The 241,528-nt window shown below is 45.6% G+C and overlaps 1 protein-coding gene across 1 annotated transcript; it reads right to left on the bottom strand.

Moving 5' to 3' along the window:
- Positions 1-3,733: 3,733 nt before the first annotated feature.
- Kcnd3 (potassium voltage-gated channel subfamily D member 3) lies at positions 3,734-233,279 on the bottom strand. The gene is made up of 8 exons (XM_048351745.1): positions 233,069-233,279; positions 225,263-226,436; positions 13,744-13,906; positions 8,576-8,677; positions 8,159-8,248; positions 6,588-6,644; positions 4,898-5,145; positions 3,734-4,162 (listed from the first exon to the last, which is right to left on the bottom strand). Exons 2-8 carry the CDS (start codon positions 226,366-226,368, stop codon positions 3,961-3,963), a joined length of 1,968 nt encoding a protein of 655 aa, XP_048207702.1. The 5' UTR covers positions 226,369-226,436; positions 233,069-233,279; the 3' UTR covers positions 3,734-3,960.
- Positions 233,280-241,528: the final 8,249 nt, after the last annotated feature.

Genomic DNA, 241,528 nt, shown 5'->3' with positions numbered 1-241,528 from the left:
GGCAGAGTGCTAGCCTTGAGCGGGAAGAAGCCAGGGACAGTGCTCAGGCCCTGAGTCCAAGGCCCAGGACTGGCCAAAAAAAAAAATAATAATAATTTTGATCTTGAAATCTGTTCTAGGTGTGGTGTACTCAATACTGTATTTTTCTCTACATTCATTTGACATTGTGACATTGTCACGATGTTTTTGTTTTTACACCGACCAATGGTGAAGGGGACTGAGGGGACCAGTAGTTTTGGGAAGCTTCTATTAAGCTAAAAATGGTTCATGAATGATGAATCTCAAGTCATTACATGAGAAATATATTATTCCCCAGGTAACTCCCATAGCTGATTTTAGAGTCACTAGCCAATGAGTTACACTTGTTAAACTGACTCAGCACACTGGACATTGTGATTACTTACAAATACCTTTTAGCAACATAGTCTGCCTGTGAGACATTTTCCTGGACTCTTTTGGGCCAGAAGTGCTAAGTCCTTTATTTCTGCATAAGGCTACAGTGAAGGATGGAGATGGAGGGAATGGCTTAATGTTCTTGTAGGAACTGGCATGATGTGGGCTTTGGAAATGAAAACAACCCTAAACATTCCATTCACTAAGGAAAATTAAAGAATGGGAAATGGGGACATAATTTTAAAAACATTTTCATGAGAACTAATTGTTAGGTCCTCTCCCTGAGGGCCCCATGTAGATGCCCCCACCTCATTAAGTCTCCACCCAGTTACCTGGGTAACCTGCAGACCTGGAGGCAGTTACCTCCCCTTTCCCTGAGGTCACATCCTAATCCACCTGGCCACACCCCTTGCCCCTGCCCTAGATATAAGGCGGGGCTGGGTGGGGGCCTCTTTCCCTCCCTTCTCTCCCATCTCTCTCTCCTTTTTCTCCGGCCATGGATCATCTTGGCCACAGGCCAGCAGTTCGGTAATAAACTTTCTCTCCTGCCTGAATACCGCGTGGCGTTCTCCTTTACCAGCTACCTACTTTAAAAACCTAACACTAATATGCTCTATTGATACATTACAAAGTGATGTTCAGATCCTTGGTTGAACCAGTCATGATTGTAACCCTCTAATATGTGTGTGTGTATGTGTGTGTGTGTGTGTGTGTGTGTGTGTGTGTGTGTGTGTGTACCAGTACTGGGTCTTGAACTCAGGGCATGGGCCCTCCTCCTTAGTTTTTTATTTACTGAAAGATGGCACTCTACCACTTGAGTTACAACTCCACTTTTTTTTTTTTTTTGGCCAGTCCTAGGCCGTGAACTCAGTGCTCAGGGCCTGAGCACTGTCCCTGGTTTCTTTTTGCTCAAGGCTAGCACTCTGCCACTTGAGCCATAGCGCCACTTCTGGCCATTTTCTGTATATGTGGTGCTGAGGAATCGAACCCAGGGCCTCATCTATACGAGGCAAGCACTCTTGCCACTAGGCCATATTCCCAGCCCGCAACTCCACTTCTTTTTTGCTGGCTAATTAGAGGTAAGTGTCAGACTGCTGACCATGCTGGCTTTGAACTGTGATCCTCAGATCTCAGCCTCCTAAGTATCTAGGATTACTAAAGGTGTGAGCCACCAGTACCCAGCCAATGACCTGTTCTTAAATGAAGCACAGCCAGCTTGTATAAGTTTGCAGCAATATTTCTACTTACCCCAGTATCCCTTAGTCTATTCAGTTCTTAGGATATAGTTCTTATGGAGATATTCCTAACTTTGTCCCACTACCTATTCTTTCAAGAGAAAGGTCCTTTTCTAGTCTTCTCCCTCTAATTGGAGTCCAGCTTGGCTCATTGTCTTTCTTGATGAGATGTGTGTATGATGTAAATGGGTTCAAGCAGTTGTTTTTGAAAGTGTTTAGGTTGTGTGTGTGTGTGTGTGTGTGTGTGTGTGTGTGTGTGTACACATATCCTTCTGTAGATGTGTTTAATGCTTTTCTGTTTTCTTAGACAAAAGCCGGTCCATTCCCATAAGGGAAAATATTTGAGGCCAGACCCAGCCAAAAGACTGTTAATGGTCAACGAGGAAATGCATGAGGAGATAAAGAAAACTCCCCCTCCTCTGCCCTTCTGCATTAGGTGCTACCTCCAAACCCTTTGACTTCCTCCATATATAGGGTCATTTGAGCTGGGGTCACAGGAAATCCTGCTGATGGTGTATTTAGGTTCCTGACTAGTGAAACTTACTTAGATGGCTGTGGTGGGCAGGAAATGTCTTGGCCTATAAATAAAAGCTTAACCATTAAGGAATGGAATGGATAAGAGGCTCCTAAGGAGCTCATGGGTCTCAGAGTTCCAGGATACTGAGGCGGCAATTGGGTAATTGGGTTAGGGAAGGGCAGGAAAGGGCTTATCACTAACCCTGAGGCCCACCTGCTCAGCTATAAGCAGCAAAATAAATGGTTAGGAAGATCTCAGAAATACTGTCCCTGGCTTCATGTGGGTGCAAATACCTAAATAGAAAATTTGTCCACATTTTCAAGCAGTACTCTTCACTCTCTCCCTTGTGTGGAGGTGATCGAGTTCCCACTCATTTCACCTCTGTTCAGAGATCAGGCCTCTAGGGCATTTTCTAGACCAGGTGAGAACCATCTGGAATCTCCTGGTTTCCTGCTTTGAACATCCATCAGGAGAAGCACAGACTTAAACCTTCCATAACGTCTGATGTGTGGGAGCCCTAGGAGGGAGATAAGTCAGAGGGTTCCTTGTCTCACAACAACATCCTCGTTGGAAGAAATTGCTCCTAGGGCCTTTTGGCAGAACTTTGCCTTGGCTTTCTAGAAGTCATGTAAGATGCCATGGGGGCTGCAGCCTGGGTTCCTTTCTGTGCATTGCACAGCAGAGATGATGGCTGCTCACAGCGGCTGTTTCCTCCTTTTGCAAGATCCTGGCATGATAAATCTGTCTGTTCCTTGTTTTCCCAAGAAATGGAAACAGCGAATACCAGGCACAAGGAGAGCATCTTTGCTCATAAGGTGGATTTCTCTTACCCTTAAACTCTCCTCATTTTTACATTTCTTCTGTCTCTGCATTTACATCCATGCAGACACAACTCCTAGGCACGAGTCTGTAGTACTTGGCAGTGACAGAAAAGGCCTTAGAGCACATCTCCCAGTCGCTAGATCCATGTAGAGACAGATGGTTGGACACAGAGAAACAGCCAGGGGGAAGCAGAGAGGTACAATGACAAAGGAGACAGGGATAGACAAGCGTTTAAGGGTTGCTGTGTGATCTCTTGGCAGCTCTGTGCAGGTCAGCTGGGCAGCGAAGGCCCAGGTTCAGTTGACCTCACTCACCTGTGGGGGGGATGAAGAGCTAACTCAGCAATAAACTTGACTTTGAGCCTAAAAGCTTTTGCTATAAAAGGAGGGAAAAAATAGTAAAACAAAACCTCACAAAATGCATTGTTTTGGTTTAAAGGTGTTGGGTCCATGGAGAAAAACATTTCACAAAAATCCGTTGGTGTTTTTTCCCCCACCTTTACTTATGAATAAATATTATCCATTAAGATCCTTGAAAAAGGTGCTTAAATACACAGTGTTATATTTTCTTCCTGGTTTGCGTGTGACGACTTCGCCTCTGTGCTGTTCTTGTCTCGTCTTTTCTTCTCTGGGGTCTCCAGAAACAATTGCTATTTGGTTGGAGGCTTTCCCTCTAGGCCCTATCCTGGCAGGCAGCCTAAACCCCCCTCTAGCCCAAACCCTCCCCTCCCCTCCCTTCCTCTGGCCCCACCCAGCAAGATGCACTATCACAGGGCTGCGCCCACGCCAGCAGCCGGCCCCTCACGTACCCTTTTGCTGCCTCTTTTTCCTTCCAGGCACAAAGTCTCAGGGCTAGGGGTGCAATGGGTCAGGCAGAAATAATGGGGAGAGGGGGAGGGAGTGGTCCCAGTGGCCACCACCAACATGCCAGCCCCCTTCACTCCTCACTACCCCCTCTGGCCCTCTGTCCAATGTGTTTGTTTGTTTGTTTGTTTTACAAGGCAGAGACCTTGACAACGTTGCTGGCTATGGAAGGAATGTTCGTGTTGGGACCTGGGCTGCCAGGGGGTGGCCGACTTTCCCCTTCTGGGGTTAGCGCTGGGGGAGTGGGGATGCTGATGATGGCTGTGGTGATCTGGGATGTTTTGCAGTTTGGTCTCAGTCCGTCGTCTGCTTTCAAATTAAGGCTGGAGCGACTAAGATAGAAAAGAGTGAGTTGATGATGGCTTCTGCTTACTAGCATCCCAAAGCATCCTTTATCCCCTTCCTTTGTATGCTCATTGGAATTAGTGGGAGTCTTGGTGACCCTTTACTTCCACCTTTGGTAACTAGCTTGTAATGATCCATTCTAGTTACTATGATTGAACTCCTGGCACTACAAAGTCATTAATAGACTGGGGTTTTGGAATTAATAGTTGAAAATTTCTCTTCTGTGGTTCTGGACATAATTATTTGTGACATTTAACATTGGTGTTTCCTGAATTCTCTGTAACTCATTTGGCAACGATGGCAAGTGGCTTAAATATAAACAGAATCTGAGAAGGAAAAGTCAGTCTGTGATTCAAAGTCAACCTCATGTAAACTAAGCATACCATGATCGTAAAAATTATTTCCTTAATAAAATGATCAGACCAATTTTTTTTTTTTATGGAGGCAGGTCAGGTCATTTTTTTATTATCTTGGTGTGTTTCCCCATAAGACATAACCCCACTTTTGGGCATAAGGCTGCTGTATCATCCCATAGCCTGGGAAGGATTTAGGACCCAAACATGAGAAGAATGGGGGGAGGAAGGCGAGGGATCTCATGTGTTAGATAAGTTTGGGGGAGGAGAATGGCAAACGATGCTCCATTCTCTTAAATGCTAAGATTGTTTCACTCTGGGGATGAAATGACTCAGGCCTTGGGGGGTGAGGAGATGGAAGCCACCCACCTGGTAGTGAGGGACGGCTGCTCGCTGCCCTGGATGTGGATGGTGCTGAGCTCTTGCATGCTGCGCAGGCGTGTGGCTGGCAGGTTGGAATTGGGTAGATGTGTGGTTTTCTTACTGCGACGGGAACAGCAGGTGGTGGTGAGGCCAGGGTGGCTAGACAGTGAAGGACTTCTTGTGGATGGGTAGTTCTGCATTGAGCTCTCCATGCAGTTCTGCTCAAACATCTGCTCATCAATGAACTCATGGTTCTGTAGGAGGCAGAAGGAAAAGATGTAGGAAAAGGTGGAAGGGAGAAGGGGCATGAGCCCCAGACTCTGCATGGCTGCCTGTCTCTGCTTTGGGCCTTGAAGCAAGGGCTTGCAGCTGCCTGCATCATAAGCATTTGGGAGGAGTGATGGCAATGTCCCACAGGCACCAAATGTAGAAAGAATCAATCTGGCCTACCTAGCCACCAGATTGAAGGACTTTTGCTTGAATGCTAGGCAGGTATCCTACCACTTAAGCCACTCCCCCAGCCATTTTTGCAGTGGCTATTTTAGAGATCAGCCCTTGCTTTATGCGTGAACTGGTTTGGACAGTGATCTTCATGTTTGTGCTTTCCCAGGTTGCTGGGGATGACAAGTGCATACCACTGAGTCCAGCTGATGTGCCGCTCCCATAGTTGGGGTAACAGGCACCAGCCACTGTCCCCAGCCACTGGTTGAGGAAGAGCCTCACCAACATTTTTTCTTTTTGTCTCCATTATTGTTAAACTGTGCCCCTCTGATCTCTACTTCCCCACTAGCTAGGATTACAGGCTTAAGCCACTGTATCGGCTTCTTCTTCTTCTTCTTCTTTTTTTGTCGGTCATAAAACTTGAAATCAAGGCTTGGGCACTCTCCTTGAGTGATTTATGCTCAAGGCTACCTCTCTACCACTTTGAGCTGCAGTGCTACTTCTCATTTTCTGGTGGTTAACTGGAGATAAGAGTCTCACAGACTTTCCTGCCCAGGCTGGCTCTGAACTGCGATCCTCAGTCCTCAGCCTCCTGAGTAGCTTGGATTACAGGCGTGAGCCACTGATGCCTGGCTTTCTGGCTGTTTTCTCTTAGTGTTTTTTTTCTTTAATATTTGGTCTAATTATGGGATATGGATCTTTAGCACACATGGAGGCAGAGGACACCTATGTCATGGGAAGGGAATGCTAGCCATCTCCTGACGGTAGGGCCCGAGGGTGGCATGTAGCACAACCCAGGCTAACTAAAAAGTGGCTGCTTGGGCAAGGTGACGAAATATCTATGGCACTGATATCCTGCCCAAGGAGGTCAGAGCAGGGAGAAAGTCAGAGAAGTTCAAGAGAGGCCTCCTTCTACCCCAGCCCCAGCTGAAAGCCAATACCAGGAGTCTCTAAGGAGTTGGGCGGGAGAAGTGGCACACGTACACGCAATAGAAAACTGACATTGGTGCCATGTTCCACCGTCCCCTCAGAGCCCTTGAGGAGGTCAAAAGAGGGAATTGTAAAGGCAGTTGGGTAGTTTAGCACAAAACCACTGAAGCCTGAGCTGACACTAGGTATGAGAGCAGAAGAACAAGAAGCCCCAGAGAATCAACAGCACATGCACAGAATCAGACCCGGGATTGAAAGGGGGAGACCCACAGACGCAGAAGACTCAGAGAGGAAAAACATCAATTGAATTTTTAAAAAGTTATACCTTGATGGTGGAGGTTCGTACAGATAACAGGGGATCATCCACAAGATAGGACAATCCCTACAGGACAACATGCCAACAGAAGATAAAAACACCATTGATTGTACATTCCAGCATTCCCAAGCCAGTTTTGACAGTCAATCAATCCCAGCATTCCACCCTTTGAGTTCAACATTCCATCCCTTGTTCCCAGCATTCTGCTCCCCCCCTCACCCCAACATTCCGCCCCTTGGTTCCAACAGGACCCCCACTCAAAACCAACATTTGCTCCTTCCATCCCAACATTCTCCATCCACCCCAACATTCCACTCCCAAGGACCACATTCCTCCCCAGCATTCCAGAGCTTCAATCCCAACATCCCACCCCCACAATCCAACATTCTTCTTCTCAAATTCAGCATTCTACTCCTTGAATGCCAGCATTCCATCTCAATACCCAAATCCCATTTCTTCAATGCCAACATTCCAGCCCTTCAAACCCCAATATGTTCACCCATAATTATTTCAATCTATACATTCCACCCAGCACATGCAATTAGAAAGGGCAGTTGGGTCTGGGCCTATCCCTTTGGCAAGCTCAACATCTTTGAGGGAAATTCTGGATAGAAATAGAGAGTTTTTGATGATCAATCTTGGAAACTATGATTTGCAGAGTGCCTTTCCCTTTTGGAGGTCCTCACTGGACTCAGCTGCCATTCAGAGTAGCCACGTTTGGCTCAGATTAAAAGTCATTTTATCGCCAGGGAGGCCAGAATATGGAACATTGGGAATACAAGAATTCCTTTGCATGCTCAGTCCTGACGCTAAGCTCTTTGGGGAGGGAGTTTCTAGAAAGGAACAAGAAGGATTTCACTTTGGTTTGTCCACTGACTTCTCCTTCCTACTATTCCCAGAATGTTTTGCCAAGGGTTCAGAGCTAGCCCTACTGCCCTTCCTTTCAGGCTGTTGGGGAGGCACAAGCATCATTCTCATTCCAGCTGGGGCACCCTACACTGTGACAACTCCTTCAGCAACCAGCCTTTCCATAGCTGAACTTCCGGAAAATTGCAGACTGACTGAGGGGCGTTGGGACTTTGATAAATCCTCAATAGAGAAATATGTGCACTGCTCCTTCATTAGCTGCCTCCTGTTCCAAGACATATGTAACACAAAGGGACTCACAGATTTCATCAACCTAGTCCCTGAAGTGGGAGAGAAGTTGACACTTTGCTACTGTTTTGTATGAATTCAGCCTGTATGTGTTGAAGGATGATGCCCGTCAGAATGGCCAAATGGAGATGCCTGTAGCCCTCAGTAATGAAATAGGCCGAGTGCAGAGTGCAGAGTGCAGAGTGGAGTGGGGAGGCAAAGGAATGGCTTCTTCTATACTGCTGCAGGACAGAATGGGGCTTCTACCATGGTGACCTGTCTTTCCCCTTAGGGTCTTCCTCCTGAAGGTTGACAGACTTCACCAATGCCTTCTGGGTCTGAAGGGGACAGACTGACTTGTGGACTAGGGTAAAGAGATGAGTATTGACATAGGAAAAAGTTATGGTCAGGGAAGAGACAGAAGGTGGCAATGGGCTGAGACTCACAGTGGTCTTTTCCAGGCAATGCAGCAGGTGATGGTGCTGGCTCTCAATAAGAGAGGTGCTTTTGCTCATATGCTCCTCTTCTGGAGTACCCTGGAGAGAGAAGGAAGAGAGGCTAAGTATAAAGCTGGCTGATCTCTTTCTGGTGCCTTTGTTTCTCCATAGAACAAGACCAGACAAATCTCCATGTGCAACATATTAGAGTCAGCATTAAACACAGATTAGTCTTAGGCTAGGAGCCTTGGCTCCAGCTGGTTTAGGAGTAGTTGTGAGAAACTTAGAGGAGAGGGATGTAGATGGGGAAAACTGAGGGGCATGCCCGCTTCAGGGTTCCAACTGGAGCTTTGGGGGTAGCAGTGCTAGTGTCCATGGGCAGAAAATCTGCCCATGTTCCCCCATCCAGCCCCTCTAGGCCCCTACCGTCAGCTCCAGTGCCTCGTTGAGGAGCCCATTGCGCTTGCTGTGCAGGTAGGCATTGGAACTTCCTGTTTTGGCCACTCGGATCCTGGCAAGGCGGGCTTTCTGTGATTGGCAGAGATAATAAGAATGTGAGGGAGATGAACATACAAGAAGACAACAAACTTAGCCAAGGTCAATGTCAGCAGGCTGCCCAGTGAGGCTTGCCTCCCAGGTGAGGCCTGATATAAGGGGAGGAGGCCTGGGACCTGGGCACTGTACTGTCTTTGTACAACCAGACCACAGTCAGTTTCTAGGATTACAGGCATGAGCCACCAGCACCCATCAAGTGTAATTTTTTTATTCATGTGAGTGTGTGATTTCTATAAATCCGGGGATGGCTACTTCTGTAGATGAAGGAGAGAATGTACCAGAGAAAGGCTACCAAGCGAGCCCCACCACTCCTCCACGAGGAGTAAAGAACATTCCTAAAGGTCTACGGCAATTCTCTCTGGGAATCCTGCTCTAGCTTTCTTCCCCTTGGCTGGATGTGTATATTCAAGCAAGTTTCTTGTAGCTTGTGGATGTGGCTGTTATTGCTCTTGGTAAGTGCTAGGTGTTGAGAGCTGCATATGGAAATCCAATTGTGCCAAGCTCATTATAGCCTTATATAATCTGATTGTACCACTTAGAGCCAGACCTTTCTCATATCTGGGGTCTGTCTTCATTACTTTCCAGAGATGAAAGATTCTCCTATTCTCCTTTGTGGCACTTCTTTTAATCTTATGGTACCTTGGGCTCTATTAAAGCAGCAGATTGTCATATCAAATATACCATATCGCTTAATCATTTCCCACAAAGGATAAAGAGGTTTGAGATCCATTGACAGAATCATACCCAGCATATGAAATTTGGTGGGCTTCTGTAGCTTGGTTTTAAGTTCCTGAGGGCCAGGGCCTGTGGCTTATAAACTTTTTTTCTTTTTCCTAATCTCCAGCATTCAGCACAGGACTCTTGCACTGAGCAGGTACTTTGGCCTTTGGCATTGAAGCCAAAGCTTCCATAGCATTCTCCTGCTCCTTCTTTGACTTCCATTTATATCATGCAAGTCTCTAAACTTAAATTGAAAAATCCCAGGAGGCTGCATTTCAACAAACATGGAGATCCCAGGGTTAGAGGAGAAACATGGAAGTAGAATGCTTCCACACTCTAAAGGTCAAGACACTATTTATGACTGAGGGACTAATTCTCTCACCCCCTGAAATCCTTCCACAATTGAGCTTGGATGGCAAGTGCCACTTGGACATGAGTACTTGGATCTCTTGCTCTTAAAGAGTCAGAAAAATAAGGGAGAAATGGAGAGGCCAAAAGATAGGCAACATTGCAGTCTTAGGCCTTTATCCAGGAGAAATGGAAACATGTTTATATAAAACCCTGTACATCAATGTTCACAGCAGCTTTATTTGTAATAGCTGAAATATATAATCATTCCAGGTAGTCTTCTCAGTAAAACAAACTGGGAAATCCATCATATGGAATACTACTCAGCAATGAAAAGGACTGTTGAGACATGCAGTTGAGATGACTCTCCAGGAATTATGTGGAATTAAAAATAATTCATTTATATAACATTTTTGAAATGTAAATATTTCTATAAATGGAGAACAGATAAATAGTTTCCAGGGTTAAGGATTTTTGTGGGGTCACAGCCAGGGGTGTGGTTATAAAAGGGCACCAGCTATGCTTGTGGTGTTGACACTGGTCAGTCTCAGTCATCAGACTCTGATGGTCTGCATGAGCCTACCCCCGCCACTCTCTCTCTCTCTCTCTCTCTCTCTCTCTCTCTCTCTCTCTCTCTTTCTCTCTTTCTCTCTTTCTCCCTTCCTTCCTTCCTTCCTTCCTTCCTTCCTTCCTTCCTTCCTTCCTTCCTTCCTTTCTTTCTTTCTTTCTTTCTTTCTTTCTTTCTTTCTTTCTTTCTTTCTTTCTTTCTTTCTTTCTCTCTCTCTCTCTCTCTCTTTCACATATACCCATACAATTAAATGGGAAATTTGAATCAGATAGGTGAGTTGTACCAGGATGCATACCCAGGTGAGTTATGCCTTTACTATGTGGTTTTGTAACATCTTACCATTGGATAAAACTGGAACAACTAGACAAGGAGCCACTTTGCATTATTATTTTTTCACAACTACATGAGAATTTAAATTTATCTCAAAGCAGTTGTCATAATCCTAGTTACTCAGGAAGCTGAGATCTAAGGATTATCATTTGAAGCCAGCCTTGGCAGAAAAGTCCATGAGACTTTTACCTCCAACTAATCAGCAAAAAACTGGAAGTAGAGTTGTAGCTCAAGTGCTACAGCACTGACTTTGAGTGAAAAAAAAAAAGCCAAGTTAGAGCCTAGTACACTCTGGTACCTATACACATAAATTATCTCAATAAAAATATTCTTTTTGGGGGGGTCAGTTGTGGGGCTTGAATTCAAGGGCAGGGTGCTGTCCTTGAGCTCTTTCTGTTCAAAGCTGGTGCTCTACCACTTTGAGCCACAGCTCTACTTCTGGTTTTTTGGTGGCTAATTGGAGATAAGAATCTCATGCACTTTCCTGCTTGGGCTGGCTTTGAACTGTGAACCTCAGACCTCAGCCTCCTGAGTAGCTAGGATTATAGGTGTGAGCCACCAGTGACCGACTCAATAACATATTCAATTAAAACAAAGAATATGGTGCTTGGGTGTTGCTTAATGGTAGAACATATGCCTTGCATATGCAAGCACAGGAAGCAAAACAAGCCAAAACCCCACCCCCTTAATAATCCTTCCCCAAGTCAAAGAATCCAAAGAACATGGGCATCTCCTAAGAATGGTGATGCGGTACAGATGCAGAGCAAACCAGTCACCACAGGTAGGGATGATGAGCCTCTGTACACAAGGCCTGTGGACTGAGCTTACCTTCTTGGCCATCATCAGCTGCAGGGATATGGCCTGGGCTGGGGACCAGTGCAGCTTCCCTGGCCTCCTCCCGGTCCCATCTCTTCTCTCCCAGGAGGTCCCTTGGGCTTGCCTGCCTTGGCTTACTATTACAGAGTCTGCTGGAAGCAGGAATTACTGTGGTTTTTTTTTCCCTATCACAAGAAGCCCAAGGTGAAAGAGACTGAGCTGAGCACAGTCTCCAGGCTAGATGAAAACACTGTAAATATTTACTCTGATTTCAAAGGGAGACAGAAGAGAGACAGAGGAGGGTGAACAAGGAGACTCATCTCAAGCAGTTTAGAGAAAGGAATAAACTGAATTACTCCCTCTGGATTTTAATTGCACACATTGGACTTTATCCATTCCAGAGGTAAAGTCCCCTGTGATGTCTGCAGGTGAGATGCTCTAAGAAGGAGGCACAAGTGTAGGAAGGGAGGGGAAGGTGGCCAGAGTTCAGGTTTAGAAGATAGGGTACAGAGTGGGACAGGAGGATGAGGAAAGAGGTAACTACAAGGGCACCTGACAGGTGATAGAAGAAACTTAGGAACAAAGTGAGTTGGTATAGGATTATATTTGGCACTGTGTATATTTAATTGTACATTATTTTGTGCAAATGATCATATAATAATTATGCTTCTCAGAGGTAGCTCTTATGGACTTAAGGCCTTATGATAATTCATACACAGGGACCTGTTCTGAAATTCTGGATTGCTGGGACCAAGTATGAAGCACTGATTGTGGGCTCTCTCTCTCTCTACTTCCCCTTGCTTGGGGGGGAAGGGGCTTGTCCGCCCCTTCCTGGGTGGTCCTTTATCGCTCTCACGTGGGAGCAATGGCCACAGGTAGCCTCGGTGGCGTGTGGTCGCAGGGTGCCCCCAAACCGCCAAGAACGACACGGATGTGTGGGCCCCTGGAGAAAACCGCTAGGGCTTCTGTTTATTCAAATGAGGAGCCTCCCAGATATACCCCAAAGGCGGGCACAAGAGAGGGGCCCCTGATTGGTCCCAAGGAGCTGTCCCTCAAGTGATGTCAGGAGACTTCCTTTGTAGGCAGAGGTCCAGCCCCCCAAGGATGGGCCCCTGGGGTACCCCTCCGCCATAGCACACGTGCTAGCCCCAGGAACAGGGGCTACTCTTCCTGTTAAAGACAGGAAGGGGAGGGACAGGCCGAGGTCAGCTGTGGCCCCTTAAAGGTACAGCTGACCCCAACAACTGATATCAGGCAGAAGCAAATAATCAGCTGCAAGGTGTGCCACATAGTAGGTGCTCAGGAAATTTGTGGAACAAATGAATAGAAGGATAATATATGAAGATCTGAATCCTAGGCTTCAATAAGCCAATTTCAAACAAGGTCTCTGACTCTTTGTACCCAGAGGCTCTGACCATGCCTCCTGGTGGCAGAGATACTCAGATCAGGAGGGAAATGGGGCACTCCTCTCAGATATCCCTTCCTTGATAGGAACCTATAGAAGCCATTTCCAGGGACTTTCTTTAGCCAGATGGCTTCACAATTGAATGAAGCATGAGTTGGCTTAATTGATGATTGAAGGCTTCTGATGCAGGAGCTTCTGAGCCTCCAAGCTTGCAGAGATCTCCCTGTTTCTGTGGGCCCAGGACCACATATCCCCCCTCCCCGCTGCCTTAAGGATACACTGGGCAGAACTTTAGACCTTCCTCAGGGCTGACGATGGCTCTCCTGGACGTCATCCATTGAGTTCTGTGGCTTCCCCTCTGGCATTAGAGTGAGCTATACTGCTCGCTGTGCCATTTGTTCTGGAACTCACCAACCTCATGATGTTCTCCTTTCATGGTATTCATTTTTCTTTTTGGCTCATTTATTTTTGTCACTAGGCTTTGTATAGGCTAATATAAGCTATTAAAATGAGATTTTCCCAGTAAGCTTTTGGCTGGGAGAAGGAGGAGCCAAGAGACTGCCCAGTGACCGTGGCTGGGTGTGGAGATGGGCCATGGACCAAGGCGTGGCCTTAGGATATCAGAAGGAAGATGATAGCCAGCTCATAGGTAAATGAGGGCATGCTGAATTTTCCAGCTGCCTGCGGCTAGAATCTATGGTGCTGGTGAGTCTCAGGAACACCAGCTGCCTTCTCTCCTCAAGCTGGAGGATGATTGTTTAGGGATTTTCCAGATAACTCCAAGTCTGGCAGTCTACCTGCTCCCTGCTCCTTCTACTCCCCCTGGTCCCCACCGTCTCATGTGTGGCTTACCTTTTGTGCCCTGCGTTTATCAGCTCTCTGATTCTGGTGGTAAATCCTGCTAAAGTTGGAAACAATCACAGGGACCGGCAGGGCGATGACCAGGACGCCACTGAGGGAGCAGATGGAGCCGAAGATCTTTCCTGCAATTGTCTTAGGCACCATATCACCATACCTAAGGGAGAGACAGAGCGAGAGAGACAGACAGAAACAGGATGTAAGGAAGAGAGGAGCCATTTTGGAAATAAGTCAGGCTCCCAGCCAATGATGCACTTCATTCATTCATCCATTAATTCAACAATTGCTTAGGTGCCTTCTATGTACCTGATTGTAGGCATATAATCTGAGAGTGAGCCAAGAGCAAAGATCCTTACTTAAGCCTTTATGGAAACAACTTCCTATAAAAAGAAGACTATATACAAGGAAATATATAGTCTTGTTTGTACCTTGGGGTTGTATCTATAAAGAGAAGAGAGGGAGGGAGCTGTGTCAGGCAGTAGGAGTGTGGTCAGGAAAGGCCTCGCCCATATACTAATGTTTAAACTGATATCTGAAGGCATGCAAAATCTCTGCTCATAGGTGTACTAGTCAGAAGGAACAGAGGTTTGGGGGTCCTGAGGTAATAGTAAGGACCTTGGCTTGTTCTAGGGATTGTCAAAGGGCCAGCAGGATGGGATATTGAGGGAGGCAAGAGTTATAACAAAGAAGATTGAGAGGTAGGCATGGCAAGCATGAAGCATTCAGTGGGTCACAGTTAGCAGCATACATTTCATCCCAAGTACAATAATGAACATGGATGTGTTTGTTTATTTATATTATAAAGATGACGTGCAGTTACATAGATCAGGTGATGAGTACATTTCTTTTTGAACCGTGTTACCTCTTCCCTCATTTTCTCCCAGTTTTTCCCTCCCAACTCTCCTCCCCAACAAGTTGTACAGTTCATTGTCAACAGAGTGTCTAGTGAGTATCACTGCTGCATTAGTTCACCCTTTGTCCCACCATTTCTGTGTTCCCCCTTATAGTCCTTAAAACAGAGAAACTTGCATACAAGACAAAAGGTACAGAAATCAAAAGCAGCTACAAAGGAGGAAAAAAAATCGAAACAAAAACAGAGATAACATAAACCTCTTGTTTCCATTTCTTGGAGTTCATTTCAATAAACATCATTTCACAGGATCATATACACATAGCTATTGAGCTCTTGTGATCTTTTCCTAAGAATATCTTCCTTTGGTCTTACTATGTGAATGTTTAGGATCCTGTTTAATTTATCATGTTCAACTGTAATTTTTTGTCTTTTACCACCCATTGCATTTACTTATAGATTTACAGGTACATTCTAATTACTACAAATGAGAGGGACCATGCAACCTGTTTCTTTGGGTCTAGCTTACTTCACTTAATATAATTTTTCCAAGTCTCTATTTCCTTACAAATGGTGCACTGTCATTCTTTCTGGTGGAATCATAGAATTCCATTGTGTTACATTTCATTGACCCATTCTTCCACTGAGGGGCACCTGGGTTGATTTCCTATCTTGGCTATGGTAAACAATGCTGCAATGGACATGGTTGTGCTGGTAGCTTTAGTGGAACTCCAGGAGTAGAATTGCGGGCCAGAGGAAAGCTCTGTGTTTAGTCTTCTGAGGAACCTCTGTACTGCTTTCCAGAGTGGTTGAACAAGTGTACATTCCCAGCAACAGTGTAGTAGTGTTCCCCTTTGACCACATCCCTGCCAACTGTTTACCAAAATGAACTCCAAGAAATGGAAACAAGTGTTTTGGTTTTTTTTTTGTTATTGTTCTTTTTCTTTTTTTGGGGGTGGGTGGGATGTTTTTTCTCCCTTGTTGCTGCTTTTGATTTCTGTCTTGTATGTAAGTTTATCTGTTTGGGGGAGTGTAAGGGGGAGCACAGAAATGGTGGGACAAAGGGTGAACTAATGCAGCAGTATTACTCACTATACTATACTATGTTGACAACGAACTATATAATTTGTGGGGGAGGAGAGTTGGGAGGGAAAAACTGGGAGAAAATGAGGGAAGAGGTGACATTGTTCAAAAAGAAATGTACTCACTACCAGAATCACAAGAAATCATGGATGAGTTTTTAATTAAAAGGAAACATTTTTGGTGCCAGTACTAGGGCTTGAACTCAGAGCTGGGAGCTCTTCCTTAGCTTTTTTTGCTCCAAGCTGCCATTCTATCATTTGAGCCAACATCTCCACTTCTGGCTTTTTGCTGGTTAATTATAGATAAGAGTCTCATGAATTTTCCTGCCACGGCTTGCTTTGAACTTCGATCCTCAGATTTCCTGAACCTCCTGAGTATCTAGGATTACAGGAATGAGCCACTCACGTCTGGCAAGATATAGATGGATTTTAAGCAGAACAGGAAGCGGATCTCATTTATGATAAGGAAAATAATAAAAAGCAAACCCACTTCCTAGTCACATGGAATTTATGATTTGCAAAGCTTTTCTTTTTCTGTTATAGATTTACCTCACACAAGCCCCATGAAGCTTGAGCTTTGTATTCATACTCAGACAAGGGTAGCGAGGTCCCAAGAATGAGATGGGTGGACCTTTTTTGCTCAGTGAGGAATAAACTCACTCCTCTTGCTTTTACCTAGTTTATACCACCCATGCTGTCTCAGAGAGATTCTCTGTGCTCCGGAACGCAGCTCCTTCAGCCAAGAAGTCACTCAGAGATGCTGCCAGCCCCTCTCCACTTGGAAAACTCCTTTAAGTACTTCACACTCTGGCAGCTGCCCCCAGGGATCAGCGTGGCCTGGCTCCCGCTCAGCCCGGGCACGCTGGCCAGAGCTTCTCTCCTCCAATCAATACGATGTTCTCCACAGCGGTTAAGTGTTCAGCCTCCTCTTTGTTGAGATAATTTAAAGGCCTTATTAAGCAAAGAGCTGCGATAACTCCTCTGGCTAAAGGCAGGAACTCTATCTCTCTGCCCCCGGGGTCCTCAGTGTGTTCTGAGCAGAAACACACTTAGCATCACCAGCAATGGTTGTGGCTGTAGTAGTGAGGCTCAAAGACACTTGTCCTGTGGGGGCCCCTGTGTCCTTGGTCTCCAGAAAAGATGGGGAGGGAAACAGATAAACTATGCCACGAGTCAGAGGTCCTCATTTGAATGCCTGAGGGCTTGGTGGAGGATCTGGCAGGGGATGACAGACGTTGTATGAATGAATGAGCAATCTCCTATAAGCCCCTCCTGGCCCCAGGAAGTAGGTTTCTGCTTAACACTCCCAGGTTATCTTTCTCATCTGCAGTGTCTGTGCCCTGGCTGCTGGCTCAACCTATCTCACAAACTCATGACCGCAGGGTCTGCTAGGCTCCTTTCTGGCTCTTTGAAACTATGACACTCAGGAAAGACTTTCAGGGAAGAGGTTTGAGAGCTTTGTCCCTGAGATGTCCTAGGTTCAAATCACTATATCATCTGGGGGGTTGTTACCTTGGTCCAGTTTCCTTGAGCCTCCATTTCCTTGACTATAAAATGAAGGTAGCTGGGCCCTAGTGGCTCATGCATGTAATCTTAGCTACTCACAAAGGATCTTGGTTTGAAGCTAGCCTGGTCAGGAAAGTCCATGAGACTTGGATCTCTAATAAACTACCAAAAAGCCAGAAGTGGAGATACTAGTAGTACAGCACTAGCTTTGAACTACAACAACAAAAAAATCTCAGGGACAGCGCTTAGTCCTGAGTTCAAGCCTCAGGACTGGCACACGCACGCATACGCGTGCATACACACAGACATACACACAGACACAGTAGTAAGAATAACTTGTATTACAATCTTATTGTGAAATATGCAGCCCATAAGCAATGAATACACTTTCTTTTATGTAGAGCAGTGGGTATCACTGTTTCTCCTCTGTGTGTGTCTCTCTCTTTCTTTCTCTCTCTCTTTTGTGTCCATACTGGGGCTTGAACTCAGGGCCTAGATGCTGTCCCTTAGCTTTTCCACTCAAGGCTAGCACTCTGCCAAGTGAGTTCATAGCTCTATTTCTAGCTTCTTGGTTTTTAATTGGAGATAAGAATCTCATGGACTTTCCTATCAGGGCTGACTTTGAACTGTGATCCTCAGATCTCTGCCTTCTGAGTAGCTAGAATTATAGGTATAAGCCACCAGCACCCAGTCCTTCCTAATGTGTAAAAACGTTCAGATGTTTAAAACAATCTTTCTATTGTCCTTAGCATCTTACCATTCTCACATGTAGTTTTCCTGACCCTGGTCTTCTGCACACTTTTCACGTTTCGTTTTCACCAGGTGAAAGGTGGCCAGGTGACAGAGAGAAAACAGAACAGCTCCATTCCCAAGCACTTCTGCTTTCTCTATGGAGAGGAAGGTGCGTCCTTTGCGTAAGTCTGGGACCAATGGGAATGGGAAGCTTGAAGTCAAGGAGGGAGAGTGGTCAGATGACTTGGTGGACTTCCATCAAAGGCCCACAGACCCTGCAGGGGTGTGTGCAGATGGGGCTGCAGAAACACTGCCAAGTGTCTCTGGCAAATGATACACCACAGCAATACCAATAGGCTACTGATGGAAAACAATTATATGCATATATGTAGTGTGTGTGTGTGTGTGTGTGTGTGTGTGTGTGTGTGTGTGTGTGTGTGTGTGTTGGTTCTGGAGCTGGAACTCAGGGCCTATCCCTAGCTCAAGGCTAGTTAGTGCTCTACCACTTGAGCCACAGCTGTATTTCCAGGTTTTTGGTGTTTAATTGGAGATAAGCATCTCATAAACTTTCTTGCCTGGGCTGGTTTCAAACTGCAGTCTTCAGGTCTAAACCTCCTGAATAGTTAGGATTATAGGCAGGAGCCACAGGTGCCCATCTGATTGATACACATATGTCTGTGTACACACACACACACACACACACACACACACACACACACACACACACAGAGAGAGAGAGATAACTCAGTAATCACAGACCAAGAGGCTTGGCATATCTGCCATCACATTGCTGGCAGAATTCAAGAACAGATTATTAAGTGGACAGCTTATGAACACTTGGAAAATAAGCCATGTTGGTTTGCTATGCATATGTCTTGCCAAATTAACCTTATTTCTTGTTTTGACAGTGAGGTGGATCTGGAGGCTGCTACAGATCTATTGAATCATAACTCAGCAAGATGTGCTCTTGTCCTCATTCCTTGTATATTTAACAAGCTGGGGCTGGTGATGTGGATAGTGGTGTGGCTAATGGGAGTGAAGGAATGGTTTCTCATCTTTTGGAACTTCCCCAAGATTACCAACAGTGGCTGTGAAAGCAAAGGAAGTTAGCTGACAGTGAAGGGACAAATCTCCCAGTAGATAATCTCCTTTAGTGAAAGAATAATAGATCAATGATATAAAGGATGGATTTAAAGTTAGGTCTCCATTGGTATGTTTCAGAATTTCTCAGCCACTTGTATAAAGCCAGAAGGAGGCAGTGTGGCCTAATAATTGAGAGAAGAGACCAGAGTCAGAAGTGGGTTTGAACTCTAGCCCCATATTAATTAAGTAGGTGACCTTAGTGATTTAACCTGAGCCTTTACCACATATGAAATGGGTGTTATGGCCCCAGTGTTTTGATAATATTTTAGAAAAAAACACTGTAATTCAGTGTTTAGGTAACTGTAAATTCTCTGTAAATAGCTGATGTGGTTGACACTAATTACTTGTGTGCTAATACTCTTTCCAATTTAGGAGCCATGTCTATTATAACATAAACTTTGAGATACTATAGTCTTAAAAACCCCACCTTCTGTCCCTAATGCCACGAATCACAGCAATTCCTAGAGCATCTGACCCAAGCTGGGTCAATGAGTTGCTTCCTTGAGTTTATTGTTTTTTTCAATAGTTTTATTGATAACTATTTTTGTTGTAGTACTGGAGTTTAAGCTTGGCCTTGTACATTTTTTGTTGTTGTTATGCTGGGACTGGGACTTGAATTCAGGGCCTCACATTCTTTCTTGACTTTCTCCCTCGAGGCTGGTACTCTACTGCTTGATCAATAGCTCCACTTCTCACTTTTTGCTGGTTAATTGGAAATATTAGTCTTATGGACTTCCCACCCTGACTGGCTTCAAACTGTGATCCTCAGGTATCAGCCTCCTGAGTAACTATTACAACAGGTATGATACCCGGTGCCCAGCATTGACTTGCTAGGCAAATGCTCTACCATTTGGGCCTCACTCCTTGCCCATTAGCTTCGAGATGCCATTTATATACCCCCAAAAAGCAAGCCACTCAAATTATTCATTTCCATAATTTTTAGTGTATTTACATAGCTGTGCTTCTGTCATCAGAGTCTACTTTCAAGTAAATACTTTTTTCAGTGTTAGCAGGACTTAAAGCTAGGGCTTGGCACAGAATATGCAAGTGCTTTACCACTGAGTGATATGGCAGTTCCTTAGTTTAGGACTTCCCCTTCCTCTCCCTTCCTATTTCTTTACTTATGCTGGGAATTCAACCCAGGGCTCGATAGAGTTGCATCAGCCCTAGAACATTTTAAAAACCCTGGAAAGAAACTCTACATTTATAGGCAGTTAGTGAATATTCTACATCCATCCATCACTCCTGGCAACCACAATTCTGTCTTTATAGATTTCTCTGTTTTTAAATGCAGCAGTGCTACTCACTAGACACTATGTTGAAAGTGAACTATACAACTTGTGGGGAAAGGGGGGTCGGGAGGGTAAAAACTGGGAGAAAAGGATGGACGAGGCGACACTGTTCAAAAAGAAATGTATTTAATACTTGATTTAAGTAACCATAACCCCTCTGTACATCACCTTTACAATAAAATAAATAAATAAATAAAATATTCTGTGTTTTGGACATTTTGTCAATGAGTCATGTCATAATATGTGGTCTTTTGAGTCTGCCTTATTTTTTTCAGCTTATTTTCAGCATATTTAAGGGCCATTCATATTATAGGGTATATAAGTACTTTATTATTTTTATACCTCAGCAATATTCAAAATGTGGTATGTGTGGATATACAACAGTTTGTGAATTCATTCTAATTTATTTGTTAATTGATAGACACCTGAGTCATTTCTACTTATTACCTATTATGAATGGTGCTCTGAACATAGGTGTACAGTTTTTTCATATACATTTTTTGTGTGTGTGTCCAATTTTTATGTGGACATATGTTTTATTTATCTGGGAGTTATATGGTAACAATGTCTAATGGTTTCAGGCACTTCTAGAATTTTTCCACCGGGTACATCATATATTCTCACCAGAAATGAATTAGGGGGTCTGTTTTCTCCTTATCCAAGACAATTGTGTGTGTGTGTGTGTGTGTGTGTGTGTGTGTGTGTGTGTGTGTTGGTGTGGGGTTTAAATTCAAAGCTTGGGTGTTGTCCTTTAGCTTTTTGCTTAAGGCTAATGCCATATCATTTGAGCCACAGCTCTACTTCTGATTGTTTTCTTTTTTGGTGGTTAGAGATAAGAGGCTCCTGGACTTTCTGGATGGCTTCGAACTGTGATCCTTAAGTCCTGGCCACCTGAGTAACTAGGATTACAGGCATGAGCCATCAGTGCATGGCAATTAGTATGTTTTTTTCTTGCATTTTCCTAATGTCCAATGATGTTGAACACCTATTTTCCTCCTGTGGCTTATACTTTGGGGACCAGATCAATCTTTCTTAAAGAAATGCTTGGGAACAACCTATGCTCTCAGCAATGGGAAACACCAGATTGCAAGTAGAGGAAGAAGGCTGGCATGTAGAAAGAGATGAGAGATGAGAGGTGAGTGATGAGCTCCCATCCTGTGTCTTGCTGAGGACCCAGATTTCCTCTTGACTTTCCTGTGGCTTGGTTATCCCATCCTTCCTTCAACTCTGCTTACTAATGTAATAATGATGATCAAGGATCTGATGATAATGATCCTGATGATGGTGATGACAAGAAGGCTGCTACTGATGATTGTTCTAAAGTAGGTTTCTAAATGATCGAGAGCTACTATGAAGTGGAGTCAGAAGGATTTTTTTTTTTTAAAAAAACAGGTTGCAATCATGAGTGAAACCAACTGGATTAATTTTAACAAAGATAAATGATACCACCAGCATTTTGATTCAAATAATCAATGACTCGCTGATGGGAGAGACCTGGCTTAGAAAGAATGTAGATTAAAAATCACTGGGCAGTTTAACTGCAATATCGGTCACTCATGTTCACTGCTCAAAACCTGATGACATCTTGGATTGGATTGACAGGAAAAGGCAGCGAGTGGTTGTCCTCTGCTCCTGGCTGAGATTCTGCCAGGTTGCTGGGTAGAGGTCCAGGTGCTGTGTGCTCTATGAGAGACTGGCTAATTGGATCCTACCCAGAAAAGAAAGTCCAGGATGATGAATGACGTAAAAATCCTCCCAAGGGAGACAACCAAAGGATCAGGAGCATTTGACCTATGGAAGAGAGGATGCGGATGGGGACGGAAGGATGAGGGGAGCAATCCATTAGAGGCAGTGCTAGGCATCAGTGGGGTTCCTACTAGCACTTTCATCCAGTTGGGCTTTCCCACTTGAGGGATGAGGAACATCCCAAGTAGTAAGAGGCAATGTATTAGGGTTAGATTGGGATGTTCTTTTGACTTTTCCACCAATGTTCTCTGTCCTTCACTTTTTTCTCTCCTAGGTAGAGGGAGAAAGAGAAGAAGGGTATGTGAGTGGGGACAGGGAGTAGATGGTGGTGCTGGAAGAGAGATCTGAGGCATTAGCTAGAACTAGCCCCCTCCTCTCCTCGCCCCCTCATCTCCATAGCTCCAGTGCCAACTATACTGTAGCAGTCAGAGTGGGTTTCCAGGTACCTGTGGCTCATGCCTGTAATCCTAGCTACTCAGATGGCTGAGTTTTGAGGATCACAGTTCAAAGCTAGCCTGGGCACAAAAGTCCAGGAGACTTTCATCTCCAATTAATCTCCAAGGAGGCAGAAGTGAAGCTGTAGCTCAAGTAGTAGAGTTAGAAAAATAAAAAAGAAAACAAAAACAACCTAAGAGACAGTGCCCAGGCCTTGAGTTCAGGCCCAGTGCTCTCTCTCTCTCTCTCTCTCTCTCACTTGCATGCATGCACATGCACACACGGACCTTGGGTTGGGTGAAAGACTCCTGGCTGAGTCACTTTTTAGCTGTGTGACTATACTATAGGGATGTTATTAACCTTCTCTGTCCTTTTATTCCTGGACTTTCATAGGACTGTTATGATAGAGTAAATGAATTACCCTTTGTAAAAGTGCTTGGCCTGACACACAGTAAGAGCTTTGTAAGTGCTTACTAAACAAGCTGTAGACCCAGTCCACTGTTAATTCTAGACTGGACTTCTTCAAAGGCCTCTTAAACAGATTCATCACTCTTACTTTTGTTTCTTTTTAATTCACAAAGAAGCATGTTCCTTTATTTATGCATTCATTCAGTGCCAGTAATGGGGCTTGAACTCCTGAGTACTTCTCTTTAGTCTCTTTTCACTCAAAGTTGGTGTTTTACCACTTGAGCTACAGTTATACTTTTAGCATTTTGTGTGGTTCATTGGAGATAAGAGTTCTTATGGACTTCCCTGCCTCAGCTGATTTTGAACCTCGATCCTCCAATCTTCCCTCCTGAGTAGCTAGAATTACAGATGTGAGCCACAGCCTTCTAGCTAAGAAACATATTCTTAGAATGCAAATGAAAATGCATGACATTCTCTTGCTCAAAGCCCCTCAACAAATGTGTTGAAGTAATTGAGTTAGTGGGTAAACCTGTCTTAGAGTGGTAGAGTACTAGCTTTGAGCAGAAAAGCTAAGGGACAGTACCCAGGTCCTGAGTTCAATCTCTAGAGCTGGTGCACATGTGCATGCATGAATACACACACACACAGAGTAAAAGTAATAGCTTAGATAAAAATTAAACCCAGAGGGACTGGGAATGTGGCTTAGTTGTAGAGTGCTTGCTTTTCTTGCGTGAAGCCCTGGGCTTGATTCCTCAGTACCACATACATAGAAAAAACTGGAAGTGGCGCTGTGGCTCAAGTGGTAGAGTACTAGCCTTGAGCAAAAGAAGCTTAGGAACAGTGCCAAAGCCTTGAGTTCAAGCCCCAGGACTGGCAAAAAATGTGTGTGTGTGTGTGTGTCTGTGCATGTGTGTGTGTATACACACATACATACATATATATGCATACACACATATATCCTATCCTGATTTTTTCTAATGCTCCTCCACTCATACAAATAGGGATTTGCTTCCTGGCTCCATTCTGGCGATAGGAATCCCTTTTGGAGGTGTCAACCCAGGGCCAGGTGAACAGTGTTGCTTGCCATAGACCTAAGACGTCAGCCAGACCCTACTGGGCTACCGTGGAGCAGCGTGCAACATGCAGGTATGAATGGAGGATTCAGTGCTCTGCCTTTCTCTTTCTCTCCCTGTGCTTCCTCGGTAATCCGCAGTGATGTCTGGGCTGAGGCAAGAGCAGGGAAGCTTACCCCCTAATACTGAAGGCTAATTAATTTGTATTAGGGCTTAGGGATAATTAAACTTTTTATCTGAACTTAAGCTGCACAAACCACCCGCCTTGTACAGTTAATTGCTGCCTTCATTTCCTCCTCCAGGTGCCAGGAGATAAGTGCACGCCAAGCTCCTATCCACTTCTGTCTGCCTCTCAGGCTGAGCCAGCACTTTGGGCTGGGGGAGTCTACTGGTTATTGGGGGCCAGGGCATTGTCCAGGGCATTGGCCTCACTAGAGGGAGTTCAGTCAGAAATCACATCCCAAACAACTTTTTGCAAGGAGGGTATATCAGCCTGACTGCCATACTCAATCCTAGCCCCTTGGGGCACCCTTGAACTTGACTTCCTCAGTCCCTGATACTGGGGCTGGGGGCTGGAGAGAGAAGCTGCCATCTTGGGTGAGGTCAGGAGGTGGAGAGTTCTGACAGCAGCTGGGCCACACTTGCATTCCAGGGACACAGACTGCCTTGTCCAAGGCCAAAGGCCAAAGGCCACCCCCCTCCCCCCAACACTGAAAATACCAGCCTGGGCCAATGAGTAATCTTTTGACACGTGTCTGGGTAGCCTCTTTCCATGTTCAAATTACATCCCTTGGAGAAGCACTGCTAAAATGTTAACGTGTGTGTGTGTGTGTGTGTGAACATACTAATAAGAACAGATGCACTTGCATGCATGTGTACATGTATGTTTACATGCATATAGGTGTGCTGGTGTAAACAAGCATCGATGTGCATGAACTTGTGCATGAGTGCACATATATGTGCACATGTGTTCATGTATAAATGAGCATGCACATGCATGCCTGCCACACATGTGTGCACGTGTATGTGCATGGTTGGGCTTTCATTCTGTTAGGTATGCACATAATCATTTCATTTGTCCCTCCCAAGAACCCCTAAGCAGTGGATATTTTATTGTCCTCATTATACAACTGAGGAAATTGGGGCACAGAATGGTTCAGTACTGTGCTAGTGGTTACTTGGCTAGCCAGCTGCAGAATTGGGACAAGGACCAGGCCTGTTTGATTCCAAAGTCCCAAGATACAACTATCAGTTACTTTGGTCCAAACCTGTGGTTTCTCAAGAGTCAAAATGATGGGTGGCAGATAACGTAGAGAAACCTTAGAAGAGAACAGATCTAAGCATATGCCTAGCCATGGTTCTACAAGCAACTTCGTTCCACTGTTGGCTCCAGGGTGGGAAATGATCAACATGCTTCTTGTACTCCTTAGCCCAAAACAGATTATGCTCTTGTTCCCGCAGGCAGGTGCTTGGCTGTGCTCACCTGCAAAGAGAGCCTGGAGACAAAAATCTGGGTTACACTTTGGAGCCTTGAAGAATCTTCTGAAGACCCCATCTGGGGTGGACCCAGAGGACTGGATAAGGCTCAGAGCACAGCAATATAAGGCGATTCTGCAATAGCACTTAAAGAATGAAGCCTCGGCACAGGTCATTCAGCTCAGAGCAGTTAAGTAACATCCTTAGGATCGTCAGCTTACCAAAGCTGATATTCCAAGCATGTCTCGTTATATACTGCACTGTGGGAGGGGAAGGGAGAGAGGAGCCAAAGGCTTGGCTAATCTACAGGAGATAAAACAATCCCCCCCCCCCGCCCCGAGACAGCAGAGTGGCTGTCAAAGGTTGGGGAGCCCACACCCTGCAAGGAGGGTCTCAGATGCTAAGGGAGATGGTTGGGTGTCTGCCCACCGATGCTGCTGGACCAGGGGCTGCCATTCCTGTGTTTGCCCCACCCTTCAGGGTCACAGCCAGTCACTACTGTAGGAGCTCAGTATCATTCTTGGTCTATTCCTTATCTAGCCACCATCAAGGGCACTTGTACTGAGTGACAAAGCCAATATTCTGAACCAGTGGCTTTCAAATGGTAGTATGCATTAGAATTGCCTGGAAGGCTTATTAGTAAAACAGATTACTGGGCTCCAACTTCAGACTTCGGATTCTGTCAGTCTGAAGTGATGCTTGAAAATCTGCTATCTATGTTCCTAGGTGACAGTAATGTTGCTGATGGCCTCGTAGCTCTAAACTCTGCCTTCCCTGTGGGTCACAGATCTGTAGACTCAGAATGTTAGAAGAGAGGGTCTGTAGGAAATTTCTGCAGAAATGAGGAAACTAAGACAATATCGAACACTGGTCTTTCCCAGAGGTGCAGAAGGATGCCCTAAGCATCATGTTTCCTACTCAGATGCATGCGTGTGTGCATACATGCACACACAGGTACATGCACACACACAGACTACTAGCCTACCCTGCGCTAGCCTACCCTGTCCTTCTGGACTGATTTGTTTATCTTGTGCCTGTGCCTTGTGAGTTGCTAGGGATACAGAGACAGATAAGCATGCCTCTGCCATCAAAGATTTGATGATGTCACACAGGAGACAGACAAATTAATCATGATGGCAGTCCAGGGTCTCAACTCTGTGAGAAGGATGTGTACAGGTCCTGTGTGAGCACAAAGCAGGGGCTCTACAGGCTGGAGGGAGGACAGAAAGTCTGTGGGAGGCAATGCCATTGGCTGATTCTGATCTGTGAAGGAGCTATGAGGAAAGCGTTAGTGAGGGTAGGTGAGAGATGAGGTTGGAGAAGTGGTCACGTGAGATTCCTTCTGGGTGAATCCAAGGAATTAGATTGTAAACAATGGGTGTTAAAGAAGGATTTTAAGCAGGGGAGTGTCATGATTAAGTATTCATCTTTGAAAGACCACCCTGAAAGCTGCTGGCTGGCTGGGAATAAAGGTGGTTACTGCATCAGTTCAAGCAGAAAATGATAAGGAATGAGCTAAGACAATGGCAGTAAGCATAGGAAGAAGCACCAGTATGCAATATGTACTAATGAGGGAGCAAACATTTCTGTGCTTGAGAAGTGAATCATTGTGGGGATAGAGGAAAAGAAGAATCCCAACGAAGTTGGAGGCGTGGCTCAGTTGGTAGAGTGCTAGCCAATGAGCAAAGGCATTGAGTACTGAGTTCCAGTCCCTGTCTCAGCCCAAAAGAATAATTCTGGGCTGGTGCTCAGGCCTAGGAGATGTAGCCCTTCCCTTGCTCCTGCTATCTTCTCTTTTGTCACACTGTATTCATCTGTGTTCCCAGAGGTGAATAGATTGTTAGCACAATGGTTCATGTGACTGACTAGTTCACCAGAAGGTTATAGTAATGCAAAATATCTGCATCCTGAATATACTTTCTAAATCATTGCAAGGTTCATTTGAAGTGGGGGAAATCGACTTCACTTCCAATACAAACGATCAAGGTATGAGACAAAATCACAGTTGAGAAGGATGGGCAGGAAGCAGAGGGAGGAATGCTATTACTCTGAGGCACATGCCAACACAGACCTGCAAATTGTCTTTGGGCTGATAGCTAAGAGAGAGAATCTCAGATTAATTTAGGTTCTGGAAGTGGGCTGAAGTGGCTGTACAACTTGACTAATGGACAAACAGTATTTAAATTCTACTTAGAGATAAATTCCTTCATTTTGGCCTCCAGAATTTCCATAGGTTGTGGTGTATGTGTGGTGGGTGGTGCGTTCATGTGCACTGGTACTGGCGCTTAAACTCGGGGCCAGAGTACTCTTTCTTGGCCCTCTCTCTTGGTGCTGGTACTCTATCAGTATCTGGTTGTTTTCTAGTTAATTAGACATAGAATCTCACAGACTTTTTCTGAGTAGCTTTGAACCTCAAATCTCAGACCTCAGCCTCCTGACTAGTAGGATTATAGGTATGAGCCAGCTGTTTTCTGTTGACTGAAAAAGACCCCAAAACTCATAAGGAAGCAAAGATGCTCATGGGAATCAACAGCAAAATAAACATAACCCTTTAAGAACTTCAGATATTAGAGATATGGCACAGTTACATATGAAGTATTTTCTGGAAAGAAAGAAAAGAAAACAAAGGTATGCAAGAGCAGAACACAATACAAGACAGATGTAAAAAGAATCATCCAGAGATTTTAGAACTGAAAAATGTCTGATGCTTTTAGACCACAGTACTGCAAAAAGAAAACAAAATTAGTTAAGACTGAGCATTGATGGTTCCTACCAACTATTTATTCTTGAAAATTTCAGCTTCTACAGGAGATCTTCTTTTCCAAACCCTCGGGTTGTCACTTAGTACCCAAGGTCCTTGAACTTGAGTCTCTTCCTATCATGATTAGGAAGGTGATAAACACCAGTGTGGGTACCTGCATCAGCCTTGCCACCAAAAAAAGGTGATCACTATAGCCATATTACCAAGCCAGACTCCTATGGAGCTCACAGGACTCCCAGGAAAAGCACATTGACATAGACTAGCAGAGGGAGGATGAACACACAGCAGACCAATGGAAAACTTGACAGAGATAGAATAGTAAGTAGCAGCCAGCCACCTGCAGATAGAAACCAGGAAAGAGATGTAATCAGGCAATCAAGTTTGCTACTGGTCTCCCATCCATGGGAAGAAATTCAAATGAAAATTAGGATTTGATTATTTATGGTGATGCTTCCTACATACCCAGTCAGTCCTGGCCCCGTAGCTGTACTTGCTTAGTGAAGAGTCTTCAGGGACATTGGTGCTTTGAAAGAAGAAGTAGAAGGCAGATGGGCTCAGGGCCCAGAACTGTGAAGCCATCCAGTCCTTGCTTAGGGACAGACCTCATCAGAGATGGAGAAGGCAGACACTGACTTGGGGTGGCATCCTAGGGGAGGTAGGTTGAGGCCCATTGGCATGTTCCATAGCCCCAGTCCAATCTCTTCTGGAAACTATGTCTTGCTCAGTCCACCCTCCTCTGCCTCATTAGGTTTCAGTACTCCTGGGAGTCTAGGTTGACATGAAGCCATGAGAAATAGCACATGCCTGGTCAAACCACAGAGCTCCCTCTGAGACCCTGTCCCATAGGCCCGCACCATCTGCTCTTCTTTCACCATATGTGCATCACAGCAGCTCTCCTCCCTGGGGGTACTTCCCAGCCTTCTGCCATCCTGGGCTGGCAAGCATTTCCCAGAGATAGATTTGCTTCCTCAACTCTCCGGTGCAGCAAGAGGCCTGACAAGCTGAGGAGTGCCACGGTGGACACTGACTGCAGAAGGCAGGGCTGGACGCTGGGAGAAGTCATGATGTGGCCAAGGTCAGACTCCAGTGGTATGCCAGGGGGTGAAGCAGTTACTTTATATCCATGGAGGTTGGGGATAGAGGCATGGCTCAGTTGGAAGAAGGATAGCCAGTAAGAGAAAGCATCAGGTACCAAGTTGGAATCTGAGACTTGACAAAGAAAAAAAACAAAAACAAAGAAAAGGAAGTCCCTGGAGAAAAATGCATGAAAAAGGAGGAGGAGGAAGAAGAAAAAAAAAGAAAGAAAGAGAAAGGAAGGAAGGCAGGAAGGCAGGAAGGAAGGAAGGAAGGAAGGACATGGAGGTGACAAGGAGCTAGGGCACAGAAGCTGGTCTGAATACTTAGTAACCCAGCATTTGTTGTCCATGCACATGTTACCAGTCCTAGCTTGTGTCTGCCAGAAGCAGCATCCTTGTGATTCTTCTGTGTCCCTCATCAGAGGTTGACAGGCAAGAGGTAAAAGTGGACAAGACAGCAGGATTGTTAGGATGAGAGAGGCCTGGCTAGGTAAGGGTTAAGTGACTGGCTATTTCACTTCTTTTTTTTTTTTTTTTGGCCAGTCCTGGTGCTTGGACTCAGGGCCTGAGCACTGTCCCTGGCTTCTTTTTGCTCAAGGCTAGCACTCTGCCACTTGAGCCACAGCGCCTCTTCTGGCCGTTTTCTGTATATGTGGTGCTGGGGAATCGAACCCAGGGCCTCATGTATACGAGGCAAGCGCTCTTGCCACTAGGCCATATCCCCAGCCCCGTGGCTATTTCACTTCTATAGGACCACTCTCATACTGTCCAACTCTTTTGCATCTTTCCTGCCCTGTGTTGCTCCAGGACTGCCCTCTGACATCTTGGGGGTTCTCTCTCTCTTTGTCCATCCCAGTCTTCTGAAGATCAGTTCTTTGTCCACTAAGCCATCCCTTTCTCTGCCTCAGACTCTCACAGGATCTTGTCAGATCTTTTTTTTTTGGCCAGTCCTGGGCCTTGGACTCAGGGCCTAAGCACTGTCCCTGGCTTCTTCCCGCTCAAGGCTAGCACTCTGTCACTTGAGCCACAGCACCGCTTCTGGCCGTTTTCTGTATATGTGGTGCTGGGGAATCGAACCTAGGGCCTCTGGTATACCGAGGCAGGCACTCTTGCCACTAGGCTATATCCCCAGCCCCGTTGTCAGATCTTATGGGCTTATTTTGGGGACTGCTATGAAAACCAAGTCTGTCACAGTATCTTACAAACTGTGATGATGCTTAGCTATTCCACTGCATGAAACAACCTGGGTCATGGTGGGTCATTGTCAGCATGTCTGTGACATGTACCTGTAAATTCCCATTCTGCCCTGGGGAACAGCAGGGTCTATCTGTGCCTCTGCGCACAAGCGCACTCAGTTCCTCATTGGTGCTCCACTTAGTTTCTTCTCCAAGCTGGGTGCAATGTGATGTCATGAGAAGACTGCAGGCTCTGGGGTCAGAAGGCCCTGGATTGCAGCCCTGCCTCTGTCTCTAGATGTGTGCCTCCAGGGCACTGATGCTACATCTCAACACCTCCATCCTTCACCCAGCAACTTGGGAGTCATGACCTCCTAATTAATGGCAATGCACCTTCACAGACCCCACAGCACAGCATTAATACAGTGTTTGCCCTCCCTCCCTTCCTCCCTCTTTCCTTCCTTCCTTCCTTCCTTCCTTCCTTCCTTCCTTCCTTCCTTCCTTCCTCCCTCCCTCCTCCCTCTTCCTTGCTCTCTCCCTCCCCTACCCTGTCTCCCTTCCGCCCTGCCCTTCCTTCTTCTCTCCCTTCCTTCTTTCCTTCTTTTGGGTGCTGGTACTAGACCTTGAATTCAGGGCCTGAGCACTGTCCCTTAGCTTTTTCCCTCAAGGCTGATGCTCTATAACTTGAGCCATAGCCTCACTTGTGGCTTTTTTTTTTTTTTTTTGCCAGTCCTGGGCCTTGGACTCAGGGCCTGAGCACTGTCCCTGGCTTCTTTTTGCTCAAGGCTAGCACTCTGCCACTTGAGCCACAGCGTCACTTCTGGCCATTTTCTGTATATGTGGTGCTGAGGAATCGAACCCAGGGCCTCACGTACTCATGTACTCATGTACTCAAGCACTCTTGCCACTAGGCCATATCCCCAGCCCCACTTGTGGCTTTTTTGGTAGTTAATTTAGGATAAGAGTCACACAGACTTTTCTGCCCAGGCTGATTTTGAACTGTGATCCTCAGATCTTAACCTTTTGATTTTGCTCTGTCTTTCTAGCCACTGGTTGAAGTAAGCTCAGGTGAGATGGCCCAACATTGCTGAGTTAGGCTGGGAGGAAGTCTAATGCCATATTCCTGAAGAGGGGAGAGATCTATTCTGTGGCTCCAAATTTCTTTTGTGCTAGATGCAGTCAGCTGTTTGGAGGACACTTTGGGGGTGGTGGGCTAAATTCAGTGTATATTTCTAACACAGGTTTCCCATCAGCCTGCGGCAGGACGAAATTTCTGGGTTCCAAAGACAGTTAACTATTACCTGTAACCTCATCTCAGGCACTTAAAATCTTGCTTTATGGCCTGGGGCCAATTTAATGTTTCCATTGAGCTGTGAAAAACTCAGAAGAACCTTATCACATCTTACAAGCTTGCAGCCCCAGGCTCAAGCTTTTGGGCTTGGTTTGATTCAGCTTGGTAAATTCAATTGAATCTTCATTATTCCCTCCAAAGTATTTCTTTTGCTTCTTAAGGTAGAAATGAGGTCACGTGCTAGACAACAGCTTGGCCTGTCCGGCCTGAGGCTTTGTGGGTGAGGAGACATTCCTAAGTCTTCAGGAAAGCAGCTTGGACTCCTGGATGCCAGGGACAGGGGCCTGGCCTCCTTGGCCTTTGGTTTTTGTGTCTGGTTCTCTAAGCCTTTGCTTGTCTTCTCTCTGTCTTATGCTCACTGGTACTGATAAGGGGTTCTGTGTATGACATCCTAGCCCAGTTCCCTCCTCCTTTCTCTGTCTCCCAATGTAAGCAGGTGACAACAGAGGCTTTGTCCTTATCATCTGCTTCTCCAGTGCACAGACAAAGGCCTGCCACTGTAGGGTGTGTGTATGTGTGTGTGTATACATATGTGCACATGTGTGCATGCGTGTACACATGTGTGTACATGTGTGGGCTCTTACCTAAGCCAAACATTAGTGAAGGAATGAAGCAGTACTTCCTCACCCCTTCCAGAAACTTCTCTGGTATTAGCTGCTATACACATACACCATATCAGAGCTAAAAGAGCTCTTAAGAATCACCTGTTCTGTGCATGTTGAAGTATTCATGATGGAAACAGCATAGACCAGGAATTTGATTTAATATACTCCAGGACAAAAACAAAACAACACAACACAACACATAGAAGTCAGGTAAGTGAGTTCAGGGGACTCACTTACCATCACTTACTGTGCTTAAAATTTTATTAGCTTAAAAATTTCCATAATGAAGATAGAAAAGAGCCTGACACTGGTGGCTTGTGTCTATAATCATAGTTACTCAGGAGGCTGAGAGCTAAGGATATAGATTCAAAGCCAGCTTAGGAAGAAAGGTCTGTGAGACTTACCTCTGATTAACCAGGAAAAAAAGCCAGAAGTGGAGGTATGGCTCCACTGGTAGAGTACCAGCCTTGAGTGGAAAAGCTAAGGGACAGTGCCCAGGCCCTTAGTTCAAGCCCCATGCACGCATTCCCCCCACCAACAAAAAGACCCATCTACTCTCTGTTCCATATTTTTAGAAGCTCCTGAGGCCCCTGTATACTTTGCACATGGAGAAACAATCTAGCAATGACCCTGTCTTAGCTTCTCATTCGTGTGGGGATCATCTTGCCACCTAGATTCTTGCTTCTGGAGGGCAGGGATCTGTCTTATGTTCCTTTTAGTCTCTTTATAATAGAGATAAAATATGGCTGACCTCAATGAACACTTGGTGGGAGCTGCTCAGGCCTTTACCCTGGAAGGAGCTTGGCTGTCTTTCACATTGCCCATTTCTTGGCATTTAAATTCTTGCCCCACCCCAGCCTCTCCTTGGTACCCCCCCAGTAATTCCATGATCGGCAGTGTCAACCTTGTTTGCATGGTAATCAGAGCCTCTCCCATCCCAGGCAGCACGCTCTCCTTGTTGGTTAATGTTAAATTTGATTTTGGTTCTAATACAGGTGACAGGGAGGTAGGTGGGCTTGAGTATTACTGCTTGTGGGGGTAATCTCTCACTGCCCCTCAACCTGGTGTTCCCACACATATTGGGATAGAGCCTCTTTGCTCTGAACTTGGCTCTGCCTCTCTAGTTTCTATTATCTTCTGTATCTGGACTGGACCGCTTGCAGGGTACAGGGAAGGAGGGCACAGGGCCCATCTCAGGGATCTACATGGCTTCCTCCACAGCCCTGGAGGTGGCCTTGGGAAACACAACTGCCCCCCTAAGGGCAGATGATTAGGTGGGTGGCTTTGCTTTGCTACTAGTGAGAACATGAGTTAGCCTAAACCTATAATCCAGCTACTCAGGAAGTAGAGGTAGGAGGATTGAGGTTGGAGGTCAGTCTAGGCAAAGTCAGTGAGACCCTATCTCAAAAACATGTCAGGACTTCATGGCTCATGCTTGTAATCCTAGCTACTCAAGAAGTTGAAGTCAGCCATCCCAGGCAGAAAAGCTAGAGACCAGCAGAAAGCAAGAAATGGCAAAGTTGTTCCAGTAGTAGAACACCCCAAAGCCCTGATTTCAAGCCATACTAATGACACAAAATAAACAACAACAGAACCAAAAAACCCCCAAAGGCCTGGGAGAATAGCTGAAGTGGTAGATTTCTTGTGAGGCCCCATGTTCAATCCCCAGATTGCCAAAGGAATTCCCAACCCCCACAAACACTTCTTATGAGCGCACCACTGGTTTCAAGATTTTGTATTTTATCATTTAATTCTCTCAAATATCCAGAAGATGGGTTCAATGATTATCCTGATTTTGAAGATTAAGGAAATAAGGCTCAGAGATATTAAGTAGTAATCTCTAAATTGAACAGCTGAAATTGGAGGCCAGATGATCTTTCAGGGGCCAAAGCTGCCTTCCTTCAGTGAGGGAGGAATGCTGCACCCAGAACAAGGAATGCAGTTGATCTCAGGCTCACATATCCCCCTTAACACCTTGTTCTACCTCTGCTCAGGCCCCTCAGTGACCTTGTATGCATGTCTGACAGGGAGGTGAGGCCTGGGAGACCCACTGGCTTGTTGCAAGGTGATGGTGGATCACATAAAGAGCTCAGGCTTTGTTGGCTACAGAACAGAACTGGTGAGAGTGGAGGAGAGGGTGGCTGGGGCTGACAGGCAGTACTTATTTATGTGCTTTCTTTTTTTTCAAAGGGCTCCTTTCAAATGACTCAATAGTCTATTAATCTCAATGGAACATCAACCCCAAGGAGGAGGCTGGAGGAGGAGAGTAAAACAATCTGCACGGAGAGAATGCATCCATCTCAGCACAGTCCACTAGAAAGGGGCACGTGGGGACACGGTGGCGAACAGCTCCTCCAGAGCCCGCGAGGATCTGCAGAACATCTTGGGTGGGCTGGGGCCAGCCTGTCCCTGGTCCTTACCCCTGCTCTAGCTGCACTCTCAGTCTGCCTCTCTGCTCCCCAGGGGTGACGTCATTATTGACCATCACAGCCAGACCAGAAGATATCCTATGTGCTTTAATGCACCTCTGAAAAGATGGTATGAAAATGAATGATAGATACCATGAAGTCCAAATGGAAAATCCAAAGAGCCTAAATCAGCTCCTTTTAAGGAGTTTGGCTTCACAGAGACTTTATCCTTTAAGGACAACCAGACTTTCCTTTAGTAGAATAAGAGGAGAGCTAAGAAAGCAAGAGGGTGGATATTAGGGCTGAGTGTGGAAAGAAGGGTAGGGATGTGGGGAGGAGAGTAAGAGTGAGGAAAGAAGGACGAAGATGTGGAGAGGAGACAGATATGGAGAAGAGGTATATGGTGTGGAGCAGAAGGCTGGATATAGAGAGAAGTTGTGGGTATGAAGAGGAAGGTAGAGTGTGGATGAGAGCTATGGGGTGTGTAAATAAGAGCAATAGTTAGACAGCTGGACTCTGGCCTTTGTTGGCTTAGGAGAAGTGTGTGAAGTGAGCATCCCCTGATACTCAACAACAACAACAATAAAGGGCAGAGACTGACTGTGAAAGGGAAAATAATTCCAGCGTGTGCTCATGTTTTCATAAAGGCAGAGACCAAAGTGTTCTGGGAAGGCTGTTGGGTTATTTCTTGGTGGCAGTAAGAGGACAAAGAAAGATAGAAGGAAGGAAGGAAAGAAGGAAGGAAGGAAGGAAGGAAGGAAGGAAAGAAGAGAGCAAGCAAGCAAGGGAGGGAAGGAGGGAGAGAACAGTAATATGATTAACTTCCATCAGGCCAAGTCTTCAATCTGGCCTTCCTCTGAAGAGTTTCTACTAGAATCATCTAGTGTCTCCTGATGGGCATTCTCTTCTGTGGAACCTCCTGCTCTGTCGTGGGCTTCCAGCTTCTGGGGAGCTCACCTGCCTCTTGTGAGCTCCACTTCCGGGAGGGGTGCCAAGAGCAGGGTCACTCATCTCCTTCAACAGCAACCCTCAACTGAGTAAAACCTGCTTTATCTGACCTGTCATATCCATTTCAGGACATTACTTTAGACAGGGACATTCTGCCCTATGTTTGCTGCCCTCACAGTTGAACTCTCCATCTGCCTTGGAACATTGGCATGTGTTCTTTAAGGACACTTTAAATAGCTTTTCTGATCGTCTTTCCCATTTCTAGGCACAATGTGTAGAAACACGGTGTGATTTGGGCTTAGAGAAATCTTGATTTGATTCTCCATGTTCACTTTGGGGAACCACTTAACTTGGGTAAAATTTCTGACCTTCATTTCCTCTTCCGCATAATGGAATCTTTCTATCTACTCATCCATCACCAGCATTGTGAGGAAGAAACTAGAGAAGGGACATCCACTGTAAGTGCCACAGAACTAAGCAATTAGAAAAGTCTCGTCTGCTGAGGACAATTTTAAAATCTGGATGAAACGTATACTTTCTTAAAGTCATCAAAGTGCAGCAATAAAGTAATGAGAGTCATGGCACCAGACTCTCCGAGGAAGTGAGAACCCACAGAGATAAACCCACTACAGAACACCTCCCTTGCCTTTTGAAAAAGAATTGGTCCAGAGGTAACAGTGACAAACATGAACTGTGGTTTCCTACAGGTTCCCCATGCCCATCCAAGGTAGGAAGTACATTCCATAGGACTTAAGCATTCTTTGAACTGAACTGGAAGCAAATGATCTCCACATTGGGTTTGTAGCTTGAATCTGGATTAAGATGGTTCTGGATTGGCAGCAACTCTTAGGTATCTGACAAAAGAAAACTAAAATCCTCTGTGGAGGAAGAATATGTATTGGAAGCCATAGCTCACTTATTCACATAATTTTCAAACACATTGGCCAGCACAAAATAAAAGATAACCAAACATATAAGGAAAGAATACACTATGAGTGGGAACCAGAAGCAGTAATAGTAAGAAGAGACCCACAAGCCAGGCACCAGTGGCTCATGCCTATAATCCTAGCTACTCAGGAGGCTGAGATCTGAGGATCACAGTTCAAATCCAGCTTGGGCAGGAAAGTCCATGTAACTCTTATCTCCAATAAAGTATTCAGAAAAAGCTTGAAATGGCATTGTGGTAAAGTGCTATACTTGAGCACAAACAGGCTCAGAGACAGCATGCAGGCCCCGAGTTCAAGCCCTACAGCCAGCAAAAAAGAGAGTTGCAATATTGGCATTATTAGACACTAACAACTATGCTTACAACTCAGTGGAATAAAAGTCAAGCTTGAAAATGTTGTTAGGGAATGGAAATAGAAAGTAATCTGACAATTTTTGAAATGAATTCAAGTAGAAATTCTAGAACTAGAAAGCACACCAAAATTGCTTAATGGATGGGTTTGGATGTAGAGAAAATTAGTGCACTATAGTTAGAAGAATGAACAATCCAGAAAGTACATGCGCCTGTACAATGCCTGGCATATAGAAGAATTAAAAAATGCTACTTTCCCCCCATTTTTCAGATAAATACTTTTTTTCTGATTCATTACACTTGATATTTATCATGCCATTACTCTAGATTTTCTCAGCAAATTTGCACCTGGTTTATTCTTATTGACAGGAACTGATTTATTTCTTGACATCAATGAATGTAAGAGCTAAAGTTCCTCCCTCCCTCTCAAATTTACATCTCTTGGTCCAGTGTGTAGTGGTCCATAAACCCATCCCCTCTCTGTTCCATGATGATCTGCAAATACAAGGGCATGAGGTATTGCTCCAAGCAAAGGAGTCAGTTAAATTCCAAAGTATGATCTGCCTCTGGACCCTGATACTAAATTAGTGCTCCATGAAGACAAGGGCTGACTTGAGTAAGAGTGGCATCAAATTCCCCAAGGTTCAGGGTAAAAAGGGAACATATATCAACTCAGAAAGGCCCTGCTTTCATCTTCTGCCAGAGCTTAGCATCTCAACTCAATTTGGAAATTCTGGTGAGCAGATCTGTTGAGGAAGAATGCCAATAGACTGCCATTAATGGGTTCCATAAGATCCCCAGCTCAATAGGAGACTATCCACTCTGTAAGAAGCACCTGTAGCTGGGCGCTGGTGGTTTATGCCTGTAATCATAGCTACTCAGGAGGCTGAGATCTGAGGACTGCAGGTCAGAAAAATCTGTGAGGCTCTTATCTCCGTAAACTACTTAAAAAAAGCTGGAAGTGGCTCTGTGGCTCAAGTGGTAGAGTGTTAGCAAAAGAAGCACAGAGACAGTGCCTAGACCTTGAGGTCAAGCCCAGGACTGGCACAGAAGGAGGAGGAGGAGGAGGAGAGGGAAGAGAAGGAGGAGGAGGAGGAGGAGGAGGAGGAAGCAGAAGTAGCTGCAATTTTGTTCTATAGCCCCTGGCTACCTAAGGACTTTGAGAATCACAGGTGGACATCACTGGAAATGCTTTTTTTTTTTTTTTTTTTTTTTTAAAGCACTGGAGCAAGAGAGATAGGGGTGTTCTGAAAAACTCCACCCTTAACCCTAATCTGGGTCCTATGAGATCCCCAGCCAGAACCAGGGCCAATGCCTGTCTCCCTTCATAGGCCTGAAGTGTAAGGGAGAAGGATGAGAGTTGTCTCTAGGAAAGACACAGAAGAAAGAGCTTTGATAGCACTGGTGCATCTGTTGAGTTTGAGCAAGATTGATGGAGGAGCTGTGCAGGGGATAAAAGTAAGAGTAAGGCTATTATATAAGGGAAAGTAGTGAGGCCAGGGAACTGGCTTTGTGAAGGTGGGAAAGAGAAGGTGGTAGCTGAGCTCAAGGGGACTACAGAATCCAACATCCTGGCCAGTTCTATTTCCATGGCCTTGAAGTGCCAGACTTTGAAGTCAGGCCCCACTTTACCACGTGAACCCCACCTTACCACGTGAACCCCACTTTACCACGTGAACCTGAGATAAGCAGGCCCTGTGTGAGACCCAGGACAAGCCCATTAAGGCCCAGTCGGTCTAGAACTCTAACCGCTGGGAATGCTTAACTTTGACTACCCCTAGAATGCCTCAAACCCTGAGCCAATCAGATTTGTACCTGTGTCCTAATCTTGCTTGCTTGAACACCTGATTGTTGTAACTTTGTTCTTTGCCTTTATAAGCCCTGTGTAATCGTAGCTCGGGGCTTCCTCCTAACCTCCGCTGTGTCGGTGGGTAGGACGTGGCCTGAGTTGCAGCTCGCTTAAATAAAGCCTTGCCTTGCTTTTGCATTTCGGAATGTCTGAGTCTCGGTGGTCTTCTTGGTGGTGGTTTCACGACTTGGCATAACATTTGGGGGCTCGTCCGGGATAGCCCCAGAGACCCCCCCGCCCCCCGTCCCGAGACCCCAGACTCGGAAGGTAAGAAAACAGCCTCATTTGTCTTGTAATGTGTCTGTTTGTCTGTTTTGCTTTTGCTTATTTCTTGAAGGGGTTGTCGAAGCAGATGCGCTTACTCAGCAATCCTGGGGAGACTGGGGGATGCCCCAGACTCCCCACCTTTGAAGGGGGACCTCTGGAGCCCTACTTTCAACTTGAGTTCACTCTTTCTGCACCCTTGCAGGAGGATGTGTGGGCCAACTTGGGAAATCTCCAGTTTTTCTTGTGCTTGTTCTTGCCTATTTTTTTTCCTTTTGTATTAATTGTTCTGGTTTCTTTTATTTTGTAGCCTTTTGGACTAAATATCTGATCAAAGCTATGGGTAACGTTCTATCTTGGGGACCTCCATCTAGCCCCCTAGATTTGACTCTAGCTCACTGGAGGGAGATCAAGGAGATAGCTCAAAACCGAAGTGTGGCCCTTAAGGAGGAAAAATGGATTACCCTGTGCAAGTCAGAATGGCCCACCCTTGAGAGAGCTAATTGGCCACCTGAGGGGAGCTTTGACATAATTAAGATCAGTACTTTACAAAGCCTAATTGAAGCCCCTCATTCAGGCTATATAGACCAGATTCCTTATATAGACACCTGGAGGGAACTAGTTGACAGGGACACTCCAGCTTGGGTTCGGCCTTTCTTACTGACTCCCTCCTCCACTCCTTCCCCTACCCCAATATTCACTCAAAAGACACGGGGTGACAAGACAGAAACTAAGAGGGGAGAGAAGAAATTATATCTACCTGTCCTTCAGGGAGGAAGCACGGAGGAGGAAATGCTTTCCCCTCCATACTCCCCACCCCAGTTAACTCTCCAAGAGGAGGACTTTGAGGAAGATGTTTCAGCTGTGCCCTCTGCCCCGGAGGGCCCCACTCAATCAACTCGCTGGCGCCGAAGAATTACATCTCTTCATAATTCTGTTGCCCTTTCCCTACGCCCTATAAGTCCCGTGGATGCAGATGGTCGACAACAATTCCAATATTGGCCATTTGCTACTGGTGATCTTTACAACTGGCGTGCCCAAAATGCCCCCTTTTCTGAGAAACCTCGGGACTTAATTTGCTTGTTTGAAACTATACTTTTCACTCACCAGACCACTTGGGATGATTGTAGCCAGCTTTTACAGGTCCTTTTCACCACTGAGGAGAGAGGTCGTATCCAAGAAGTGGCCCGGAGACTTATCCCTGGCCCCAACGGAATGCCCATCATGAATCCTGCCTTGATTGACACCTATTTTCCTGAGACCCGACCAGCATGGGACTACAATATGGCTGAAGGTAGGGAGCGACTCCTTGTCTATCGCCAGGCTCTGCTGGCAGGTCTCAAGGCGGCGGCTCGCCGTACTACTAATATGGCCGAAGTTCATGATATTAGGCAGGGAAAAAGTGAAAGTCTGGCAGCATACCTTGAGCGGCTTGTGGAAGCTTTTAGTCAATACACCCCGTATGATCTTGAGCCCCAGGAATCTGCTCAGATAATTATGTTTGCCTACATAAATCAAGCCACACCGGACACAAAGCGAAAGTTGCAGGCTCTAGACAGGCTCGGTGAAAAATCTATTAGGGATCTAGTAGCAGTGGTGGAAAAGGTTTATAATAAGAGAGAAATAGGAGAACAAAGACAGGAAAGGAAGGACAAAGAACATGGAATCGAGCAAGAAAAGAGGAACAGAGTTGAGGAAAGGAGTTTGGCTAGAATTTTGGAGCAACAATGCAACGACCTCAGGAAAATTCTGACCTCTATGCAGGCAGGAAACTTTAGACAGTCCTCCTCTCCAAGTAAGGAGCAGGAGCCCAAACCCCAATCAAGAGTGGAGAAGAATCAGTGTGCCTATTGCAAGGAAGAGGGGCATTGGATCAAAAAGTGCCCAGAGCTAGCCAAGAAAAAGAAGGAAAAACAGAAAGTAGGATCAAGAGTGTTGGCAGCCTTAAAGTTGGCTGAGGACAGTGACTGAGGGAGTCGGAGCTCAGACCCCCTCCCTGAGCCCAGGATAACATTGAAAGTGGAGGGGAATCCAGTCATGTTCATGGTAGATATGGGAACAGAAAATTCAGTATTACTAGCCCCGAGAGGGCCAATGTCCACTAAAACAACATGGGTCCAAGGTGCGATGGGCACTAAACCCTATAAATGGACTACTCAAAGAACAGTGGACTTGGGAGCGGGCCAGGTAACCCACTCATTTTTAGTCATCCCTGACTGCCCCTATCCATTGCTTGGACATGACCTCTTAACAAGAATGAAAGCTCAGATACAGTTCAGAGGCTGTGGGGCTTCTGTGACGAACTCAAGAGAAAAGCCTGTTAGTATACTAATAACTAGCAAGTTAGAAGAGGAGTATAGGCTATACCAGCATCTCAATCCTGAGTCTCCGGAAAATGAGTGGCTACGGGCATTTCCCCAAGCATGGGTAGAAACTGGGGGGAATGGGACTGGCAAAACATCATCTTCCAATCTTTGTGGAACTCAAAACCGGGGCCGACCCAGTAAGAGTTTGCCAGTACCTATGTCACTAGAAGCAAAGAAGGGGATCACTCCTCACATCAGAAAATTGTTAGATTTAGGAGTTCTGAAGCCCATCCAGTCAGCCTGGAATACTCCACTGTTGCCTGTAAAAATGCCTAATTCTAATGATTACAGACCAGTGCAAGACTTGAGAGAAGTTAAGAAGAGAGTAATGGACATTCATCCAACAGTCCCAAACCCGTATACCCTGCTGAGCTCCCTGTCACCGAGCCATGTGTGGTATACTGTGTTGGATCTAAAGGATGCTTTCTTTAGCCTGCCCTTAGCCCCACAGAGCCAAAGCTACTTTGCATTTACTTGGCACAATCCTGAAATTGGGATAAGCCGTCAATTTACCTGGACCAGGCTGCCTCAAGGATTCAAGAATTCACCTACCATCTTTGATGAGGCGTTACATGAAGACCTGAGTGAGTACCGCTCCCAAAATACTGAAATAAGTCTATTGCAATATGTAGATGATTTGTTAATAGCCACTCCAGACAAAAATAGCTGTCTAAAGGGAACAGCTAGGCTCTTAAAGACTCTTGGCAATTTGGGCTATAGGGCCTCCATTAAAAAGGCACAAATTTGTAAACCTGAAGTCACCTATCTGGGCTTCATATTAAAAGAGGGCAAGCGTTGGCTGTCAGATGCACGTAAAGAGACTGTGCTAAAAATCCCTGTGCCTAAGTCAGCCAGACAAGTCAGAGAGTTCCTGGGAACAGTGGGCTTTTGCCGGCTGTGGATACCTGGGTTCGCTGAGATGGACAAGCCTCTATATGAAGCCACCAAAAACCTCCCAGAATTTCATTGGACTGAGCAGATGCAAAAAGCCTTTGAGTCAATCAAGAAAAGTCTTCTAGAAGCCCCAGCCTTAGGCCTACCTGACGTGAATAAACCATTCACATTGTGTGTGGCTGAAAAGAAAGGAATAGCAAAAGGGGTGCTCACCCAGCCAACTGGGCCGTGGAGACGGCCAGTCGCCTACTTGTCAAAGAAATTGGATCCTGTCGCTGCTGGGTGGCCTCCGTGCTTAAGAATAATAGCTGCAGTAGCCCTCTTGGTAAAAGATGCAGATAAGTCGACTCTGGGACAGAACCTGACTGTGGCCACTCCACATGCTCTAGAGGGGGTGCTAAAACAACTGTCCGACCGGTGGATGAGCAATGCCCGCATGGTCCATTACCAAACCTTGTTACTTAACCTGGCACCTATCAGCTTCTGTGTACCTACAGCATTAAACCCAGCAACTCTGCTGCCAGATCCGGATCTGGAAGAGCCCCTGCATGACTGTGAGCAGATCCTGGCCCAAACACATAGCATCTGGCCAGACTTGCTGGATTTACCACTATCATATGCCGAGCACACCTGGTTCACCGATGGCAGCAGCTTCATTCGGGATGGAAAAAGGTATGCGGGTGTGGCGGTTACTACGGACACTGAGATAGTGTGGGCAGAGGCACTCCCTCAGGGAACTTCTGCACAAAGAGCAGAACTAGTGGCACTAACAAAAGCCTTACAGATGGGAAAAAGAAAGAGACTAAATATCTATACTGACAGCCGGTACGCTTTTGCCACCGTACACGTCCATGGAGCCATCTACCAAGAAAGGGGGCTACTGACAGCCGAAGGAAAGGCCATTAGAAACAGGCAGGAGATTTGAAGCCTCATCCGGGCCCTATGGGAACCAGCAAAGATTGCCTTTATGCACTGTCCGGGTCATCAAAAGGGAGTTGATTCGGTGACTAGAGGGAATAATCTGGCCCCCAGGCAGCTAAGGAAGCAGCCCTCCAGCCCAGAGCAGAAGTATTGACTCTAGTAGACACAGAGCCACGAGCTTTGCCTTCTGTACCCCAGTATTCCCAAGAAGACTTGGAGTGGATAAAGAAAATTCCCATGGCCCACAAAACCCTGGACAGAGAAGGAAACAATGACTGGTGGAAAACTGGTGAAGGGAAACTTATCTTGCCACAAAGGCTGGGTAAGGGGATCCTTAAAAGAATCCACCGAGCTTCTCACATGGGAACCTGAAGAATGCAGGACTTGCTCTGATACTCCAAAGTAAAAATTAGACAAGGAAATCAACTTATTGAAGATATTGTTAAAAATTGCAAGGCCTGTCAGTTTACCAATGCCCCCAATCAACAAGTTACTAAAGGAGCTCGCCTCCGTGGGGATAGGATATGCCAGGTGTGTATTGGGAAGTAGATTTCACAGAAATTAAACCTGGAAAATTTGGATACAAATATTTGCTAGTCTTTGTAGACACCTTTTCAGGATGGGTGGAAGCCTATCCAACAAAGCATAAGACTGTGAATGTAGTGGCTAAGAAGATCCTGGAGGAAATCCTACCCAGGTATGGCTTCCCATTCACCATTGGGTCAGACAACGGACCGGCTCTTGTCTCAAAAGTAAGTCAGGGAATAGCCACTGCACTGGGGACGGATTGGAAATTGCATTGTGTTTATAGACCCCAGAGTTCAGGACAGGTAGAGAGAATGAATTGGACTCTAAAAGAGGCCTTAACTAAATTGGCCTTAGAGACTGGCACAGACTGGGTGTCACTCCTTCCTTTTGCTCTGCTTAGAGTAAGAAATTCTCCCTATCAGCTTGGCTTTACTCCTTTACTCCTTTTGAAATAATGTACGGGTACCCCCCGCCCATTATCCCTAGCCTTCAGACTGAATTGCTTACTGAATTTTTGTGTAAACTTGATTATTTGCAGCTCGTGCACAAGAAAATGTGGCCCCAACTTAACTTATATGATTCCACTTCTGTCCCTACCCCCCATTTATTCAGACCAGGGGATTGGGTGTTTGTCCGGAGGCATAACACCAAATCCTTAGAACCACGGTGGAAGGGACCCTACGTGGTGCTACTGACTACTCCCACTGCCCTTAAGGTAGATGGCATCACCACTTGGGTCCATTGCTCCCATGCCAGGCCAGCTGACCCTTTTGCCCTGGACGACGACTACCGTGGTGGATGGGAGGTCTCCAAGCACCCGACTAAGCCGCTTCACCTTCACCTCAAGAAAAGAAAGTTAGACTGAATATTGTTATAATTTTCTTTTTGCCTTCTTTCCTTGCTACCCAGGCTAATGTTGATGTTATTTTGGCAGCTCATTCCAAAGGGAGATGACCCCCTTATTTTAGGTAGTTTTGGGCTTGCTCAGGAATACAGGTATAGCCACCCGACCCTTAGAGCACAGCTGAGAAGTTTATGTATTATTTTGTTGCTTACATTTGGATACTAAACACTATACAGTTAATGGTGTCTGTATAGCTGAAAGTTAATTTTCAGTTTGCAGTAATCCTGCAGTCCCTTGGTAAGGTTATAGGTTCCTGGCTAGGTAAGGTCAATGCCCCTGAGTCAGCCTGAAGAAGTTACAGAAGAAGGATGATCTTCACCCATCAGCCCCCCTTTAAAACCGAGGGACCAGAGTTATTTTCAGATACTACTTTGGGCCCTACTGGCCCATGCCTTACCTCTGTATCATCCCCTAAACATGCAAGCCATTGAAATGGACAGAATGGAGCCATGATTGGCTCCCAAGGTACCAAAAAGAAAAAGGGGGAAATGAAGTGCCAGACTTTGAAGTCAGGCCCCACTTTACCACGTGAACCCCACCTTACCACGTGAACCCCACTTTACCACGTGAACCTGAGATAAGCAGGCCCTGTGAGCAGACCCAGGACAAGCCCATTAGGGCCCAGTCGGTCTAGAACTCTAACCGCTGGGAATGCTTAACTCTGACCACCCCTAGAATGCCTCAAACCCCGAGCCAATCAGATTTGTACCTGTGTCCTAATCTTGCTTGCTTGAACACCTGATTGTTGTAACTTTGTTCTTTGCCTTTATAAGCCCTGTGTAATCGTAGCTCGGGGCTTCCTCCTAACCTCCGCTGTGTCGGTGGGTAGGACGTGGCCTGAGTTGCAGCTCGCTTAAATAAAGCCTTGCCTTGCTTTTGCATTTCAGAATGTCTGAGTCTCGGTGGTCTTCTTGGTGGTGGTTTCGCGACTTGGCATAACAGCCTTAAATTGTTTTTTGTAGATTTGGAATTTTCCTTTTTTTTTTTTTTTTTTTTTTGGTGTTGGTCCTGGGGCTTGAACTCAGGGTCTAGGCATGGTCCCTGAGCTTTTTGGCTCAAGGTTAGAGCTCTACCACTTGAGTCACAGCTCTACTTCCAGCTTTTTAGTGATAAACTAGAGAAAAGAGTCTTACAGACTTTCCTGCCTGGGCTGGCTTTACATCTATATCTTTAGATATAGACACTGGGTTGAATGATCAAGATAGGGTCTCCAGAATGACCTTGGGGATGTGTGCACTGGGGCAGACATTTCTGATGGATCTTTGCTATGCCCAGCCTGTTCTACGACTCTCTCTTTTCACTGACTGGCATCTATATCAGCCCAATGACTTTCCACAGCTCCCACTTGGGCTCCAAAGACAGCATGGGAAATTTCAAGCATGAAGCTGCTTCCTGGTTCAGCAACACCAGGCTAGACAGGCTATGAATGAGGTCAAAGAGAGGAGGCCTGTTCTGGCTCTCCTCTCCCTTTCTACCCATCTCCATGAAGCTGGAGGGGAGAATGTGAAGAGCCTCTCAAATCTATCTGTGGTTTCACCTTGAGTCAAGGGGGAGCGAGGTTATGTCTCCTGTCGTGTCTGGTTTTTATTTCTACTGATTTGCAATCCTGTAGGGTGCCTGTATGCAGTGACTATTTTGTATTTTTCAATGGGAGTGATGGCAAGTACTTCATGTTAGGATGCACTACCCTGAGGGGAGAGGCTGAGGGTTGCCCTGGAACTCATGTGTTTTCTTGCTCCATCCAGCTACACCCAAAGGCCCATGCTGAAAACAGGCTGATACACCCTGACCTATCTAATCTCCTGTCCTGGCTGCAGAGGCAGCAGGTAGCTGAGAACGATTCCTTCTCAGTGAGAATCTATAGCCAATTAGCTACAGCCTAGGGAGGAGGGGAATGCCTCTCCTCCAGCCCTGGAGCTAAAGCAAATTCAGTGTTTCTTGTAGAAATCTTAGTGAAGGCTGAAGATGAGGAATTAGCCCCCAGAAACTGAGGAGCTGGTTCGTGGTTGTCAGCCCAAGTCTCTAATAACAGGAAAGGCAAAGGAACAGTTCACTTAGTAGCTTAAAATAAGTATAAAACGTAGCCATATATTTTCTAGAGTCTGTTCCTTCTCCTCGTGTGTGTGTGTGTGTGTGTGTGTGTGTGTGTGTGTGTGTGCAAAGAGCAAGGGCTGTCCCTGGGGTCCAACAAATTGGGGTCTTTTCTGTGAAGGGCTGTAGCAACTGTAAGAGGAAACACGCCAGTAATGGAGGGCTGAAATAATTGGTCTCAGGAATGTGTTGCTTCTAGCCTCTGCCTGTCAGCCCTTTCCAGCTGTGGGACATCACCTAGGATGATACACAATGCCTGCAGTGGCATCTTTCTGTCACTATGGTCAATATTCCATTTCTTTGGATTTTTTTTTCTCTGTAAGACCACCGAGTAAGGGGAGGGGGCCCTGGGCAGTGTAATTCTTCTGACATGTGAGTGTCAGCTCACAAGCCTTAGTATTTCACTGCCCTCATCTGCTCAGCCCTCTATTACTTCTCCATAGGAAGAAAAGAGGGCTCGTGTTTATTGAGAGGGAATATGTGCCAAGCCCTATAAGCATTGTCTTAGTTGACAGTGAGATGAAAAGAGCTTATAGCACAGGAGAGGTCAAGAACTTTAGACAAAACAGAAAACACTGTACAAACATAAAGATGACATATTCTTTTCTTTTCTTTTTGCCTGTCCTGGGCCTTGAACTCAGGGCCTGGGAGCTGTCTCTGAGTCTCTTTGTGCTCAAGGCTAGTGCTATACCACTTGAGCCATAGTGTCACTTTTAGTTTTTCTGAGTGTTTATTGGAGATAAGAGTCTCATGGATTTTTCCTACCAGAGGTGGCTTCAAATGATAATTCTCAGATCTCAGCCTCCTGAGTAGCTAGGATTACAGGTGTGAGCCACAGGTACCTGGCAAGTTTACTGCTTGCTATCCAAACCTGGGAAACATTGACAGCGTCTGACTCAAGAAAGATGGTGAACCCATGAGCCATCAATTATCCTCTCTCACATGAGTATTGGGGCTTGAGATTGGGACTGGCTAAGGGACAGGAGATGGATGGGTGGTGGGAGGATACCAAGTCCATGCACAAGGTTTGAGCATGCATTTCTGGACCCCCCGGGTAGATGCCACTCACCAAATTCCAGAGTTGAATGTGGTCTCAGGGTCTCTACTCTTAGGATATTGTTTGTGCCTCTGCTCTCCCCCATTGGCACCCACAGCCAGACTTGGCTACATAAAACTAAGGCTTAATTATTTTCAAAACTCTATTGGCTCCATTAAGGTCTGACTAATGTTCTATTTTAATTTCCCCTGGGGAAATGTTACTCACTGGGAATAGGTGAGTAACATTAGCATTTTTCTTTGAGAGTTTGAGACCCAGAGAATTTAAGTTCAGACATGTCTTTTCTTTCTTCCCCACCCTCTTGCTTCTTTGGCCCTTGCACAGAAGTGCTTTCAAGCCTCAGAAGCTTTGTAAAGTGGTGACTAAGAGCAGGCAAGAACATTTCCGGTTCTTATTTGCAGCAGTACACAAAGAAAGTATCTCATCTGGAAATCTGGGCCATACCGGAAGTGCACCCTGCATCACAGGACGGAAGTAAAGATGGTCGGGATGATGCTCAGAATGTGCTGGCGAGTCTTGGCCAGTGTTGAGGGAGCAGTGGCTGTGGCTGGGAAGGGAAGGAAGGGCCTGAGAGCTGCTCTTCACCAATGTGATCGCTCAGAGCTGAGGGTCCTGACTAGTCCCCAGGCTCTGCTGGGAGCACTGATGGCATACTTTTCACATCTCTATGGTCCTCTTTGTTGAGTGGCTTCTGCCACACCCTGCAGTGGGCATTAGGTACCATGCAGAAATGGTAAGAACCAGGTCCCTGAGCATGCACTCTGAGTCACAGTGTGATCATCAGATGCACAATGTGGCTTTTCCCTGGGAGCTAGCAGGGGTAGAATTTCCAGCACAAAACAGACAATAATAAAAATAAAAGCTGTGAGTTTTGTGAGTGCTTACTGCATGTCAGGCACTGTTTAAGCACCTTCTTCACTTGGACCTTTTCCATTTGAGTCTATACAAGGGCCTTGCTAGATACAGGCATCTGAGCCAACACCCTTGATCTCACAGGAAGGAAGATTCGCTCCATGCCAGTTCCTGTTGAACACAGCTAAAGTCTCAGTCCTTGGGTTTCTCTTGTGTGGCTCAGGGAGGAATCCACGAAGATGTCTAGGGACCAGCCATCTGTAGCTGCAAGAGGCAGGGCAGCTGGCTCAGGTTCAACGTGAAGGGGTAGATAGGAGCGAGGTGCCCCATATTAGTACAGAAACTTCAGGTTTCTCTTTCTAGCAGAAATGCTCACTGGGGGCCAGCAGGGCAGAGGAGTGGGGAGAGGGCTGACAGCAATTCACAAGGACCCCTGGGTCACCCTGGGAACCCCAGCAGGAATCCAAGCTAGCAGATTTGAGACTGTCCCTATCAGACTCCAGTGACTCAAATTAATGCACAATCCAATTTAATTTCCCTTTAGGAAATTACGCATTCTTGAAAAATACATGAAGAGTCAAGAAAAGAGCCATGGCAACGAGGAGTCAGAACACCAGAGCCTGTGCTGAGCCTCACCTCCCTCAGCTGGGCCTATCTAGTCTTCCAGGTCAGAGCCTCCTGACCCTGTCTCACCACACCTATGGCAACAGTGTCTAGAACGTTGGGCTCAGCAGAGGTGCTGTCCATAGGCAGAGGTGAATGGCTCAAGGCTTGGGTTGTTTTAGGCTTGGCCACAGTGGGACAAAGGGATCTATGTTGCTTGTACCAGGAGAGCTGATCTACTGGGACGTTGTGTGCTAGTTCTCTAGTCAGGTCAGGGGTTCTGAACAGACTCAGATGACCCTGTCTGGAACCTTCAGGCGGCCAATCAGGACCCATCCTGGGATGCCCTAATTCCTCTCCCATATATAGACTAAGAAACTGTAGCTCAAAGGCATTCAGTAACTTGCCCAAAGTAGCTGTAGTATTCAGTGAGTGTTTATTCTTTGTCAGGTACTGTGCCTCAGTGCTTTATACACACATCTCTGCATCTCTGTTTGTTGAGAGGCCCTTTCCTACCAACATGCAACAGAGCTCTCTGAGCTTTTACACAATATGCAAATGCACTTGCCTCTCTTGACACAAAGAACAGTTAAGATGTAATGAGCACAGGTCTCCAGATACAAAGGTAAGGAATGGAAATGGTCCTGCTCTTAGCCTATACTCCATGACAGACATGTAGCTTTCTGACATGAGTGGATATGTATGCACAGATGCTATGTGCCAGGCATTGTGTTAGACAGGGTTTGGAAGTACTGAGGGATGGATTGATGAAAACTAGTGCTTATTCTAGGACTGCAGACTGAAGGGGGAGCCCAGCATAGAAACATCATGGAAAGCTTCATAATAGAGGTAGCAATAGACTGCAGTGGGCCTAGAGGAATTGGTCCTCAAGTTTGCTGGGACTGCCTAGGAAAGCCCTGCAGATCTCATTCTGTGTTAAGAAGAGAAGAAAGAAAAGCATGAGCAGAGCACCTGTAGCTTATGCTTGTAATTCTAGCTACTCAGAAGACTGAGGATCACAGTTCAAAACTAGCTTGGGAAGAAAAGTCTGTGAGTCTCTAATCAATCACCCAAACAAAACCGAGGTGGAGGTGTGGCTCAAATGGTAGAATGCCAGTTTTGAGAGAAAAAGATAAGGGATAGTGTCTAGGCCTTAAGGCCACAGTACCACAGTACTGGGAGGGAAGGAGAGAGAGAGATAGAGAGAGACAGAGGCAGAAAGACACAGAGAGAGGCGAGAACAGCATCTTCTATGAAAGTGCATAGCAATAAGACACAGGTAGTCTTGAGGACTGAGCTGAACTGATAGAAGCTCTGCATACAGCAGGTGCTCACTAGACACATGCTGTCTGAGGGATTAGCTGAGCAATGAGTAATTGAGGTGCCTCTGTTATCTTCTTATTTTCTTATCCTTCAGATTAATCTGGTTTTAACAAATGTTCAAAGCAGAGAACTTATTGCTTCAGAAACTCCAATTGCTGGGATAAAGATCTGCTTTATGAGTCTGAAAGTTATTGTCAGAGAACTAATGCTAACATTAGTTAGCTAACATGTCTCTTTTGATGTCCTGCTGGAAGGGAGACCTAGGCCCTACTACCAAGATGGCGACTGACTTTTCTTTGATGAGTGTCTATCTCCACAGCCTTTGGCTTTGCTGTGTAAGGCATATGCTTATTTATCTTCTCTGTCCAAGCCTCCAGGTATACAAGGGAGGTTCAGTGCCCCAGTATCATTAGATCCAAGCTATATCTTTTATAAGTGCACCACAACTCCTGTGAAAGCACTTTATGACTAGAACACAAAGTGATGGTCAGACATGATCAGTTCAGCCTCTTCCTTCCCCAGAGAGAAACAATCAGCTCTCATCCTTTGGTTCAAGGGCCGGTGAGATTTAAGGAGGCAGATGGTAAGTTTAAATTTCCAAGGCCTAGATGACAACCTATGAGGATGGGGTAGGCCACCCTGCATCCTGCCATCTTTGACTCTTTGTAAGTTTAATTTCAAACAGCATTGCAACATTCTCTTCTTTCCTCTCAACTCTTCTTCCTTCTCTTGCTACCCTCCTGTTTCTTTCACTTCCTGTTTGTGTCCAGCAATTTCCCTCCATGGGACAATCTCTTCTTAATCAAACTTTAGTATGGCACCTTCAAATCCTCTTTCCATCTAGGCCTCTACTTTTTAAAATTTTTTTTCCAAATTTTTATTATCAAACTGATGTACAGAGAGGTTACAGTTTCATACGTTAGGCATTGGATACATTTCTTGTACTGTTTGTTACCTTGTCCCTCGTACCCCCCTTCCCCCTCCCGCTTACCCTTCCCCCTCTGAGGTGTTCAGTTCACTTACACCAAACAGTTTTGCAAGTATTGCTTTTGTAGTTGTTTGTCTTTTTTTGCCCTGTGTCTCTCAATTTTGGTATTCCCTTTCAATTTCCTAGTTCCAATACCAGTATACACAGTTTCCAATATACTCAGATAAGATTACAGAGATAGTGTAGGTACAACCACAGGAAGGTGATACAAGAACATCATCTATAATAGAAGCTACAGATACACATGGGATGTTGAAAGTAGTTACAACTGTGATATAACAATTGTCTCCATAATATGGAGTTCATTTCACTTAGCATCATCTTAGGTGTTCATAAGGGTGTAGCTATTGGTAGGCCTCTACTTTTGAACTTCCAGGTCTGCCTTTGCATGACCTAATTTTACTCAGATCACCCTCAATGTTAGATGGGTTCTACACTCTGCCTCTCTCAGATGCTGGTAGACCACCTTAGCCTTCCTTTGGCAAGAATCTTGTTAGATTGTGGCTAGAACGTTCCATGCCACTCTGGTTTCTTCATATTTTTTCATCCATGTCTAACTTGCTTTTTGTCCATAATTTCTCCCTTCTTGTATTCCAGTCGAGTCCAGTTCTATATCAAAGTCCTCCCCCCTCCCCTACTGTGGTAGTAGCTCTGAATAAAATCTGGGCTTAACTGTGGTCCAGCTCTGCTTTCTCTTCCTATTGTTCATAAGTATCATTCCTCATAGGGAACAAGAACAGAAGAAAGGAACCAATCATTGGGTTTGCCTGGATATTCCCCCACAAAAACTTCCTTCCTTGGAAGTTGTCCAACCCAATCTATCCCACAGAAGCTATCCCCCAGGACTCTGGGGAGAAGGATGGGGATGATATGAGTTGACAGGGGCCGTCATGGAATAGTATGGTTGAGCCTTGTGTCAGACATGGCAAGTTTTTTATAACTTCTTTTCGGTGAGGAGTAACCTCACAGCATAGGAGGTAGATGTTATCCACACTCCTGTTCTTAGCAACAAGGTTGCTGAGACCCCAAGAGTTTAAGTTAGATGCTAACCCCAGCCATGTAATCTCAAGGTTGGGTTGGGAGGTAAAGAGATACAGCTGGCTGCACAGCCTGACCACAACCAGCTTCCCTGAGAAGGGCTCAGAGTCCCTTTTCCCCTGATCTCCAGATACCCTCTACCCTCCTGGCCTTCTCCTTCTCTCTGAGTCCCTGTCTCATTCATGAAGGGAGCAGAAGTGTTCAGTTACAAAGGAGAATTGCAGGCCTGGAATACTCTAAGCTACCTGGGATGAAACAGATGATGATGTGAAGCTGGCTTGGCCCCCAGCCTAGTGGCTAGAGGATAGAGGGGAACTGGTGTAACTCTTAGAGATGTTGGTGAGTGGAACCTCACCAAAGACCCACAACAGGGAAACTCTCCCTGATTGTTCATGTGTTAGTTTTTCCAATGGGATGTCCTAGATATTACCATCAGCCATTGCACAACTGAGGAAACAGAGACCAGAGTGAAAGGCAAATTATTTGCCCTAATTCATAGGACTGTTGACATGGAAACAATGAACCCAAGTGAATGACTGCAAAGCTTGGCTTCCTTCCTCCTCACCTCTCTGTCTTCCATAAGAAAGTGAAAAGAACCACACACCACAGGAACAAGAACTTGCATCTACAGACATGCCCCTCTTCTTTGAGACATGTCTGTCGCCTGGCAGTCATTCTTGCACAGACCCAGCTCCCTCACGCCATGCCTGCGCTCACACACTCATGCACAAATCAAGGCTCTTTCTAACTTTTGAATGCTGTGAACACTAGAACTAGTCAATAAACACACGAGAAGATATCCAACTTCACTGTGTTGAAAAATGTGAATGAATGCAGCAAGTTCAGGCTATCATTTTAGTTAACCAAATTAACAAAAATTAGGGGACAATGAGAACATAGTAAGAAAGCATTGAAATAGGGCTCTTCACATACTGTCAATTGGCTGGGCTCTTTTGGAAAGGCAACTTGGCAATATTCATTAAGAGGTTGAAAGTACCCAACATCCAAATGGCCTGATAATTTCACCCAAGTGTCATTCAGAAGAAAATGCATAAAAGTGTTCATCTCATCTTTGTTTGTTGTAACTCAAACTTGACCCTGACCCAAATGACTTTCACTAGGGGGCTAGCTAATTAAATTATGCAAAGGGTGGCTCATACTTGTAACCCTAGCTAATTAGGAGGCTGAGATCTGAGGTTCATGGTTGAAAACCAGCTTGAGGGAGAAGTATATGAGACTCTTATCTCTAATTAACTACTGAAACAGCTGGAAGTGGAGCTCTGGCTCAAGCCCTAGCCTTAAGCACAAAAGCTCTGAGGCAGTGCCCAGGCCATGAGTTCAAGCCTCAGAAATGACACACACACACACACACACACACACACACACACACACACACACACACACACAATGATGCAAAGGTAAAATCATGACAAATAAAAATCATGTTAATTGATTGAGTCTGGAGTGGACTTCTTCCTGTTTCATTCTTCCTCTTTCTCCTATTCTTCCTTCTTCTCTTCTTCTTCCTCCTCTTTTTGCTGATATTGGAGCTTGAACTCAGAGCCTAGCGCCTTAGCCCTCTACCACTTAAACCACAGCTCTACTTCCAGCTTTTGTCTCATTAACTGGAGATGAGTCTCACGGACCTTTCCTCAGGTTTTGATCCTCAGATGTCAGCCTCCTGAGTAGCTAGGATTACAGGCATGAGCCATCAGCACTTGGCGTCTTCTGTATATATGCATAAAAGAACAGCATGCCACCAAGTATAGTGAAACTAACTTTTATAACAAGAGTTAGGAGCAGTTCACAGCACGGCATGAGTAACAAGAAGCTGTACACATGGACACAGAATTTTGTGCTGCCATGGACTGAAATCTACAACAGCTAGTATCTGTCTCATCAATGATACGCAAGACAACCACTTCACATATGTGATTGGACATAAATAGTAAAGAGCATTCATAAAGAGCTGTAATTAGTTTGACTTTATACCACAAACCTGTTTTTTAGTTTTTCACTTTGTTGATAGTCTTTCAGCATCTGCTATGCCTATTGAGCCTGTTTTGCCTAAAGACAGGTGTGAGCTGTTCCTACAGGCATATGTGCTCATGTGCAAATGTGAACATGCGCACACACACATACACACAAGACACACACACCACACACATTAAAAAGAGACAACTGTTTTGCTAGCCTGTGTTTGGGGCTGGGTTTCACGAACCTCTCTTTGGGGCTGGAGGGGTCTGGATTGCGAAGCTATTGTGGATGTGGTGGTAATAGGAGAAGACTTGGGAGGGAGGGGAGGTTAGACTCTACGTGGAAGGAGAAGAGGACTGGGAGAACATGAGAGGACATGTCTGTGCCAGGTCTCAGGCACTCTCTCTCTCCTTGAGAGGCAGGCATCCTTGAGGATGAATTCCCACTGGCTTTGCCCAAATGTCCGCTGAAGTGCAATGTGGCTGACATCAGAGCTAAGAGCAGGTGGACAGCAGATGGAGGGCTGGAGAGGCCCCGTGACTGATGGCTAGGTGGAGGCTATTGAAAAATGGCCTAGCATTTTGCCAAGGAAAAAGATTTCCCTTTCTAAGCAACTCCTTGGCTTTTTTTCCCTTTATCTATTTATCCATTATGCAATTGCCAGACTTCTTGGCAGTCCCTTAGAGTCTGAGCTATGGGTGGCAGGGGAATCCAGAGGTGAGGGAGGGGACTGCTGTCTACCATTCTCCTAGTTGTCCCTTTGTGCCAGCCTGAAAGTAGCCCCCAGGAGCCTCCTCACTGCTTCTCCAAGGCCAGAGAGTGAAGCTGGGCCTCATTCCCGAAAACTCACCTTGGCTTACACTGACAGAAGTATAAGCTTCAGGCTCTGTCCTGCTCTGGGGAGTTTCTTTTTTTGGGGGGGGGTGTGGTAGACTGGGGCACTAGGCCTTGTTCATGCAAGGAATGAAGCCTGGACCTATCTTCTCTGATGCTTCTAAGAGAGCAAGAGCTCTCCTTTTGCATTTGAACATGCCAGTGCTTCTTGCTTTGAGGAATGCTTACAGATTCCCTATGTGTGGTCATAGGATATGCACACGCAGCTTCTCCCACACTTGTGCGCACACACACACACACACACACACACACACACACACACGGATGCATGCATTCCTCCCAAGCCATGATTATGAACTGCTTCAGCTCTTGTATCATTTGCTCATATTTCTGTCTGGATGTAGCAGGAAGAATTTACAATGCCCCTTCTCACCTCAGAGGAAGCGTGAGGAATAAAGGTATAGTGTAGCTGGAATTCAGATTAGGTACATGAGAAAGAAAAAAAAAAAACAGGAAGAAAGAAAAGAAAAAAAAAACCAACCGGGAAAGAAAGCTCATTAATGTCTCTGCTCCCTTCCTCATTAAGGAAGAGCTCGCTCATAAATATTCACAGAATTCTAAAGTAAGATCGAGGTGAAAGTTAAGTTAATGTGGAACAATTAAGACTGCTCAGCAGCCTGACTGGGCTCTTGTCTCCCCAAAGCCCAGAGATCTGGAATACTCCTGTTCTTCCAGAGGGGGTTAGGGGGGCAAAAGACTTTGCCCCAACCACCTTGCGCTGAGATGTCCAGTGAGAACAGGTGATAGGCCCAGGTTTGACTCAGGCTGGAATGGTACTGAAGATCTCCCACCATCATCTTACCTCCCAGCACTATCTGCCATCTTATTTGATCACAAGGGGATCATAACCAGAGAGGGTGTAAGGTCACCAGCCCAGCTATGCCTCTGTCTGGGTGCTTTCTGCCATCACCTGCAGTTGTTTTTGGCCAGGAGTAGGAGAGCTCTCACCTCCCATAGTTCTTCCTTGGGCCTTGGCTCCTACCTAGTCCTGTTCTGCAGGCTGCAGAGCTCTGTGTTCTTGCACGCTACAGACAGATCCATTTCCGTAAATGCAGGTTTAATTGTGTCACTCCCTCCAAAAAAATATCCATTGGCTCCCCATTGCCTGCGAATTAGAAGCAAAGTCCTCATGCTCTGTGGCCCCAATCCTCCTTTACAACCTCAATTACCATTACTCTTTATTCATTTCCCAAAGTTCCAGCCAAATGGAATGCAGAGCTCTTCCAAGCATGTGCTATGCTTTACTTGCCGCCAAGCAAGGTTTGTTCTTACAGCTCTTACTTCCTGGAATTCCTTCCTCTTCCCGCTCTACCTGTCAAGATTCTGTCCATTGTTTCTAGGCCTGTTCCAAATATCCTGTCTTCCATTAAGCTAATCCTGTTTCCTACAACCTGATGCAATCTTCCACCTGAGTATTTTTTTAAAGTGTTTCTGATGCTACTGTTTTTTATGCCTCAGCATTCAGCTAATAACAGTAGTCATTATGATAGTAGTTACCACTTAATGACCACCGTGTGTGTGTGTGTGTGTGTGTGTGTGTGTGTGTGTGTGCTAGTATTGAGGCTTGAACTCAGGGCCTGGGCCCTGTCCCTTAGCTTTCATGCTCAAACTGGTGCTCTATCACTTGAGCCACAGCTCCACTTTTGTCTTTTTTTTTTGCTGGTTACTTTGAGACAAGAGTCTCACAGATTTTCCTGCTTGAGTTGGCTTTGAATCATGGGCCTCAGATCTCAGCCTCCTAAGTAGCTAGGATTACAAGGTGTAAGCCATTGGCACCTGGCTTAATGGCAACCTTTTAAGTGCCTGTTACCTTTGGATAGGTTATATCTTGAAAGGTAGATACTATCCCATTTCACAGTTTTTACATTAAGGACCTGAAAGGTTAAACACCCAACTCTGATTGTAAAGTTTTGTTTTTTTCTACTTTGGTAGATTGTTTTTACTCTTCATTTTGGAACCCAGTTTCCTGGGTTGAACTTCTCCAGGAATGTAAGTCTTTGCTTCTTATAGACATGATTTTTATCTGAAGTAGTCTTGTGGATAGAATGAAGTGAGGATAAGGACATATTAGAAGAGATTGGACATGAACCCAATGACTGGCATCCTTAAGCTAAGGAAAAACCTGTATGTGGAAGTACAACAATGAAATCCCCTCTCCCTGTATAGCTAATAAATTAGTTAATATAAGCTACTAAAAGTGCCAAAGTAAGAAAGAAAAGAAAAAGATGAACAAAGACACATGGAGGGAAGCATGTCCGTGTGAAGACACAGGCTGGGATGTGGGTGGTACAGCTAGGGAGAGGCACAGTCTCCTTCAGCCTCCTAAAAGAGAACAACTCTGGTCGGGTGCTTGTGATTTGTGACAGGAATACTAGCTAATCAGGAGGTCTGAGACCTGAGGATCTGGGTTTGAAGCCAGCTGGTGCAGGCAAGTCTGTGACAGTCTTATCTCCAATTAAACACCAGAAAATCAGAAGTAGAGCTGTGGCTCTAAGTGGTAGAGTGCTAGCCTTGAGCAGAAAAGTTTAGAACAGTGCCCAGGCCCAGAGTTCAAGCCCCACAGCTGACAAAACAAACAAACAAACAAAAAACAAAGACAAAACTCTGACTACACTTTGATCTTGGACTTTCAGTCCCTCGCCCTTGATTGTGAAAAGATTCATTTCTGGTGTTCTAAGCTCTTCAAAATTTTCAGTATTTGGTTATAGTACCCTAGGAAATGAATACACTTGCAAATGTAGGATCTAGTGTTATCTTTCTAGTCACTTTTGTTTCAGAGACTGGCACATTGTCCTCACATAGTAGGTGCTCCATAAATGCCTGCAGGATGGAACATGTTCATTCTCTGCCTGAAGAGGTCTCAGGGACAGCAAATGGCCCAGAGAGGTCCATTACTTCACAAAGAGCTGTCAGGAGAGTGGGGCCCCTGGACAGGAGCCCTGGTTCTTGACAGCTAGGTACCTGCAAAAGGTAGCCGTGGTGGCCTCATCTGCAGGAGTGAGGTGAGTACAGTCCAGGGCCCTTGAAGGTATCAGGGAGAGTCTCTGACATCACCAATTGCCCTGGGTCTGTGATGGTGTTGGAGGGAGTTCTCAGGAATGCTTGGTTAACTGTGTGCTCAGGAAAGCCAGGCTGATCTTGGCCCCAAGATCAGACTAGACTAGAGAGCAGCTCTAGTCTTTGATGACAGTAAAATCTGTGGATTTGCATTTTCTGTGGGATTTGCATTTTCTAGGAGGAGGGTTGAAGGCTGTGGCACACAGGACTCCTTCTGGGTGGGGTGGGAGCAGGGGCAGAGCCTGCTTGCAAGCAGTGCAGGGATAAAACCCCTTCTCTTGCCCCTTGCTTGTATGGAAGGATGGGGTGGGGAGGGTGTGTGTGCTTATACTAGAGAAGTCAGCAAGTGGGGTTCAGCTCCTGCACTGTCACCCACTCTCCCAGCTGTGATGGAGCTCTGAGGCCTCATCCTAAGTAAGGCCTGGTCTTTCTGGTTTTTGACAAAGAGCTGGGGGCTATATCTTACTCACCTTCTTGCTGTGGGGACTCAAGCTGTGTGTGTGTGTGTGTGTGTGTGTGTGTGTGTGTGTTTTGAACACTATATCCTCTTTAATCTAGACATTTTCGCATTTATATATTTCTGAAAACCTATCATAACATAAAATTAGAGGGTGCTTTTTGTCATGTAGGCAATTTTTAAATATTATGTAAAGTACATATAAGATGAAATTTATTATTTCTGAAATTTATTGTCACTGGTCTGTGGCATTACTTGTATTGTGATATATCTATCACACCACCATGTATCTCTTGACTTTTGTCTTTTTCTCCACTGAAACTCTATTCCCTGAATTATACCTACCTGCCCTTTCTCTTTTATTCTAGCCCCTGGTCATGATCAGCATTCTATTTTTTTTGAAAAAAAATGAATTTGATCACTCTAGGGACCTCATGTAAGTAGAATCATATTATGTTTTGCCCTTTGTGACTGGTTTCTTCCATGTAGTACAATGTCTTCAAGGTTCATCCATGTGCTAGCATGCGTCAGAAGCTCTTTTTCCTTTAAGGGTGAGTCATATTCCATCCTAAGAATATACCACATTTCGCTCATCTGCTCATCATCCAGGGCACTGGGGCTGTTCCTACATTTTGACTGTTGTGAGTAATGCTGCCATGAACACAGGTGAATAAACAGCTGTTCATTCCCCTTATAGGTATAGACCCAGAAGAAGAATTGCTGTGCCCTGTGGGAAATCTCCATTTAATATTTTGTGGATTAGCCTTCATCTTATAATTAGAAATAGAGATGTAGTAGGTAAGACCAAGGAAAAGAAAATTAACATCCTTTGAGCACATACCCATGGCTAAGAATTTCACGCCACATATCTGCACTTTGCAACAAGCCCACGAGCAAGACAGCATTTCTGTGTTATGGATGAAGTGACTGAGACATAGTCCCTGGCCAAGGCCATGTGGTCTATGTGAAGGCAAAATCTGAACCTTGCAAGCCAGGTGGTGATGAGGTCCAGGCGCAGATGGAATAGGTGCCTGAACTATGGGTGGAATCACAGATGTGGGAGGGAGCGTTGCTGCTCCGTGATCTCTCTGCTTCTTTCCCATTACTGCCAAAGAGGGTTGCTAGGACAATAGTGACCTTCCTTAAAAGCTCCCATGCAGTGTCTGAGGGGCTGGGCAAGGTAAGGAGTGGCCCTCCTACCACTTGTGAGGGTCTTGGAAGAATCTCTTAATTCTGTCACCTTTTGAGTCTTACCTAAACTCATTTTCTTTCTGGGTGCAGTGGCTCATACCTGTTATACTAGCTACTAGGAGGCTAAGATCTTGGTTTGAAGCCAGCCTGGACACAAAAGACCACAAGACTCTCTCCAATTAACCAGCAAAATGCTGGACTGGAGGCATGGTTCAAATGATAAAGTGCCAGCTGAACCAACAAGAAAACCTAGTCAGCAAGAGGCCCTGAGTTCAAACCCCAGTCCTGACAAGAAACATAGCAATAACAAAAGATCGTTCAGGTTTTTTTTTTTTTTTAATGTGCAACAGTAGCTAAAGCCCTTCTAGTCCCTCTTCCTTTCCACATTGGACCACTCTGGTCCTTAACAGAATACAGCCTGACGGTTGCATCACAGCCCTGCAGATTTGTCTGTGGTTCTAAAGCACCCAGGGGTTGAGCAGATGACTGTCTATCTTTTCTCCTATTTTAAGCCCTGTTTCTCTTTAATATGCTGCTGGCTTTACCTCTCCCCATCTGAACAGCATTCTCCTTGATGCGAAGAGCAAAGGAAAAACACGGGGCCGAACAACACATTTCATTGTGGGACGTATTGTGCCCTGCAAAGCATTTTTGTGATGACCTGCTAGCGTGGTCCTGCCTGCAGCCCTGAGAGCTAAGTAGGGCAGCGCTGTTGGGGCTCAGCAAGGTCGAATGACTTACACACTTCCCAGGCTAGTTAGCGGCCCAGGCAAAGTTGAGAGATGAGTCCAGGATGGGGACGGTGAGGGGAAATTCTGAATATACCAGCACAAATAACCCCAATCAGGAAGCACTTGGACACACAAATAGGGGTGCTCCAGGGACCCACCAACAAGTTCTCATCTGAAAAGCAAAACCTTTGATTTTTTTTAAAAAGTCCAGACTGTAGGAGCTCCCAGGGAAGAATGTGGAAGATGTTGGCTTTTAGGAAAAGCAGAGGTTTGGGACAAATGCAGAGGTAAACTGAAAGCATTTTTCATTATACTGATGGTGTGTTCCTATGCCCTTTCTAAGGCCAAGGGAAAAAGGGAAGGAGGGGGGGAGGGAAGGATAGAAAGAAGGAAAGAAGAAGAGAGGAAGGGAGTAAAGGGAGTGAGGAGAAAGGAAGGAAGAAGGGAAGAAGGAAAAGAGGGAGGAAGGGAAGGAGGGAAGAAAGGAGGGAGAGAGGAATGGAATAAAGGGAGGGAGGGAAGGAAGAGGAAAAGAAGTCCAATCATAAGTAACACACTCAAGGAGAATTAATAGACAGCAAGGCCTGGTGCTGGTGGCTCATACCTGTAATCCTAGCTACTCAGGAGGCTGAGACCTAAAGATCAAGATTCAAAGCCAACCTGGCAGGAAAGTCCATGAGATTGTTGTCTCCAACTAATCACCAGAAAACAGCAAGTGGAGCTGAGGCAGAAAGTGGTAGAGTGCAAGCCCTGAGCAGAAGAGCTTAGGAACAAGCCCTACAACACCAACAATAACAAAGTACAAGAACAAGACAGGCTAAGGCTGCAGCTGGGAGAAAGGTGCAGCACCTTGACCTAGAGGAGAGGTTCAGGAGGCAGGTGAGCTGGGGAAAGAGGCCCCTGTCTGAAGCATGGCAGTGAATGTGGAGTCATATGTTAGCCAGGTTCCTGAGACAGCAAGCCACCTGCCTCCCTGACCCTCTGTGTTCTAGATGCCTAAGGTTTTGGATTATCTTAGTGTTTATCAACTTTCCTCCATTCTTTTCTTGCTGTGGTGATTTTGTGAGACCCACATAACATCTGCATTATAAAATTCTTGCCAGATGCTCTTGTATGCCTGAGGCACTGGGTTTGGGGCTGGCTCTTGTTTGATTGGAAAGAGAGATTCATAAGGGTTATAAAGGTATTAAAGACATTCTAGCAGCAGGGCCAGACATAGTGGTGCACACTTAGAATCCACCTTGGCAGGCTTGAGATATGGGGTTCAAGCCCCATTACTGTCAAACAAAATGATATTCTAGTCAAATTAAGACTTTATCTTTGGTCTCATCAGAAAGATTGAAAGACATTCAAGAGAAAAAAAAACACCTTGAAAAGATCATTTCATGCCTGGTCCCAATGCCATACCACTCAAATTGCTTTTAGCACCATTTGAGCCATTTTGAGGCCTGCTGATGGGCCAGGGCCCATACCGGGGGAAGCAGTGGGCCATGCTGGTGGCTACTGTAGTCTCCACTGCTGTAGAATATTTGGATCCTTAGGTCTAGACATAAAGATTCTCCCCTTCCCCAGACCTGGAGTCCATGATCTTTCTCATTTCCAGCACCTTGTCCGGTCAGGATCAACTTTGCACACTCTTCTGACAGCATGGCCTTGCTCAGGGCTGGTACACTACAACTTGAATTATACCTCTACTTCTACCTTTTTTTTGGCAGTTAATTGGAGAAAAAAATCTACCTGGGCTGGCTTCAAACTTTGATCCTCAAGCCTCAGTCTCCTGGGTAGCTAGGATTACAGGTGTGAGCTATTGGTGCCCAGCCTCTTCTTGCTTTATTAAACTCAGAGTTGTGCACAGGTTATCTATACACTTTTGTTTCCTGCTTTTCCCCACACCAAAGTGAAATAATCATAAACATTATTCTACTCAGTTGTGGTTTTCTTCTTTGCAAATTTTTGCTTTTACCAATAATAGTGCTGCTAATACTATTTGTGCACCAGCACCATTTTCTCAGGAGAGATCCAATAAGTGATTCTCCTGGGTGTCATATCTATCTGCAGTGGCAACATCAGATACCCATCAAGAATCAAAACTGAAATCTTGGCTAATTTACAGGATAAACAGCAATGTAGTTGTTTGGATTTTCATTTTGATTGCTCAGAAGACTGATGATAGTTCATCCACTGGGATTCCAGCTTTATTTTTTCTTCAGTGGATTGTCAATTACATCCTTAGTTCACACTCTATTGTGCCTTAGAGGTTTTAGTATTGATTTGTACCAGCTCTTTATATGTTAAAGATATTAACCATTTTCCCAATATTCGCTGAAAAAATATTTTTCCCAGTTGGTTTTTAAAATCTAGGTTCATTAGAGGCTTCCTAGGTAGCCACATTGATTTTTTTCCATGCCCCATTTTCTTCCTTGTTAAAATTAGATGTGATTTTTTATTGCTATAATTTCATTTTTAGAGGCTCTCATTCCTCATGAGCCTTGTTTTCTTTATGAGTGCGTAGCTATGAGACCATCATAACTCTACTTTCAGACTTCAAGTCCAGGTACACATCTGTTCTTATCCACTTGCTCTCCCTGCCTTCCCTTCCTTCTGCCTACTCTCATCACTTGCCAGGCATGCAGGAGCACTCAGGACCCGGCTCTCAGCTTAGACCCAGGACTTTCCCTTTTTCTATGGTTATTTCTTGAGTCAGAAGGTCACTCACGTGTGGTCAATTATGTCAAAGAGTTTGTAGTTTCAGAAAGGTTCCCGAGGCTGAAGAATTCATTTAGGGTTTAGAATAGTAAGCATCTCCCTACTAATGGGAGACAGACTGGGCTTTCTAGAATGATAATAATGATGATAATAATGAACACTCAATGATCCCTTAAAAGATGCTACTCATTGAATTATCTGGCTTCATTTTTAACAATCAGGCTAGTCCTAGAATGAATTATAGTTTTCAGGGAAATTAAGGTTCAGAGTGGTTCATAGTAGAGCTCAGACATATATAGGTAGATGATAACTGCAATTTGGAGTGAAACTGAGGCAGGATATGGGATGTTCCCAATAAGAGTGGGAGGGCAGCAGGTGCTGGCCTAGGTTGCTGAGCCCACGTGAGCACCCTACTTGATCCCTTGAATGTCAATGGGTTCATTTGGCAGAGCTCATCTTGCACAGTTATCGCAGCTATTGTCAGAGCTCCCAGGAAACTGTGCACACTAGTCAGGCCAACATTGCAAGTTAAGCATTGAGAGTCCTGAGTCCAGTGAGGGCGGGAATGGGTAATAGTGCCAAGTGAGCCACTGCGTGAGTACACACCTACTACTTCATGTGTATTATCTGCTGCGCTTGTGCAACAGTGCTGCTAGGAGGAACATTATTATACCCATTGTAAAAATTCATTTCATTTTATGTTATTTTGGTGGCACAAAATTAGAATTGCTATTTAGGCAATCTACCACTTGAGCCACACCCACAGCCCTTTATTTTACTTTAATTATTTTTTTTCAGATATTATCTTGCATATTTTCCTGGGAACTGATCTGAACCATAATCCTTCAACCCATGCCTCTCTGCTTAGCTAGAATTATAGACATATGCGGCCATACTTGGCCTTAGTATACTCATTTTATATGAAGAAAGAGACTGAGAGAGGCAGAGAACATGTGACTCACAGGTCTGTACATTGTCTCCACTTCCCTCAACTGTTCCCTAGGTGAGGGAGTTTGGTTCACTCCAGCTCCCCTGCCCCCCATTTGTGTTCTGGGAAAGCCTGAGGCTTCACCAGAACTGTGGAAAAGAAGAAATGGAGTCTAACAGGCGACCCTACCATCCAAAAATAGAGGACAAGAAAAGAGACTTCATATTCAAGTTTGTTTGGTTCCATCCTTTCCCCACTGATGAAACTTGAGACTTGTGGATTTCTAGAAGAGGGAATGAACAGTTGCCTCCCGCTCAGGGGTTTGGGGAGCAGCATCTCAGCACCTGCGGCTGCCTCCCACCTCCAAGCAGCACCTTACAAGTGCATCTGGGCATGGATGTGTCTCCCAGAGAAACCATGGTTCCATCTGCATTTACTGGCCTTCTGAGCTGGCAAGTCTGACAAAGGCTTTGTCCTTCTCTCCCAGTGCTTGGCACCCACACAATTTCCCCATGGCTTTGTGAACAAAGATAGTACCAGCCTTTACTTCTGCCTACCTGTGGCCATCTCATAATTGATTCATTTGATGGGGTTCTGTCTCAGTTTTGTCTTGCCACTTCTATTGTATGAGTAGACAAAAGAGTGCACTTATACTACTCAACTCTGTCTCCCATGAGTCACTAGTATGAGGCTTCCACCATAGGCAGCCCAGACCCCTCAGCTGTCCCTCCCAACCATAAATGCCATCAGTGAGCCCTGAATGCTATTGGCTGCTGTATCACAAGCCTCTCTGGTTCTGGGGGGCATTTCTCTTGAGAAGATCCAGGAGGCCCCAGAGCCAGTGAGGTCACACTCTGAGAAGATCTGTCTTCTCAGACCCTGGCAAAACTTGAGGACCTGTTATGTATACAAGCCTAGTATCTTAATCTATCTCATGTTGCCATAACAGAATGCCAGAGATCCTCCTCCCCCTCCTTTCCCTCCCCTCCTCTTCCTCCTTCTCCTCCCCCTCACACCCTCCTCCTCTTCCTCCTCTTCATTTTCCTCTTCCTCCTACTCCTCCCCCTTTCCTTCCTCCTTCTCCTCCTCCTCTTCCTCCCCTTTCTCCCCCTCCCCCTCCTCTTCCTCTTCCTCCTTTTCCCCCTCCACAGGTCCTGGGGCTTGAACTCAGGGCCCCCGGTGCTCTCTCTGAGCTTCTTTTGTTGAAGGATAGCACTCGACCACTTGAGCCACAGTCCTGCTTGCAGCTTTTTTTTCCCTGTAATTTATTTATTTTATTTTTTAATTTTTTTTTTGCCAGTCCTGGGGCTTGAACTCAAGCCTGAGCACTGTCCCTGGCTTCTTTTTTGCTCAAGGCTAGCACTCTACCACTTGAACCACAGAGCCATTTCTGGCCTTTTCTATATATGTGGTGCTGAGGAATCGAATCCAGGGCTTCATGTATATGAGGCAAGCAAGCACTTTACCACTAGGCCATATTCTCAGCACCGCCCCCCCCCCCCGTAATTTATTGATGATAAGTTTCACTGACTTTTCTGCACAAGCTGGCTTTGAACCATGATCCTCAGAGCTCAGCCTGCTAAGTAGCTAGTATTAAAGACGTGAGCCACCAGTGCCTGGCTTATTATTATTATTTTAGAAATTAAAAGCCAGCTTTCTCTTCCTGTGTTTTATAAAGCCATTATGGGAGTCTCACCCTCACAACCTCTTCTAACTCTAACTACCTACCAAAAGCTCTACCTTTAATACGAGCACCATATTAATTTGGGATTAAGTTTCTAATATATGAACTTCAGTGGGGTACATTTTAGCCATGGCGCCTGGAACGTGGGATGTGCAGAGAAACCACTAGACCCTGTTAAGCTATCTGTCCCTCATCTGGACATGTACTGTTGCTCTGTGTGATTACTACAGGGTATGACACATTTGTCACACTAGCCACCGCTGGGCTTCTGTTCTGGACAGACTTAGAACCAAGCCACTACTTCCTCTTGTCTTTGCATTTCAAGATGTAAACAGCCTTCTGGGTCCTGCTTACCCTTAACTTAGATCCCTTTGATCCTGATGCTACTTAGACTAAATAGGCAGAACTGCTTTCTTAGTCCTGATCCTGGATTTCATCCTTTTTCATCATTAACTCATTTGGTCTTAGCATTGATTCAGGAACCACCCCAGAAATGAGGGCTGTTCAATGGATTTTCCACCCATGCCTGTGGACCTTTTAAAAGAGGTCATAGGAGGGCTGGGGGTGGGGGTGGGGGCATGGCTCAAGTGGTAGAGCACCTGTCTGGCAAGAACAAAGCCCTGAGTTCAAACTCCCATGGGGAGATTACAAGATAGGCTTTGCAAATCCAAACTAACCAATCCCCTCCCCAAATATGCTGATTTACAGATGTGTCTCTAAAACTTTCTCTGGAGACCTCTAAAGTCAGCAGTGAAAATCAATAAGGCTTTTTTTCTCCAACATGCTGTAATCTGATGGAGCACAGCAGTTAGAAAGTCTCCTCCCTTATTGGGTCCGGAGCAATGGGCATAGGGCTGTGCACAGGACTTCAGGGATGGGATTCTGCAGAACTGGAAATGTACTCCTCTGACACGTGTGTATTCAGAAGTGCTAGGAGTTAGGGTGGGTGTCTTAGTCATGCATGAAAACTCCAGTTCTCTAACCATAATTCTCACTGGCCTGTTCTCTTCACTAACCTCTCATCCTGGTCCCCAATTTCAGGCCTCCTCTTTCCAAGAAGCATCCAGGGAGCTAAAGGCAGACTCTGCAAGCTACATATTCACTGTGCTGCGTCGAGACCTTTTCCATAGAAAGGTGTGTTCAGGCACAGGCTTGTACCTGTGTGAGCACAAGATGTGAAGAGGCAGAGCCCATGGCTTTGAACTCTGAGAAAAGTCTGGAATGTTGAGTGGGCCCTATCTGACAATCTCTCCTCTCCTTGGCTCACCTCCCCTCCTTTCCCTCTCTTTCCCCCTCCCCCTCATCCTTCCCTTCTTCTTCCCCTTTCCCCCTCCTTTCCCTTCTGCTCCCCTCTGCATCCTTTCTTTTTCTTTCCTTTCTTTTAAAAAAAGTTTTAGCAAGGATTATTTTAGTGTAACAGGGTTTAAGTAGGAAGAAATAGAAAAGGAGATAGAAATATTTCCTGCTCCTTATGCAGGAAATAGGAGTTAAAGTCTACAATTTTTCATCTGTTCTTTTTTTAAAAAAAATTCCTGGAAATCTTTTTAAGTCTCAGAAAAGTTTGCAAGGAGGAATGTGTCAACCAAAGCCATCTTTAACAAATACAAATGAAATTCTCCACTCATCTCTTCTACACATTGTACCCATGTATATCTTCACTCTGTCCCGTCTATTCCTGGAATCCTTCAATTCCACTGCCCTTCCCTAAGGGGTATGGCAGCTAGCACTATTCCCCAAACCAGAGAAGGACAAAGATAAGCATGGAGGTCCTGCTTTTTTACAAGACTCACCACTGTTTCATCTGAAAATTCAGAGTTTCATTTCAGATGAGTGTCTGTATGTCATCAATACTCCCCCCAACTCTCCCCCCCCCCCCCCACCCCGCAGTGGCAGAGTGACCAATGTGGCACTGGAGATAACGAGGCCAAAGAGAGGCCAGTGCTAATGGAATAAATATATACCTTTGGTAAATCTTCCTCACTAAGATGTCTTTATAACTAGAAACAAGACACTCAGTTCCCCATGGTCGCTGTGTAGGCCGATGGGCTTCCATATTTCTATGGAGCTGTCTCTTCCCGCATCCAGCTCTCCACCAGCATCGTACTGGGTTCTGGAGGTAACTAAGGTTTTGGAGGGCAGGTGAGAGGCAAGACGGGAGATAGCTAGGAAAGATAGTAGGACCATATGTGAAGCAGGAATGCCAAACTGGCCTTGGCCCCTGGTTCCTGGTGACGGCTGAGTATCTGTATCCACTTGTTTTTATGGAGATCGTGAAGAGCTGGAGGCTTTGCTGTTTGCCAGTTTTGACACCTCTCTGCTTTGCACATTAACAGACTCACGGCTTGACATCATGTCTAATCCATCCACTGCTCTGCAGAGGTGTCAAGAAAACTTGCAGGAGATACTAAGGGCCCAATTATCGTGCCCAGTTTACACTTGGATCTTGACAGATGCTGGAAACCTTTAAGACTCTGGGATGATTAGTGCAGACCTTTCCTTTGCTTGCAAGCAGCCTGGAACCCTTGTGCTTGTTTTGTCGGCATCCAATGTATCCTTAATGAATGACCTTTCTCAACATGGCCCATAGGGGCAGTCAAAAGCTCAATGACAAGGAGCCTGAGGCCCAGGAAGGTAAGGTGACTTGCTTGAAATTATGCTTCAAGCTGCTAGCAAGGCTGTGGTTACTTAGGAATCAGGATTTAAAAAAAAAAAAAAAAGAAATTCAGGCAAGTCAATACAAGAGCAGTAAGCCAATCTGATTTTGTTGGATGAGGAGAACAAATTAAGGGGAATGCTGTCCAAATTATGGTAGTGCTGAATTCTGGCACACAAAAGACCAGAAAGCCTAAAATAGACTTTCTCTTTCCTAAATAAATTTTATTATTTTTAGGTAGCTGTATAAAAGAGTTGCCATTCATCAAGGCAGTTTATGAATACAGTGCATCTTGATCAATGTAAATCCTTTCAATATTCTCACCCACCCCTCCCAACCCATACCTTCTCTCACCTTACTTAATTTTTAGGGTATGTATTGATCTTTTGCCATTAATATAATTTCTTTTAGCATTTTTTCTGGGAATATATTTGAAAATATGAGGTTGATAAGTTTAGGTTGGTACATAGGGAAGATGGAAGTTGGTGGTGGTGACTGAAAACCCTTAAAAAGAATGAACTAATATAACTAAAGAAGCTGAAAAAGAAGGATTAGAGAAAGCACAATAAGAAATGATGTCATGGCCGGTTGCTGGTGGCTTTGCCTGTAATCCTAGCTACTCAGGAGACTGAGATCTGAGGATTGCAGTTGGAAGCCAGCCCATGCATAAAGCATCTTCAATTAACCAGTAAAGAGCCAGTAGGTGGAGCTGAGGCTCACATGGCAGAGTACAAGCCATGAGTGAAAAAGTAAAGAGACAGTGCCCACACCCTGAGTTCAAGACCCAGTTCTGGCACAAAGAAAGAAAGAAAGAAATAGTACTACACAGGACTAATTTGAGGAGGGAAGTGGGTTGTCCAGTGTCTGGATAGAGGGTGCAAAACACAGAGGTGGAGACAAGCTGGGATGAAGGGCTCTGCGTCAGATGAGAGGATCATTCAGCGTCCAATCCCATTTCTCTACTGTGCCGTTTCAGATGGGATCAAGTAAAGGACTTGACTCAGGGACTTCTCTCATCCATCTTTTTTTCTGTTCCTTTGATTACCTTAAAGTTGGGAAAGAGGATGAGATCTAGGGAATGAAAGTAGCTACTAGTGCTCACTGGAATTTAAGAAGAAAGTTCCTGCAAAATGAGGGTGTCTTTAAACAACAGAACAGAAGCCAAGTCTGGTTTAGGGCTCAAACTCATGTTTACTGCCACTTCTTGTGAAAAAAAAAGAGCTTGAAAAAAATTAAAACCCAAGACATCCTATACTTATGGATCCTCTCCAGTTATGCATACTCATCTCAGTTCTTTCTAGATAAATTATAATCCTCAGGCTCTGCTCTCTCTACTTACTGGAACCCAGAAACATAAGGCTTGGAAAGAAAGCTAGAGATCAAGCTTTCATCCAAAGTGGAATCCCTCTACATCAATCCCAGCAGCTCACCTGATCTTTGAACCTTACAGTAATAAAAACTATTGCAATTACTTTCTTATGTGTTCAGACTGTCAATGACACCAATATGAAAAAGTCAGAATTGAACCCAAATTGTCCTTCCTCTAACTTACATGCTGGGGTCCTCTGAGGATACAGTGTGTGTGTTGGTTTATGTGTGTGTGTGTGTGTGACAATTCTACAGATAGCAGAAGACAATAGAGACCTATTTCTCAAATTCTCTGGCAAGACATGGTCACTGTAGCCTTTCTTCAGACTGTAAATATCATTCTTAAGTTGGGCATTAGTAGCTCATGCCTGTAATCACAGCTACACAGAAGGCTGAGAGCTGAGGTTCATGGTTCAAAGCCAGCCCAGGCAGAACAGTCCACGGGACTCTTATCTTCAATTTACCAGTAAAAAAAAGCCAGAAGTGAAGCTGTAGGTCAAGTGGTAGAGTGAAAAAGCTAAGGGACAGTGCCCTGAATTCAAGCCCCAATACTGGAACACACACACACACACACACACACACACACACACACACACACACACACACTTTCCTTAAAATAATGCAGGGCCCTGACATGAGGACAGTTGAACTGGTACTCAACTGTAGCCACTATGCTCAGACCACTGTGGCGGGATCGGTAGCACCCTGTATTCCTGTGGCTTAAAGGGTGTTCAGTCCATGTAAATTTTAAGCTCAGGGATGAAGCATGACTCAGTGATAGAACATCTGTCTAGTACTCATGAGGCCTAGAGTTCAAACCCCAAGGTCCTCAGAATAAAAGTTAAGCTGAGAGCCGATTCTCTGAGGAATTCCCAGCTGTCCTCCAAGTGACCTGCAGGTTTGGAGGCTGTGATGAGAGGGGATCTGGGAAGGAGTTGGCCAGCCCTAATGAGGGTTTGACTCCTGACCTTTAGAAAGGGCATCACATCTTTGTGCTGACTCCTGCTGGGAGCCTCTGCTGCTTGGCATTGGTTGTGTGTGCTGGGGAGGGAGCCATATCAGTTGTTGTTGATTTTACCAACAAATATTCAGAAAATCAGTGTCTGTGTCATTTTATGCAAATCCAGATCCATCTGTCACTGTCTATTGCACCTCCAGACTCTACAAAATCTTTTTTGAATACATTGCTGTTGTGTGTGTGTGTGTGTGTGTGTGTGTGTGTGTGTGTGTTTCTCCAAAAGCATGCTGTATCATCTTTAGAAATGTCTGGGCTATGGAAATTTTGGCATAATTATGTGGCTTTAGGCTCTGTTGAGGTTTAGGTGGCTGGATGTTGGACAAGAGACTTTGGGTCATTTGAGAGAAGTGATGAGTCAATACAAGTCCCAAGAGAACCAGCTCTCCACGCAGCCTCTGCCATCCCCCAGTCCCCATGCTGTGTCTGGGCCACCACTGCTAACCTGGCCTTCTTGGAGCTCACCTCATTTCTTTCTCTACCTAGTGACTGCTGGATGGTTTTGTAATGACTCCTCATCTCTCACTATTCCAGTGCTCCTACTTTCTGCTAATTGGTTGCCCAGGGGGCTTTGATTCTAACTTGGAGCTTTTTTCAAGAGGTAAGAGCTCAACAAAAATTATCTTTGGACGTGTCCAGGATGGATTGCTACTTCCAATTTGTATTGTGTAGACTCAAGTCTCCATTGATTGCTTTGTGCTGTTTCCCCAAATCTTCTGGGTTTGTCTCCTATGAGGCTGGGATTTTTCTCCTCTGACTCTCAAAATACTTCAAGGTGTACTCAGAGCCCCACCATTTTCCTGTTGCTACAGAAGTGACCAAAATTGAAATGCTTTCTGGTATAGGATTGTTCATATACAAGATCCCCAGCAGCCTTGAGGGGTTGTGCTAACAGATGGGAAAACTGAGGCTCATAGAGATTGGGTAAATTTCTGAAGATCCTACCTGTGATATATATTTGGCAGAACTGGGGTTTGAACTTAGGGCTTTGTGCTTGCTAGGCAAGCATTTCACTACATGGGCCATAACTCTAGCCCTTTTTGGCTTTTAGTTATTTTTTTAGGTGGTGTCTTGAATCTTTGCCCACGCTACCCTTGGACAGAGTTCTTCCTTTTTAAGTCTCCCTGAGTAGCTGTGAACACAGACATACACCACCACTCCCAACAAATGTTGAAATGGGTTCTCTCCCACTTTTTGCCCAGACTAGCCTCCAACGTCTATCTTCCTCATTTCTATCTCTCAAGGAGCTGGGATTACAGGTGTGAGCACTTTGCTTTTAGACCCCTGATTCTAAGAACTGTGCATTCCCTGCAGTCAGTCCCTTACTTCTCTGAGCTCATGACATTATACTCCATCCCCAAAGAGTAGCTTGTGCCCTTGACTCACCCTTGATGGTTTTTCAGTTAAAGGCAACACACCAGCTTTGAGTTCCAGTGCCGGCGCACACGTGCGCATGCACATGCGTGCGGGCACACACACACACGTGCACACACACACACAAGATGAGCATTTCAAATTAAAGTTCCTTGTCCTGTTCTTGCACTCTTTGCCCTGGCACAAAAGGAAATGAATGCTTGAATAAAGATAAGGTGCAGAGACCGTTTTGCCCATTAGATCTCTGCTGCCAGGTACTGGTAAGCACTTTATACTATATGAAGTACTGTATAAAGGTTTATCAAATACTTATTAGCAGCCTTGTTTGCAGGAGAGGGAATTGAGCACTAGAGACGTTCAGTGGCTTGATGAGGTTGATACAGTGAAAATATAGCAGAGCCTGAGTTTGGATCCGGGAGTTTAACTCACAATTGAGGCTCATGCAGTCTAAGCCACAGGGCTGGTGAGGACGCGGAGGTGTGCTGATGCAGCACAGGATGTGTGGATCTGTCACACTGTCTCTCCAGTGCCACGTGTTGAGAATGCCAAGGAAAAGCCCTAGATGCCCTTAGCAATTGTGCTGTGCTCAATTTAGATGTCTGCCAAGAAAACCAGAATAAGTCATTCTTATGCTTAAATGTAAAGTTCTACATTTAGATCCATTATGTTTTATGCAAACAAACAAACTTACTTTTTTGTGTGTGTGCTGGTACTGGGGTTTGAACTCAGGGTCTCAGTGCTGTCCTGCAGCTTTTTGACTCAAGGCTAGCATTCTACCACTTGAGCCCCAGCTCTACATCTGGCTTCCCCGCCCCCCCCCCCCGCCCCCCGGTTAATTGGTGATAAGAGACTCACATTCTTTCTTTTCCTACACAGACTGGTTTCAAATTGTGATGTCAGAGCTTAGCTTCCTCAGTAACTAGGATTACAGGCCTGAGCCACCTGATTGCAGCTTTAAAAACTACTTTAGAAAAGTTTTGTGTTTATAGAAAGAACTGTAAAAAGAGCACATATGGATCCATTTTCTCCCGCCATAACATCTTAGAGAGTAGTGCATTTTCATTATTAATGATTAATACTGACATTTAATTATCTTAAGTGCAGGTTGTATTCAGATTTCCTTAGATTTAATTTTAAAAATTAATTTATTTATTGCATGGGTACTGGGGCTTGAACTCAGGGCCTTTGTTCAAAAGGCTGGTGCTATATCACTCGAGTCAGATCTCCACTTCCAACTTTTTGGGTGGATAATTAGAGGTAAGAATATTTCAGATTTGTCTGTCTGGGCTGTCTTCAAAACATAATCCTCAGACCTTAGTCTCTGTAATAGCTAGGATTGCAGGCGTGAGTCACCAATGCCTGGGTCCTTAGTTTTGAATCTAGAATTTTATCTAGGAACTTGTTACCGTTGGTTGTCACGTGTAAGCTTCTTGGAACTAGGAGTTTTAGATTTTTTTCCCCTTGGATTTTAGGATAGCTTTGACAAGCATTGGTCAAGTATTTTGTAGAATGTATGGGGGTTTGTGTGATATTTTTCTCACAATGAGACTGGGTTCAGACAAGGAAGACCATCCATGGAGGGGCCATCCTTATGCCATTTCAAAGTTATGTACTATCACCCTTCCAGTCACGGTGGACATGACCTCAATCATCTGGCTAAGGTAATGTTTGTAGGACTCCCCACTCTAAAGCTAGACTTCCACTTTCTAGAAGGAGGTAGAGGAACATAAATAACATAAATAACCTGGAAATTTCTGTAAGTTTCCATTACATTTCACCTAGTAAAAATTACCATTTTGTTGGTGGGGACTTGTCTGCCTCCGGAGCTTATCAGCCAGGTAAGTCACCAGTACAAGGCATGAGGTGTAATGATGTGTCTACAAACATGGCTTCCGTCTTTATGTCACACACATACATGCTAGACAAAGCCAAAAGACCACTGTTCAAAGATGCTCAGCACTTGGCTCTTTCTCAAAGCAGGACTGAAGTCACAATTTTGGTCTAGACCACATTTTTCCATTTTTCCCACCATGTAATATGGAATGACCTTATCCACTTAAAAAATCAAACCTGTGCTAACTGCATTTCCTGGACATTCTAGAAAATATACTCTACTTAAAAAAACACAGAGGAATCGTTTCAACTTTGCAAAATTTATTTTTAGTGATTCCTGCCAGCTCCTGGGCACCTACTTTTCTTCTATGTGAAGTCACAATCTATTTACCATTCTATCTGTTAAGAATCTTGTCAGTTCCATATGTATTTCACTAATCTAGAACTTCTAGAAACTTACATTTTTTGAAAAGGGAAGATATTTCCTGGATTTGGGCTTTTCCTCTGTTCTTGTGGCTTTTCAACAATGGCCAGCAATATTTCAGCCACTGGAGTGCAAAATTCGTGTGTGTGTGTGTGTGTGCGCGTGCACACACACACACAAGTGCTGGTACTGGGGCTTGAACCCAGGGCCTCACTCTCTCATTTCTTCTTTTTAAGCTCAATGCTGACACTGTACCAAGTGAGCCACACCTTCACTTTCAGCTTTTTACTGGTTAATTGGAGATAAGAGTCTCATAGATTTTTCTGCTTTGGCTAGCTTCTAACTGCAATCTTCAGATCTCAGAATCCTAATTAGACAGATTAAATGTTCCTATAAATTCAGTTCTGAGACATCAAAGTAGCTGGGTCTGGAGTCTTGACCTCATTTCTGAATGAGAGGTCAACATTTCCTGATAGGCCAGTTCGAAATTTGTTCCTGTTGGTGAAGAAGGCAAAGACAAAGCTACAACAGGTACTTCTATTTCTCTGGAGGCAGAGTTCTCCTCAAAGGTGTGTGTGTTCTTTCCCTAACCACCAGCACTATCCGAACTCCCTTTTGTTCAGCATTTTTTTTGAAGAAAGCTAACATTGCATCATCTTCCCCAAGAGACAATCTTTTATGTTTTTTATTTTCCTACTTCAAGCATTACTTACAAGGTTTTGGCAGTCAAAAGAAGAGAGCGGAGAAGCATACAAGCAAGCAATAAAGTAAACAATGCTGGCTAATACAGATTAAAAGAAATGTGCTAGGCACTAGGGGCCAAACACTTAATATGCATTGCCTAATTTAATTTATCCCTCTGGGAATAGATAACATGCCTATGTTACAGATGAGGAAAATGAGGCTTGAGGACATTAAAGAGCTAACCCAAGTTGCAAAGCTGAGATTCAAATCAAGTGGATCACGTAGCAAAAATAACAATAAAGTGATTTTTGTTTCCATATCTTTTTTTTTTTTTTTTGGCCAGTCCCAGTCCCGGGGCTTGAACTCAGGGCCTGGGCACTGTGTCTGAGGTTCTTTTGCTCAAGACTAGCACTCTACCACTTGAGCCATAGCACCACTTCTGTCTTTTTCTGTGTATGTGGTTCTGAGGAATCGAACCCAGGGCTCCATGCATGCTAGGCAAGCACTCTACCACTAAGCCACAATCCCAGCCCCTAAAAGTGACTTTGTGGTTGTTGTTGTTTAGAAGTTATTTTTTTAATGGTTTATTTTAGATGTCTTAGTTTACTTGGGCCACTAAAACAAAATGCCTTAAACTAAGTGGCTTATAAACAACAAATACTTCTTTTCAGTCAAGGAGACTGGGAAATCCAAGATAGAGGTGCTGTTGGCAGATTTAGTCCTTGGGGAGGCCCACTCCTCCTGGCTCATGTCTCCTTGCTGTGTCCTGATGCAATGGGAGGGCCATTGGACCTCTTTTATTATAAAAGTCCCTGCCTTATGACCTATGTACCTGGTAGAGCCTCACCCTTGGTTTTTGTTTGTTTTTCTTTTTGAGACAGAGCCAGAGCCCAGGTGGGTTCTGAGTTCCTCATTTTCTGCTCTCAACCTCCTCAGTGCTGGGGTTATAGGTGTTTGCTAAACCCCTGCTTCCTAGTACTATAGTATTGGAGATGATGCTTTAGCATGTACATTTCAGAAAAGCACCAATACTGGCCTTAGATCTCCAGACAATTCTTGCAGAATGTGGTGTCTGTTCTCTGGCCTCTCTCTCCTCTTCTGGACATCCCATACACTCCTCCTATCTCTGCACATATCCTGGCTCTTTCTAAGCAGGAGCTTCTAGATACACACTTTACACCCTTCACTGATTCTTTTATATTAGACACTCACTTTTTTTTTTTTTTTTTTTTTTTTTTGGCCAGTCCTGGGCCTTGGACTCAGGGCCTGAGCACCATCCCTGGCTTCTTCCCGCTCAAGGCTAGCACTCTGCCACCTGAGCCACAGGGCCCCTTCTGGCTGTTTTCCATATATGTGGTGCTGGGGAATCGAACCGAGAGCTTCATGTGTAGGAGGCAAGCACTCTTGCCACTAGGCCATATTCCTAGCCCTAGACACTCACTTTTTAGAAAATGTTTTTAGTGTTGGACATCAAACCTAGGGACTCATGTATGTTAGGCAAGTGCTGTACCATTGGTTACATCAGCTGTGTTCTAGATCTTCTTAACACAAGATCATCAACATCCTCTAAACTCACATACACACACCCACACCATTATATAAGTGTGTATGTCTGTGTATCTGTGTGTGTACTTCTGCAAGACAGAGTCTATAGTGCTTATTAGCATCTCAAAGAGGTTTGTTATTCATGACCCTCCATATAATAATTTATGTCACTTATTTCAATTTCTCTCTTTCTTTCTTTAATAAAGATGGCTTGTGACTATGACACAGGCATTTCATTTCTTTACCATGCTGCCCACTTTACCATAGTCTCTTGAGCCTTTGACATGACCTGGGTGGTGTACTCTGCTGTATCTTCTAGATTTTTCCCTTCATAAGGCTGCAGGCTTATGTCTGAAGATGCCAGCTGGCTGCTGCTCTGGCTGTCAGTAAAGCCAACATGGCATGGACCTTTCTCCTTCAACTTGTCAGTCGTGTGCTTTTTGTTCATCACACAAATAATCCATCAGTGACAACAGCAGGGGTGAACATAATGACAACATCCTTGCCCAGAGGCACCAGTATTCTTGGTATCAACAAGTCATGCTTTCCTCCTTTTTTTTTGTGGATCACACTAAAGTCTAGACTCAGTTCTCCTATTTGTCTATTCTGCTTTAGAAGGGAGAAAATTATTCGTAGGGAAAGTAAAAAATTTATCAGTTCTTCTGCTTTTAGCAGAATAATATCTGCAGCCTTCTAATTAGTCAGAGGCTTCATTCCCACTCCTTTCTGTTCTGTGCTATCAGGTCATTATTCCTGGGTCCCATATAATGATAATTTGTAGCATATTCTCCCTCAGGCCCCCTCATTGGGCCACCCCTCTGATTTACAGGTTTGCACATGTGTGCATAGCTTCCCAGAATATGGTTTTCTCTCTTCCTGGCCGGTGACACTTCCTTGTTCTACATTCCAGCAGGTGAGAGGCACCACAACATTGCCAGTTAACTTGTTTTCCCCTCTTTTTGTTACTAGGTAGATATCAGGAATGTATCTGTTCCTGATATTCCACCTGCAACTTCCTGAGCCTTCCTGGAAATTTCTTCAACTTTATTTCCATGCAGTTCTGGGAAAGTTAAAGATTACAGGTGTTTTCCTTTGCATAACAGGGATAATAATACTTATTGGGTGGTGTTGTTTGATCCATGATAAGTAGCTAAAGTGAGTCCCCCTTATAAAGACATACCCCTGTTGGATCTCTCTGCTCATTGTGCTCTTACACCTGTTTTCCTTCCTGGCCTTTTCTGAGCATTTTTATCCACTCTGCTTACTTTCATGTTGAAATCTTATTTCATGATCTGCATGTTTAGGTATCCTTAGGACAAACAAAAGAACTTATCCTAAAACAATCAAGATGGCAGGAGGGGGCTGGGGGTATGGCCTAGTGGCAAGAGTGCTTGCCTCGTATACATGAGGCCCTAGGTTCAATTCCCCAGCACCACATATACAGAAAACGGCCAGAAGTGACGCTGTGGCTCAAGTGGCAGAGTGTTAGCCTTGAGCAAAAAGAAGCCAGGGACAGTGCTCAGGCCCTGAGTCCAAGCCCCAGGACTGGCAAAAAAAAGAAAAAAAAAAAGATGGCAGGAGGCCATGACTCAGTTGTGCTGGAAATTTAGGCTCTGGTGGCCAGAAGGGAAATCTTCCCCTAGATATGCCATTCCTCACATTTGCTGATTCTCAGTCTCTGCCTCTAGGCTGGGCAAGCTGAGGTTTTGCCACATGGCAACATACCCTGCAGAGAAGGAGGGCAGCTGGGAAGCAAAGCACCCAAGAGGCCAGATGGCATCAGGCTGGGTCCCAAATGCCAGCCAGGATGGGGTCCAGGTGTTCTGGACACAGGACTTCTCCTGGGAAGCTGGCATTCCCAGGGCACATGGTGCTCCCAGAGCACCTGGCAGAAGTGCCAATGGAGAGGGTGAACTGGCACTGGGTTCCAAATAGGCCTCAGCTGTCCTAGTCTCCATCCACTCTGGGTGCCCCTTGTTGTCCAAATGAATGCCTGCCCTTGCACTCAGCTGCTCCATTTTAGTGTCCTTTTAGCAGGAGGCAATCTCGGTAGATGCTGGAGCTTGAGTGGGAAATGGTGCCCCTCCCCATGGGAAGGTCCAGGTGGATGTGACCAGAGAGTCCATGCCATTTAGAGGTTTCCGGGCTGCTAAAGACCTAACAGTCTGGAAAGACTGGAAAAAGGATTACACATTTCAGTCTAGACCTGGGCTACTAATGACTAAGAGCAGAAAATAAATCCCAGGAGGGTTTTCACTCAGCACAGCAGCCCCTGGGGCTCCACTGGGCCTCAAAGGCACAGTCAATGAACAAAATGGCCCTCTACCAAGGTGACTTGCTCCCACTCCCATCTGTAGGATGATATCCTATAGCAAGTGCACTGCAGCTGTGTGTGCGCAGTGAGAACAGGTGGAGCCACGGGCCTGGATGGAGAGCAGAAAATGTGACAGAAAGGACAAGCTCAGAGATTCTGATCAATGAGAAGAAAGCCCAGCTCTCCCAGCCCACTCCCCATCTCATCTGCTTGTGGTCCTTGGCTTGTGATGGTCCCTAGGCTCAGTCATAAAACAGAGAACAGGACTATGGACAGTGTCTTGGCAGTAGAGATGGACTTATGTTCCTCTCAGGCATCCATAGCATCTTCAAAGGTGTGAGATCCACTCTTTGCCCATCCAGTTTAAGGTGAGCTCTCCTGGGAGCCTCTTCCTTGCTTTCATTGTCCTTTACCCTCTGAGTTATGGATTTGTACACAGTTCTATGGAGAAACTTGAACTAAGCCCAGAAAAATGCTAGCAGACACAGACATACTGGCTAAAAAGATGGTATATTGCAGGAGAGGATTGCAATGGTAACTCCTTCAAACTTAAGTTTAACTTTTAAACTTTAGCTCCTTTAAACTTAACAGAAACTCGCCAGGAAGCTGAAATATTCAGAATGGGGGAAGTAAAAAGGAGGGAGAGGAAAGAGTGAGTAAATAAAAGTCATAATACTCTATGTACATATGTGAAAATGGAACCAAGTCATTTGAGGGGATGGGTGAGGTTGGGACAGTTGGGGGACAGCCATGGAAGGGGTGACATTAATCAAGATGCGTTTTACTCACAGACTGATATGTTACATTGAAAGTCCTTTGTACAATCACTGAAAGATAATTAAAATAAATATTTTTAAAGAACATGCATTGGGCTCATAAACTGAGGTGCTGCATTGGAATCCCTTTGTACAACTACTTAAAGATAACAAAAAAATACGTAAATTAAAAAAATGCTAGCTGAGGGCTGCAGAGGGCGCTGTGGAGTCAGAACAGCCCCTGGAGTTTGGGGTCCCACAGCAAAGGTCCTTGAAGCTCCTGCCAGGGGATCTGGGTGCAGCATGACAAGAATGGTTCCAACAGACTCCATTCCCACCGGAGGTCCTGCCACATGGAGTTCCTGGCTTGGAAAATGTGGACGTGGAAAGGGTTGTGTTCTCTTGGCTTTTCTTTGTGAGTGGTGAGAGAAATCTTCCACTAGAGCCAGATGGTTTGGGCCCCAATCTCTGTTTGTAGAAAGTGGGGCAGACTCGGGGGCCCACAGGGGGAGCTAAAAATAAAGCCCATCTGTTTCTGCTCCCCTTTGGGAGCCCGGGGGGCCTCTGGGAACAGAGGAGCCATGGTCCTTGGTGACTGGGCGGACATCTTGCTTTGTTTTGGCCTGGGAGCCAATAAGACCCCTTCTGCCCTGCATTTCAGGGTTCCTTGATCAAGGACAAAGATAGTGGAAGGGTCAAAGTAGAGCTGCTGAAGAAATTACAACTGCTTGCCAAAGCCCAGGCCTCTTAAACTTGAATCTTTCATTCTTTATGTCACCACCACTCTTTTGCCTACATATTACTGTATTATTCAGAGATAGGACAGTCCTCCTTATTTAAGACTGGGAGGGCCTGAAACTGTAGGCAGTAGAGACCTTAGAGCTGGTACATTTCCCACTGTGTGCTCTTCAGCAATGTACCAGAATGATCTGTCCTTTCAAGTTATATGTCCAACGCTACTTTTGCATCACTACTCCTGGGTTTTGGGGCCCTTATTAGGTAAAGTAAAAATTAGTTGAATTCAAGCCCAGTGCTGGCTTAGAGGCTGGCAATCTGGCAATCTGGTGATCTGGCAATCACAGTTCAAAGCCAGAAGAGAGGTCCATGAGACTCTTACCTCCAATTAACCACCCCAAGTCCAGAAGGGGATCTGCTTTGCTCAAAATAGCTAAGGGACAGCACCGAGGCCCTGAATGGCATATACCAGGTGATCTATGGTCTGGATGATATCAAGAATGATTCTGGTTTGAATGATATCGATTGGGATAGCATGAGAAGTCACTATGCTACTCAGACCGCCTACAAGTACCTATCAGTCATTTATTTCTGGAAGTTTTCACTTCATACATTTAGACCAAGGGTGACTATAATTGAAATCACAGGAAGTGGAACCTCAGGTAAGGGAGTCCCAGGGGCTTCCAATGTAGCATTTATATTGGCATCAAGGGTGTCTAGGAATGGAGCTGAGTGAGAGGATTCATTTTCAACTTTCTGTCTGGAACTATGACAGCAAATACGGCTTCTTCACTTCTTCCCCTTTCCAGTTCACCATATCCTACCTGAAAGGTGTGGTGAATATATTGTAGGGATAGGCAGGGTCAGGGTGAAGAGCAGGAGGCACAGGTCTGGTATAGAAGTGCCTCTCTAAGGGAAGCAAGGGCTTTGTTTATTCATTCATTCACTCGTTCACTGACTCATTCAACCACTCCATGTGTTAAAATAACCTACTACATCTGTCAGGCATGTCAAGAGATTGGTAAGAAAGTGAGGCAAAGGGAAGCTGGACACAGACTCTGCCCTTGGGTTTACCATTTCCCTGAAGATCTCTCCAGGATGGGTGCTCTCATTTTCAGGAGGTGGGGATCTCCTCCTCCTCCTCTTTCTCTTCCTCCTCCTTCTTCTTTGTGCCAGTCCTGGGGCTTGAACTGAGGGCCTGGGAACTATCCCTGAGCTATTAGCACTCTACCACTTGAGCCACAGCTCCACTTCTGGACCTTTGGTAGTTAATTGGATATAGACTCTCATGCACTTTTCTGCCTGGGCTGCCTTTGTACCAGGCTCCTTAGATCTCACCTACTGAGTAGCTAGGATTATAGGAGCCACTGGTATCTGCCCCCCTTTTCTTTTGGTAACTAATGCTACTTCAAAATCATCCCTCTGCCTTCAAATTTTTAAAAAGTGTCATGCTTCTCTGAGGCCATACACAGACTTCTCTCTTCTCATTCTCCACCATTTCTTGTCACTGAAAACAGTGGCATTTAATCTCATTCTGTTGCAATCTTAGCCATCACCCCAGGTAATCATAGCATCCAAGTGGACTAGCCTAACCACAGCTTTCCCCCCAGTCTCTACCTGTCCCAGGAAATTCTTTCTGTTCTCCATTCAGCTTTTCCGGGCATAAGCGCTACTCATCAGGCCTCCTTACTGTCAGCCTTCACTTCAAGTGAAAGCTTTGTCTTTGATGTTCCAGAGAAAGTAGTGGCCATCCATCTCATCCACCGCTTGTGCTCAGCCCACAGGACCCACAGCACACATATCCCCGCCCCTCCCCACCCACCTGCTGATCATGGTCTCTCCATCTCCCTGCAGAAAGTGGCCTTCCTGCAGCCAGAGCTACTGCTGCTCAAATGCCCAGCCCCACACCACCTCCTGTCCCTCAAGAACTGCTCATCAGGAATGTGCTTATCTGGCATCTTCTGAAGGCTCTCCATCTCTGCGGCTCTCTCCCAGGCTTCTGCTCCTTGAACATAAATACTCTCCTTTTGACTGTGCCTCCTGCTGCTATTGCTGTGGCTTCCCTTTCCTTTGTAGTCAGGCTTCTTAAACAGAGTCCACACGCATCCCCTCACCTTCCAATCATAGTGGCATCCCCATCATCTGTAGAGAAATGTGTCCATCAAGGTTGCCAATGGCCTCTGCTGCTAAACCCAGCAGGTGCTGCTCAGTCTTTGAAGAGCAGTCTTTGCCGTGGCTCTCGGCAGCATCTAATACTTCTGAGAACTCCCCTGGCCCCTTGTGTTTTTTTAAAAAACATTTTTATTTACTTATTTATTTATTATTTAAATCAATGATCTCTTAGCTTCTGGGAAATAATTCTTTTCTTTTTTGCTCTTGCCTTTCTGATGATGGCTTAGATTCTGCCTGGCTCCTCTTCTCTACCTGAAATGCAAAGGCTGGCATATGCCAGTGCTTTTCTCCTTTAATTCCATCCACTCCTGATGACAAGTGGATGATATCAAAGTTGGGCTCTTCAGTCTAGATCTTCCCCGGACACCAGGATCGCTACTCAGCCTAACACCTCAAATCCAGCATAACCCACATGGGGCTCGTCTTCATGGGAGTTTCTCGTCTGTCCTCAAACTTCCTGAGTTCACAGAGGCATCCCTGACTTGTTGGTTTAGCACCCGGTGTTCCCACTGCTGAACACACCCATGCCATGCAGCACTCACAACAATCCCGACAGGTGGCTTCATTCTTATGCCACAGTTAGCAACAAAGAAAGGGTGAAATAGATTAAATCACTTACCCAAGGTCAAGTGGCTAATAAGGGCTAGTTTATATGTAAAACTTCCTTAAGGGCCCATGTAACTAAAGACTTGGCTGCCAACCAGTGACGCTGTTGGGGAGATGTGTGTGTGTGTGTTGTATGTATGTGTGTGGAGACTTGTGGAAGGAAGTTAGACCACTGGGGGCATGTCCTTGGAGGGGATATTGGATCCTTGACCCTGCCTTTTTTCTTTTTCTTTGCATCTTAGTTGTAAAAAGCTTTACTTTACCATGCATACTTCACCATGATATTATATTTTGCCAAAGGTCCCAAAACAATGGGCCACCAACCAACCATGAACTGAAGCTTCCAAAACCACAAGGCAAAAATAAACTTTTTCCTGTGTTGTTTATCTTTAATTTTTTTTCCTTTTCTTTTCTTTCCTTTCCTTTCCTTCCTTCCCTTCCCTTTCCTTTCTTCTCCTCTCCTTTCCTCCTTTCCCCTTTCTTTCTTTCTGTCCTTCCTTCTTTCTCTTCTCTCCTTCCTCCCTCCCTTCCTTCTTCCTTCTTTTCTTTCTTCTTTTTTTTGTGCGAGTACTGAATTCAGGGCCCTGAACTCTTCCTTGGCTTCTTTACTCAAAGATGGTGCGTTACCACTTACATTGCAGATCTACTTCTAGCATTTTGCTGGTTAATTTGAGATAAGAATCTCATGGAGATTTTTGTCTAGGCTGGCTTTGAACCATACTTCTCAGATCTCGGTCTCCTGGGTAGCTCCAGCAGTGTTTAAGAATCTCAGGCATTTTCATTATCATGACAAAATGTTGACTGACCTGGGATTTGAACCTAGAGAGTAGCACTAGAGAGTTTGTTCTTGTCTTTCCTGACCCCTGTGCTTGGAAGTAACAAAGCCTATGGATTCTGTCTCCTTAATAACACCTTCAGTATCACTGTTTCCCTGAACACTTCGCACTAATGGTGTGATTGCCTTGTCTCCCTATAATTCATTCCTCCATGTGTCCCTAAATCCTTCAGGATAAAATCAGACTTAAGTGGATGAGAAAGGTTCACTTTTTTACTTCTCTTGCCTCACTCTTGCTTTTTACTTATGAGGACACTAAAGTTAGTGTGACCACACAATTTGTCATCCTCACTTGGATTGTCTAAGCATAAACAAGGGTCAATTTATAATCGAGCTGGGCCAATGAATTTAAACAAGGGTAGTTCTAGGCAAGCTAGGAGATCTAGTCAGTCTGACTGCCACCTTCACACACGGAAATATTCACTGTCCTCCAAGCACACCGTGGTCTTTCACCCTTGGGCCTCTCTCTGAACAGTTTCCTCTGCTAGCAGAAGCCTATGCATCCTGTCTCAGGGGCTCTTTCTTGGTCGCACGTCCTCCCCCCACATTACATAAGATACCTTTTTTTTTTTTATCCCTAAGAAATGCTCTGATGTCATTGCTGATAGAGGAACGGCAGTCCATCTCATCTGGTGGCTGGCTGAGCATCATGGGGTGGGCTGTGCTGGGAGACAGAACAACCAGACGGTAAGCATAATGCACTGGAGCCATAGTGCATTCCTCTATGGGTGGGATCTCAACTTACTTTTCATCCATATTAAGTCACCAAGCCTCTTTACATCTCCTTTGTTTCTCATGAAGAACAGAGAGCCCATTTAGGCACGGAATCGCCATTCATTCGTGATGTTTACTGAGCATTTGTTTGCTCCATCACAGGCCTTGCTAAGCACCATGTGCTGTGTCATAGCAGTCCTGTGAGGCACTACTATCATTTAAATTTTACAATTGGGGAAATTGAGCCTCAGAGAAACTGCTTGTCTTCAGTAGTCAGCGCTGACCTCAGGCTTGAGACTGGACTGTGAAGGAAAGGATGACAGGGAGACGACAGGGAGACGACAGGGAGATAAGGCCGAAGCACATGTTGGAGCTGCAACACGTGTGGTACCTGTGTTTTCCCATTTGGTTTCTCTCCTTTGGTTGTGATGGCTTGAGTGAAAATATGGCACTTTTTGCTCTTTATCTTCAGCTCAAGGGCTATGTCTGGCATAGTTTCAGTACCTGCTTGCAGAATGAAGGGAAATGCTTACAAATTGGCAACTGGAAAAGGTATGCTCATGCCTGACCCAAACAGAATGCCACGGGTAGAGGGATTACTTATTGAGAGGCAAGTTTGAGGGCTGAGACCTGAAATGGGTTGTGCCCTATAACAAGGTGAGGGAGGGCCTTAGGGCCTCTCCCACAGAACTGAGGGTTTTTTGTCACAGGGATAGAGAGAAGAGATACTTCTGTATCACCTTTCTTCCTAAAATTTAGTCCACTGGCCACCAGGTGCTTGTGGCTCATGCCTGTAATCATCGCGACTTAGGAGGCTGAGAGCTGAGGAGTGCAGTTTGAAGCCATCTTAGAGAGCCAAAGCAGAGAGATTCCTACCTCCAATGAACCACTAAAAGCTGCTTAAGCAGTAGGGTACTTGTCTTGCAAGCACAAAGTCTTAAGTTCAAACCTCAGCACCACCAAACAACCAAACCCAATCAGACAAAAAAACCTAATGGGTAGAAGTAAAGAAAGTGGACATGTGAATGTGTGTACTTGTGTTTTATAGCAATTTGGGCATTTCTGTGTCTCTTTTTCAAGATAAAGATAGTGAAAGAAAAAGACACACCCTTCAACCAGTTCCATGATCTTTTCTGGAAGAACAGCTGCAGGAAGGGTAGCCCAGGATGCTAAGTATCCTCAGTAATGAGTGATAGTACATGCGTGCATGTATGCCTGCTCACGTGTGGGGTGAGCCAGGTGGGGTTGGCCCATCAGTCTCCATTCGTAAGGCTAAATATCAGCAAATTAACAAAAAATATTCCTACCAGGCCTCACAGTGCTAAAGAGTAAATATAATTATCCTTAATCAATACAGGCCCTTCAGCACTAGCTAATGGCTGTCCTGGACTTAATTGTTGGCAGCAGTTAGGGAAGGAGGGTGTGGGAACAGAGTACTCCAGCTTCCCTCTTGCAGGGCAGGGCGTTCGCAGCTGGTAGGATCCCTGGGTAAGTGAAAGGGAAGGGTGGAAGTGAGAAACTCATGAAACGTGCCCCAGATTGATGGATATGTTGCTGGAACCAGACGGCTGTGTTGGCTGATAAGGCCCAGCCCAGGCCTTCTGAGTCCCACAGGCCCCTCTGTAGGCCACCAGTGAGAGAAGCACAGGGGCCCTGCGCCCTCTTATAGTTCCTGCCTATGTGTCATGAGTCTCTGCTGTGCCTGGGGCATGAAGGGAGCAGGTGACAAATTGAAGCACATGCCTGTCCTTCTGTAGTGCCCTGCATGCTTGCAGAAGGAGTTCTCTAATATATGGGAAGGACATGGGTCGAGCAAAGGTAGGGGAGGGGAGGGCAAGGAGAGGGCATGGAGAGGGCAGGGAGAAAGTAGGAAGAGGACAGGGGAGGGCAGCGTCCTGGGGGCCTCAGCAGCTGCAGGCTACTATCTGAGATTCAATATATGAGCTCACAGCTTAGGTTGTTCAGTCTGCTCTGAGGTGCTGGGGCTTTTGTCCCTGTCCCCCAAGTATCTTTAAAAAATGGTATTAATTGTGCCAGTACTGGGGCTTGCACTCTGGGTCTGGGCACTCTCTCTTAGCTGTCTTGGCTCAAGGATGGTGCTCTAGCACTTGAGCCACAGCTCTTCTTCTGGCTTTTTGGTGGTTAATCAGAGATAAACGTCTCACAGACTTTCCTGCGAGGGCTAGCTTTGAACCACAATCCTCGAATTTCAGTTTCCTGAATAGCTATGATTATAGGAACGAACCTTCAGTGCCAGGCTCTAAGTATCTTTTGAGGAATGTGGCTGTAGATGAACCATCTAGTATAGTCTCAAAAGTTCCATGTACATAGTGTGGGCAAGGTGGGCTAACCTGTTCCTTCCTGGGGTCTAACACCTTCCCTGCCCTCTAATTGGATGCTGATTTCTGCCCTGAGCTGGCTCTTAGGTATTTACAGAATTGCAAAAAATTGGCTCACACTAGCCTTGAGCACAAAGAGGCTCAGGGACAGCACCCAGGCCTTGAGTTCAAGTCCCAGGACCAACAAAAAAATTGGCTGACACGCATATGCTGAAATCAAACCACAAAGCCAAACAAGCCTGGGTTCTACTCCTTCAGCATTGCTGGGCCTCTGTCTTGCAGAAATCCTGACTCTGCCCTTTCTTAGCTCTGAGGCCTTGGTAAATGATGTCACTTGTCTATGCTTCTGTCTCTGTCTGTTGAACATGGATGGTCAGAGTTCCAACTTGAGGGGTGAGTGTGAGGAGGGAGCAAGGCAGGCACGGGTCAGTGCTGAAGGATACTAGCAACATGGGATATGGTCTATAGGAAGTTCTAACTGCTCTATCCAAAGTTGCTGTTGGAGCTCCTCTTCCAGGTTCATCACCTTTCTCTACTTGCCATCTCCAGGCAGGCCTCCACGTCCCATTCTCCTAGTCTTCCTGCCCTTCCCTGTTCTCCACCTCTGCCTCTGATGTGAAGCACTCTCTGCATCTCCCTCACTCTCCAGACAGAGACCACTGGAAGGCCAGCCAGAATCTGCTTCTGCTGCTTGTTTTCTAGGCACTGGCTGGGGAAGCCATCCTGGAGACTGGAGGGTATTGATTGGGCTACACACATCTAGATATGGCAATCCTTCTGAAGTGAGTGCTTGTCATAGTGTCACCAAAATGTCCCCAATGTCTCTTGGTACTTACCGCCTATTCTTCTGGAGAGTAGAGGACAGAAGCAATAACCTCACAAGCCACATCTCTACTGTAGCCAGACCACTGGTGCCTAGTATCCCAGAGCCAGGCTCAAGGCCCACTAGGCTGGTTGTGGGTCTCCTCTTCCCACAAATCTCAGGGGACCTCATTTCTTTTCTGGGGTCACTCATGTCCCCTGGCTTAGTTGAGTGTTTCCACTATGTGGGTGGCCATCTGGGTAGATCCAGGACAAGCTCAGAGAACAGTTCTACTTCTAAGAAGAGATGGAGAGGAGTTCAAGGTCAACTTCTTAGAGGTTCAACCTCAAGTCCACTGTGTCCCACCTTGCATGTCCTGGATAAGAAGGCTCTGAAATTTTCATGGCTCCACTGGGGAGGTTGGGGAAACACATTTTCTAATTGACAAAAAGATACTTTCAGCCTGGCAAGGTCCTAGAGTTCTTCTGCTTGTTGATTCTCTCCAAAACTTGGTGGCCTGGTTCCCTGCTTGGTCCAGTTTCTTCTGTGACTATGACCCTTCCTATCCATTCTTTCAGGGACCCAATTTCTTCCCTTAGGTTACAGTCTCTTGGTTATAGGATCCCTGATCTATGTTAGTATCCTCATTGTGGACCTTCCATGCCTTCCAAGAGCCCCATGCCCGCTTGCCTGGTCAGCTCTTGATTTTATTATAGCAAGGGAGGATCTACCTTCTTGCCTAGGAATTCCATCAGACATCTCATTATTGCTCTTTCCTGTTTTGTAGGACACCTTTAACTCCTATCTTCTGCTCTGCATATGACATATCCAATTCTCCTCTAGCAACCCCTGCCCAAGAATTTCATCTTTCCAGGCCCAGTTCAAATTAGCCCTACCTATACAGATTTCAAATCTCCTGGTACCCGTGGTTCACCTGTTCCCTGCTCCCTGATTAGAGAAGCCAAAATTGCCTAAGTGCTAAGAATAGCAACATCATCAATGACTAAACATCTTGACAGGCAGCACCCAAACCCTCACCCCTGGCCTCAGCCTGCCTGAGACACATCTCCTGAGTCTCTGTTCTCGCTGGAATCCTTGTAGGCTCTAGCACAGCCAACATATAGGCTTCATCTCCCATTGAAGCAGGGCTGCAGCTGACTCTTCTTTCTTTATGAAAGAAAAGATAATCATCAGAGGTTTGCCTTTGATCAAGTGCTGTTATCATAGCCACTCCTGGAAGCCTAAAACTACAGATCTTAAGTCATAGCCTAGGCACACAGAGACTCTGGAAGAGACACCAGAGCTAAAAGGATCCTCAAGTGATGCTCACGTGACTGGCTCCATCATTGCTGCCACTGAGTCAGGTGGCTATCTTGTATTTGTCCTCTGTTAACAGGAATCCCAGGGCACAATCCAGGGGATGGGACAGTGACTAGTAACATTATTGAGTACAGAAGAAGGCAGACCACATCCAATGCCCCATAGCTTGTCAACGAAGGTGCAAACACAATTGCTAAAATGGATCTGGGTATCTTTCCACAGGCAGAGAAACACTGTGCAGAATGGATTCTCCATAATGGTGATTTGGTATTTAGGAGGTTCAGCTTCAACTTGGGATGACTTGGTCTCTTATTTGCATGACTGTTAGGTCCCTACACTGTCTAATTGTTTATATCTTTATAATCATTCCCACTGACCTTTTAACCCCCATCCTATCATGCCTATACATCCTTCAAAACCAGGTTGGTGGGCCAGGAACATGGCTCGAGTGGTAGATTGCTTGCTTAGTATACACCAGGCTTTGGGTTCAAGCAACATTACTGAGTGCCCCCCCCTCCAACAAACAAGAAACTCATTTCTCAGTTTCCCCCAAACTGCTAGCTATCTTTATATCTTTTGACTTTTACCACAGCACCTGGCATTCAGTAGGTGTTGATGAAATGCTGATTGAGTAAATGAGTACAATAGGATTCTTTCTGGCTAGAATGAAGGCTTCTTGAGTCTCAGGACTATGTGATCCTCTAAAATCCAGTACCATCTAATGCTGAACACAGAAGTACCCACACACCTCTGAAGAATAAGATATGGCATTGCTTCCATTCTGCCTCTACACTCATCTGAGTTCAATGAAAACCCCAGCTGTCTCTCCAGCGACTCCTTCTGGTGGATTTAGTCACTCCCGCCTCTGCATCGAATCCTCTGTAAACACGCCCACAGGATGGCACTTAGCCTATTGTTATTGCAGCCATTTGTTTACATATCTCTCTCCAACACTAGACATGCCCTCCCTGGGGACCGAGCCTGCTCTTCCTTCTTCCTTGAACTCTCTAGAGCACCTAGCAGGGTATCTGGCACAGTGTGGGTGCTCAGGGCCTAGGTGTGGAGGGAATCATCACCACTCCAGGAGCTGGAGTATGGACTACCACTTCCCTTTTGTAGCTGGAAGCAAAGCGAGCAGAAAGCTAACAGATCACTAGCTTTGTGGTTGGCTTTCTATAACTACCTCTTTTGTCCCTTCCCTTAAGTTCAAGGGACCCATCAGTCTCCACAGACACCCCTCCTTGGACAAGTGAACATTTTTGGAGGTCACAGATTATGGGTTCCAAACTAGGTGTCACCCCATTCTAACCATTCCTTGCTCAGTGTCAGTCAGGTGCTTATGATGTCTAAGACCCTATTCCAGGTATAGAAGAATTTTCTGGCAGGAGAGCCTGAGTGATTAATGATTGTCATGATTTGGAAGAAAGATGGTAAGGAAAAGATAGCAGCTGGACAAGCCAGGAAAATCCAGGGACAGTAAACTGTGAATGCCTCAACACCTGCAGAAGCCTGTTCAGGATCCTGCCTGGGCATCCTTTTTGAGAGCCAGCGGAGACTAAGCCCAAGCTGTGCATGCTCAGGAATGGGTTTTGTCTGCATTTGCCTGTCCCAGAAAGCTTCCAGCCTGCTGTTAGTCTCTGTCTCTACCACCTCACTTAAGGGGCAATCATTTTAATAATATATAGAGTGTAGGACTCTTGCCTGAGAGGAAAACCAAAATCAAATCCACAATTCAGACAGAGGGGAGCGCAGCTGTAGTGGGTTAATCATGCACACACCCAGCATATGGTGGTGCACCCCCAGACCAACAGGCAGGGTGCGTTTTCTGGATGCAATTAGTCCCTGTGCATGCATAAAAAATGAGCCAGCACCTCTGAAAGAAAAATAAAATTGCTGAAGTCATAACCTCAACCCAGAGTAATTACAATCACTGAGTCTTGCTGCTTGGTTTAAGCAACATTTACTCATCCATTGTTCTACAGGTGGGCTCATTGCTTGGTGCCTTTATTTTCAGCTTCATGCGGCTGGGAGTTTCCTCCATGCTCTCCCATGGCATCCTCTCCCTAACCCAGGTGCTGAGCTGTTTGTTGCTTAACTAGGCCTTCCAGGGTCATGTGATGAGCAGAGCATTGTTCTTAGAATAATAAGATGGTGGGCCTGGCACATTACTTGCATTATATTGAAAGCTTCATAGTAAGGATATAAGGTAGGTAATGATATTAATCCCACTTTTCAGATGAGGAAAATAAGGTTTAGGGAATTCAGCCCATACAGTCAGATCAACATGGTTCCCATTGTGCTTTGCAGAGTTGGCAATGGAACTTAAGGCTCAAATTCCCACAATTAGCACTTTGGGTAAGTCATTTCATTTTGCCTCTCTGGAAAAGTGTGATAACAAAACTTCCCTTCAGGGTTGTTCTGACATGAGGATTAAGTGAAATCTTGTATGTGCAAGGGACAAGCAGGGAGCAGACCCTCTGGCAAGGTCTAATGGTAGAAGTGCATAGCAAGCAGGAATCCAGCCCTGAAACCAGAACCATTGGGGATGAAACCTTTCTTGCTTCTCTGATGAAACCCTCCCTCCCTTCTCCTGTCAACATCCGTGAAGGGCATGCCCTGACACCCTCATTTGAATTACAACACCTTTCCCTGGCACTCTATTAGGCCAGTTTTGCTTTCTATTTCTCCTAATACTTATCACTTATGATGATGATTAATTTTGATCAGTTTGATTGGATCAAGAGATGCCTAGGACATTAAGAGAGCACATCTGTAGTATGTCTATGACAATTAGATTATGAGGGCTTGGACTTCATTAATAGTTTAATCTATTGATGAGTTAAAAATATGAACAGACGATATTGGAAGGTGGTGGAACTGTGAAAGGTGTAGCCTGATTGGAGGAACTGGGTTGCTGGGGGATATACTTTGAACCCAGCCCCTTCCTGTTACTTTCTTTGCTTCCTGGTTCATGAGATGAGCAGCTCTGCCCCACCCTCCCCTATCCCTTTCACTGACCATGAACTAAAACCTCTGAAACCAGGAGCCAGATAAACTTTTTACCCTTCAAATTGTTTCTTTCTAAAATATCACTTATTCACATAGTATTCATTGCAATTCTTGTGTTTATTCCCTGGTGCACCCCATGAGAGCTAAGCTCCATTCCCCAAAGGATGGTTATCTGCCTTACTTGCCACCGTATTTCTAGCACCAAAGACAGTGACTGGCATTTAGTAGGTACCCAATAAATACTTATGAGGGAATGAGTGAATAAATAACTCCAGAAAGTCTGTTTCTTCCTCCGTAAGACACCATTACCTAATCAGGCACCTCTGGCTCATATCTTTAATCCTAGCTACTGAGGAGGCTGAGATCTGAGGATCATCATTTAAAGCCAGCCTGGGCAGGATACTCTGTGAGATTCTTATCTCCAATTAACCAGAAAAAAACCCAGAAGTGGAGCTGTGGTTCAAGTGGTAGAGTGTCTTCCTTCCTCCTTCCCTCCCTTCCCTCCCTCCCTTCTCTCCCTCCCCCATCCCTTCCTCCCACCCTCCCTCCTTCCTTCCTTCCTTCCTTTCTTCCTTTGGTAAGAATTACAAAGATGACTTCTAAAGTGCTTAACAGAGTGTGTGATTCTTGGTATTTGATGATTAGGAGACAAGACTTCATTTTTCCTTCACCATTATAATTTCAAGGGTCAGGACAATCATGGGTATAGAAACTTATTAAGTATCTGTTAAATAGATTTTTGTTTGAGGGCTTTTTGATTGTGAAAAATTACAAATCTGTTCAACCGGAGGCCCTGAGATTCCTCCACCAAAGACTGGTTTATGGCTCACAAAGGGCCACTGCTGAGTATATTGATGCTCACAGCTTTGTCAATCACCAAGGCTGGTACACCAGGAAATGGGAACCTAGAGGCAGGGAAACCAGACAAGACATGGAGTATCCTGTTAAATTTTAATTTCACAAAAATACAATTAAAAATCTTATATTTTATTATTATTTATTTTATTTTTATTGTGTGTATGCCTGTCCTGGGTCTTGAACTCAGAACTTGTGCACTGTCCTTTAGCTTTTCCCTTCAAGGGTGGTAATCTACCACTTGAGCCACAGCTCTACTTCCAGCCTTTTAGTTGTTAATTGGAGATAATAGTCTCATGAGCTTTCCCGTTTAGGCTGGCTTGGAACGATGATCCTCAGATTTCATTTTCCTAAGTAGCTGGGATTATAGGCGTGAGCCATCAGTGCCAGGCTCAATTTTTTTTAAAGTATGTTTTCCACAAGATTTGGGACATATTTAAATACTAAGAATACTTAATGTTCTGTATTTTTAGTAACTAAATCTAACATTTTGGTTTGGGGTGGGGGTGGTGTATGTCTTAAGACACCCTAAGAAGCCAGAGGTATTGAGAAGATCCCTTGGGATGAGCTATCTGGGGTGGCCAGGTGGGCTTAGATGTTGGTGAGTTCCCAGGCAATGTGAAAATCAGGAGAAATGAAGTTGGGACGCGTTAGTGGCCCAGGCCAGGCTCTGTGGGGTGTGATAAGGCAGGCACTGGGTGTGATGAGCAGGGGCTGGAGGTTTGGGGAATTGGTGCAAAGGGTGGATGTGGTGGGGCTGTGCCAGAGACAGCCTTGTTCTTAGTTATTATTAAAAAAGAAATCTCCCACATAGTGAGTCCAAGCCAGCCTGGGCCATGTAACAAAACTCTACCTCATAAGACAAATCAAGATCCCCCAAACCTCTCACATTCACAGATACTATTATTGATCTCAGAGTGGTAACCCCTTACTTGATAGGTGAAGGGATTAAGTTCCTGATTTACCAGAAGTACTTTTTGTGTGCCCCAGCAGGTCCACTGCAGGGCTGCGGCTCAAGCCCTGGCCTCCAGATATGAGTCTCCTGTTCACATCTGGTGTAATAAAACCATTCTGCCTAACCTGAACCTCTAGTGAAGCACCTGGAGGGTGCAAAAACCTTTCTTGGGGGTGCTCTTTTCACTGGCATCATGTTGTGGCATACTTAGATTCTGTGCCCTGGTGAGTCATACAGCTTGTTTGCTTACCCAGTTCTATCTAGTCTCCATTCAGGCTTGGCTGTTCCCATCAGCCTGGGGTTCACTAGTGATATCCTTAGTTCATGGGGAATACAGCCCTTTTTCCCAGCATGCCAAGGCCCAGGCTTCTCAACCTCACAGAGGTTCACTGGATAGCCCCCAGTTCTTCTCCCCATTTTCCATATTGGCCCAAACCTGCCTGTCTCCTTCCTGCAAATTTGAGATCTTAGTGCCTATTACCCAAATGCTGACTAATCTCATCCCTGTAGGAAGGGGCCTGGCAGGCTGTTCCAGCAAGTGAAACCCAGGGGTGCTGTTAATCACCAGCTTGTAATTACTTTTCACACCTTGGTTATGTCTTGATGGTCCTTCTAGAACAGAGTGTGTATCATATGCTAATAATTCAGTCCTGGGCTGGAGAGGGAGTGGCTGAGATAGGATCTTCCTTAGCAAGGAGCTTCTGGGACTTTCCTCCAAACTGTAGGAGGAAGCTTTGAGAAATACAGACTGTCAAACTGGGTAGGAATTGGTATCCTTCTGTCCATATAGGGCTGGAGGACCTCTCTCCTTAACCCTTCCTTTCCCTTCCCTTCTCTTCCCTTCCCTCCTCTCCCCTCCCCTTCCCTCCCTTCTCTTCCCTCCCTCCCTCCCTTCCTTTAGTGGGGCTTGGCCCCTGAGTTCTTTTGCTCAAGGCTAGCACTCTACTACTTTGAGCCACAGCTGTACTTCTAGTGGAGTTCCACTTCTTGTGGTTAATTGGAGATAAGGAATCTCATAGACTTTCTTTCCCGGGCCCGCTTTGAACCATGATCCTTAGATCTCAGCCTCCTGAGTGTGAGCCACCAGTACCAGGCTACGCTAACCATTTCCTATAATCCCTTGCTGCTCCTCTTACTCCAGAAGATGGCACCTCAGTTAGGGTTAAGGAGAGGCTTAGAGAGGGATGTCTGCACGAATGGTGACAATGGCAACTAGAGGAGCTCAGGGTGAGTAGAGGGAATGGTACCAACAACTACACAGAATAAATACACAACAAAGGATTTTGAGAGGAACTGGGCCTTTGGCTGTGGACAGAGCTAGCCTGTGGTGACCTGCCGGGAGGCAGCAGGGGACTTCCCCCCACCCACCCAGCCTCACTGTCCTCCTCTTTCCAAGTGCTTGTCAGGTATCCCCATTGGCCAAACCCATCTGGGAGCTGGGTGGATAGTGTGGTAGTGGTGGATTGGAGAGTCCCTTTACATCCTTTCGGGAAGTCTTTCTTCACAAATAGCTAAGGGATGGGTTCCCACTGTGCATCTGCCTCCAATGGGAAGTGAGAGGGACTATAGCACAGGTGCTTCCATTCCATATGTCAGCGACTTCAAGGGCACTGATGTTGAGTGAGCAGATGTTTTCAGAGGATCCAGAGAAAAACAAAAAGAAGATACTCTGCTTGAAGTCTCATTGGGACCTCACCCTGTGTGAGCAGGGTCAAGTCACACCCTTCTTGGGGGTGTTCTCACCTCTCAAGTAGCATGGCTGATGTTGACTACACAGGGATATTGAGAGAATAATACACAGTGCAGGGCACACAGAAGTGTGCAGTAAGAAAGCTCTCGCATGGCAGCTGGATGGTACCTGGTAACCTGGGCTTTCTGATTCTGTCTTTCTCAGCCTCTCAGCCCCTCAAGCACAATAGATGGGTTCCAGGAAGCAGGCTGCCAGCCTCACCTGCAATGGCAGCCCTTCCAGCATCCAGCCAGTCCCAGCTTCTTGCAAGTTTGCTTATGGAGTAGCTGCCTCTATGGCTCAAGTGACTCTGCTGCTAGGTGCCAAGGGAGCACGGAAGTGACTGAGGGAGGAAGGGAGGCCTGCCCTGCAGAATTCTGTTGCCTGCACCCCAAGTGTGCAGCTGGGAAGGGCAGAAAGGGAGAGGAGACCCATGGACCCCAGGGAAAGCAACAGCTGCCCATCCACCTTGTTAACCAGAGCACAAGCAAGGCAGTTAGGAAGCAGGCTGTCTCATGTTTATTCATTTGGTGGTGACACACTGGCTTTCTCTGCTGGCCACACTCCCTGGGGGCATACTTTGTGCCCATCTCTCCTCAGTTAACTTTCCCTGCTTCCACCCAGTTTCTGGGCAAGCTTGAGCTTTGGCGCCTTCTGGCATCGACTCATTTTCAAATGGTAAATGAACATCTGTATAATGGCTTACAGTTTACAAAGCACTTTCCACATCCGTTACTTTGGGGAAGCCTCACAGCAGCCCTGCATGGTGTCTGCGATCATCATCATCCGGTTTACAGATGTTCTGGGTGCCAAGGCCCCTGAGGAGAAAGGGGTAAGTTCACAGGCCCAGCCCTGGAGTGGTCCCAGTGGGTGAGTAGCCCTAGCTGAGGGCAGAGTGTGCTTTTCTGTAGCCTCTTCACTGGGCCTGCCCACAAGGGTTGGGTTTTGCTGGCCACTGTGGTGGAACAGCAGGGAAAGTGTTCTTGTGGGCTGAGGGAGGGGTTTCTCTGGGGTAAGCTGTCATCTTCTCCCTCTCCTAGCTGAGCTCTGGGGCCTCCTTTGCCAGTAGTACAGAGAGAAGTAAGCATCTATCATTGTTGGGTGGGGCAGGCTGCTGCAACCCTTAGTGAGCCACATGGTAACTGCTGCCTCTCTCTCTCTCTCTCTCTCTCTCTCTCTCTCTCTCTTCTCTCTCTCTGTCTCTCCCCCCTCTCTCCTTCCCTCTCTCTTTCTCTCCCCCCACCTCTCTCATTTCATATTTTATTTTATTTTATTTTTCTCAGCAAATCTTAATGCTTATGGCATCTGTTTGGCTCATGGCCCCAGGGTCTACAAATTGCCTTCTCTTTGCTGTTTTGGTTGTTTGCTTTTATTTTGTGCCCCTACTGGGCTTAAATGCAAGGCCTGGACACTATTCCTTAGGTTTATTTTTTGCTCAAGACTAGTGCTCTACAAGTCGAGTCATCGTTCTGCTTCTGGCTTTTTAGTAGTTAATTGGAAATAAGTCTCATGGACCATCTTGCCTGGCTGGCTTTCAGACATGATCTCAGATCTCGGCCCCCTGAGTAGCTAGGATTACAAGCCTCTTTGTTGTTCTTGTTGCGGGTACCCAGAGCACTCCTAGGCATTGTTTCCTTTTTAGAACCACTTCTCCAGATGCCACTGGACTCATCCTCTTTCTCTGACTGCTCTGGGCCCTTGGTGTGACTCAAATCTGTGGTGATACAGACTGCGGCCTGTTGATGAAGCTGGGGTTGGAAGCATGAAGGAACTGCTGCCCCTAACCCAATGCCTTCGGGGTCTGCTCTGTACTCTACAGGTGAGTACCCTAGGACATGCAGGGAAAACCACAAGGAGAGGACTTAACTAGTGCTACTTTGAAGTGGCTTTTGTTGGAAGGGATACACATCCCACTGTCTCAGGCTCCACCAACAGTGGTGATCAGTAGAGTACTTGGCATATGGTAGCACTTTAAGATATTTGTGAAAAATTTTTCTATTTAGCATCTACTTAGTGCCACTGCTCTAAAAGATAATTTTCACACGCTGTTTCATTTAAATGAAATCCTACAAAGAAATCCTAACAAATAGTGATTGCCGATATTCCTTTTTCACAGATAAGGAAACAGGCTCCAAGAGAGTAAGTGTTTTAAACCAAGGCCACACAACAAATCACTGCAAGCAATTCCATACAACCAATAAAAGCTGAGTTTTGTCCCCAGGTTTGCTTGACTTGCTTCTCTAGCATAGATAGGTAGGTTGTTAATGAAAGTTAGACTGTGGACAGCTCTCCCTGGAACTAGAATTACCCAAATCGTGTACCCAAGTCACTTGGGGAGGAGGTGTCCTGAGAGCAGAGGGGAAATTTAGAGCACATCTATAGCTCCCCATCTTCCCCATCACATCCCTCGCTTGGGATTTGGCCCTATGCACGTTGCTAATGCATGACCCACACTCTGGAGCTCTCTGCAGTCCTATGTGCCTCTGAGCTGCAGCTGTGAAATTGTAATGACAGATCCAGTTTAGTTCCCAGGATGAGCTTGTGAGTATGTCTGGCTCAGCATGGGGGTGACCCCTGTTCTGTCCTTGCCCCATGTCAAGAGAGCTCTCCTCTCTCATTTGGGTAGTTGCTGAAAAGCCACCTCATCCACTGAGCATTTCTATGTGAACCAGGATGCCAGCTGTCATTGATAACAAGTCCTTCAGTCCAGAGAAAAGAAGCATGAAGCCCATACCTTAGCTAGTATCTCTCCCTGTTTTACTGGATTAATTTATTTTTTATGCCAGTGTTGGGGCTTGAACTCAGGGCCTAGGCACTGTCCTTACCTTTTTCATCCAAGACTTGTGCTCTACCACTTGAGCCACACCTATATTTCTAGCTTCTTGGTGATTAGTTGGAGGTAAGAGTCTCATAGACTTTCCTGCCTGGGCTGGAGTTGAACTGTGATCTTCAGATCTCAGCTTCTTGAATAGCTAGGATTACAGGCATCAGCCACTAAAGCAGTCTACTGGGTTTTGAAGGGGCCTCTCTGTGAAGTCTAGTTAGTGTCTGGGAAGAAGTTCACCTGTGAGTCCAACTGCTTGCTGGAAACAATCTTCCTGCTCCAGAGTGTCATGGGACAGACATCAATTCTTAGATGGTGGTCAGTCGAGGTGGCTTTTGAGTGACAGAGATAATGGGCAGGGGGGAGGTGAGAGGAGTTGGAGGACTTACTGATTGAGTCTATACCCCATTTTCAGAGCAGCTCAATCCAGCTTCAGGTCAGAGATGAGGGCATATGGAGATACTCCTTCTACAGACTGAGTCCTCCCTGATTTTAGTCATAAGATCCTTTGCCTTTTTTTGGCTGGTTCTGGGGCTTGAACTCAACCTGGGCACTGTCCCTGATCTTTTGCTCAAGGCTAGTGCTCTACCACTTGAGCCACAGTGCCACTTACAGCTTTTTCTGAGTGTTTTGTTGGAGATATGGACTTTCCTTCCCAGGCTAGCCTTGAACTGTGGTCTTCAGAGCTCAGCCTCCTGAGTAGCTGGGATTACAGGTGTGAGCTACCAGTGACCAGTGGTGATCCTTTGCCTTTTTCTCCCTCAGTCTTGTCTCAGAAACTTGGAGCAATATGGTTTCTGAGATCTCTTTAGACACCATTAATTAATTGATTGATTGCTTTTTGTGCTGTTCTGAGGCTTGAACTCAGGGCCTAAGCATTATCCCTTAGCCTCTTTTGCTAAAGGCTGGTGTTCTACTGCTTCAGTCACATCTCTACTTCTGGCTTTTTGAAGAGTCTCATGAAATTTTGTTCTCCAAGATGACATTGAACTGTGATCCTCAGATTTCAGCCACCTGAATAGTTAGGATTACTAGTATGAGCCACTGGTGCCCATTTCAAAGCCTTTTGCAGATAGAAAATGGAGTCCTAAGACTAGTCTCAGGGGCACAGCAGGGTCTACTTACTGCTCCTTGAGGGGAGCTGGCACCAGGGTGGGGTGGGGAGCCAAACAGAACACAGTGTCTTCTCACTCTTCCTCAGTCTCTCCTTCCTCATGTCCTAAGGCAGCATTTCCAGGCTGGCAGAGCAGGCTGGGTGCAGGGCAGGCTCAGCAGGGAAGGGGGCCTGCAGGGCCAGGGCAGACACCAGTGACAAGAGCAATTTATTTCCCAGGCGCAGATTAGACGGCAACTGAGAAATTCTTCCTCCTGTCATCCATCAGTGGGCCGCCTCCAGCAGCCTCCTTGGGCTTAGGAAATTTGTCTTGACGGCACTGCTCTGCCACTTTATTTGAGCCCCTGTGGTGCAAGTCTGCCAAAGGACCCCCCAGACCAGGAGAGGAAATCAACACAAAAATCATCCACAGATTATCATGGTACCTCATGAGATGGAGCTGCCTGGAGGCTATAGGACTCCTTGGAGGACATGGAACCTTTCCTTCCTATGGCTTCACGAAAGCAAGCATTCACCTGAGCTCTGCCATGGCTTGTGGGCATCAACCAGGCTACCTAGACACCAGAGACTAAAGGGATTCTCCCATCCTGCTCTGACAACGCATATTAACTCAAAGTAAAGTATCAACAGAAGGGTTGACAAGCTTTCTTTCCCCCCCAAAGGGCCAAACAGTAAATACTCAGGGCTTGTAGAATGTAAGGCCGTTGTCACACCAACTCAGCTCTGCCACACATATGCGTGAACATAACCATGTTCCAACAAAATGTCATCTAAACCAAGGGACTGGCCCCTGGCTGAATGCCAATGCCCAAACCCCTTGGGGACTTGGAGCTCTTACCCATTTCACAAGATCTATCAATGAATAATGGTAAGTTTTGCAATGGAAAAAAATCTAAGCAACACAACCATTGGAGTTTACCTTATATTTGAACATGGTGAATATGTACATTATGCTTCCTAGTGTTAGGAATCTGGGGACCTGGGATTATGAGGTCTTGAAATGTCCTTAATCACTGTTGGACAGAGCTGGGCAGGAGTCCAACATAAACTCTTAACATTTTGTTACTTAAGTGCAGTCCTTTGCTCTCCTAACTTCTCTCTGTATAGTATTACCTATCTTTGTCTCAGTTTCCTCCTCTGTCAAGTGGGGAAAGTACCAGGATTTTGTGAATTTGAATGCATTATAGGGACAGTGGAGGAATGAGGTTGACCAAATTTTGTGTGTGTGTGTGTGTGTGTGTGTGTGTGTGTGTGTGTGTGTGTGTGTGTTGGCACTGGGGCTTAAACTCAGGATCTCATGCTCTTACTTGGGTCTTGAACTCAGGGCTTCATTGTCTCACTTGGCTTTTTCACTCAAGGCCAATCAGTCTACTACTTGGGCCATACCTCCAGTTCTAAGGAACAGCATTTGGAGAAGTGCTTAGTACATGGTCAGTCCTTTCACCTGACTATGGCTAAATAGACTTCACTAAACTCTGACCAGGGTCTGGTTGACCTTGAGAGATAATGGAAGTTGATATGCCTACCAGCTGGGCAACAGATGATTGTTCCTATCTAGGCCCATTAGTAGTGGGCATTTTGAATTTTTCTTTTCCCTTTGTTCCGTCTGATTAGAATGGGAATTATACTAATCACAGTAGAGAGAAGCAAAAGAGAAGACAAGGCAAATACACTAGTTGTGTTGTTGGGCTAGGCAGAGCTAGATGCTATATGCTTTGCATATTCTATTTCATAAATTCTACAAATCCACCATGCAATGTAGACATTATTATCCTTACTTTATAGTCAAAGACATTCCATCTCAGAAAGAATACGTGAGGCATTCAAGGTCACCGAGATTGCCTAATTACAAGCTCATTCTTCCATCAAATATTTCTTTTTCACCAATTATCTGTCAGACACTGAATAGACTATTTGTTTGGAAGCTCATTTGTTTGAGCTCATGGTTTAGATAAGGGAGATGCGGATTTGTATTAATAATTAAAGTGGAGTTGTAGAGGGAAGTTCGGGGGAACCAGGAAGGCTCCACCAAGTGGGAGAGTTTTATTCTGAGTCCTGAAGGATGAATGAGTCTCCTGGGGGACAAGTGGAGGAGGCTAATTCCAAGGAGAGGTACTATCACACACAGGCACACAGAGGCATTAAGTTAGCATTGTGCTTTCCTAAGCAGTGTTCATTGGTGTTGGCAGGGCAGCAAGGACAAGTGGAAAGCCATGAGCTGGAGAGGCGGGCTGCCTGAGACCCTCAAGGAGGTAATGATGGAGAGTTTAGACTTGATCTTGCATGCTGTGCAAGACACAAAAGGGCTTTAAACTGTGTTTCAGAAATAAACAATGGCGATTGAACTAGGTGGTGAATGAGGCCAGGTGCAGGGAGGTCATATGAAAAGTGGTTGAAATAATTTTGAGGAAAAAGGATAAGGAGATCCTCTTAAACAGTGGCAATGAGCTGGGTACTTTGGCTCATGCCTCTAATCCAAACTACTCAGGAAGCTGAGATTTGAGGATCAAGGTTCAAGGCTATCTCAGGCAGGAAAGTTTGTGAGGTTCTTATCTCCAATAAACTACTCAGAAAAAGCTAGAAGTAGCACTGTGGCTCATGTGGTAGAGTGCTAGTCTTGAGCACAAAGAAGACAGCACCCAGGCCCCGAGTTTAAGCCCCAGAAACTGAAAAATAAAATAAAATAAAATAAAGAAAAGTGGCAGTGAGCATAGGAAGGGGAGATGAATTCAGAGAGATACTGAGGGAGTTAGCTAGACTTGGTGAAGACAGAAATGAAGGATGAGATGAAGAAGAAAGAATGGCATTTAGAACAACTTGTCTATAAGAGGGGATGAGATGACCAGCAAAGCTCTGGTGGATATGAGAGAGGAATGAGGATGAGCTCCAATTTGGTCATGCCAAGGTTGGCTAAAGTATATGTATGGGAGAGTAGATGTGATGGAGGGCAGATGTCTCACAAGGTCCTCACTGAGATGACCTGGAAATGGCCCATCAATCAGGCCTGGAGAGCCATCTTTTGTAAAGGGAAGGAAGCTTCTGATGTTGCCTTCTGTGGGCTATCTTCTACATTGCTCTGAGGGAGAGAGTTGGAATGGAGGCCACAGATGAAGAGCTTTCAACTTTAAGAACCTAACTTGGTATAAAAATGTTCAAATCACTCCTTTCCTTCCTTCCTTCCTTCCTTCCTTCCTTCCTTCCTTCCTTCCTTCCTTCCTTCCTTCCTTCCTTCCTTCCTTCCTTCCTTCCCTCCTCCCTCTCTTCTTCCCTCTCTCCTTTACTTCTTCTCTCTCTTCCTTCTTCCCTCTTTTCCTTCCTCCCCTCCCCTTCCTCCCCTACCCTTTTTTCCCTTCCCCTCTCCTCCTTTTTTTCTGTCCTGCCTGTCTTCTCTTTCCTTCCCCTCCCAATCCCCCTCCTTTCCCCTGCTCCTCTCTCTCATCTCATTTCCTCCCTTCCCCTTCTTTTCTCTTATTTCTCCTCTCCTCTCTTCCCCTTCTCTTCTTTCCCTCCTCCCCTCATCTTTTCTCCTTTTCTTTCTTCCTTTCCAATAAAATGTAAATTCTAACAATAACTCCACGATCCAGTTATCTGGCTTTTTAAGAGCTAAAGGAAGCACTATTAACAAAGATAAGCCAATGAGCAGCTTTCCTCTCAAGTATATTGAAAATATCTGCCAGACTCTTCCCTTCCCCTCCAGCCCTGGCCCATCACTTGCTGTTGCTGTTGCTAATGCATCTTTGCCTCTACCACATACTTCCTCTGATTATAGAAAAAGCATCTCAGGAGGAAATCCTGATTCAGCAAACAAACCTCCTCCCAAACAAACACTTTCTGATTGGCTCACTTCAGTCCCTAGCCTTGACCTCACAGAAAAGCACATCATAAGGAAAGGACAAAGATTTCCCAAGGAATATTAGAACTGTGTGTTTGTGTGTGTGTGTGTGTGCGCGTGCATGTATGTGTGTGTGTCTGTCTGTCTATTTGCATGTGTGTAATGTGGGATGGGAGGGAAAGAGAAAGGAGCGAAAGACATAGAGATAAATATGGTCAAAGAGCAACATAGGATGTTCACATAGAGGAGAGGCACAAGTAAAAGGCAGAAAATGGAAGACAAGTATGAGGTGATGGTTGGTGCTGGGGAGTCAGAACAGGAACAGACAGAATAGAAACAGCCCGATGCTCTTGTGCCGGAAGCGTCTTGCCTGCAATATTGAATCCTGCTTCTCTGCTATCAGGTAGAGGTGGGAGAAACCTTTATGACTGTGTCATCTCTTGCTTCCTTATTAGCATCATTGAGAGCCACTGTGCACAGCTACTCTGCTGCCTGCTTTCACACATCTTATTTAACCACATAAAAGCTTATTTAACCACATAATACAATAATTCAAAGAACGGTCACAGGTCTTGCTTTCATTCAAACCAAACTATACAAATGGACAGGTACTGACTAAAAGTATTTTACTTTATGAGAAACTTAAAATAGGCAAGGGAAAAGGAGAGAGAGCTGATCTCAGCATGACTTTCAGCGGCCAAAAGGAGAGAGAGAAACAATATGGAGTTTTAAATTTAAAAAGTCTTTTTTCTTTTGTTTCTGCTGGTCCCAGGGCCTTGTACTCAGTAGGCTTTGTTAGTGCTCTGTCAGTTAAGCCATTCTTTCATCCTAGCTTTTTGCTAGTTATTTTATTTTATTTTTGCTAGTTATTTTAGAGATAAAGTTTTTTAGCTTCTTATACCTGGGGTAGTTTTGATCCATGATTCTCTAGATCTCAGCCTCCTAAATAGCTAGGATTATAAGGCTAAACCACTGGTGCCCAATGAAATTATTCTCTTTTGCAATTACTGTATGTTAATTATACAAATGCATGGGTTTCATTATGACATTTCCGTACATGTGACACTCACTCTCCCATCGCTCTCGCTTTTCTTCCTCCCCTCCACCTGTCTATTTCTTTTCCTAAATAGTTCCCTTTCTGTTTTTATTCACTTATTTTTAAGACAGGGTCTTGGTATGTAGCCAAAGCTGGTCTGGAACTCAGGATCCCTGTGTCTGAGCCTCCTGAGGGATGGAATTACAGGTGGGTACTACAGGTGTGAATCGTGTCAGTGACTTGTCCCACCAGAATACTGCAGGTCTATGCTAACAGGAGACAATATTTGGAGCAGTTTTACGTGTTGTTATAAATTGGCATCTTTAATAAAACAACATAAGAATACTCAAAAAGAGAACCCTTCATAGTGGAGATTCTAGCAAGTTTAATCCATCCCAATTATGTTGCTCTTGTTAAAAACAGTTCCAGAGTCCTTTTTTGGTGTTTCCTTAAATACGTTTACTTATATGTATTCAGTTGTGAAAATTCTTCACTTTTTGGGTGCAACTTATGTTTTAAACAAAATCTTTTTGACCATGTTTTTAGCTTTAAATTTCTTAGTAGAGTTTATTTTTTAGGTTTGAGATTCACAGGAAAATTAAGATTTTATTTTATCGGTTTTGTTTGTCTCTCTGATTTTATTTGTTTAAAAATGCACACACACATATTATGGCTAAGATGATCAGTGTTGTTTGTCAGAACAACAAGGTGTGAAACCAGGTGCTGATGGCTCATGCCTGTACTCCTAGCTATTCAAGAGCTTGAGATCTGAGGGTTGGGATTTGACGCTTTCTGGGCAGAAAACTGTGAGACTCTTATCTCCAACTGACCAGCAAAAATCTGGGCTTTAAGTGGTAGAGTGCCATCCTTGAAGAAAAAAGCCAAGAGAGAGCATGAGGCCATGAGTTGAAGTTCCAGTACTGGCACAAAAGGAAAACAAAATTAAAAAAAAAAAAGGTTTGGGAAGGCTAACTTTCCTAGTTGATTTTTAATTCAGACCTGATGGCCATTTGCAGAGAGGCATTCCATATCCATAGCATGCCTCAACCACTGGATAAGAAACACAGCCTGCCAAGGAGGGCCTCTGAAAGGCACTGCAACTTTTCAACCACACACATGCAGGAAGGAATCCTATGTGTGCTAATTAAAAAGACTGCCTTTAAGCCACATAGTCATGAGTGCAACCTTGATTAAGTTATCTATCTTCTCCGTGCTTCTGCTCTTTCATCTATAGATAACAAGACTTGCTTAGTGAATTGGCACAAATAAAATAGATTCAGAACAATAGCTGTTCCGTAGAAGGTCCTTGGTTGGTCATAGGTCATTTTTTTTTTTTTTTTTTTGGCCAGTCCTGGGCCTTGGACTCAGGGCCTGAGCACTGTCCCTGGCTTCTTCCCGCTCAAGGCTAGCACTCTGCCACTTGAGCCACAGCGCCGCTTCTGGCCGTTTTCTGTATATGTGGTGCTGGGGAATCGAACCTAGGGCCTCGTGTATCCGAGGCAGGCACTCTTGCCACTAGGCTATATCCTCAGCCCGTCATAGGTCATTTTTAATGGCTCTAACATGGAGGGTATTTCCTGGGTGGAAAACCCAGTGATTTAAGGTGCAGTAGTGGCCTGGTCCCATTTCCCCCATCAAGTAAGGCCCCCTCAGCTTTTTCCATCAAGGCTAGCACTGTCTCACTTGAGCCACAGCTCCATTTCCAGCTGTTTGGCGGTTAATAGGAGATAAGAGTCTCAAAAACTTTCCTGTCCAGACTGGCTTCAAACCATGCTCCTTAGATCTCAGCCACCTGAATAGCTAGAATTATACGGATGAGCTACTGCCACTTGGCTTAGTATACAACCTTTTCTGTTGTTGTTGTTTATTGTGGAGTTTGAACTCCGGGCCTGGATGCTGTCCCTGAGTTTTTTCACTCAAGGTTAGTGCTTTACCACTTTGAGCCGCAGGGCCACTTCCAGTTTTCTGGTGGTTAATTGGAGATAAGAGTCTCACAGACTTTTTGCCTAGACTGGCTTTGAACTGTGAGCCTCAGATCTCAGCCTCCTGAGTAGCTAGGATTTACAGGTGTGAGTCACTGGTGCCTGGCTTTCATATGTATCTTAATAGGCCATTTTTGGAGCTGGATAGCTTCCATTAACACTTACTGAAAACACACAACATTGCTAAGATCGACATGTTTTTGTGAATGTGTGGAGTACCTTAATCCTGGATAGCAACTAGGGTGAGGCAATGAAGTTGGAAGGGAAACTGTGCTAGGATCTTTTTGGAACGTCCCTTTTCCCCAGGGGAACACTTCTCACTGCCATTTCCATGCAGTGAGGATGGGGGAGAACTGGGAAAAGAGTCACATCAATGGGAACTTCTCTGCCCCAAATGAAAAGGAGATTTTTTTTTTCTTGATGGTGTCACTGGGGTTAGGACTCAGGGCCGCTTGCTTGCTTGCTAGGCTGGCACTCTACCACTTACATTATGCCTCCAAGCCAGTTTTTAGTGGTTATTTTTAAATACAATCTTGATTCCTGCCTGGGTGTGTACCTTAGCTATGATCTGCCTCCCTTAAACTCCCCCCGACCCACCACAGAATCACAGCTGCATACTACCATGTCAAACTTATCTCTCTGAGATGGAGTCTCAAAAAATTATTATTTTTTGATCAAGGGTGGCTTAGAATCTTGATTTTCCCAATCTCAGCCTCCCATGTAGCTTGGGATTAACAAGCATGCACGACTATGCCCAACTTGGTGTTGAGAAGAGATTTTGTGAACTTTCTGCAGGAACTTACTCTTCCAGTGAGCTAAGATTACAGGTGTGAGCCTCCAGTACCTGGCAGCTTCGGTTTTTCTTTATGAGATGTATTCTTTTTCTCCTAGGATGTGTTTCTTTATGAGATGTATTCTTTTTCTTCTATGATGGAAAAGCTTCAAAAACTGGAAGACTAGTTTTTCCAGAGAAACTATGGTAGATGCCTTGACTAGGAGACATTTGGGTTTTTCGAGAAACCCTTCTGAACACAGTGGGAATACTGGCACTGTATAACCCAGGGTGCTTCAATAGGCAAGAAAATAACCTATGGTGTCTGACATAGATCAGTTCTAGCTCCAGCCACACCAACTGGGTGACCCTGAGGAAAGTGCTGGAAGCCACAGCCTCTAATAATCAGGGATGATCCTACTTCATTGAGCTGTTCTCTGATTTCAATGAAATAAATCCCATGAAGCACGAATCACCACTGGTCTGCTTTTATAGATGAGAACAATGGAAGCTATAAAGGTTAACATTCAGCCAACTAGTGATGGGTCCAGGCATTGGATTCACATCTAATAACATCTATAGTATGTACATGTGTACTTCTTCCAAAAGAATGAACACACACACACACACACACACACACACACACACACATTCAGAGCCATTGACTTAAATGAAGTATTTACATCAAATAAATGTCAAAGATAACTGCATCCTGTGTCTTTTGAGGGAGTGGAATGGGAAGCGAAGGGACTAATTGAGATACATACTGGCAGCATAATAAACAGTAAAATTTACGGAGTACTTTCTTTGTAGCAAGCATTCTTCTTAAGTATTTTCCATTCATTAGCTCATCTATAACTCACAGTGGTCCCATAAAGCAAGTACACATGTCTTTCCTATTTTAAAGATGAGAAAATTAATGCATAGAGAAGATAAACAACTCACCTAGTAAATGATTGTGCTAGTTATTTACCTACTGCTGTAGCACCAGTCACTCTTTTCTAAGCTAGCACTCTGGATTCTCTATCAGCCTGGCTAACAGCAGGCCTCAGGAATTGCAAAGCAGAAGGAAGGGAGAGGACTTTTACCCCCTATTCCTGTGCCTGTGGCTCTCACAGTAATTCTTGGATCTTGCTACAGATTTAGGACATTCCAGAATAAGCCTCTGTGTTCCCCTGAGGTGCCAGCAGCAGCCAGCTAGGTACCCACCCTCTCCCCCTGGGGTCGGAGCATCTGCACCTCTGAGTTCTGCCTTCCCCTTTCTCCTCCTCCTCCTCCTCCTCTCCCCTTCCTCCTCCTCCTTCTTCTTTTTCTTCATCCTCTTCCTCCTCCTCCTCCTCCTTCTTCTTCTTCTCCTTCTCCTTCTCCTTCTCCCTCTCCCCCTCCCCCTCCCCTCCTCCCTCCTCCCTCCTCCCTCCTCCCTCCTCCCTCCTCCCTCCTCCCTCCTCCCTCCTCCTCCTCCTCCTCCTCCTCCTCCTCCTCCTCCTCCTCCTCCTCCTCCTCCTCTTCTTCTTCTTCTCCCTTCTTTTGGTTCTCCCAGCCATAGAGACAGTGGTTTGCTCCTGCACCTATTTATCTCTGGCAGCTTCAGTGCTCCTGTTTTGCTCTTCCAGTCTTTCCACAGTTGAAGAACCAACTCCCTGTGTTAAATCTCATTATTTGAAGTATCTAGGCTGGCTTCTTTTGCTCTGACTCTGCCCTGACACTAGAGTATTAAGATTTCCAGAACATGTTCTCTAGCTACTAGTATTTCAGTTCTCAGTAGCTGTAGGAATTTTCAACCCCAGCAGGCAAGATCACAGAAATCAATTTTAATTAGTAAATGAGCTTTTCACAAACAGACATTTACACTTTCCTAGCAGATTGTGGGTTCTTCTGTGAAGATGCCCAGATCTGAAATCTTGACTGAGGGGCCTTGGGCTTGAAGAACACTGAGCTGCCAGTCTGACTTCAATTCTCATGATGCTCAACTCTAGACTTAACCCTCAAAAACAACTGAGCCTGAATCAGGAGGTCAGAGAATCACTTTGACATTGAAGGATATTACTGGGGATGATTAAGGCTTATGGCTTTAATGAGAGGGTTTGCTGATACCTATGCCATTTTGGGGGGCATATGTGTGTCAGTTCTGGGGCTTGAACTCCAGGCCTAGGCACTGTCCTTTAGCTTTTAAACACAAGGCTGACACTTTACCACTTGAGCTACAGATTCACTTCTGTTTTTTTTGGTGGTGGTTAATTGTAAATAAGAGTCTCATAAACTTTCCTGCCTCTGTTGGCTTCAAGCATGATCCTCAGACCTCAACCTCCCAAGTAGTTAGTTTTTACAGGTACAAGCCCTTGGGCCCTGGCATGCCTATAGCATTTGAAGCCATGACCATCACGACTCAAAAGGGGCACTACTTAGAAAGCAATTGCTAGAGTACTAACCAAAGTACCTGGATGAGCACCAGTTACAAGATCTGGAGTGGCAGATGTAAACACCTGTGAAAATGATGTACAAGGGTGCCTCTTGTCTAGGAGAGCACATGGAATTGTGGTTAGTGAAAGAAAGGCATAAAAAGATGAGGAAGGTGGCTCTCATCCAAACACCTATCTCTCCATCCAATCATTGTAAAATTATCCATTCATTTAGGGAACATCTATTGAGCTATTCTCCTGGGAAAGATCCCTGTGGGATGGGAGGCAGCAATTAGTCAGACATGGGCCCTGTCCCGAAGGAATCTAACCGCAGCAGGGGAATGTCCCACAGGGACACACTTAGCTGCATGTGCAGTGGGAGATAAGAGGGGGTAAAGGCAACCTTTAGTTGGAGCAATTTTGTGACTTTATGATTGAAGCAGCAATTGAAATGGCGAGGGAATTGTAAGGCGTATGTGGGGCACATTGAGAAATTCAGTGGGCTGAAGTGAAGGGTTTGTGAAGAGAAGTAATGGGAGGTGTGATGGGAAAGAGAGCTGAGCCTATATTGAGAACAGCCTTGAGTTGCAATTTTGCTCCGTAGGTAGTTGGAAGTAACTGAATGTTTTCATGTAGGAGATGAAATTATGAGAATTATCTGTTGGAAGAGTATTCTAGAAGCACAGTGTAAAACGTACTGTGACAGGGATGGCATTAACACGTTGTGATGAGGGTCAAAGCCATGGAGGACGAATGAAAGAGAGAGTGATGGAAAATGCAAGGAAATGAGACAAGGATGAGGAGATTAGAGCCAAATGCAAAGACAACTGGGCTATGTGCTGGTGGCTTATGCCTGGAATCTAGCTTCTCAGGACACTGAGATCTGAGGATTGCGGTTCAAAGTTAGGTTGGGTAGAAAAGTCTGTGAGACTCTTATCCCCAATTAACCAGCAAAAAACAAAAAAAAACCAGATGTGGAGCTGTGGCTCAAGTGGTAGAGGGCCAGCCTTGAGTGAAAAAGCTAAGGAGAATGCTGCCCTGGTCCTGAATTTAAGCCCTACTATCAGCACAAAAGGAAAAACAAAAAAAAACAAAAAACAAAAACAAAAAAAAAACCAAACAGAACAAGAAGAAGAAAGAAAAAGGCTGTAGATCCCCAAAGTGTGCCCAGCAGAAGTCCTGCGAGAGGAGCAAGAGAGGAAAAGGGCTGTGAGATTAAGTCAATTTGTCATTTCCTCTTCTAGGAATGCAAATTAGCTTATTAAAGAAAGAAAAGCCCTCCACAGAAGAAACTTGTTTACTTTTCTTAAATGCAATGTTTTCTAAATTTCTGTGACCTGTGAACCTTATCATTCTCCTTCTATGGAGTGGTTTCTACACAGCAGCCTGGGAAAGGGCAAGTATAGAAAGCTTTTTGCAGTGGCACAAACAGGAACCTGGGACAGAAACAGGGGAGACTATGGGATATTGCTGCTTCTTTTAGGGAGAGAAAGATTGATTTACTTTTTAGTGGAGGAAATATCAGGGTGCACTAAAGTGATAGTGAGGCATTATGAGAAATAAGGGATCTTGGTTCCAGATAATAAATGAATGACATATTCTACAAGTTTTATCTTAAAGTTCTTAGGGAAAAAAAGATGGCAAGAGAAAATGATTAGCAACTCTCCTCCAGCCTCTTTATGCCAGCCTGTCCACTCTATGCACCCAGAAAGAACTCTTAGCATAGCAGATGCCCTGGAAGAATCTTGGTTAGCCTGAAGTTTCCTCTCTATTTACAAATTTATTCACTCAACATAACCCAGTTGGACACACCCCGCGCCAGGTACAGTATCTGACATTGCCACTTTTTTTTTTTGTAGTCTGGTCTCCTGGATTTCAAGCAGTTGCTTGTGTTTCCTTGAGTCTGAAGATCAGTTTCCTCACTAGCCTCTGGCTGAGGTATACTTCTGTCTTGTGGCCCTGTGAAGCCTCAGGTTAGAACTTGAAGCAGGGCCAAGTGCAGAGGGTCATGCCCACAATCCCAGTGACTTGGAAGGCAGAGATAGGGAAGATTTTGCTTTGAGGGTAATCTGGGGGGAAAAGTTAGTGAGATTACATTTCAACAACAACAACAAAAATCTGACTCTGATGATATGTGCCTATAATCCTAGCTGTCCAAAGTCAACCCTGGTCAAAAATCATGAGACTCTACTGAAAGGTAACTAAAACAGGAAAGGCCAAGGTGTGTGGTTCAAGTTCAAGTGCAAGTGCAAGTTCAAGAACTTGAGTTCATACCCAGTCTCACTACCAAAAACAAACCAAAAAAAATGTGTAAGCCCAGTGCCTGTAATCCTAGCTACTCAGGAGGCTGAGATCTGAGGATCAAGGTTCAAAGCCAACCTGGGCAGGACTCTTATCTCCAAATAAACACAAGAAAACAGAAGTGGCACTGTGGTTCAAGCGGTAGATCACAACCCTTGAGCTGAAGGGCCCAGGGACAGTGCCAAGGCCCAGAGTTCAAACTCCACAACTGAAAAAAAAAGTAAAGTGTGTATGTGTGTGCAAAAGCTGAGGGTTCTCAGACAAGAGGAGACCTTGTCTCCCCCAAAGGCACAGTGCTGGGCAGGACAGAAACAACAATGCTGTCTTTAGGACTGCCTGCCTAGCAGCAAATATACAAGGCAGGTAGTATGACAGGTGGCATGGAGTACCTGCAGAATGACAGATGACAAGAATCCTGGCTGAGGACTTCTGAAGGAGAAAGTCTTAAACAAAACAGTTCCACTTGGGGTCAGGGGACTATGGGCAGAAGGAAGTCTGACTTAAAAATTCTGCTTTATGAATAAGACCATGCTTGCATTTGCCATAGATACTGCATGAGGATAGAAGAGCTGCTCACGCCATGTGGGAAGACAGGCTAAGTGTATTTTAATGGACAGCTGCAGCCCCAGCCCAGGGCCCTTGCTCAGGCTCCGGGCATCTGGCTGGAGAGGGTCTCTCTCAAGCAGATGCTTATTATAGATTCATTCAGAGCACTTACATGCCTTCCCTTTCCCAGCTGCTAAATGCCCATTTCCAAGTTATTGAAATTCACAGGGAAGCATGGTTAATATGGGAATATAGATTAGCCAGTCCCCCTTGCCACCGAAGCAAAGCCTGTTAGCAGTCTCTGGGACTCAAAACTCAAGAAATCTCTGGTACAAGCAGAGGGGGATACAGAATGACGGGGCAGGGGTGGGGATGGAGGGTAGATTTAATTTGGGGCTGCTAATGAATCTGATTGTAGCCAACACTCGATTATACCCAGGTGAATTACATACTGGGTGAGCTGCCTGTAGAAAATGTTAAACCCTGGGAGATTTCTCCCACTGCTTCACATACTAGAAAAGCTTCCAAGCACTTGACCCAGCCATTAATTGGTGTGCATTCACAGATGGGCAGCTCATTTCCATACTGGTTGAAGCAAAACATAATTAGGAAGGCAAACATGCCATAAGATATGTACAATATCTATATTTCCTACTACATATTTGAAGTCAAACAACACTGGCATTCTGATTATCCACTGTTTTGAATTAATCTCCCCTTTCTCTCCCCTGTTAGCAGAAGCCAATGAGAAGGAACCCCAGCCTAGGAGATTGTTCTAACACACAGGCAAATATGTACATTCAAATGGTCCATCTTTCAAAATATTCACCTTGGATAAGATAGGCTCTGGTGGTGGCTCATGCTTGCAACCCAACTACTCAAGAGGCTTGAGATCTGAGGATCTTGGTGCAAATACAGCCCAGGTAGGAAGCCTATGAGACTCTTATTTCCAATTAACCAGCAAAAAGCTGGAACTGGAGCTGTAGATCAACTGATAAAGTACTAACCTTAAGTGAAAAAAGGTAAGGGACAGTGTCCAGGCCCTGAGTTCAAGCTCTAGTACACAACAAAGCAAAAAACAAACTAGCCACCTTGGGATTGTGCTGCTACCTTGCTGGAGACATTTCCGGAAGTTCTCGGTGTCTTTGGATCTTCCTGTTCATTCTTTGAAATGTCTGTGGTCTTACAGAAGGGCCACATCTCCATCTGGGCCAAGGGTAGGGTTGATTTCATGACAGCACAAAGCATTTTGGAGCCAAGTGTGATGTTTTCGTTCTTACTTGTAAGATCTGTTTTCCCACTGTCTTGTTGTTTTTTTTTTCCCCCCAAGGAAATAGTTTGGGATGAACTTTGTATCTGTGAGTACTGTCTAAGAAATGGGTGAATTCATTAGCTGCTGAACAAAATGAACAAGAGAGCCCTCTCCTAATAGTCTTTCTCTAAGCACACAGCTCTGGCTTGCATTAACAGTTTCAAGGGCACAACTCAGCCTCCTGTCTCCCAGGACCTCTCCTTTGTGGAGAAACTAACATATGGAGTCACATACCTCAATGACCCTGGCTAGCTTCCCCTGCCACCAGACCAGTCCCCCACCTTCAGGGGCCACTGGTCAGCTCATGCCAGGAAAGGCAAATTCACATGAATGTCAATGTCCAAGGTAATTGGGAGTTTGAAACCATAGCAACAGCCTTTAGCAAATGAATTAAATATCCCATTGAGACATTCTGGTTCCAGAGGGGCAATGTGGGCTGCAGTGACCTGGGGCTGGATGTTTTTCCATGGATGGGTGGGATCCTGTTTGAGGAGTTGATGATGGCTAAAATGGGTGCATGCCCAAGAGCTCCTCTTAGAAGAAGGAGATCAGCCTTCTACTTGGATCTGGGAGTTCAATGCATCAGTTAAATAATAAATCAATTGTTTTTATTTGTAGTCAGAGGGAGGGCTGTCAGGTGAGAGGAAGCAGGCAGTGTCCTAAGAGCCACATGCTCAGTAAGTCTGTTAATTTATCAAGTAAGAAACATCTTCCATCCATTTCAGATCTTTAGAAATACAGGTGAGCTCCCCTCAAGACCCTCCAATATTTCCACAAATCATTCTCTTTCTCTTCAAATATCTGGCTTGTAGTGCTACCCTGGGGTTGATCATCCTATGCAAATGAAAGAATAAGATTTCTAAGAAAGTTCAGACAGCCAGATCCCTAGTGGATGGGGCTGAAGACCTGGGGAAATTCTCCCTGGCAACCACAGCCACGTCCATCTTCCTTTCAGGGAGCCAAAATCTTGTAGGACTGTGGTCCCTAGAGATATTCTCTGACACCAGGGAGAAGAGAATTCTGGGACACTCCCTTAGCTCCTTCTCCCCCAGGGATGCCCTCCAACCAGCTCTGACAATTCCACTGTGTTCATTTCCCTGGACACAGGGTCTCTAGGCTCAGAGAAACTAGAATTCCATTCTTTCCTCTAAGGAAAACCATTAGACCTGCACTTAGCAACCACCAGGAGGGTATTTTTAGCTCTCTGGCAGAAGTGTAATGTACAAAATGTAATAATCTCAGCCTTGAAGTTCCTCACAGCCCCATTCAACATGAAATTGTGGCTGATGGATGTTCTTGGAGGCAGCAGAAAAACCAGGGCCAATGAGATTGTCTGCTATTGGCCTTTTCTGCTCAGGAAGTGGGTGCCAGAGATGGTGGTAAGACTTGAAATACAGACATAGGAAATCCATGATTAAACTGACCAGGAAACTAACAACCAAATGTTCATTTCCCCTTTAGATTATGCTTATAAATTTATGGGCAAAATCCACTGAGTTGGAATTTCAGAATGAAACAGGTGCTTGGATCTCTTCCCCCAATTTACATGCCCATGGGCAAGTCCCTTCACCTGTCTGCCTCACCTGTAAAATTCTTTTCAACACAGTGTATCCTATAATTTCAAATACTGCCTAGAATTGAAACAAGCCTATGGGTTTTGGTGGACAGAGGCCCAAAGTAACGAAATGGCATTGGTTTCCTGAGTGCCTACAAAATATTCAGTGCTGCTAGGTAGCTGTTCTGGACCTGCTCCTAGGTCCTCTTTAGACAAATTTTCATGAAGCAACTCGCACAAATACTTCTGTTCCCAAGCTGCCTGTCTTGACTTCAGTGGGTGGGAGACCAGGAATTGTGAGTGGATTTTAATTCTAGCCCAAGCAAAGTAAGATTAAGCAGTTTCAATCTCCTTTAGAACACTCATTAAACCTATTCTGAGGTCAACAAAAAGAGTCTTTTGCATTAGCTACCCTCTTCAGACCACCGAGAGGGTAGAGACTGATTCTGTTCTTTCCTTTCTGCCCAAAGCAAAGAAGGCAGGAGGGGAGAAGGAAGACCAAAAGGAAACTTCCAGGAAAAATAGGTAAAATGGAGCTGAAGCTATAGCTGTAGCTGGAGCCCCTGCCCAGAAGTGACGGGGAGATTGGGAGTTGCTTAAAGATGTGAATTTGATTAGTGAGGTACAGCAATGCCACAGTTTAAGAAGTCGATTCTGGAGTCTTTATTAAAAGGCTGGAGACTGCATGGTGGACTCCTGTCTCAAAGATCAGCAGTCAGCAAGTACACTTAACACTGTTAGAAAACTGAGCAAAGAAGGCCAGAGAGGAAAGAAAGAGCAAAATCAATACCAACAAACCAATTCAGCCCCAATGGAAGGCTGAAGTAGGATGGTAGGGTATTGGAGAAGAGCCAGGAGACACAAGCCAGGATACAAACATGGAGACATATGGCATGGCATAATGGTGCCTGAGCTGATCTGGGCCTAAATAGGGTCAGGTCAGGGGGGAAAGTCACAGGAAACTCCCAGTCCTAGGCACTGGACTGACAGGTTCAATAACCTATCATTCAAGTTCCTGCCCCTGCCTCCAGGGATTCAGGCATGCCCACCGCCTGGGATGAGGGGGCTTCACCTTCCCCCACCATGAAGACAAGATGCCAGACCCTACTATCCACCATGTGGCCAAGATGGCATGAACCAAACCCAATCTCCCTATTTCTGGGTATCCTTGCCAATTTGTTTTGAATAATGACTTATTTATTGTCAAAGTGATGTAAAGAGGGGTTACAGTTTCATACGTAAGGTAGTGGGTACATTTCTTGTACAATTTGTTACCTCCTCCCTCATTTCCCCTCTTCCCCTCCCCCTTTCCCTCTCCCTCTTTGCCAGTTTTAAAAAGCTCATTTAGCCAGTTGCACATGGCTCATGCCTGTGATCCTAGCTACTCAAAGGGCTGACTGAGCCTTGAGCCAAAGAAGCTCAAGGACAGTGCCCAGGACTTTAGTTCAAGCCCCAGGATCAACACAAAAGGGGGGGAAAGGCAAAAAAAAAAAGAAGAAAAGAAAAGAAAGATAGAAAAAGAAACACCTCAATAACCCCCCCTCCAAAAAAAAAAGCTCATTTTTTTGGAGAATTCATATTGAGAACCTCCTTAAGTACTAGGCTTAGAAGTTTTTGAGAGTGTAAATGATCTACAGTGGGTTTGGAATGCTATTTCTCTAGTTCTTAAATTGTTATTTTTTCTTTTTTTCTTTCAGTTGTGGGGCTTGAACTCAGGATATGGTTGCTGTCCCCGAGCAATTTTGTTCAAGGCTAGCATTCTACAACTTTGAACCACAGCTCCACTTCTGGTTTTCTGGTGGTTAATTGGAGATAAGAGTCTCATAGACTTTCCCGCCTGGGTTGGCTTTGAATCTCCATACTCATATCTCAGCTTCCTGAGAAGCTAAGATTACAGGTATGAGCCACCAGTGTCTGGCTTGGTCTTCTATTCTTTTTTTCCAGTCCTGGGGCTTGACCTCAGGGCCTGAGCACTGTCCCTGGCTTCCTTTTGCTCAAGGCTAGGACTCTACTACTTGAGTCACAGTGCCACTTCCAGCCTTTCCTGTTTATGTGGTGCTGAGGAATCGAACCCGGGGCTTTCTGCATGGTAGACAAGCACTCTACCGCTAAGCCACATTCCCTGCCCTTGGTCTTCAATTCTTCTATTTTCAAATGCATGAAACTCCATCAAGCTCATTTCCACAACTTTTAGTTTTGAAAAACTGGAGTCTAGGGATAAGAAGGCAGGGAAGGGAGTTGCTTGCAAGTGGGAGTAGAAAGACTATTTACTTCTGACATGATCATAAACCCAAAGGGGACTGTGCAGGGCTGACTGAGTTGAGGGGGATGGTGTTTACAGGGTACGGAGTATATGAGGCTGGGACAGATCTGGTTTCTATTGAAATAGGGACACTAGATCTAGCTGGTGCCATCTTGGCCACGTGGTAGATGATAGGGTATTAGGTCTAATTGGTGCCATCTTGTCTTCATGGTAGAGCCATCATTTCCCAGATGATGAACGTGCCTGAATTCCTAGAGGCAGGGGTGAGGACTTGGACAATAGGTTACTAGACCTGGCAGTCTTGATGAATTCTAAAGCTCTCTGTGACCTGCTCCCTGACCTGACCCTATTTAGGCACAGACCAGCTCAATGCTATTATGCCATGCCTCGTATTCTCATGTCTCATGTCTCCTGGCTCTCCTCTGGTCAACGTGGCGTCACACTTCAGCTCTTCATTGGAGTTGATCTGGTTTGTTAGTATTGGTTTTTGCTCTTTCTTTCCTCTCCTGCTCTCACAGCTCAGTCTTCTGATAGTGTTAAGTGTATTTGAGGAGCTGCAGCTCTTCATGGCAAGAGTCCACAGGCAGCTGTCAGCTTTCCAATAGAGATTCGACCTCTCAAAATGTGGCTCCTCTGTTTCTTGAGACTGCATTACCATATAACACTACCTTGTTGTATCAATAATCAGTGCCATTGCTTCAGTTCTCTGTGCCAGGAAAGTGGTGTGATAATGTAGGATCTTACATTTTATTCCCAAACCCAACCATGGTGGTTGCTTACCAGCCTCCCATGTATAATGGAGGCAGAGGGAGAGAGTCCTTGATCTTTTCTGTTAAGAAAGTACATCTCAGAGCACACATCACCTGGCTGTTAGTGCAGCCAGCCTCAGGCTTTCAATTTGCTATGGGATTCCACTAGCAAAAAGGGGATTCTCCAAACCTCAGGAAGCAAAAGAAAGAGCCAAAGGGCAGATGTGTGGCCCTATCAGGTACCACACATTCCTTAGAATTTGTCTAGTCTTTGCACAAAACATCCTGTGGAGGCAGTATGCTATTGTTTTCCTGTTTCTTTTCTTTATTGCCAAAGTGAAGTATACAGAGGGGTTACAGTTTAATATGTAAGGCAGTGAGTACATTTTTTATCCAACTTGTTACCTCCTCCCTCATTTTCCCCCACTTCCCCCCTCTGCACTTTCCTCCCCCCCATGAGTTGTACAGGTGGTTTACACCATATAGTTTTGTAAGTATTGCTGTTGTGTTGGTTTTTTTATCCTGGTCTCTTGATTTTGATATTCCCTTTCCCTTCCCTAGTTCCAATACACACATACACAATATCCAGGGCACTAAAATCAGTTACAGTGAAACCAGGGGTAAAACCACGGGAAGGGAGTAGGAAAAACAATAGAAGGGCACAGTTTCACATGGCATGTTGGAAATAACTACAACAGTGATATATCCCTTGTTCCCATAGCTTGAAATTCATTTCTCTTAGCATCATCTTATGTGTTCATACGGGCATAGCTATTGAGCTATTGGGATCTTCTGCTAGGTCTAGACATGTCCTAATTGTTCTCTATGAGGGAAACCATAGAGTCCATGTTTCTTTGGGTCTGGCTCACTTCACTTAGTATGATTTTTTTCCAAGTCCTTCCATTTCCTTACGAATCAGGAAACTAAAGTATGGGAAGGTCTGACAACCTGCCCCAGGTCACACACACGGCTGGGAGAAGGAGGCTGAGGTATGCCGGGGATCCCAGCTGCTTTCTGAGTCTCACTGTTGTCTTGCTTCTGGTTTACTGGAAAGGGAAGTCAGTACTTATCACCACTGGCTCATTGCCACTGCCAACTTTCAGACGAGCAGGCAGAGAAGCATGGATGTGAACCTCTTCCTGTCTCATTGCTGAATCCCATTTCCCAGAGTGTGAAATGCACTTCCCTCCTGCCAGCCACAATATGGCCTTATTATGCCTAATAAGACACGGGTTTCTAGTCAGCACAAACTCAGCTACTGCTGAGCAAAGGGGAGATATGGGGATTCTGCTCCAACCCCATCCTCCTTCCATTAGGGCGGACTCTTGGGGCTGGGTCTCAGCACTCTGGCTAGGGCAGACTCACATCTGGACACTATTCTCCCCATCCCTGGCTTCTCTGCTCCCTTTGCTCTGGTAGGGTGGGGGTCTGGGGAGGAAAAGAAGAAAGTAAGCTGTGGTGTGAAGCATTCCACTGTCTTGTACTGTATTCTAACCTGCACAGCCTGCTGCTGAAGCCAACAGATGTGGGAGGCCAAGGGAAAGGTCAACCTCATTAGTACAATTAGTGGGATGCTGTAAACACTCTCCCTGCATCCCTGCCTCCTAGAGTGGAAGTTGAGGTAGGGGGAGAGAGTATAGAGTCAGCTCTACCATACAGGGGCAAGGTGGTGGTTCATTTTTCTGTGTCAACTTGACCGGGCTAAGGGGTACCCAGATATCTGGTCAAACATTATCCTGGATGTGTCTGGGAGGACATTTCTGGATAGGATTACTATCTGGATCAGTAGATTGAGTGAAGCAGATTGCTTTCCCCAATTCATGTGGTCCTTATCTATTCAGTCAATGGTCTAAATGGGACAAAAAGGGCGCACTCCTGCAAATCAGAGGGAATTCTGCCTACTTGAATGCTTTGAACTGGGTCATTGGTCTTTTCCAGCCTTTGGACTCTTCCTGAAATCTTAGCTCTTCTTAGGTCCTAAGCCTATTGGCTGCTCTAGAACTGGAACTACACAATGGCCCTCCAGGTCTCAGCTTGCTGACTGCAAATGGGATTTCCCAGCTTCCAGAGTCATGTGAGCTTATCCCCCACCCCTGCAAGTAAGAGTGAGATTTCTAAGAATAAAATTCCTTCCCCTCGCCACTCCACTCTGTCTCCTTCTCTCCTGTTACTGATTCAGTTTCTCTGGAGAGTCCTGAACAAGTACTACAATATTCACTGATGGGGACTAGCTTGGAACTCCTGGGCTTCTGCATGTATACGAGGGCTCTGAGTCAATGTATTCACATGCTTGTCTCCCAGCTTTAAGGGATTACTTTATTTTCCTGATAAAATACTTATCTCATTAAATGAACTTACTTTTAACCCTGCAAAACAACCCTTCATTTTCCCACAATGAAGCAACAGCATAGAAGTGCTGGTCAGACCATTCTGTCACTACAAACCTGATGATTGTAATATGGTACTCTGAATGAGGCAAGCTTATAGGTATAGAGCTGGAAAATTAGGGATTACTTTTTAAATAGCCCTTAAAATACAGCCCTGAGCAGGAAACTCAGGATGAAGGCATTTCTTGGGGCTACTATCTCTAGATATGGCCTGCTTTTCAAAGCTTGAAATGAAAACTCATGCTCAGAGCTCTTCATTCCTTTCCAGCTCCGCCGGGACTACAGGGCTGAGGAGAACCACATGGTGTGAAAAGTTGAATATGTCTTATTTCATCTGTGCAGAGAGGCACTCACTTGGGCGTTCACATGCACGCAGGGCTTAGAGGAAGACAATGATTGAATTTAGAGGTACCTCAGTTCCAGTGTTGGCTCATCCAGATTTTTTTTTTTTTTGCCAGTCCTGGGCCTTGGACTCAGGGCCTGAGCACTGTCCTTGGCTTCTTTTTGCTCAAGGCTAGCACTCTGCCACTTGAGCCACACCACCATTTCTGGCCATATTTTATATATATGGTGCTGGGGAATTGAACCCAGGGCTTCATGTATATGAGGCAGACACTTTTGCCATTAGGCCATATTCCCAACCCCCAGAAAATATCAAATACTTGAATTCTAAGGAGCCAATGTTTCTGTGCTAAGTGACTCCAGGGGCAGGGCGGTGAGGAAGGCAGTGGGGAAACTTGGCAGTGGGGTCTAACATTGTTCCCTGCTTTAACACAGCCTTTGAGAATTTGGGCAAGTGAGTAAGCTCCTTGAATTTCAGTTTCCTTGTCTGAGAAATAGATAGATTGTGATGGCCATTCACCCCTTTAGGGTTGTTGAAAGGTTAAATGAAATTACATGGATTGAGGATGTAGTTTGGTGGTATAGCACTTGCTTAGCATGCACAAAGCTTCTGAGTCAGTCCCCAATACTGTCTGTTTGTGTTTCTATCATCTATCTGTAGAGCGAAAGAGGTTGGTCCATAGTAGCACTATACATTTAGTTATTATTTGATATTTATAGGTCGATGCGATAGTCTAACCCATCTTTATCTTGTTTATATCTCCAATAAAGGCTAGAACTTGCCTGGTATTCAAACAATTATGCATATGATAATAATACAGTAATAGATATAATTTGGGGAGATGCCAAACATTCTATTTTCAGACTTATCTCCCTGGAAGGATCCCAAGTACAGTCTAGACTCAGCTGGAGAGCTTTGAGACCTGGTCTTGGTGGCCGAGGACTTAGAAATTGAATTATAGAGCTTCACCGAGTCTCACAGCAGTGGAAGTCAGAAACTCCTAAGGCAAGTGCAATTGAGAACATAGGTCTAAAGGGGACTGTCGCCAGCAGGGCAGGGCAGGGCAGACCTATCCATGCTGCCTTTGGGTGGGATGGGAGCTGTGTTGTCTTACACTCAGCTGGTATCTCAGGTGGACAGGAGGTGCTTGTCTCCTCTGGGGCACGGACTAAAAGGGAGGCATTCTGAATGACAACAAAGAACATTTTGAAGTTTCCTGCTGGGACTCCTTTGCTAGGACCATAGATGTGTGGTTTAGGAGCACAATGTCTTTAGTAATAAAGGAGGAAGAGGAAAAAATAATCCAGAGAGAAATCAACTTATGGTTCATTTAAACCTTATTGAAATTTCTACTGTGGAAACATTTAAATATCATAGTTACTGCAGAGTGCCTTCACTCCTGCTATCCCCTGGTGGATACTTTCTTGCACATTTAGTTGAGAAGCAGAACAATAAAGCTGCTTGGAAATTGCTTTCCCACTGCTAGGTAATTGCAACAGGTTTTGATTCCAAATGTAAAGAATGAACTGGATTTTTTTTTTTTTAATAAAGGAAGTTCTTGGTGGGTCTCAGCCATCTTCACCCCAGCCTCAATGTGTGCTAGCCCTTTGCTCTCACATCCAGTCACATTCCCCAGAATGACCTCCTGTTTCCTGCCTTTCCTCCAAGAAGCAGTTGGAAGCAGCTCTCAGGCCTCAGCTGCCAGCTCCACTGTCTCCCAGCCCAGGAGCCTTGTGTGTCACTGTTTAGAGAAAGGGACAGCCTCCTTCAGGTCTGTGTCAAAAACATTAAATATTTAACCTGACTCTAACCAGGCCATCAAACATACTCAGTCTCCCTTTCTGTCCCCAAATGACAGCTTTCCTCACCTCCTGTCTTTTTTTAAACCTTAGCAAGCCATTGGGGGTTTAAGTCAGTGTTGATCAGCTCTGTCTGAGCCACAAACGTGAGCTAACAGAGAATTATGTTTTTCTGTTTTTGAGTATGGCAGCCAAGTGATCACCTGCCCAGAGCAAAGTGGGCACAAGTTCCATGCCAGGTGGGCATGGGTCCTCACCAGCTGCCCATAGCTTGCTTTGCTCTCACGTCTGATTCCTCAAGTTTAAGCATGGCCACCTTCTTCTGTCACCTGATATATTTCTTTCTTCTCTAAGCCCCTCTGCCTCTGGCTACCTTGTGTAGGGGGACCAATTATCTTTGTGTGATGCCGTCTCTTATGTCACAAGGAGGGAGCTGCCATGACAGCTATGTCACATGTCATAATGGGAGTCCCAGACAGCCTCTGGTGCAGAGGAAAAAGCAGTGCCTTGCTGATCAGTAGGTCCGTCTGCAACTTGGAATGCTTTCTTCCCTTTGTGCCTGTTTTCCTCTCTGTAAAGTAAGGCAGGTGGGCTAGAGAGTTTGACAACACTTAGAGTCATAATACCATCCCCTTCCTAGCTTGACATTTCAGTAATATCCACTTCAATCAATTATCTGTTGTCTTACCCATACTCACATGTCCTTTCTGGGTATAAACCTAGAGGGTGGTACCCAGGCAAAGGTTCTGTGCTTGGCTCACAGTTACATGATTCTGAAGGGCAACTATGGATTATCAGATTTATTTTATTCTATTCTATTGATTGAATGATGGTGCCAGTACTGGGGCTTGAACTCAGGGCCTAGGTGCTGTCCCTTAGCTTTTTCCCTCAAGGCTGGCCCTCAACCATTTGAGGCATACCTTCACCTTCGTTTGTTTGTTTGTTGCTGGTTAATTGGAGATGAGTTGTAAGCCCAATAGTCTCCTCTCCCAATAATTTAGAATGCTCCTTTCCTAAGTACAGTAGGCCCATCTAGTAAGGGCAGTAAATAATCGGCCTCCACCCCTTTTACCTTGAGATGGCATTCCTTTAGGGTAATTATGACCATATAAGGCAACAAGATCCCCTTAGAGTAAGCTTCAGGCCTGGGCAGCTGCAGGACCCCTTATCTACCATTTGGGTAGCGCTATAAATCATAGCTCCTGGTCCACATGTCCACACGGAGGTCCCTGCCTCTAAGACCTAGGTTATATATGTCACCCCAGACAACAGACCGCACTTCTTCTCACTTCTCCTTGGTGAGAAGTGGTCTTGCCAGTCCCTTTGCTGGCAATAAACTTTTCCTTTGTTCTTTCGTACCTGGAAGTCTGCATGATTTCTGGCACTGTCTAATATATTCTAACATGAGTATCTCACAAACTTTCCTTTCCAGGCTGGATTTGAACTATAATCCTTGTTTCTCAGCCTCCTGAGGAGCTAAGAGTACAGGCTTGAGCCACCAGCACCTGGCTTAATGACCAAGATTTTTATGGGGAGAGGAAGAATGAGGAATGCTGTGCTTGAGAATAGTGAGGAAGCTTCAGAGGAAGGCAGGCGCATGGCCTCTCCAGGACAGCCTGCCCCCTGCACTTGGTTTCTGGCTCTGTTCTTTGAGGAAGCCACTTAACCTTTCTCAGCTCTGGCTTTCCTAACCTGCTTTGTGAGATGATACTTCCCATGCCCTTGGCTTAGGAGCTACCAGGAAGGAAGTACAGACCATTTTCTCTGGCAGAAAAAGGGGCAGCACCAATGGAGAAATGGAGGCTAGGGCTGCTCTGCATAAGCCAAGAAGTATTGATTACCACTCTACCGTGTGGAGTGTAAGGGTTGCTGTGTCCATTTAGGATGTCCATCTGAGTCCTAGCATATCTCAAAGTCAGTGTCAGGAAAGAGGGAGAGGATACACTGTGTTTCTCCCTGCCCCAGAACCCCTGCAGAGAGCTGAAGGCTAAGAAGGTCAAGGGGCCAGGACAGCTCTCAGTGGGCTGTTCCTGACCTAGGGCCACTGGGAGGGAAGTCAGTATGGTTTCTGAGGTGTGGCCAGCTCAGCAGAGGGCCAGGGGATGGGGGATGGGAGGAGAGCAGCGGCTGTGGTGGGGGCGGACAAAGGGAGAAGACAAAGATTATTTTAAACCTGTATTAATCACTGCTCCAAACAGGGACTGGGGGTGGGCGCTGCAGCTGTCATAGGGAGGCTGGGTGAGGGTGGTGAAAGAGAGTCCAGCAGGGAGGGGCCGGAACCCTGTACTTCCCCTTGGGGCACTGACACAGCCCAGCTGTGAGCCTGGGGCTGTTGCTAAGTCTCTGGTTGGCTCAGAGCTGACAGTGAAGAAAAAAAATAAAACTATGCACCCAGGTTTTTGGGTCAATTGGTCTTTTTGCCACCAAGTATTTTTCCTGGATAGCTTACCTACCACCAGTGCCAAGAATAAATTGAAAAATAGTTTGGAAGGGAAGGGGAACATCAAAATGGCGAGACAAAGGATAAAGGGCATCCCAATGCAATAGCAATACTTACAAGACAATATGTTGGAAATTAACTGTACAACTTGGGGTGGGGTTGGGGCATAGGGGAAGAGAAGGTGGAAGAAAAATGAGTGGGGGGAAGTATGACAAGAAATGTATTCACTGCCTTGTGTATGTAACATAAACGCTCTATCACTTGACAATAAAATAAAATTAAAAAATAGTTGCATTATGGGCTAATAATAGCTTCTCACTGCCCATGCTCACAAACTGGGTTTTTCCTTGGCTAATATACAGCTGGTTCATGTGAACTTTAGAGTTTACCACATTGTTAACATCAAGCTCTTGCCTAACAGTGATTGTTTTGTGATTCTCTTGTTAGATGCTGGGGTTTGAACCCTGGATGTTCTCTATGCTAGGTAAATATTTTTCCACTGAGCTACATCCTCAACCACAAAGTGATGGTTGTCTGAAACCTTAAGTATGTGCCAGATACTAAGCTAATGTTTTCATATAAGATATCGCTGATTATTTACAACCACTTTGCAGATTAAGAAACTGAAACCCAGAGAAGTTAGATAACTTGCTCAAGCTCTGTCTTGATACATAGCATGTGCTCTGAACTTCCTGGAGAGTTCCCATGCTTTCACAATTCCCTGCTTTTTCATCAGACAAGTCCTCTCTCTCTCTCTCTCTCTCTCTCTCTCTGTCTCTCTCTGTCTCTCTCTCTCTGTCTCTCCCTTTCTCTCTCTCTGTTTTGCCCTTACAAACAACCTCTTCTTTTCCAGGGCTCAGATCAGATACCATTTATTAGGAAGTCTCCCAATTTAGAATCCAGCTATGGTTTTAGCAAACATGTATTTTAATGTTTTTGTTTTTTTTTTTGCTAGTCCTGGGGCTTGAACTCAGAGCCTGGACTCTGTCTCTGAGGCTCTCTGTGCTCAAGGCTAGTGCTCTACCACTTGAGCCACAGCACCATTTCTAGCCTTTTCTGTTTCTGTGGTACTGAGGAATCCAAGGACTTCATGCATGCTAGGCAAGCATTGTACCACCAAGCCACATTCCCAGCCCAGTATAATCTTTACTACTGTTTCAGTGAGTCTTATTATTTCCATCTTCTAAATAAGAACATAGAGGCATAGAGAAATGAAGCAAAGTATCTACAGTCACACAGTTACTGAATGGGAGAAGAGGCCCAAAGCTGGGTGCCCTAATGGCCTCAAATCCAGTGTTCTTCAAAACACAGTCACAACACTTCCTTCCTTTATGTACCCATAGTCTTTTAAGCCTTTATTTAGGCTTATCAGGTTCTGCATGTCTAATATCTGTAAGAGAATATTATAATTCTCCACAATATCTACAATATTGACTTCTTACTACATGCATAAGACATTGCAGACACTCTTGGATTTTGCAGCCATAAGATAGGCATTGCTCTGTCCCTCCTTATAAGTGAGAAGCTAATTTTTCAACAATTAAGAATCAGATCTGGTTAATGCAGTCTTAACATCTCTGTGAGACTCTGATGTAGACCTCACTCATGATTTTCCCACTACCCAGACTACTTCTTTTTATTATTATTATTATTTATTGTCAGAGTGATGTACAGAGAGGTCACAGTTTCATACATTAGGCCTTGGGTACATTTCTTGTACAATTTGTTACCTCCTCCCTCAATTCCCCCTCCCCCTTCCCCCTTTTCCTCTCCCCCCATGAGTTGTTCAGTTGTTTTATACTAAATGGCTTTGCAAGTATTGCTTTTGGAGTCATTTGTCTTTTTATCCTTTTCTCTCGCTTTTGATATTCCCTTTCACTTCCCTAGTTCTAATACCAGTATATATATAGTATCCAGTGTACTCAAATGAGATACAGTGATAGCGCAGGTAAAACCACAGGAAGGGGATTCAAGAAGATCATCAACAATAGAAGCTACAGTTTCACATGGTATGTTGAAAATAATTACAACAGTGATATAACAGTCGTTTCCATAACATGGAGTTCATTTCACTTAACATTATCTATGTGTTCATAAGGGCATGCTGTGACTAGCCTAAACCTGTGCTAATTATTCCCTATGAGGGAGATCATAGAGTCCATGTTTCTTTGGGTCTGGCTCACTTCACTTAGTATAATTTTTTCCAAGTTCTTCCATTTCCTTACGAATGGGGCAATGTCATTATTTCTGATAGAGGCATAAAATTCCATTGTGTATATGTACCACATTTTCCTGATCCATTCGCCAGACTACTTCTTGTAGGTTCTTCAACATCTGGATCCTTGCTTTATCTATTCCAGAACAAATGAGGCTCCACCAGCACTTGTATATGTATGGTGGGAGAGGGGGATGGGGGAGGAGAAGACTGAATAGAAAATAAAAAGGGTGGATATGGAAAGTTCTTACAGTTTATACTGAACATTAAAAAAATTCTGAACATACAAGTGCTTCATTACAATAATGAAATTAAAAAAAAAAACAGATCTCATAAGAGCAGGGGAGTGGCTTAAGTGGTAGAATGCTTGCCCAGTAAGTACAAGACTGAGTTCAAACAACAACAAAACAAAACAGATCTCAGAGGTGAAGATGTATCTAGGTCAGTAACTGGCTTCATATGTGTAAGGCCCTGAGTTCTATCGCCAGCAACACACACATACACACACACACACACACGCATGCACGCACGCACGCACGCACACACGTGCGCGCACAGAAACCAACCAACACCCAGAAAAGCAGGTCTTAGCTTGTAACCAAAGTAAATACAGTGAAATCGAACAAATGCATGCCAAATCTGAATTAGTTAAAAAATTAATTTGGCCAGAAAGTCAGGATAGGCTTAAGTGGTTCATGTAAAAAATTCAGGTAGGAGTTTTCAGTTGATCACAACTACAGGCTAAGCAACCACTTAGGAAAGAGACAGAGCAATGTATAGGAGTGAATGCTCAGATTGCTTATGGGGTCCAGATTGAGGTCAATGTTCTGTTGCCTTTTCTGTAGGCAGGTCAGACAAATTTGCAGTGCTGACTTACTTATATTTTTGGAAAGTCATTGAAAAATGTGTACAAGAAATACTTATGGTACAGGGATTAGAAACAACGAAAAAATAAGAGGACTAAGTAATGACGCTGGGGATACTTAAACTGAAGAAGAGAATACTTAGAAGAAGCATGAAGGCTGTCTTTAAACATTTGAAGCAGGGATGTGCTGCGAAAGAAGGATTAGGGGCTTTTGTGAGGCTCCAGACTTCAGGCACAAGCTCTCTTCCCTTTATTGGGAGGCCAATTTCAGTTCAGAAGCATGTAAAGGCTTCCTTGTGAGATAATAATAAAATTGTGACACTTACTAAGTACTTCCAAAGCATCAGGTTCCAGTGAGAAGCACTTTCCTCCTATTATCCCCCTAACTTCACAACACCCTAATAAAGGTACTTTCTTCATTATCATCTTAACAAAAGGGAAAACTGAGACTTAGAGAGATAAGTAAACAGAAGATGGGGGACTACTGTGACCCCAACACACATCATATTCTCCATCACTAAGCCTACTTCATCATGGTAGTGAGTTATCTACTATGAGCAGAATTTGAGTGTCATGTAAACACTGTCTGGTTCACAGTGTTTTGAGAAAATCCCTATAGCAAGGAGAAGGTGCTTGCTTCATGAGAGCTTCTCCCGAAGAGAAGCTTTGTGTGTGAGAGAGTACCAGGGATAGGGAAGCAAAAAGTCTCCTGATTTTATATTTATTTGGGAATAAAACCAGTGGGGAATCAATAAACAGTCGAAGAAGAGAGAGCTAATGAAAAATATTGTCCAGTCCTAGAAAGATGCCTCTTCTGTTCAAGTTGGCTTGTGACAGCATATTTGAGGAACAACTAGGTAGAGTAAATTTTTTTGTGTGTGTGCCAGTCCTGGGGTTTGAACTCAATGCCTAGGCACTGCCCCTGAGCTGCTTTTGCTCAAGGCTAGTATCACTTCCAGCTTTTTCTGTTTACGTGGTACTAAGGAATTGAACCCAGGGCTTCCTGCATGCTAGGAAAGCACTCTACCACTAAGCCACATTCCTAGCACTAGGTATAGTCATTTTGCTTTCTATAGTTTCAGTTGCCCATAGTCAAATCTAGTCTGAAAACATTAAATGGAAAATTCCACAAAAAAAACAACTGAACATCTTTCTGAATCTAGTAATGAAAGCGCACACTATTCTACTCCATCCTGTCTACAGTGTGAATCAATCTAGACTCCAGTATCCATTCTGTATAGACTACCAGCTCATTAGTCACTCACAACCATTTCTTCCCCCCCCCCCATTGTTAAAGTGAAGTACAGAGGGGTTACAGTTTCATATGTAAGGCAGTGAGTACTCACAACCATTTCTGTTATCAGATTCACTTGATATCACAGTGTTTGTATTACAGAAATGGACACTTTACTCAAGGTGCGAAAGTAGTTATACTGGCGATTCAGATAAGTCAAAAATAGCTTTAAAGAATATCCTGTAAGAGTAAAAAAGGTGGAAGTTATCTAATAAGGAAAAGAATAAAAATCTGTATGCTGAGATTGCTAAGATCAATGGCAAGACAAAATCCCTGTGAAATTATAAAAATGGAAAAATATATTTATGTTAGTTTTGCTGTCTCATCTAAAAAACTGCAAGAGCTACAGCCACAGTGCTTCATGTGTATTTGTTTTTTTTTTTGTTTTTTTTTTTCAAATTTTTATTATCAAACTGATGTACAGAGAGGTTACAGTGTCATACGTTAGACTTTGGATACATTTCTTGTACTGTTTGTTACCTTGTCCCTCATACCCTCCTCCCTCCTCCCCCTTTCCCTTCCCCCCCCCCCCCCCGAGGTGTTCAGTTCACTTTCACCAAACAGTTTTGCAAGTATTGCTTTTGTAGTTGTTTGTCTTTTTTTACCCTGAAGGCACTGTATTTGTATGAGTATATGTACAGGGAAAACCCCCCAGCATCTATAGGATTTGGTACTCTCCATGGTTAGTATCCAAGCATCAGTGGGGGGGGGGGGTTTGGAACATATTCCCTGTTGTATTATGCTTTCTAGGTCACAAATCTTCTTCATGACATAGTGTCATTCAAGTAATTCTAATCATGTGTGTGTGTGTGTGTGCCTGTGTGTGTGTGGGGGGGGGTCTTGAGGTTTGAGCTTGGGGGTCTGGATACTGTTGTGAAACTTTTTTTTTTTTGCCAGTCCTGGGGCTTGAATTCAGGGCCTGAGCACTATCCCTGGCTTCTTTTTACTCAAGGCTAGCACTCTAACACTTGAGCCATAGCACCACTCCCAGCCTTTTCTGTTTATGTGGTACTGAGGAATTGAACGCAGAGCTTCATGCATATGCTAGACAAGCATTCTACCACTAAGCCACATTCCCAGTCCACTGTCCTTGAGCTTTTTTTGCTTAGGGCTAATGCTCTACCATTTGAGGCACAGCTTCATTTTCAGCTTTTTTTAGGAGAGATAAGAGGCTCAGAGGTTTTCCTGCTTAGCCTGGCTTCAAACTGTGATCCTCAGATCTCAGCCTTCTAAGTATTAGAAATGTGAGTCACTGGTACTCGGCAGTAATTACAATCTTGCAAGGAAACATCCCTCTGACAAGGTGGTTATAGAAAGTGATGGAGATGTTTTTCTAGAGTTTGAAAACAAGCATGACAATACAACATAGTGGTCATTGTACTAGAATGAAGGAAGGGGAGGGAAGGGAAGACAGAAAAGAAGATACATACACTTTCTACCTCATCTGGGGCCCAGTGAGATCTGCTCAGTGTCTGAAAGGGCTTAATGACATACATACATACATACATACATACATACATACATACATACATACATACATACATTTACTGTTGGTTGTGGAGCTTGAACTCTGGGCCTGGGTGCTGTCCCTAAGCTCTTCAGGTCAAAGCTAATGCTCTACCACTGAAGCCATGGTGCCACTTCTAGTTTTCTGGTGGTCAATTGTAGATAAGAGTCTCATGGATTTTCCTGCCTGGGCTGGCTTTGAGCTGCGATCCTCAGATCTCAGCCTCCTGAATAGCTAGAATTACAGGCATGAGCCACCCGTGCCTGCCTTTGACTATATTTCTAAAATAGCAAAACTGAGTTTCATCAATTTAACTAATGATAACTTCTAAAAGCCAAAGTTTCAATGGAACAGTCCTTGATTTTTCTATTTTGGCTTAGTTAGAATCAACATTTGGTGGTTGGTAAAAGGAAGAGCTAGCAAGTAAGATTTACAACTGTCTGAATGGAAGCAGATAAAGCACATTTTATAAAGTTGTCTGACAGACTGGCTGTAAAAGAGAAAGATGAGCAGGATGTCAGTATGAGAAGGAATTGTTCTGGAGCATCCTGGAAGACTCAACTCAGTGGAAGGACCTGGGAAGAAGCACTCCCAGGGGACCTCTTCCCAGGAGACTGGAAAGTTGGCATGAAGTCTTTTTTTTTTTCCAGTCCTGGGGCTTGAACTTGGGGCCTGGGGCCTGTCTCTGAGCTCTTTTGCTTAAGGCTAGCACTCTACCACTTTGAGCCACAGTGCCACTTCCGGTCTTCTGGTGGTTAATTGGTGATAAGAGTCTCACGGCCTTTCCTGCCTGGGGTGGCTTTGAACACAATCCTCAGATCTCAGCCTCCAGAATAGTTAGGACTATAGGTGTCAGCCACCCACTGATGCCCAGCTTGCCACGAAGTCTTGAAGAGAAACCTTATCTCTAAGACCTAGCTACAGAGTTAGCCTTGGAGGAAGGAGGGAAAGCTCCTGATGTGATCAAGGCTGTGGTTCACCAGACAAGCCAACACAGTGAGCCATCCAGCTGGGCTGGATGGACCAGAGTTATTTCCAGAATTCTCTGAAGGGAATAATACAGAGAATAACAGCAGGGTGTGCTCAGACCAGAGGCAAAGGTCATGGATGAAGGCTCATCTGTGGGGTGGGAGGGAAGAGGGTGAACGCCATGGTGAAAGCCTGGCAAGGGAAATTACTACAGAATTGCTCCCCAAAGGACAGAAGCCAAGAGGAGAAAACAGAATGGAGATGTAAGTCAGGAAAGAAAAGAGAAAACTAAGAGGGAAAGGAAAATGAATAGAGAAAGGCTGTGAAAAAAACTGGTATGCAAGGGTAAAGATGAAAAGGGCATGTGGACACAGTTGGAGAAAAATACATCCATCAAGAGGAGGCTTGGATCCAAGAGAAACCAAAGATGGGGAGATAGGAACCTCTAGAAGAGCTACAGAGAGCAGGGAGGATGGAGCAGGAGCACAGGTAGACCAAAGAAGAGAGCTGGGTCTGGGGAGGTGGAGGCTGCAGGAGTGAGCAGAAGCCCCTTCAGTCATCTGAAGGCTGGTGTAAGCCCATGTGCTGTACTCACGTGGCTGACACAGGACTCTGGTGGTATCTGTGAGGAGAGTGGGATGCAGATGGAGGTCAGCTTATCACTGGGACCCCCTTCAGGCCCAGGGCCATGTGTTTATCTAGAAATGATGAGTCTATCTGGGGAAAGGGGCAACATGCTCTGTACATATCTGTTCTTCCCCAGATCACAATGCACACTGATCATCTCTATGAATGGATGAATAGGGGGAGGCCTGCTTGGAAAGGATGGGCAGACTTCCTAGGTTTGCTAGCAGGTTAGCCTACATGTGAATGGAGGATCCTTGCCCTGCTCAAGCAAGGATGTAGAAAGGAGGGTCCCGGATGCTCAGTGTCCCACAGCTGGCCTGCCATGCCTAGGTAGTCATCTGCAGGTGTTCATGAGCCACTGGCTCTGTGCCAGGTCTTTCATAGGTGATAGTATGCTGGTGTTCTACATTTGGGCCAGTACCCCTACCTAAAGCTGAAGGGAATAAGGGGGGGGGGGAAGAGAGAATAGGAGAAAGAAAAGGCCTGGAGAGATCAGGGTGGGCTTTATGGAGGCAGAGACATCAATGATGATATTTGGGGGTTAGTATTTCAGGTAATGGAAAGATCACTGAGAATAAGGCTGAGGTGGTGTGTTCTAGAACATTGAGGGACAGCAGACAGAGTGGCTGGCACCACGAGGAAGAGTTACAGGCACTGGAAAGCATATCATTGGGAAATGCTGAATGGGTGAAGACTTAAAGGCATTGTCTCTGGATGAAATCAGCAGTCATTATAGGCTCCAAGCAGGGGAAAACATATGCCAATTTAAGTGTGCCAAGGAGCATGTTGTCTGTAGTCATGAGCAGGGAAAGGGTTAGGGATGCAGGAGGTAAGACTTCTAGTAATGCAGAGGTCACGGTGGCTCACACTAGCATGGCAGGAGTGGGAATGGGGACATGTGATCAGGTTCTGTGTGTGCACCCAAGGAAGCGATGGCAGGATTTCAGGCCCTAGCAGCTTCTGTTGTTCTACATAGTAGGCGGCTTTTTCCCTGACTGTGTGCCTCTATCCACGGAGTCAGGCCTGAGACTGCTAGTGGCTGCCACTGGCAGCAATTCATACTTAGTTAAGAGCTCAGAACCAGGTGCTGGTGGCTCATGACTGGAATCCTAGCTACTCAGGAAGCTGAGATCTGAGGATGGCCGCTTAAAGCCAGACCAGGCAGGAAAGTCCGTGAGATTCTTGGCTCCAATTAATCACCAGAAAACTGGAAGTGGTGCTGTGGCTCAGAGTGGTAGAGTGCTAACCTTGAGGGAATGAACTCAGGAATAGTGCCCAGGCCCCAAGTTCCAGCCTTATGACTGCCACCAACAACGTCAACAAAGAGCTCAGGATTTTTTTGCTCACAAACACCCCTGAAGCCATCCACAGGTCAGGGTTCTAGTATAGACACAAGGGAAGTAGATGAGAATGAGGTACACCAGGCCCATTGTCTGCAGGGAAGAAAACATCACTGGGTCAATGGTATGACTAATGGTGTAGGGAGAGTGCTGCATGCATTGGCATGAGAATGAAGAGTTCTACTTTGGACATACTGGGTTTGAGGAATGTGCAGCTCAGGAAGAAGGCATAGTGGAAGGCAAGCCTGGGCCCTCATCTCTCACGCATCAGTCTTCTTGCTAAGCTCTATCCCCACAAGCTATCCTTTACACTCTAGCTAGTGTGAGCTTTTCAAACATAAATCAAGTCAATGACTCTACTGCTTTGAGCCCTCCAGTGGCTTTCTGTGATACCTCACATACATTCCAGATCTTTCTGTGGCTCGTCTGTGGTCTGGTCATGGGTTCCTCACCTTTCTCTATATTCTACTTGCTCATTCTGCCATAGCCTAAGTCCTCACTCTTGTCTCACGCATACTAGCTCATCTCATTCCATTTGGGGGATTTTGCTGTGCATTGTGCTCTATTTCCATTTGGAATGTTCTCTTCCTGAATCTCTGCACAGTTACCTTCTTCATATTATGTCCCTAGTCACTTTCTCAGAGGCCTTGCCTCAAGACCTAGCCTAAAGTTGTCTTGCTTCATACTACCCTGGTCTATCTCTTTTGTATCATTTTATTCAAAGTTGTCTTAGTCATTTTCTAGTGTGGCTGTTTGTGTGTCTATGTGTCTCCGCCACCCCCAAATTAGGAACTCTAGTCTATGACAGGAACAGCACCTGACACTTAGTGATTAAACATGGGTGGGCTCTCTTTATAGGTCTTAATGCTAGAATAAAGGGCAAATCCTAGACTGGCTGTGAGCAGGGCCCTAGGGAAGCTTCATGCTGGGCTCCCTGAGGCTGCCCTGGCAAAGGGGCTGGCACAGGGTCGCCAGGCCAGGAAGCACCCCAGCTTTGAGTGTGGAGTCAGATAAGCAGCTCTGGTTATGAGAATGCTATTGGAAAGGGCTCCAGCCTTGGTCCCATCTGACCTTTCTGAAGGTTTTTTTTTCCAAAGAGGTTCCTCCTAGCTCAAGTTAGCTCCAGTTTAGCTTTCACCAAAGGGAAAAGAAAGAGGAAGAGGAGGGAGAGGAAGGAGAGAGGGAGGGAGAGGAAGAAGGAGGAGGAGGAAAAGGAGGATGAGACAACAGGGAAGAGGAAGAAGGGAAAGAAGGAAAAGGGGTGAAGATGAAGGGGGCCAGGAAGGAGGGACAGGATAAAGGAAAAGGGAGAGAAAGAGGAAAAGGGGGAGAAAGAAGAACAAGGGAGAAGGGAGAAAATGAAGATGGAAAGAGGAGAAAGAGAAAAGATGAGGAGAGGAGGGGAGGGGAGGAGGAAAGAGGATTGTGCTCCAGGGACCCGGCTGTAGACCAACTTCCCAGGGGGCCTATCTGCCTTGACTCAGAAGACCCTTGGGCCACAGCACCCTCAGGGGACAGTTCCCTCAGCCTCCTGGAACCCAAAACCAACCAAATAGGAGGTGGAGGAAGGAGTAATAAAAATTAAATTAAAAAGAATTTTTAAGTTGGAAGAACAAATTATTTGGAGATGAAGCAAAAATATCTGTGACATACCGAGCAGTGTTTTAATGACAGCCGTGTGGGAGGAGAGTTTAGTCATATTTTTCATTTTCTCTTCCCCGGGGAGCTGCGTTCCAGTGATCAGGCCTTGATATCAAACTGGCATGTTCCCTAAAGCATCGCCTTCTTGGGGTATTTAGCCTGATGAGTCAGGGGGCTGTGGAGTAACCCTCTTCCTTATGCTCAGGATGTCCTCGTTCCCATGGGACAGACCACCCCTGCAGGGGGAGGGGGCAGGGCAGACAAGAAGCTCTGTGGAGCTGTGCCAGCGCCTCCCTAGGGCTCCTGCAGGGCTGGCGTGTCCACACGCCTGCAAACTCCTGGGAATGAGGAGATGACAAGTCCGGATCTGGGGCCACATCCAATGGAGAAAGAGATTTCTTCGAAGAAGGCTTGGCCAAATGCCAAGGAAGCAGCTCTTCTGCCCCGCCCTTGGGCGAAAGCACTTTCAGGACTATGCATAAAAGGAATGGGGGTGAAGCCAGTTGTCAGTGGCTCACCTAACTACTCAGGAGACTGATCTGAGGATCACGGTTTGAAGCCAGTTAGGGCAGAAAAGTCTGTGAGTCTCTTATCTCCAATTAGCGAGTGAAAAGCTGCAAGTGGAGGAGTGGTTCAAGTGGTAAGAGCACCCATCTTGAGCTGAAAACTAAAGGGATAACATCCAGACCTTCCCTGAGTTCAAGCCCCAGTACTGCCACAAAATAAAATATAATATAAAATAAAAATAATAAGGAGGATTTTAAATGACACATTCCACACATGGGTAGCCCATTTCACAACAACACTGGGAAACAAATGTAAGCAGCCCTGCAGTAGTAAGGGAAAAAGCAGCTCAGAAGTGTGTGATTTTCCTCCAAAAAAATGAGATGGGTACAAATCAGGAACTGGAACCCAGGCCTGCCAGATTTCAGTCACCTGCCATCTGGGTGGGTGGCCATGGAGAGCGGTTGTCTGCTGATGTGGAGGTGGTGAAAAGCAGGGGGCAATCTATCCTACTCTAGTCCTTCACTTAAAAGACAGAGCCACTCCTCCCTCCTTCCCTCCCCTTCCTTCCTCTTTCCCTCCTTGGAGCTTAAACGCACGGCCTTGTGCTCTCCCTTAGTGTTTTTGATCAAGGTTGGTGCTCTACCCCTTGAGCCACATCTCCACTTCCAGCTTTTTGATGGTTAATTGGAGCTAAAATTCTCAAGGACTTTCCTGCCCAGGCTGGTATTTTTTTTTTTTTTTTTTTTTTTTTTGGCCAGTCCTGGGCCTTGGACTCAGGGCCTGAGCACTATCCCTGGTTTCTTCCCGCTCAAGGCTAGCACTCTACCACTTGAGCTACAGTGCCACTTTTGGCCGTTTTCTGTATATGTGGTGCTGGGGAATTGAACCCAGAGCCTCATGTATATGAGGCAGGCACTCTTGCCACTAGGCCATATCCTCAGCCCAGGCTGGTATTTCTTGATGTTGCATGACAATTCAACAGCTCTACCACATGGAAGCCTCCCTCACCTGGCCTCATCCTGCCTGAACTTTGGTGGTCTTTTCAGCTCAGGGAAGTGAAGGGGAATCTTCCCTTAGCCCTCCATGTTTTGCTCTGTCCCCTCACCCTAGAGACTGCTGACTTGGCAGGACCTTGGTCCCAAATGTTCCCTCATACTTTGTACCTGTTTTGAGGGTTTCCTTCTCATGTCCCAGAGGAGTGTGAGTCTCTGGGTGCTGGTACTTCACTAGGGGTAGTCAGTTACTCAGGCCTTGTCTGTGTAGATGGGGTCAGTGGGTGTGGGGTACCTATGGGAATGGAAGGGCATCTGGGAGAATGGAGGGAGAATGTGTGTGACTGGGTACATGAGTGTTGCCTATGTGGAACCGGACAGAGTTGTGCACACAGGCTTAGGAGGACTGAGACAAATCAAAGGTAGACAGACCCACAGGGAGCAGTGTAAAAGGCTAGATTATCTGTGGACATCATAAGACACAGAAATGCAATTTGAACAGGTCAGCCATGAAGGAGAAAATATTTTTTTAATTTCCAAATATGCCTTAGATGAACAAATACTTCAGGATATCTAAGATCCTCCATTTTCAAATATAACCCTCTCTCCTTGAAACGCAATCTCGCTTGCTGTCTAGAATTAAGAATAATTCCTCCCTGGTCTTTGAGCATCCTTACCAGAGTGGCTAGTGACACTGGAAGGCCTGGGTTTGTAATCCAGCTTCTCTTTACCTGTAACCCTCAGCTTTATCATATGTCATAAAGTGACCATGATGATAGTCCTTAGGGATCCTTGGGGAGAATAAATTAATATATGTGAAATTAACCCATGTTGATCTCTACTATCCCCTTGATTAGCAAATGAAGGGCTCTTTTCTTTCCTTTACTTCTTCCTTCCTTCCTTCCTTCCTTCCTTCCTTCCTTCCTTCCTTCCTTCCTTCCTTCCTTCCTTCCTTCCTTCCTTCCTTCCTTCCTTCCTTCCTTCCTTCCTTCCTTTTGTCGTGTGCCAGTCCTGGGGCTTGAATTTAGGGCCTGGGTACTGTCCCTGAGCAATTTTGCTCAAGGCTATCACTTGAGCCACAGCTACACCTCTAGCTTTTTGGTGGTTAATTGGAGGTAAGAGTCTCCTGCTCCGGCTGGCTTCAAACTTTGATCCTCAGATCTCAGCATCCTGAATAGCTAGGATTACAGGCGTGAGCCACTGAAACCTGCTTTAGAATGACTCTATTCTTTCTATCTCTTGTCACCTTAGTCCTTGCTTACCTTGATTACACCCATGAGTGGGAATAAAAAATTCCCAACCCCCAGTTAGACATGCTGGCTCACACCTATAACCATAACTACTTGGGAAGCTGAGACCAGGAGGACCACAGTTTGAGGCCAGCTTAGGCAAAAGAGTTTGCAAGACCCCTCCTCATCCAATAGCTGGTAACAGTGGTGCTCACCTGTTATCTTAGCTATGAGGGAGACTGAATTTGGAGGAATGTAGTTGTAGGCCAGTGTGGGCAAAAAAGTTCATAAGACTCCATCTCTGCAGGAAAAAAACAAAGCATGGTATCATCCCAGCTATGTCAAGAAATATAAAATGGCAGGATCACAGTCTAGATACATGTCCTGGTAAAAAGTGAGACCCTAGCTCAAAATAACAAGTGTGAAAAAGGCTTGGAGGTGTGGCTCAGCAGTAGAGTGCTTGCTAAGGCCAGCATGAGGTTCTGAGTTCAAATCCTAGTACTGCATTTCTGCCCACTAAGAAAAAGACCCAACCTCTGGGTTTGGGACAAGGAGCTTTTCATTCATGGCATGATGAAGGAAAACAGAAGCACTGTGGACAGTGTGTGTTTTTCACTGTCCTTCACTGACTGTGGAGCCATAGCTAAAGACAAAGTACAGGCTTTGCCCTAAAGAGGCTGAGTCCTAGAGATGGGTAATGGCATGGGCAAAGGGGAAACTACAGAGACAACAGCGTCTGGGCAGCTTTGAAGAGGAAGCTCAGGCTACTGGCATCAGAAGGCAGAGAGCAGAGGTAGGGGCAGGGACACCTCTTATCATTGCAGCCACTTCCAGCCCTCAACAACAGTACCACAGACCAGCCTCATATGGTACCCCTTTATTCCACTCTTTAGGGACCAATCTGTGCCTAGGTTCAGCCACTATCTCAATTATTCTTTTCCTGGTCATACTTGTGCCTGGGACAAGATGGCACAATCCTATCCTGCTACTAGCAGTGGCAGGAGTTCTACATAAGCCTCTCTCCAGACCACCAAGGATCAGGGCCCAGAACTCTTTCTTACTAGCCAATTGCCAATTGCTCATTGGGAAAGCCTTTAGTCACTGCAAGCTCTTTTTTTTTTTTTTTTTTTTTTTTTTTTTTTTAAAGTTTGGGGGTTTGAACTCAGGGCGTTGGGATGGCTGGGCTGCCTTGCTCTGCTAACATGCTGCAACTGGAACAATAGTTTGGAAGAACGATAGCCTCTTTAACAAATGGTGCTGGCAAAACTGGCTCAACACATGCAACAAACTAAAACTAGATCCTTATATATCACCCTGCACCAAAATCAATTCCAAATGGATTAAAGACCTTGAAATCAAAACAGGCACCCTGAAAACACTAAAGGAAGGAGTAGGAGAAACACTTGGGCTCCTTGGCACAGGACAGAACTTCCTTAACAAAGACCCTGAAAGGCTACAAATCAAAGAAAGGTTGGACAAATGGGACTGCATCAAACTCCAGAGCTTCTGCACGGCAAAGGACATAGCTCTCAAGATAAACAGAAAGCCCACAGACTGGGAGAAGATCTTTACCGGACATTCAACAGACAAAGGCCTCATCTCTAAAATATATGCAGAACTAAAAAAATTACCTTCTTCCAAAACAAAACCGCAAAGAACCAATAGCCCCCTCATCAAGTGGGCTAAAGACTTACAAAGAAACTTCTCTGATGAGGAAATGAGAATGGCCAATAGACATATGAAAAAATGCTCTACATCACTGGCCATAAAGGAAATGCAAATCAAAACAACATTGAGATTCCATCTCACCCCAGTAAGAATGTCATATATCAAGAAAATTAATAATAACAATTGTTGGAGGGGATGTGGCCAAAAGGGAACCCTACTTCATTGTTGGTGGGAATGTAAACTGGTTCAGCCACTCTGGCAAGCAGTATGGAGATTCTTCAGAAGGCTCAATATAGAACTCCCCTATGACCCAGCAGCCCCACTGTTGGGTATCTATCCAAAAGCCCACAAACAAAACCACAGTAATGCCACCAGCACAACAATGTTCATCGCAGCACAATTTGTCATAGCGAGAATCTGGAACCAACCCAGATGCCCCTCCATAGATGAATGGATCAGGAAAATGTGGTACATATACACAATGGAATTTTATGCCTCTATCAGAAAGAATGACATTGTTCCATTTGTAAGGAAATGGAAGGACTTGGAAAAAGTTATACTAAGTGAAGTGAGCCAGACCCAAAGAAACATGGACTCTATGGCCTCCCTTATTGGGAATAATTAGTACAGGTTTAGGCAAGCCATAGCAGAGCATCACAAGGCCCAATAGCTATACCCTTAGGAACACATAAGATGATGCTAAGTGAAATGAACTCCATGTTATGGAAACAATTGATATATCACAGTTATAACTACTTTCAACGTCCTATGTGTATGTGTAGTTTCTATTATTGATGATGTTCTTGTATCACCTTCCTATGGTTGTACCTACACTATCTCTGTAATCTTATCTGAGTATATTGGAAACCGTGTTTACTGGTATTGGAAGTAGGAAATTCAAAGGGAATACCAAATTTGAGAGACACAGGGTAAAAAAAGAGAAATAACTACAAAAGCAATACTTGCAAAACTGTTTGGTGTAAGTGAACTGAACACCTGGGGGGGGGGGAGGGAGAAGGGGGAGGGAGGGGAGCATGAGGGACAAGGCAACAAACAGTACAAGAAATGTATCCAATGCCCAACGTATGATACTGTAACCTCTCTGTACATCAGTTTGATAATAAAAATTTGAGAAAAAAAAAGAAATAATGAAAAGGAGAAAGAGAAGAAAACAGAGATTAAACTTTGAAATACTTTAACATCCAAACTCTATTTTTGAACAATTCTCAAAGTAAGAGCAAAAATATTAAAACATACAAATGTTCATACTGCACCATTGAATGCCAAGCGTGTTTTTAATTCTCTGTTTTTGGACCTCTCTATATAAATTTTTCTGCCTAAAAAAAAAAAAAAAAAAGTTTGGGGGTTTGAACTCAGGGCGTTGGGATGGCTGGGCTGCCTTGCTCTGCTAACATGCTGCAACTGGAAAGCCATGCTTTCAACCTGCTTTTCTTGTTGGTTATTTTGGAGGTAGAGTCTTACGGACTTTTCTGCTCCAATTGACCTCAAACCAGGTTCCTCCAGATCTCAGCCTTCCAAGTAGCTAGCTAGCATTAGAGGCGTGAGTTATTGGCACTGTCTCCTGCACTTTATTTTCTTTTGTCTAATTTTTTATGCTGTTTCACAAAAGACTCTGTGGAGCCCCGTGCGCCTCAGTTGTAGCATGGCACAGGAATGCTGTTTCCTCGGGTAGTTTTTGTCAGGACTATCTCTGTGGTGCCCAAGGTCTAGGCCGTGGTAAGAACCCATGAGAGCTGCCTAGGTGTGTGTGGCTGCATGGGTGTGTGTGGCTCTGGGCTGTGGTTCCCCAGGGCTGGGAAGGAGAAGGGCTTCACCCGAGTCCCTGCGAACATTGTGCTCTGAGGGGACTCTACCTACCTGGCCCAGAGCAGGGAAAGATCTGCCCACTGCCATGCTGCTGGTCAGCTACTTGTCTCTCCTATGATCTGCACCCATGGCTTTCATCCTTCTCATATGCTCAGGTACCCCTGTGTCACCTCCAGCATAAAGGAACCTCTCCATTCTCCTTGGAGGCCCCCATGAGGCTGTATCTGACACTAGGACACAGAAGCACTGCCTACTCCACAGAAGGAGCACTTTTTCTTTTCTTTTTTCTTTTTTTTTTTTTTTTTTTTTTGCCAGTCCTGGGGACTGGACTCAGGGCCTGAGCACTTTCTCTGGTTTCCTTTTTGCTCTAGGCTAGCACTCTGCCACTTGAGCCACAGCCCCACTTCCAGCCTTTTTCTGTTTTTATGTGGTGCTGAGGAATTGAACCCAGGGATTCATGCACGCAAGGCGAGCACTCTACCGCTAAGCCATATTCCCAGCCCGAGGGAGCACTTTAAGGATGGTGACAAGAATGTTTCCTTGCAAAATATCCACTGCTCCTGAGACTGAAAGAACCAATGGGCCAAACGAGCCACCAACCTGACACCATAACAAGTGTAAATTTGTACAGATGCAGTTTGATCGGTTTGTTTGATTAGTTTCTAGGTTTTCTTTCTTTCTTTCTTTCTTTCTTTCTTTCTTTCTTTCTTTTTCTTTCTTTCTTTTTTTTTTTTTTTTTAAGAAATGAGTCTCCTTCTGCTGTCCAGGCTGACCGTGATCAAACTCCTAAGTTCAAGCAATCCTCCAGCCTCATCTTCCCTTATAGCTGGGACAATAGGTGTGTGTCACTGCACCTCACCATAGATGTAATTTTGCTACTTACAATCTTAGTGATTGCAGGAGATTTATCAATTCAGGGAATCTCAGTAACTCACCTGAGTTCATTTCCTCCTCATCTGCCAAATGGGAGAAATAAAACAGTGAATGCACTAAAGATACTGGCTGAATAGATGGATAAGTGAATGTAGGATTGTTATTGAGATTAAATGAGATGGCAGAAGTATTTATTACAGCCATGTTACATATTAAGCTTACAATGTAAGATAGTTATTATTGTTCAAAATTATCCAGGAGTGAAAATGTTATCATTGCATCAAACTGACTCCCTGAGCTAATATGACATCCAGTAATTAAGGCTAAATAGTGACAGACCCCAAATAATCCAATCAGTTGCCTATGGAGTCCAAAGGGTGATTTGTTTCATTCCATTCCCATTTATTCTAACAAGCTTCTATTGAGCATGTCTTGTGCCGAGAATTGGTGAGATCCTATCTAAGGTGCAGAGGCTTTCGTCTGCTACCCTTCTAAAGGAGTTACTTTCTAGTTAGAGAGGCAACACCAATTCTTATTAGCAGTAAGTACTGTCTGGCTGACCTGCATTCTGAGGCCAGGGTAAAACTTCTATTTATTTCTTCAACAAATATTCCCGATGTACTTGCTGTGCATAGCAGGTCCCTAGCTAGGCACTGGGGACTCTGAGAAAACTGCAGTGAATTTCATGAGCTGCTCTCAGATGAGAGACTGAAATCTTATGAAAATGGGTCAGGAGAAGAAACAGGAAAGCAGAGCACTGTGCTCAGACCACTGCCTCCCCAAGGGACTGGGGAGGTTCATTCCCAATACCTCCAAGGAAAGGGCAGAGGAAGATAATCTTTCTTGGAATTTGAGACCTCCCAAACCATGCCCACCCTCACTTTCCAAGCTGGAGACCCAGGCTGTCTATCAGATACCCCATGTTGACTACTCTGATAAGTCTCAAAGGCAACATCTCTCACAGTGGGCCCCAGGGATTGTGGACCTTCAAAGAATCTCAGACCATCAACATTGATCAGAAGGAAACTTCAGAATCATTCTGGTAGAAACACAGCTTCATTTTTCAGGAAAAATGGAGGCAAAAAGAAATCGAGAACCCCAGATAACCCATCAAGCAGTGGCCAAACCAAGTATAATCCCCAGGCCCTCTTCCTGCCCAGTGCTCTAGTTTCTAAAGCACAGAAACACAAAAAGATTCAGACTTCTCCAGGGCTTCCAGGTATCATGAGGGCATAGCAGATGAGTGAGGAGAAGTGGGCTCCTGCTGTCAGTACTTAGTCAGTGGGCCCACATTAATAGTGGGAACAGCCAACCATGAAGTAGCCCCAGGTCTTGGGGGCATATTGTACTGAAAATCAGATGAGAATCCAGTGTTTGTGGGTTAGAAAGATGGAAAAGACAGGCACAAATGGCTCCTTGTGAAGGACAAATGGGATGCACTGGGTGTTAAGCAACTAATACAGAGCCTGGGTGTAGTAGGTGTTCAGGAAACATTAGTATCATTATCTTCTTCTACTGTTCTGCCCATTCTCAGCATACTGGAGAGAATCATGGTGCTTTGTCCACTTGGGTGCTCAATAAATATTACCTATACATCGCATATTTGCTGATATGCAGACCTATGGCTACAAAATCAGCACACACACACACATATGCATACATGTAACTTTCTACACATAAATACAAACTGTAGAAACTCAAAAATCAGACCCAAACTGTGTGCTGGTGCCTCATGCTTGTAATCTTTGCTGCTTAAAAGACAAATATCTGAGGATCCTAGCTCAAAGCCAGACCAGGCAGACAAGACTATGAAACTTTTATCTCCCATTAACCATCAAAAGACTAGGAAGAGGGCTGGGGATATGGCCTAGTGGCAAGAGTGCCTGCCTCGGATACACGAGGCCCTAGGTTCGATTCCCCAGCACCACATATACAGAAAACGGCCAGAAGCGGTGCTGTGGCTCAAGCGGCAGAGTGCTAGCCTTGAGCGGGAAGAAGCCAGGGACAGTGCTCAGGCCCTGAGTCCAAGGCCCAGGACTGGCAAAAAAAAAAAAAAAAAAAAAAAAAGACTAGGAAGAGGAGTGTGGGTCAAGTAGTAGAACTCCAGCTTTGAGTGAAAAAACTAAGACAGATCATGAGGCCTTGAATTCAAGCCCCAATACTAACATGCACATAAGAAAGAAAGAGAGAAACGAAGAAGGATGAAGGAAGGAAGGAAGAAAAAGAGAGAGGATGGAAAGGAGGACGGGAGGGAGAGAGGGAGGAAGAAGAGAGAGAGGGAGGGAGGGAGGGAGGAAGGGGAAGGAAGGAAGGAAGGAAGGAAGGAAGGAAGGAAGGAAGGAAGGAAGGAAGGAAGGGGAAGGGGAAGGGGAAGGGAAGGGAAGGGAAGGGAAGGGAAGGGAAGGGAAGGAAACCATGGATTTCTTATCTGTCTTATAACTTGCTTGTAAGCAACAGGCCATTTGCAACTACTTCCATATTTGGTCAAAATTTGAATGCTGAGAATTATCTTGGATTGAACTATTCACCTGGTATTGCCAATATTGCTGGTAGGCCAGCGGGGTCTCCTCCCCACAGACAAGAAAGAAGTGCCACGAGGTCCCCAGACTCATCAGATGATGACACTTCTGCCACAGCTCTTCTGGCTCACACATCCTACTCATTTGCATGAGCCTCTGCCTTGGTCCTTTGATTCCCTTTTCATGCTGTATTCTGGGGAGTTTAGAAACCTCAGGCAGCCAGAACCTCCATTTCTCCTTTGGTTACCTCTCTCTAATGCTCCAGGCTGAGGGAGCTCAATGCAAGCGGCAGCTTGGGCAACAGAAACCAGCAGAAGGACATGAAATCATATGGTAAATTCAGGCAAACCCACAATTGATTGGGTCTGATGTGCTGGATGATTCTGTGTGTCCTTGGAGGGCTGAGAGGGAGTGGAAGCATTATGAGTAAATCCTCAGGCTGTCTGACCATTAACCTTAATTCCCAGGCACCCAAGTCCTGTTGGGTTGTGCCCACCCAAATGTGGAGGCTTTCCACAGGGCCATTGCTCTAGGTCCCTGGGCCAAATGCTCAACTGCCACTGGCTCTGTGCTATTGGAGCAAAGCTTCAGGGACCAAATTAACGCTCCTGCAATCCACTGGGTACCCACATTGATGCTCTGTGCCCTTTCCAGTGTCTGCCTGCCACCCACTTCCACAGACCGGAAAGTGTAGACTTAGGGTGGGTGGAGGAGCTGTCTAGGGGCAAGTTCTCTAGTTGCTATAAATCAGTTTTGTTGTTCTCTTCCCTCTTGCTTTCTTTGTACCTATTTTCTTTAAACCCCCTTAATGGGCAAACACATAGCTCCATGTAGGGTGTGTCTAACTGAGGAATGTTAAACCTCTCCACACCAGGCTGGAAGTCAGCTTTTTCCAAGCAAAGCCATCCACCGGGATGCGCCCGGTGTGGAAGCTAAATATAGAAAGGGCTCCCTCCTCCCCCAGCCTCCCTTGTCTTCTGTGGGCATAGGCACCAGCAAGAATCAATGCAGTGCTTGGCGGCAGCAGTCTGCGTGACAGCCACCCCTGCTTACAGACCCTTATCTGCACCTGCCACCGATTGGCTCTGATAGAGCCCTGACACACTGAGGACAGGAAGTCACCATGGCGACCTTGAGCAGCTGAGAGAGCAGGAGGGGACAGAAGGATGGCTGTGCGAGGCAGTCTCAGGACGCGCATGAACCATCCCTCTCATGGGCCTCTCAGAGGTCTTGTTCCTTTGGCCTGGTCATTCCAGGCCACCTGTGGGAGGTGGGGGGAAGGGTGATGATGTTGGGGTAGGAAGGCTGTGTTATTCACTCCGGAAGCCCATGGCATTCTCAGGGAGCTCTTCTGTGTGCCTCCCCAGAACACCAAGAATGGATGAATCAGTCCCGGCTCATCAGAGCCTTTCATGCTAAACCAGCCCAAACGACTGATTTAGAAACTGCGTGGTCTTGTTCTTTGAGTGGATTTCTGAGACACACTCCAGAGCAGGCCCAGGTCTTCATTATCTACACACACACACACACACACACACACACACACACACACACACACACTTTGATTAAGCATCTGTGACCACATAGAGCTGTGTGTGGGGTGCTCTACCCAAAGAGACACAGAGCAGGATGCGCTGAGAGGAGATACAGCCCCACAGCAGTCAGGCAGTGGGGAAAGAATCAAAACAGTGAATCCATTTGTACCAACGTCGTAGCGGACCAGCACAACCCTGTAAGTAACTGCTATGATTTGAACTGAAATCTAAGAGCAGAGGGGTACAGTGCCTTTAAGGACCTCCAAGATGGCTGGACACATGTGAGATTTCTAGCTCCAACACTCATATTTCCTAAACATTTGGCTATACACCTGTAGCATCAGCACCAGTGGGAGATGTTTTGTTTTTTTTTTTTCCTTTTGCCAGTACCAGGGCTTGTACTAAGGGCCTTGTATAGTGATTAGTGATACTAGAATTGCTTATTCAGTTGATGCTCTATCACCACTTGAGCCAAACTTCCAGCCTTGCCTTTTCTAGTTATTTTTGGAGATGGAGTCTCACAGACATCTTTTTTTCCTGTGTGGGCTGCCGTCCAACTATGGTCCTCTAGATCTCAGCCTCTTAAGTAGCTGAGGTTACAGATGTAAGGTACTGGAGCCTGGTGGACATTCTTAAATGGAGATTCCTGGCCTCTCTTTGATCTAGAGTTCTGCTTCAGGGAGTAGAGGCAGGTGTTATATCAGCCCTCAGGTAGCTATACTGGACAGATAGTAGGAGTTACTCATGAATTGTCTATACTCTAGCAGTCTTGGCAAGCTGGTGGTCTAGTGGTTCACAAACCCAGCAGAGCTAAGCTACCTGGTCAGTTCTAAGGAGGACTAATGATCCCTCCTGTAGGCCCTGTAAAGCAGTAGCTCCCTATGCTGGAGCCTGGGCTACTTATTTTGCTAAGTTCCTTGTGTAAAGCAGTAGCCCTCCCCCCCATCCCCCCCCGCCATGCTGGGGCCTAGGCTACTGATTTTGCTAAGTTCTTTGTAGAGCCAACCATGGCAGAGCACATATGTAATCCCAGCACTCAAGAGGCTGAAGCAGAGAGCTGTAAGTAGAAGCCTACCTCTGGGCTATAGGGCAAGACCCTGTATAAAAAAGAAAGAAATAATAGAAAAGAGAAAGAAAACTCTTGGGTAACTGTAATGTGTTGTTAGAGTGGGAGGAGGCACCTTTTAGGCCCCATTGGTTGGTGTATGTGTGTGTGTGTGTGTGTGTGTGTGTGTGTGTGTGTGTGTGTGGCACATGCGCACGCACGAGTGCCTGGCCATTCACTGTTCCTGAGCTTCTTTTGTGCAAGGCTAGCACTCTACCACTTGATCCAGAGTTGCACTTTCAGCTTGGTGTGGGGGGTTCTGGGGGATCATTTTATTGGAGATAAGAGGTCTCGTGGACTGGCTTCAAACAGATTTCAACTTCTGAGTAGCTGAGATTACAGATGTGAGCCACCGGTGCCTGGCCAGGCTCTGTATTTTACAGGAGAGGACCCACAGTTCTAGCGGCAGGAGAGCAGTCAGCAGTCACCACTCATAGGGGAAACAGGAGGAGAATCCATTGTTTCACCCTTCACTCAAAGCTCTCTGCACTGCCGAGCTCTGTATTCTTGGGGCTATGATTCCAGAAGGAGCTACAGGGTCACATAATCATCCAGCATCCAGGGCTTTTGAGGGAGTGTAATCATTTTCCTTTCCTAGTCTCTAGGTTATGCACTCGAGGGGGTGAGGACAGACACATGGGATCCCTGATTTAGAGTGCATGTGGGTACATAAAGATTCAATCAGTCCCCAGATCCTGAGCTTCTGGGATCAATACTCCTGACCATGAACATACCTGAGCATTTGTGCTACACTTCTTTCTGGGAAGCAACACCGATCTGTATTGAATGCCATTTAAACTAGCGCAATGTCCAGTTCATGCCAGATGGAAGGCTTTTATCCTGCCAGCTCTCCTGCCATTTTGCATCATTTGTTGGCACTTGGTCATTCACTTATGGCAGGTGACACCTAGCAGATCACTGTACTATTTAAACACACACACACACACACACACACACACACACACACACACACACACACACAAATGGCTGTCTTATCAAACCACACCAGTACATTGGCTTTTGAATGTGGCCTTGGCCTTGGCACTGAATTTTTTTTTTACACCTCCCTTTTCCTCTCTACCTTGGACTCAGAGATGTCCCACTATCCCAGCACTTGGGGACTGGGGGTCAGATTGTGCTGATTGTTCATTCCTTCTTGATTCTAGGTTCCCTATGTACAGATGGAAAGAGTTCTATACATGCACGGGGAATCTTTCTGGATCGAGAGTGACTAAGGCCATTGGGAAAGACACAAAGGGAACTAGAGAATCAGCTTACTCAGTCAACCATGAGGCACCTGGGCTTCCAAAGCTTTTCAGTTTCTCTCTCCTGCATCCAATCAGCCAGAGCATTTATATCTCCTATCCATGATGCCTTTCTCCTCCGGAAGTCCTGCCTTTGCTGTCCCCATTGATGGAAACACTCCCTCCCACTGCTGGCTATCATCTTGGGGAGTGAAATCTCTAGCCTCCCAACCTCTGTCCTCTTCCCTCTCCCACCCCAGGCTCCTGTCATCTATGGGGTATAGTCATCTATTGGGGCAGTGCCACACTTCACGGGATATAAGTGCTCAATAAAGATCGGCGATCTCCCTGAGACAGTAGGCTGGGAGGTGCTCAGGGTATCCAGATACTGTGTTCAGAAGATGGAAAACATGGTATTTTCTCTCTCTGTGTGCCAAATGACAAAGGGAAAAAGACTCCAAGCTGGGATACTCTGGTGCCCTGGTCTTCACATCTGTGTGTCACCCAGGTGTTGGCACTGGACTTGCTGACTTGCTTCTAATAAGTGGAATATGGGTAGAGATGTTAGGATCTCACTTCTGAGATTAAAAATAAAAAGGTTGCATCATCCATCTTGGGTTAGGGTTCATATACTCCCTCTCCCTCTCTCTCTCTCTCTCTCTTCCCCCCACCCTCTCTCTCCTCTCTTGGATCAGTTGCCCTGGGATTAGCTACTAGAGGCAGGCCACATGAGGAGGGACTGAGACTAGCCAACTATCATGTGAGTAAAACCTTTGGATGACGAAAGCCTCGGCTGATATTTTTGACTGCAGCCACATGAGAGTTCTCAAGCCAAAGGCTTACAAATCAGCCCTATCTATATGCATCCTTAACCCACAGAAACTGCAAGGTAGTTAATGTTTGCAGCCAAGTTTTGGAGATACTTTGTCATACAACAATAGATGACTGGTGGGTATACAATGCTGATTGGTTCACATGTCCTGTGGGCAGAACCAAGGATAGGTACTACCTCAGGGGGCCTGAGGACAGACCAGTAGACTAAGAGGAAGCACTATGGTCCCTGCCCTTTAAAGACTTGCTACAAAGCAGAGTCTTGGTGAAAATAAGAAGCTCATAGGTGTTCTGTCCCCATTAAAGCCTACTCCAATCCCAGCTTCTCCTCTCACCTTTCTAACCATTCAGGTACATACTGGATCCCATCTCTATAATTCTCCCAAACATATCACTTGTCTTAGTATCTTGAATTCCATTTATTTCTTCCACTGATACTTGGAGATGAGGGGAACAAAAGGGGAAATGTTCGGTAGACAGGAATAAAAAGTGATGGGCAAGCTGAGTGCCCATAATAATACTATAATACTAGCTATTCAGGAGGCTGAGATTTGGGGATTTCAGTTTGAAGCTAGTCCAGGCAGAAAAGTCCATAAAACGCTTATCTCCAATCAAGTACCTCCCAATCCCCTGCCCCCCAAATGTTGGAAGTGGTACTGTGGCTCAGGTGGCAGAGCACTAGCCTGGAGCAACAAAGCTCAGGGACAGGGTCCAGGCTCTAAGTTCAAGCCCCAGGATAGGCACACACACACACACACACACACACACTCACACACACACACACACACACAAATGTGGTGGACATAACATGTAGCAGACACCATGTTGCTATCATGGTGACTCCTGTTCTCACAATGCCCTTAGGCTTTTGTTCCAGCACTCTTCTTCCCATAATGGCCTGGGTTCCTGATCAACCAATCAAAATAGCCAGGGTGGCACATGGACAAGCCATCAAGTAACCAGGGCAAAGCCCAGGGACGGAGATATGGGAAGAGCTTGGTACTGTAAAAACTGTCCTCCAAGCAGACTCCATTGGGCTCCTTGGAGCCCTGTTCTTCTCTCTCTCTACTTCCCTTTTATAGCTCTTCTTCACCTTCAAATCAACTTACTCTGTCTGCTTTAAACACTTTCCTGCATTTAAATTGTTTACAAGGAACAATTTATTTTTTTGGCCACTCCTGGGGCTTGAACTCAAGGCTTGAGCACTGTCCCTGGCTTCTTTTTACTCAAGGATAGCACTCTGCCACTTGAGCCACAGCACTACTTCTGGCTTTTTGTATACATGTGGTGCCGAGGAATCAAACCCAGGGCTTCATGTATACGAGGCAAGCACTCTTGCCACTAGGCCACATTCCCAGTCCCCTTTCAATTTTTTAATGGGCAGAGAAAAACAATCCATATCCCTACTTTGCATCAGAGAACTCCTCCTATAGATTTAGAACTGCTCATAGGATAGAGAGCTCATTTTGCAGGTGGACAGATTTTTTTCCCCCTCAGCTACTCTGACACATTTTGAGATAGGAGACCATCTCTCCACAGCTGAGCTCCTCACACCAAGCCCAAGTCAGGTTCTGCAAAGACTTGAGAAGTGCAGAGGAGAAAATGGAGAATTGCCTATCAGAGGCATTTTACTAATATATAAAGTGACTGAAGAACGAGTGGCTGAGAATTGTTTTTTTGCTGACACTTATTTACCACCAACTGCTTATCTGGAAAGAAGGTAGGGGCTTTCCACACATTTTAGCTAATTTAATCTTCACAAATATTTGTTTGGGAAGCAAATAAAGTTCCCATTTTTCTAGTTAGTAAATCAAGGCTCAGAGAGATAAAATAACTTGTTTGAGTTGCAGAATCAAAATAACAGCCACAGCTGGTAGCATACTATGAATCAGCTCACTAAATCCTTCTTCACAGAAGCTAAGGCAAATAAATATTAGGTAACCTATCCAAGTTTATGCTTACAAGTGAGGAAGTGGCAGAGCCAGAAACAGAGCCTGGGAATCTGATAGACACTACGGTTTGTAGGGATGGAAAGCTCTCAGGCTGATCTTTCCCCACCTCCTGCTGCCCTTACCTACCTCCACCTTATGGCCATGTGACTTCCCAATCTGACCCTAATTTCTCTTGAGTCATTTTTTTAAACTTAATTCAATCCCCCTCTTTTTTTTTTTTTTTGCCTCAAAAGTGAAGACATCAGAGCTGTCCTAGGATCTCACAGAAATACACTCATTGCCTTTCCTACTTGTTTGCAAGTCCTATTATTGGGGAGATATGTGTAAAGGAAATGAGGGAGGATTTAAAAAATAATAATTAATAATAAAAAAACTAGCCTGTGTCTTTTTTTTTTTGACAGATGGGTAATGTGAGCTGGCAAGAAATGAGGCATCAGGTGGGAATTTAAGATTCAGAAGGCAAACTCCTCAGTTCTGAATTAACTTCCTTTCTTCTGTGGGCACAAGAAGGTCTATGTTTCTCCCCTCTCCTCCCCAGCCCCACACATGCTCTTTGATGCAAGTCAACATTCCTGCCCCACAATAGGTATGATTGCTTCCCATTACGTTGTCATGGCAATGCCCATTGCAGTCTGGAGGGTGGGGAGGTGGGAGCGGAAACAAATAGGTGGCCAATCAGGCTTTCCAGGAAAGTCTCAATCATGACACACTGCTGCTCACTGTCAACTGCCAACGCTGTGTACAAAAATTAGTTGTAGGAAGACCCTGTTTATGGGGACACAGTGATAGCTCGCATCTCCAACTGACCAAGAGACAGACAGACATTTTGTCAGTGTTAACAGGAATTTGCTGACTGATGTGTGAGAAGGGAGCTAAACATAGCCAATAGTCACTCATAAGGAAAATATAAGGCCCTTGAACACTGAAATAGTCACATAATCCATATGAATGATACGCGGGGCTACTTCTTTTCTGTGTCAAGATGAGCCAAAGATAACAGAACCTACAGCTGCCTTGGTCATCAGGTCCCTCTCATGACCCCAGAAGTGAAATGGAAAGCCTCCATGGTCAAGATCTCTAAGAACAACAATTAGGAAGGTTTGGCTTTTGTGAGAGAAACATTAGGCTTTCTAGATTTTGTCATGGGCAGCTGTGTGGTCCCTCTGCTAGAAACAACTCTCCTGGTCTGTTCTCTCCTTTAGGACAAAGGAGTGGGTGGGCCATTACAGCACATCCCTCATAGGCTTGTTACACCTAGCCACCCATCCTCCACACTGCCAGGAAGGCACCATTATACCCATCCCCATCTCCTTAGCTCCAGGTCTACGTTCAGGGGAATAAATGGCAAGAGTAAACTTCCAGTGGCCTATAAGCCAGCTGCAGCTCTTTGTTGTAAGATATTTCCCAACTTTTGTTTCTAACAGGCACCATAAAGTTGCTTTTTACTGAGAATCATTGACTCCTTAGTATAGCCCACAAAATACCGAAAACAGGGTAAGAGTTAGGCATCACAGACTCCTCTATTTTGTACCTATGTCCATTCTTTTCTGTAGTTACTTTGAGACGATCTTAGAAGCTAGGAAGGACTGGACAGGACCACTAGACAAGCATATATGACTGACTGTAACAAGGCCCCACTGGAGACAATGGACTATTAGACCACCTTCGGTACCACCTCTGATCATCTCTGAATCTGCCTGTGACTTGGGACTACTTAAATCATAAGTTTCTTACCATGTCCTCAATTCTCCCTATTTAACCTAAGGCAAATGTTTGTACTGCTGCCCCTCACCCACCACCCTATGACAACTGAAAATGGTGGAAGTATCACCTTCCTATGCCTGCCCCATGATGAATCTCCTCACTGCCCTTCAATATTTCTCTTTATTTGGCATATACAGGTGAGTGGCTAGACCTGACATGTGGGCTGGGGGCTCAAAATTCCAGCATTATGTTTATCTCCCTAGATAAGTCACCACCGTAGCCCTTTCTGGAGAAGAGAAGGTTGACACCTTGGGACTCCTTTTTATCTATCTATCTATCTATCTATCTATCTATCTATCTATCTTTTTGTCAGTCCAGTCCTGTCCCTGACTTGTTTTTATTCAAGGCTAGCACTCTATCACTTGAGACACAGCACCACTTCTGGCTGTTTCTGATTATGTGGTACTGAGGAATTGAACCCAGGGCTTTGTGTATGCTACCGCTAAGCCACATTCCCAGCCCTGTTTATTTATTTTATTGGTCCTGGTACTGTGGCTTGAATTTAGAGTCTGAGTGCTGTCCCTTAGCTTTTTCATTCCAGGATGGTGCTCTACCACTTGAACTACAACTCCATTTGTTTCACTCGTTATTTGGAGATCAGTCTCATAGACATTTTGCCTGGGTTGGCTTTGAGCTACAACACAGCCTCATCCTTAGGTGCCCTCCAAACCCAAGTGGACATGTTTCAGGTTCAGATTCTGAAGTCTCCAGCTTGTTCCTGTCCCAACACCCTGTGCCTGACATTGAGCCCCTGGAGCTTTCTGATCAGGAGTGGGGGAAGCTAACCAGCCAGAGCAGGCAGCTGAGGTCGGCGAGAGTAATTAATCCTAAAGGTTACCAGTGCCTCTCCTGCTGGGGAGCAGGAATCCAATTACCCACAGTGACAGCAGCTTAGTTCCCAGGAGACACTCATCTGCAGGGTGGCCTGACAACCTGTCCACTCAAAACCCTCCTGACAAGTAACCCCCACCATCCATCTCCTCCAGTGCCCTAGCCAGGCTCAGGTCTCAGCCGACCAGACCATTATGCAGACCACAGGACCAAGGAATGAACTCTGGAAGGCTGGACCATGGCGGCTTTTGAGGCCTCTGGAGAAAAGTCTGCTTCCCTTGTAGGAACAGAGACCAGGAGAACGGGTCATTTTTTCCTGGCTGAGCCAGACCTGGATGCTATATCAAAAGCAGAAGGGAAAGAAAAGCAATGAGAGACTCCAAATGAGTTTATTTGGCCATTAAATAAATATGCAAAGTTATGCAGATATGGAAATGGACATATAATTTTCAATCAATTACTCCTGCATCATGTGAAACAGACCTATGGTTCTGGATAAGGGGACCACTGGGAGAGAATTCTGGAGCTCTTTCCTCTACCATTCCAAAGATTGTAGGGTAGGGAGCAGGAAGGCTGGAGGGAAGCAGGGTGTGCCAGATGACCTTTTTTTCTTCTTTCTATGTAGCCCTGGCTCAGACCAGGGTAGGCTCCCACTTGTCCAGAATTTCCACCCTGGACAAAAGTGAAGAGGACGCCAAGTCTTTTGCATGGCTGCCACCAGGGAAAGAAATTTGACTTTTGTAATGCAAATTGGCTTCCTGGCTTGAAAGTACATGATTAAAATGATATGTTTCAATGTGGGAGCCAGACAGCAGATTTGGTATTAGAAAGCAGCAGCTGCTGCTTACGCACAGAAGTGTCTGCAAGGTGCTTGGAGGAGTAGGTAATGCAGTCTTTGCTGGGGCCCAGGGACCCAGGATTTTCTAGTCAGTGTAGACCATTTAGGTTGGACTATTATAAAACTAAACACAATCTGTGTGTTGGATAAGAAAGGCTGAGTATTCCCCCTTTCCTTCCAAGGTAAATCCTTTAAGGCCCAGATTGGCCATTCATTCATTCATTCATTCATTCAACATTTACTGAGTACCAACTCCATTTATATTCCAGGTGCAGGAAAACAAGACAGGCAAAGTCTTTGATCTCAAGATGTAGATAATTTAGTGGGGACTATTGACCAGGGCTCAAACATGGACTCTGAAATTTATAGCATGAAAAATATATTGTGAAAGAAATATTTTCAAGTATTGGATAACAGGCAGTGTAGTATTGTGATCCCTGGGAGCAGAGAATTGAAATAAGGAATAGGCCCTATAATTTTCCAATCTTACTGCTTTGACCCAATTTCCAGGCTTATCTAGCACTGGGAAGGGAAATCCAAACAGAGCTAGAATTATCTGGGAAGAATACCAGAAACTATTCTGGAGTTCTGAAAAGGTCTCCTTATGTCCTGGACTAAATACTGATTTGTACACATGAAGAATGAACATCCGTGAACCTGAAAAAAAAAAAAAAGACACTACATGGGAGTGGGCCAATTTCTAGAGCTTAAACAAGGCTGGGAAGTTCATGTTCCCATGGGCCAGAGTGGATAAACCTTACAATAAATATCAGTTAGGGTTCATAAATTGCCAGGACTAAATCGGCACTAAACAAAAGGCTAAGCTTTACTAAACGGATCCCACTTATGTATGCCAGAACAAAGTCCAGTATCCTTAAAAAAAAAAACAACAACTAGTACTCAAGAAACTAAAATCCACTGCCTAGTATATTGAATAGAAAAAAAATAACAACTTATGCAAAAAAGAAAAATAACATGACCAATTACTAGGAGAAATATTCATTCATAGGAAATGACCCAGGAAGGATGGAAATGATAGAATTATCATACAAGAATGATAAAACTACTAAAATAAACATAATAAAATGCTCAATAGTGTAGCAGAAAAAATGAAGAGGTAGAAATGGATTGTTGAAAAAATGAGCCCAAATAAAGCTTCAAGAAATGAAAAACAATTTGGTAACTGAAATGGAAAAATATAATTAATGAGATGAGTAGTAGATCAGACATATTCAAAGAAAGGATCAGTGAATTAGAAAAGAAAAAAACCCCACAGAAATAAGGAGTACCCCAAATGAGTCTGTGTGGAGTCTCAAGCATGCAATCCTAGCCATTTGGAAGGCAGAAATCAGGGGAATCAAGGTTTGAGGCTAGCCTGGGAATAAACGTTCAAGAGATTGCTCATCCAATGATGTGGTACTCATCTGTTGCTCTGGCTACATGGGAAGCATAATGGCTATGCCCAGTGGCATTTTCCTATCATCTCCAGCAAGGCATGAGGTAGCACAAGCAGCAAAATCACAGCCTAAGTGTGCCCAGGCATAAAGCAAGACCCTACCTCAACAATAACCAATGCAAAATGGGGCTAGAGGTGTGTCTCAAATAGCGGAGCTCCTACCTTGCAAGCACAAGGCCCTAAAGTCAAGCCTCAGTATTGCCAATATTGTATCAGTCCCTTGTATGTAATACAAGTAATCTAAAATATATGTCATTGCAATCCTCTCAAAAGACAAGGACAGAAAATAAATATTCGAAAAAGTGATTTAAAATGACAAGAATTGGTGAAAGCTATATACCTACTGATTCAAGAAACTAATTGAATTCTCAGTAGGGCAACCAATTACAGGAAACCAGTAATAAAAGAGAAAATCTTGAGAGCAGCCAGTGGAAAAAGGACATTATATAGAAAGGAACAAAGGCAAGGTGGCAGACTTCATGTCATAAATTATGCAAACCAGAAGACAATGAAGCTTGCAAGCACCAAAAGAGAATACTGTCAACTCAGAATTCTATAACCAGGAAAAAAAAAAACACATTCAAAAAGGAAAGCAGAATTAATACTTTTTCAGATTAAAGTTGAGCTACTTTGTCACTACCAGACCAGTCTAAGAGAAATGTTTAAAGAGGTTCTTCCATGATAACAGAAATGATAAAAAGAAAAGGATGGAAATGTAAATCTACACAATGGACAAAAATGGACAGAAAAGCACTGTGAACAGTAGATACATGGGTAAGCCAAAACACATATTTGTGTGTGTTTGGGCCTGTGCATGCCAATTCAGGGCTTGAATTCAGGCCCGGGCACTGTCTCTGAGCTGCTTTGGCTCAAGGCTAGTACCTTACCATTTGAGCCACAGCACCATTTCCAATCCTTGCTGAGTAGTTTATTTTTGATAAGAGTCTCATGAACTTTCTTGCATGGGATGGCTTCAAACCACAACACTCAGATCTCAGCCTCTTGAGTAACTAGGATTATAAGTGTGAGCTAACAGCACCCAGCTTCAAAACATAATTTTATTAATATTTGAAATTTCTTTTTTTTTTTTTGGTCAGTCATGGGGCTTGAACTCAGGGCCTGAATGCTGTCTCTGAGCTAATCTGCTCAAGTCAAGGATTCAACCACTTTGAGCCACAGTACTACTTCCCATTTTCTGGTGGTTAATTGGAGATAAGCGTATCATGAACTTTTCTGCCTGGGCTGGCTTTGAACCATGATCTAATCCTCCTGAGAAGCTAGGATTACAGGCACGAACCACCAGTGTCCAGCCTGAAATTTCTTTTTAAAAGTTACCACTTAGAGCAAACAAACTGGTCACTAAAATTCTGTGAGGAAAAATAAACCTTCACATTTCTATTTCCCCTTACTTTCAGGACATAAAATCTTACAGAATCTTTTTAAGAATGGGGAAGGACAGGGAAGGTAGAATGATCTCTCAAAAGAATGGAAAGAGGGCTGGGGACATGGCCTAGTGGCAAGAGTGCTTGCCTCCTATACATGAAGCCCAGGGTTCAATTCCCCAGCACCACATATATAGAAAATGGCCAGAAGTGGCGCTGTGGCTCAAGTGGCATTGTGCTAGCCTTGAGCAAAAAGAAGCCAGGGACAGTGCTCAGGCCCTGAGTCCAAGGCCCAGGACCGGCAAAACAAAACAAAACAAAACAAAAGAATGGAAAGAAGGTCAGAAATATTAAAGCCTTGAAGTCATGTTCAGAGATGGGAAAGATTTCATTGAGTAGGTCCTGGAACTCCAATGTAAAAAGATTAGATTTTATTCTAAAATGTATTTCTTATCACAAAGTAAAGGAGGTAGAAAACAGAACACATAGTTTAAGATATATATGAAGAAATATAATATTACTTGAAGGTAGACTTTGATATATCATTTGCATGCATGTTGAACCACAAAGCAACCACTAAAATATAAAACAAAGAGACATGGCTAATATACTGGCAACAAGGTTAAATGGAATACTTAATACAAAATAAAGCAGGGAGGAAGATAGAAACAAAATACACATGGGATAATTAGAAGATAAACAACATGAGGGCATACCTAAGATATACTATATCAATAACTATTCAATACAGTCTAAAATTATATTACAAAGCAGAAGTATTATTAGACTAAATGAATTAAAACCGAAGTAACCAGAAGGAAACAAATAAGAAAGATCAATGAAAAATAAAAACAGAAATTGGGCGAGGGGAGGGAAAGTGGGAGAAAAACAAGGGAGGAGGTGACAATGTTCAATGAGAAATATACTCATTACCTTACATATGTAATTGTAGCCCCTCTGTATATCATCTTGATAATAAAATTAAATAAAAAAAACAAATAAGGTAGATAATATCCCACAAAAATCCCAGAAAAACAGAGAAATTCAATAAAACCAGAAGCATTTCTTTTTTTTTTTTGGCCAGTCCTGGGCCTTGGACTCAGGGCCTGAGCACTGTCCCTGGCTTCTTCCCGCTCAAGGCTAGCACTCTGCCACTTGAGCCACAGCGCCGCTTCTGGCCGTTTTCTGTATATGTGGTGCTGAGGAATCTAACCTAGGGCCTCATGTATCCGAGGCAGGCACTCTTGCCACTAGGCTATATCCCCAGCCCCCAAAAGCATTTCTTAAAAAAGATGAATAAATTAAAAAGCTTCTAGGCTGATGAGGACAAAATCACTCACATTAGACATGGAAGACTGAACTTCACTACAGCTTCAACACACTTCAGAAAGATAAGCATATATTAAACACAACTTCACACCAACAAATTGGAAAATTCAGATGAAATGGAGAAATTCCTGGAAAGATATAAAATTTCAAATTACCAAAACTCAGATAAACAAAACAGTTCTATAGCTGCAAAATAAATCATATTGCTACTTAAAAACCTATTCACCAACAAAATGTCAGGTACAAATGACTTCATTAATAAATTCTACCAGAAATTTAGGGAAGAAATAATATCAGTTCCATACAAATTCTTCAAGGTGATTCACCATATTCATGGACTAAAAAAGACCAATAGATGTATATCAAGTGTTTAGTAAAATATAATATTCATTTCTAACTAAAGAAGTTCCCCACAAATAACTGTTAGGTAGTGTTCTCAACTGTCAACAAAAGGTACTACACTTAAAAACTGACCAGTAGTATCTCTTTTCACCATCTCTAGCCACCAATTTATTTAACTATGTACTGAAAATCTTAGCCAGCACAATAAGAAAAAAGAAAAGTAAATGGGTTGGAAATTTGCTTCTTTCTAGGCTCCCAGTTCATCAATATAAAGGTGCCCTCTCTCAGGGGAATTGCAATGACTACATGACAAGGATTGCGCTACAAGTCTTCAGAGAGAATACAGCACCTAGCACCTGCTACATGCTCAATGTTCCCTATTGTTACTGATTGAAATAGTGGCAGGACAGAGACTATGTTGGGAGTTGGGGGAGGTCTAGCCTGTTAGAGTGGCGGTTGTAAGAAGAAACTCCCTCTTGTCTCTAAGGCAACGGATGTTCACTCACATATGATAGTGGGAAGGGCCACCACAGGACAGGAGATAAATGAACCCTCACATTCACATTTCCCCTTAGGAAGAGCTTTGGCAGGGCTGGGGGTGTGGTTCAAGTGGTAGAGCAATTGTTTAGCAAGTAGGAGGCTCTGAGTTCTAATCCTCTTAGAACCACTACCAAAAACAAAACAAATCAAATAAAAACAAGGAAAAGATCTTTGTAACACAAAATCTTGAATCCTTTCATGACCTTGGGAAAGGACATGGTGGATAGAATGACTCCTGAAAGAACTGGGAAGAAGTGAGAGGAATCATGCCCTGAGATCTCAGGGATATGGTGTGAGATGGGCTAGAAGAGGAGGGAGGTCTCACACAACAGGGCCTGGAAATTTGTCATGAAGAGTTTGGATTTTATGGTAAGTGCTTTATTTTGTCCCTTACTAAAGAGACCCTGATCTAGATTAGATGGTGTCACTAAGTAATCTGGGCAAATTTATACATTATCAAATACAAAATCACCAGTTTAGTGTTTTAGTCACACCTGTGCTGAGTCCCTTCACCAAGTCTTACCCAAGGATTAGCCCAACAGAATCCAACACCATTTCCCTAATGAGATGGCATCTTTGGACTGGTAGGGCCTGAATGGATTTGAAAGAGGCACTACTGGTATCTGGGCACAATGTGGGCACGAATGCCAGTCTCTTGAAGGAACTGGTGGACAGAGAATAATGAGAGTTATGTCAGGATCCCACCACAATTGCCCTTCTCTGCTACCAACTTTTCCTGATAAGCAGAGGTCAAAGGACAGCTTTTCTTTCAAGGCCACAGGACCAACACCGATTTGATGCCCAGGGAACAGGAAGGGAGGAGGGAGGCATATTCTACATGAACCCTGTAGCTAGTTGTCATAATAGAGCCTCCACTTTCTGCCTATGTTTGGGCTGGAAATGTCACTTAGGCCCTGGATTCACAACTGACCAGGCAGAAATGGATCCTCTCAGAAGGCAGGGCAGCAGTCCTGTGGATGCACTGTGCATTCAAATCCTGACCCAGGGAGAAGAGGTTGTCTTTCTACAGCCCGACCTCACACATTCCTCCAGCATCTCTGGGAAATAATCACACTCCCCGCACGGAAGAAACATAGTCAACAGAGTCTGGTTTCCTAGATACGCCAGAGGCTTCTAAAAATAGCCAGGCAATGACAAAGCAAATTGGCATATGGACTGCAAATAATTCCAGTACCAGCTTGCTTGGCAGGCTCAAGCCTCCTGGTGCTGGGTGCTGCCTCTTCTTCCCTCCCTGTTTCTCAAACCATCTCTTATTACTAAACATCCCAGGCCAGTAGTGAACCAGAGGGGCAGCCAAGGTGGGCTGTCTAGGGCTGGGGCAGTCTATTGGGCCAAGCCACTTCACTCCTCACCTACCCACACATCCTTTGCCACTCCAAGCTCATGTGAACATCCATGTCTCGTCAAGTGGCCCAAAGGCTATGTCTATGTCCCAACAAGCCCAAGCATGGAACTCCTTTCCCATTTCTCACCACAGTGGGACTACCTTGACTTTGCCACTTTCCGACTCCTTTCCATGGACACTGTTAATGATACCCTTATTTTGACCCAAGCCTACTCCAGCAGGGAGACTTTGAGAAGTGGCCTCCCTATCTCACTTCCTCCATTCTCTACACCCCGCATAATTCCATGTTCTCACAGGCCTGTGGTCTGAAAAGAGGGTGGAGGGATGATCGACATGATTAAAACTCCTTCTCATGCCAGCTATTCTGCTAAGTGATGCTCACACGCTGTCTCATTTATTTCTCAGTCAACCTCTATCATGGCCCCACAAAGTAGAGAGTCTTATCTCTTAGCATCTTATTCTGCTACTATCTGTTAGTTCTGCAAACCAGTTCAGGGGAGCAGCTCAGAGGTGCTAAGTAAGTTATTCATGGTTGCAGCTGAAAAAATGTGGGGCTGGCCTGGCACTGGAGGCTTGTGGCTATAATTCTAGATACTCAGGAGGCTGAGATTTGAGGAGTGTGGTGCAAGGCCAGCCTGGGCAGAAAAGTCTGTAAGATTCTTAGCTCTCATTAACCAGGAAAGGGTTGGAAGTGGAACTGTGGCTCAAGTGGTAGAGTGCTATCCTTGAATGAAAAGCCATGCAAAGGTGAGAGGCCTAGGTTCAAGCCCTGATACCAGCAAAAGAAAAGGGGGCAGGGGTGAGCTTTGTTTTCACAGCCTGGGGCATGAAGGCCCTGGACCCTTCTGCTAACCCACAGTACCCTCCCAGCTGGAGTCCAGGCCAGGCAGTTACTGATCCCCATGCAATGGAGTAAAAGGATATGTTGGAGATGACAGGTTAAGGGGAGAATGAGGAATGAGAGGGGTGAAATAGCAGGCAGCTAGGACTACCCCTGGGCCTGAAGGGATAGCGTAGGCACAGGAAGGAGAGGTGATGGGAGAGCCATGAGGCAGTGGGGTAAGCAGGCCCAGCTTCTCTCTCTTGCCAGTGCCTCTCACTGGTGGAGCTAACCTGGATGCCAGGTGGCAAGGGAGCACTGAAGAAGCTGCCAGGACACAAAGTGGGTTTGGGAGAGAAGAGACCAGAGGGACAAACAGAATAACCAGCACTTGGAAGAAGGAAGATATGCAGACAGATCAGAACAAACTCATCCTTGATGCTCAAAGCTTACTGAACTAGAGATAAATGAAGTCAAGGGAGTTAGGGATGGCAATGAAGAGAATGAGGGGAGGGACCAGAGTGAGGAGAGGGACCATGGGCTTAGTCTGGATCTCTTTGAAGGACTCTGTTAACCTTGCATATTGTTCCAAAATTAGTTTCTAAACCATCAAACTACCTAGGCCAGGTGCTGGTGGTTCACACCTGTAATCCTAGTGACTCAGGTGGTTGAGATATGAAGATCTCAGTTTGAAGTCAGCCAGGGCAGAAAAGTCTGTGTGACACTCTCCAATTAACCACCCCAAAGTAGAAGTGGAGCTGTGCCTCAAGTGGTACAGCCAAATAAGAGCTTGAAAACCTGAGCTCAAGCCCCAGTACACACACACACACACACACACACACACACACACACACACACACACACACACACACACATGGAACTGCATAATGTCTTAGTCAATCTGCAGTCTATGTCTGATCACATCTTCTGTATGTCTGCAGCCCCTGGGCTGAGCATTTGCTGACATGAGCCTGTTATTTGTTGACATGTATCAGCTGTAGTTGAGGGAAACATCTTTTCCTTCCAGTTGGTTCTGAGAGTACCAACCTCTGCTCACAGCGGAAGCAGTGATCCTAACACAAATCCACCACAAAGGCAGAACCAGGAGAGCCTACCAGTGAGGAGTTATCTTCAATCTATGGGGCATGTACAGCATGCCAGGGCCTCACAGGTGCTATCTTTATTAACATTCACATTGGCACAATGGGACAGACCATTCAACCATTCTCATCCTACAGATGGGGAAATGGAGGTAGATAGAGAGTGCTGGGCCCATCTCTTTTCCTGCCTCAGCTGGTTTCCAGCTAGATCCAGCTTGGGAGGCACTAGCAGAAGACTAGAAGACAAGAGGAGGGGAGAGACTAGGATATTTCTCTCTTCCTCCTGCCTCCAGACAGGCTCCTATACCTCAGCCTTCTCTGGGGGATGCTGGTCCTGTCACTCAACCTCCCTACTTCTGGCTGGTCTCCAGGAGCTCAACCCGCCTCCAGTTTTGCTTCTCACCCTTCCATCACCTGGTCACCAATTCTTGGCATCAAGTTTCATTAAGAGACCACCATTGATCCAGGTGCCTATAGCTCATACCTTTAATCAATAGCTACTCAGAAAGCTGAGATCTGAGGTTCATGGTTTGAAGCCAGCTGGGGGAGGAAAGTCTGTGAGACTCTTACTAGCCACTGGAAAACCAGCAGTGGTTTTGTGACAAAGTGGTAGAGCACTAGCCTTGAGCAAAAGAGCTCAGGGATAGCACTCAGGTCCTGAATTCAAGCCCTGTGACCTACCAAAAAGAACAAAAAACAAAAAACAAAAAAAGAGACCACTATTTTTCTCATTCATACTTGGATTTCAATGGAGCCGTATGTATATCACTGTCTAGGCCTCTATTGGTAGTACATGACAGAGTCAGAGCTGAGTGAGTGCTCTTAGCCACTTTATCTGCTGCATCTCAAGTTAGATATTACTAAGGTCCTAACTTCTCATTTTACTGAAAACCAGAGAGGATAAGTGACGCACTGAAGGCTACTCAGTAAATGGCTTGTCGTATAAGCCCAACTGTTCTTAGTAATGTTTTTCCTTTTTTGTACCATCATTTCTCTGATTGTCCTGGTGTGTGTGTGTGTGTGTATGTGTGTGTGTGTGTGTGTGTGTGTGTGTGTGTGTGTGTGTGTGTGTGTGTATGCTGTATTTAGAACCCAGGGCCTTGACCATGCTAGGCAAGCCCTCTACCACTGAACTGCATGCCCAGCCCCCTTTCCCCTGCCTTTTTGGTAGAAGTCCCTGCTAATTTTCACCACTCACTTTCTCATTTTGTCTTAGAACCAAAAGAAGCATCCTGGCCTCCCCTTGCACAGGGCTGTTAGGGAGATCAGCAGGATAGACAGGGCTCCTAACTCCTGGAGGAGCACCTGAATGTCTAAACAGGAGGCTCAGTGGTGGTGGTGATAATAGGGAAAAGCCTCTGGTCAAGCAATGATTTGAAAACAATCTAGCTCCTGGTAGCTGAAAAACTCACTTGGAGACTCTCCTGTCTCCAACTATTTGTTGCCTGGAAGCCCAAGGGCTCATCCAGGCTGTCCTAATTTGTCCAAAATGATAACTTGGAAGGTGCTGCCATGATGAACCTACACCACAGAACCATCTCTAATTCATGAGTAAGGCTGTGGTGGCAGAAGGCAATGGGACATTAAGGAGTAGCTGCCTGGAATCTCTGCCTTAAACTTAAAATAAAATTGATATTCAGGCCAGATCCTGTGCAGATTAGTGGATTTCAGTTTGTGTGTAGTTAGGGGAAGAAGAATTTTTCCAACCCACCAGACCATTGTGTGCTGAGAGAATTGTTAAAGAAATACCAGTGATCATTCTTGTTCATCCATCCATCCATCATCCAATAAATGTTAAGTCTATTCCATTATTAAGACTGAGTGCTTCTACCCAGGTTAGTCAGGTGCTAGTGGCTCATGCCTGTAACTACTCAAGAGGCTGAGATCTGAGGATCACAGTTTGAAGACAGCCTAGACAGAAAAGATCCTGAGATTCTTACCTCCAACTAACTAGCAAAAAGCCCAGAAGTGGAAGTGTCACCCAAGTGGTAGAGTGTTAGCCTTGAGAAAGAAAAAAAAGAGTGAGTTCTTTTGTATTAGATAGAGAGTTTAGGTTCAAATTTCACCTCTGCTCCTTACTGGCTGTGGAACTCCCACAAAAGACATTCTCACTCCTGCTCAGAAAAGATATTTAACTTCTCTGTGCCCAATATCACCCTTTAAATGGGGATTAATCACATTTATCTTATGGGTTGTTAGAATTAAACAAGTTAATACATGTAAAGTCTTGGAAAAATACCTGGACAAGAGAAAGCATATTGAGACCTTGGTAGATTTGGTTTGGCTTTAAAATCAGATCTGAATTTGATTTCTATATCTACTGATTAGTAGCTGGGCAGCCCTAGGCAAGTTGCTTGACTTCTCTGAGTCATGGTTTCTTTACCTTCAGAAGAAAAGTATTCCCTGTTTTATACGGTAGTTGTATATGAGATAGCAACATAAGCTATCCAGTAAATGCGTATAGGATTTGTTTGTTTTCCTGAAATGGCTTTGTCCTTCAGGCTAATGTCTGGGGATGAGCCAGGCTCTGGATGAGGCCTGGTCCTGTCCTAGTTCTGTCCTCCTCTGTGGGTGACCACCTCTCAGCACATCCCCTGCAGTTCAACCTTCCCAACTCAAGCCTCTCTGGACCTCTAGCATGCTGAGTGGAGCAGACATAGTTCACTGGAGCAGGGGAGTCTCAGGTGAGTCTCAGGCACATGGTAGCCTGTCTGTCTTCTTTGCTCTACTGGTATAGACACCCATCCGAAGGTGGGGCTGTGGCCAGAGGGCTGAAACACTGCCTGGGGTTACATTCTTAGTTTTCTCTGGGCCCCATCTGCCCACGGTTGATATCCTCTGCTTCTCTGGCTGCCTTCAAGCATTGTCCGACTGGGACCCTGGGTTTCAGATCTTACTTGTTCTCAGGTATGCCTAGCCAGGTGTTTAGACAGGAATCCATCCCAGGCTGCCAGGAAGAGTGGCCTGTGGCCTTGCATGTCTGTCTCTAGGGCTCTGAACTCTGGCTCGGGAACTCTTGAGAAGTCTTGAAAATTCACTTCTCCTTCTCCTACCTCTTCCTTCTCCTTCTCCTTCTCCTTCTCCTTCCTCCTTCTCCTTCTCCTCCTCCTTCTTCTTTTTTACTATCTTTAAGCAATTGTACAAAGGGGTTTCAATTGATAGGGTTGTGAATACAATGCATCTTGAACATCTTCCATCATTCTCCCCCATCTCTCCCAACCTCACCTATCTCCTCAAGTTTTGGCAGCTCATTCCAGTACTCAGAGAAGCTGCCTGTGTGTTTTGTGCCAACAATGAAGTCATCAGGGCTCTCAGATATCCTCAGAAGACCTTTCAATCAAGAGTAGTGAAGGGTTGGGACACAGGTATGTGGGGACCCCCATACCGGGAGGTAAATGATCCTTCTTAAGAAACAGCTTGTGTGTGTGTGTGTGTGTGTGTGTATGTGTGTGTGTGTGTGTGTGTGTGCATGCGCGTGCGTGCACATGTCCCAATCCTGGGGCTTGAACTCAGGGCCTAGGCACGCTCCCTGAGCATTTGTGCTCAAGGCCAACACTCTACCACTAGAACCACACCTCCACTTTCTGCTTTTTGGGTGACTAATTGGAGATGAGAATCTCACAGACTTTCCTGCCTGGGCTGCCTTCAAGCCATGATCCTCAGATCTCAGCATCATGAGTAGCTAGGATTACAGGTTTGAGCCACCAGTGCCTGGCAAGAAACACTACTCTGAGGGCCCTGGACAGAGTGCATGGGGTTCTAAGCACTGGCAGATGTCAAATGTGCCCACTGGCTAGGGCTACTAGTGCAACCTTCACCAGGCTGTTGTTTGCATATGAGAGTTGCAAGCAGCTGACTGCTATTGGTGCTTGCCCAGATGATCATACATCATGCCTCCCTATCTCTTCACCCATATCTATACCCATCCCACAAATCCTTGCCATGCCTCTGTGTGCCAGGCACTGAACACAAGGCTGCAAAAGCAGGAGTGACTGACAGGAACCCATTTCTCTTAGGATCCCAAAGACTGGAAGGGATGATTATGATATACAAACAAATAATTGTGGTAGTATGTGCTAAGTGCTTTAATAAAGTGATAAACACTATGCTTGAGAGCTACAGATCATTTGGGGGGAACATTAGATTCTGCAGAACACTCAAAAGGAGCAGGGGCTAAGACTGCATGGATTGTCTGAGAGCACGTCTGGTGAGCACTAGAGTTTACTTTTGTGGTTGTTAACATGGGCACAAAAGGTCAAGCCACGGGCTGAAGCTTCACCCAGGGACAGAGCAGGGCAAAGCTACCAAACTGAGTGGCCAACAGCCCATTGTGCTTGGAAAATTCCTCCATATCTGGACTTTGTTAGCCAACAGGCCAGGAAAGTATGGTCCCGGATGGCCTTGGTCTGGGAGTGGCAGAAGCTGGATGTCTTTGGCTTTAAGCTACTTAAGGACACAATGCACTGGAGAAATGACAACCTGAGCATGGACACTGCTGGATCACGCCTGTAATCCTAGCTACTCAGGAGGCTGGGACGTGAGGATCCAGGTTTGAAGCCAGCCCAGGCAGAAAAGTCGGTGAGACTCTTATCTCCAACAAACCACCAAAAGGCAGGAAGAAGTACGGGGCCAGTGGTAGAGTGCTAGCTTTGAGCAAAATTGCTAAGGAACAGTCTCAGGTCCTGAGTTTAAGACTCATTACCAGAACAAAAAAGAAAGAAAAAAGAAGAGAAGAAAAGAAAGAAAAAAAATGACAGCCGGACTTGACCTGACTTGTCTTCCCTTTAAACCTGGGCTCTTTGATTCTTTAACTTCCCTGGAAGAGGAAATGTTCTGCTTGTAGCCATGAGCCTAGGATGTGGCTGGGGGTGGGGAGACAACAAGAGCATTTCCTTTGTGACTCCTGTGTGTCTGCAATGGACCACTTCTGAAACCAATCTGCTGAACTCGGCCAGTGACTCCATATCCTTGGCAGCTTCACATTCCAGGGACCAGCATTAGAGGTCAGGTGATGCCCCTTGATCTCCATGGTCAAGTGACTGGCAGGGATCCAGGCATAGCAAGGACAGAGCCCCTCTCTGCCCCCCAGGGCTATTGGCCATGCTTTTGTTTATTGCACAGGCTGCACCAGCATTCAGAACCCTCCTCCCACCCCAGGAGTGAGTACCCACATGTGTCAGGTACTGTGAAATGTGCTGTTCAAGAGAAGTGGCAAACAAGGTCATTCGCTGGTATCACTGACAAGGTTCTCTGGAGGATGAGGTCACCTTTGGACCAGGCTGCTGAGTCATGTTCTGGTTGTTGAGAGGAGGGAGACAGGAGAGCCCCACTTGACCCAGAGAGGAAATGGCAATATCAGGGAGGGCAGAGCCCAGAAATCCTAGCCAGGGTATGCGTACCCTGCCTGGACTGATCCTCAGCTACTCTCTAAGTGCTCAGCATTTAGAGGGACCAGTGTACCAGAGTGTTGGGTGCTGGGGACAGTGGCTTCTTCCCTTCCTCCCTCCATCCCTTATTCCTTCCTTCCTTTCCCCTTCCTCTTCCTTCCTTCCTTCCTTCTTTCCTTCCTTCCTTCTTTCCTTCCTTCCTTCCTTCCTTCCTTCCTTCCTTCCTTCCTTCCTTCCTTCCTTCCTTCCTTCCTTCCTTCCTTTCCTTCCTTTCCTTCCTTCCTTCCTTCCTTCCTTCCTTCCTTCCTTCCTTCCTTCCTTCCTTCCTTCCTTCCTTCCTTCCTTCCTTCCTTCCTTCCTTCCTTCCTTCTTTCTTATGGTACCAGAGTTCAAACCCAGAGCCTCATCTAGCAAGTGTTCCACCCTGGAGCTATTCTTTCAGCACTTTCCCTTTTATTTTGTTTTCTGGGTATGGCCTTGCTAACTTTGCCCTGGTTGACTTCAAACTATCCAAGAAGCTGGGATTATAGGTGGGAGCATGCCTGACTTGCCTTCTTCCTTCTTTAACCTTCTTCCTTCCCCCCTCCCTTTCTCCCTCTCTCCCTCCTTCCCTCTGTCTTCTCCTCTTCTTCCCTTCCTTCCTTCTTTTTTGTGTGTGTTCTGGTACCAGGCTTGGAACTCAAGACCTTGAACTTGGCTTGCTTGCTCATAGCTAGCACTCTACTACTTGAGCCTTGTCTCCAGCCCAAATTTGTGTTGGTTATTGTGGAGATGGATTCTTGAGAACTTGTATCTGGCTTTCAGCCTCCTAAGTAGCTAGGATTACAGGCATGAGTCACAGGTACCAGAATTGGAGCATGGCTCAAGTAATAGCCAGCAGAGAGCATAAAAAGCTGAGTGAGAGCCCCAGTATGACAGACAGACAAAAAGACAGACAGACAAACACACAAATCCACACAGAGTATCTGCCTGAAAAGAAGTAAAAAATATAATATAATCTATATAATATATAATATAAAAATATAATATATATATATATATTTAGCATGGTGTGTCTTTCACTGATAAACATCCCCCAAAACATTAGCAATTGTTATTTTACAGGTGAGCAGGACAATACCTGGGTCCTATTTACATGGCCGTGGCCATAGTCATCTCTGTTATTCTACCTATAAAACAAGGGGAACATGATCTAACATATCTCCTCAACAAACTCAGATGAGTATCAAAGAGGTTTGGTTTCTGGCTGGTATGAGATTTAAAACTCCACCACAGAAAAACCATTAAGCCAGCATGCGCACACATACAGAGGTAAAGATTTCAAGCTGTCAGCTCCTTTTGGGTATTTGCCTCTCTCCACCCACCCTCATCTCTCTTCATTTCCTCTCCCTAGTTAGTTTTTCTCCCTAGCCATCACCATCAGCTAACATCTTATTTACGCTTATTAGCCATCCCTACCACTACATCATAAGTTTCAAGAAGGCAGGATTTAAGTCCTCCCTCCTACAACAGGAGTAAATGTAAGTGTGTGCCAAGTGACTGAACAGGTGAGTGAAGAAATGAATGACAGAGCTCCTGTCCTACTTGTATATTCAGGATTTCCACATCTGCTTTCTGCCCCCTCCTATCTTCCCACTTCTCTGATTCTAAGTCACAGAGAAACAGTATAATCAGGCTGGATGTTTACAGAAAAAATACAAGCCAGGTGCCTGTAGTTCATGCCTTTAATCCTAGCTACTCAGGAGGCTGAATCTGAGGATCGAGGTTAGAAGTCAGTCCAGGCAGAGAAAAGGGTGTGAGGTCCTTATATACACTTAACCAGCAAAAAGCTAGAAATAGAACTGAAGCTTAAGTAGTAGAGCACTAGCCTTGAGTGAAAAAAGCTAAGGGAGAGTAGCCTGGCTCTGAGTTCAAACCCTGTACTGGTACAAAGAAGAAGGAAAAAATGAATCAACTATATATAAAGCTAAGAAATGGTTTATTTAGCATCAACTGTGTACTGGACTAAGTACCTTATGTGATTTAACCATGTTCACTCAGTTCCCATCATAATGTAATTGTTGCCAATTTGCAGGACAGAAAACTGAGGCTCAAAACAGCTAATCACACACGGTTCCAGCCCAAGAAACCTGGTTTCAGACCCTACACCTCTAACCATTTTGTTCTACAGCCTCTCAGATGTTGGTTTTACTCTCTAGAAGCTTCTTTTTCCAACTCCTCTATCTTCCCATTGCTTCTTGGTTATGGGCACCTCAGCTGAAGGGCATTCTCTCTCTCCTCTCTCTCTCTCTCCCCCCTCCCTCTCTCTGTCTCTCTGTGTCTGTCTGTCTGTCTCTCTCTCCCCCTCCCTCCTTCTCTCTGTTTCTTATATGCCAGCACTTGGGCTTGAACTCAGGACCTAAGCACTGCTCCTTTACTCAAGGCTGGTACTTGACCACTTGAAATACAGCTCTACTTCTGCCTTCGTGGTGGTTAAATGGAGATATGAGTCTCATGGACTTTCCTGCCTGGGGTTGACTTTGAATTGTGATCCTCAGAGCTGAGCCTTCTGAGTAGCTAAGATTGCAGGCATAAGCCACCAAGCCCATCCCAAAGGCATCCTTATTTATCCTGTATCAATTCAACAGATATGTATGGAGGGCTTCAAATGTGCCAGGCACTGCTGGATGGGGTGACTGTCATGAGAGGTCCCTTCCCATCTTGGCACATGGACACTACCTACAGGAGTTAGTTCTATTCCCTCCTTTTTTTTTATTTGTCACAATAAAAGTATTCTGCTTATATAGCTTTAGGCCCTAGTATTGGAACTGGAGTAGAGTCTGGTCTCAATATCACTTGGAAAGGGGGCCATATCTCCCATGTGGAGTAAAGATAAGGCTTCCAGAGATTTTTTTCCCTATTAGTTGTAAGTCTTGAACTCAGGGCATGGGTGCTGTCCCTGAGCTCTTTCACTCAAGGCTAGAATTCTACCACTTTGAGCCACAGCTCCTAGTTCTGGTTTTCTGGTAGATAATTAGAGACAAGAGTCTCACAGACTTTTCTGCTCAGGCTGGCTTCAAACCATGATCTTCATATCTCAGTTTAGGATTACAGGCATGAGCAACCAGCATCCAGCTTCCAGAGATATTTTATTAGGTAACCTTACCCTTATCCCATCCTCTTTCCCAGTCCTCCATTCTTCCTTCCTTCCTACTGAACACAAAATGCTTTCTTTGCCTAATTATTATATATACTAATTATTTTCATTTAAATGCCTAGCTTAACATTTATTCCTAATTGTTGTGCAGCTCTGAAACAATTATACATAGCATTAAGTATGTATCAGGGTAACTATGCAGTGAATTTTATTTAACTTCTATATCAAATGATTCAAGTGTGAGTCATCAACTTACTTTGTGGTTCTTATGGTATAACAGCTCGCTCAATCGAGTTGTAAGGGACATTATGGTGTCACCCTGTTCCTGCTCTGTAATTGTTCATAAGAACAATAACAAGAGAGGCAGTAGTAGAAGTAATAGCTACAACTTATTGAGTAATTATTACATGCTTCACACTGTGATGCATTTGTGTACATTATATTGTTTGAACCTTATGACCTTCCTAGTATTAAATATGAGGCAAATAAGGTAGGGAGCTGGAAGCTCATGTCTGTAATCCTAGCTTCTCAGGAGACTAACATCTAAGGATTGCAGTTTGAAGCCAGCTTGGGCAAGAAAGTCCATGAGACTTGTCTCCAATTAACCACCAAACAGCTGGAAGTGAAGGTGTGGCTCAAGTGGTAGAATGCCAGCCTTGAGTGGAACTAAGAGACAGCAGGTCCCGAGTAAAAGCCCCAGTACTGACAGCACAGGCATACACACATGAAGCATCTGAAACACAATGGCTAAGCAGCACATTCAAGGTCTTCCAGCTGGTGACTGCTACTAGGTCAAGGGTTCAAATCCAAGTATGTGAGTGCTAACCTACTGCTGCTTCACAGGGTTCTGATCCATAGAAGGCATAAGATGAGCCTGGGGGAACCTGGAGGGCCATCTGGTTCACTCTTTTTATTCTCCAAAGAAGAAAATCACTCTCAATGGATGTTATACTCCTAGCCAGGTTTAAACAGACCTGTGCAAAGCCTCATCTGGTGCCCAGGTTTGAGGTTGCTCCAGGATGTGGGCAGCGCTTCTGGATTCCTGCTCAGCACCTGCGAGGGGATGCAGACAAAACACACTTGTGCTGGATTATCAGCACCTGATGGCCAAGAGCAGTGATTTGTTCCACTTTTTTATGCTGACTTGCTTTGGGACACCTCCTTCTGGAAGATGCCCAGTCTCTTTCTCTTCTGTTGTATGTGTGTGTACACATGCACATGTGCACGCGTGCACGTGCATGCTGGTAATGGGGCTTGAACTCAGAGTTAAGTACTATTCCTGAGTCTTTTCACTCATGGCTGGAACTCTACCACTTGAGCCACAGCTCCTGCTTTTCAGTAGTTAATTGGAGATAATGGAGTAATATACTTGGCTGGGGCTGGCTTTGAGCTGGGGACTCCAGATCTCAGCTCCTGAGTGGTTAGGATTACAGGCATAAACCACCTGCACACATCTGTCCTGACTTTTTTTTAAACTTGCATTTCCCTATACTTCTTCAATTGTTTTCCCTCCAGAGGCAATAGCAAACATTTGTTGAGTACTTACTGAATATTATTGCTAAGTATTTTATCTCTATTCTCCCACTTATTCTTCATTGTAGTTCTATGAGACAGAAATGATCATCACTTTCCCAGCTAAAACCCATTTTCCAGACCCAGTGTGGTTAAAGGATATACCCAAAGTCACAAAGCCAGTGATGTCACAGTGAGATCCAGGGCCCAGGGCATCTGATCCCAGAGCACTCTTATGACCTTTCTGACAGATCTCTCGGTGTTACCCACTGGCCAGTACAGCCTTGAATGTCTTCATCTTTGAGAAGCTGCCAAAAGCAAGCACCCAAGGCTTTTGAGCCCCAAGAGTCAAAGTGGTTCCAGAACTCGCTAAAAGGTTTTGGTGCTTCCAACAACATGGAGACTGTAGGTACTGGGCCAGGTTCTAAAAGGTTTCTGAGAAGAGCCTACAGGCTCTGCCTCTGGCTCCACATCTGTGAACCAGGAAATGGACTTCTCAGGCTATGAGTGCCTTCCCATGCTTGTTTATTACTCGGCTTAGCAACAGGCAGGGGAGATGAGCAGACCAGGCTACTTCACTTAGAGCTGGGAGCCAGCCCAGTTCTCCTCTCTTCTCCCTTCCCCTCCCTTTCTACTCCCTCCTCTCCCCTTTCATCCCCTCTCTTCCCTTCATCTTTTATCTTCTAGATGTGAGATCAGGCTACCAATAGGCCATTCTTATTTCCTCCCATCAGTAGTTACCAACACTTTCCAAGGGCTAATAGGATGGGGTGCCCTCCACAGGGTGGTGTAGGCCCATAGGCTGAGCAGCTGCACAGGGCTCCGCTCAACTCCAGAAACTGCTGATTATTCTCATACAAGGCTTGACTTCTAGACCTCAGTGCTCTTACTGTAGGTGGAGGGGACATCAATTGACATCCACACTAGGAAATCCTCCGAATGGACATACTCCCCTTTTTCAGTTATAGCCATTCAGTCCAGAAGAGAAGGCTCGGAAATATGACTGACAGCCAGTGTCCTGATCACTGACACCATCACAGATGAAAGGGAGGGGTTCTGAAGTCCCTAGAGGCAGAAGACAGAGCCCTGGGGTAGACTCCTAAGAATGAAAGGTGAATGGCAGAGCTTATTTTGGCTTCTTCATTTTCTTTTCCTCCCTGCCCCTATCTCTTCCTTCCTTTCATGTAACAAACAGTCCTTACTATATACAAAAACACAAATATAACAGATATGCCTGCTCTGTGAGTCAAGAGCTCATGAGAAAGAAAGTGAGCTAGAAAGCATTATGGTGTTATAAACACAACAGGAAGGCTGAAGCCAAACACTATCTCTAGCATATGGTGGCCTCCAATGCCCCAGGGAATGGGCTCTATTCTCCTTTCTGACCTAACTTCCTAGATATCCTGGGCCTGATCCCTCTGTCTAGAAGGTTCTTCCTCCCAGTGCATGAATGTCTCATTTATTCTCTTCCGTGTGATTGTTCCGTGTGTGTGTATGTGTGTGTGTGTGTGTGTGTGTGTGTGCGCGCGTGCGCATGCGCGTGCACATGCTCTGATACTGTGGCTTGATCTCAGGGCCTGGGTGCTTTTTCTCTCTAAGTGGCACTTGGCCACTTCAGCCACATTGCTTTTGGGTGGCTAGTTGGAGATAAGAGTCTCACAGTTGGCTTTGAACTCGGATTCTCAGATCTCAGCCTCCTGAGTAGCTAGAATGACAGCCACCAGCATCCAGTTTGCTGTTTACTTTTTATAAGGCACTTCCCTGCCTCCTGCCCCCAAGTTCACCTGCCTTGACCACTGTCCACCCATTGATTCTGTGTAAGTCTCTCTGCGTGTGTATGTGTGTACTTTTTTGTTGTTGTGTTATGGTTTGAATTCAGGGCCTTATGCTTGCTAGGCAAGTGCTCTGCCACTTTAGCTATGTCCCTAGCTTCTTTTAGTCTTCTTTACCTAGCATTACTACCCCATGATACTCTCCTGCTTGTGTATTTCTAGGTTATCACCCTCACTAAGAACCAGTCTTCCTGAGGGTAAGGGCTTCATTCCTCTCTGCACGAAATTATTATCAGGTCATGCCTGCCATGGAGGAGCTCAACAGATATCTGTGAAATGAACAAGTGGCATAGCAGGAACGAGGCCATCATGTAGTAAAGAGGACAAGGCTCATGTGTTCCCTGTGAAGCTCAGTCTTTCAGATCTTAAGTTGGATGGGAATACCCTACTGTTAAAGCTTTCCAAGAAGACCCTTCTCCAAAGTGTGCCCCTCCTGTGCTCCAGTAACATGAGCACAGTCCAGGACTGCTGTCCAGCCTCGTAGAGAGGCAGAAATGAAGCTTGGCTAAGGCAGGGCCTGGGTCACACAGCCCACACTTGTGTGGCTTCAGAAGGCATTCTGATTGGTTTGGAGACAACTTCCCACTTGGACTGTATTTGCATAAGTTGAAACTGAGTTTCCATCTTCTGAGTTTCCCCTTAATTCAGAGAGGCCCTCCTGAATGAAGGGAAGCTGAGAATAGATCAAAGGTGACCCACGACCACAGGAAAACCCCAAGTTTACATCAGATCACTCCCTCCACAGCCCTTTCTGAGAGAAGAGTCACTGAAGGCTAGGACAGCCCCTGGTACCCACCTCCTACCTTGTGAGGTACAAAAGCTACACAGCCTGATGCCAGGGAGGAAATCTCTGCTCCGAAGACATGACTGCTTCAAGCAAGAGGTAACCAGCCTATGATCACATCAGGGTTAACAGAGCCTCCCATAAACTTGGAATCTGAATGGCTCTGGCAGCTGCAGTAAAATCTAAACAGTCTTTCCTGTGGATTTTTCTGATTAATGCAAATTTGTTTTGCTTTGCAAATTGGAAATCAGTTGCAAGCACCTGGTATAATAATTCCAGCAGAGAGCTGAGAACCCTTAGGGGAACCAAGGCTCCTCACACCAGCCCCCAGCCCAATGAGCTTTCCTACCCAGTCCTACCTCTGGTCCTTGGGAGGATGGACCACCATCTCTGTCCCTGGTTGGGCTTCCCCCACCTCTCGGTATACTGCTAGGGTGCAGACTGTCTGCGCCCCAAGTGAATTCCATCATCATCCATCCTCCTGGGTGGAGGTGACAGGTACAATCAAGGAAGCCATTCAAGCCCTTTGTCAGAAGCCCACCAGGACATCATTATCGTTAGTGGGCTGCTTCATCTTTCAGCAAGGAAACAGCCAGCGAGCCTTGGAGGCGTGGTTCCTGGCTAAGAAGGGTCGGCTGTTCTCAGTGCTCCTCCCAGTCTGCTAGAGGAGCTAGAGAAACTACTGGGAACTGGCAGGAAAAGCAGGTGACAGGTGACCCCCTCCCCCAGGAACTCCATAACTGAGAATCCCATCCTGCCTGGGCCTCCCAACCTCCCAAAGCTGAGTTCTGGAAGCCCAATAGTGGGGGGATGGGGGGAGGAGCACTTGACTACCTGTTCCCTCCCCAACCAGAGGGAATTACATTGTTCATTCAGCTCCAAGGCAAGTGGGGAGAGCAGTTATGAACTGCTGCTTGAGTCCCCTTCCTCTGCAATGCAATTTAAATGCCAGGAGACAGAAATGCTCTGGAAATCCAAATTAAAATGTAGTCCTGCAGAAACCGTGCACCCAATTAAAGTAACCCAAGGCCTATTGTCCTTCTGCTAAATTTAGAAAATGATCAGGTGTGTCTGAGCACAGATATTTTTAATACAGATTTAATCATATTTTGGGTTTGGAGAAGAAGCTAATTAGGTAGGCAGATATAGAAAAGCTGCCGGAATGAGGGACAAAGTGGGATGATTTGATATAATTCACTGTTTGGGGTTTCTTTCTTTTATTTTTCCTCCAAAGCAGTTAAGTTGTGTTGGGTTTGGGTTTTGTACTCATAGCTTGTGCTGGGTTTGGGTTTTGTACTCATAGCAAAGTGACTTGAAAATGGAGGTGATCCCTGTGCTGGTACTCAGGTGGCTGAGATATAAGGATCGCATTTTAAAGCTAGCCTGGACAGAAAAGTCTCTGAGATAGTGCTTTTTTCATGGGAATCCAGGGCATTATGGGAAGAAATGTCTTGTGTCTTGATGGGCCATGTGTGATCACATGTGATTTCCACCATTTTTCATTCCTATCTACCTAATTGAGAGGCCTCCTCCTTCCTTTGTTCCCTACTTGAGCAGCTTGCCTGCACTTAAGCACATGCACACACTTTTGTGCATGATACTACTCTTAGAGAAGGGATCAGAGGAAGATTTGGTGTTGACTGTGTGTTAGACATTTTACAGCCATCATTCCTTTTTCTTCCATTTACCATCACAATGCTATCAGGCTGTTCCTACATCATAAATGAGGAAACTAAGTCATAGAAGAGCAATCTATTTGCTTGGTATTGGTGGGTAGAAAGAGGGCAAGTAGAGCAATTGGCAGTAATAGGGTTGGAGGAGCTTTATGCTGTTTTTCCCTTCTATGACAAGAGGTAGCTGCCTTGACCACCTAAGGCTAAGGAGTTCAGTCGTAGAAAACAAAGTCAACTCTTATTTATCTTTGTCACTGGAGTGGTGAAATTCATCCAAATTCCTTTCTGTTTTTCTATGATGTTTATGATGCATTTTATGGTTTTTAGAGGCAGATTTACCCTCTTGATTATATATTTCTGAAGGCAGCTACTAAGATGTATTCTACTTTTCTATGCCTACATGCCCCTGGGTATGTGAGGAGCTGGCTAGGATTTAGTAAGTCAAGAAACACACTCTCAGGGCAACAGAGAACCAGCAATGTTAATGCCAAAGGGCGGAGTGGGAGGGAAACCAGGCTGGGAAGAGAGATCAAGGCTGCCCTGGGCTGGGGGGTGTGGAGGTGGGGGTGGAGAAACTCCCCAGAGCTGCCTGGTGTGGATTAGGATGGAGATTAGGATGAGAAGCTCCACCTGTCCCCATATCTACTCCCCCCCCCCCACCTCTTCCCAAAGAAGCAGAGAAAGCTGGATAGCTGTGATGACATCATGCAGGACTCCTGGCCCAAACAGGCTCCTCTCTCTCCAGGTGGACATTGTCTTTCTTGGTGAGAGCTATAAACAGCTACTATCCCATGGAACCAGAGTTTCTTAGCCTATAACTGGCTACTGCTGAAGGGAAGGACAGTTTGGAAGCAATGCTGGGGGCTCAGGAGGCTGTTCTCCTGGCTTAGTTCTCCCAGCATGGAGTACAGGCTCCATTAGCAGGGCCCACCAAGAGAAGATGACTTCCACCCATTTCCATTCCCCAGCTCATTCTTTCTCTGGTTTGATGAGACACGAAGTCAAGAGCATGGGCTGGTCAGGGGGCTCAGCCCAAGCTTAGATGTCAAGTCATAGAAAGCCCTTCCTGCCAAGGTATCAGGAAAGAAAGGTGAGAAAAACAGAGTAAGGGGGTTCTGAGCGTCAGCTTGGCAGAAGGCCTGGGCAGCCCAGATGAATGTGACTATCTAAATTTACCACAGGGGCTTATAAATTAATCCCAGACCACTATCTTGACTGACTTCTAAATGTTTTAGAAAGGCCAGTGTCATTCTTAGAAAGAAAAAGGAGGATGTGAATCTATTGTATGTGTATGATAAAGATGGTGATGATGCAGGTTAGGAGCTGATGGTGTGCATAGCCTCTGGAGACTGAGTCTTCATCCTATTTCAGGCATCTTCCAGCTTGGGTGAATTTAGGCAAGTGTTTCAACACACTAGATTTCAGTTTCCTCATGAATAAAATGCAGAAACTAATAGTATCTAATTCATGTGACCGTGGTGATTATGAAACAAGTCAATACATACATAATAGTCTTGCCTTTTCTGAGATTTTGCTTCCTGAGGGTCCAGTTATCTGTGGTCAGCTATGGTCCAAAAATATTAAATGAGGGAATTCCAGCTACAACCCATAAGTTTAAGTTGCTTGCCATTCTAGAGTATCATGATAACAATCTGTGACATCCTTGGAAGGATCTCTTTGTCCAGTGTATCTATGCTCTATATTCTACCAGCCCTATAGTCACTCAAAAGGCAGCTCAGTGATCCGATCTGTTGCTAAGTCACAGCAATGCTTACCTTTATTTGCTTACCTTCATGCCATTAACTAGGCAATGGCATGATTTCATATTATCATGGGAAGAATGGTAAAACATTTTGAGAGGGAAAGAGCAAGACTACATTCACATAACTTTTATCACAGTATATTATTGTAGTTATTCTACTGTATTATTAAGTATGGTTGTCTGTCCCTATAAATTAAGCTTTATCATAAATGTGTATATATAGGAGAGAACATAATGTGTGTGTGTATATATATATATATATATATATATATATATATATGCATCCACTCTAGTTCTTAGAACATATCCCCATTCCAAGCGCTGCTGCAAAGTACTTGTGCACAAGGACTAACTGTTAGCTACACTTAGCTACTTGTTTGTTTATGCAGGTCAATTGGATGAGGTCAAAAGGAGGCATGAAGGGTCCCACAGTGATTGTCAGATTACAGTCAAATGTAACCATCTATCCAACTATCTGTCTGTCCACCTGTGATCTGTCTGATCACAATGTATGCATGGAAACCCCAAACCTATGGCTTTGATTCACAAAAGTTCTCATTGCCAGGCACTGGTGGCTCACGCCTGTAATCCTAGCTACTCAGGAGGCTGAATTCTAAGGATTTTGGTTCAAAGCCAGTTTGGGCAGGAAAGTCCTAGAGACTCTTATCTCCAATTAACCATCAGAAAACTGGAAGTGAAGCTCTGGATCAAAGTGTTAGAGTGTTAGCCTTGAGCAAAAGAGCTTAGGGATGGCTCCCAGGTCCTGAATTCAAGCCTCATGACTGGCAGCAGCAGCAGCAACAACCAAAAGATCTAATGAATTTAGATGCTTAAATTCATGAGAATGACTCATAGAAAGGCCATCAACAGAGCACATGCTATTGGGGCCCTTTTATTCATTGAGCTATTTTTATGACAAGGTCCTAATACCAAAACCTTTTAAACTGGCCCAGCCAGATCACCTCATGTTCTCCAACTTGATTGCAGGAAGCTTGCTGAATTCATGTTGGAGCCTGCTCTTGTAGCTTTTGGTTATTTGTGCAGCCACTTGCTTCCAGATAATTGAAATTGCCTGTTTTCACTCATTAGTGTAGAGAGATATCTACATAAATGAAATCATTTTAATATCTTATTCTTATGTGGTTGTAATTGCTCCAAGAGAGGGGGAAAAACCCCCATGTCCTTTTCCCTTGGGAGATGCAAATCTTCAGTATTTTGGTGATGCCTAGTGATCATAATAATAATGAGATATTAAATAGTCAAAATGACATACCATGAAGATAATGATGAAGATGGTGGCAGACTCTGTCTTTGGCAGAACACGTATGTGTACCATGAACTGTGTTAAATCCTTATGGGCCCCAGCTGATGTAATTTTGGCATGAACCTGGAACAATCTTTTTTGTATGTGGTAACTTGATAGTTAAGCCTTTCCTGTTGAGGTTTGTGGGAGAAAAATGGAAGGCCCACAGCACTTGCTGTGGATCCAAAGAGTACCATTCTGACAGCCAGGAGGCTGTATGAATGTTGTGGAGGACACAAACGACTTTTCAATTATCCACATTCACATGCCCCCATGTCATCATCTCAACAAATGTGTTAGAGGAAAATAAACTCTGCAAGACTGACTTATAAAAATAGCAAGATGCACAGCACAGGCCTACTCAGTATAATTCATGCAGAAAGCATGGAAATATCTTATCCTGATAAATTGTGCTTTTTGTGGTTCCTCTGGATTTGCTGATTACACACACACACACACACACACACACACACACATTTACACTCACACTCACAGATTGCCCTGTATATGTTTCAGTAGCACTGATTATATTTTGGCAAGGAAATTGGAATGGGCGAGCCCTAGCTGGTGAGTAGTGGGACTTGGGAGCCTTTGCCTTATGGCTGAGACAGGGTGGGGAGGTTGGTCAGAGCTCAGCCTTACCCAGCTTATTAATATTTACCAAGTCCAAAAGATGTGCCAGCATGTGGGAGCAGAGGGCTCCCAGGTGACAACAAAGATTTGGTAGAACAAGTGGACCCTGAACATACAAGTATGTTCATGATGCTAAATATAGGGTCAGGTGGGCTTTCTGGAGGAGGAGACTAAGTCTTAAAGCATAAGGTTAGTGCCCAAGGGAGAAGGGTAGGTACAGGGATCAGCAAGAGCAAAGGTGTTAGCCACAAGAAAATGGAAGATAGACAGCATCATTGGGTTATCACCAAGGCACACAATGGGGCAGGAAGAGCTGAGGCCAGGTTGATAAGTACAGATCGAAAGAGAAAGGAAGGCCTTTGCCTTCCCATGTGGGATCTTGGCTTCCCTGTGTGAGAGAGGGGTTCCCAGAAGTCCTATTAACTGTGAGGACTGTCACTTATTTAAGTAGACATGGCTCTGCCAAGCACTTGCCACCCTCCTGCCTTTCCCTCTCCCTGTGTGAGTGTGAATGTGTGTGTATGTGTGTGTGTATGTGTTTGTGTGTGTGTGTGTGTGTGTGTGTGTGTGTGTGTAAAATCTGCAAATCCAAAGGAACCACAAAAAGCACCATTTATCAGAATGAGGTGTTTCCATGTTTTCTGCATGGTGCTTCTAGTATTATCTAAGAGCTTTGTAGCACCATCATTCCTACTTATCACTACCTTGCCAGTGCCTACCACAGCTCCTGGTACATATGAGTTACTCAGTAAACACTGAATGAATACATGGCTGATGAATGATTTTCATTCATTGTGAGCTGGTTGGATTGGAAGGATGGGCAAGACCAGAGACTGGAAGACCAGTTAGAGGGCTAATGAACAGTTATGCCAGAAAGAAGACAAGGGTCTGAATTAGAAGACAGGAGTGACTGCAAACATATTTAGAAGGTACAGTCAGCAGGCAGATGGCAATGGATCTTGCGTGGGGAGATGGTGACATTGTCTAGATCAGTCATTTGTTGAGACAAGGAAGAAGGGGGAAGGAGCAGATTTCAGGGTGAGGAGGGCAGGGAAGGGAGGGGACAGGAGGGGCAGGGTAGAATGAGGACATCATAGACATGATGAGCTTGAGTCTGGATTCCCAGAGGCTCAGGACATTTCCTTCCTGGAAGCAGACACAATGACTTTAGCCATCCAGGCATTCTCTCTCTGCACTGATCACAGTGTCCCTCCTACAATGACCAGCCCCAGTGCTTTTCCATCTGCTGGTCATGTGGGTCATCAGACTCCCTGGGAGACAGGCAGTGGAGGCCTGGCCACAGAGACTGCTGCTGCTTCTACTAGGAGAAAGGATGTCTGTCATGTGAATAAAATCCAAACTACCATGCACACATGCTTCTCTCATGCATGGGTACTTGTGTTCTCAGAGCCCTCCTGGCTCACCACAGCCATACCTGGCAGTGTGGCTATGAAGAAACACCACCAGGGCCAGAATTCTTGGCCACTGGGTCTCCATTTCTGGGCATATTTAAGGAAAAGGAGCCAGGCTGTTACCTGGGTCAGCTCCAGCTTAGAAATGGCCCAACAGCCTCTTCCTCTGCACAATGAGTGGGCCTGCATACGCTCTGGCAAAGTTGCTAAGAGGATGGCTGGACAGAGGCCTAGTACCCTCTCCTCCTCCCAGCCTGCTCGGCTGAGGTAGTCTTCCTAAAGTACCACACTGATCAGGCTTGAAGTGGCTCCTAGTTGCTTTTAGAATGAAGTTGGAGTCCAATACACAACATTCAGAGCCCCCATCAGTCTGACCTAATAGCTTCTTAAGAGTTCAAGCTCTCATCTAGTCAAACAGGTCTCTGCCCTGACCTAAGTCCTCATAAAAACACAGAATTACTGTTGATGATAGAAGGCACCTGGCAAATCATCAAACCCATCTTCCACTTTATGCACAAGGACATGAAGACTGGGGGAGGTAAGAGACTTGCCTGAGGCCAGTGTCTGAGCTGAATCTGGGACATATTCCTCCATCTATTTCTCCATCCATTGTCTCATTTAACTTGAATTAAATACTTACTTCCTGCCAGTCACAATCCCAGTTCATGTGAGAACATGGGTACTACTTTTAGTTATATATTTAACAAATATATATTAAGCACTTTCAGTGTAAAAGGCTGGGAATCAGGACTCAATAGGAACAAAACAGTAAGTCCCTGTATTCTTGTGGAGGTGAGGCACTAGCTAACCACTAGGAAATGTATTTATGTCAGACCTAAGCCTTGTAGTTCCTGCCTATAATCCTAGACATGTGAAAGGCAGAGATGGTGGCTTTTACTCCAAGGAAGATGAAGCACAATTGTGTCCTGATCACAAAAGGTTCTGAGCTGATGTCCATAGCAGGTGTAAGGAAGACATAAAACAGAGGAAAGAGCTGGACACAGTGACATGTACAATGAGTGAGATCAGAGAAGTTTCTCCAATGAAATTCCCAAAGCAGAATGGGCACATGTCCAGGTAGAGAAGTGTGTGTGCATGGCTATGTGTATAGTATGCCCATACTGGGGCTCAATCTGAACTCAGACCTTGACACTGTCCCATAGCTTTTTCCCTCAAGGCTGTCAGTCTAGCACTTGAACCATTCCTCCACTTTCTGATGGTTAATTGGAGATAAGAGTCTCACAGATTATTTTTTTTTTTGCCCAGGTTGGCTTTAAACCACAATTTTCAAATCTCAGCCTCCTGAGTAGCTAGGATTACTGGCCTAAGCCCCAGCATCCAGCTATGTGTGTTTATTTAAAAGGAAAAAGGAAGGAAGAGAACAGTAGTTAAGAGTAACACATAATCTTTACTGAAAATCTGGTTCATACCAAGAATGGTGTTATTTACTCTGTAGGTAGTAAGTCATTTAATATTCTGTTCTCCCACTTTATAAAGAAAGAGTTTGAGGCCCAGAGAGATTAAGTAACATGCTGTACCCAAGGTTGTGCAGCAGGGCGGGCATTTCCCCTTTCTAAAGCGTGTAGCTATGTTAAGGATGCATAGCTGGAATAGGTCAGAAGTGATGTGTGAGAAGGAAAATGAAGGTCTAGAGTCTGAGAGCAGGCTGCCAACCCCCTGCAAGCGTAATACTCCTCTCACTCAGATTGCCTCAGCCATTATCATTGATGCCCTCTAGGTGTGTGTACTCAAGTGTGTGTCAGACCATTGGGCCAGGGCGTTGGACAGGCAGACTCAGTCAGACATACTAAATGAATCAGAATCTGCGTTTGACATCCTGAGGAGACATCCTATAGATCATGTGCACACTTGCAAAATCTTTTCCCTCTTTTTTTTTTTTTTTGTTTCCTTTGGTTAGTCCTGGGAATGCTGTCACTAAGCTACTTTTGCTCAAGACTAGCATTCACTCTACCACATGAGCTACAGCACCACTTCAAGCTTTTTCTGTGATTAAAAAGAGGTAAGAGTCTCATGGACTTTAATGTCCTGGCTGACTTTGAACCAGGATCTTTAGCTCTGAGCCTCCCAAGTAGCTAGGATTACAGACATGAGCCACTAGTGCCCTGCTTCTTCCTTTTTTTCATCTTCTTCCTTGCCAGTACTGAGGCTTGAACTCGGAGCATGAGTGTTGTTCCTCGGCTTTTTTGCTCGACTGGTGCTCTGCCACTTGAGCCACAGCTCCACTTCTGGCTTTTGGTGGTTAATAGGAGATAAAAGTCTCACAGACTTTTCCACCTGGGGTGTCTTTGAATCATGATCCTCTTCAGCCTCCTGAGTAGCTAGGGTTACAGGTATGAGCCACTAGTACCTAGTCAAACTCTTATTCTTGATCTCAGGCACAGCATCCTCAAGGTACTTCTCTGACCCCCTACCTCTCACAGGGTCACAACCAAGATTATTCTTTCTGAGTGGTTTGGAACCCTACTTCATAGAATTTACCACTGAATTACTGTGGCTTTCTTGTCTAACATCCATGAAAATCATCTGAGGAGGTAATGACGGGCCCCTGCACCCCAACACAGTTACATCAGGGCTGCTGGGGTTGAGACTCAAGTATTTGCATTATATTTTGTCTGTGGCCCACTCTACTTATGCACCCAGATGTATTCACAGCCAAGCATAACTCAGACTAATGCACCCCCTCCCCCCACACAAATTCCACCAAGATCAGGGGCTGTGTTTGCCTTGCTTGCTGCTGCTGTTCTTGACATCTTGCACCACAAAATCAGTGCTCAGTAGACTTCTCAAAGGCAAGCAGGAAGGCAGGAAAGGAAGGAGGAGGCAGGAAGTCCTGCTCTGCCCAGCAATGGTCTCTCTGCCCCTAGCCCTAGTCCCTTCTCCTTTGGTGGTTAAAAAGCAGAGCAGAGCTCTGTGGAGCACAGCTGCTGCCCAACTTCACACATAAAACCTGACAAGTGTTTTCTGCTTCTTCTCACTGACTCCGCCCAGGAAAGCCAAAGGCCTGGCCTGGCAAGAGGTTTGCCTCAGGCTCCTGAGATGGAGTGGTTAACATCCTGTGCAGTGCAGGAGGGTCTGGGACTGGGCTGGGGGCCCGGCCCCCCTCTCCTCTCCTTCCAGGTTCCAGTGCTTGCCTTGCTCTTTGCCTCTTTGCAGTGGGGTTGAGCAGGTCCCCTGGGAAATATAAGCTGGGAGAGTCCAGACTCAAACCCCCAACCCACTCCCCAGGGATGGGGGTCTGGCTCCACATCTACTATGGTTTTTATCACGGCAATAAATCAGGGCCTTGTTTTACCCCAGAGTACACATTACTTTTCCTCTCTCGCCAAAGCAAACTTGTCTCCCATCCCTTCTGGAGAGGTTCATTTAATAGCGTGTGAAATGAAATGTCAACAAGAATTAGAACAAATGGCACCATAATCTCCAATGGATGACAGGCAGCCAGGGACAGGCCTGCTCCAAGAGCCCAGGGCCCTGGGACCTGGAGAGCTTTGCAACCCTGGCTCCAGAAAGAGGACCTCTCAGCACCCTGTCTTCCTGCTTGGGGCTAGAATACAGTCTTTGAAGTTTTGACAGAAGGGTAGAAACTGCCTTTGACATAGGAAGCAGCTTTTCTCTGGTATACAATTAGCAAGGACAAGTGTTCCTCAGGGTAGGACCCTAAGGGTTCTATCTATCAGGGGCATGAGGACCAAGATCCAGCCAAACAACAGTCTTGACCAGCTGGCAAAAATCATCAGATCACCTTTGGCAGTATAGTTGATGTCTTTTACAAGCCCTGCAATCTGCCGGTTATCCTGGTATGGAGGGTTGGGGTATGAGAAAGGAAGACCTCTGCCCTCTTCCCACCTGCCTCCATGATGATAGCGAGTGCACTATACCATGTCCTGTACTAAGAACATTTTTCCCTTTGAATTATCCACCCACTCACCCATATACTGTGTATTAGACACCAAGCATGCTTCTAGACATAAATTCCTTCCCCAGAAGGACTTATTTTTGTGCGTGGTAAAGGAGGAAGACCATGAGGAAATGAAATACGAAGCACAAAGCTAGCCACCTGTGGCTCATGCCTGTAAGTATAACTACTCAGGAGGCTGAGATCTGAGGTTCATGTTCTAAGCTAGCTTTGGCAAGAAAGTCCATGAAACTCTTATCTCTAATTGACCAGCAAAAAGTTGTAAGTGGAACTGTTGCCCAAATGGTAGATCTTCATTCTTGGGAGCAAAAGCTCAGGGACAGTGCCCAGTTCCTGAGTTTAAGCCCTAATACCTATCCAGCCCCCTTCCCAACAAATCTAAAACATATCTATTGGAGAATTAAACACTGTGGCTGACTGTGGGGAGCGTTTCAGAGCCCTCACCATGGCACAATATCTTGCCTCCTCTGAGTTCACACAGACAGGACTTAGCTATCTCCAGCTTACCTTCAAAGCTGACAGAACAGCCAGTGGGAGGCAGGAGTTCAGGGGCTCTGGGCTCTGTGTCCTTTAGAGTGTGATTCTGGGGTAGCAACTAGTTTCTTAGAGGTACCCACAGGCTGAGCCCTCTGTGCCCCACTGCCACCCCTTCCTCACACCTGAGGCTTAGAATTATCCAAGCCCTGGCCTTGGCTCTCTTTTTAGGAGAGCTCAAACTAAGACACAGGTGGGATGTGTTAGGCAGAAATGAAGCAAGGAAGCAGGGTTCCATTTTGAATCATAGCATTTCCATTCTCTAGGCAGGGAACTGAAGTGCTAGCTTAAGAGTTTTGTTACGGTCCCCTTGGGATTGCCTGTTTATTTTGTGACCCTGCAATGGCAAAGGATCTTAAGCCCTGGGACCCAGCTAAAGGGTCTCATTACCATGGGAGGGGCAGGTGTGCTGCTGGGGAGGATGGACTGCTGGAATGCCCAGGAGTGGAAGTGAGTGTTAGGCAAGGGTGGGCTTCATTCAGGCTGGGTGGAGAGAGGCCATTCTAGGGAAAAATGGAATGAGGAGAAAGCTGACAGCCTGACTCGAGCTCAAAAGCAACCAGGAAATGCTGGTTGAGTCCTGGACAACAAGAACAGCCCTCAAACAGGGTACAGGTGTGCTGTCCAACCTCACCTGGTTTAAGTAGTTGTATAAAGAAGTTGCCATTTAACAAACCAGTTTAGGAATACAATACATTTTGATCAATGTCACCTCTTCAATATTCTCACCCATTCCTTCAACCCACCCCTTCCCTCACTTTTCTGTTTTGTAGGATATGCATTGAAGTTTTTATTGTAGTCTCCCCACTCTTCACTCATCTGCCCCTCTCCTCATGACTCCATAGCTCCTTTCAAGTACCCATTTTCTGGTGTTCATTTTGTTGACCTTTGACTTTGCCTTTCTAAAAAATTATACTATTTGAGTTCTCCTTTGAATCTACCATATTTCAGTTAATACATTTATATACATTTGCATACCACATAATGTATTTACCTATTTATTTATAAGCTAATTCTAGCTTCCACATATGAGAGAAAACATTCAACCTTTATCTCTCATGCCTCAACTTACTTAACAATTTTTTCTATGTCTTTCAATTTTTTTTTTTTACAAATGATATGGTATTATTTTTTCTAATGGATGAGTAAAATTGCATTGTGTATATACACCACATTTTCCTGATCTATTCCTCCAGTGAGGGGCATCTGGGCTGATTCTATATCTTGGGTATGGTGAATAGTGCTGCAATGATCATGGTTGTGCTAGTGGCTTTCCTATATCCTGAGTTGTGATCTTTGAATAAATATGCCTAGGAGTGGAATTACTAAATCATAAGGAAGTTCTTTGTTTAGTAATCTGAAGAACTTTCATAAGGCTTTCCAGAGTGGTTAAATAAGTTTACATTCTCACCAGCAAAGTATTTGTTTTTGCTTTTGGTCACATTCTCACCAGCATCTGTTATTGTTTGTTTTCTTGGTAATGGCCAGTCCACTGAGGTGGAATCTCAGTGTTATTTTGATTTGCATTTCTTTTATAGACAGATATGTTGAATGGAATTGCATCAAACTGCAAAGTTTCTGCATGGCAAAGGAAATAGCCAATAAGCTAAAAAGACAGCCTATACAATGGGAGAATGTTTCTGCCAGCTATACATCAGACAATGGCCTAATATTTAGAATATATGGAGAGCTTAAAAAAGAACCAATAACACAATTAATAAATGGGCTAATGAGCTAAAAAGAATCTTCTTAGAATAAGTAAAAATCGCCGATAGACACATGAAGAAATGCTCAACATCTCTTTATACAATCTATATTCCCCTTCTTGTGCCTCTGGAACAGTCCAGGGACTGGAAGGATGATGCTGGGATGCATTCAATTTTCTCTCTATCTCCTGTACCCAGTGAAGTAGGCACAGCAGGCCTTATTCAATTTACAGGGGAAGAAACTGAAGCTCAGGAAGGTCACTCAGCCAGGAATGGCATGTCTAGGACCCAAATCTAGCTGCTCTGATTCCAAGTTTCGTACTCTTTGCAATTACTCCAAGCTAAACTCAGTCTCACAGTGATTACCTTTCATTAGCTGCTGAAAAGCCTCTGCTTTGGTGAGTTTCATAAAGGACTAAATCTGTCAGGAAAACAGAGAGACAGGGCCCTCATCCATCTTCTCGACAACTATTTATTAGACTTATTATTATGTAAATACAAAAGAAGAGGGGAAAGCTACATTAAAAAATCCAATCAAGCAGGCTGGAGGTGGGGGTAGTAGCTCTGAAGGGGAGGTAGAAGGAAGCTGGGTCCTGCCGTCTTTTGAGGAGACCCACCTGGGGAAGAAAGGCTGGCTGAGTGGGAGCCTGGAGAGGGGCAGGAGAGGGCAGAGACCACCAGGGCTCACTTAACCAGCCAGGGATGTTCAACTTACAGACCTACCATTGTCATTCCACTCCAAATTAATGAAAGGTTAGTATGCAGTTCAAAAGGCAAAGGGTGCTCTTGATTGTATGCTGGAGAGGAGGTTAGTAGGGCCCGTGAGAAGGCCCTTCCTGAAAGGCTGAGACTCCCCCTGTTCTGGCAATAGATCCTGTTGGGGCTAGAGCTAGTTCTGCTCTAGACACTGAATCTGTCAGCATCCTCTTTTAGGCACCCCACCCTGCCACTTCGGTGGCCTCTGAGGGCATGCACATGGCTGCCCTATAACGGACCTGTTCATGTGTCTCCCCAGCTCTCTTTTGTCACAATGTGAGCACCTTGGTCTCTGTGCATCCCCTGCAGTGCTTCGCATATATCAGGAACTCAGCAAATGTTCCTTCTTGAGCATGTAAATACATTTCCTGGAGGTGATTATACTCAGAGGAGAGGAAAGAGAAAGCAAATATGGGCATTTTAGCCATTAGCCTTACAGGGGGCCCCAGGCGAGCCAACCTCTGGCAGTGCAGTTAGCAGGCAATCAGCCCCCCTATCAGCACTCAGCATGCCTTGCTGTCACTGATCTGTGTGCCTACCTCTGCCACTTAACCCATCATAGGTTCAAGATGCCAGCCTGAGTCTCTGGTGCCAGAGTTTTGCCCAACATAAAATAGGTTCTCCATAGGTACTGGTGGAAGGAAGTCAGGTAGGTGGCTAAGTCCTGATCCACAGCTGCCCACCAAGCCATCCAGCTTAGAAGGAGTCAAAGAGCAGTACCACAGGGCATCTCCTTACCCCATGGGAAGACAGATTGGCGGGCTACTTGCCTGTGTGTGCATCTGTGGGTACTGGAGCTGACACATCACCCTGCAGCCAGCCTCTTTCTACACTGTACAAGTGGCACAAAGAGCATGGGCTTTGGCTCCAGATGAACTGAGTTTTGGTTGGTCTGGCTGAACCATGTACTGTGATCTTGGGTAGCTTTGGCTTCCTCAGGAAAGAAAGAGGAACACACTACCCCCTCATTGGGGTTTACAAGGATCACATGTGCTCAGATATGTTTATATATGTGTGTGAGGGAAGCTTCAGGTTGTCAGAAAAAGCTCCATAGTTCTTGCCCAGGCTGTTGCTCAGGTCAGGAGAAGGGAGAAAGGATTCAAGACAGAAACTGAACACAGCAGAGAGCCCGTGCTGAGGGAAAGGCCAGGAGCAGAGCTGGGGCTCAGAGGGGTACTTGTTGAGTAAACAAGATGGGAGAGAAGTTGCCTGAGCCCTCTATGTTATTACTAGGAACAAGTAGCCAAGCTTCTGAGGGCACCCAGCCCCTGAGTCTTCCATATCCCTCCCAAACTTCCAGACCTCTCTGTGCCTGTTTTCTTTTTAACCTCAAAGGACTAAGCCCACATATCTTCCTTGCAGTATTCCTCGAGAGACAGTCGGATTATTAATAAATACCAAGATGTGAGAAGTCTGAAGGTTATGCTGCTCCTTGTGTTTGCAAAGGGCTTGTTCACATCCTGCTGGAGCTTTTCCTTGTCCCCACCCCCACCTTGCGAAGGCCCTGCTGGATGAGTGTGCCAAGGAGACAGCTATTTGCTTTCTGTAGATTCATGCAAACCCTCCTTACCCAAACCACCAGTCCTAACAAATGGGCAGAAGAAAGAGGAGGTTCAAGAACTCTGCTAGACTCTGCAGACACAGTGTTAGGGCTGGACAAGACTAGCCCTGGTCTGTCTTTTCAGCTTCTAGTTGCATTGAATATTCTTTTTCATCCCTTCACTTTATGGATGTCCTTTAAGAGGAATTGAGTCTTCTAGGCAGTGTATGTTCTGTATGTGCTTTTTAAAATCCATTTATCTAAAGCTGTGTGTTGGTGGCTCATGCCTGTAATCCTAGCCACTCAGGAGGCTGAGATCTGAGGATGGTGGTTCAAAGCCAGGTAGGCAGAAAAGTCTGTGAGACTCTTATCTGCAATGAACTACTCAGAAAAAAAGCTGGAAGTGGAGCTGTGGCTCAAGTGATAGAGCACTTGCCTTGAGTAGAAGGAGCGTAGAGATAGCTTAGGGATACAGTTCAAGTCCCAGGACTGGCAAAAAATTCCATTTATCTTCTCTATGGCTTTTATATTTTTTAAGGTCCTAGGGTTTGAACTCAAGGTCGCAAGCTTGCTAGACAAGCACTCTACTAGTTGGGCCATGCCCTAGCCCTTTTTGCTGTAGTTATTTTGGAGATAGGGTCTTGATTTTCTTGCCTAGGCAAACCTGGACCACAGTCTTTCTACTTGTGCCTCTATGAAAGCTGAGATGATAGATGAGCATTGCCACATGCAGATTATTGATTGAGGTGGAGTCTTGCCAACTTTTTATGGGGGCGGGGGGGGGGGTAGCCTCAAACTTCAGTCTTCCCAATCTCTGCCTCCCAAGTAGCTGGGGCCACAGGTGTGAGCCGTCCCACCCAGCACTCCTTAGCTATTTACAAAGCTTTCTGGTAGGTAAGGACTTCCTGGTTGAGGACATATTCCTTTCTCTCTGGAGGATGATTAGTCTGTGTTCTAGGCAGGTAAGGTTAGTTGCTCAATTTCTATTTTCTGGATAACCAGTCAGAGTGATTACTAAGTGCCAAGCACAATTGTAAGAGATAGGTGTTCTGTTCTTTGGTTACTAATAAACCTAATACATGGCAGTGAATAAAGCCATGGATTCTGCCCTCCTGAAGCTTATCTCCGAACAGAGAGACAAGGAACATATGAACCAGACATTTATATAACACTTTGAAAGTTCAAAACCTTTTTCACACATTATCTCAATTTTCACTTCAATCCTGTGACAACTATATATTTATTTCCATGTTATAGATGAAGAAATTCAGACTCAGAAAGGTTAAGTGACTTGCCCTAAGTCACACATCTAGTACTCAGGGAGGCCAGGACTCAAACACCAGTTTGCTGACATGCGACTCATATGTTCTTGAGGCAATGACCTGCCAGGACAATGGCCAATCAGAACAGCCAATAGGAGGGCCCTCGTTGTGGGGTAGTTCCTTCTTCTATGCAGCCTCCGAGAGGATGCCGAGGTTGGAGGAACTCCGGATAGTCTCATAGTGGCTAGATCATATGGTAGTCCAGATGTCGAAGAATTAAAGGGACTGGAAAATATTGCATAGGAATAATAACTATTACTTGATTCAGTTTCTTGTTGTTTATTTGCTTATATTTTTTTTTCTTTGTCTTAGGTAGAGTGACATATCTCTGGTGGGAACCATATGTGTATGAGGGGCCAGAGAAGCAGAGAGGACAGGAGGCTTGATCTCCAAGGAATCCTGGTCAGCCACCTCTCATTCCTTCAGTCGATGCCCAGTGAGTTTTCACTGTGCCTTGGGTTAAAAGGGTAGCCAAGGCAACCCTATCTGTCTGGAAAAAACACCAAACAGGACTAGCCATGCCTCTGTCCCATGGATGGCCTTGTCTGAGCTCCTTGTTTGTTCAGCCTCTACAGGAAGCTCTATTTCAAGGTGCTGGGCATGGGGCTCCCCTGGCAGAGATGAGTGTTGTTCCCATCTGTAAATGGCTCCAGCTCCTGGAAAAGCAGCCACAGATGAGTGCTTAGCAGCAAATAGATCACTCCCCACAGAGTCTGTGATTCACAGGGTAGAAAGCCAGCCTCCAGGGCGCGGTGGCAAGCCCAGGGAGGCAGCAGTCCCAGGAGGTACAGTGCTGAGGAGGTGCCCTGGATGCTGGACCACACTTAGAGGCAGTATTTATTTCTTCCCTTCCCCATAGCTGGTCCAGGTAATTTGTTTCATTTTTCCATGCCCCCCCCACCTGGGCAAGAGAGATTTTTATCCTAGCTGTGTAGGACATTTCCCCAGAGAGGCTTAAATACCCCTACTAACTGAAGGTGTGTGTCCCTTCCTGCATTCTGTCCTCAGCAGCACAGTCTCTGCAACCCTGGGGAGCTGTCCCTGTCCCCATCTTCTGGTGGATGGCTAGAAGACTGGGCTCAGGTCTCCTCACAGCTTACTGGGCACAACAGCACACAGAGAGATAAGGGACTGGTGGAGAAATGAAAGAAGGGAAGGGGAGAGAGAAGAGAAGGACGAGAAAGGAACAGAAAAAAGCGAACACATGGAGAAGAATACAAAAATCATAGAAGGGCTTGCTATTACAATCAACTTTCTTCAGGGACTAATGTCATCTTCCATGTGAGTAGAACATCACAATAAGCATTTGGGGTCACTTTAGATATACAGCCTTGTGAGGAGTACACAAGGACAACACACAGCCTGTATCCCAAAGGGGCTAGGGACCAATCAGGCTGCTGGGTTGATATATGGTAGGTTTCAAAGAGATGTAAATTAACACTTACTGGGAGTGGAAAAGATGATGATGCCTTTCACTCACATCAGAGTGAGTCTGGAACTCTTTGAGCATCAGTTTCCCTTCTAAGGAATGGAGGTAATACAACACGTCCTGTTGGTCTTACATAGCTATTGGGATTCTCAAAGGAGGCCCAGAGTGTTTATGAAAATGAACTTTCAATGTCAGAACTCAGCAGAAATGCAGGAAACAGGGATCACTGAGGGCTGGCACAGAGGCAGCTCAGAGGGGGATAGAGAGAAGTTCTGCAGGCAAAGGCCTGGGACTGGGGGAGGGTAGAATAATCAAATCTATAAGGGGCAAGGAAAAGAAGAGAGGAAGTGGAGGGCAGGACATGCACACATGAACACACACACACACACACACACACACACACACACACGAGGCACGGAGGTAGCAATGAAAACCCTTATCTATTTGTCAGACAGTTAAACATACAATTCCTTTTTATAAATATCCAGATAATTCTCCCTGTCTGGGTCAGGCTCCTGTCTCCCCTACCCTTCTGTTTTTACTAATGTACCCTGTCTGCTTTTTCATATCTCCTCTTGTGAGAAGCTTTTCCTGATTCCCATGGATGGATGTTCCCAGATACCTCATGTCAGTGTTTTCCAGATAGTTTTATTGTGAGCAAAAATAGAAAGCATATTTCACATTTTACATGTCTCTCTCTTTTGTACCAATCAATCAATTTACAAAATGGAAACAACAATTTGTTGGAAACTACATTTTCCCTTCTTATGGGTGTGATACCTCCTGTGAGCCTTCTATTTTGCTCTACTTAATTTCTTTTTTTTAATGCTGGTCATGACCCACTAAGTTAATTTCATGACCCACTAATGCGCTGGTGACCCACTGCTTTGACAACAGCACCTCTGCTCACCCTGCTGTCACATTTCCTCCCTGCTTGGACAGCTGGGCAAGTGCAGGCGTCTTTCTGTGTCCCCACTGGATGTCGAGCTCTTCTGAGTTCATGTATCTCACATGGCTCCTTCCTGATCCACCCCTCTCCCCTACCCTACTGTTGTTCAGCAGATCCTTTCAATGTGTTAAATGGACTGCAGTGCTGGTGGCTCATACTTTTAATCTTAGCTACTCAGGAGGCTGAGATCCAAGGATCAAGGTTCAAAGCCAGCCTGAGTAGAAAAATCCAAGAGACTCTTATTTGCAAAAAGGCTGAAGTAGAAATGTGGCTAAAGCAGTAGAGTACCAAACCTGAGCAAAAAATCTGAGCGAGACCAGGAAGCCCTGAGTTTGAGTCCTAGTACTGGCATAAAATAAATACATTTCAAGTGTTGAATAGGTTAATTATTGAGTCTGGTGGGGACTGGAATCATCTGACTGGGGCAGAGGGGGGCAAAATAAGAGTGGGACAAGATTAGGAGACCTTAAGCAGGTGATGTGAAGGTGATTAGGACAGACATCCTCTGTGGGGAAGGAAAACTGGCCCTGGGAGCTGACTGCAGAGGCTACCAGGAAGGGAGAAGTGAGGAGGCTTTATGCAGAGCTTTAGATGTGGGGGGGGGGGGCGGGTGGGGAGTTTAGTGGCTAAATGACAGAGACCTTAAGTCTCCAGAATGCCCACTGACATTTGTTCTAGCTTAGTTCCAGTTTAGAGTCCAGCAGCAAGAACAGCTTGCATTTAGTGAACACCTACTATGCACAGGCACAAGACATACATGCACTGTTTGCAGCCACAGGCCCAAGGTTACAGCTGGTGAGTGGCCCAGCCAGCAGCAGAGTCAGACCTGTCTGGGTCCACACTCCATAGGCAGCCCCTGTGCCACCTTGCCCTGTGTCAGCTCTCACTACCACCTCCTGGTATCTATTTGTGGATAGAACAGTCCATAAACCCCTAATTTCTTTAGAATTGGAAACTACTATCACTAAGTGTGTGTGTGGGGGGGGGGTATTGGGGAGATTTGCATGGGTGGACTAAGGGTGGCTCCTATGTTGAACTCCTTAAGTGTGGGAATTTCTAAGGGATGAGGGTGGCACTTATCATTCATTCATTCATTCATTCATCCATTCATTTACTCACTTCACAGGCATGTATGAAGCATCTTCTCTGGGCCAGGTACTGGCCAAGGTGCTGAACACATTAAAAGTACAGGAGTTCCCTGCTCCATGGAGGGTAGGAGGTTCACCTGCTGGGGAAGGAGGGAGTAGAAAATGTCAAATATACAACCCCCCAGGAAGCAGCAAGTGCTGACAAGGAAACCAGAGCAGGCTGGGCTTGGGCTCTTACAGTCACAGGGGAGATTTCTCTGGAAGGTGACATCTGAACAGAGGCTAGAGAAAAGCTTCAAAAGGCCACCAATTTTACAGGCTGCTAGGATGAAGGCACTACAACCCAAGTATCAAAGAAATACAGTTAAGGAGCAGATCCTGTCAGAGAGCCCACAGATCAGGGCCCAGGAACAGCACAAAATCCAGGAGGTAGGAATGGTCTTGCTGGAATCACTGACAAAATACAGCAGGACAGAGGATGCAGTCATTGAGGTACACCTGGAGGTGCCGTTTGGTCCATTCACAGGACACACCACTTTAGAAAGACTCTAGCCTTGGGATAGGGGAAGAGCTTTTCTTGGCTTGAAATAGAAAAACACCACTGTGCAGTCCTTAGACTCAGCTCCAGCCACGTGCTAGAGTCTCTGCTCTTAAGAGGCCTCACTACCCAGTCCCAAAGCAGCAGGACAGGGCTGAACTGGGGGCCTCTTCCACAGGTGTACATATGGGCCCCAGCCTTCCCCTGAAGGATTGCGAAGGCTGGCACATGGTTGGTGGCTGGGGGCTCTCACAGTGGTCCCTCTTGCACTGTTCAGACTTCTATCTTGAGCCAGTTAGTAACTTCTGGCATCTCAATAAAGGGAGATTGCTACCGGGGCTTAGCTGCCATTTTCCAGCCTCCCTTCTCCACTCATTTCTAGGCAGCAGGCAGAAGCAGGAGCATTCTCTCTTGGACGCTCCTAGTAACATGACCAACACAAAATAACTTAGTGTTAAATATGAAAGAATCCAGAAACTTCCACACTTGCTTTCTGTCCTGACACAGGGACTGCTTCCTAGCCACTCCCACCAGATTTGAAAAGCCAGACAGAAAGACTGAGAGTCTCAATTTCTCTCACAGTACTCACTCTTATAAGAGAAGATCCTCCTACCAAACTGTTTACTAGGCACAGGAAAAAGAAAATATTACTACCAAGAGCATTTCAGTGAGCACTTGCTATCTTCTCAACATCATTCTAAAAGCTATATATGAACCAACTCACTAAACCTTTATAAAATCTGAGGTGGTACCATTACACACAGAGAGGCTGGTAAACTACTTAATGCCACAAAGCTGTTTGTACATCAGTAACTATTGCATGCTCCCGGGAGGGGCATGACTGCCATGCAGATGGGAGTTTTTGCTCCCACCCAGCCCACCAACTGAGGGTAAGGAGAACAAGAAAAAGGTGGTTAGAGATTGGAAGAGTACTACTACAGAGAATGATTGGGGTTCTGAGAGTCAAGTCAAGAGTGAGAAGCTTTGCAGAGCTTTACATGGGGGGACCCAGAAAATGGGTATCTGATTTGTACTCCAGCAATATAAAAGAGAAGTGACATGCAAGTAGGCAGTTCAGTCAGCAAAGAAATGTAGATTTCCAGGTTTCCAGCAAAGAGAGATTCTTGTGAAGTGGAGCGGGATCTGGGAGACAGTTCCTGGGAGATAGCTTGCCTACAAGGCTGCCTCGAGGGTAGCCAGCCCCAGAGGTAGCTTGCCTTGCCCAAGGCTTAGGATTGAGAAAGGAGTCAAGTGCTCATTCTTTAAGGAAGTTATGGATGCTTCTTAGTGAGTATAGGGGAAGCAGATCTCCAAAGAACTCCCATAGGGCTCCTCAGGGGAGAAGGAGGCAGCATCACACATCTACCAAGTCAAGAAAGCTTGACAGTACTCATGACTCTGTCACGCAAGGGAGAATGTCTGCATCCTGTGTCCTGCTCTCCTCTCCTCCTCTCCCCAAGAGAACATGGCTAGTAACTAGGAGAAGAGGAGGACCTGTTCTCTAGTTCTCTACCCTTTCCCCCTCACCATGGTGACCACTCACTTGGTAAATCTCACTCTCAGACTCCCTCTCCACCAAGAAGGCACAGTGGGTTAAGGAGCCTGGGAGTGAGAATTTCTCTGCTCTCTCCCTGTTGGCTCACCATGGTGATTGTGTCCCTCTTCTCGAAGATGGTATGGCTTTCAAGCAGCCATCCATCACACTTTCTCTTCTCTTAGTTCTATTACTTTCTTCCTCCTTTGTATCAAGATCCAGGAGTCTCACTTTTATAAATGGCCTTTTTACAAATCTCTCTTGAGTATCCAGCCTCCGTGAGCTACCGACTTACTGTTGGGACTGCAGCTGACGTAGAGGGAAAGAGAAGAAGAAGCACCTGTGTCCCTCTACCCTATTCTCACTGTGGGGGGATGGGAGGTGGCTTGCATGAAAGTGGACTCAACCTTGGGGGACCTAATTGGACATTCAGAAATAAGACTAAGCATGTTTCCCCCCAAGTGGCCTGAAGAGCCCTGAGACTTGACCCAGATTTTGTCCAGGCAAGAATTGGTTCTTCTGAAGTAAATTCACAGGACAGCAGTTGAAGAAAGTAAAGCTGCACTGTGACAATGCCATGGAGTCCTACTTGCTCATTTACAGGAGCCTGCTAGCATCAGGATCCTGGCCTAGGAGTCTGCCTCCAACTGAGTGTTCTATTTCCTGTGGGGCTCACTATTATAGAAGTGTAGTTCTTTTTCACCATCAGTGTCCATGCCCAGGTAACCCCAAACTTCTTCAGAAGACTTCATTGAGAAGTCCAGCCCTCTCCTGTAGGTTTCTAACTGACATCTATCATTTGGGGACAATTCCTTAGCTTCTCCAGGGAAGACTTTAGTCCATGGTCTTGGAGTCAGTGCACTCATATAGCATATCTGTAACATGACCCCTCCTTCTCTTCTCTCACTACTTAATAGCCCCAGTTCTGCCTTTAATGATCACTTACACTTAGGAGTCTGGTGCTAGTCCTCTGTTGCTCTTAGGTTCTGGCCAAGATATTCCCAAGTGATCTAAATACTACCTTTCGCAACACCAGGCCTTTTCTCTGCACACCCTTGTCCTTCTGCTTCTACATCCTTATTATCTTTTTTTTTTTTTTTTTCCGGCCAGTCCTGGGCCTTGGACTCAGGGCCTGAGCACCATCCCTGGCTTCTTCCCGCTCAAGGCTAGCACTCTGTCACCTGAGCCACAGCGCCCCTTCTGGCCATTTTCCATATATGTGGTGCTGGGGAATTGAACCGAGAGCTTCATGTGTAGGAGGCAAGCGCTCTTGCCACTAGGCCATATTCCCAGCCCCCATCCTTATTATCTTTTTCAAGTCTACCCCAAGGACCATTTTCTCCATGGCCTCCTGTTTTATCCTCCAGCTAAATGACCTCTTCTTCCGTGTTTCTGCTCTTCTTGACCACACTTCCATTACTGCTCTCACACTGCATCCTAATGATCACCATACATACATCTCATTCACAAGGCAGACAACAGCACAGCACTGGGGTCATCTGTATGTAATGATTTTCATATCTTCAGTGTCCAGTCTGAGGCCTTGAACCCTGAGGACTCAATTAAGGGTTTTTAGAATAAATTAATAAATGAATCAAGGAGATAACGAATTCCTTTAACTTTGTAATCAAATGGACCCGACAGCCAACACACTCTGCATGGCCAGCAATGGGCCAGTTCCTGAGCCCCAAGTATAAGGGACCACTCCTGCCCCCACGTTGTTCACAATCGGGCTGGGGAGACAAAAGTAAGTGAGAGTTGCTACAACCTGCATTAATTGATATCTTATTTTGTTTATTGTATTATTTATTGTATAAACAAGATTTATTGTGTATTGTATAAACAATATTGTATGTTGTTTATTATTCATTCTAAGTGAGTGACCATCTGATAACACACCACCACCCTATGAAGAGTTGTTTCTCATGTACACATGAGGAAACTGAGCTTACAAGACTCCATGTAGGAATTGTCTCACTAAGTCCCAGCCAGAGCATCAAACGTGCAGGGCAATTTGCAAATGTTGTAGGAGTGGAGACAGGAAAGAAATGTGGGCTGGACTGGTCAGATGGCCTTAAGGGAGGGTAAGATGGGAAATGAGCCATGACCTCCAGCCCTCACTTTTTCTTCCTCACCCCCTGGGTGTCTGGAGCCCTGGAGAGACCACTGCATGGTAGATGACTTTGCCAGGGCACAGACGTCATAAATGCTCCCGCCAGGCGCCTCCCCAGTTCCGGAGCTCGAGGGGGTAGGAGCCCACGGCAGCTGCTGATTAATTTCCACTGACAAGAGGTTGCGTCTTCGGCAAGCACGGTATTAAATAGCTCCTTTTGATCATAATTAAGTTTCTCTCAGGCTGATGCTATAAATAGCCATGCCCTATTGATTGGAGGGTCTGGGCTGTGAGCTCAGCACCCTCCGGGAGCCTTTCCAGGCCTGGCCCGGGCTCTTGAGTTCCACTTTTCTCTTCCTGACTAGCAGTATCCCTGATTTCAAGGGCAGGTGTAGCTGAACTCCAGGCTTGGGGTCAGCTCCTTTCCCCATACCCACCTATTCTAGGGTTCACTCACTGGAGTACATAGCTCCCCAGGGAAAGCTGGAACACTGGCCTTCTCCTTTCTCTTCAAACATCTCTTCCCTCCCAATGGTGTCCGCTGCTTTATCAACAAGGGAATCTGAGGCCCAGACAAGTTGATATCTTGTTTTTAGAAGTCTCTGGAGAAGAAATAAACTCACAACTATGGTTGTTCCTTCTTTTTTTTCTCTTTCTCTTCTTTAAATAAAAGCATTGCCAATAATGCCTTCTTATACTCAGTGTTATTTCTAATAGAGAAAGAGGAAGGGTCAGGTACCTGTAAGTCCTAGGGTTATGACAAAGAGTGGAGGAGCCATCTACAAGAAAGCATACTGATTTTGATTATTTTACTCAACGTGGTGTGTGTGTGCGTGCGTGCATGTGTGTGCATGCACACATTTTGGTGCTTGAACTCAGAGACACACTGTCCTTTAGCTATTTTGCTCATGCTGGTACTCTACCATTTGAGCCATACCTCCTCTTCAGCCTTTTTTTGCTGATTAATTGAAGAAAAGAGTCTGAGTTGGCTTTAAATTGGGATCCTCAGATCTCAGCCTTCTGAATAGCAAGGATTGCATATGTGAGTTAGCAGTGCCTGGCACCAACATATTTTTATATTGTTAAAAATCAATTTTTTTTTTTTTTTTTGCCAGTCCTGGGGCTTGGACTCAGGGCCTGAGCACTGTCCCTGGCCTCTTTTTGCTCAAGGCTAGCACTCTGCCACTTGAGCCACAGCGCCACTTCTGGCCATTTTCTGTATATGTGGTGCATGGGGAATTGAACCCAGGGCCTCAAGTATACGAGGCAAGCACTCTTGCCACTAGGCCATATCCCCAGCCCCAAAATTAATGTATTTTTATACTGTAGAAAGCAACACTGTTCTTTTTCTAAAGCTACTCACCAATTCTCAGGATCCCCCCAATAACTATTAAACATACCCAAGATTCCGCTCAGCTCACAATGTGATTTCCTAGTGCTTGGTTCTGTTTCTCCTGGTCAACCCTATGGAGGCAGGAGGAACAAGGTGATGTGGACTGTTGGAGAGACAGAGCCTGAAGCTATCAGGCTTTGTACCAATCCCACTCAGTGCTTAGGCCCTGAGTTCAAGCCCTAGTACAAGAACACACACACACACACACACACACACACACACACACACACAGTGGGGGCAGGACAGGAAGGCATTCTCAGGACAGGAAGGACTGTGACAGAGTGAAGATCTTCATCTAACTGACTCATTCTTGCTTGATCTCATAGTTAATCGGTCCCCCAAAAATCTCCCTGATTTCCTATGGCATCTCAAGCTCAATTCAGAATAGGAGAGAGCCCTTGGGTCCAACCCACAGTGCTCAGAAGCGGCCAGGCCCCGGGAAGAGTAGGAAAAGTTGGTCACTGACAGGCAAAGCAGACTGGAGACCCTGCAAGCTTCACTTAGCTGTTTGATGTATGAAGTGAGCAGAGGAGCTGCCAGGGGACTGGGGGAGCAGGGAGTGGCTGGAGCCCGAGGGAGGAAACAGACATTAAGAAGAATCAGAATGGATAGAGTGAAACCCATATTATTTAGCTTAGACTCTCTGTGGTCCCCAAAGCTCCACCAACCTCCTCAGACCTGGGCTCCTCAGCACTGGCTCTCCCTGAGTGCTCCTATTGCTTCCCATTATCCTCCCCTCTAGAGCTGGTATGTCCCCCCATTTGGCAACTGTCCTTGTAGACAGAATAGCACAATACCCCTTCATCTTCACCCAGGAGTCCCCAGAATCCACCTGGTAGATGTGGGGGACTTTGGTTGTCTTCCTCAGCATGAAGCTGATTTGTTTTATTTGGGGGGGGGTGTAGTGATAGGGAGATAAAACCTCCCTATTAGTTACTACATTGAGACTGCTGGAGGCCATATGCCATGGGCTCTGCCATTATACAACTTGCTTGTAATTGCTTTAGAATGGCACTTATCATGTTCTATTTTATCACCCAATGACAGATCCATACAAGAGAAGGGAAACACATCACACTTACACACACTCACAGGACAAGCCAGACTGCAGAATGGTTAGGCAGAGTAATTGTTTTGAAATTCTAAGAGCTGGACTTTGTCCACTTGCTTGAATAGAGAACGTGTTACATCCGTGATTATTGCCACTGCCTATCAAAGTGGATGGCCCGTGCCTCCAAAAAGCACTTTCCCACGCTCACCAGCTCCCGCTAAACTCTCCACAAACCCCTCAGCCTTCTCTCCTGCAATTACTCAAGGATGAAGATTTCCTTCCAGGAATAAGTAACCATAAACACAGAAACAGACCTTAGAGTTATTCCCTAGTGTTTAAATGCTCTTCTTCAAGCACCATAACTCAGAAGCAACCCTTACCCCCTAATCCCATCACCTGTTCTTCCAGATGTTTTTCTTGCCTCAGGCACAACTTCAATAGGCCGGGATCTCTCTCAGGGGTCACATAGGTTGGAATCTTCCAGAGGCTCCAGAGTGCTAAGCTGAAGATGCCTTAGCTAGGATCGTGCCTTTGCTAGAGTCTGACAACTGAGCTAATATCAGCTGTTTCATGTGAGCCAATGCAGATTTTGAGCAGGTACTATGTGAATGCTGGTCTGCAGGAGAATGCTAGCAGAGCAGCCTTCCATAGAGGTCTGAGGCGCAAGGAATGCTTTACAAATGTTTAGAAAGCCCCATCCATGTTTCCCTTTCCCACCGTGGAGCAGTTCTCTCCACCACGGCCTGGTATTGGTGCCTATCTCCCTAAGTGAGCTAACTTCACAGCAGATGCCAAACAAGGGCCTTGTCGGGTGTTAGAGCATGAAATCTGTGCACAGAGAAAATATTTCAGACAAAGATCCTTTCCTATTAAGGAGATTTGAACAGCAGAGGGCTTGAGGAAGCCCCTCTTAGCCGTGGTGAGGACTGTTCCAAATAGACAGGTTCACCTTGGGATGGGGGACACTATATGAGCCAAAGACCAGCAGAGGCTGGGCACCCCTGCCTTCTCCCCCACATCAGGTATCAGACCAAAGGGCCCCCAAGAACATGGCCTGTGCAGCACTCCTGAACCCTAAACTCAGGACACAGGTAAAGCTGTGGGGTGGGACCACCCAAGCTGCATAGGGAGAAAGGCCTGGCTGACTTTAGAAAGTGCTTCAACTCTGGGAGACATATTCTCTTAAATCTCCTCTCCTATTAAGATGGGAATGAGTATAAGTCCCTTGGGATGGAGAGAAAGAACAGAACAGACTGTTTCTGAGAGCTTTCCACTGTGTTCATCTTTCTTATTCTTAATATGAAGCTCAAGAGGAGCCTGGGGGCCTTAGTGGGGGGTGAGGTTGGGGAGTGATGAAGGAAAACCCCCAAAATACCAGTCGACTACACTAGGAAAGCTTCTGCTTCCCTAAAGCAGTACGTTGCCCTCTCCTTGCCTGCTCAGGGCAGTGCTGATTCCATTCATGCCCTTGGAGGAGGGGCAAAGCTCTCTGCCCAGCGACCTGGGCTGTAGATCGGCCTACTTTGCTTTTCTCTGGCTCAGCCATGAGGGGCTGGAGGCCAGGATTCTGACTGGCCACAGAGGGCCTGTCCACCTGTGCTCATCAGAAATGCAGTGGGCGTCCTCAGCTGTCCCTTTGAAGGCAGACATGGGTGCCAGCAAGACCATTGTGCTTGAAGCAGCCTCATCACCTTCTATCAGACCTGATTGGCCAAATGTTTCCTGGTCTTTGTTGAATATGTCCAGTTTCCTGACCAACTCATTCCTGAGAAGTGATGGTTTCCTCATTTAATCCAGGCAGCTCCAAGCCAAGGGAAAGGTGGAGCCTGGTGTGATAGGGACAGTCCTTTCATTTGTTCCCTGGCCTCAGAAGGCCAGGGTTGACCTCTGCTTCATGCATGGGCACAGGCTGCTCTGCAAAGGTCTACCACCTCCCTGGCAGCTGCTAATGTTTACCAAAGTCCGTCCTTTTCTGCCTCTCTTCCCGTCTACTTTCTCAATGCCTTCTCTCTCCTGTGCTGACCCAGTACATTGTGAGATAAGAATGGAATGGGGGGCTGGGGATATAGCCTAGTGGCAAGAGTGCCTGCCTCGTATACACGAGGCCCTAGGTTCGATTCCCCAGCACCACATATACAGAAAACGGCCAGAAGCGGCGCTGTCGGCGCTGTGGCTCAAGTGGCAGAGTGCTAGCCTTGAGCAAAAAGAAGCCAGGGACAGTGCTCAGGCCCTGAGTCCAAGGCCCAGGACTGGCCAAAAAAAAAAAGAATGGAATGGGGATCCAGTAAGGTTGTTGAAAGGAACTTGTGTGTGTGTGTGTGTGTGTGTGTGTGTGTGTGTGTGTGTGTGTGTCCAGCATTGGGTCTTGAACTCAGGCCCTGGGTGCTGTCCCTTAGCTTTTTGGCTCCAAGCTGGACTAGTCTTAAGGCCACAGATTCACTTCTGGCTTTTTGCAGGTTTATTGAAGATGATCTCATGGACTTTCCTTCCCTGGGATGGCTTCAAACTGCAATCTTTAGGTCTCAGCCTCCTGAGTAGATAGGATTATGGGTGTGAGCCACTGGTGCCCAGCTAGGAAATGAGTATTTTAAGGAAAGCTAGAAGAGGGCATAGGAAGATTTAATGCTTTACTTTTCAGTAGTGTGGGGTCCAGTGCCACTGAGGTTGCTACCTGGCTGGTTCTGGAGCTGTCATCTCAGCTTTGTCGCATACACAAGGGGCTCCACAAGATCCCACCGGGCTGTGTGAGTAATGCTCCAGAGCCCAGCCCTTGGGTGGCTCCAGTCCCACTTCTGTTCTCCACACAGCTTCTGCCCTACGTTTCCCTGGCCCATGTTGCTGGCACACCATCTGGTATTCCTGGGTAAGCCAACAGTTATTTACCAGTAACAGCTCTGTTCATCTGGCCATCACCACCCATGTATAGGGGCAGCCAAACCGCAGTGGTGCCAGGCCCTGGCCTAGGCACTTAATAAATGTCATTATTTTGAATCCTCATTTACCCAAAAAAGAAACAGAAGTTCCCAGGTAGACTTCTGCTTGGCCACATTGTTAGAAAGTGGCAGAGCTATGCTAAGCACCCAGGCATGTCTTTCCTCTTACCAACCTATCCTCACCAGGGTGACCTTAGGAGAGCAGCCAGAAGCCCAGCCCAGCCAAGCCAGGGATGTGGGTTGTAATATGGGGCAATTGAAATCTCAGGACTGAAAAAAACCCATAGCACCTTCTCTTTGGCTTTGGACAAGATGAAGTTGGTACACCAGAGAGAATTCTTTGTCTGCTTATTCACTGTTGTTTCTAATCCTAAAATGGCACACTTACAGTCTTTGTGTTGGCTCTCATCCCTCAGTGCAAACAACCTGGACTTTTGACAAGGCTGAATTCCACATGAACCCCTACCCTGACCATTCCTCCCTGCTATGTCCCACTGTGAACTTCAGTCCACACAACTCATGGTAAAGACCTTGTGGTAGATTGGGCACCACTACTTCCCATGCTTTTGCATTCATACACAGTTAATGTGGTGCTACAGCTCACTCTTACACAAGGGGGAATTTCTTTTTCTGCCCTTTGGATCTGGATTGAGCTGCTTGATTTCCTTTAGCCATTGGGATATTTGCAAATTCCACACAGCAGAGGTTTGTGCATTAGTGATGGTTCTTTGAGTGACTAGTGGGAACCTTGTGCCTTTGAGTGAGCAATGGGAGCCCTGTGATGGCCATTGTTTGAAGGACCTAGGTTGTTCTTCTGGATCATGAGTCTAGAGCCAAGTCATCTATCCATCTGGGCTGCTCTGGGTGATCTTGAAACAGCTGCCAGATATGCAAGTGAGGCTATCCCAAAGCATCCAGCCCCAGCTAAGCCACAGATGACCCAGGAGAACAGCTGAGCCACTGGACCAGGACAGCTGCCCAGTCTATTCAACCCGCAGAATTATGAGAAGTAGTCAATGTTTATGCCTAAGCCATTAGATACTGGGTGTGGCTTGTTGTTCAATGAAATCTAACTGATCCAGACCACACAAAAAATACTGAGGAAGGTGCTAGAAAGTAGGTCCTAATGGAGAAGCTTGTGGCTATGAGAGTGCAGCCTAATGGACGTGCTGTGGAAGTAGAATGCCTGAGTAGGAAATCCTTCTCTACCACAAGTAGCTGTGTGACTTTTGTCAAGTTCCTGAATATCTCTGTGTTTCAATTTTCTCATCTGAGGAGATGATTAATGATGCCTACAGGATGGAGCTGTTGTGAAATGAGTTCATAAATACAAAACAGTGAGAACATTGCCTGGTCTCCCATATGACTGCTTTCCTACCCCTGCTCTTCAAGAAAATAGCCCTAGCAAAGCCCTAATTGTCCAAGAGTTCTTTTATGGAGGACAGGTGCAGTCCATCAGATTGTCAGCTCTATTGAGGGCTAGGATGAGGCAGAGATATGACATCAGAGATACAGAGCTCAGGAGAGCTGTCCTGCAGGCAGCATTGCTGGACACAAAGAAGGTCCTGATGAGCTTTGGGATGGCCTCTTGGGGCGGATGAGAACTCAGGCAGGTAGCTTGACTCTTCCACTACTGCAACAATGCATACACAGGGGCTTCTTATTTTTTGAACTATTTTCTACCAAAGCAGAACCTCAACTCCTCCATAATCATATTGTTATTTTCCTCAAGGTAAAGGTGTTTAGAGGGAATTCATCCTTTACATAAGGAAGAGGATAATCTGGGTGTGGTAGCATATTCCTATAATCCCAGTACTCAGGAGGCTGAGGCAGAAGGACCAGGAGTGCAGAGTCCAGTCTGGGCTAAATAGTGAGACATCATTTCAAAAATAAATAGGAGATAGGATTTATCCCTTATCTAATTTCTAACCCTGCCCACTAGTCATGGTATCTCAGTTGTCCTCTGGTTATAACTCTATTGCAATTCAGCAGAAGGACAGAAACAGGCACTTATGGACCAATATGGCTGCCTAGGCTTCCAGCCAGGACCCAGCAGGCAGGCAAGAGGGACCAAATCTCCTCCTGGGCTATAGGACTAGGTTCTGGGCCCTGAATATCTTCCTAGCCTGGCACACAATGCTGGGCCAAAGCAGATTTTCACAGCAGATGGCCCAGCTGGGACACTGAGCCGCAGGTGTGTGGGGTAACGCCCAGGCCAACTGAAATCCAGGATAGGAAATCAGAGGGCTGTGGTATACAAGTAAGCAAGGATGGGTTATGGGAATGGAGACAGACACAGATGCCCTCAGTTCCTCAGGTGACTAGGTGGAATCATATCTTGCCTTAAGCTACTTGGCTAGTCCCAGGTCAAAATGCAAGGTGAAAGGCAGAGCCAGGTGAATACACTGGAGAACACAGCTCTAAAGGGAAATGTCATCAACACTGAGCAGGGAAGGTGGCAAAATGAAGAGGGGGCTCTTTTTGGAAAAGAACTTACAGTCATACTTTTGAAATTTCTGCTGTTACTAGAAGGTAGATGCTGGAATAGCATGAAGATAGGACTGACTCTGTCTCTTGCAAAGACAGGAAAAAAAGCAGTATTGCCCATGGAGGTGAGCTGACCATCACAATTGAGGAGTCCTGTGGTTATGTGACACCAGGCTGTGTTGCCTCCTTGCCTTGCTCCCCCAACCTCCTTTCACCCCCAAGAAGCCTGACACCGGTGTCACTCCAGTTCATCTGTGTCATTTTCTATAGATGCAACCTATCTGGCTACCTGTTCATCATTCTATAGGGGCTGAACACATGGCGAGCGTGACAAGAATGTTTATTCAATGAATAAAGAGAATGGGCAGCAGCAGACTTAAACTGGGACCTGCAGCTGGAGGTACTGCTCTTCCCTGCCGACCCACCCACCCCTATTACTATTTTTTTTGATGACAAGATGGTAAATTCAAGGAGTGTGATGATTCTCTCTGGTTAGAAGAGGTCATTGGCAATTCTGTTTGTCTTCTTCTGGTAGTCACTCGCAGAGAAAACAGCAGGGTGAATGAGAGGTTTATCTAAGAATAAAAAGGCTCAGACCTGAATCAGGGTGATGTTTCTGGTGTTGGAGGAAGGCACCTCTCAGCTCCCACCCCATCCACTACCCTCATACTTGCAGATTTTCACATGTGCATGCACACACATACATTCACTTATCTAGATGAGGACTGTTCAAATCTTGGCAGGTCTTCCCTTACTTTGCGCCACAAAATGCACCACCTTGAACCTGCCATACTGTCCCATCCTGCTGTTTGGAGTCTTACCTCTCAATGTGTTTGGCTACACTTGTGGGTGCTTCTTACTGTGTCTGAAGAGATATGGTAGGACCATGAAGAGGAAGGGAGTGATTGGCCAGGACATGTCCTCTGAGCTCCTTCCATAGGCCAGACACCCTTCAGGGAGCTGGGGTTCAGAACCAGAGTCTCTAATGTTGAGGAGCAAGGGCTTCCTGTGCAGGATGGAGCTTTCCAATGGAGGTTAGCGGGGAGAGTCCCCTCTAGGAGTAGAGTCAGTAACCTGACTGTTTTTATCATAGCTCTCCTTCCCTGTCACCCACCCTACCACCTGCTCTTCAGCTCCCCTCTCCTCCATGCATTGGGAAGAAAGCCAGTGAGATGCTCACAGCCCAGAGGGAGCCCACACACTCACCCTCTCCCCAGTACTCTGTGATCATTTAATGCTTGGTTTCATTCAAATAACTCAAGGTAATGAAAGCCATGCTGCCCACATGGATGCTAATAGCAACCTATAGATTCCCTGTACTCCTGTGGGGAACTCATGCAATAAAATAATGCAGGCAGAGAAGGAAAGGGCCATTTGCAGACCATCAGGATAATAGTGTAAGAAAAACAAGTTGGGGTGGTGTCCGCAGAAGTGGGTTGGTTGGGGATATTCGAAGGATTTATGACCCCAAGCACCCAACAATTTCTGCTGCACAGGTCAGTGGCTGTTAATCCCAGAAGGATTGGTGAAAACATGGAAAGACAGCTCATGTGGAAGGCTTCTGCTCCCCAACAGACCCAGTCACTATAAGTCTGTGACAGGACAGATCTCCCAGGACGCTCCTGGTCCCAAATCCTAGAATGCTTTCCCTGGTCATACTTATCCTTTCCTTCTAGGACTCTTTCCTAAGAGAGCAGTTTGGGTGCTGAAAGCCCTTGTCATGGAATATAGAAGTAGATGTCAATTCTATACAAAGAGAAGGTCCAGAGTTAGGCACCAGTGGCTCATGCCTGTAATCCTACCTACTCAGGGAAGTTGAGATTTGAGGATCATGGCTGGAAGACAGCTCAGATAGGAAAGTCCATGAAACTCTTATCTCCAATTGACCACCAAAAAAAAAAAAAAAAGAAGTAAGAAATTGAGCTGTGGCTCAAATAGTAGAGTGCTAGCCTTGAGCAAAATGAAGTTTAGGGATAGCACCCAAGCCCTGAGTTCAAGCCTTAAGATTGGCACAAAAAGAGAGCAAGAGTGAGAGAGGGGAGAGAGAGAGAGAGAGAGAGAGAGAGAGAGAGAGAGAGAGAATGTCTGTGATCACTGATTGATTCAACAGTAGAATGGGCTGCATCAAACAGGGAAGCTCATGGGGTTTAAATGTCTGTCTGATCTCATCCTTTAGGAGCCTCTTGGTCCCAGGGTTAAAGTCAGATACTCCCCCACTCCCAGCTTAAAAGAAATGCCCAAGAAGCTGGAATCACAATTCCCTGCTTTCTACAAGCAACACTGGGTCATAGCCCTTGTTTGTATCCTGGTGACCTGGAGGCTTCTGGAGATCTCCACATAAGACTTTCTAGACTTTTCTGCATACTCACATTTCTGATAGCCACTTTGGTCAAGGTCTCTTTAACTTCTGCCACTTTGTAGAAGAAGTGAAAATGGGAAGGTTGCCAGTGCCCTACTCACTTATAAGCTAGTCTTCTAGGCTGTGGCTTATCCAGGCTACTGGGATGATGACCTGCTTTTTTTGAGAAGGGAGAGACTTAGCACTGCCTGCCTTCTGCATCCAAGTCAGCTGAGCCTCAACTCCTACTCATGTGTGTCTGCCCAGAAGGGAGAAACTTTCTCACCCCCCTCATCCTTTAGGGGGGAAACAGAAAGAGGACATGATCTTCACAAGGTCACACAGTCTACCAAAGCTAGCCCCATACCCTCCTCCTGGTCCTGTCCCATGGCCTTTCCAGGGTCATACAGAGCCTTGCTGCAGCTGCACAAGTAGCCAGCCCACACAAGCCAGCTAGGCATAAAGCACTGAATTCTGAGTGTGGACTCACTGCTCTGCTCCTCAGTGGCAAAGCTGGCCTTACATGGAAATATTCAGAAAGTCTAACACAGTGTTGTGGGGAGGAAGGGAGTGGGCATGGAGCTTCCTAATCTCCCTCTAAGCCCTGTCCAAACTAAGCATGCCAGCCTGGCTGCAAATAATGTTTCATTAATCAACACAACACCCTTTGCTCCTGTGAGACATGCTTCTACTGGAGTGGGAAAACAGGCATCTTGGTAGAACTCGTAGCAGCCTCTGAAGGCAAAAGCAAAATGGGATGAAGAAAAAGAAAAAGAGAAACCCTCCAGGGTCATATATGCCCTTCTGACCAGAAGTGGCACAAAAAAAGTGGAGTGTCTCTTACAGTCACAGCATTAGGAAAGCCATTGAAAGGGAGTGAGCAAGAGAGACGGCTCCTGGCCACTAGGATTTAAGCAGGGTGCAAGGTAGGGCTGTGATGCCCCCCACTGCCATGCCATGGATGACATTCCCCAGAAAGGCTCATTTACTCTTCCACTGTCTTCCAGACACAAGGTGGTCACAGATCATTGCAAAGGGCCTATTGCTAAATGGTGCAAAAGACAGAAGTTCATCAGAATCCCGTGAAAGAGAGCACAGTCTCCCCTCCCCCCACCCGGGCTGCTCCTCTCCAGCTCTCAAGCCATAAGGACTGGCCTGCCAGCTCTCAGCTGGCTGGGTTTTGGTCTCTCTATGGGCTGGTTGGGGGAGGGGACAGTTAAAAGGCTCAATGATTCCAAGGACCATCGTGGGTGGGAGGGCGGTAGGAATACCACCATCTCCCCACCTGTGATTAGATACTATGAGAATTTGAAAAAGTCATTGTAAAAGGTATTTACATGGTATACATTTCTTTTCTCTTATACATTTCTGAAGGTAGGGACACAAACTCTACTAATTTATACTACATTAAAAGTTCCTACTTCCTTCCGTCTCACCAGTGTGTGCTTTGCCCATTGGTGAGCTCTTGCCCATCTCCTGCATCCAGGTCTCTGTGGGTCCGGATGAGCCTCTGCTCCCACATTGTGTGTCCATTAGTCCTGACTCTCAGATTCAGACCTTTGTTTTGTCACATTCTGGGTCTAACCTTTCTCTTCATAATCAGGCATATCAGGGAGTAGGAGTATTTTCATCTTCTCCTTTTCCTTTTGGAGGCAACCTCCCAAACCCCATTGGGTGGTGAGTGACAGGACAAGAGTGGACACTGCTCAGATCTGGGCCATTGGGAATCTCAGCCTCTCCACAGACCAAAGGTCAGTCCTCAGCAGACATCCTTTCCTTAGATAAAAATCATGGCAATCGTACCCTTCATATAGTTACTGGGTAGGGGATTAAATTCATATAAATATTTAATACTTAGCACCCATCTGATCTATTTGTTGAGGCTTAAAAACCTTAGCAACTACTGTTGTTGGTAAGGATAATGAGAAGTTTCTCGAGGTCAGGCTGAACCTGCTTCTACTTGTTCAGTGTTCATCAGAAATGGCAGAGTCTGCTTATCCACTGATGGATGACAAGCCTAAAGGGACTTCAACATGGCTATTAAGTCCTCACCTCTGTCCCAGAGACAGCCATTGCCTGACTCTGCTAGCAAACTGCAGAGAGTGTTCTCCCTTGGGAGACCTAGAGTGGCTGTTGTCCCCTTGTACCTTGGTGCTATGGCCCCCCAATCCTTCCCAGGCATCATCAGGCTAAAGGCCTCCACTTCAGCATTCATTCTTCTTCTTCTTCTTTTTTTTTTTTTTTTGGTAGCTTTTTCTTCAAATTTTCATTCTTGTTTTATACAAGTACTTCTTGTGTGTAGCTCCAAAGAATACATTATGTCCACAGATTTGTCCTCAGTCCCCAGCAAAATGTGTGGTGGACAGCAGTCCCACAATATTGCTGAGTAAATGAACAAATGAGCAAATGAATTTTAATTTCCACTTGATCTTTCAAGGGCCAATTGAAGTACTACCTCTACCTCTTCCATGGAGCCTTCCTTGATGATGGCTATCTCCAACTTCTCTTCATATTCTCCTACCCTCACACATGCTTCTTCCTTTAGGGAGCCCACATATCGCTGTTACTGGACTTAAGTTCTAGTGAACTCTAACAGCATCAAAGGACCTCAATCTGAATCTAGCAATGCTACCACAGTGCGAGAGCTTGAGCACGAAGTCTCAGTTTCTTACACACAGAATGGAGAACTAACACCACACTGTTGGGGCTTAATCCACATCTCATTTCTTTTTTTGGCCAGTCCCAGGCCTTGAACTCAGGGCCTGAGCATTGTCCCTGGCTTCGTTTTGCTCAAGGCTAACACTCTACCACTTGAGCCACAGCGCCACTTCTGGCCATTTTCTATATATGTGGTGCTGAGGAATCAAACCCAGGGCTTCATGCCCTCTTGCCACTAGGCCATATTCCCAGCCCTTAATCACATCTCTATTCTTTCTCTGCAGCTCTTCATGTCAGCTAGGGCTGTGTCTTGTTCCCTGTGATACATGCTTCCTGAATTATTGAGCCACTACTTTCCTTCGCTAATTGCCAATGGTCTAAGACAGGAGTCCCCTGGAAAGGGTAGGTTAGAAAATGCACAGGCAAGAATGGGGAAGGCAAATGACATTTGTCTCCTAGAAAAAAAAGGGAGCAAGTGGGAGCAGCGTCTTAAGTCCCTGAAAGTTCTGCCCAAGAACCAGGCACTGCAAAGACTAAGACAGCCACCCACAGAGTCTGGGCCATAAAGAATCAGTATCACCAGGCAGAGATGGTGCTTGATCTGTGACTGGTTAGATCCTATCTCTTATCTGCGTGCAAATCTAAGGGTCCCTTTATTATTTATTTTTCTACAAAGCCCACAATAAAATTCTGCTTTCTTGTGTGGATGCTGTTTAATTATCAAGAGACTAAAAATAAAACCCTGTTTTATTCACAAAAACAATTTTCCCAGCAGAAATACCATGTGAAAGGCAACTTCCAGCCTGCCGCCAGTGGCTTATGCTTGTAATCCTAGCTACTCAGAAGGCTGAAATTGGAGGATCTTTGTTTGAAGCCAGCCCAGGCAAAGAAGTTCTTTGGTTGTTATCTCCAATTAACCAAGCAAAACACTGAAAGTGGAGCTGTGGCTCAGGTGGTAGAGTGTCAGCCTCGCGTGAAAAAGCTCCGGGATATTACCCAGGTACTAAGTTACTAAGTTCAAGCCTCAGTGCCAGCACAAAAAAAAAAGAAGGAAAGGAAGAGAGAGAGAGAGAGAGAGAGAGAGAGAGAAGAAGGAGGTAGAGGAGGAGGAGGAGGAGGAGGAAGAGGAAGAAGAGGAGGAGGAGGAGGAGGAGGAGGAGGAGGAGGAGGAGGAGGAGGAGGAGGAGGAGGAGGAGGGAAGGAAGAAAGGAAGGAAGAAAGGAAGGAAGGAAGGAAGGGAGGGAGGGAGGGAGGGAGGGAGGGAGGGAGGGAGGGAAGGAAGGAAGGAAGGAAGGGAAGAAGGGAGGAAGGAAAGATGGAAGGAAGGAAGGAAGGAAGGAAGGGAAGAAGGGAAGAAAGGGAAGAAGGGAAGAAGGGAAGAAGGAAGGAAGGAAGGAAGGAAGGAATAGAAAGAAAAGAAAGAAAGGGAACTTCCACAAATGGAGAAGATACAATGGAAGCTTCAGCAAAGCTGTATGCAGGTAGCACGAACTCACAAGGGGCAGGAGACATTCCCCAGTAGTCTCATCTCTGCCCTGCCTCCATTTTTCCTTTGAACCCTCTCATCCATTTTCCCCCTTGAACTGATTTTGGAAACTGCCTCTTAAGCCCTGTTTTTCCTGCTGAGCCCCAGAGCTATCCTTCCATCTGTCTGCTGGCCATTTGGAGGACACCCGGAGTTAACTACAAACAATACAAGTAAAAGCCAAGCTCATGGCCCCAACCTTCCCTCCTGACTTCCTCCAACACATTCCTCCTCTATATCTGTCACCAGCCAGCCTTGTGATGCCAGAATTCCCTTTGACTTCTCCTGGACATCTTTCTACCTTATTCTATTCCTTTTTTCTCTAACCCATAGCAACAGTCCCAGGTCAGATCTCCATTACCTTGTATCTGGATCAATCTTCTGGTTGACTGTCCTCTGTTCAAAGGATTCTTACTAATATTTATCCTGGTGATAGCTGCCCAATTAATCTCCCCAACAAATGTGTTGTGGAACACCTTTAGCAGTTCATAATGAATTCTTTCTTCATCTTTAGCAAATCTTTTGCTCCTGCTTACCTTAATCCATTTCCCTCTCCATATATCCTAAACAGTAGCAAACTAGCTAAATATTAGTTAAGCCTCCCAAACATCCTGTCATTTTGCAATTTACTTGGATTTCCTATTTCCATGCTTTAAAATCCTACATGCAGTCATTGGTCTAGCTAAAATGTCACCTTTTCCATAAAGCTAATCATTCATTCATCAGCAAATATTTATTTAGCATTTATTCTTTAAGAAACAACCTGATTATTTCCACATATTCCCCCTCCCTCTCTTGGACACTCTTGTGAACATACTCAGAATCCCTTGCTATACTGTAAACTTCTTAGGACTGATATTTATTTTTACATCATCAACACTGCCTAATAGTGTCCCTTGTAAACACTGGGAGTTCAGTTATGTTTGTTGAATTGAATTGAATGAAGATCTATGCTGTCCACCGTTTTGATTTTGGTTAGTTTAATTCTCCTAGGGTTTTTTTTTTCCTGCTTAAGTATGCATGTCCAGAAAGAAGTAAAAATAAACTAATGATACTTTTCAGCAGCTATAAGCCTATAATTATAGTTAACTCTCACTTATCCATGCCATTAGAAAACAGCAGCAGAAAGAATCTTACACCAGAGAAAAAAAGCAAAACAAAACAAACAAATATCGCATCAGTTTCATCCATCTTTGACAGTATTGTGTGACTTTTAAGTGAATATTATTTTTATTTGTTTTTGTTTTTAGTGCTGTTTGGCTGATCTGTTTTTATTTACAGTCAGTCTATCAAGACCTACTAGGGACAGAGATCAGGTAAACTATGCTCTTGGGAAGAACCCATTAAGAAATAAGCCTCTTGAAAAAAAAAAAAAGAAATAAGCCACTTCAAAGCAGGACTCTGGGTAAGCACAACGGCACATTCAGAGTATGGCATGGTGCTCTAAGGTGCGACAGCTTCTCTGTGATAACTGCTAACAGTAGACTCCCAGCCCTCTGAACATCCCACTACAATATACAGAATGTGTTTTTGGTTTTGTGCCAGTACTTGAGCTCAGGGCCTGGCCATGGTCCCTTAGCTTTATCTGCTCAAGGTTGCTTACTCTACCACTGGAGCTACACTTTCACTTACAGCTTTTTGGTGGTTAATTGGAGATAGAGTCTCATAGACTTTTCTGCCTGGGCTAGCTTTGAACCACTATCCTCCAATCTCAGTCTCCTGAGTTGCTAGGATTCTGGGCATGAGCCATAAGCACCTGGGTTCAGAATGTGTTTTTGTTTAAGAAAGATGACAGAATTAACACTGGAAGTGATGAGGTCTGGGATGGAGGCAGGATTGTGCTTCCAGGCTTGTTGGCATCTGAAAATGTCTTGCTGTGGCCCTGGGAACTCCTGCATGCAAATCAAGGAAAGCGAAATTTGTAATTTTGCAGTGGTAGCCAGATAATGTAGCGGCGGGGGAGGGGAGAGGAGGTTCCCCTTTGCCACTTCTGAGGCAAACAAATATCACACGTGGTGATTCGGCAGCTGCATTAGTTGGGGAAAATTGATGCACATTTCATGTGTCAGGGAGCTGAATCCCAGAGAATAGAGCCAGCCTCCAAGAAAATGGTTTCTTTATATAGTTCTATCCATTTATTGTTTGATTGGACTTTCTGTATATTAAATTCAAGCTGTTCTGCCGCTCACGGGTATTATGATGCGTTGGCTCGGTGGGAAATAATGAAGGTGACGGGATTTTACAGTGCCGCATTACAAAGGAGGCGTACCCAACCTCATCCATCTCTCCATCAACTAGCTTGTGTGTGAGGTGGCACTTATATTAAAACGATTTTTTCTGATTCAGTTTAATGACACTCATTCTAGTCCTGACACCCGGAATATGATTACACAAGCTAAATGTAATCTTCTCCTATCCAGTCATGGTCAGCAAAAGCTGAGCTCTCTCCCTTCCTCAGTCCTACCTTCCCACACACCCATCATCAGCATGAATCTAGGCTGAGGGGAGAGAGAAGAAGCTGGTGTCTAGCTGAGAAAAGCTGGCTGAATGAACAGGAGGATGAGCTCCTGGAGTGGAAGCCAGGAAAGTTGTGCCTTTTGGCAGAGAACATGAAATGCCTCAAAGTATGTGGTACCACCCTCCTTCTTATCCCAAATAAGTCCTCCTTAGAAGTTTGTTTGAAGTTAGTACTATGGATATCTTCTGAAATGGATTGCTAGAGGAAAGCCTCTACTTTCCAGCAAAGAAATGCCAAGACTCAGACAGGAAGATAGACAAGTATAAGTTCATGTAAGATGAGTCTTCAGTAGAGTGAGAGCTTTCTGGAAACTGTTGGCTGTGTGCAGCAGGGTCACCTGCCCAAGGACAAGGCAGAAAGGGTCCTATGCCTTACCTTGTCCAGAGGCAAAAGGGGTACTCTGCTCTTCTTAGCTCCCAGCTATGGTGGACCAGTTTCCTGCATGGCCTGAGAAAGCCACTTTCTCTTGGATGAGGGAAATAAAAACACTTTAGCAGCAAGTGACTGAGGGGCTCTTCTCCCTGCTAGGGAGGGGAAGAGGGGATGCTGCTTTTTATTTACACTATTTTGAGGCAGAATAATTGCTGCTCCTCAGGAAGAGTCATGTTTGTATTTGTGGTGTGTTTAAAGAGGGAAACACAAACAAAACTCAGAGCAGAGAGGCTGAGATTGATTTGGAGAAATTCTGGAAGCGAGCTATGAAAGTAGTACCACCCTGGAAATCCCTTTCCAAAACTTTCAACGATTCTCTGGTTGAGAAGACTTAGGCAATGTGATGTGTCCAGTATGAAGTACCTGAAAGGTTCAATTCCCATTGGTATGAACTAACTTTTCCCTCTTCTGCACCCCTGAAGCCCTGTCCCACTCCTGTCTGAGAGTAGCCTCTATCTGTGTCTGAGCCAAGATTGTTCTTAAGGCTGTGGGCACATGCCCAGCATCTTGCCATGTGCTCTGTAATTATATAGCCTCGAGTTGAAAAGAAAGCTCAATACAGGTGTGATTGTTCCCTGCTCACAGCAAGCAGCATGCTTACTCTGAGATGCTTGCTGAGAAAGCTTCCTGTGGCTTCTACCTCCAAATATATGTAGAACTCCTGATTTCTCCAGCCTCTACTGCCCCTACCTTCCACCCTCCCTACCATCATCTCCTCCGAATTCTCCCCAGCAATGGAGCACTAACCTGTAACTATTCCCCCTACTACCCAGGATGCTTTGAAAAATAAGCTAGCAGATCAAATCCCTCCAGTGGCTTCTCATACCAGGCAGAGTAAAAGGCAAAGTCCCTATCATGGTCATGAGGTGCCTGCATGAACTGTTTCCCCACTAGCTACCTCTCTGGCCTTGTTTCTGGTACTTTATTTCCCTCTCTTGAATAGCTCAACCATTAGGACCTTCTCCCTTGTACAAGATAAGCACGAAGGCCCTTTCTGCCTGATGGATGACCTTTGCATTTGCTGTTCCCTCTGACTAGACAGCTATTCCCCATGCTAGCCCTATCTTTCCAGGTCTCTGCTCAGTATCAACTTATTTGAGAGGCCCTTCTTTATTTCCTAATATAGAACAACAACTTCCCCCTTGTTCTACTTGCCCCCCCCACACTCCGAACTCCCTATTTCCTGTCACATCATATTTTGTTTTTCTCTGATACCTGATATTGTCTATTTATTTGTTTATCTATTTACTATTGCTGTTTGCTAAAATGTAAAGTGCACAAGACCATCCTATTCATTGCTATATTCCCAATGCATAGTGAACACTCAATAAACATTTATGAAATAAATAATTGAATATGAACCTTACCCATGGCTCCCTTTTTGCTCCATCCTGGAGTCTGGTGGAGAGTGTGGCCATGCAGCCCCAAACAGTGAAAATTTTTTATGTAAACATCCCTGGCAGGAAGTCCCTTTGTGAATCTGAGATTTCATGTATTATTTGGCTTGCCCTTCCCACCTCTGCCCTGCACTCCAGCCTGATGTAAGAGCAGAGCTAACATCTGGATAGCACTGTAATATGGCCAGAAGATGGCTGTCAAGTGGGAAAGTTGGAGCTGGACAAGCTGTGACACAAAACTATTTGGTTGCACAAATAGGTCCTGAGGCACACTTCATGTCAGGCTCTGTGCTAGACACAAATCTTACAAGGGCCTGCCCTTGATGACCTCACATCCCAGGAGGAAAGATACACAAGCAGTTGGAATGAATAAAATGTGGCAAAGACAAGATGAAAGAATACACAACTCTAATGGGATGCAAGAAGAGAGCCCCTGGATCCTGGAAGGCCAGGAAGATCTCTGCGAGGAGATGTGAGTTTAAGCTGAGAAAAGGATTCAAGTCCATAAGACACAGCAGAGGAAAGGGGCCGTCTTTAGCAGGGAATATTCAAGTTCACAGGAAGGGAAACAAGTCCCATTTGACTCATTGCGCCTGTACCTTACATTGGACTGCTGGACATATATTGTGTTTATGTTTCATGCCTTGCACACAGTAGGCACTCAATAAATGCTAAATGACTGAACATTTCCTTGTTAGGATGCAAATCTGCACTCTCTTGGGAATTTCAGCACCAGAGAAGAGTCAGTTAAAAAAATGTCAGCACAGAAAAGACTTTGAAGTAATTTGTTGCTAGGAAGTGTCTTGCAATCAGTCCCTGGAGCAGGGACCCACTCTCATTCAACTGGTATCATTAACTAGTGTCCTGGCTGAGACACTTAGGCATTGGGAGGTGGGCTGGTGGGCCCTGGTATCAGTAGATGAAGGTGCACATAAAACTCTGAAACTTCAAGAGTTAACAAAAACAGATCTGAGAGTAGCTTCTCTCCTGTTCTGATCAAGGACCCCTGACACCCACCCCCCGGCCAATCCACAATCTTCCTATCTCCATTTCCCAGGCTGACTCTCTCAGCCTCCTGGAGCCTCAGGTGGGCCCTCTTCCAGGACTGTGTTTTAAAGGGAAATGCAAATCACCTGGAGGCTGCTTTGTGCTTGGAAGAAGCAAAAATCGATTCTGCTTTCGTTAAAGTGATTTTTGGACACTGTCAAAAGCTCTCTCATCTCTGAGCACAGGGTGACAGATAGGCTGCCGATCTCAATTACATAACTGAGCCAACCAGTGGCAGCAGGCCACCTCATCAGGACAGAAGCAGATCGGCTCCTCTCCTGAGCCCAATTCCTTGTCCCTGAGGTATCTGAGAGCATCGCATCCCATGCAGGCATGCAGCCCTCATGCATGCTTGTTCACAAGGCTTTCCTTTCCACTCTGCCCTTATCCTCAGTCACTACTGAGTTGCCTCAAGGTCTGCATCAGATCCTTTGTGATATCAAGCAAAGCCAAGCAAATTTAAGAATTGGAATCTGCTTCAAAAAAAAGTTTATATCGTATAATGCATTCCCAAACCAGTTATGTTGGTCTTATTTAATATTGTTCTATGTTATCCTTTCCTTCCATTAACTGAGATAATTGGGAATTTATTTTATTTATAGTATCAATTATGAACACTGAAATTAATCCTGCAATGGTGCATTTGGGAACTCAAGTGTCCGGGGAGCACAAGGGAAGCCTGGGTACAGCTACGGGGTCCTCCCCTTCAGCATAGGAGGCTGGAAGAAACTCTATCTTCAAGCCTTGGTGGAAGTTTGAGTTGTCATTGTTCTTGTGTGCTGAAGGTATTTTGAGATCTTAAATAAACAGTGATAATTGGCTTCAAGAGCTCCCTCCCTCGAGGTCACCTAGTAACTCATGAGAGTGAGGTGCCTGGGGAAGCAGACAGAGATGGCAACCAGAGTCAGGAGAAGCAAATGCCTTCTCTCACACTGGGCCTCCTCTCAGCCTGTCAGCCTCTGCAAAGGAGCTGAAGACTGGCTTCTCCTGATGGAAGAATGAGAGATTGGGGAAGGAGCAAGGCAGGCAGGGGTCAGAGCCAGGAAGAAGGAGGTGTCTGTTAGGACCTGTTAGAAGGAATGGGACTATCGGTGGGTGTTGGTTGTTGGGACTCCATGATTATTTGGGACTCAGTAAGGAAAAGATAGGCTTGAGTGTGGATAGGATAGAACCAGGCAGGAAAGAGAAAAGGTTTTCCAGGAAGGAGCCAGTGAGGTCCTCCAAGAGGGGAAAGAAGATGCTAGTAAAGGAGGACCAGGGCTGGAACAGAGCAACAGGGCTAGGGTGGTGGTGCAGGCCCTGCAGGCTCAAACTTGGACTCTACCTTTCCACCCCCAAGAGATCACAGGTAGGTCTAGAAAGCACTGAGAACAGTATCAGGCCAGGAAAATGGAGAGAGTGCCCCATCTTCACTGACCCATCCATTAAAAAGCATTTTGCCAAGCACCTGCTATGTATAGTCAAGTAAATGAGTCTGGAAATGGTGCCAGCTTTTGACTCCAATCAAAGCAGCCTGATCCAGCCCTGAGCTACACCAGCCCGGGTGGAGCCTTCTTTCTCATAATTTATCTGAGTTTAAGGATGATACGACTTGTCCATTTGGTTCTCCTCCTAGAAGTCAGATGTTTCTCATCATGTATGGGAAAAAGGAAACCAATTCCATCATCAGATGTGGGCTGAGAAAGTCCACAGGGCCCAAAGTCAGAGGAACCACACTTCTCCCCGACACCAGCATCCTCCTCTTCTTCTTTGCCCTCACTCCTTGGCAGTCTTCCTGCTTCTTCATCACCATGCTAACAGAGGAGATGTGAGGCCAAACCTATTCACTCCCCTGATACTGCATTTGCACCTTGACCTATAAGATGCATGCCAAAGGAGATCAGCAGTTTCCTCTGAAGCAGTAAAATTCTAGTTGTTTCTACTGAAGTAACCATTAATTCCTATGGCAGCCTTATAAACTATCTAGAAGAAATGCTTGATTTCTAAAGTCTCTGTGTGCCTAGTATAGTGCCTGTTATACACTGGGTGGGTTATAGTTTGGACTAGCAATATGATTAGAATAGAACAGAACACTCTGAGGTGATCTAAAAAGGTAATAACCCTGAAGTTATGATTTCTACCTAGGGTCCTGATGGAGCAGGGAGCAATGGAATGAGAGGAGAAAAGGCCCTGAAAGCACCTGGTGTGGTGTTTCAAACGCAGTTCTTTCCTGTATCAGCTATTTGACAATGGGAAATTTATTTAACCTCTTTGAGCCTCACATTCTGTATCTGTATCTAAGGCTATAAAACTTTTCCTACCTACTAGGTTGCTGTAAAGACCTAGAGATAATATATGCAAAACACTTAGCACACTGCTGACACATAGTAGACACCCATATGCTGTTATACTAATAATAAAAAGTAATAGGCAGCCGGCCAGTGAAGTTTCCATTGATCTCCTCTGGAACAATCCCATTTTAACTCTGACACCCATCAATCTGCTCTGTATTTATTCCTATCCAGGTCTCCCCCTCTGCTATCCTGAATGTCCTAAGAGGTACTCAAGTTCTCGATAGTTACCCATATCAGGAGTATGATGGGGGTTGGGGTGGAGTGTCTGGTCATGGATGAAGTTACCTTCAGAAGGGCAAAAGGATGGTAAGGGTCAGCCTGGAAGGGACAAAGGTCCAATAAACTCCCTAGCCCATTTTATCTCTAAATATCTCACTATGGATAAAGCTTACATCTACCACTTGAGGACAAAGTCAAATAACTATTCTTATCTACTCCTCTGGGTGAGCAGCTATTTGCAGAAGTGTGTGTGTGTGTGTGTGTGTGTGTGTGTGTGTGTGTGTGTGTGTGTAGGAGAAAAAGGCAAGGTAGATTCCATCACCCAGAAATAAAGGCAATGCTCAAATGGATCAAATGTAGTCTTCTCAAATGGACGATGATACCCCTCCTGCTTTTGCTCGCGCTGTTCCCTTTCTCTCCCAGAGAAGAATGGTAAATGTAATCAGCTTAAAAGGTCCCCTCACCTGCTCAGTCATTCCCAATAAGTACACACACAGTGCTATGGAAAAACGGACACCCCACCACCACCACCACAGGGTTTCAGCCAGGAAAAATCAAATCACCAGGATGCCACCACCTGAATTGTCAAAGACCAAATAAAAAGCTTCATGAATTCTCCATCAGCAATATAATGCTTCCTGGCCTAAGCAAATATAGAGCCGGCATATGAATTGTGGATTTTGTATTAGCCTCAGTGGCTTCCAATGGCTATGAAATGTATGTCCCCATAAACTTGCTTTTTATTGGCTCTAATCCTGTTAGGGTGAAGACCATAATCTCCTTTCTGAGCCCCTTCCCCTGATGGAAAGGTGCATAGCCCAGCACCATAAATACATGTTTGTGACCTCAATGGAGAAGGTAACTCAGAGAGCTAGAGGAGACAGTCACGGAGACCTTCCTCAGCACCTGTCTCTCTCCTTCTGTTTGATCACACAATCCATTCATTCAGACCATCTCATAGACATGCAGGGGGGGGGGGTCAGGTCACTCCATCACGGACTCAGTCTGAGAAGTAAAAACTGCTGCTATTTTACTGAAGAAAGAAAGAAAAGGGGTGCCTCAATTTGAAGAAAATCTGAGTTCAGCCAGTGTCTTTTAGAGCCATTGAACTTTAAGCATGTGTGGCAGCAGAAGAGAAAAGTTAGGCAAGAGGGGAAGCAGCTTGCACACACACACAATGCACGGTCAGGTAAGGAAACAGGACTAATTTTCCTACTTTTTATAAAACACATGCCCATCCCAGAATCAGTTCAGAGGAAGTCACCACCCAAACAAATCACTCAGGTGCTTCCTGCTTCTGATGCTATTACCCCCCTGAGACATGGAGGAGGGTCTCTTCTTGGGAAATCGATCTGCATTCATGTTGCTGTCCAGTGCTTTGTTGTTCCACTCCCCCCCTCCACCCCATCCAGCAGCGCTGCACTGGTACCCACTTACCCCAGTGTGGTCATGGTGACAATGGTGTACCAAAAAGAAGCTGGGATGCTCGTGAACTTGCTGGCAGAGGAACCCTTCTCCGCATAAAACATCACAGTGGCAAAGATGATGATGGCCATGGTGAGGGAGAAGAGGAGAAAGCCAAGTTCCGAGGCACAGCTCTTGAGGGTGTAGCCCAGGATACGCAGGCCCTGGGAGTGGCGCGAGAACTTGAAGATCCTGAAGACGCGGAAGACCCGGAGCGTGACGAAGGCCCCGGACACATCTTCATTGTTGGCCATGACCAGGCCGATGTAATAGGGCATGATGGCCACCACGTCGATGATGCTCATGACGCTGCGGATGAAGCGGTAGCGGCTGGGCGCCGCGAAGAGCCGGAGCAGGTACTCCACAGTGAAGATCATGACACAGGCTGTGTCCAGGCAAAAGAAAGCCACGGAGTAGCGCTCCCCGCAGGGCAGTTCCTTGCTCCCCGGCACCGTGCCACAGGGCACCGTTTCCACCACGTTGGTGATGACCGAGACGGCGATGAAGAAGCCAGTCACGTAGTAGAAGACCAGAGCCAGGGTGCTGGTGTGGGGGTTTTCGAAGGCCCGCCACATGGTCTGGCGGAAGCTGAGCGAGGGCATGGACTCCTGGTTGTTCTCAGAGTCGTTGTCATCCATGAGGCGCTCCGCGTTCTCCCGCTTGCGGTCTTTGTACTCCTCGTAGCAGCAGTCTCCGATGATCTCCGGGAGGATGCCGTAGAAGGCCAGCTCGTCGTCGTAGGCCGAGATGCACTCGTAGCGTGGGTAATGCAGCTTCCCGGTGCGGTAGAAGTTGAGTACGCAGCGGAACACTTCTGGGTCCCGGTCAAAGAAGTATTCTTTGGTGTCCTCGTTGAAGAAGAACTCCTTCTCCGTGCTGCCCAGCAGCGTGTCCGGATAGCGCTCCAGCGTGGTCCGCCACGTCTGGAACCTTCGTCCACTCACGTTGAGGACAATCAGCTCATCCTGCCGTTTGTTCTTATCCGCCGGGGCTAAGGGCATCGGGCAGTTGGCCACGGGCATCCATCCGATGGCTGCAGCCCTGGCAAAGGGCAGCCAGGCTGCCACTCCTGCCGCCATGGTGACTCCAGTTCTTGGGCGGGCAAATGCTCACTTTGGACACCAGCTTGGAGTTTGTTCGGCAGCCCCTGAAGACGAGAAAGAGCGCAGAAAAAGGGCTGAGTCCCTCTTGGGTCAGCAGGGTCGTCAGGAGAGGGTCACTGATGAGTGACAGAGCAAATCTCCAAGGCCAAGTAAGAGAACCCAAACCACTACAGAGCTGAGATGGGATGATGGCTTCCCTCCTGCACAGGGAGAGCACCTAGCCTGGGGGCTGGAGCAGCAGGGAGAGATCAACAGATGTTGCTGATGGCCTGACAAATTGTCAGGTTCCAGGAAGGCTCTGGAGCATTTGGAGGGAAAGCTTCTCTAACAGGAAGATGTGTGAAGAGGAGGGTAATAATCAGCTCTGAAAGGTTATGGCGTTTATTACGAATTTAAATTGGGAGAGGGTAAATGAGTTCTCATTAAATGAATTTAAAAGTGGGATAAACATGCTAATTTTTATTTCACTCTTCATCCACCAGGGTAATCAGACATGGGGTGTAGATGAGGGAGATCAGGTAAATACATCCTTTTGATTCCTCCCCTAGAAGACAATTGTGGGGCTACCCCTTTCTAGAAAATTCTCTGCCGCTACAGTGACCCCTGACCCCAATTCCCATGGAGAAGGTTTTCTCTGGCAGAGTGCTACTCTTTGGGACACTTTACCCCATTCCTTGTCTTAACAACCCAATCTTCAATCAATGCTTCTCAGCCATGATGCTTGAAGATATGGGGAAGCATAGGAGGCCAGGTAGGGCCTCTTACTCACAAGGACTTCTTGGATTTGTGGGTCCACATAAATTCCATACATTGTCCTTTTCTCTCCCCAGAGAAACTTGATCCACATCCATTGCCTTCCCTTGATTCTTCCCTCTCATCTCCATCTGCCCAGCACCCACAGCTCCCTCTAGTTACATAACAGTATTTCTTCCCATGCCATCCTCTCTCACCTGGCCCCTACTGCATCCTTTGAAATCCCTCCCAAGCTGGGTCACCCTATCCCTTCATCCACAGCTCCAGGAACCACATTTCTCCATCACCTGCATGGATAGAAAGGACAGTGGTGTGGAGAACTATATTTGGCTTTGGGAAACAGATTTACCTTCCCAAATCTGGCTTTTTCAAGATGATAGTGAAATGACTCTGCAATCCCCAAATGTATACCATCTGTGGGAAGACATGTGGTGACACAGAAACACACGTAACAGTGATGGGAAATTGTTTGGGGTTGGCACGCTCGTCTCCATAATCCTAAACTCATCACACAGAACAACTCCTAACTCAGAATTATTTGGATCTTGTTGGCATTTACTTGGTTTGACTCTGTTTAAATAAATGAGGCAGAGGAGAGTCTTGGAGTTGTTTTCCTTTTTTTCCTTTTTTTTCTCTGCCTGTTATACAAAGTCTTGGAACACTGTTTCACCTGCTCCTGCTTCCAGCTCCTCTGGTTTCTCTCGCTCCTCAGCTGCCACTGGACTTTTCCACCCTGATGACTCTGAAACTGGACAGGTTCTGATTGTGTTTTACTCCTATAAAATAAAATCCAAACTTCTTGGCCAAAAATCTCAGCATCTCCATAAATAGATCCTGGCTTAACATTCTAGATTGAGAGGCCATGTGCCCAGCCTAGCCTCCAGCAACAAGAGCATAGACTGGCTTAGGAACAGACCCTGCCTGGCTGTGTCTGAGCCATCTCTCCTCTGTTGGCCCTCTCACTTTGCCAGTTGGATTCTACCTGTTCATCTTCTCTGTGATATGCCATCTCTCCCACTGTGATATTCTCTCCTTCCTTTGGGCCCTCAGCACCTTGTTTACCTCTCTGCTCTAGCAACCACAATGCTCTAGACAGGATTCCAGATACTCTGTGCATGTCTCTTTAACAATCATGGCTGACAATAATCAACTCTATGCACTAAAGTTCTCTACCAGCTATCTTACTTTATCCTCATAGCAATCATAGGAAGAAGAATTTATTATGTCTCCCATTTTATGGGTAAGAAAGCCCTAGATTAAGCTGGGCACTGGTGGCTCATGCCTGTAATCCTAGACACTCAGGAGGCTGAGACCCAAGGATCATGGTTGAAAGCTGGCTTAGGCAGAAAAGTCCCCCTGAGACTCTTATCTCCAATTAACCACTCAAAAACCGAAAGTGGCACTGTGGCTCAAGTGGTAGAGGGCCAGTCTTGAGCAGAGAGGCTCAGGGACAGAGCCCAGGCCCTGAGTCCAAGCCCCAGGACTGGAAAAAAAAGGAAAAGGAAAACCCTAGGCTTATGGCTGGATGTATAGCAGCCTATGAATCTGAAAGCCCTAGGTTATAGGGCAGGGATTCCACTCTAAGTGGTTTACTGAGTGTTGATGATGTTGGTCATAACATTACATGCTCCCATGACTATTTTCATTGACCTCGCCCAAATCCTTGTGGGGTAGATGCCATTGTAGTTCTCATTTTTCAGACGAGGAAGATGAAAAAATAAAGAGTTTTAATGATTTTACAAAGGATTAACAAGTTGGCAGGGAGATTTAAATGCAGGCAGTCTTAACATGGGAGTCAAGATTGCAGCCAGGCCACTCACTCTCTGCCTCTGCCCATTCCTCATGAAGCTCTTTAAATAGAAAGGTCATGGGGCCTCAAGTTCTGCACCACAGCTTAGCGGGTAGCATCATGCAGTGCATGAGTACGTGTTCAAGCTAGAAACCCTATTTTACTGATATTATTTGTGTTCCACTGATTCTACATTATCCTTTGCTAATATATCTCAGGGACTGTCAAGATTGAACATTTGCTCTGCAAATAGACAGTGAACTCAAGACAGATGAATCCAAAGCTCAAGTCAAGTGTCTTCAAGGAACTTTCTGCCTCAGTTTCTCTACCTGTACACTAAAGGAGATTTTCTCAAGTTCTTCTACTCCCTCGTAAAGAAAGGTTGATTCAGCCATACAGATGATAATGGGAATGACAATGGCATTTCCTACCAGTGTTACCTCTCAGAGAATAGAAAAACAGCACGGGCCTGATGAGCTCTTGATTACAGGAACTGAGAGAACCAGAGAAAGAGTGGGGTCACTCATCCATGGCAATGGGTAATCCACATACCACTGACAGGAGGATGTGGAAACATCTCCTGCATTTTGTGTCTTTCTGCAATAAATTCACCCTTATCACAAACCATGCTCTCTTTGGACTAGGAGAGTTTCCAGTCCCTTAATACATGGCTAAGTTGCCAGAGGGTCAAGGGGACTGAGAACAAACCTATGAGCTAAACACTGGCCACAGATGACTCTAACTCTGACTTAGTTAATGTTTACTGAGCATTGATAATGCTCTGGGCATTGTCCTAGGCACTTTTACATATATTGTTTAACTTATTTCCACAAAAATCCTATGACCTTTCTTCTCATAGGTTATAGGTTATAGACCAAGAATTAGAAAGTTTTTTTTTCCAATTGGCTAAGTCCCATGGATATAGGTGTTGACAATTTTCAAACAGTCATTGATCAGCTCATGGCCAAATGGTTTTCCTGACCAAGGTGCAGTCAAATGCTGACAGCCCCCACACAAGAGGTAGGATGCAGAGACTCTCTCCCCAACTTCCCCAGGCAGCAGAGAGCAAGGGCTTAGCAAGCTTTGCATTCCAGTTTCAGTTCTATGCTGAACTTGGAAAAAAAGGGACTGGCTGTCTAGGCCACAGCATTCTCATCTGCAAAATGAAAGAATGGGACAAGAAAGCAACAGAGGGCCCTTTGGTTCAAAGAATCCCCAATACCACTGGCTCCAAGACATTGAAGCAATAGCTCAGGCCTCACAGAGACTGCTGCATGACAGCTGCCCATGTAAAGTGGGAAGTAGAGCATCTGGGCTTGTTGCTGTGGGGATGCAATTAGCCTGAGCTTCATCTCAGCAGAGGGAGTTCTGGGAATTCCTGATGAGGCGGGTGCCCAGAACTGGGCACACAACCTGCGTCACTTGGAACCCAAAGCGATCTGAGGCTTGGTCTACTCACCAAATCCCTGGTTATCCTCCAAGATAGTAAAGGGAGTTAGGACACAGACTTGGCACTGGACCTTTAATCCTTAATATACTGGCTTTATCCCATCATAGAACTCAGAGACATAGAGATTGGGGTGGGGGGGTGTCAAGTGGCAGAGTCAGGAATATCCAAGATCTCCTGTGGAACCCTAGCCAGGCCAGAACCATGGCTCTGAACCCTGACAGGATAATGCCTTTCCCTTGCCATGTTCACAGTGTGGGTCCATCTGATTCCTGAGCCCCAGTGGAGGCACCTGCCAGGCTGAGGCCCCTCCTTTTGCCATTTCCTTTTTTCCAAGGGCCAAATGATCTTACAAACTACTTTCAGGTGGGTAGTTGAGAGTTCAGGAGAAGGCATAAATAATCACTACTCTATCTTAAGTCTGTGGTTGTAGGGCCAAACCTTTACTCCATGAATTAATTCAGGACAACCTCCCTAAAGAAGGACAAGCAAGTACAAGGCTCTTTCTACAGCCTGGAAATGCTCCAAATCTGTCCTTCTGGTAAAAGTTACCAATAGGGGAGCAATTACTTCTTTGTACATTTAGAGCAATGACTCCCTGTATACTTGTTTATGCATGTGTACATACACGTGCATGCATACATGAATATGTACATGTTAGAAAAGGTTGACAAGTATCCCACACCAGATACCATGTCCAAGGCCATGCCAGCCATACCCACTACACAACTCCCAGGCATGTCCCAGGCTCAAGCAGGGCTTTTTCATAGCTCACTTCAGTGCTCACTCTGATAGCACCAACACTTCCTGGCGGCCCCATTTCCAGCCAATGGCACCACACATGCCTCAAATGCCAAGGTTTTACTAGGACGTGGACACTTTACAAATGAAAAATCTGAAGCTATAAATGAAAAATCTGAAGCTATTTTTGTTGTTTTTTTGGGGGGGGCAAAAGTGTATGATAGTGAGAAAGATTTGGCAGGGAGGGGCACTGGGAAGAGACATTTAAAACAGGTAAATTTGGAAAATGACAAAAGTGAAAAATCTTGGGAAGGGTACCATGTTCCCCTTGCTTAAAAAAAAAAAATCAGCTACTCCATTGAACAGCTTCTGTTTTGGAAGTAAAAGACCAAAACATGGGCAGAATGGATTGGACAGTGAATAGACAGCTTGTCCCGCGATTTGCCATCTACTCTTCAAAGCTATGAAATGGTCACATCATCAAGGTCAGCCCTTCAGTAACCTCAGTGGGGAGTTTCTGGAAACTTACTTTTCATAATCTTAAATCATTATCTTGGCCCAGAGTGAGGCCTGTCTAGGAGCAGGGGAAAGCGAGCAAGATGCAAGTGGAGGGTGTTTTTCCCATGTCTGACACACTGGGTTAGGAAGGTATGACAAGGTGAACCAAGCTGGTGATTTGGGGGCACAGGCCTGGGACACAGGCGTCCTCTCCACAGTGCCACTCCTAGGTTGGACAGGGCACTTTGCTGAACTCTCTCTCTCTCTCTCTCTCTCTCTCTCTCTCTCTCTCTCTCTCTCTCTCTCTCTCTCTCTCCCCTGTCTCCTCAACACAAAAACAAACAAGCCACCAATCTTTCTTCCTTTGGGGGGTCCTTTGTATACTTGCATCTTGTTGCGTTCAAGTAGAGACAAGGAAAAGTAAAAACACCAATTCCTTTTCATGTGCTCACATGTGTCCGCACGGGAAATGTACACATGCGTTGAATTGAATTCGCATGTATCCCCTCTACATCGATTAAACTTCCAGGCCCTCTTGAAGTAACAGTAAACGAGGTATGAATTTATGCATCACCCACATTCATGCAAACTACAGCCACATACATGCACTGTTGTTAGAAACAGATCTTACAAACCTAGGACCCGAGAAAGTTCAGACGTTCTCTCTTAAGAAACACATCAAGACTTCTCTCTGCTTTAAGATTCGAGGTCTGGAGCCTCACTCAGCCTGTTGCTGACTTATATCCCGGGGCTGCCCAGGATAAAAGCAGAACGTCTTGGTCCTGACTCAAATGCCTGTATTAAACAAGTAGAGGTATAGAGTTGATTCCAGGTAACTTTATTGCCCAGATGCATCAGTCTCCCACCCCCAGAGTAAGCACCTCTTGAAGCCTGTCTTTGGAATCTCTTCCCCAGGGCCCGGCAGGCAGCCGAGTCACTTAGAGACCTCGCGCAGAGCTCAAAGACCTAACGGATGGCCCCCAACCCCTGGAAGGCACACCGCAGGCTCCCGGCTGGAGAACTTTGAGAAGCGCCCCAAAGCGCTAGGTGCTTTCACTCTCAGCCATTTCTCTTCTTCTCCACTCACAAAGAGCACAGACCCAACAAGCCTTCGCCACCTGCAGCCAGATCCCGGGGCGCTGCTTCTAGCACCCCTGATGGAAGATAGGCCAATGGAAAGAGGGCAGAGGTTCACACCCCCACCCCCAAACCTCACAGCTCCTCATTGCCCAGAGGTGGCTCTACAGCCCAGGGAACCGACGCCCCCAGGCCGGCTGCCTGCTTCCCCCAAGGCACCGGCCCCACCCCCAATCCTTCCGGCGCCCCAGCGCCCACCCACCCGAGTGCAGGAGTGGGAGGGTGCCGCGTGGGCAGCTGGAGCAACAGGCGTGGGAGCCGCGCTCTTCGCACTTGCTAGCTCCAGAAGGCTTCGGTCGCGTCCCTCTTACCTGCGGCGAAGCAAGCCCCAGGCCCCGCGCCCCGCGCCCCGCGCGCGAGGAAGCAGCGGCCGGCCAGGAGCCCGGGGGACCGCCGAGGCGCCGAGCGCCCAGCAGCGCGGGGAAGCGCCTAGCCGCCGCCGCTCGGGCGGCTCCTTCTCGCCGGCGAAGTCTCGCTCACTCCCTCCCTCGCTCGGTCGGTTCGTGCGTCCGTCGGTCCTCGGGGCCCACCCTCCCCCGCCGCCACTGCCACTGCCGCTGCCGCTGCCGCCGTTGCTCCAGCCCCGGCTTGGCTGCGCGTCCCTTCCCCGCCTCGCCGCTCCGCTCCCGGGCTCGCCGGCTCTCTCTCTGGCTCGATCACTGCCCCCGCTGTTGGCGGCGCGGAACGGAGCGGAGCCGGACCGGCCACGGGTTGCCTCTCCGAGGGCCCTCTCCCCGGGAGGCGGCGGGGGCGCGGCGGCGCGGGCGGGGCGGGGAGGGGAGTCCGGAGGAGGCGGAGAGGCTGCGCCCTCGGCTCCCAGCCGATCCCCGCCGGCCAAGCGGCCCCCAGGCCCGGCTGGAGCGAGGCGAGCTTCCTGGCAGAGGAGGGAGAGAGGAGGAGGACCCGGAGCCTCGCCGCGGGAGGGTGCCCGGGGCGAGGGCGTGCGAGGGGGAGTGACTCCGCGCGAGGGTGTGTGTGAGTGTGACTGTGTGTGTGTGAGGGGCGCGCGCGTGAGCGGGAGGGGTGCGGGGGGGGCGGGGAGACAGCCTGGTGCGTCTCACGGACGAGTGGAGGAATCCTAGGGTGTGCCTGGGGGTGGAGGAGTGTGGCGACGCGGGTGTGAGCGCGTGTGCCGGCGAGGGTGGGCACGGTGGTGAGCGTGGCAAGGTGAGCTTGGCGTGGGGTGGGGGAGGAGCCGAGAGTACGGCGTGAGCGTGAGTTCGGGGCGTGTGTGACAGGAGACTCGGGAGAGGTGGCCGGGAGCGCCGGCGTGTGCACGCGTGGGGCGTCTGCGCCGAGCTGAGCGTCTTTTTCTCGCTCCCAGTCCACGCGGGCGGCAGCAGCACCTGCTTGAGGCCAGGCGACCACCTGGAGAGGTGGAGCCGATCACCGCGAAAGCTTGTTGGCTGCCCCTGGGATGTCACCGGCGCTGGGGAGGCTGGAGAGATCCCGTTGTCAGAGCCCGCCTCAGAGCCGCTCCCCTAGTGGAGCCTGGGGGCAAGATCGAAGGTCAGGGTGAGCTCTTCTACCCCGAGAAACTGGACTTGGGAGCGTGAAGTCTCACAGCAGCGTCGGTCCCCATCCTCCTAGAGCCAGCCCAGATCCTAGGTCCCCACTCCCGGACGACCTCAGATCCCCACCTCTTAAGGCCTGAGCCCAGGATGGGGGGTGTGAGAGGTTGGTGTGCGCCCCTCGGGCGGAGTGTCCAGCCCAGGTGCCCACCCTCAGGGCGATGGCACGCAGAGGACGCAGCCCTAGCTGAAGAGCTAACCGGAGCCGGGTTTCCCAGTGTCTCTGGCTTTGGTGCTGGGAATCCTGGGATCTCGGCCTGGCTCTCAGAAGGCGGACGCTGGATGCCTTGGCAGGGACCGGAATGCTTGGCTTGGACGATCTGCGATGTGAGAGTGTGCTGAGACTTAGAGGAAGAGAAATGCAAAGAGAGACGCAATATGCAACAAGGGTGAGGATGGGCTAGCCAAAGGAAGTTCTAGACCCACCTCTGGAAAATGACTTTTCTAAATCCAGAGTGGTTTACTTGGCTTCTGCCAATCCCTAGCCCTGATCGAGATTAAGGAGTGGGGGTTGCTTATTGTGGTCCCAGCCCTTGTGGGCCTCTGATAGCATGGAGCCCACTTTTTCACACCACTTAAAGCTCCCTTCAGTGTAAGTGTTAGCCTGCAAGGCGCCCAGTTGGCCCTTCAAGAGGTGGATGTGGGCCCAATTAGCATTTGCCAGGAGTCCCAAAGCATTGTAGCATTTGCATACTGATTTGCATATAGTAATAATGATCAACAACACTGCCACTCCCTGGCAGACCAAGGAAGAATTCAGAGAAGGCCCAGGCACTAATCCTTTTCTCCTCCCCTCTGGGGAAGTGCTACTTAGTTTCCCTGACCTTTTGGAGAAGGTTTGTGGGTTGTCAGGTCCCAGAAGGAATATTTCCCTTTGGTCTTCCACTCCATCCTGGGACAGTTGGAACTCGGTATTTTATTTCTGCCCCGATTTGAACTCCTGCAGTCCCTACCACTGCTTTGAGGCTTTGAGGGTACCTCAGGGACTAGGTCTGCCCCCAAGCTCAGATGTTTCAGAGGACACTTAGCTGAGGCTCTCCATATACCCCGGAGTGGCCAACTAGTTGGGCAATGGTCACCTCATGGACCTTCTAATCTCTCGTTTCAGAAGTGCGGGGGCAGGTATATCGGATATTTCTCTCACTCCCATTCTTTCCAGGCTCACATCTCAGGGTCCAGGTGAAATAGTTTTTCATCTACAAAGTATAGAGGAAAATATGAGACTTGTCGTCTAGGCCAGTTTTGTTTACAGCACTCCCCACAGCCAGGTGACCTGGAAAGTAGAGAGCAAGTCAGCTAAGAAAGGAGGTCCCTGGACTGGAGTAGTTGGATGACTGGCCAGTGCCTCCGGGGACCACCAGCCCTCCATTGCTTCTTTCCAGCACTACCTTGTCCCACCTTCCCCCCCTCTCTGCCTGTGGCCTGGCCTGGCCGGGATTTTCACTTGCTTTTCCCCCATGACACGGCCGCTTTTCCTTTAACTCTCAGTTTCTATTTAAAAAGCTAATTTGGGAGCTTGTCGATGCTCCCAATTCAGACATTTTAAATAGGAACTGAGAGTCAGGAGCTGCCAGGGCACTAGATTTCCTCGTCTTGCCACTGGCACAGCTGAGGCATTTGTTCAGTCACTGTACTGGCCCTGGCTCTGTGTGTGTGTGTGTGTGTGTGTGTGTGTGTGTGTGTGTGAAAGCCTTCACGCTCAGGGTATATTTGGGGCTATTTTTTTATGTAAAGGCAGTGCTCTATTGATGACTCGACTCGTGAGTGTGTGTGTGTGTGTGTGTGTGTTTCCTTTCCAAACTGTGCACACATGAGGATTCTTCTTTAGTCCCATGGCTCTGACCGCTATTTGCCAAGCTTGTCACTGTGTGGACTGAGAGGGTAAGAAGCAGCCTAACTCAAAGTCAGCTCCTTCTTTGCAGACATGCGAGGCTGATGTGTGTCTGTGCACTGCTTCCCAGGCTGGGCTGCTCTGCTCAAGCTTAGTTTTTGAAGCTTTCCCGTGTGCCTAAAAGTGGCTCCTACCCTTATTTACAATCACTCCCCTACTTCAGTAATCTGCCTCATGCTGGGGAAGGAATTTTGGAGGTGGGTCTGTTTCTCTGGGAGTTGTAGACTTCCTACTTTCAGGTAAAAAAAAAAAACAAAAAAACATAAATTTTGTATCTCTAGCTGTGTGACCTTGGACAAGCTATTTAACCTCTCTGTACTATGATCTCCTCATCTGTAAAATGTCAATAAATGATACTAGCTGTCTCATAGGGTTGTGAAGACTAAATGAATCAGCATTAGCACTTAGTACTGTGTCTGGAGCACAATAATACAATAGAATTATTGTTATTGTTCAAGATAGGAGTGGTGTAAACATGAGGTGTCGAGAAATCTGGCTAAGGAGAAAGACAGAACTGCCAGATTGAGTGCAAGTGTGTATACACACACGCGCACACACACACACACACCAACAACTATGCTAAGCAATAGCCCAAGATGAGTTGAGCTCACCCTGTTGGGATAGACAGCTGCTTTCCTGAGCCCCAGAAGAGGGAAGTTTCTGGTGAAGGAATAAGAGGCAGGGTCTCGGGGTGGCAATGAGGAAGGGGCTAGCTGTATCTGAAGCCCACAGGAGTGTTCTCAGAGGATGAGTAGGTGCCAGGACTTCAGGGTTCACACAGTCCCAGCTTTTCTGACCACATATGGCAAGGCTTTCTGCTAATGGAACTGCAAGGAGGTGGTCAGCAGAGGTGGCCCCTTGTTTTCCTTGGTCTTGGGGTCCTCTCACTTTGACCCCACCACTGCTTTCTATCCATACCCCACTACTGGGCATTAAGAGTGTTTGCTTAGATGTTAGAGTTCATCTCTCCTCAATCCAAGAACATATAAAAAGATGGGGACCCAGGACACCACAAGCAGGAAGAAGACTGTGCATATAAAGTCAGTCCAAGAAATCCAAAGTAAACTTGCCAATCCTGGGTTGTACCAGGCTTCAAATACCAACTTTCAGCTGGAGAGCCACTCACTGCTGGCTGTTTTCTAGACCTTCAATAATCCTTCCCAGTAGATAAGCATACCCACTACTTATAGATGGCAAGGCGAGGGTGGTTGGCAGGAACACTGGTAGGATGGGAGGCTGTGTGATTAGTGTGAGGCTATCGACTCTCCCTTTTGCCATATCCTAGGACTGGCCTTGTTTACTTCTTTTATTTATTTATTTATTTTTTCAAATTTTTATTATCAAACTGTTGTACAGAGAGGTTACAGTTTCATACATTAGGCATTGGATACATTTCTTGTACTGTTTGTTACCTTGTTTACTTCTTGACTCACCAAAGCAATAATGATTTTTATGACAGGGTCTTCTGCAAACAAGATAAGGCAAAAATTTACCCAACGCTCAACTTGCGCTCTGAACAACAAAAGCACTGAGAATCACAGATGCTCAATGCTAGAAGGAGTCTTGGCACCCATGAGCTCTGTCTGTTTACCAAAAGGAGGTTGAAACATACATCCCTCATTAAAACACTTCGCAATGGCTGGAGACTTGATTTTCTAGCTGCATAATTAAGAAACAGCCTTCTTGTTGCATATGATTGTGCTGCTGGGACAAGTTTTATGTATGGCAGAACTCTATTGAGTCCAAAAAAGCTCCTGAGTCCCCAAATTTCCCTCATTACTCTGATAAATACCAGAAAGTACCCTAAGTGTGTTTTATTGTTTTGGCTTAAGACACTGTCTTTAACAGACAGAGTGAAGACTCTCTAGATGGGATAGTCACTCAATGTTAGTCTAAGTTATTTAATCAGTTCTTGCTGATGAGGAAGGAATAGGTAGCGCAAAGGCTACAGAAGTGCGATATCACAGAAAAGAGAGCAAAGACAATGGGAAAAATATTAGAGATGAATTTCTTTGATTTTGCACAATTCCCAAGGTGCAATATGAACAATAATCCCATAAAAAGAACTCAAGCAAGCTGTTTAAACTGCTTCGTATATAAACAGTTTGTGCAACTGTGCCCATGCTCTTAAAAGAATGGTTTCAGACATGTCCACACTTAGTTACAATACCACAGCATCCAAAATTTTTAGTTATTATCCTATGTGAGGAAGGTTATCTGCATTTTCTCTCCCGTCCTCATATCATGTGTGATGTGAGTTAGTGCCACATAGGTTAGAACCTATCTGGCAGGGGAGGCAGCTGAGCATCAGAGAAATAAAGTGTTTTGCCCAAAGCAACACAGCTGATAAATGACAAAGCCAATATTAGAAATCAGGTACGTCCAGAACTTCTGTTCACATCACTAAGCCATGAACGGTCTCCGATTTGTGATGTGGTTTTCATAGCTTTATGCTTCAGATCCAGGTCTTGACACTTCCTTAGCCATACCCAGAGTTTGGCTATTTTTGTTGCTGCTGTTGTTGTTGCTGCTGCTGTGCTAAGGATCAAATTCTGGCCCTTGTATTTACTAGGCCAGTGCAACTGACCGTATCCTAGCTGTTCCCAAGGAGGTGATGTTCTGGGGATATAATTGACATCCTGCCAGAGTGGGAAGAAAGGAGTCCCCTAAAAAACTAATGTAGTTGAGGAGAAGCGCACTGGCTTGGTCTCTGCAGGAAGCATTGACTGAGGCTCACTTTGTAGATCCAAAAGGCTTTGCTCTCCCTTAGCACTGGAGGAGGGGCTTTGGGCTCTTTTTATCTCCTATCAGCTCAAAATCAAACATCCTCATCCTTTCTGTGTCCTTTTTCTCTGTCCTCATGCCAATGCTTAAGATCAATCAGAGATTGACCAGTTGGCAAATTTATCTCATAATCTCGGTTACACATAAGCAAGCCGTGGGAGTGAGGATTAAAATAAACTCATCCTGCAATGAGCATCTGCAATGTACCCAACAATGAGCTAGGCATCAATAGCTGACACATGGCTCTTTCCTTAAACAGCTTCAAGCCAGAAACATGCAGACAACCAAGACACTTTGGACTGTGGAAGCTCAAAGTGGGAGCGGATGAGTTCTTCCGGGGTATGGGGAGGAAGTTATGAATATTTTACATGGAAACCTTTTGCTGGGTATGTAAGGCTGAGTGGAAGTATGCAAGGAAGACAGTGGGAAACAGGAAGTGGGGGAGGGTATTTCCAGAAGAGAGTGCAAGGCTGTACAAAGGTGCAAAGATGAGAAAGGACAGGATATTGTCAGATAACAGAGAGAAGTCCTGTGCTCTGGAAAGACAAATGTAAGTGGAAGAAGGCAGGAAGGGAAGGGAGAGAGATGATGTAATGGAGACAGCACTTTAGCAGAAACAGCCCCATTAGGAAAGTGATGAGGGGAAGCATAGAGGTGACTGTGCAAAGATGGAGAGACAGGTAGATGGCTAGGAGCAAGGGGGAACTCATGAAAGGGTCCTCAGTATGGAAGTGAACTTGAATCCATAGGTTGAATAAACTATTCCAGGGCAAGTGACAGATAGAAAAGATAAAAGGACCAAGAGCAGAAACCCAGGAAACATGAACACATAAGTAAAAGGAACTACTGGCAACATGCCGAATCGGTGTACATCAGAACGGAATTCTCAGCCTCCACTTCCCCTTCTCTAAATTACCCCAACTGGACCCAGAAACTCTGATGGCTTCTCATTTGCGTACCTGGTTTAAATGTATCAACCAATGAGATGCCCACCAGGCCACTACTAGCTTCCCAAATGGAGCTAGGCTGCAAGACATGAGAATCTCTCCTTCAGGAAGGAACCAGAAGCGTGTGATGAATCTGAGTTTAATCACCTGTGTTGGAGAACTGAACAACCAGGGCTAAGTCACAGCAAGAAAATCCTGGTGTTCTGAAAGGCTCAGAGTCCTCAGCATTTATTGACTACCATCTACCTCACCTTGGAATAGAGGAGAAAGTGATCACCACCTGGCTTTGGGGATTCTTTGTGACAATTTCACTTCAAAGAAAATTCAGAGATGTGACCACCCCTGCCCAATCCTGGACACTCTAAGGCCCCTCCCCCCCTCAACGTGGAACATAGATCCTCTTGAAGTTGCTCCCTATAACTAAGTGGTCACTCTCCTCTCCACACTGCTAAGTTATAAGAGGTTTCTGAACTTGTCTGCAAAATCTTCATTTTAGAGGTTTTCAGGTCAGGCTTGAGTTTAACACACGAGTTCAGGAATAAGTTTAAGGTGAGCTTGGGCCATGTAGCTAGTTTAAGGATGGAATGGACTAATAAAACTGTCTAAAAAAAAACAACCCAAAAAGTCTTCATGATATTTTCAAAACTTTTCTTTCCCTCTCTGCTTGGAGGTTGAATTTCAGTACCTCATGTGTACTAGGCCGTTTACCCCTTGAACCACACACATCTAACCCTTTGATTTGGGGTTTGCTTTTTTCAAATAGGGTTTTGCACTAAACTTTGCCTGGTCTGTCCTTGATCTGCCTGTCTCCATTTCCCAAGTAGCTGGGATTATAGACAGATGATACCAAGACTGACCTAAGAAATATTTATTATGAAAAGTATATAACAGACATAAAAGATAGAAGGATTGTAGCAAATTCTAGATATTATATAGTCAGCACTGTAAATACTGGAGCAACTGCACCCTTGTTACAATAAACAAATGTCATCTCTTCAGGGGGAAGCTTCTTTCTCCCTCCTCTTACAATGCTAAGAATTTGTCCAATACCTGCATCTGCTTTTGGAGTGGTCCCTTATTAGACAAGTATAGCAGCCTTCTGGATTATCTGGAGCTTGGCAGTGGTGTTCCAGTGAGAGCTTTTTGCTTTCAGCAAAGCCTTGTCTGTGGGTTGTGATAAAGCCCACATTGAGAGGCAAAAGTTGTAGTCATGAGGGCAAGTGGACTCTTTATTTGACTTATCAGCAACAGAAATTTATTTTTCATGTTTTCAAAGCTGGAAATCTGAGATCAGGGTGCCAGCATATGGACTACTTGTTTCTCACATGCGTTGCTTCATCTGGCTTTCATAAAATCTTATTTATTCTCATTTCATATGTAAAAAAATTAAGGTCTAAGGTAACACAACAGGTAATTACTTTGGGGTAGAGACTGATTGATCAAACTTAGGTTTTCTTTGTTGATTTGACCATGTGATTAAGCTCTAGACAAAGTAACATAGTCCAGGCTGTTAAACTATGCAGGGCAATGCTTCATGCTCTCTTTCTTTGTTGTTTAATTTAATTTTATTGTCAAGGT

The sequence above is a fragment of the Perognathus longimembris genome, chromosome 7, assembly GCF_023159225.1.
Source record: "Perognathus longimembris pacificus isolate PPM17 chromosome 7, ASM2315922v1, whole genome shotgun sequence".
Classification (NCBI taxonomy): Eukaryota; Metazoa; Chordata; class Mammalia; order Rodentia; family Heteromyidae; genus Perognathus; species Perognathus longimembris.
This window is presented reverse-complemented; position numbering and strand designations above follow the sequence as displayed.

Bases quoted from the DNA above. Each gene is read 5' to 3' on its own strand.
- Kcnd3 (XM_048351745.1), bottom strand. From the start codon at position 226,368: ATGGCGGCAGGAGTGGCAGCCTGGCTGCCCTTTGCCAGGGCTGCAGCC. The intron at 8,249-8,575 runs GTAGGGGCCTAG...TTCTCTCTCCAG, and splicing joins ACGAGGCACTGGAGCTGACG to GGTACTCCAGAAGAGGAGCA. The intron at 4,163-4,897 runs GTGGGTGGCTTC...TTTCTATCTTAG, and splicing joins CAGCCGTCCCTCACTACCAG to TCGCTCCAGCCTTAATTTGA.